This window comes from Dama dama, chromosome 22 (genome assembly GCF_033118175.1).
Source record: "Dama dama isolate Ldn47 chromosome 22, ASM3311817v1, whole genome shotgun sequence".
NCBI classification, from domain to species: Eukaryota; Metazoa; Chordata; class Mammalia; order Artiodactyla; family Cervidae; genus Dama; species Dama dama.
The window spans coordinates 57,347,206-57,590,998 of NC_083702.1; the positions used below are offsets into that span (position 1 = coordinate 57,347,206).

Below are 243,793 nucleotides of genomic sequence, written 5' to 3' on the forward strand. Positions count from 1 at the left end.
CTCAGTCGTGTCCATGACTGAACCATGCGACAGGTTGGCCCCATGAACCACAGCATGCCAGGCCTCCCTGTCCATCACCAAATCCCAGAGTCCACCCGGAATTGAGTCCATTGAGTCGGTGATGCCATCCAACCATGTCATCCTCGGTCATCCCCTTCTCCTCCTGCCCTCACTCTTTCCCAGCATCAGGGTCTTTTTAAATCAGTCAGCTCTTCACATCAGGTGGCCAAAGTATTGGAGTTTCAGCTTCAACATCAGTCCTTCCAATGAACACCCAGGACTGATCTCCTTTAGGATGGACTGGTTGGATCTCCTTGCAGTCCAAGGGACTCTCAAGAGTTTTCTCCAACACCATAGTTCAAAAGCACCAATTCTTTGGTGCTCAGCTTTCTTTATAGTCCAACTCTCTCATCCATACATGACCAATGGAAAAACCATAGCCTTGACTAGATGGACCTTTGTTGGCAAAGTAATGTCTCTGCTTTTTAATATGCTATCTAGGTTGGTCATAACTTTCCTTCCAAGGAGTAAGTGTCTTTTAATTTCATGGCTGCAATCACCATCTGCAGTGGTTTTGGAGCCCAGAAAAATAAAGTCAGCCACTGTTTCCACTGTTTCCCCATCTGTTTGCCATGAAGTGATGAGACCAGATGCCATGATCTTAGTTTTCTGAATGTTGAGCTTTAAGCCAACTTTTTCACTCTCCTCTAGCCTCTCAGTTCAGTTCAGTTCAGTCACTCAGTCGTGTCCCCATGAATCATACAGGCCTCCCTGTCCATCACCAACTCCCGGAGTTTACTCAAACTCATGCCCATCAAGTTGGTGATGCCATCCAACCATCTCATCCTCTGTCGTCCCCTTCTCCTCCTGCCCCCAATCCCTCCCAGCATCAGGGTCTTTTCCAGTGAGTCAACTCTTCACATAAGGTGGCCAAAGTACTGGAGTTTCAGCTTCAGCATCAGTCCTTCCAATGAACACCCAGGACTGATCTTCTCTAGCCTCTAGATCTCCCTAATTCAGCATGGGCTCCAGCTCTTGGTTTCACAAGCGATCAGTTACTGAGGTCATAACGTTTAGGAGTCATCCTTGATTCCTCATTGTCCTTCCACAGTTTCCCCACTCTCGGCCAGTCCATTTGCAAGCCCTGCCAGTTTTCACTCCAAGACAGATCCCAAGGGCAGCATGGGTGCTATAGCAGTGAGCACAGCTGCCTTTCAAAACAGACCCCACTTCTTCCCAAGCTTTCCTGCTCCATGTCTTGGTCCAAGCCACCATCTTCTCTTGCCAGAATTACCACTGTGCGCTTAGTCACTCAGTCATGTCCGACTCTTTGTGACCCCAGGGGCTGCAGCCCACCAGGCTCCTCTGTCCATGGGATTCTCCAGGCAAGAGTACTGGAGTGGGTTACCATGCCCTGCTCCAGGGGATCTTCCCAACCCAGGGATGGAACCCAGGTCTTCTTCATTTCAGGCAGATTCTTTACCATCTGAGTCACCAGGGAAGCCCAAGAATACTGGAGTGGGTAGCCTATCCCTTCTCCAGGGGATGTTTCCAACCCAGGAATAGAAGCAGGATCTCAAGCATCACAGGCAGGTTCTTTACAAGCTAAGCAGTCAGGGAAGCCAGAATTAATGCTACCGCCTCCTAATTGAATACCTTGTTATATATTTGTCCTGAGTCCATTCAATAGTGTGAGTCAAACTATCTCTTACCATTCTTAAAATTCCTCAGTGGTTTCCCTTGGTACCTAGAATAAAATCCAACTTCCTTGGCAACGTCTAAAGAGCACCCCAACACATGTCCCTGGCTGCTCTTTCATGGTTAGAATCCATCTCTGTCCTCCCCGTCACCCAGCTGTGAGATCTTCCTCTTTTCTGCTCCTTGTATCTGCCATGCCTCACTTTCTCCCTCTGGGCCTTCACTCTTGAGGTTCCTCTCTTTGGAGCACTCCCCCACCTTACTCCTCCACTTACCCCTCATGTTTCAGCTCCAATATCATGTCTCACTTATCTCAGAGATTCTTAACTCTTCAGTCCTCTCTCCTGTCTCCTCCACTGGAATATAAATTCCATGAGGCAGGGGCCTCAACTGTCTTTTTTACTTTGATAAAGTCCAGGACAGAGCACCAGGTTATGTACATGGTAGGCCCTCCATAAATGCCTGCTGAGTGAATAAGCACACGGGTAATTTAAAATTAACAAGCAGTAGTGTCCCGGTTTCCTGAACGTTTGGAACTTGTTTGGCTAAATTTTCTAGTTTGTACTTTTCCAGTTGCATCTGTCCTGACTTACTTCACATTTTTAACTTCTCTAAGTGCATTCGTGCTACTGCAGTACTCTCACTGGTGTTTTCAACACCTCTTAATTTAGGATCATCTGTAGATTTCATTAATTTATTGTTTACTGACTACTGAAGATCATTAATGAGATGTTAAATAAGAAGAAAGCAACATCATTCCCTATGTGTTGCAGCAGAATTGCTAATCACTTAACAAATGCAGAAAAAAAGCATTTAAAAAAAGTTTTCCTGAATTTATGTGTGCTGTGCTGAAAATATTAAGCAAAATATATTTTATTCAAGTCATTCAGTTATTCCTTCCTTCATTTATACAAATATTGAAAACCTTCATTTAAACAGTAAGGTCATGGAGAAAGGAAAAAGAAAACAATTAATGAGTTTACAAGGACTTAGCTATCCAGTCTGTTCATTAGACTGACTCATTAGAAAAGACCCTGATGCTGGGAAAGCTTGAAGGTAGGAGGAGAAGGGGACAACAGAGAATGAGATGGTTGGATGGCATCACCGACTCAATGGACATGAGTTTGAGCAAGCTCTGGGAGTTGGGATGGACAGGGAAGCCAGGCGTGCTGCAGTCTGTGGGGTTGCAGTCAGACATGACTGAGTGGCTGAACTGAACGATCCAGTCTGTTGGTTCTGTCATGGAGATGCCGTCGGTCCTCATTACTCACCAGTTCTGTATCTGCAAATTCCTCTATTCTCTAAAGCGTATTTGTAACCCCAAAATCAGTACTCTTGGTCTTTCATGGTCTTTCACAGACATGTACAGGGCAGTGAAAATGTTGCGTTTCCTGCTGTGCATGTTCTCAGCAACAGTCTGAGACAGGGCTCTCAGACTTCTTGCTTCCACTCCACGCTGCCAACAACTGTTCTTTTTATGGTCAATTTAGTACCACATTTTCCACATTTGTGTTCTTTCTTGGTGATTCTGACGTTTGAAATGTCCCCTCAGTGTAGTCCTACAGTGCTATCTGGTGATCCTAAGCGCAGAAGGCAGTGACGAGCCTTACGGAGAAAATAAGTGGGTCAGACAAGCTTCATTTAGGCGTGAGTTATAGGGCTGTTGGTTGTGAGTTCAATGCTAATAAGCCAACAATATATAAACGATGCATTATATAAGGTGTCTTTAGACAGAAACACTTATAAACAAGGTTGGTATCAACTGGTTGGTGAAAGCATTGTGAGCACATGCTCTCAGGAACCCAACCCTGTACCTCCCCCAGGAGCAATGGTTCAGTATTTGCTAACTCAGTGTTTGAGGCACCTTTATAGGAAATAACCACAGCGAATAGTGAGAACTGACTCTATGCATTAAACTGCCAGTAAGTATTATTCAAGCATAGCTTCATAAAGGAAGAATGGTAAGTAAACATTTTAAAAGTTAGAAGTTCGCATGGCTGCCGGAGAGGAAAAATGGGGAAAAGGGACAGGGAGTTTGGGATCGGCGGGTACACACTGCTGTATTTTAAATGGATAATCAACAAAGACCTATTGTATAGTACAGGAAATCCTGCTTAGTGTCATGTGGCAGCCTGGATGGGAGGGGAGTTTGGAGGAGCATGGATGCCTGTTACGTATAGTTGAGTCCCTCTGCTGTCCACCTGAAACCATCACAACACTGTTAAATCGGCTATACTGCACCATAACATTAAAAAGTTAAAAAAACTAGAAGTTCAAAATGGGGGTGGAGGTGTAGACAATGAGGTGTGCAATGAAGACGGAAGGGCATTCCAGGCAAGAAGAACAACGGGTACAGACAAAGAGCAGGGGTCAACAATCTACAGCCTCAAGGTCAAATCCAGCCCCCATATACTTTTGTAAATAGCCTTTTTAATGCTTTGGCTTTATTTTCTTTAAGATTTATTTACTTACTTTTGACTGTGCTGGGTCTTCATTGCTGCGGGGGCTATCTTTGTTGCGGCGCACAGTCTTCTTATTGTGGTGGAATCTCTTGTGGCACATGGGCTCCAGGCGAATTGCTTTAGTAGCTGCAGAGCCCTGGCTTAGCAGCTCTGCAGCACATGGGATCTTCCTGGATCAGGGATTGAACTCACGACCTATGCATTGGCAGCCAGGTTCTCAACCACTAGACCACCAGGAAAACCCCTGAATAAAGTTTTATTGGAACACAGCCATGTCCATTTGTTTATTTACTGTCTATGTCTGTTTCTAGATCCTGGCTTGGAGGCACCAGAGGCACAGAGCATTTAGAAAAAGAAAGTGATTTGTAGCAAAGTGTTCATGTTCGGGAGGGACAGTAAATGAAGACAAATGGTTAGCAGGCGTCCGACGATGAGCAGCCTCAGGGCAGGCAAAAGGCCTACGCAGGGACGGACGCGTATGTTATACACACTGCGGGCTGGAGGGGGAGAGACTAGAGGCTCTGAGACCAGCTCAGGGCTGTGGAAATAGTCCAGCTGAGAGCAGATGGGCCCTAACGGCAAAGGGGGGCAATCTGAAACCCTTTTAAGGAGACAGGAGTCATTATAGCTTTGTGAACGTTTTAACTTGGAAGAGTTTGAAAAAGGAGGAACAGAATGATTCCCGGATCTGAATGTGATGAAGCAGTGAATGAAGGGGCCTCTTCCAAGATGTCCAAGACTCAAAAAGAGCAGCTTTGAGGGAAAGGAAGAACAGGATTTTGGTCCTGGACATTCTGAACTTAAGATACACTGAGAGATCCAAATGTAGATCTAATTTAATCTCTCCATTTTAAAAGATGTAGTGAGGTTCAGGCTATTTAAATATCTTGCCAAGTGAGCAACTGGATACACAGACCTATAGAAATGGGGAGAGACATCTGCATTGAATAAACAGCTTTGGAAGTCATCAAATAATAATGAAACTCTGTTCATAGTTAGCTTGCTTAAGAAAAGCAGAAATGATGAGAGACATAGGGCAAGAGGAGGGATGAAAGAATTGGACCAATACAGGACACAAGCCAGGCATGGGTAGAGTAAGATCTTGCCAAGAGTTCGCAACAGCGGTTAAACATAGAAAGAAGTGCTGAAATCTAGAGCATCACCTGGATTTGAATCCTTATCTGGTATGGGTGAGTCAAACTCTACAGATTTATGTCTTCTGAATCCTCTTTAATCTTAACTAAAGACAGCTAACCCTACTCCACAACTTCACACCAGAAACAAGATAGCTCTGCAAGCTCACACTCCGTGAGCCCACATTCAAGGCCCACCAGAACTCCTTGGAGTGCACCGTCAGAGAGGGCAGAGAGGAGGGACCAAAACACAGCCTGTGTTACCGCTGCTCTGCGCTAAGTGACCAAGCGGAATTAGCATCTCTGTTTCAGATACAGGGTAACTGAAATATTTTATGGAACCCTTGTTGTGTTTCAGGCACAGCGCTGGGTACAATCAGAGAACATTTAAGCTGAGGGGTTCTGGGGTACATCTGCTTTAGGGCTTAAATACTGTGCTCCTCAGAGTGCTGGGCAATCTTTCCTGGGTGCCAGACCCCATCCTTTGTGGCAGAGCACAGCGATCTGCTTGCCAAACCCATTTCTCTTGTTTGTTCTGAGTACAGAGGAAGATCACATTTCCCAGTCCCCCTTGAAGTTAGGTGTGACAGAACTGACGCTCCTACTTTCAGGCCTGGACTGTAAACAATCTCCCATGGGCAATCCTCTCTTTCTTTTCCCATCTTCTGGTTGGGTCAAAACCTAGGGCTGCCTTGGCGTCCCCGTGTTGAAGGTGCCAGAGACTCTATCTGCAAAGTAATCATCCAGAGAGAGACATAATCCCTCAAAGTCTACCCTCAGGTATAAACTGACCTTGTGTGAGTAGAAAATAAACTATTTTGTTACATCACTAAGATTCAGGGTCATTTGTTTCATTACTAGTGCTAATATCTTAAGTAACCACTTTTTCAATCTAAGTAACACTGCATGTACCATTTTTACATAAAGGGTTTTACATAAGCATGTGTTTAAAGACAGAAAAGATTCCACTATTAATAATGATAGAAAACTATGGATATAACTTAACCTTTCCATTTTAAAAGATGTAGTAAGGTTCAGGCTGTTTAAATATCTTGCCCAAGCAGCCCACTAAATCCCTAAATATTAGCTTAGGGAGAAGTTCCCCCATGAAATCAATGGTGCATATGGTGTCATTTGATCTAAACACTAAGAGACACTAAACTGAAGTGAAATATAATGATTGCTTAATTGATCTACCTAACCCTGCTAGAAGCAGAAGCAAAAAAACCCCAAAAAACAAAAACTGGCCTGATAAGTGAATGTTCCAGCCTTCTTCTCTTGACTTAACATCTTTTAGGTACTTAGGTTCTTCTAGCTTCTCTTCTGAGCTTCATCACAGACTTTGCAAAAGGATTTTTGTCTTTGAAGATTTATTTCAAAAAAATTAAGCAGTCACTGGAAAGCAGTTGAACTCAATATTCAAGAGACATCCTATCAAATGCCAACTAAATATGCTCTAAGCATCAGACTGTGTCCTCAGGAGGTAAAGATGAATGATCTGACCCTCAAAGAGTTCCTGGCCTGGTAGGTGAAACAGACACATAACTAAAACCCTGCAAAACAGTGAGGAGTTCACAGACATGTGAAAACTGCAGGAATACCAAAGGTAGCGGCATGGCTATTTGATATTCCATAGGTTTCATATAATTTAATATCCTAGAGGATCTTATTTATTGCAAAGATTATTTATCAACAGCTAGGAATAAGACCCAAGAGAAGAGTAGTGAGACGACCATTTGCCATCACCTGTCAGCACCTTCATATTGATTGTGACCACTATTACTGATGAATTTTTACTTTTTAATCATAAAAAAATGAAGACTGCATAAAGTGCTTCACCAGTGAAATACAAGAGAAGACCAAAACTTTGGGGTTAAAATACTTGGGGATTCTACTAGTTTCTACTGCACCAGAGAGATGTGATGAATCTCTGTACTTTGTCTATCATTGGGATGGAAAAGAATAATAGCATTTGAGAGACAGGAAGGACCTTAGAGATCATCTAATCCAACAAGATGAATAAACTTTTCTGTTCCATTGCCAATAAACAGGCAAAATCGGGTGAGTACAACTCTTTTGAGTTATAGGTGGTCTGATGAATTGAGACGGCCTTGGTTCAGCTGAAGACACTAGAATTTCTCCATGCCACAAAAAATAAACTTTTTTTATAAACAGTCAATTTAAGTTAGGTAGTTTTCATCACTTCTATAAATATATTATCAACGTGGGAACAAAGACAATGCCTCTAGAAAGAGAAATGGATGAACTTTTACCTAGTTTCCCTTTGAGATTTTAATAGAAGATGTTGCAATTCCTTATTTTTTTAAAAAAAAAAAGCAATTATTTTTGAAAATAACTGTAGCCTATTTTCAAGAAAGTACTGTGAAACACACTTAAGACACAGGGTTTCTCAGTGGCTGATAATCTTTGTCTAATAAGTCAGATACTAATCAGATTTTTTAAAAAAGCTTTCTACCTTCAACAACAACTTTGAGGCCATGTCAAAAGAAAAGGCTGTGGTTCCAGATGTCCTTGGCCCAGCATGTACCATCAGTCCCCAAGGCTCTGCTTCTCCTTTGCATGGGAAGTTATCCTGGTCTCTATCATTCTTTTAATCTAAGACATTTTTAAAATACATTTCACTCTCAAGGAAAGGAATTTTCTACAGCCTAAGTGGGGTTCATCAGATGTTCTCAAACCTGGCTGCACATCATAACTATCAGAAGGGGATTTTAAAAAATACAGCTTACCAAATTCTACCCCCACCCCGAACTACTGATCAAATAGGTCCTGGGTGGGAGCTGGGGACATGGCATTTTTTTAATCTTTAAGCTCTTCAGGTGTATCTAATGGATTTGGGATCCAACAATGCAAATTATCAAATCTTTTAACAGCAAAAATTGTATCTGCTTCCTTATCTACGGGATGCAAAGTTCAAGATGATACAATTTACAGAAGAAAAAAACTTTTGCTTTATTATATCAAAAATAGCTAACAGGACTCAGACTACAATTGTCTCCTAAGAAATAATATAATCCAGGATAAATGATGCAAAAGCAAATGCTTTATTACCTCAAAACTAATCTCTGACATACTGTTGTAATTTAGTAGTTGATGGTATTTGACAAAACTAGGAACTGAACGAATTCATTTAGATTATATTTGGCTGCATCAGCAGTCTTTGTCGTTGTTGTTGTTGTTGTTCTTTTCTTTAATGGAGACCATTAGCCAGAGTCGGACACAACTGAGCGACTTCACTTTCACTTTTCACTTTCGTGCATTGGAGAAGGAAATGGCATCCCACTCCAGTGTTCCTGCCTGGAGAATCCCAGGGACGGGGGAGCCTGGTGGGCTGCCGTCTATGGGGTCACACAGAGTTGGACACCACTGAAGCGACTTAGCAGCAGCAGCAGCAGTCTCCCATACCAGGCATGATGGTGGCTTTTTACCCTTCTAAGTGGAGGCTACTGCTTATTTTAGTTTTGGTACATTGTACTTTCTTTCCGGCCACAGGCACAATTGCAAATCACCCTAAAAGTTGCTTTCATGACTAGAGCTCCAAGGGGGATTCAACAAGATTTCTGTATGTAATTACCCAATTGGAAGTTAGCCAGATTCCCAGGACTGCAGCCCTCACCCTTGTGAACAGAACTCTTTGATTGTTAATAATCACACCCCGTCAGCCACCTGGTATTTAGAAATCCTTAGAAAGCAACTTAATGCTCCATGAAAACCATGGGGGCAGATCACAAGAGTAGTGTTTTCACAGCGTCACCTATTGGGGGTAGGTCCCACCAGCTGATAATACAGCCAACTGCTATTCAAACTCACCTTTCTTTGCATTCCAGGTGTTTAATAATTGAGTTCTGACACAAATGCATGTTTCTTCGGATTTTCTCAAAATTAATTTTTCTAAGAAATTCCACACCTTTCCCATGGCTTTATTCTTACCTGTTATGTGTGTCATTTTCTTCCTTTTCAGTGACAATGTTAACAATACAACTGTCTGTGAGCATGGGAACGACCCAAGGTGTCAAAATGTACTCTAATGATTTTTCACATTGAATGCATTTCATTAGTTGCAAGGGGCAACTATTGACACTGCGTGCTGTCATTTGCCACTCCATTTTTTTAATTCTCAGAATGAGTCTCGCCTCTTTTTGCTCTGGCCACAGTATCAGAACCGGGAGATCCGGCGCTATTTCAGGTCTCTGAGCCCACGTGGTTCAGTTGGTTTTCAGTTTAGATATTAAGGCATCATGTTATCATCAAAAGTAAAGGTCCTTCAACAAAACTCTTCTTCTCAATGTTGTCCTAAACAAGACCTGAGCATGTCTCACTTGGCAGCCTTTCTTTCCTCTCTTTCTAAAGGCTTCCCAGGAACCCCCGGGCAGTTAAAAATTTTAACTCTAGAGGCACTCACAAGGTTCAGATCCTGACATACAAGCTGTGTGTCCTCAGACAACTCGCTTAACTTAGCCTCTCTGTACCTCCATTGTCTTACCAGAAACATGAAGTTACTCTAAGTACTTAACACAATCAGCTGTAGGGAGGATTAAGTGGGTTTGTAATGTTACATATGCTCTATTATTATCCTTCTAGTCCCTCCTGTTTTATGAAGGTTTCCCTCACTGCTCCGGGTCACATCTATTTCCCTAAACCATTCTATGCCATTTAGTGAGGAACCATACGTTTGACACTTAATATGTCAGTACATGCTGCTATACACATTATATTATAATATCTCCAAGAAATTGAGGAACTGGATTCTTAGACTTCTGTACAGAACACAGTGCTTGACCCACTGTATATATATAAAACTATTTTTTGGTGAAGCTGAGACTACAAAATGCTAAAAGGGAGATTACTCGAGAAAAATGCGAAGTTCTTTTAAAAAAAAGTAATTCTGACATCCAATTGCGAATAAATCTCATCAAGAAAAAAAAGAAGTACCGAAAGAAGCCAATTCTTGGAGACACTCAAGTTTTAAAATGGAAATATTCTAAAGATGCTAAGAAGGGCTCTTAACCAGATGAAAGAGGCATGGACTTATAAGAACTGTGTCAGAAAGGCAAAAGCCCCGAGTGAACTGAGGCTTGATGAGAAAAATGCCAGGGACAACAAAGCAAGCGTTTGCGGTTTATTCAGAACGTGCAGTTGGCAGGGCTACACAGCTTTCGCTTTGGGCTGGTGGTCTAAGTCAAGGCATGACCAAGAGGAAGAACAGGGCTGTGTAAAAAGGCAGGGGTTCAGGTGGGGGATTTCTAGCCCTAAAGGGGTAGAGCACAGATCAGTAAGAGAATACCAGGGGGGAGTTAAAGAGCTCTGAGATCCAAGGCAAAGAACAGAGGCAGGTAGCCTGGTGGTGAAATAATATGAGCCTTGGGTTTGAACTTGGTTCTGACAGTCACTAGCTGTGTAACCTTGGGCAAGTTACCTAGCGCCTCGCTGACATAGCCTCTTGATCTGTAAAGCAGAGATAACATGCTTTCTTCATGGGAGAAATTTGTAAGGCTATTTAAACATAATATGTTAAACATTTAACCCAGTAGAGTGTCTGAATAAATTATAGTAGTGGCTGTTGTCTTTAAAATAATACTTATATTAGTGCTATATAGTAAAGGGCATCCAGATTCTGTTAAGGGGTTCAGGTCTGCTACCCTGCATGAATTATACCTCAAAGGACCAAGAGAGATTTCCAAGGGGCTTGATCAACCTTCACAAGGTAGAATCTGAAGAATCGGAGAAACCTCAATACCCTCAGACAGGAGGCCAGCAAATGCACTTTGAATTTTCAAATGAGATAAGGAGAAAGCTGGAATGCATGAACAGATGAGCTAACTGGGATGGTTGAGAACACCTAGAGAAGGAACAGTGATGGCTAAGATGGACAAGAAAAAAGTCACGACTTGCTGACTTCATTTCCGGTCCCCTCCCCCAACACACACAGTTTTTATTCTAAATCCAGTACGTAGACTGGGAGATAATGACAATGAGCTCGCTTAGCATAGAGACACCTTCTCTATGTGTCTAGACACCTTCTCTAGACACCTGGTACTAGGTACCAGGCACTCAATGTTTGCTGATTGAATGAGTGGGTGAATAAATCAACAAAGAAATAAATGAAATAGGATACGCCTACTATATCTATATTTCCATAATATATACAACAGGATACCATAATATTGCTGTGGTGAAACAGAAAGAGGACTGTGCCCTGAGGGAGATTCAGAATTGAACAAAACCTGATACCCAAAAGGTACTGATTAACCAATTCATGCCAACCAAATAAGCAGCCTGCTTTCAGATTGCATGGCTCTCTCCATGGCTCTGTGCTTTCACTGTGTCTTTAAAATCAATTACCAGGATGAATATATGGAAGACATATTCAGCAGTTTTACTAACAACTTGGATTTAGGGAAGTGAAAGTGTTAGTTGCTCAGTCGTGCATCCAACTCTGCGACCCCATGGAATGTAGCCTGCCAGACTCTTCTGTCCCTGGGATTCTCCGAGCAAGAATACTGGAGTGGCTTGCCATTCCTTTCTCCAAGGGATCTTCCCGACCCAGTGGTCGACCCCGGATCTCCCACCTTGCAGGCAGACTCTTTACCATCTGAGCCACACAGGATTTAGGAAGGCCTAAATATATCAGAATATAGAATATATCAGAATATATATTCAGAATATATATTTCTGAATATATCAGAAACTAGAATTAGTATTTAAACATATTTAATGGCCTGGGACAATGGAGAAGATCTCAGAGGATGAACGGTTTGAACATAATGACTCATATCTGACTACTACATTAAATTATACAAAGAGCCTCCATAAACCTTATTTGGTGTAGTCCTCACAATAGTGCTGTAGTGGGTTGAATGGTGGCTCCCAAAAAGATTTGCCCACCCGGAGTACATGGATGCAACTTCATCCAAGAGGGGCTTTACAGGTGCAATTAAAATTAAGTTGCGATGAGATCATCTTGGGCTAGGATGAATGCTAAAGCCAATGACAATGGTTTTTTTTAAAGAAGGGGATAAGACACAGAGAGAAGGTGATGTAATGGTGGGAACAAAGATGGAGGGATGCCTCTATAAACCAAGGGACACTGAGGGCTGTCGGCAGCCACCAGAAGCCAGGAGAGAGATAGGTAAAGGATTCCCCCTCAAAGACTCCCCTGATGGTCCAGTGGTTAAGAATCCCTCTGCCAATGCAGGGGACATGGGTTGATTCCTGGTCCAAGAAGATCCCACATGCCAAGGAGCAACTAAGCCTGTGTGCTATAAATACTGAGGCCATGAACTGAAACTACTGAAGTCTGCATGCCCTGAACCTGTGCTCTGCAACAAGAGAAGCCGCTGCAATGAGAAGGCTACACATTCCAACTAGAGTAGCCCCTGCACGCCACACAGCAACCAGAGAAAGCCTGCGCACAGCAGTGACGGCCCAGGGCGCCCAAAAATAAATACACAAAATTAAAAACAACCACAAATAAAGGATTCTCCCTCAGAGCCTGAAAACACACAGAACCAAATCCTCCTGATACCTTAGATTTTGGATTTTCAGCCTCCAGAACTATGACAGAATAAACATCTACTGTTTTAAGCCAAGTATGTGATATTTTGTTATAACACCTCTACAAAATTAACACAAACACCATTCATTTTTTATTCCATTTTATGTTTTTTTTTTAACAAAGAAACCAAAGTCAGAAATGGAACGATATTCTGAAAAACTCATTTGACAAATATGTGTTGTATGCCTACTATGTACCAGGCATTATTCTAGGTGTTGGGATTCAGCAGTAAACAAAACAGTCTTGACCTTCAGGAATTATCGTTATAATTGAGGAAGACAGAAATGCAACCAAGTGAATATGTTGTTAAATTAATTAAACATGGAGGCCAGTAGACTGAAGTGGCTCTAATGTTTGGTGGCCAGTGTAAAGAAACTAAAACCTGTAAATGCCTCAAGGGTATAAAATCAAACTCTAAGCCAAGCCCACAGTCAGCTAGGCTTTAAGCTATAGCCAATCATTTCCTTTCTCTGCTTCTGCACCCTCTCTATATAAATCTTGGCCAGGGCTTCCATCATTGGAGTGCTCCTGACTGCTTCTGGTTTGCTGCTGCCTAATTTGAATCCATTTTTGCTCATATCCACACGGCAGGCCATGGCGGGTGCTACTGAGGAAAATCCAGCAGGCTGTGGAAGACAGGAAGTTCTGTTCTGTACAGCCAGGGCAAGGTTCTCTGAGAAGGGGCATTGGAGCAGAGATCCAAATGCTGTGATGGAATGGGCCAAGCAGATACCTAGTAGAAGAGCGTTTCAAAAGACACGCACCCCAATGTCCACTGCAGTACTGTTTACAACAGCCCAGACACAGAAGCAACCTAGATGTCCTTCGACAGAGGAATGGATAAAGATGTGTTGCATACATATAATGGAATATCACTCAGCCATTAAAAAGGATGAAATAACGCCATCTGTAGCAACATGAAAGGGCCTAGAGGTTGCTACACCGAGTGAAGTAAGTCAGACAGAAAAGGAGAAACGTCATATGATGTATGATGGAACATACATCACACCCCTTGTGTGTGGAACCTAAAAAGAAACGATACAAATGAACTTACTTACAAAACTCATAGACTTAGAGAACAAAGTTACAGCTGCCAAGGGGAAAAACAAGGAGAAGGCATATTTAAGTAGTTTGGGAGGGAGATGTACACACTGCTATATCTAAAATGGATAACCAGCAAGGACCTAGTGTAGAGTGCAGGGAATCTGCTCAATGCTATGTGGCAGCCTGGTTGGGAGGGAAGTTTGGGAGAGAATGGATGCATGTCCATCTAAAACCATCACAACACTGTTAATCAGCTATACTTCGATATAAAATAAAAAGGTTTTTTTAAAAGATCCTAAAGCAGGTTTTTAATGAGTTTGAGGAACACAAGGCATCCAGGGATGGATGGAGTGAACAAGCAAGAAAACAGTTTGAACGAGAGACTCACAGGGCGGAGGGAAGAAACGGTTCGTGTTGGGGATGGTAGGCCTTGTCAGTATTTTATCTTTTGCTCCGAATTAAATGATAAGACGCAGGAGAATTTTGAGCAGAGGAATAATCTGCTCTGACATGACTTAAAATGATCATCTGGACTGCTGTAGAGAACTGACGGGTAAAGGGGCACGTGTGGAAGTGAGGACGCCAATTAGCAAGCTGCTGCAGAACCCAGACGAGAACAGACGCACGGCAATCTGAGAGGTTCTGATGGAGGTGGTGAGATATGATCAGCTTCCAGAAATGGTTGAAGCTGAAAAGACTTTGGAGAGTGGAGTCAAGGCTGATTTTAAGGCTCTGGGCCTGAGCAACTGGAAGGATGACGTTGCCAGTTACCGCGATGGAAAGACCAGCTAACGAGCTGCGTGGCAGGAACTTGAGCTCGGGGCAGATCTGTCCGCGTCCAGTGGTCAGTCAGCTCACCCCAGGCCCTCAGGAGTGATTGGTGCTGTCCTAGAATCACAGCCAAAGACAAAAATAGAAGAAGAAAACACTCCACATGTAAAGGATGGGGAAAAGTAAGAGCAGGACGGGGACTGCGCAGACATGTGACTAAAACTCTTAGAAGTTTCAGCTGAGGTCAAGCCTAGATCGATCCTTCACAGGATGGCACTGCCGAATGCAGTATTATACACACTGCCTTACAAAAGCCATCTTGGATCTCAGTAGGTTAAAGCAGGGTTGTGATGGCCAGGTCTAGCAGGATGCTCAATTCCCAGAGCTACGCTTTTTAATGAGTAAAACAGACAAGAGAGAAAGAACTCAGAGGGCAACAGCCAGAACAGAAGTGTGTCCGAAGACTCCAAAGTTGAGCGAGACGGGTTTGGAGGAAGGTGAAGCTGATGCAGCAGAGACAGGCAAGCGTTCTGTGAAGTGGAGGATAACTGTGCTTACGCCACAGGGCCACTGAGAGCAGTCAATGTGATAATGTATGTGGAACCACTTTGTCCACGAGCAAATGCTTCACAAATGTTAAGCACCGTTATTAAAACTGAAGGCTTGTCATGCAGAAGAGGTTTTAGATGTGCTCTGTATGGCCCCAAGAGGTGGAAGTGGGACCAAGAGTTAAAAGCATTTCTGTTCAGAGAAAAGAACTCTCCACTGATGGGAAGGACAGTTTCAGTCAATTGACTTCTTCAAGTCTGGAGACGTGCAAAAGCAGACCAGCTGAAGATTTGATTGATACAAAGGCAAAAGGGGAATTTTCCCATTTAATGGTCTGTAAGGATTTTTTATTTGTTTTTTTAAGAACTCTGAGGCTATGGTAGCAGCTTAATTTTTCTTTAATTTTATCGAAGTATAGTTGATCTACAATGTTGAATTAATTTCTGCTGTACAGCAAATTGATTTAATTATATATATATACTTTTTTTTTCTTTTCCACGATGGTTTATCACAGGGTACTGAATATAGTTCCCTGTGCTATACAATAAGACCTTGTTGTTCATCCATCTCTGGTGCTCAGATGGTAAAGAAGCTGCCTGCAAGGCAGGAGACCCAAGTTTGATCCCAGAGTCAGGACGATTACCTGGAGGAGAGTGGTTACCCACTCCAGTATTCTTGCCCGGAGAATTCCATGGACAGAGGAGCCTGGGAGGCTACAGTCCCTGGGTCACAAAGTCGGGCAAGACGGAGTGGCTAACAGTTTCACCTTCATATATAAGACTTTGCAACAATGTTTTCTTCCTATTGCTTCTATATTGGGTCCTGTAGCACATTTATCCCACAAAGAGATACTTCAACTCCCAAAATTAATCCACAGATGGCCTTCCTACATGGATAGAATTCCTACACAGATAGAATTTCCTATAGAAGAGTTTAAAGAAATCAATGCTCCCTAACTCATCAAAAACCAACAATCAACTAAAAAGCCAGTAATAATTATGTATCTCACCAAACCATGGAAGTGTGTTTAAACCAGTGAAACTTTTCTTTTGAAAAAGTGGAAACAATATAAATTATTATTGGATAACTGATAAACACCACCATGATGAAATGTTCTTGCTAGGATAAAATAATTGAGATGATAATTAGGCATAATTAGCATTATTATGAGTCAATCATATTTCAGTGAAAAGAAGAAAACATATTTGGCTAAAAGGATATAATTTTGTTGTTGGTACTTTTCAAACTCTTTCTGGTTCAGCTAGGTCACTCATTGTATTTGCCAATCAATTATTTTCGAGATGACTGGAGATTTCCATTTTAACAAAAGCCTATTTTAGCAAACAGCAGAGCTTTTAGAAGCCCCTCTCCTTGATGCGTCCGAAATCTTTTCACTGGCTCTTGTCACTCTCCTGCTAATCCATATATCTCATAATGACTACTGCCAGTGTCAGAGGCAAGCCAACAGCAAGATGACAGTGCTGAGAAGCAGAGATTACTTTATTTTCTCTGTTTTATTACATAACTCATATATTTGGCAGGGGCGGGATTGTTGGGGAGAATAATATTTTAGCATTGAAAAAACAATGTTTTTCATTTTGCCATGTTATCCAGAATATTTAAAGTCACATTTATTAATTCGGTCAATTCCTATCTACACTAAATCCCCCAAAGGATTTTACTTTTTCCTTCCATCTTTCTAAAAGAATTCTTAGGATTCTGGTTAGATAAAAAGAGAGAGTAGAAAAAAAAAAATTTAAGTAAAGGAAGGCAGGTTCATAATAAAAGAAGACAGAAATACAGTATTGGACAAGTTAGGCAACTGCTTAGTGGAAGTAAAAAGAGGACATCAGAGTAAACAAATGGTGTAAAATAGCTAGCTAGTGAGAAGCTGCAATATAGCACAGGAAGCCCAGCCCGCACTCTGGACAACCTAGAGGGGCAGATAGGGGCAGGTGGGAGGGAGGCTCAAAGGGAGGAAGTATACATATACACATATCAACCCTGAATGTTCACGGAAGGACTGATGCTGAAACTGAAGCTCCAATATTTCAGCCACCTGATTTAAAGAGCTGACTCATTGGAAAAGACCCTGATGCTGGGAAAGATTGAGGGCAGCAGAAGGGGGCCAGCGAGTAAGATGGTTGGAGGACATCACTGACTCAGTGGACATGAATTTGAGCAAAGTCAAACTAGTGAAGGACAGGGAAACCTGGTGTGCTGCAGTCCATGGGGTCGCAGTCAGACACGACTGAGCGACTGGACAACCTCATGGCTGATCAGAGTTGTTGTATGGCCGAAACGAGCTCAACTTTGTAAAGCAATTCTCCTCCAATTAAATTTTTTAAAAAAGAACAAACAAATGCATAATTTAAGTTCTTAGGACTGGGAAAGTTATGATGTAAAACCCAAGCCGAGGTTAAGTATGGTTCCAACTGTATAAGAGAATGTGGTTTTCTACAAGAAGATGGCTATGGCTTTTTAAAAACAATCTCAACATGTGCTTCAAAGGGAAAAAGGCCCTAGGAGGAAAGTTGCTAGCAACTGTCACAGTTATTAATAAAGTAACAATCACTATGACGTATATAACTGTGGTGTAACTGACAGAGTAACCGTGACCCCAGGATTTCAACGATCAAAACAGAAAATTACATTTTCTGAATTTTTTATATAATCCTATCCTGAGATGAGAAGGCTGAGGGTTTCTAAAGGTGTTATGATAAATAAAATGAAAATTTTATATAAATAAAAAATTTCTGAATTCCTCTTCGAGAGTCAGTACTTTCCATAGAAACCTCAAAAACCCAAAGTCCCCATTACATATAAATTCTAAGGAAAGTAGAGAATTTTCACAGTTGAAATGATCTGAAGAAATACAATAATAATGGGCATTTAAAAAATGAACTACAGGATGCTCAACATTAGATAATAGCAGTTACATAGCTTTTTACATCTCTCAATGCACTTATCAATAATTTATTAGGAAAATGTCAAAATGCCCTTGTTATGAAGGTACACAGGATAATGGTACTTGCTTTAAAAGACAGTTCATGTGAGAAGCTGCAAAATGATAGTCAGGTGTTCAAGGCATGTTTCCAACTCTTCCATCTAGCCACCTACTTAAATATTAGGGGACATAAATCAAAGGACACACGGCTAAAAATGAGTCCTTTGAAAATGTAGTCTTCCACAGTGAAATGCAGATGAGGTCCTGTCCTGTAACTGGCATATTTTATCATTGTCCTGTAGCTAAATGAACATTTCAAAACTCTCGTTTTGCCATCAAATCCCCCAGCTGATCACTATATTATCTCATTAGTTCAATAAAGTTAACATTTTTACCTCTGTCATCTCTTGTTTTTCCAGATGTCATCTTTTCACCTTGATGAAATATGAGCATGGTAAGCACAAAGTAATGTGTATGACTTTTAACAAACATCCCAATGTTTGACTGAGAGAGTGACATCTTTTTCAAGGAAACTGCAAAAATGCTGTAAGCAAAGCAGCAAAGTAGGATTAAATAAGGAGCCTACTTCCCCGTGTTTGACGGACAGCATTCAGTTGGAAGTAGGATCTGTGGTGTGGATACTTGAAGACACAGTTTTTACTTTTTTGCTCTTTTATTTTTAATAATCACTGTTATAATTGTTGTTACTAACTTGGGTGAGAAAATAAGTGTTTCAGTTGCCATTAGCCTATTGATTGGCAATATCTCCATGTGATCAAAAGACATTAATATATATCTTATAAAAACATCAATTTTACTTCTTTGATAGTCATTCACCCATCTGTCTATCCTTTCATTGCTAACTATTATGCACCAGCTACCATTATTAGGTGCTGCAGCATGTCAACAAATAAGATATAAACTTTACTCTCAAGGAACTCATAATAGTGGTGTCTGGTTCAAGGGCTAATTCATCAACATTTGTGCAAACACAATAGCAAAGAAATGAAGCCAATTCTGTTTGTGTCATATTGTGTTAGTCAGTGAATCACAGAAGGTAATATTAAAGGGAACCAAAAGATTTGTTTACTCTAAGCCATTTTTCTAAGTTCAGTTTCAGCTCTGAGTATTAGAGAGTTCACATGAGTTTGAGTAATCTCCGGGAGTTGGTGATGGACAGGGAGGCCTGGCGTGCTGCGACTCATCAGGTCGCAAAGAGTCGGACATGACTGAGCGACTGAAAACTGAACTGAACTGAGTAAGCTATGGTCCAAAATGTGCATGGAATACAATTTATGTTCCTGCCCAAAACAATATTGGAGATGCTGTAAGAGCATAAATAATCAAAATACAAGTTGAATAAAATACTAGGAAGATCCCAGGAGCATCCTACTCTTGATTCTACGTGTCTTTGAAGCGCTAACTGCAGTTAAGAGATTTGATGTTTAACTTTTGAAAAAAAATGATTAATTAAAGAACTCTCATTTCTAGACCAATGCCTATATTTTCTTACAACATCAAACTCCACACTGGACCAACTTCTCATTATAGTCTACGTTACTGGAGTTTTATTGATTATCAGGGTCAATAGCAGACTAACATCACTGAAATACTTAGGATTCTATCATCTCAAGGGGAGGAAAAATGAATTCACCCACAAAAACAGCACAGAAGTATGAGCCATGACTAAGTGAATATCAAGGTAGTATGGAAAATAAGACTTTAAATGAATTATAGATTTGAATAATTACTTATTTACTTATAGTGGTAAATGTATCTCTGTATCCATGGAGTATTAATAATCTTCATACTACTGGCCCTATAACAGGTATTGGGCTCACAAAAATTAATAAAACTAGTCTCTAGGAATTCACAGCCCAGAGAATAATATTGTTACAGGTATCATCAGTGAACTTGGAGTTAGACCAGAAAGAAGGCTGAGTGCCAAAGAATGATGCCTTTGAACTGTGGTGCTGGAGAAGCCTCTTGAGAGTCCCTTGGGCTGCAAGGAGATCCAACCAGTCCATCCTAAAGGAGATCAGTCCTGAATATTCATTGGAAGGATGATGCTGAAACTGATGCTCCAATACTTTGGCCACCTGATGCAAAGAGCCAGCTCATTGGAAAAGACTGTGATGCTGGGAAAGGTTGAAAGCAAGAGGAGAAGGGGACAACAGTGGTTGGATGGCACCTTCTACTCAATGGACATGAGTTTGAGAAAACTCAGGGAGACAGTGAAGGACAAGGAAGCCTGGCGTGCTGCAGGTCATGGGGTCACAAAAAGTCAGACATGACTTAGCAACTGAACAACAACAACAGCAGCAGACATCATGGTGTGCTGCAGTACAATGATGGCATTTCCACTGTGATTTTAACATATTTAAGATCATGAAATCCCAGATGTGCCATTTACCATGTGTCTGAATTTGTACCTCAGTTTCCTTGGCTGTGTAATGGAGATAATATTGAGTTCTGAGATTAAATGAGGTCATCTATGTAGAGCACTTCAGGATAGTGCCTAACCCACAGGAAACACTGTATAAGCATCAGCTATTATTGTTGTTATTATTATTAGCATTGTGCTCATAATCTCAATGGAATATCCAAGTCTCAAACGAATGCGGAAGGCGAAAAGTTCCAGGCTTTCAATACTTGTGCTTTTTGCCAGTAAAATAAATTAAATATGTTCACACATAAGGTGCACTGTTAGACCATAAAAAGTGAAAGTGTCAGTCATAAAGACACATTCGTATCTAGCTCTGCAACCCCAGGGACTGTAGGAGCCCAATCAGGCTCCTCTGTCCATGGAACTCACCAGGCAAGAATACTTGAGTGGGTTGCCATTTCCTTCTCCAGGGGATCTTCCCAAACCAGGGATTAAACCTGCGTCTCCTGCATTGGCAGATGGATTCTTTACCATCTGAGCCACCAGGGAAGCCTCTGTTAGACCATAAACATACACAAACATCATTTTTCCAAGGAAATGATTGGTTTTTACAATCATTAAATAGTATGTACAGAGAAAGTAAATATTTCAAATCTAGAAAATGATTAATTCATGTATGAATAGAGGTTAGCTTACATAGAAACTGAAGCATAATTCAAAATTAAATTGTGCTTCTTCAGTGAAAAACAACACAAATAAGTGTATAGATTAACTAACATAAGTTAGGTTTCAAATGGTGGCCACATCTGGCATAACAGCTTTCTATACAGTTTTATGACCCAGTTTTCTAACTATCTTGAGCTCTTAAGGTAACGCATACATGGGTCATATATCATTTATTGTGGCAGTTTGCCTCATTGGTCCCAATTTATCACTCCTTCCTCTTTCCCTGCCCTTTTATGTGACTTTTCACTTCCTCCCAAAAGAAATCAAGTTTAATTTCTCATCTCTTGACTTTGGATGTAGTCACTCCTTTGGCATTGGCTAAAAGAATGAGGCAGAAAAGAGCTAGTAAGGAGCCCAAGCCTCAAGAGACTGTGCATGTCCCTGCTTTCATCTTGTGCCTCTACTATGCTGTGAAAAAACCATGCCTATGCTAGCCTTCTGGTCCCGAGGGAGTAAGAGGCACATGGAATGAAGCTGTCCCAGGCAAATTGACTCAACCCAGCTCAGACTCAAGCACAACCCCAGTTTATCCTCAGAAGAATCAACAGGCTGGCTGGCTTGTAGCTGGTTCATGAGCAAGCCCAGGTGATATTAGCAGAGCCCCTCAGCAAAGCTGAACCTGAATCAGTGGACCCCAGCCAACCCACAGGCAGTTGTCCCATAATAATAAATTACCTTATTGTTTTTAATAAGTCATTGAATTTTTGGGTATTTTGTTATGAAGCAACAACTGACTCAGAATGTTTTCCATTTTAGACATGTGCATGCTAACTTGCTTTAGTTATGTTCGACTCTGTGACTCTATGGACTGGAGCCTGCCAGGCTTCTCTGTTCTTGGGATTCTCCAGGTAAGAATACTGGAGTGGGTTGCCATGCCCTCCTCCAGGGTATCTTCCAGACCCAGGGATCGAACCCACCTCTACTTATGTCTCCTGTATTGGCAGGCAAGTTCTTACCACTAGCGTCACCTAGGAAGCCCCTAGCTAGCTTAAGCATTTTTAAAATGGGTTGTTTAACCAAACTGAAAAGGCCAATGATAGTTTGGCTGGTTTTGACCCATAAATTCAGCATGTCCTCTGAAAATCTCTGTTAATCTCTCTGTAACCTCTGACCTATGGACTCTTCCATGTGTCAGCTTTGTCCCTTTGGTACAAAATGACATTCTTACATACTTCCTCTCACATATTTCATCTTGAAAAAAAGAGAGATAAAGAGTGCCTTAATCCTGGCACTCCAAACAAAAGTCCTGAGATTCACTCGGATAGGATCATCTTAGATCACTGTTGGCTCCTGAACCAAATAACCCAGTCAGGGGAAAAAATGTTCTGATGACTCTTAAGTCATAGCTTCCAAACTTGAGGCTAGAGTGGCTGAAATCAAATTTACCAGATTCCATGATTGTTGTTTTTTTTTTTTTTTTCCAGCGCCAAGGACTGTTAGAAGGAAAAGGAAAATAAATATGGGTGAAGCAGCTAGCAGTACACACAACACATTTTCAGTCTTGCAGCGCCTTTCACATCTTTCTCACGTCATGTCTGAGATATTCAAAGCCTCAGATAGTTACCCCTGCCAAATATTCTTTTATTAAAAGCAATCAATACAACTTATTTGAATTAACCATACATACTGAAAAGTATAAAGAATTTTTTTAGATCAATAAAAATGTAAAGAGACAAGAAAACAAAAGAAGTGATAATGCCACCGTTTATCCCTGCAGTAACTAGAAACAGCTTCTATTTGAAACCTCAGTACCACCTGCTTTGCATCTGCTCAACCAACTGAAAAACACAGGTCCGGCAAAGAGAAAAAAATCCATTTTAAGTAGATCTGTGACAATACAGGGCGAGGAGGTCTTGAAATCCACCAAGGGTTTTAATCAATAAGACTGACAGCAGAGAGCATGCCAGAAGCCAGGAAAAGAAGAGTTTGCAAAAAGCATTCAAGAAACAGCCTGAGCTATAAGGTTCTGGTGACAAACCAGGGCCAGAGAGGCAGAGGCACATACCACCATCTTTCTCTTCTGATCTCAGGAAAGGCGAGGGAGGTAAAGGGCTGATTAGCTCGGGGAGGGTTTTTGTTCGGCTCTTTTATTCAGATTCCAACTTTCTGAATCATGGAAGAATTCTAAAACCTATTGTTTAATTTCAAAAGTTGGGTTTGAAAACCCCAACAAGCTCTTTCTGTTACCTAATTCTCAGCTGTACACCGAAGCTTCTTGAATGTGATGCTTCATAAAAGGCAAAGGGACTTAATTGAATTTCACATGCGGCTTCTAAGTGGATTGCTAGGGTATACCAAGATTAATTAGTTTTGTGTTGTTAATACAATTGAAAGGTTGCTGATAAACTAAGACCATCAAACTCCATTAGGAGAAACAAAAACTTCTTAATTATGACAGCATCTTTGGGGTTGTGGATAAGTTTTATCAGTATGCTAACCTTCCATCCTGGGTATTTAGGGTTTGTGATGGATCTACCACAGTGGCCCAAAGAGACCACAATGATTAAAGAGCTTTTCACCAAAATTTTAATTTTCAAATTTGGCATCTTTGAAAAAAAATTCAACCCTTGGTTTCAAGGATGCCTTCTGCCCTTCTGAATGTAAAATACTATTTTTTGAAAACTAATCTCAGGAGAATTACTCCAGCCTTTTCATACGCATGCATGCATGGAAGTTGTACAAGGCTACAAACACACCAGATTTTGCCATCTCCCTGCCCTAACACAATCATAGTACCATGATCCCCTGTAGGTGAGAAAAATATCTTTCATCATTCACATATTTGATTTTGTGTAGAGGATATTAAAAATATAATTTCCTGGGCTTTCCAGGAATTTCCAGGTGGTGCAATGGTAAAGAATCTGCCTGCCAATGCAGGAGCCACAAGAGATGCAGGTTTGATCCCTGGGTTGGGAAGATCCCCTGGAGTAGGAAATGGCAGCCCACTCCAGTATTCTTGCCTGGAGATTCCCATGGACAGAGGAGCCTGGTGGGCTACAGTCCATGGGATTGCAAAGAGGCAGACGTGACTGTCTGATTTTCTACATAGCCTTACAGATAACTGCTTCTCTCAGCCTCACGCCCAATGAAGCCTCACTTTTCCATGAAAGCACACAGGTGAGCACACTTGCACACACTGGGACACACACTCATTGGCTCACCACTTGGTTTGGATGCGTATGGATACTGCAGTTCAGGATCCAGCCAACTTTCTCTGCAGCCTGCCACAACAGGTCCCTTTAACATCCTTCCCTATTTAGTGCAAGGGACTTCTCTGCATCAGGAACGTTCCCCCAGGTATGTGCATCTCTGCACACATATGTGGACACACACAGATACACACACTTACACATGCGCGCATTTCTATGAATTCTTCCTCACCCCTCAACTCTCAGTGACCCCAAACCCCACCTAGGACATCTTCCTTGTTCTCCAGGGCTAGTCAGGATATCAATGTTATGGGCTACTTCAGCACCTATGTTTAGCATTAATATTGCAATTGACACATTGTAACAATCTTTCAATTTATCAGTAACCCTTATCAGGTTCATGAAAGACCTTATTCATGGTTGTATTATCAAACAGTGTAGTGTCTGGCATACTGAAGGAATTTCATTAGCATTTTTGAATAAATGAATGAATACCACAGTGATTACAAAATTAGCTGTGAAGCCCCTGCCTTCATACGTAATTCCATCCTACATCATTTAAGTAAAAATGCCTTTTACTTCCCCTCCCTCTCATTCTGCATCTCTGTGGACTGATTAATCTCTAGCAACTCATCCTAGAGACTTCTAGCTGCCTTCCAGTGTTGATTCTCCCCTTTCCCTTTGTAAAAGTACACTTGAGTGTTAGCAGAGAATACAAATACAGGCTGGAACTGGAGAGATATTTTCCATAATTCAAACTACACTGGTCATTTGAATAAGCATGGTCATTAAAATGTAAAAGTAAGTACTACATGGGACTTCTGGAAAGTCTTTTTAAAAGGAAAAAATATATGCCCTTCTTCAATCCTTCCTCCCTCTTGCTACTTCAGATGTGGAAATGATGGCTGGCTCTCTAGCAGCCATTTTGGACCATGAAGCAATACAGTAAGGGTAGAAAAAGTCTCTGAGTTTTCGGGAGTCATCACACCAGCCACACCACATAACAACTTACTACTAGACTTCTTTTATATGAGAAAAAGAGAAATATCAGTAAACTCACTTGCAGGCATTTTTCTACAACAATGAGACAATCCTAAATACTATAACCAGCACAGCCAGAGACTTCCTGTATCTATGCACAGGTCCTAAGGACAATTCTTGGTCCTTGCCCTGGGGAAGCCTTGATCAAGAGAGGAACTGATGTCCAGTATGGTTTTCCCATACAGGTGTAGACTCACCATTCCCCAGGGCTATACATTCCCTCATCTGCAGTAAAACTCTAAATTTGCCAAAATTTACTCTTCATCTCCTACTTTTGTTTTGTTTTCCAGCAAAGGTCATTGAAGATGACTCAAAGACTTTTCCTGGAAAATATATTTGTATTTTTTCCCGAGCCTTAAAAATTTCAACCAGTGTTTCTCAAAGGGTAGTCTCAGAACTTCATCATAGTCCCCTGGGATTATTGTCATTAATGTGGAGTCCTTGCCTTAAACCAGACATATTCAGTCACAATTTCAGGAGGGGGAGCCTCTACATTTTACAAGGTCTCTAAGGGACCGTGAGGCACAAAAATATGACAACAATTGCTTTCAAACAGACATAAGAGGCAATTTTTGCTACCCCTCAAATCATAATTCAGAGGACTCCTCTTCCTCCACAAAGAGCTTTGGAAATTCTACTGCCTTGCAGTCCTAAGTGTGGACCATGGACCAGTGGTATCATCTTCCCTTTTTAGAAAGGCCTATCTTGAGTCTCACTTCAGACCTACCTATTCAGAATCTGTACTTTAACAAGATCTCCAAGTGCTTCCCAAGCAAGTTAGTGTTTGGGAAGCACTGAGCTCCAGTACTGGGCCCTCTCGAAATATTTACCTCAGAGCTCTCCCCCTATTCCCACCGCCTGGATACATGCTGCAACTTACACCGTCCACAAACCTACTGCTACCGAGCCGTGGCAGAACTGTTTACTGAGCATCTAACAAGTACCAGAGACAAAATGGTAGAAAGATGTCTGTGATGGCTAATTTTATGTCATCTTGGCTAAGTTATGGTACCCAGATAGTTGTTTCAAAACTAATCTAAATGTTACTATGATGGTACTTTTTAGATGAGTGTGTGTGTGTGTGTGTGTGTGTGTGTGTGTGCGCGCGCGCACATGCATGTGTGGTCAGTCGCTTCAGTTGTATCTGACTCTTTGAGACCCAGTGGACTGCAGCCTGCCAGGCTCCTTGTCCATGGGGTTCTTCAGGCAAGAATACTGGAGTGGGTTGCTATGCCTCCTCCAGGGGGTCTTCCAGACCCAGGGATCGAACCTGTATCTCCTGCCTTGCAGGTGGGTTCTTTACTGCTGAGCCACAAGGGAAGCCTCACTTTTCAGATGAGATTAACATTTAAATCAGTAGATTTTCAGGGAAGCAGATTATCCTCCACAATGTAGGTGGACCTCATCCAATCAGTTGAAGACCTTAAGAAAAAAAGGATTAACCCCCCCCAAGAATTCTGCCTGCAGCCTGCTGTTCTACCCTGAAGAACATACTGGCCTTCATAACTTACTGGCCTTCATAACTGCATGAGCCAATTCCTTAAATTTCAATCAGTCTTGCTTTCTTTCTACATATACATGCAAATATATATATGTATAAAATATATATAACATATTTCTGATATTTAGATATACTTTAAAATAGTAAATAAATTTAACATTTATCAGTATTAGAAGTAAATATACATACACACATATATATACACATTCACATATATATCCTACTAGTTCTGTTTCTTTGGAGAACCCTAATAAAATTGACTATTATTTGTGTTATATATTAATTATATATATTTGGGTAATATATATAAGGTTCACAAATTCATTGTGAACCTCCTTTAGATTGGTTCATTCATCGCATCAGAGCCTCCCATCTCTCCCTGTTGCCTGTGGGACAGACCACAACTCCTTAGCACGCAGTTTCATGCCTCAGGGTCTTCTCAGCCACACTGCACATCTTGGCCACATCAGGCTACTCTGTTTTTCAGACCAGCTCTTCCGTCTCTGCTCACCCCTTCTCTCCCCTGACCTTCTGCGAAATCTTCCTCATCCCCCTTGATGCCTCGCACAAATGACCAACCTTTACTTACTAAATACAAACACACAAATGTTTGTTGAATTTTATTGAATAAAACCTTCCCCTTCCCAGTATCTTGCCAGCTGCAATTAATCACTGCTCTCTGAAAGACCTGTGAACAATTATTTCATTAGGAAATACATTATAGTTTGGTTAAATGTATATCCTGACTTTCACTAGACTTCATGCTCCTTTGAAGGCAGGAAGTATGTTTTTATTACACATCTTATTTGCATGTATTCCTTTTAATCTCTTCAGTAATATTTATTACATGAATTAAAACTATGTTTGATATATATTTGATTATTACCATAATTAATGTATTTTAAATACCAAGTGGAGAAAGAGAATAGCTAAATCTCTCCTTTTATCATGCTTTCTTTTTCTTTGTTATACTACCTAGCATTTCAGTTATGTAGGATTTTGTCTAGGATGTATCTTATTCCTATTGAATGTAGGCTCGTGAGAGCACAGACTTTGTAAGAACTTAGTAAGCATGTGTTGAATGAATTCATTTGTCTGTGAGCATGAATATTCGGTCAAGGCAGGAGTGCCTATCCACTGAAAATAACAAAAGACTTAAAGACAAAGGACCTGAATACAACGCCTTGCTGTGGAGTGGTGAAAAGCTGGTCTTGCTGCCTTGGGTTTTATCTTGGGGTACCTAAGATGACTGGGGCTTCCCAGACAGCACTAGTGGTAAAGAACCTGCCTGCCAATGCAGGAGAAGTCAGAGCTGCGGGTTCCATCTCTGGGTCAGGAAGATCTCCTGGAGGGGGGTGTGGCAACCCTCATCAGTGTCCTTGCTTGGAGAATCCCATGAACAGAGGAGCTTGGCGGGCTACAATCCGTGGGGTCACGAAGAGTTGGACACAACTGAAGTGACAGAACGCACAAACCTAAGATGTCTGGCCTGGGTCAAAGGTTTCCCAAATCACTTTTTGGTCATGCAGTCCCATTTTGGAAATCAAGTGTTACTGAAAACCACAGCCACCCTACTGTGGGTCAGTGTCCACCCAGAGGAAGGGTGACTTCTTTTCAACTTTCATGAAGCCGCCATATGGCCTAGAGATAGCCCTACACAGAACACTAAATACAGAAGACAGATGAAAACTGAATTGCTCTGACTGAAGCAAGGATGAAGAACCTTTTCCTCTGGGCTTCTGCCTTATCATTCCCTTGTGGTTCCCAAGACACCTATCGGGAAACAGGACTTCATGGAAAGCCCTTTAAAACCACATTATTCAATGCCTCTGGAGATACTTCCAGATCCAAGCATCATTAATCAGGTGGGATTTTCAGCCTAAAACCACTAAGGCCTGAGGTGTCAAGTCTTGATAGAAGCTAATATGGCACTGATTTCATAGAGAAGCAAGACGCCTGACAGTTAGCATCTGAAAGCATTTAGATTACAATGGAACCGGGGGCAGTAAGCAGCCTGGATTTTAAGATTGAATCAAGCTGGGCAAACCTAATTGCTTTTTTTTTTTTTTTTTTTTAAAGGGAGAGGGAATTGCATGATTAATAAAAGAGAGAGAGAGAGAGAGAATGAAGATGTAACACAACCTAATTTTGGTAAAGCACTTAATACAGTTTCTAATAAAGTCTTACTTGCAAAATAAATTCAAATTGAATTGGATTTGGACTCCAGCATTCTCTACTGGCTGAAAGCTGAGGGTTGGTGACACAGAAACCAAGGATAAAAGCAATGTGTCAAGTTACAGAGGGGTCTGGTAGCCCTGCCTCAGGAATCAATGAGGCACCAGTGTTAGTTAACAGCTTCATTAATGATCTACATGATGAGACTAAAGAGTATCTTAATGACCGCTACTGAAGAAACTGTGGGGAGATGCTGTGAATTCTAGTCTCAACAGAGAGGTTTGCAACAAGAAAATAAATATGCAAAAACAGCTGGGAAGAAATATCTTAGAAGCTGATATTTGGGGGAAAACAGTGGAAAAGATTTTGAGGAAACCCACTTCTTAACTTTTATAAAATGTCACTCTTTGAGATTTGAGTAAAACAAACATTTAATTCAATTAAATGTTTAGCCTATATGCCCAAGACAATCATTTCCCCCAACAAAACAAGTAAAAATAAACAAATAACCACAGGGCATGATAAAGTAACTAAATAAAAGTTTTTCTTCTTCACTTTTCTTTTTCTCTTGGAGTGTTAGTGGGAGAACTTTGGTAGAGAATGAATACAAAGAATAACAGAAAGAGATGTCATTTTTTGAGATGGAGAGGGACTTCCCTAGAGGTCCAGTGGCTAAGACTTCACTTTCCAACATGGGGAATGTAGGTTCCATCCTTGGTCAGGGAGTTAAGAGTCCCACATGCCTCTGGGCCAAAAAACAAAACATAAAGCAGAAGCAATATTGCAACAAATTCAAACAAGACTTTAAAAAATAATTTAAAAAATTAAAAGGAGAGGTGGATATGCCATCAGCAGATAGAGGCACAATATCAGCAGATAGAGCACAGGCTGGAATCAAGATTGCCAGGAGAAATAGCAATAACTTCAGATATGCAGATAACACTACCCTTATGGCAGAAAGAGAAGAAGAACTGAAGAGCATCTTGATTAAAGTGAAAGAGGAGAGTGAAAAAGTTGGCTTAAAACTCTGCATTCAGAAAACTAAGATCATGGCATCTGGTCCCACCACTTCACGGCAAATAGATGGGAAAACAATGGAAACAGTGGCTGAATTTATTTTGGGGGCTCCAAAATCACTGCAGATGGTGACTGCAGCCATGAAATTAAAAGACACTTACTCCTTGGAAGAAAAGCTATGCCCAACCTCCACATCATATTAAAAAGCAGAACATTACTTTGCCAACAAAGGTCCATCTAGTCAAGGCTATGGTTTTTCCAGTAGTCATGTATGGATGTGAGAGTTGGACCATAAAGAAAGCTGAGGGCTGAAGAATTGATACTTTTGAACTGTGGTGTTGGAGAAGACTCTTGAGAGTCCCTTCGACTGCAAGAATATCCAACCAGTCAATCCTAAAGGAAAAAAAGTCCTAAATATTCATTGAAAGGGCTGATGCTAAAGCAGAAACTCCAATACTTTGGCCACCTGATGCAGAAAAACAACTCATTGGAAAAGACCCTGATGCTGGGAAAGATTGAAAGCAGGTGGATGAAATTGTTGGATGGAATCACCAACTCAATGGACATGAGTTTGAGCAGGCTTCAGAAGTTGGTGATTAATGGACAGGGAAGCCTGGCATGGTGCAGTCAGTGGGGTTGCAAAGAGTTGGACTGAGTGAGTGAACTCAGCTGAGATAGAGACAGCATTTGTAAATTTTCCCCCACCAACTTCATCCAGATAAAGATTTCAGTGGCCTCTTGAGTTTTTTAAGCTTGACAGAGACATAAAAAGAATCCAGTAACTCACATGGTTTCAAAACCCAGCACCTCTTCCACCATCCTCCACCTTGCCTCTCCTTGGTTGCCTGCCTAGAAGCTGATCACCTGACTCTCTCTTATCTTCAAAAGAATGCCCCCCTGGTATCTGCCAACCATCATCTCTCTTCCTTGGTGAGTAACTGACATTACAATAGACCTCCATTACATTTCATGTTTTAAATAAACGATGCCTATTTACTTTCAAATTGTCAGTTATTACTTACAGAAAGATATTCCTGTTGTTCAGTTGATCCTATTTTCTATTTTGAATATTGATTGGGTGTTCTGGGTTGGGCGGAATGCATCAGAACTTTTTCCAATTAAAATTAATAGAAAAAATGTTTTTATTTAATGGCTTTTCACTTAGTGGCAAGGCTTTTAGAAACAAATCAAAATCATTAAATGAGAGACAAAGGTTTCTTATTTATCCTTCTAGTGTTTCTTTTTTGTAGATATCCAATTACATAAAGTAATATTAACAATCTAGTTTTTTATTGGAGTATAATCGCTTTACAATATTGTGTTAGTTTCTCCTGCACAATGAAGTGAATCTGTCATATGCATACATGTATCCTGTTCCTCTTGATCCTCCCTCCCCGCAAACCCCATCTAGGTCATTGCAGAACACCAAGCTGAAACTCCAGTACTCTGGCCGCCTGATGTGAAGAACTGACTCATTTGAAAGACCCTGATGCTGGGAAAGATTGAAGGTGGGAGAAGAAGGGGACAACAGAGGATGAGATGGTTGGATGGCATCACCGACTCAATGGACATGAGTTTGAGTAAGCTCTGGGAGTTGGTGCTACACAGGGAAGCCAGGCGTGCTGCAGTCCATGGGGTCACAAAGAGTCGGACACGACTGAGAGACTGAACTGAACTCAAGCTGAGCTTCCTGGTCCTTGTTTATTATTCTGTGATTGTTTCTAGTTTTAAATGATCACTTTATTCCTCACAGGGCCTCTCTTTGTAGACAAGTAGGTCTCACCTGAAAACTGCTCACTTGCCCTGGAGGTTCCACCTCCAAATCTTTTTCCCTTGCTGGGGGGAATCAAAGCAGCAAGGCAGCAATAACAGGGCTCACCATGCCCTCCAATTTTCTGCAAGTCCAACCCCCAGCTGCCCTGAATGGCAGGAAAGCCATGCCAAGACAGAGCCCAGACTGTCTGGAATGTTTGAGTGTTTAATGACTGACAGTGGGAGTCCAATTGTATGAAGGGACATGCAGTGAAAGAAAGAGAAAGTTTTCCTGTGGTGGGGCAGGGGTGGAGGGCGAGGAGAAGCATTCGGAAGGGATACATACATAGGGACACACATATACAAGCACCATACACAAGAAATCACCAAAGGGATCAAAGGGATCAAAGAACGTCCTCCATTCAGTCTCTGCTACCCTAACTAAGGCATGGTGCTGACAAACGTCTGCCAGGGCAGAATCTTAGTATCAGGTTCACACCCAGCCCCAGAGATAGTATAAAATTTAATCTTGATCTGCCTTATTTTCAGGATAAATTTTCACAGATTTTATTTCATCTCATTGGATCCCTAAGCCAATCACCTGAGCACTAACTCACTTTAAAAAAAAAAAAGGTCAGTATGCTTCCTCAAATCCCAAAATGATGCATAATAGCTCTATTGTATTCATTTTGCAAATAACCTGTATTTTACATGGAATCTGACCCTTACTCAAACAGTTCTGAGATGTACTACACTTTCTCGAACTTGATTGTTGTGATGTGAAGGCTTAGATGGGTTTCCTTTTGGATTCTGACAAGACAGTCAGAGAAAAATAAAGCACAAACAAGTGTTACTAAAGGACAGGTCTTCTCACGGCTTATCCTGCCTGGAAATCACTATTACGAGCAAATAAATAAATTCTATAATAGAGAAATCCACACTTCTAGTGGTGGCATTAATGTGGTTTATGCTTGACTAAAATCTAATAGAAGAGCTTGTCAATAACATAGACATTTCCAAAGCATTCAGTTCAGTTCAGTCACTCAGTCATGTCCAACTCTTTGCAACCCCACTGACTGCAGCACGCCAGGCTTCCCTGTCCATCACTAACTCCCGGAGCTTGCTCAAACTCATGTCCATTGAGTCAGTGATGCCATCCAACCATCTCATCCTCTGTTGTCCCCTTCTCTTCCTCCTTTCAAACTTTCGCAGCATCAGGGCTTTTCCAATTAGTCAGCTCTTCGCATCAGGTGGCCAAAGTATTGGAGTTTCAACTTCAGCATCAGTCCTTCCAATGAATAGTCAGGACTTATTTCCTTTAGGATTGACTGGTTTGATATCCCTGCAGTCCAAGGGACTCACAAGAATCTTCTCCAGCACTACAGTTCGAAAGTATCAATTCTTTGGTGCACAGCCTTCTTTAAGGCCCAACTCTCACATCTGTACATGACAACTGGAAATACCACAGTTCTGACTATAGGGACCTTTGCTGGCAGAGTGATGTCTCTGCTTTTCAATACGCTCCCTAGGTTTGTCATAGCTTTTCTTCCAAGAAGCAAGCATTTGATAGGTTCTAGTTAAATATTTTGGGGATTTGCCAGTGACTCATAGTTAAAGAATCTGCCTGCCAATGCCAGAGACACAGGTTCAATCCATGGGTCAGGAAGATCCCCTGGAGAAGGAAATAACAACCCACTCAAGTATTCTTGCCCGGGACATCCCCATGGACAGAGGAGCCTGGTGGGCTACAGTCCACAGGATTGCAAAGAGTCGGACACAACTTAGTGACTGAGCACACATGCAAGTATTTCAGGCAAGAACATGATAGGAGATGCTGGATCTTCAGATTACATCAGGTGGAGACACCTAAGGTTAGGTTGTCCCACCACGCGTGATCCTACGTTGTCACCCTGATCATAAAGGTAGGCTCTCCCTTTGCAATCAGCAATTAAACTAGGGTCTGATCCTTTCGCACCATGACAGCATCCCAATGCCCCAACAACCTCTCACCTAATGGTCTAATCATCCATATACCATCCTTGTCTAAATCAAGACTTTTCCTGGAGGCTGCAGATGGTCATTTCCTCATCCCATAATTTTCAACATTTAGATCCTGGATTTTTTTTTTTTTTTTTTTTTTGGTAAAGAGGAGCTTTCCTCAGCAACCAGAAACATAGTTCTTACAGTAAACATGTTATTCTTATTGTAAAAAGAATACAGTAAACTTGTTATTCTTATTCTTTTCTGTCACTACATTTCAGAATAAAGAGTTGATGTGATAACCAATTCCAGTATTGTCAAGTGATTCTCTCTTAGGATTCACGGTTTTTATTCAGTCAATGTTTTTAACTTAATTATAATAATTATTATTTTGATGCTCAAATCGCCACAAATTTGGGGCAGTGGAAGCACCGTTGAGCGGACTCCTGAGTTCTCTGACATGCCCCGTTAGTCTGTTGAGTGTTTCTTCTCTTCTAGCACTATCTGTCCCTTGCTCATATTATCCCCTGTTCCAAATTTGAAATTAGCCATTTCTCTAATTTGCTTTGGTTCCTTTGAATGGGGAATGGTAGTTAGAAAACAAAATTCATTATTACATGTACTCTTTTCTACTGAAGTATTATTGCTCCTAAATCCTTTAGTGATTCGGAAATCACAAATTTATATTGATATTTTTCAGACGAAATTTAAATTACAGGACTTTTCTTAATGTCTTTGATTTTATATTCATATTAGAACACCTTGTTTTCTAATAGCATGAACATTCTTTTTTTAATATAGTATAAATGAAACAGTTTCAAGTCTGTAACAGCATGTTACTATTACTAACAACAAAATCACTGAATGAAATTTAAGATTTTTTTTTAGTAGTTGTTTTCAGTCATAGGGCTTCCCTGGTGACTCAGAGGGTAAAGCGTCTGCCTGCAATGCGGGACACTTGGGTTTGATCCCTGGGTCAGGAAGATCCCCTGGAGAAGGAAATGGCAACCCATTCCAGTAACTCTTGCCTGGAGAATTGCATGGATGGAGAAGCCTGGTGCCCTATAGTTCATGGAATCGCAGCGTCGCACACGACTGAGCAACTTCACTTCATTTCAGTCATGTGCCCTACTAATGAACAGTCAGAACACTGTGCTCAAAAGCCACTTGGGATACACTTCCTGCACGATTATGTTATAATTCTGATATAGAATCAGACTAGTTTATTTTCATTTGTTTACATTTGGGGGTTTGTCTTTTTTTTTTTCAATCTTTCGAATTAATTTTGTCTTTTGAATATGTAAAATATTCATATGATGAAAAATCAAAATTATATAAAAGTTACACTCAAAGGAGTCTGGTTTTTATCCCTCCTCATCCATAAAGGTAGCCATTTTTATTAAAATTGACTTATCCTTCCAGTGTTTCTTATTTTGTAATCAAATAGCCACATAATTATTTTATTTGATTGCCTTTCTCACCAAAGGTAGCATATTATAAACTTAACCTGTACTGTGCTGGCGTTCACTTAACAATACACCCTGGGACCACCAAAATTAGAATCTATAGTTCTTTCTCATCCTTTTTCACAGCTTCATAGTACTCGATCGTGCAAAATTACTATAATTTATTTAATCAGTCTCATAATAATTTTTCCTGTTTTCCAAGCACAGAAAAATCTTAGGTAATGCTAAAATATAAAATATACACTGACATTTATGATTTCTCCTTCAAATATATAATACTGTCTGAACAATTGTTTACTTCCTTATAGATAACCTTTTCAGTTAGACTCTAAGTTCCTTAAACATAAAGATTGTCTTACATCTGGTATCATACAAGATTTGACACTACCATGTATTTGATAAATAATAAGCCATATTTATTGAGTTTTTACTATGTTCCAAGCAGTACCCTAATAAGTACTCATTTATGCATGTCATTTAATTTAATATCCAAAACAAACCTAGGAGGTGGACATTTTCCTACCACCATATAACACCTGAGGTTCACTCATGTGACAGCTTAGTGTTGGCAGAGGCCAGGGCGTAAACCCAAGGAGACTTGCTCCTGAGCTTGTGGTCTTAATCCCGAGATTATACGACTATATTAAGTGTTGTCTCCATTTAAAACTCTCCTCCCTCCAAGCAGTTGACTTGGTCAATTTCAGTTAACTAAGTAGATTTGGTTTAATTGGGGTTGGAGGACCTGGAATAACTGCTGGGCTGACTGTCCCTGATCCTTAGTCTGACCCCACATTTCAAAGCTTCCCCTTCTCTCCCCTCACTTTTCCAGGTAGCTGGTCAGCAATCAAAGTTAATGAGCTCATAAACACCCATCTCCCATCCCCATCTCAGAGAGGCAGGCAGGACCCCAGTCCTTGTTTGCCTTGATCACAAAACGCTCCAGTCATAAACTGCTCAGGATTAACTGTGGTGTAATTTCAACTATGACTAGAGTTTATCAGGGGCTTCCTTCTCACCTGCCAGATGGTCCAGGCTTAACTAAGTAGATGCTGCTACTGCGAGGAAGCTCAAAGGAAGCATCATTATAGCTAGAAATCAGGGAAATGTGGTTCTTTTCTGTAGGTAAAACTTTAAACATAAAAGAGACAAGTTATCTCACTTAAAGGTATTCCCCATCAAGAAAAAAGCAGGCTATGTTGAGCAGAAGAGGAGTTAGTAAGCCAGAGTAGCAAAGGAAAAGAAACCTGCAAGAGAGAAGGTGATCAGACCCAATAATGAGGTTGAATCACCTGATCTCACTCCATCCCCAGTCTGTATCTTTCTGATCGTGACTTGACACCCGTATTGGCCAGTAACTGTTACAGTAATGCTCCATCACAAACAATGCAAAAATCCTAGTAGCCTTCATTAATAAACATGTGTTGCTTGCTCACAGATCTTTGGGTTGGCTAAAGTTGTTCTATTTCAGACTTCAGGTTGGGTTCAGATCTGTTGCACATGTCTCTCTCTTATTCCAAGACTCAGGATGAAGGACTGTGGCTATTGGGAATACTTGCAGGGCAGGACACAAATGCAATCTAAACCACAGAAGAACATTTAAAGCTTCACACTGAATGGTTTGTACATGTTTTGTACAGAACATCCCTCATATTCCATTGGCCAAGCCAGGTCATAGGGCCAAGACCAAAGTCAGAGAAAGTAGTAAGCATATTCTGCCCTCAATCGTAGCAAAGGTGAGAGGAAAAGGAAGAATTGTAAACAAGTAATGCAAAACAAAACAAAACAAAACAAGGCTTCCCTAGTGGTTCAGTTGGTGAAGAATCCACTTGTAATACAGGAGACTGCTTGCAATGCAGGAGAGACATGGGCGATCTCTGGGTTGGGAAGATCCTCTAGAGAAGAAAATGGCAACCCACTACAGTATTCTTGCCTGGGAAATCCTATGGACAGAGGAGCCTTGTGGGCTACAGTTCATGGGGTCGCAGAGTTGGACATGACTTAGCGAATAAACCACCAAATGCAAAGAAACCCCACAGCATTCCATGTGGCATGTGTGCAAAAAGAAACTGGGCCATCATATTCTTCCAGATCTTCTATTATTTAGGGTAAATTCATAATTTGGCATACAATCTCTGCAAACTTGATTTATATGAGTCTTCTCCAGAAATAAAAGCATTTTCCATGGACTGACTAGTCAGATTTGTGTTCAAAGTATTTGCCAAGAACTGCACAGCGTGACCCATGCAAATAAGACTGTGCTCCATAGACAATTAGGTTCAAAGTCTGGCCAATCATGTATTGATTTTGGCGCACAGGGTTCAATATTTATACAAAGTTCAGTTACCCTTAACGTAGTTCTCATGCCCCATGCTTCACGCATGATCTTTAAGGGATGAACTCACACACATCTTTATGCCCAGCCAGAGAGCAAGGCTATGCGTGTGTGCACAGAGTCGTGTCCGACTCTTTGTGACTCCATGGACTGAAGCCTGTCAGGCTCCTCGGTCCATGGATTTCCTAGGTAAAACTACTGGAGTAGGTTGCCATTTCCTTCTTCAGGGGATCTTCCTGACACAGGGATTGAACCTGAATCTCTTCTATCTCCTGCACTGGCAGGCATATTCTTTACCATTGAGCCATCTGGGAAGCCCCAGAGAGCAATGCTTCCACTTGGTAAAGCAGGAAAAACACTGGACCTGGGTTCAAACAGCCCTGACTCCTCCAGCCATCCTCACTCTGATTCTGAACAAGTCCTTTGATTTCCATGATCCTCATTTTCCTTAGTGGTAAAACGGAGGTGATAACTTCTTCTTTACTTAACATACGCACTGTGGGAATACAAGTCAAAGTAGATACACAATAAAGTGCCAGAGACGTAGAAGAAATTGCCATTGAGGAAACTTCGTTTCTCATCCATTCTGCTCTACCTCCTCTGTCCCAAGTGGCACTCTGTCCCAGACACCTGTATCCCTATCCCTGGCACACACTGTACAAACGACTCTAAGGATTATCCTCCCAACCTATAGGACACCCAGGATGCTCCGGCCACAGAATCCGCCCTTGAGTCATCTTTGTATGCACAGCTTGCTCCCGGTTGATGGCAGCTGTGCACCGTTAATGGCCTCCTAAGTATCAGAGATGCTCTTGTGCAGCAATTATTTGCATTAATCAAAGGCTTCAAGCAATCTCCCATTTTTGGCTGAATAGTGTATATTCATGCTGTGCCCAAATGAGAGATTTTATAGGAAAAGGGATGCTTTGGGTACAAGTTACTACTCCGGTATCCAGCTTCTAACCGAACTCTCACTTAGGGGTCAATTTTGCTGGAGAATATTATCTGTATACAAACTAACCTAGCAAAAGAGAATGTTTGGTGGTATATTAGTACTCGTGCATAGACATATTTGCTAATTAATCAATAGCTGAGTATGCTGAATACCACTATCCGGTCTGTTTCAAATCCAGAGTGTGGAAATGAGAGCTAATCAGCATGGACAGACACTTGTTTGAATCGTTCCAGGTGGGATTTTAAGTGAATCACTCTCAGCCTTGCATTTGAAGGTGATACTACATGGACCCTCAATGTGAAGCCACTTTCACACTAAAGGCATGGATGGGGTCCATTTTCCAGAAGCCCCACTGGTTCTCAAATGGAGCATCCCAGATGACGTTGCCCTACGGCCAGGGGTCCTTCCTCTCATTCTCAGGACAATTAGTAGGAAGAAGGCACTAAAACACCGAGCCTTGGGGTGCTTGCTGCGCCACCAAACCAGGCTTAGAAATCTAAGACAATACAACAGAAGAGGGCTTTGGGAGACTGGGGAGGCTCACATCAAGACTCACTGCATTTCTCTGTGGTCAAACTAAATCTAAACTCTTTTTAACCATCCAGCCCAGATAGAAAAGAAAAGGGACACTGAAATTTTCTCAATTGGTGTGTGGTGACTTGCGTTCTGTGTGCTGAAGGAGAATTAGAATAATGAGGAGGAAATTCTGCAGCAATTGAATGCTAAGAAGCCCACTAACACGGAGGCAATATTCACCGCGGAGCACAGTGGGTGAGCGGTAGGAAAGAGGGACTCAGCCGAGCTTGAAGAGGCCCCTCTCCTCCGGAGACTTCTGCCCGTGTGCCCCAAGTGCTCTAGCCGATCGGTAGTCAACTCAGGTTACCGCTTTAAAATTTCACCATGTATTTTTTTTTTTTCCTAAAATAATAAGAACTTACATTTTAATGAAAGGATCATTATCATATTGAAGCATACTCTTTCCCATAGGACTTGAACTGTTCCTTGCATATTTATGATTCTGCTGGGCTAAAGCTGAGAGAAATTTACAAATGAACAAAGGAAAGGAAGCTGTTGATTTCTGAAAAGACTGTCATCAAATGTGCTTTGTAATGATTATCCACATTGTCCACATCCACTCAGCCTTCATCAGGTAAACATGCCCCAGTCTTCCTCTAGAGAATAGCCTTCTCCACTCAATGCTTCTGTTAGATTGGTGATGTTCTTGCCTCCGAAGGCACGTGATTCAGGCCCATCCCTGGAAAGCATCACTCCCATCCCTGGAAAGCATCACTCCCCCAGGCCATAAGGATAAATCTGGAAGTGGGTATGTGACCCAGCTTGAGCTAGTATGTGTTAGGTCAAATTACTGGAGAAGAGAGGTATCCTCTTTTGCCTTGGATTCTAACCTGAGAGGATGTAGTCCTGGCATTGTGGGCAGCCAGCTTATATGGAACCTACAATGAAACCACGATGATAAGACATCAGGGGATCAGAAATTAAAACAGACATGGGCCTGCTTTAAGTCCTAGACTTTGTCTTGCAAGAGCTACTAGGTTCTATTTTGTCACTTAAGACCATTTGTATTGAGCTTTGTGTGTGTCCTTATCTGAACAAACCATGCCAAGGAGATTTAAAACACTGTTGCATATTTCACCCTTTATAAAAGGACATTTTTTGGCCTAACTTACCACTGTGAAGTAGCAGGAAAGGATTCTCATCGGCAACAGGACGACCTATTTTCTGGTTTCACAAGTGCCCCCCAACTCCAGGCAAGACTACTGGAGTGGGTTGCTATTCCTTCCTCCAGGTGATTTTGCCGACCCAGGGATCGAGCCTGCATCTCCTACATTGCAGGCGGATTCTTTGCCACTGAGCCACATGGGAAGCCCATAATTCCTTCTAATGCTTGCTCAACCATCCTGACTGGGAAGACACTTAAATAATCAGAAAGAAAAAAATGTTTTCTACTCAAATGTCAGATTTTTGGTATTCTTTAATGACCTCTAGCATAGGCCCTAAATCTTATGACCCATGGCAAAGGACATGGCTTAAAAAAATAAATCAAAGAAACGTATTTCTTAATATACGTATCTCTTCACCTGCTAGAGAGGTCTTCTATGTGAATCAGATTAAGTGATTTTCCGATTTTCAAAGCAGACCAGCTGGGCAAAGCTACACCATCTTTGATAAATGAGAAGGAAAGCCTCATTAAAGAGGCAGACCATCCATGCTTTCTCTTTCTTTCTTGTTTCTTTTTCGTTTTTTGTCAAGAATCTCTGCAAGCTGCAGCTAACGACTGGAACAGAGCACAGGCTGCTGTTAACTATCCACGTGGTGTTTGTGTCTCTGCTGAACTTGTTTATTTGCATTTAAAAGAGATTTGGGATAGATGTAAACACCTTGGTGGGATTTGTGGCAGAGACAAAGGTCGGTTAACATTTTGATCCAGTGAGTAGAAGCTGAAAAGCCATCATTAAATTGATAACCAATAGTATTGAAGTTACCTTTTGAAACCACAGAAAGGATGTTTGGAGCACGAAAGATCAAAACAGGAGTTAAAACTGAAAGGAAAAAGGATGGGCACACCAATCTTGTTTTTGGAATTTAAACACTTTTATTTTATAGTCACAAAACAAGAAGTCAAGGCACTTTATGTTTCTATTATCAATATATCCCTGAAGATTGAAAAACAAGCTGAAATGGCACTTCATTTATTGGTCATTATATGGACAATTCGGAATAGAGATACAAGAATTCTGCACTTACCAGGGCTTCCCTGGTGGCTCGGTGGTAAAGAATCTGCCCGCCAAGGCAAGACAACATGGGTTCGATCCCTGGTCCAGGAAGATCCCCCATGCCTCAGGGAAATTAAGCCTGTGGGCCACAACTATTGAGCCTGCGCTCTAGAGCCTGGGGGCTACAATGACTGAGTCCACATGCCAAAACTACTGAACTCTGCATGCCCTGGATCCCACGCTCCAAAACAAAAGAAGTCACCTTAATGAGAAGCCCGAGCACCACAACTAGAGAATAGCCACCCCTCCTCATGCAAATAGAGGAAAAACCCACACATCAATGAAGACCCAGCACAGTCAAAATAAATAAATGAATAAATAATTTTTAAGAAAGAGAGTGCTGTACCTATCAGACTCCCTGCCTTCAGGAGGACCATCTGAAACAAAGAAGAATCTTGGAAGTGTTCTATCAGCTCAAAGGCAGCAGCAGCAGCAGCAGCTAAGTCGCTTCAGTCATGTCCGACTCTATGTGACCCCATAGACGGCAGCCCACCAGGCTCCGCCATCCCTGGGATTCTCCAGGCAAGAACAATGGAGTGGGTTGCCATTTCCTTCTCCAAGCTCAAAGACACCACAACACAAAACTTCTTCCATCTCAAGTGATTCAGAGGCTCACAGAGTTCCTGGCCACTTCCCCGAACCTGGGGGAGAAAGACAGTGGAGTCAGGGGAAAAGGTCTGGATGCACACACGGGTTCAAGACCCAGATTCAGTACCTTCTGACTGAAATCCTTGAGTCTTAAGAGTTATCATCATACTAACACATATATATGGAATTTAGAAAGATGGTAACGATAACCCTATATGCAAAACAGAAAAAGAGACACAGAAATACAGAACAGACTTTTGAACTCTGTGCGAGAAGGTGAGGGTGGGATGTTTCAAAAGAACAGCATGTATACTATCTATGGTGAAACAGATCACCAGCCCAGGTGGGATGCATGAGACAAGTGCTCGGGCCTGGTGCACTGGGAAGACCCAGAGGAATCGGGTGGAGAGGGAGGTGGGAGGGGGGATCGGGATGGGGAATACGTGTAAATCTATGGCTGATTCATATCAATGTATGACAAAACCCACCGAAATGTTGTGAAGTAATTAGCCTCCAACTAATAAAAAAAAAAAAAAAAAAAAAGAGTTATCAAGCCTCACTTCTCTCATCGATGCAAATGAAAGGAGCAGCACTTATCTCACAGTTTTTGTAAAGATTCAACATTTTCTCCCTGATTTCACATAGCTGGAGTCAATGCTTCTCCTTTATGCTTCCTTAAAACCAAATTTACATTCCTTTCACAGTCCATACTAGGAGCTCCGACTTTTGTCTGTTGGTTTTCTGTCTCTGTCAGGACACTGAGGACTTAGTAGGGACATATTTACATTCACTGATTGCTATTGATGAAATATCCATTCTGCGACAGGCAGCTAGCCTCTTGGAAGGAATTCATCAGTGAATAAGACATAGTGGTTGCCCTCAGGGGGCTTATAGTCTAGTAGCAGCAGGAGAGGTTCAGGCAGAAAACAAATTACAACATAATCTCATTTTGTGAGAAAAGGACTGGGTCATTTTTAGAAATAAAAGGCATCCTCGATCCTCAATTACTTGTTGAAGAAATGATTAAATGAATGGATGAATAAATAAATGAATAAATCACTCAATTCCATCCCCTGGGGATTCATCAAGAACTCTTTCATTATACAGGTGTGTAAATTTCATTATACAGGTGTGAGGATTAGGGAGATAAGTGACCTGTCAAAATTTCATATTTGCTTTATACTATAGTTTCCACCACTTTGATCAAAATACGTAGAATCGTGAGAATACCCCCATTTGAAATTCAGCCTCAATTTAGAGAAGAGAAGCTCGACTTTTCAGATTTGTTGGTGTGTATGGCATGAATGTGAAACCCTTGATCTATGAAACAATGCTCCTAGCACGAATCAGACGGTACACAGGGCAGACTGCCTACTGAATGGCATTAGTTTCTTCTTTTGATTTTTATTTAAACTTTCTTCAAACTTCAAATTCCCCAGTAACATTTAGGAGTGATAATTGTATCTCTCAGGAGGTATGTCTAATGTTTAAAAAGAATCGTTGACTTCTAAGACAATGAAGGAGCTGTTTACACTTGGCCGCAGCAGCCAAATCTATTTATCAATATCCTGTCTCTCCTAAATGAGTTCATATAACTACTCATCTGGCCAAGGCTATTGATGTTTAGGATATCTCAGGCCTTTTGAATTAATTTTCTCACTGCTGAGTAGCAATGAAAGACTATTTATATTTGTCTTCTAACACTGGAGTAAACAGAACTCTAAACACTGGTTTAGCCTGGGTGTCCCCAAACGGGATCAACTCTCCCAACTGTGCTTTGTTGCTTTTTTTTTTTTCATTTCCCCCCTGATTTAACCTCTCTGGACCCCAGTTTTCTTAATTGTAAAATGAGAGAATAAAAGTGGAAAATCTCTTGAAAACTCACATAGCTCTGACATTCTAAGACTCTAATATTCCCATTTTATCAAAATGTTAGACACAAAAATCTTTTAAAAAGAATAAAACTTTTTGGCACCAATATGTAGGTATGCACATGCCTCCTTCCCCAGTACACACACAGCCACAAAATCACAGGCCAGACTTCTACCCCTCAAGCCCTCCAGTGTAAAATTCTGGAGCCACCAGTGCAGATTCTTAAGCACAGGTACAAACTAAACAAGAGAGACAAATGAAAGACAACTGATTTGTGTGGTACACATGTGAAAAATTCTGTGGGGAGGATCTGGAGTCCGAATCATGTGCATTTTGAGAATAAATTTTAGATTTCTTATTTTGCCCTTTCAATAGAAGCGTGCAGTAAATAAGGGAGAAACAAGACAAGAGGCAACCTATGAGACCAGAAACACATTTTCCTTGGGTCGCTGAGGTCAAAGGCAAATAACACGATGCCCAGAAATAAAGCAAAGACGGTCTTGCTTGAAATAAAAAATGAGTATATCATTAAGTTGTTAACTACTCTAGGCACATAGTCTTGGGGACGTTTTTTAATAACATTATTATAGTTAACAATATTTAAGATGAAACACTGGGTCACAAGGTTGAACAGAATGACTATCTTGGTCTGCTTCAAAAGCTCTTTCAATACATCAGCAGACTGTGAATAGGATACATAAGTGAAAAGCAGGTAAATAAGCTATGCCATTAAAACAGATATTAAGAGCCAGTTAAAAACCAATCCAAGGTCATGTGAAATTTCAAAGTATGGGATAATGGCACTCAGCAAGAGAACTCTTCAACCAAATTGACCCAGATAGTTGATTGTCAGGCATTTCTGAGAAAAGAGAGCTAAAAGACAGTTTCTTTATGATGGTCCTGCTCAAAACCCCTCTTCAGAATTCTACCTGCACTGATTCTGGTTCTGAAGAAGGTTCTGTTTTTACAAATACTTTGCAACCTGAATCCAGCAACTAGAAAGCATGAAAGTGCCTGAAGACTAACAGCTCATAATCATTCATTCATTCATCAAACTTCTGTTTTGTGCTTCTAAAAAAGCAGATCCACTGGGTCAGATGCTGAGGTTGCTGTGGTGAAAACATTGCATGAGATCTTTCCTTGTCTTCAAAATTTTGAAACCTAATTACTGGGAGGGTAGGTGGGAATTCCTAATCACTAGCAACCACTGAAAGAATGTGAACACTCACGAGAAGGCATCAGGGGCTTCCTGGTGAAAGTAAAGTGTTCCCAGGTCATTGCCATCAAAATCAGTTATCATGGTATATGGCAGTGACCATAATAAGTCTTCAGTCAGAGTGTACGATGTACATAACCTCTCACTGACTCTCTCAACCTTCACCTTCAGTTCAGTTCAGTCACTCAGCCATGTCCGACTCTTTGTGACCCCATGGACTGCAGCACGCCAGGCTTCCCTGTCCATCACCAACTCCCAGAGCTTACTCAAACTCATGTCCATAGATTTGGTGATGCCATCCAACCATCTCACCCTCGGTCATCCCCTTCTCCTCCTGCCTTTAGGCTTTTCCCAAATCAGGGTCTTTATTAATGAGTAGTTCTTTGCATCAGGTGGCCAAAGTATTGGAGCTTCAGCTTCAACTGAATGAATATTCAGGACTCATTTCCTTTGGGATTGGCAGGTTTCACTTTACCCTGCTTCTATTTGAAGAGTTTAGAAAGTGTGAAATGACGTTTCCCAGACTCCCTTGCAGCTAGGACTTTTAGAGTAACTTGTGTTTTGCTAACTAGACACATTTGCAGAGATTAAGACTGCACTGGCACAGAGCGGCAGTGGTATTCTTCCTGCAGCTGTGACTGGCGGCTGGAGAGGAAGTCCCGACAGGCTGTGTTTACAATGGCTGGCTTCATATCACTCAGGCCCCCTCTGTGGGTATAAAGCAACCATCACAGCAGGTTTTTGATGCCTGGATTGTAGCTCCAGTGCTGCATGTTCAACCAGCAGTCTGGCAGAACCCTCATGACTTCAGCTTTTCTAGCTCCCACCTCGTGTGTTAGTCAAGGGTCTCCAGGAAAATAGAATATATATAGAAAATGTTTATGCGTTTATAACTTTTGTGTGTTCTCTTCTAGTGACGCTCTCTTTATGTTCATTCAATCCCCGTCCCTCCCCCCCTTTCTCCTCTTCTTCCTCCCCACACCTTCCTTCCATCTTTCCCAAATCTCACATATAGTATATAAGTCTAGAGACTGAGAAGTCCCATGTGCTGGCACCAGTTTTCTAAGCCCTGATTTGAGTCTGAATGATGGAGAGCCAGGAGTGCCAAAGCCTGAGGAGAAGCTGGGTGTCCCAGCTCAGGCAGAGAGCAAATCTGCCCCTTCTCCTCCCTTCTGTTTTATTCATGCTCTCGGTGGACTGGATGATGCCCAACCACAATGGTGAGGGTGATCTTCTTTACTCAGCCCACCACTTCAGATGCGGGCCTCTTCCAGAAACACCTTCACAGACACACTCAGCAATGTTTTCCAGCTATCTGTGCACCCACAGTCCAGCCAAGTTAATACATAAAACTAACCATTGCACCTTGATTTTGTAAAGGACCGTAATTCTGTACAACAGATCATTTAAATCACTTTGTGCTCGAAACATAGTGTTTCTGGTTTCCTGCACTCAACCTTGACTTATAAGCACAGTGAAACCATCACCAAATATCCAAATATCACAAATATCCAAACATTGAGCTTGATGTCCATCTGTAGCAACAGAGAGCAGAATGAACATGCTGAGCTCAGAAGAGTAGGAAAGGCACCCACAGGCTTCAGAAGAAGACGGGGAATCTCTCTCACCCAAGAACTCTGGATGAAAGGTAGATGAAATACTTACTATATGACTTCTTGCTTTGGGATTATATGGAACATGAAATATTTAGACAGGAGGAGATTTAAGGTCCTTCCTGTTCCGATTCTGACTGGGACTGTCTCCAGGCCTACAAAGCAGTGAACTCATGCTCATAACTGCAGGATGATTGAGCTGATTATCATAGGTTCAAACATACTATGGTTTTCCCAAGATCATCCAGCTGCTAAACAGTAGAGTGGGGTGATTGTAAAGTGTGTGCACCAGTTCTTTGATGTATTTCCTTTCAAAATGTATCATCTAATTCCCCACTCCAAGAATGTGGGCTGGACTTAATGACTCACTCCTAACACTGAGAATGTGGTGGAAGGGGTGGTGTGTGATTCCCAAATTTAAGTCACAAAAGACATTCTCACTTCTGCTTTGTCTTCTTTTGAATTGCCTGTTTTGAGGAAAGTCCGTGGCTTTGTTATGAGGACACTCCAGCAGCCTCTGGTGAGGCCCAACTGGGGAAAGACTAGGGTTTACTGCCACAACCAGCATCGACAGACCAGTGTCAGGGAGGGAAAAAAAAAACATTTTCCTTCTATCCCTCTAGGTTCTCGGCTGGGGATCTTTTAAAAAGTACAGAGCAACAAGAGAAAAACAGAAATAAGTTTACTAAATGTATCTCTCATATATACCTGGGAGAAACTCAAGGATGAGAAACTCAAAGGAGTGGTTACCACTTGGGTTTATAAACCAACTTGGGGCTAAAACATAGGGAAAGGGGGTTTGGGCTTCTGGGCAAGTTACGGGAAGGTGGTCAGGAAAAGCGTGATGAACAAGGGTAAAATCTAGTATACAAATTTAAGCCAATGCCTTCTCCATGGATAAGGGTGTCTTGGGAGTAAGTCATTTTTCTCTTCCTGGTATAGAGTGGGAAACATCCTTTGGACATTTCCCTTATTAATAAAAATTTCTTTCACGAAAGGGAAACTTATGCTGTGTCTTCAGAGCTTCTCCTGTGTCTTCTGCTTCTCAAAATAACCCTGATGCTAAAAAGGTATATTTTGGGTTGGCATATTCTAGTCTCCTACACGAGTCATGTGAATGAACTACCCTGAAAGCAGATTTCCTAGCCTCAGTTATAACTTCAGATGACTGCAGGCCTGGCCAACATCTTGACTATAGCTTCATGAAAGAGTCTTGTTATGGGTTGAATTTTATTTCCTGAAAAAGATACGATGAATTCCTAACCCCACCCCCGCCCAGCATTTGTGAATGTGACCTCATTACTGTAGATGTAAGAAGGTTAACATGATGTCATTAGGGCGGGCCCTAAACCAACATGACTGGTGTCCTTATACAAAGGAAATCTAGACACAGACAGAGAGGCACACAGTGGGAGGATGGTATTGATACCGAGAAACACCAGGAGAGAGCCATGCGACAGCTGGGACAGACTGAGTGATGATCTACATACTGAGGGATACCCAGGACTGTGCTCCAGGCAGACACCAGGAGACAGAAGGAGCAACACGGGCGTCTTCCCTGTGGGTTTTGGAGGACGCATGACCCTGCTAAACACCTTGATTTTGGACTTTTGCCCTCCAGAACAGTGAGACCACAAGGGTCTGTTGTTTTAAGCCGCTCAGCTTGTGAAGTACTAGAAAACTAATACAGCCCAGAGCCGTCCAAACAAGCCGCTCCTGAATTCCTGACCCACAGAGACTATTAAGATGATAAATGTTTATTGTTGTTTTCAGCCACTAAATTTTGGTACAATGTATTATTAAGCAATAGTTAACACTCAGAGCGAGACCAAAACTTAAGCCTTCCAGTAATCTTTCTACTACATCAAGTTGCTGTTTGCTATATTTGAGGATGAGAAAGGCCAGGAATATTTAGCTTAAATTGCTAATAATATTTTTGGAGACACTGGCAGAATTTTCCTCCATGAGGCAGCAAGTTATCTTCATGGGGGTGTGGAACTAATCTGACAGTAAACCTCATCGCACTTAGGTTTGTGCTGCCCTTGTGAGTACTTCTGCATCCCTGTAGGAGACGCATCAAATGACCGGCATCGGACCATAAAATGCAGCAAGACTGACATTATGTAACAAAGAACATTCTCTGTAACTGTTCAACTGTTCTCCAGACAGAGATGAACAATAGATGAATAAATGGATAGAGTGATGGATGGATGGAAGCAAGGGAAGGAGGAAGGGAGAGAGGAAGGTAGGCAGCCAGTGAGGGAAGGAAGGAGGTTGAATGAACACAGAGAGTTACTAGGCAAAAGCACACAAAAATAAATAGTAGATTTCTGTATGTCAGAAAGGTGGAATTATGGCTCATTATCTTCTATTTTTCAAACTAAACTATTACAATGTTTCTTGACAGTTATTTTCTCTAGCTTATAAAGTGATATTTGTCTTCTCCCTCTCCCCATCCCACCCCCTGCCAACTTTTTTAATACACAATTTTTCTGTCTTCAGATGATGGGAAGAAAAGTATGTATTTACATCTTAATTAATAATTTAAAGTATCAGTATTATAAATTTAGAAGTCCTCTGTTTAGTGTCATCAATTTATTGATTATAACTTGATCTAAATGAGATGATCTTAGGATATTTGAATTTTGACGAACAACAACAACAACAAAAAGGGAAAATAGATATGATGTGTTTTAGTCCATCATTTCACGTCTCAGAAAGTAACTCACTAAGTTCCATGTATTCCAGCACAGGGTCCAACATGAGATATACTGGGGACCAGCACAACATATCCACTACTTGGGCAGTCACACTGATAATTTTTTTATACAAAGCTGTTTGGACTCTCAAATCTAACACTACCAAACATCACCATTCCATTACTTGTATTACTTCCCCTCTTATTTGGTATAACACAAACCAACTACCTCCATAGGAAAATTCTTCCCTTTTCAAACATTAGTAAATGTGGAAATTTTCAGTGCTTTCTTTAAACATCTAACATTGACTTCACTGAGTGGGCAGAGGATGCTATTTCAGTTTCACACTGGATGCTGTGGTCACTGGCCAAAGAAGTTGCATGTAAACAAAGCATGTCAAGCTCAATGTATTCAGGGGATCAACATGTTCACAAAGACACCAATTTCATGAATCCGTTCTATTTCAACACAGTTGAAGTTAATATTTTTCTTGCAGGTTTGTTTGTTTTTTAATCAAAAGCAGATGAAAATGACAACCCTTCCCTGGACCCACCATATTTTCTATAAAGCAACTATTGGCTGTGATTAAGGGAAGACAAAGCTACGTGCTGTGGGTAGCTGAAATAGTTCTGGAATTTATTAACTTGGGTATACATGCTAAGGCCAAATGAGTTTCTTTAATTTCCATAATGAAATTGTTTTTGTAAAGTTAAAAATACTGTAATGAGGCCAAAACGGTGCGCTTTCAGGGGGCTCCCATGGTGAAACAAATGAGATTTTAGCTTCTCTAATTGGGCATACTGCAAGCTGGCTTGATGCTGTCCTCAACACAGGATGTTTGTTATCCTAACAAAAAAGAGGTCTACAGCTGTCAGCACAATGCTATATGGCTTTTTCAGAAGCCAGGCTATCTGGAGGAAGACGGCTGCTCTCTAACGGGACCACCCAAAGGGAAAGATCAAGTAGAGAACAGCTCTCCTCTTCCCTGATTAAGAAGTTGTTCGTAAGGTAATTTGTTTACAGCTATCAAAGGGAAGCATTGGAAACAACTGGGGAGAATTCCCAGAATCCTCTGAAAGAATTTTATTTGATTAAGCGATGAATATGGATATTTTCTATCCCTCCCACCACCACATTTTTGTCCTCTTATGAATTAAATCTCATTACCTGTCAACACAGGCCTTTAGAGTCTTACTGTTCCTGCAGAAAACAAAAGTTAGGCCCATTTTATTGCGGCAGCTCTTGCCAAACTCTGCTGGTGAGCTGCCACCCCGGGTGCCATGGAAACAGCCTATGAACCCCTTTGAGCTCTGGAGTGGTTTTGATGTAATATTGTCTTCATTTATTTTTAACCATTACCTTCAAGGACAAAGGGAAGTAAAATAGAAGGCTAGTCAAATTAATTTTTAGCCACCAGAAGTAAGTCAGTAACTGAATTTTCCCAGTTTGTAACGAGCATTTTCTTTTGGATGTAAATATTCACAAGGATCCAGAAAGATGAATAATTTTGCTATAAAGTTCCACCCTGATCAGTTACATTTGCTAGATGCTAAACAAGTGGAAGGACTGGTATGCTATCAAAATATATGAAAAATTAATAGCATATGCACCAAATGAATTCAGATCTCCCAAACCCAATTATTCAAAGAGATAAATATTTAAAGGATAATGTAAGCTGCTATAGTAGGCTATAATTATACATTACAGTGGTAAAATGTGTATTTCCAGCAGCATAGATTCAAAATGCTCTCTTTCCATTATTCTAAAGAAGAATATAATAAATCATTACACAGGAATTAGGTGAAATAGATTTTACTACAGTAAAACTTTCCGAATTGCCCCCAACTAGTAGCTTCTACATTACACTAATTTGATTGTTGTTTCCAATTTGTTCAAAACATAAAACAAGAGCTCTGTAATAAAACAAATGGATGTTACCTACTATCCTTCTCCCTTTTCATTGGTTATACTTTTTGCTTCTTTTTTTCCAACAAGTTTTCAAATACTGGTCATTTCAAGAACTCTAACCAATCCTATATTTTTCAAGATGAGCTTAAATATAAAAAACTATTTGAGGGGAAATCTGTCATTTTAAATTTTGCAAATATAGAATCTAAGTAAAAATCAATTGATTCATTATGTGCATATATTCTTCAAATAAAAGGAATAAAATAAAATTGTAGCTCCAGAATGATGCCAACATCAAAATTACATATGGGCTAAAAAAAAAAAAAAAGACCTATATATGGGCTAAGAATGTATCACTTCATTTAATTATAAACCACCCAAAATCTGAAATTCTACAACAACATAAAAGCTTGATAGTTAACAGCATAGACTCTGGAGTCTAAGAAATATGGGCTGGGCTCTCAGGTCACCCTTATCAGTTGTATGGTCTTGGGCACTTGAACTCTTTAAACCTTAGTTTGCTCTCTGTCAAATGGGGATCATAAAAGCGTCTACCTCACTTGCTGCTGTATCAACTGTGACCACACACGCTGAGGTAGTACCTGCAAGGTACAAAGCTGTCAGTCAATCTATGTGTTAAGAATAACGCGGTGAAGATGATGATGGTGGTAACAATTTTGACACTAGGGATTCACACACCACAAAATTCTCACTCTGAATACACGTGAACTGATCTCCTTGATGCCTGGAAACTGACTCTCTGCGACCGCATGGGCTGTAGCCTGCCAGGCTTCTCTGTCCATGGAATTTACCAGGCAAGAATACTTGAGTGGGTTGCCATTTCCTACTCCAGGGGATCTTACTGACCCAGGGATCGAACCTGCGTCTCCTGCATCTCCTAAATTGGCAGACAGAGTCTTAACCACTCTGCCACCTGGGAAGCCCCTACCATGTATTTAATTGCCCACACTCTACTGCCTCTAAAAGTTCAAAGTGGGCTTCCTTGGGGCCTCAGTGGTAAAGACTCCACTTGCCAAAGGAGGAGACACAGGAGACTCTTCGATCCCTGGGTTAGGAAGATCTGCTGGAGGGCAAGGCAACCCACTCCAGTATTCTTGCCTGGAGAATCCCATGGACAGAGGAGCCTGGCAGGTTACAGTCCATAGGGTCCCCAAGAGTCAGACAAGACTGAATCAGTTTAGCACTAACGCACACAGGCAATGAGCCTAAAATAGGTAGAAGAAAAAGTATTTTTTCCTTCCATATACTTGATACAAAGTATAATATTTTAAGTGAAATGTATTTAAAATGCCTAGTGTTACAGACAAGAAATCTGAATAAAGAGGAGTCAGGAGACTTGTTTAATTAAAACGAGATGAGATGAAGACAATGGTACAGCCACAGATGCCTCAGATGGCCCCAGAAGAATGTCTGAAAACAAGAAAAACTAGAAGCAGAACTGTGCTACCGAATGACAATATTCATTCAACAGAAAATTTCCAAGAGTAGAGACAAGCTTCATATTGGAATTGTCCAGACATTAATACATCTTGAGGATGGATTAATACATCTTGAGGAAAACTGATTCAGTAGAAGTGGATATTTTAGTATAATTCATTAGTGGAAATCTACCAAGCAAATTGTGAAATCTCACCTAACAGGAATTATGGCTTCCCAAGCCATGGGGGGCTCCATGAATGCTGACTAGAGGAATAATCTCATTTCCCTTCTACACCAAAAGTAATTGCATATCCTCTTATCTTTTTGGGTTCCACTGGTGGCTCAGAGGTTAAAGTGTCTGCCTGCAATGCGGGAGACCTGGGTTCGATCCCTGGGTTGGGAAGATCCCCTGGAGAAGGAACTGGCAACCCACTCCAGTATCCTTGCCTGGAGAATCTCGTGAGCGGAGAAGGCTGGTGGGCTACAGTCCACGGGGTCGCAAAGAGTCGGACACGACTGAGAGACTTCACTTATCTTTTTACTTTTCATAATATTTGGCTAAGTCTGTTTCATGATGAATATATCATGATAGCAGAAATTGCTACATGTGAAAACAAAAATAATAAAATGTTGCTAGACATATTACTAATAGTGAATGAAAAACACACTTAATAATTTTGATCCACATAGTGTATATTTGATATTAGGTCATACTAACCATTTTATTGCCATTGAAATGGTTTTTTTCAACCATTTATACCAATATGTAATAATAAACTCATTTTATAGTCTCAAATCCCTTATGATGTATAAACATCTCAAGTAACTGACCTTTTTTTTTTTTTTAAGTATAACATACATCTATGTGTGTGTAAATGTGTGTGTGTGCATCTACATATATTCCTAAAAATGAGCCTTTACTCATTTATATTTTCAGAATGAATTTTCAATCATGCAAAGCCTTTTGCAACATCTCCACTCATCTCAGACATGAATACTATAACATGTATGGGCATAGCTGAGGCAAATTTATCATGACAGCAACCAAATAATAAATCTGTATCTCTATAACCAGTTCCATTTCCGAATAATTTCTCTGTCGCACATTATTTTAGTCTGGCAGATTGCTCCATTCTTTTTTTTTTTTTCCCCTTTACTTTGGGGTTAAACTGCACTTTCGAATTCACATTATTTTGCAGATAGCATGTCACCTTCACTTAAGTTGCTATGGCTGGCATTTCTCTTCTATCAGCTGGAGTGGTTAATTTACTTGCATTGACCAGCCAACAGTATAATCTACCACCTGATAATTGTGTTCTTCTTGGGCCACCAAAGTCGTAAAAGACAAAGAAGAAGACTTAATTTTTGCAATTTTATAGGCTGAATTCTTATGATTTGATCTTAAATTCTTTGATTTGCTGAGGAACTCCATGAGTAGGGAGGGCTTTTTCTTATTTTCTCATTTTTTAAAAATAAATAAATCACATTCATCTATCAGTGTTGGGTTTAACATAGGAGGACTCTTGCCAGTTATACTGTAACTGATGCAGTAATGCTGGAATTTCAAATAGAGAGAAATATAAATAGTGTACATCTTTAAGGGCTGCTGGACAAATTGTTTACATAAAGGCCGGTTATTCCAAATAAAATGGTTTTTGTCATTGATATTACTAAAAGAATGGAGAACTTTGAGGGAGAAGCAAAAGAATAAATATTATGCAGTACCAAAATGGATGTGCTCTAAAATGTGTACATGCCAGCAATTTAATATTGTAAAGCTGAAGTGGAAATATTTTAGAAACCCACTAAGTCATATCAAAAGTAAATATTTCTGTTAATCCAAAAATATTAGACAATTTAAACCTGTTAAAGTTGAATTTCACAGCTATTTTATCTTTCTGTAAATAATTACTATTTCTCCATTTCTCTAGACAATTATGATACTGGAAAATGCTAATTCATGCTTATCATGATAGGATAGAGCTAAAAACCAGAAACATGCTCTCCTCAGGCTGCTACTTTATTTTGGGCTAAGAGACAAAATAAAGTTTTGGGCAGTTTTGACAGTGGGGCCATCTGCTACTAACTTTTCTCCTTATCACCATGCCAGTCCAGTCAAAAGCAATTAAACCTGTTTTGCCATTATAATATGTAGATAATGATGATAAATTATAGCTTTAAAATGAGTCTCAAATTATGCATATGCTAGGTATTTCCCTTACAGCTACTGATATAAAAGATATTCCTGTACTTGTGAAATTTTTCAGCTATTTTATTAATGATGTTAGCTCTATAATGAGCTACCTACCAGGATATTTTGCAGGCACAGAGCCTAACAGTCATTATAAATCTATTTATATCCCAGCAAGATGCTTCTCCAAGTGGAGAGCAGGGCACCAACACCCTGCATTGCAGTTGAACAAAACATACAGCACGTGCGGCTCCGACTTCCCATGTTTTATTATGTCACATAATCAATGAAACGCATAAACACCACAAATACAAAGTAGAAGGAAGAAAATTCTATGGCTCCGGCACAACATGGGGCTATGTGGCAGAGAGAAGATGAGGCTTAATGATTTCCAGGAACAGATACAAAGCTATCATTCTTGAAGCAAGCCATATATTACCTCTGATTTCCATCAGAAATGTCTGGAGTTTTTTCAAGGCAGAAACGACGAATAAGCCAATGTTCCAAAATGGTAACTAATATCAGTCTCTTATTAGGACTGCCAGTGGGAACCACCATATTGGACAGCTTGACTGTCTGGTTGGTTTTCAGATTTGCAGCTGCTAGCATAATGGTTTTTTCAGAAGATTTGTTATAATTTGTTACCACCTTTTAATTCTGTTAGATAAAAAAGAAGAACCAGGAAATGCCTTGAATGCCCCAAGAAACTCTATTTAAATAAACTCTTCTGCGGACTCCCACTCCAAAGCACAGCTATTTAAGACACCACTCTCTGCAGTAACTAATGTGGCTTTGCTAATTGAGAGTTGGAGAAATGAAGCCCTTCTTACACTGTTTCCTGCCACTGTTTTCTCTAGCAAAAAACCATGTGGCGTGGTAAACATGTATTAATTATGGATATCCGACTTCCTCATTCTGTTTTATCATCAAAACACAGACTAATGATGACTGGGTAGGACAAAAAAAGAAAAAAAAAAAGAATAATTTGGTCCAAAAGAAAAGGAACTCTTAGCAACACTGGAAAAATGTACTGCCTGGCAGTAGTTCATTACGACCTATCTTTTTTCATTACTATGTAACACTCATAAATAAGTCAGGGGGAGGAGGAACATGGAAAAATGAGAAACTCACCAATTACATCTGCCACAACGCTATATTAATGGAGGCAGTTTACTGATATTTTAATAGGTCTTCTCCTGAACTATATTGGAAACAGGAATCTCAATTGCAGCTTATCATCCATTTGCAGACAGAGGTATTATTCATCATGACTCACATGAGGACCCACCTCAAATTCACACCATTCTTCAAATCATCGTTTTAGGTCATACCCTTAGCATCTCAGTGTACTTCCCCAGACAAACATGAAGAGCAGGCATTTACCCAAGGTATACAAATAGCCTACTCTAGAAACCAACAGTGTGGGAATTCTGCCTTTCATTTTTCTCCCTCATTTATAATGTGGAGGCTTTGGCAAGAGTAAAGTTTTACAGTATGGGAGATGTATGGTCAGACTCTTACATTGGGAAAAATATTTCAAATCATAGAGAAAAAAAATGAGACTGCTTCCCCTCGGTTCCCCATCTGTTTAATGAAATGGGTGCTGAGTTGAATGTATGCAAATAGTGGTAAAAAAAAAAAAAAAATTTAATGTGCCAGAAAGCAGATTTTGCAATGCACAACAGTCTAATATTGGCCTTAGCAGGGAAAAGAAGGAGGGCAGGAATATAATAAGATAGGATAACAAAATAGAAGGCAAAAAGGACGAACAAAGAGGAAAACAGAGGCAATTTCAAATAATGTGAAGAATACAGAATAGCTGTTTCTATAGCTTGTTTCTATAGCTCTGAGAAATGACTATGAAGGGAGAAAAGTCCAAGGTTGCACAGTTTCTCTTTAAAGTTAGGCTGCGGGAAAAGCAGTGAGCCTGAAGGAAGCAGCTTTGACATTTCTCAGCTACAGATGTGGCTCCAGCCCAACCAGCTGTATAACCTTACATATTTTTCCCAGAGCCTCTATTTCTTCATCTGTCAAGTGGATAAATTCAGCTACCTTACAGAATTGCTATGAAGAGTGAAAGAAATATGACATAAAAATATCTATTCATGTCCCTTGCACAGAGTTAGGTGCTAATAAATCTCATTTGCCCTTATTGACTATTATGCCCAGCATTTATTTCCATTAAAAAAATTTTTTTCCAGATTAAAAAAGCTGTACACCTCATCATCCTAGGAAATATTTTCTTCCCACTTGCCTCAAATATGCTTTCTCCCCCAAATTAGCGAATCCTCTGTACAATAAAGACTTCTGCCTCTTCTGCAACTTTTAAGCAGTCAGGACAGCAACATCTCATAAACCTAAGGTTCTCAACCTTGGTTGCACATTATAATCACCTGGGACATTGCTTGTTTGATTGTTTAAATAACAATGCCAGAGATCCTGATGAATTGCTCTGGGTTTCAAGCTTTCTGAAAGGTACCCAGGCAATTATAATGTGTAGCTGAGGCTGAGCCCAGGGCTTCACCCTGTAGGTGGGCAAGGCAGGGCAGTAAGATCATGGGCAGCAAGTCACAGGGTAAATCTAAGCTCCCAGGTGAGCAGAGATTCCTTAACTTTAGTTCCATTTTTTAAGGGAGACATTTTCCATGCTAACTAGGAGTGTGAGTGGCACTTGGTACACAGTATCTTTTTAATCCAGTCTCAAACCAGCTAAATAAATACAATGTGTTCCATTTTTCCCATTTGGCCTCTTCATTCTCATTAGCAGCTGCCAATGTGTTGCCATATTTTTATTTCCCTTGGCAAAGAAGGCAAATTCCTCCCCGAGGAGTATGTGCCAATCAACAGCATGGCAAAGATGGTCTGTGGACCATCAGCATTCTTCCCTCTGCCCACATAAGAGCATAAATTATCCTCCATGTGATCTCAGAGTACAGCTCCCAAGTCACAAATGTATACCTAGGTCAGGTTTCTTCAACTTTGACATCCGGCTGCTCTGTCCTTCCATAATTAATTGTTATTGCAAAGTCCTGGGAATATAGTGAGTTTTTCTTACTATTAAATTGGAAATATGCAGTACTTTGTTGAAACTGTATTAAAAAAAATGCTTCCTCAACAAAACTTTTATCTCAATCATTTTCTGGAAATGAAAAAGGTAACGAATGAAATTAGATCCAAGCCTGATTTACCTGAAAGCATACCATGTTCCAGCGAGTCTGCTAATTCTTCTAATACTCCATTCGGGGAGAAATTAAACCACCCACTCTTTTTATCAAGTTCATGCAAACACTGCATTGTATTACCTCCTCTGTACAGCTCTGTTGCAGTTAACTGATAAACATGAATCCAGGTTCGTTGACATCAGTCAATTATGCCAGTGCCAAACAGAAATAGTAAGCAATGGAAACATGCTGTATGAATTGCGATTGTATCAAAATAGCCATATTGATTTCAACTTGATTCCCATTGTACAAAGAAAAGCAGTAAAGTGTTTTCCAAGCAGAAAGCAAAAGAGAAAGATGCAAGAGAATATGTCCTGGGTTTATTATTTTATTATTATTATTCCATTGGAACATGCTAATTTAGAACTGGTAGTTGGATCTTACCCTTCTCTCAATATAATTTAAGGAATAAAAAAGGTTTAGAATCTATTTTAAAAGGTTGAGAAGGTCTGTTGGTCTGTTACTGTGGCAACAGTCATTCCCAAGATGCAGCATAACTAATAAGTTAACTAGATGCACCTAGCTCCAACCATCCAGCATAAGCTATAAAACTAAACTGCTGAGAATCACTGGCAACTTCGCTGAGGGAGGAATGGTGCAAACTGGTACACTAGGGAAGCCGATAATCCAATTTAGAAGTGCAGATTCTCATTTCAGTTTCATTGGCATGTTCATTTTGAACTAAAGGGATCTGAGCAGTAATTCTATAAACAACCAGCACTTAGAAATCAGAGGCAAGGAGAATCTCTAGAGGTATAATTGCTTTTAAACTAGGCAACCTGAAATTGTATCTGCCTGGTTGTAGCAGGGAGAAAGGGGGGAATATCTCAGCTGGGAAAATGGGTAGTTGGCCAAAGAATACCCGCAAACTGGGCATGGCTTGGGCATCTCCATATACCCAGTGATGTAATTTTATTCAATGAAATTTATCAAGGATTCCTGTAGCACTTAGGATTTTATTAGTCACCACACATTTTACATAGACTAAATTTTATAATATCAGGAGAATCAACTATATAAATAAGACCCAGTTCAAATCACACGTCTTCCATCTTACCATCTGCAGCAGTGAAACCTTTGCTAGGTAACACAATCTCTCTAATCCCTGCTACATCATCTCTAAAATGGTGATCACAGTGGCATCTAAATCATAGGTCATGGGTACCAAATGAAATAGTCCATGTGTTTATCATAGACCCCTGTGTCTCTTGTATTGGCAAGGATGATTCTTTACCACTGGGCCATCTGGGAAACCCAATAAATGTTAACTCTCAATATTAGTAACCTTTAACTATACACTTTTTTCCTATTTTGAATATGAATCCAGTCTTTTCGGAGAGTCTGTTGGCTTTGAATTCAAATTATAGTTAAGAGCCCAAGCACCTCTCACAACTCCACTGCTGAACTGCTACCAACACATAAGCCACCAATACTGCCTGCTCCAGTAATTTTTGCCTTTGCTTCCCTAGCATCTGTTTCTATCACCACAGCCAGAAAATCCTTTCAAAATACAGGTCAGAGCATGCCAATCTTCTGGTCAAAATCCTGCAATATCCCCCCAAGTCATTTGATGATAAGATTCCACATGATCTGACCCCCATCCCTGTCCAACCTCATTCTCTACTACTCACCCCTTAATTCTCTTCCTTCCAACCACTCTCGTGTCTTTGTTATTTCTAGAGTGTTCTAGGAATGCTCTTTAGGACCTCTGCTGTAACTGTTCCCACTGCCTGCCCCATTCATGAATCAAGGAGAAATCCTGGCTAATATAAACCAATCAGGGCATGACATTTGCCTGGCAAGAGCCAGGGCTTCCCAGGTAGAGCAGTGGTGAAGAATCTGCTTCCCAATGCGGGAGATGCAGGAGGCGTGGGGTCGATCCCTGGGTTCGGAAGATCCTCGTTCCAGTATTCTTGCCTGGAAAATCTCATGGACAGAGGAGCCTGTGGGCTACAGCCCTGGAGTAACAGAGAGTCAGCCGCAATTGAGCAAACACACACAGCCATTGGTCATGGGGTGATAAGCAGCTCCAGGAAGAACGATGAGGAAGGTTTTCATCCCCGCTTGAATGATAAGCTTCTCTTACTTGAAGAGAAAGCATGAAGCCCAGACTGCCACTGACAGCCATCTTGCAACATTAAAGAGAAACGCCCTTATCAGGGAGCAAACATTAAGGGCCAGATTAAAGAGACAGAAAGAACTAGGGTCTTCAATGACATCCCTGAGCCCTAATTATAACATGACTGTAACTTACCCATCCATGGACTTGCTGTTCTGTAATATAAGGAATGTCCTCACTGTTTAAGCTTGGTTGACTCTTACAGCCAAAAACACTTGAAAGATACAAAGGTTCATTGAATAATGATGTCACATACGAAAAGTAAGGCTTAAGGTTGAACCAATCATGCCTGCCATATTTCACTGACAGAACTTGACCCTTGGCCTCACCTGACATCTATAAAATGGGAATATCAATTCATATGCCATGTAGTATCTCAGCAACTAAATGAAATTCTGTTAATCATAAAACACTACATAAGTGTTAATTATATTTGATCTTTGAGTGCTTCAGGATGAAGCACTAGATAAATATTTTAGAAATTAAAGGTCAGAGGGCAATTCAGACTGAGAAACCACTTATCTTAGTGAAATTATCCTTTATTCCTTCCTTTCTTCCTTCACATTCCACCCAAAAATCCTGCAGTTCTACATGCGACATTGATAAAGATTGTGATTCTGTCTAACCAGCCCGGCTGCAGCCACCATAAGCCACTTACTCTAAGCCACCAACCATTACAATAGCTTCCCCTCTCATCCCTCTGTTTTCATTCTTGCCATGTTAGTCTACTTGCCTCACAGAAACCAGAGAGATACTTGGAAAATGTAATTCAGATCACATCACTCCTCAACATCTTCCCAAGTCTTTCTATTTCTCCTAGAGTCAAAATCCAGCCCTGATTCTGTCTTTGAGGGCATCTCTTCCTCACTCTCCCACCTAACTCTGCTTCTGACCACTGCCTTCCTTCTTCTCTGAACACTAAGTAAGCCCCTGCCTCCCGGCTTTTACAATCACTGTTCCTCTGCCTGGAATTCCTTCCCACACTCAACCTCCTCAAGGCTCTGCTCAAATGCTGTGTTATCAGTGGGACCTGTTCCCATCCCATATCCTCATCTCTTTCTATTCTCACACCTTGCTTTACTTTTTTTCATGATATCTGACACACAATTATCTGTTAACAATACCTGTCAGCTTTCTATCTCCCCCGCTAGCATGGATGCTCCATGAGCACAGAGATGATGTCTAGAACACTACTTTATCCAGCAACTAGAGCAGTCCCATGCACACAGTAGCTATGCTAGCTAGTGAAGAAGACATGAAGCTGAATCAAAAGAACAAATAGTATTGGTTGTGTTATTTTACATGTGTTTGTTTGTATAGCCAGAATTCTAGGCTCCTGGGAAAAAGAACCCCACCCCCCACGTGCAGTAAAAGTTTACTTTGACAGACTTGGAGTGTGCCCATCCTCTAAATAAGAATTGGCCCTTGATCCGCTTCTGAGAGGTAAGCGCTAAGCCCTTGCAATATCCTGCCAGATAGAGTGTCTCCGTATGCCTAGAGTCTTGGGCCACATCAGATAGTTTATGCTAACAACATGGTTTATGGTGATTGCCTGTATTTGCTTGCCTGGGGCCTTGAGACCCTCTGTATCCATCTGACCTCTGAGGGTGTAGAAGCTGGACAGAGTAGCTAAAGTCAGTAACGCAGGTGCTCCACGCCAACACGACTGACCCCTAATAAAAACCTTGACACCAGAGCTCAGCTGAGCCACCCTGATTGGTAATACTTCACACATGTGTGGTTCTGCTGAGAGAGGACAGCTAGAAGCTTGCACTGGTCTCTCCTGGGCCTCATCCTACATGCCTTTTTCCGTCAGTTGTTTTAACCTGTATCCTTTTGCTGTAATGAACCAAAAACATGAATATAACAGCTCTTCTGAGTTCTGTGAGTCCTTCTAGTGAGTTGTCAAATCTGAGGGGAGTCTTGAGTGCCATGGACACACCTAGCATTTGACACAGTGTTCACAGAGGTGCTCCATACGGGTGAGTGAGTGAGTGAATGAATGAAGGAATGAATTCAGGGGATCCATGTCATGTTAACCACCCATCTGAATTCTTCTCGCTTAACTCTCTCACTCTGCCTCTCCCAATGCATGTTTCCTTTTTTTTTTTTTTTTTTCTCCCTTCCACTCTGATTTAAAATAGCAGGGATGACTGCTGTCTAGTAAAAACAGCAGTCCTTAAAACTGTCACTAAACATGAGAACAGTTGACAGAAAGCTAAGACTTAGAGATCAAGACAATTTGGGAAAACAGAGCTTCACCTCTGCAGATCACCTTTCAGGCCAGTGTTTTGCATGGAATAATTTGCTTTGCTGCCTGATTCTTGCCGTTCTGACCTGGCTTGAACCCGGCTCAGGAATGCAACCACTAAGAGCTGGCTCCAACTTTTCCTCACTGCTTCTCACTGAATCAATAATAAGGAAATCTTCTTTGTTGGCTTGGGACTTGATGGCCCAGTGACAGACAGGACAGAGAAGCAGCCATGGCCTCAGCTTGGCTGTGCTTACACCACACGTGTAATGACACCTGTGTGTGAGATTCAACGATGGATGGTAACACTGAAGGTCTTGAGTGGGTTTCCTCTCGTCTATTGCACTGGCATATATCATTTCAATAGCTACCAATGAAGAAAAATACAGTTCTCATTAATACCCTGCATTTGACCTTCCACTTGTCTTGAATTGAAACTCACTTACAACCTGGAATGCAACTGTGCCCATTAAAAGAAGGGAGAAGTTTTCCTTCCTGGTGTTACGTCATGTTTCCTATGGAGCACAGAATAGAAAGGAAGAAAGTCAAGGATGAGGTGGACAAGGTTGTGATGGGAGAGCTACTTCTTTTTTGAGGTCTTACCATTAAGGAGACTATAAGACATTCTGCTAGACTAGAAATTAAGGCAAATTTCTTGTGGGATCAGTTATCCAAAGAAAAAAAGGATGAAAATAAACAAAATCAGAATTTGCCAGAATTAGAAAAATCAAGCCTATTGATTCTACAAGGTACGTGATAATCTAATAAAAAATTAGAATCAGTTTCTATTTCTTTCAACCAGAGAATCCTAAATAATAGATATCATATACCACTTTGTCTAAGATGGCTCCATACTAGAATCTGTCATAGGACAGTTCAACAGGTGGTCCACAGAAAATGAGTGTCTGGTGTAGCAGTAATAATCATGGCAGAGCGATCACATCCCAATGATATTTGCCTTTGTACTGGATGTGTGGGTAGGAGACGAGACAAAGTATTCATTGCTAAGCAAATGAATAGTGCAAACAAAGCTGAAATTTGGTCTGCTTAAGTATGAAGGCCAGCAATCCTTTCGATACTCATAAAACAATTTTGTGCAGTATGATTTTTTAAAAAGCACTGTGCTTCATGAATTTGAATGTAACAAATATAGAATTTCCTTAACAAAATCTATAATTCTGGTTTTACACTGTAAAAAATAAAACTGAACTAGATTTCCCTTCAATTAAGAGTAATAAGCCCAGTTTAATGGTCCTTAGAATCAATTTATTTTTAAGACAAGACAGAGGAAATCACTGGTCTTACACAGTATCTTCATTATTATTTTCTAAAAGGTGTTGACTGCGATGCAATCATTCAGACATTTCAAAAAAGATAATTATTAAGCATGTACTCTAGATATAACAGTGTAAGATGGCTTATAAGCCATCCAATCTCTACCCTAATGTGTTTCCAACTTAATTGGCAAGCTAAGGGATTGACAGGCCAATGAAAAATTAAGTTAAAAAAGCAAGGATGCAATAAAACACAGAGATGACTCAAGGAGAGTCCCAGATCTGGTTCCTACCTTTGAGTGTTTCGTAACACAGCAAGAGAGACAGTTAAAAATGGATATGTGTTAGAACAGAGCCCAAGCTGTATCAGTGGTATAAAAAGGGAGGGGAGAAGACACAAGAAGTCATTCATTAATTCTGTCTTACACATCTGAGGATGTTACACCTAGTATGGAATTTGCAAGACAGGCATGATTTAAAGCAGTATGGATGAGGAGGAAAGCATTCTAACCTGAGGGTAGAGTAAGAACAAAGTTAGGGCAGACTCACTTCTCCAAGGCTGTGGCAAGCGGGCGAATGTGCCTGGAGTGTGAGACATATGAGAGGGTGAAGACTCCGGCACGGCCATGGCAGTTGGCTTGTATTTTAGCTTAAAGGTGATGAACAAGGAGTCAGGCGCTGGTGTTTAAGTAGGAACACCATAATCCAATTTGCATTTTATAGAGTTATTCCGGTGACTACAAAGAGTGAAGGGAGAAGAAATTGGAAGCAGAAAGATCAGTGCATCACTCACCCACACATCCATCCTCCCACTCTGTTTAGAGATATTAACAAGTACCAGAGTTTGATTCTTTAAACAAAGGATGCAAACTCATAAGCCAGATCTGAACTCCAGCTATGTCTGGCACATACTTACTTTGCTTCTGTTTCTTTTATTTGCCCCAAGCTTTAAAATAAAGAGATTCTCCATAAAGATCTAGATCTTCACCTTTTCTGACAAAGCTGGACCCACATTTCCAGCCAAAGTTGAGTAGTAAATAAACTTCTGAACAAGAGGCATCAATAACCAAGCTCCCTGGGTCCCCACCATTCATATTCTGTCCCTGATGTTGAAGCCAAGTGCAAGCAGCCACAACCACCGTGCTCACACCGCTGCCTAACCTCCGGTTGAGAATACTGTTCTTGTACCAGCCAAACTATCAAAAATGAGAAAGTAAAGACAGAAGAAGCAGCTTATTCCCAGAAAAACAGAAGGTAAAATGTTTCTTTGTAGAAATGATGAACTGTTTTTAATGCAAAATACTGCAAGGATGTTGAAGAATACAGCTTAAGTTGCCTTTCTGCCAACATCCTCTCACCATACTCCTCTGTTACCTGATTGGCATTTGACTTTCCAACCCTAAAGAAAAAGGAAGGTAATTGTAGGCTTTCCAAAGAAAAAAGTACTTGAGCTAAGACCTAAAACATGAGCAGTCACTAGCTTTGCAAAGCCTCCGTCACTGAGTGGTATAGTTACCCCAGGGAAGGTGACAGTGAGAGTGTGACTTGCTCAGTCGTGTCTGACTCTTTGTGACCCCATGGACTGCAGCCCGCCCAGCTCCTCTGGCCACAGAATTCCCCAGGCAAGAATACTGGAGTGGGTAGCCATTCCCTTCTCCAGGGGATCTTCCTGGCCTAGGGATCGAACCTGGGTCTCCTGCATTACAAGTAGATTCTTTACTGTCTGAGCCTCCAGGGAAACCCCACAGTTAGCTGAGGTATTCACCAAATCTACCTGGATTTCTGTGAGTCGTCGGGTTGATTCTAGTATCCTAAAGGATGTCACGACTGAGGACACAGGGCCTAGGGCAAGTCACATATTCATTTAACAATTATCCCTGAATATTCATTGGAAGGACTGATGCTAAAGTTCCAATATTTTAGCCACCTGATGCGAAGAGTTGACTCATTGGAAAAGACCCTGATGCTGGGGAAGATTGAAGGCAGGAGGAGAAGGGGACGACAGAGGATGAGATGGTTGTATGGCATCGCTGACTCAATGGGTATGAGTTTGAGCAAACTCCAGGAGATGGTGAAGGGCAGGGAAGCCTGGCATGCTGCAGTCCATGGGGTCACAAAGAGTCAGACATGACTGAGCAGCTGCACAACAAAACACATAATTACCTATAATCATTTACGTATAGTTACAGAGGTACAAAGATGATGCTCTCTGCTGGAGAACGGCGACTGTGGCCATTGACACTTGGCTTTAACACAGGAGTGGAGGAAGCCACGCTCGGTGCTCAGCACTGCAGGGAGCATCAGTAAGTGCTGCAGCCTCAGGACCTACTGACAAGGAGAGAATCCAGATCTCAGTGACGCCAGCATCAGCAAAGGGCGGAGGGGAACAGGCAGAAATCAGATTGCAGCTGGACACGAAGATGGGGAGGACAGACATGGGGAAAGTTATGGTAAGCAACTCTGTGAAGAGTTCTGTCTATAAAGAAGAAAGAGACAATCGCTGCCAGCGATCCAGGAGGAAATTTTCCCTAGAGCAGGACATATTTAAATGTTGATTGTCTCTATATTGGCCCAGACTCTGGTTCAAAAATGACAAAATTCAAACTGACTGAAGGAAACAAAGGTTGTAATGGCTCAGTCACTCCACAGGCTGACCTGGCAGGGTCCCAGGACCCCACCTAGTCTCCAGGAATCACCTCTTACCCTGTTCATCTCTGCTTTCAGATAGTCTTTAATCACCTACTGGAAAATGGCTAAAAGCAGCTCCAATTGGAAACCCATATGGAGGGGGAATGCTCCTTTCTTAGGGGTCCTACCAAGCCCATGTATTGACAATGACTTGGCCTAAAGACTGGGAGGAGAGTTGGGTCAGCCCCATCCAAACCACACAGGTGCAGAGTGATGGTGGGGTCTGGTTTCCCACTGGAAGAATAGGTTCCATTGTCCAGACATGGGGCTGGAGAAACAAGAATGGGGCAGGGACTTAAAAACATTCAGGCCATGGTGGGGGTGCGCTTCCCAGGCGGCACCTGCCTGCCAATGCAGGAGACTTAAGAGATCCAGGTTCAGTCCCCGAGTTGGGAAAATCCCCTGGAGGAGTGCACAGCAACCCACTCCAGTATCCTTGCCTGGAGAATCCCATGGACAGAGGAGCCTGGCCGGTTACAGTCCATAGAGTCACACAGAGTCAGACATGACTGAAACAACTTAAAACAGCAAGGTCACGGAATTGGCAGAACTTTAGACCACCTAGGACTTCCCTGGTGGATCCGATGGTAAAGTGTCTGCCTACAATGCAGGAGACCTGGGTTCAATCCCTGGGTTGGGAAGATCCTTTGGAGAAGGAAATGGCAACCCACTCCAGTACTCTTGCCTGGAAATTCCCACGGATGGAGGAACCTGGTAGGCTACAGTCCATGGGGGTCACAAAGAGTTGGACACAACTAAGTGACTTCACTTCACTTCCACCACCTGGTTTAGGGTTGGTGAAGAGCTGCTAGAGGAGATGAAAGAAATGTCAGATGACTTTGAACATTATAGATTAGCCAAGTGGGTGATGAGAAGTCTAAAGAGGGGAGAGAGTGAATGCCAATAGCCTAAAACTTTCAAGATTAGATGTCTTTATAGGATTCTTCCAACTTAACATTCAGTAGCATCAGGCGAAATTGCTAGAGACTTGAACACCAAATCAGAGTGCAGTAACACTTGAGTGGGGCTTCCCAGCTCGCTCGGAGGTAAAGAATCCTCCTGTCTATGCAGGAGACATAGGATCAACCCCTGGGTCAGGAAGATCCCCTGGAGAAGGAAATAGCAACCCACCCCAGTATTCTTGCCTGGAGAATCCCATGGACAGAGCAGCCTGGCGCCCTCCAGCTCATGGGATCACAGTCAGACATGACGGAGCGACTGAACAGTCATGCACAGCACTTGAGTAGGCTGTCTTATAAATCAGGGGCAAGAATAAGGTTGAGAAATTCTGGGCACAAATAGCAACCAGAGAAATTTGCCATAGCTGAATCTGAATATTCATCATTTATGGCTTTTATTTAAGTGGTCACCAAACACTAAAAACAAGAATTCAAAAGTGAATGTCTGAACCATAGGACATTAATACAGGATTTTGTGAAAGGAACATGGGAAGCTGTATGCTTTTAAAAAAATTTTAATTGGAGAATAATTGCTTTCCAATGCTGTGTTAGTTTCCTCTGTGCAACAATGTGAATCAGCCATACTATATAAATACATACATATATACCCTCCTTCTCGAGTCTCCCTCCCCCAGGTCGTCACGGACCACCAGGCTGGGCTCCCCGTTCTGTCCGGCAGCTTCCCACTGGCTATCTACTTTACACATGGTTGTGGGAACTTGCATCTTTTTCAATAACAGAAGGGAGCCATGGCCTTCACGAGTACAGGAGAAACTGGGCCCAGAGGGCCCCCGGCTAATGCACCCAGAGACCTGCTTTTAGGTAACTTTTTATTAAACACAATCTCCATTTGCAGAAGGGGAAAGAGCATTCGGGGAAGTAAGAGCAGCAACCTTCCTTTGCTTTGCTTTCATGTTATTCTAAAAATGATTTAATATACAAATATACCAATATGAATAGAGAGGAGATCTATGGAAGACCTAATATCAAGTGTATTAAAAATGCATGACACCCTGTATATTCTCACAGGAGTTTGTCCAGGACCTCTACAGCTGCTAAAATGACATAAAAGTGTGGTTAATAATATTGTAAATCCTACTGATTGGAAAACTCAGGGACATATGACAGATTGACCTGACTCTTTGATTTAAGCCAATATCACTGAAATAACCTTTCATACCCCAAGAAAGAATAATGTCTTGCCTGCAGCATAGAACACAGCAACAGAAAATGCATTGTCTTTTGAGGTTTGATTTTATACATTAAAACCTCTTGAAATATTTGTATCTGAATCTTTAGATATCAAGCTCTTAGCCCAGAACTGCCACTATTTCATTGATCTTTCTAAGTCACTCCTATACTTTTTGATGCAAAATAAAACAATAGAAAAAAGGAAATATGTCAAGATGCTAATAGTGAAAATCTTAAGCTGATGAGTGTCAGTGATTTTTGTTCATTTCTCATGGGATTTTCCCAAGTTTTCTACAAAGACATAAGATGGGAGGTGTGGGGAGAGATGCAATTGTTAACATTAAAAAAGAAGTTAAAAAGGAAATCACTTCAAAAACAAAATATTACAAATGTTTTCCATCAGACTTAGACAAAAAGTCACCAAGATTTAAATGAATCTAATGAATCAACGAAGAGCAGAAGGACATAATACTATCATCATCACACATTCCCAATAGCTTAGATTGTTGTTTTTTATTTTACACCTTAGATAGGAATGTTCACCTGGAAATCTGGACTACCCACTCTCTTTTGGTTAGATACTTCTACCTTATTGTACTTTTTCTTTTTGCATCCCAGTACCTTTTCTTCTGCTACCTGCATCCTAACATTTCTCTGAGGAACCAGCCCTTCCCCCAACCTTAGATTATGGGTGTAGAGCTGATTCCACACCTGACTCCAAAGTGGGCATGTGATTCATTTCTAGAAAACAGAAGATTATGTTTTCCAGCTACAGCAATTGGCTCAAGAATGGGTCCATGATCAATATTAGATGCAGAGTCTAAGGGAGGAGCATGCTCTTTTCTGCTGGACTTGAAACTGGATAAGTTCATGTTTAAAGCTTTTAACAGTTGTTTTTCTGGCATAAAAGAAACCCAAGAATAAAAACTTACTTGGGGACAGATTAGGTCTTCATGACATTGTTTGAGCCCTTGGATCAAGCCAGTCCTGAAGCCTTCCCTACTTTTGAACATTTCTGTTGTAGGAGCAATAAATTTTCTTTGTGCTTAAGCCAATTCAATGTGAGTTTTTCGGCCTTACAATTGAAACGGTCCTAACTGATAGAACCTTTTATCTATTTAACACCCTATTCAGAGGCATTGTTATCAGATGGTTTATTTTTTATACCTGGATAAGGCCAATGGAGTTGCACAGGCAGACTCCTGGAACTGTATTCCTTTTAATGCATAAACTTTTAGTATTTCTGTAGCACTTGTTTTTTTAGAGTCTGAGTACAACAGTTTACACACTGAGGATATAAAAACAGCTATCAATGATTATATTATAAATAAGTTAAGCATAAAGTTAAATAACATATACAAACATTAATAGGCATCAATGTATTAAAAATTAATCTTTGGAAAGTTCCAAGCAGTACCCTAAAACAGTTTCTATGTTTTGATAAATATACCAAAAAAATAAATAAATAAATTCAAGCAAATGCTCTTAACCCTATTTGGTTTCCTTGTCATTAAATGTCCATAACAATTTGAAGATAGAGAATTTTCTGAATTTTGTAATGAAATTACAAAAATTTCATCTAGTTTAAACTCAGTCACATCCTTCTTAAGAGCACTCCAATACAAGCAAGGACCACAGGAACGCCTCCATCTTGGTTCACAGAAAATGACAATGAACTTGGCCACTGATTCTGAAGATACCTTGTTTGAGAGGAAGGTTCAGAGAAGAGGACAGTGTATGCCATCATTTGTTTTTCTCTCCTCCTACAGGAAAGGCTTACGGTGGCACGTGACAGCGCGACTACAGAGGTGAATGGAAGTCAGAGAAGAGCAGAGAGCAGCCTTCACCATTACTGTTGGAAATGATCGATTCCGGCAGGGGCCTGCTGCCGTTTGCTCTGCAGTGCCCATGTGCTTTACTGTCATCTGCTATAAGACTGTCATAACAACTTTACTTGAACAGGACACTTTTTGTGTCTTCCAGGCAACGACAGTGATAAATATACCAATTTACTATGCCTGTTATATGAACATGTCCCTTAGACATACACATCTTATTCAGTGTACATCCTATACAACTGTATATGGCAGCCTTATGAGCAAAGATTATGCTAAAGACTACTCACATACACTGGCCCACCTTAAAACAGTTGAAGCCTTTTCTGACTCTTCTCTCATATTTCAACTATGGTCAAACACTTTCATGAATATTAGACGTGACAGATTTGACCATCTTCTCCTGTCCAGATAACGGGGTCAGAAAAATGCTAGTGACAGGTAGAGAAAGGAAAACAATCATGTTTTAATATTTGTCATAGGCTGGGAAATACAATTACTTATTTTCAAAATCATCTTTTATATGTATAAAAAAATGCACTTTAAAAAATCCTAGCAAAAAGTAAGGTATAAGGTAAAAAATAAAAGTCTTCTTCCTAACAACCATTCTTACTTCTCATAGACAAGTAGCATTCATAACAGTTCCTCCAGGGACTTTCTAGACCCTTATGCATTATCAACAAGCAAATAAATAAACAAAAACTTGCATGCTTTAGAAATACAAATATTCAGACAAGTGGGATGCCGAGTAAGTCAGGGATGAGCACCCATTTCCTCCAAAGTATTACCTGTTTGAATGGGCAGATCCAGCAATTCACCTTGAAGGGGATGTCTTCATTCTGCAATGAAAAAGCAGCTGTTTGTAGCTACGCAAACACGAGGCCAGCAGACACCCAATGTCCTGGGATGGGAGAGGAAGGGACAATACAAACATGCTTGCTTTATCAAAAGCCACTCTTGTCCTTGATATGCGGAGTTTGGAGAGGAGCTGGATGAATTTGAGAGAGAACCACCGTCCCCTTTGTCTTCTAGGAAAGAGGAAGTTCAATCTGTGCCTGAAGTTAGGGAAACTGGTTGAAGGGCTGGTTGGGTGGTTCCACCAGGGAAAGACACAGAGGCCTCGCCAGGAGGGCAAGAGGACATCAGGTCATCTCTGAGTCCGTGGGCTTCCCACTGAAGGGCTCCTGTCGAAAATGCAACTGAGACTAGGCCTGTGATTTAGAGAATAAGGACTGTGCAAGCTAAGACAGCTATTCTTCCACAGCACAAACATGACCCATCACAGCCTCTAGGATTCTGGAAGAGTGAGGCATTCCAACAGCCATGAAGAAGCATGACCTGGCATCTGGCACTAGGACCGGCCAGGACAGCTCAGCCTGGAAAGGAAAAGCCAGCCCGAGAGAGGACTGGACAGACGCTGCTGTGCTGGCTCCCCCTGGTGTTGAGAGCTGGAATGACATGCCCATTTTGAACTTGCATAAACCCTGGAATTCTTGGACAATTCATTGGGGCAGGTGGACACTTGAGCAGTTAGTGGGACAAATAAGGCAAGTGTGTTCATCTGTGTACCAAATTAGTGGAGTATATCAAGCTGGTTACATACAAGATCCTACATATTTTTTGTGTTTATATATACTTATTATATGTATGTATGTATACATACATATGCATATATATGCATGTGTCTCTACATGATACCTACATATACTATTCTTCAACTAGCTCAACCAGGTATTTAATATAATAATACATATTGGATATCTTTCTATAACTGTGTATCTATCTCATTCCTTTTCATGGCTACATATAATTCTATTATATAAATTTATTATCATTTGACTAGTTCCCAATTGATAGATGTCTAAGTTGTTTCTAGTCATTCACTATTACAAACATGTTACAGTAAGGATCCTCACATATGTATTTTTACTTATCAACAACATAAACTTCTAGAAGTAAAATTGCTGGACAAAAACAGGTACATTTAAATGGATAACAGATATTGCCAACTGTCCTTCAAAACAGCTGCACCAGTTTATACTTCTGCTAATGGAGTATCAACCCTTTCCCCATGTTTTCCCAACAGTGCAGAGAATCAAATGTATAGATTTTTCACCCTAATAGTGAAAAATATAATTTCATTTGATGTTATCCAACAATCCTAGAAGACAGAAATTATTTCCCTGACTTTTCATACAAGGAAATCTAAACTGAGACAGGCTGTATGACTGCTCACATGCCTAATAATTAGAAGAACATTCAAACTCTGATTTGTTTGATTCCAAAGTCCATTCATACATTCATTCATTTAATAGAATCTACTATATTTCAGACATTGTTCTAACCATGTTACATATCTGTTCATTTTATCTTTATATCAAGACTTTAAGGAAGAGGCAATTAATATCTCCATTTTACAGATGAAGCAACTATTGCAAAGAGAAATTAATTTACTTGCCCAACATCACACAACTACAAAGTATCAAAGATGGAGTTAGAACCCCAACTGTTTGGTGTCCATTTGTTTCAACGTAAGAACAACCTCCTAAAAACTATTTTTGTTTTGCAAAGAGAGAAATTCGCCCCTGCAAAGACACAGGCTTTACGTTTATAAAAATCATTATAAGGAAATAAAAACAGATTGATGAAAATTCAGTGGGCTTCAAAAGGCTACATAATTTGATACTCATTCAATAGCACACCTTTCACTCCTTTAATACTGAATGTGACGCTCTCTCTCAGGGTTTGCAAGGATAGTCAACAAGGTTGACAGCCTTTTCTATGCACAGCACCATTGCTGCCACACATTTTCTGACATAAATTTAATAATATAGATGGTAGGCACAAATGTCTAACAACCACTGTACCCTAGGCTGCAAAACATTATGGGCAGATATAAACATGACCATGTATTAGTTGGTGACGAATGGAAAACTTAGAAAATTTTAGGAAAGTGGGAAAAAAAGCATTTTTCTAATACTTCTTTTCACTATAGATTTTTTTATCATATTTTACAACCAGTAAATTTAGCATTATTTTAAATAAGAGAGGACATACTAGACTGCCATGATATAAGCCCTTTAAATTAGTATTTAATAAAAGAAATTAAACAGGACTTCTAAAAATACTGTGTATCTGAATAACTATAATGGGTTAAATAAGATAAAAATACTTCTGACTGAGCTGAACTCAGAAGGTCACCTAATAATACCTCTATTCCAAATAGAGCATTTTTCCAGATTTATCATCTTTGATTATATTTCAACACCCACATAAACATAAATATATCAGTATATTTATACAATAATTAAAAGGTAAAAGGAAATAAGTTCACATGAGTAATTAATTCTACTAAAGCATTCTCAGCTAGAAAACTCTAGTGGCTTCAAAGTTTCATGGGCTGAGTAACAGAGCCAAGAATTGTCTATTTTTATTTTCTACATCTTACTGTTCTTTGTATATTTTACTGTTACAAAGCCAAAGACTATGTCAAAGAGTTGTCTCATTAATACCAAAATAGGATGCCATTAATTAGGTTTATTAATGGACTCTGGAATGTAGCTGGTACTTTAATGGGATTTCAAGAGCAGTCAGCTCTTTAAGGGATCTGTTTTCTTTGGTTACTATTGTTTATGACAAATACTCTTACAGCTTTCTCTAGTTCTTAAGCAAGGCCAATAAATGTTCAGAAAAGATTGTGCCATGCTTTTCATAATCATTTCACCTTTAACATGATGATTCACCTAGTATTTTCCAGGCTTTACTCAGTGTAATAATTTTAAACATTGCAATGTCCCCTATATATAACAAGTAATCGACTATAACCGGTTTCCTCCACCTGTGTATGACCATAACCATACTTTCCACCTATTTGCTAACCCCTTGCATCTTTTTCTCCCTGATAGGCAGGCAACATGACTGTCCCTCTAGACTTCTAAGTATGATGAATCTGAGTAGCTAGGCTTACAGAGGTAATGGAGTACCAATAATTTCAAAGGCAATTTGATAAAGCAGCATGCAATTCTAGATCAATAAGTTTCATTCCCATGAAGCTTAAAGTAATTACATACAAAGCTACGTTCATTTGAGGAGTACAGGTCTGGCAGAATTTCTGTCATCTACTTTCAAATATGTATTAAATCATATTATTAAGTTCTGTCATAGAACAAATCAGTCTACTTGGTTTGCTAAAAGCTGAATTAATCGAGGTAAGCATTGGAACTTGAGTGCAAACAATAGGAAAGTGTTCATTTATTCATTCAGCAAATATTTAATGAATCAGCTCTCTGAGTTCCAAGGACAGAGCAGGGAACAGAGCAGATGAAGACCTTAAGTCTTAAGGAGTTCACTAATGCTGGTGGGACCCACAGTTAATGACAAACAAGTAAAGTATAAGAACATCCCCTGATGATAAGTAACATGAAGAAAAATAAAGCAGGGATAGGAATGTCAAGAAAAAACCATTTAAAACAGAGTGGTCATTCCAAAGAAATACATACAGATGGCCAACAAACACAAGAAAAGATGTTCTACATCACTGACTATTAAAAAAATACAAATTAAAACTACAATGAGGTATTACCTCACACTGGTCAGAATGGCCATCATCAAAAAATCCACAAACAATAAATGCTGGAGAGGGTGTAGAGAAAAGGGAACCATTCTGCACTGTTGGTGGGAATGTAAATTGGCACAACTACTATGGACAACAGTATGGAAGTTCCTTTAAAAAGCTACAATTAGAGCTACCATACAACAGAGAAATCCTGGGCATGTGCCCAGAGAAAACTATAAAGAATGCATGGATCCCAGCATTCACAGCAGCACTATTTACAATAGCCAGGACGTGGAAGCAACCTAAATGTCCATCAATAGAGGAATGGATAAAAAAGATGTGGTACATACACATAATGGAGTATTACTCAGCTATTAAAAGGAACAAAGAGTGCCCTTTGCAGAGATGTGAATAGATCTAGAGACTGTCACACAGAGTAAAGTAAGTCAGAAAGAGAAAAACAAACATTATATAATATGCTTATATATGGAATCTAGAAAAATGGTTAAGATGAACTTACTTGCAAAGCAGAAATAGAGTCACAGATGTAAAGAACAACTTATGGCTGCCAAGGCAGTTGGTGAGGTGGGATGAATTGGGAGGTTGGGTCTGACATATATACACTATTATGTATAAAAGAGATGACTAATTAGAACCTACAGTATAGCACAGGGAACTCTATTCAGTGTTCTGTTATGACCTAAATGGGAAGGAAATCTAAAAAAGAGTGGATACATAAATGCATGTATGCAAGCTCACATGCTTCAGTTGTGTCCAACTCTTTGCAATGCTATGGACTGTAGCCCACCAGACTCCTTTGTCCATGGGATTCTCCAGGCAAGAATACTGAAGTGGGTTGCCATTTCCTCCTCTGGGGATCTTCCTGATCCAGGGATTGAAATAGCATCTCTTAAGTCTCCTGCATTGGCAGTCAGGTTCTTTACCATTAGCGCCACCTGGGAAGCCCAGATATAAGTATGTGTGTGACTAATTCACCTGGCTGTACAGCAGAATCTAACACAACATTCTAAAGCAATATACTCCAATAAAAATCAATCTATAAAAAGGAAAGGTAACAATAAAAAATAAAATAGAGTGGTCACTGAAGGATTTTGGAGAAGGTGACATTTGAGTAAATTCCTAAAGGAGGTCGGGGAAGCAGCCATGGAGATATGTGTGGGAAGCGTGTTCTGTATGGGAGGAAAGGGGGAGGTGGGGTGAAGACCCCACTCGTGGCCCTGTGAGGACAAGAGTGGTCAGAGGGAGGAAGCATGGGAGGGCAAGAAAGTCCTAGTTGAAGTCCTAGATGAGGTCCTGGATGAGGTCCTGGGTGAAGTCGTAGATGAGGTCCTGGATGAAGTCCTAGATGAGGTCCTGGATGAGGTCCTAGGTGAGGTCCTAGATGAGGTCCTAGGTGAGGTCCTAGATGAGGTCCTGGATGAGGTCCTGGATGAAGTCCTAGATGAGGTCCTGGATGAGGTCCTGGATGAGGTCCTAGGTGAGGTCCTGGATGAGGTCCTAGGTGAGGTCCTGGATGAGGTCCTGGATGAGGTCCTGGATGAGGTCCTAGGTGAGGTCCTAGGTGAGGTCCTGGATGAGGTCCTAGGTGAGGGCCTGGATGAGGTCCTGGATGAGGTCCTAGGTGAGGTCCTGGATGAGGTCCTAGGTGAGGTCCTGGATGAGGTCCTAGGTGAGGTCCTGGAGGAGGTCCTAGATGAGGTCCTAGGTGAGGTCCTAGGTGAGGTCCTGGATGAGGTCCTGGATGAGGTCCTAGGTGAGGTCCTGGATGAGGTCCTGGATGAGGTCCTAGGTGAGGTCCTAGGTGAGGTCCTAGGTGAGGTCCTGGATGAGGTCCTAGGTGAGGTCCTAGGTGAGGTCCTGGATGAGGTCCTGGATGAGGTCCTAGGTGAGGTCCTGGATGAGGTCCTAGGTGAGGTCCTGGATGAGGTCCTGGATGAAGTCCTGGATGAGGTCCTAGGTGAGGTCCTGGATGAGGTCCTGGATGAGGTCCTAGGTGAGGTCCTGGATGAGGTCCTGGATGAGGTCCTAGGTGAGGTCCTAGGTGAGGTCCTAGGTGAGGTCCTGGATGAGGTCCTCGATGAAGTCCTCGATGAGGTCCTAGGTGAGGTCCTGGATGAGGTCCTGGATGAGGTCCTAGGTGAGGTCCTGGATGAGGTCCTAGGTGAGGTCCTGGATGAGGTCCTAGGTGAGGTCCTGGATGAGGTCCTGGATGAAGTCCTGGAGGAGGTCCTAGGTGAGGTCCTGGATGAGGTCCTGGATGAGGTCCTAGGTGAGGTCCTGGATGAGGTCCTAGGTGAGGTCCTGGATGAGGTCCTGGATGAAGTCCTGGAGGAGGTCCTAGGTGAGGTCCTGAATGAGGTCCTGGATGAGGTCCTGGATGAGGTCCTAGGTGAGGTCCTGGATGAGGTCCTAGGTGAGGTCCTGGATGAGGTCCTGGATGAAGTCCTAGATGAGGTCCTGGATGAAGTCCTAGATGAGGTCCTGGAGGAGGTCTTAGATGAGGTCCTAGGTGAGGTCCTGGATGAAGTCCTAGATGAGGTCCTGGATGAGGTCCTAGATGAGGTCCTAGGTGAGGTCCTGGATGAGGTCCTAGGTGAGGTCCTGGATGAGGTCCTAGGTGAGGTCCTGGAGGAGGTCCTAGATGAGGTCCTAGGTGAGGTCCTGGATGAGGGCCTAGATGAGGTCCTAGATGAGGTCCTGGATGAGGTACTGGATGAGGTCCTGGATGAGGTCCTGGATGAGGTCCTAGATGAGGTCCTGGATGAGGTCCTAGATGAGGTCCTAGGTGAGGTCCTAGATGATGTCCTGGATGATGTCCAAGAGACAAAGCAGAGCTGATGTGAGGTCACTGTAAGGATTCTGGCTTTTACTCTGAGTGAAATGGGGAGCCAGAAATGTTTCTGAGCAGAGGAATTAAAGAATCTGACTTAAAAGGGTCCTAAGGAATCACTGTGGCTGCTTTGCTGAGAAAAGTCTGTAGGAGACCTGGTAGGAGGGCACTGTGACCATTCAGACAAGGGACAGTGGTAGCTTGAACCCAAGTATTGAGAGACAGTCATAGTCCAGGTATTTGGAAAGTGGAGACAATAGGCTGTGTTTACTCATTGGATATAGACTTCCCAGGCACAAGCGGTAAAGGTCCCGCCTGCCAATGCAGGAGATGTGAGACACAGGTTCGATTCCTGGGTAGGGAAGATCCCCTAGACAAGAGCATGGAGACCCACTCCAGTGCTCTTGCCTGGAGAATCCCATGGACAGAGGAGCCTGGAGGGCTACAGTCCATAGGGTTGCACAGAGTCGGACACGGCTGAAGTGACTTAGCACGCACAGATGCATACACTCATTGGATGAGGGAGAGAAAAAAGAAGTATGACCTCAAAGTCTTTGGTATAAAGAGACTGGCAGGATGGAAGTGCTATTAAAAATGAAAAGGAATGCTCAGGAAAGAAAGTGAAAGTCAGTCAGTCATGTCCGACTCTTTGTGACCCCATGGATAGTCCGTGATATTCTCTAGGCCAGAATACTGGAGTGGGTAGCCGTTCCCTTCTCCAGGGGATCTTCCCAATCCAGGGATTGAAGGCAGGTCTCCGTATTGTGGGCAGATTCTTTACCAGCTGAGCCATCAGGGAAGCCAAAGAATAGTGGAGTGGGTAGCCTATCCCTTCTCCAGCGGATCTTCCTGACCCAGGTATCGAACCGGGTCTCCTGCATTGCATTCTTTACCTTTCTTTACAGGAAAGAAAATGTAACATTAAATAGTATTGACAATGTTACTTACCAAATCAAGACAGAAACTTATTCCCATTACTTATAATTACCTACAAAAAATACAAATGAACATAGAGGACCCCCAGATTGGACTGTAGTTATCCCTGACCTAGGTGCTAATTACAAACACAGTATAAATATTTTTCCCACCTAAAATTCAGAAACATCTGATTTTAAAAGATAACTCTGGGATCTTGGGGTCTGTCATTAATTTTGCTCATTAGGACTTTCACCATAGATTAAATTATTTCATTGGAAAAACACATATTTAGCACTTAACATGAGCCAGGCAAGGTGCTGGGCAGCTTAGGCAGAAACATCAGGCATTAGAGACATAATCATGAGTAACACCCAGCTTCTTTTCTTGCCTTTTAATTTTCTCTGGCCTTCTGACAATACATGTCCCTGTCATAAATCAGCTGTGAGAACGTCAAAGAGTTCTGCACCATCACCAGTGTGGGAGCTGAGTTAGTTGGAAATGACTGGAAAGAATCCTGGTGTGAAAGTACCAAATGGAAAGAAGGGAGAGGAAGGCTGGAGTACAAAATTGATGTTGAAAATGAAATGGGAGCTAAGAGAGAGCAGGGCCATTCAAAATATTTTCCATCACAGATGCTCTTCAGCTCTGCCTTCTTTTGTGTTAGCAAAGTCAGGGGTGTGCCACCGTTGGGCTTTTTCAGGATTCTGAGGTTCAGAATCATCAAAGTGATCTGGCCATGCTAACTTTAGACCAAAGGAGGAAGAAAACACAGGAGATGGATCGTAAAATGTCACTAAATCAAAATAACTCTGGCGGTACAAAAACTTGGAGGAATTCATCAAAGGGATGACTTGGAAGGGGTTCACACTCATGAAGAAGAGAGCATCTCGTTGTCATTGGCCTCCCAGACGGCAGGGAGCCACATTTAACATGCTCACACCTCCTGACGCACCTGTCAAAAGCGTCCAAGTTACCCACAGTGGACTGTTCCTGCTGCTCCTTTTGAGCATGTTTGGTCTAGTCTTGACCTCTCTTATTTTTTCCTTTTAGATATGTGGATTTCATTACATAGCTCCAAAGCTATATAGTGAAGCCCCAACTTCCTCGTCTCTGTTAGAAGATACTTTATTTTCACATTAATCATAATTAACTACAGCACACAATTTCCTGTCTTATTTTTGCTTTTTATTGGTAGCAGTAAGTTCTACAGACTTTAGGCTGGAACAGTACTAAAAATATTCAATTTTACTAACTTCTTTTGAAAGCATTTAGCATGCTTACTTTTTATCATTTGTATAGTTTCTCAGGAATGTTTCCTTTTCTTTTTTCCTTTAAAAAAAAAAAAACAAAAAAACATTTCCTTCATTTTTATGGAAGAGGTACTGATTCAAGGAGGGAAAGTTCCAGGAAGTTGCCCAGAACTGGAAATTAAACCTGTAATGCCTCCTCCTGCCCTGCCTGACCTTTCAGATCAATGGAATTTTACTTCTGAATGCTTTAAATCTTCGGCGACAAATCTAATAAGGGCGCTGGAATGCACCCCACCACTTCAGGCCAGAGTAGAGCAGAAGAGACAAAAGAGCCGGCCTCTTGGCGCGCATTCTAATCAAATCTCTCACGAGTCCCCCCAGCTAAGCACAGGAAATCTCAAGTTTTCAGCCCGCCTTCAATTTCCTAATCACGGACTTCAATTCCCTGGGTCTTTATGCTTGAGCTGGCAGGCCGCGCCTGGCGGGTTTGGTCCAGTGGCGCTGGCAGCCTCTGTGCTGAGCGTCCGCATTGTTGAAGCTGAGGAGCGGGAGGGGCCGGGCCGCACGCTGTGCCGGCTCTGGGAAGGCCGTCCTCCCTGAAATGCCTCTCTCCTCCAGGCCCTCGTCCCGAGGTGCTCCCGGACCTGGGTCTTTCCTCTCTCCTGACTTCCGCTGCTCTTGGTCATGGCTATTTTGCCTGTAAACTGATAAGTTTGGGGAAAGTTATTCTAACCAGTGAGCTTCACTCTGATTGACTCTTATAAACAATTTCCATTTGACTTTCACATCAGGTACAACATAAAAGTGATTTGTTGGATGTCATGCATGACCTTTCTCCAGAAGGCTTGAGTCAGATCTTCAACAACAGTAAACAGCATCTATCAAAATCTTCCTGCAGTACCGCGGGGCCAATAGCGATCGTCTTGCTTCTTCTCAATACCCCAACACATACAAAACACACACACACACTCATCAGATAGATTTATATGTGTGTTTTTAGCACCTCAAGTCCATGATAATAAAAACTGGGACATTCTACAGTAAGAGGGAACTTATCTTACCTGAATCTCTGTAAGGCAATCATTGATCTGCATCTTTTTTCCTTTCCTTTGAGACCGTGTCTACAGTGTGAGCTACATTTTTTGTTAATGACAACAAAAACATCACTTGCCTGTGAAAAGGAAGAATGGTCATGAAACACACTGCAATTCCCCTAAAGATAGAGGAAGTAAATACAATCACAGGTCTGAAAATACTGGAAAAGATTCTTTCCAGACAGAAGAACAAAATAGTGTTACACTAATCTATGGGAGAGTAATTTGTTCCTGAAAAGAAATCTGTAGGGCTATTTCTCAAAATGTTATTACAATCAATTTCAATGGGAAAGAGTTTTGTATTTCCATTCTCCAAACTGATAGGCATTTATGTTAAAACAACATCAAATCCCATTACAATCGGCTCAATTACCTCAACAGTTAACATTCATTATCATAACATAACCTAACAAGGTGTTTTTCCTTCATTAATTATTCTACAATATGGCTGTTCCCCTGATCCTTTTTAGGTTTTTTATGGGGCTATTTTCTATCTAATGATTGAGACAATGCTCACAGAAAGGTATACACATGGTATACTGTTAAGTAATTCAAACTTTAATGCAGGAAAAAAAATGCATTACAGTCAAAATAAACCCATGAAAGTGATACAAATAATCTCACAATCACTGGATAAGCAGATCAGGAGGGTCGTGCCCCACGCAATACCCCTGGCAAAAATTAGATGATCACTCTGAAGGGAGACACTTCTACAACTCACAACAAATAGACCACTGCAAGGATGACAACACAGTGACTCCTTCTCAAGGCACTAAGGCTCAGAAAGTACAAAATCCACACTGAGAAAGTCAACCTGTATATAGGGACCCATCGCACGGAGGCTGCCCCAGCGGCCCAGGCCACGTCACAAATCTAAGTGTGGGTCAGGACTTCCCTGGTGGTCCCGTGGTTAAGGCTCCATGCTTCCAAGGCAGGGCATGCTGATTAGATCCCTGGGAAACTCAGATTCCCACACGCCATGTGGGGTGGCCAAAAAATAAAAAATAAAGAGAAGACCCAAGTCAGCTTGCACTTACAGTAAATGCCTCACTGTCAAGAAAGCGTAATACCAATCACAATCCCCCAGCTAAGCTTTAGCGAGCTCACCTCATCCTAGAGCACAGGACCTGCTCACCTCACAAGGAAACCCTCCACCTCCTGGCCAGTCGGGCCGTCTCCACAGCACCTCCTCCAACGCGCCATCAAACTCGCGCTCACCCAAGCCCCTTTGGGAAGAGCACGCCACTGCTAGTGGGGCACTGTACTTCCCGAACCCATGGGTTGTTTTCACTTGAATAAAGTCATCAAGCTCATGCTAAGTTGTTTTAGCTTTGTCATTTGACTATATTAAGGAAAATATGTTTTATGAAACTCTATATAAAGTCAAGTTCTCAGAATCCAAATTGGCAAATGTCAGTGCCAGGGTAACGTAGGGTGAAGGAGGGGAAGACAAGGGGAACTGAGAGCCTGGGTGCGTGCACGCGAGTGTGCACGCGAGTGTGCTTGCGAAGTTGCATCAGTCGTGTCCTACTCTGTGCGACTCTGTAGGCTGCCAGCTGTCCAGGGGATTCTCCAGGCAAGAATACTAGAGTTGGTTGCCATTTCCTTCTCCAGGGAATCTTCCCAACCCAGGAACTGAACCCGAGTCTCTTATGTCTCGTGCATTGGCAGGCGGATTCTTTATCACTAGCACCACCTGGGAAGCCTGAGAGTCTGGGCACCCAGCTGGCTTTGAACCAGGTATCTCTGACATATAAGACTGTGATAGAAATTGAGGTGGTTCCTGAAACTTCCTAGCACTCAGCCATGGGGAATAAGGACTGGCTTTGGGAAGGAAGTCATGGATCCCTCTGAAAAATCTGATCAGAGCTATGGTGCTGTCCTCACAGGAAGCACATATGTACACACAACTTTTGGCTTACAATTTCCAGTGCTTGAGAACACCACTAAAACCCATCCATGATTTGAGGATCTCTTTTAATAACCCTTGCTCTAGAGATAGAACCAATCTAAATGCCAAGATCCCTTGTTTCTTTGGCTCAAACTCTCTTTTTTAGAGTGACTCACTACGCATAAATAAAGTCATAAATGAGTAAAGATGGAGGCGAGACTCCCCTAAGGACATCTGAATTGATGACTGTGAGCAGTTAATTATCTCTTGGACATGCTTTATGAACACCTTCTACCAAAACTTAAATTCAGATGACTTCTCTGGAATGAATTAAGCTTACTGGGGAAGAGCATGAACTCATGGCACTTCAGGCTATTGGGTAAAGTAATTACAAGTTTGCCTCATTTTAATGCAATGGCTATCTGTCCTGAACTCCCATGCAAACAAAACCATTTTGCAAATCAAATCATGTTTTAAATCTATTTAGTAAATAAGCTTCGCTCCTTAGAAGAAATTTTATGGTGAGCCTTTTGGTGGAAATAATCATGACTGAAAATATTTTGTAAATCCTGTTTCGTGTGTGTCTACATAAGCTTTGCTGAAAGTGAAAAGCCCCTGAACTAATTTATACCTAGTAACTGGAACAGGTTCATAAACTCATAATAGAAACTCTGCTTCGAGGATGAAGAAGATTTGGTCAATTCTATACCTGTGTCGATTTAGGATTATAATTGGTTGTTTGGCTATGCCTTCTGGACACTTGTGCACCAATTATAATTTTTATCCCAGAATTTCACAGGACTGTGGAATTTTCTCTATTGTGTCTTGTATTTATTAGCCTCATCACCTCGGTTAGCTTTGCAGTTGGTAGACCCTTTCCTCTTGCTTCACTTTTATTTCTCATGGTGCCTGGCTGAGAGAGGAGCTATGGGTTTTAGAGTGATTAGTGATACAAATGGGCTGGAAACGATGGAGGATATAGTTAGTAAATAAACAAAATAGGAGAACAATTCAAACAGGAGGAAACAGCAGAGTCAAACTGTCAGTGGTAGGGATGTAAATCCAGGGCCAAGGAATGAAGTGGAGGTCAGAGACAAGGGACCTATAGCCAAAGACAGTGCTCGCACCATAAAAATAGCTTAATAGATATTTGTTATTGTTGCTATTCAAAACACTTCTTAAGTCAAATAGTGTAACGCTTTAATAATTTGGTGGGTGGGTGTGTATACAGGATTACGGGGATTCCTAGTATTTTCTTTATTTACACTGTGGCATGTTCCTCATTCAAGCTGAACAATGAAGCTGCCAACTCAGGAAGTGTTGTTAGAACAAAAACGAAGAGAAGAGGCTTTTTTGAAGTTCAAATCCTGGCCTTTTAAGTCTCAGAAGCTCCGGCCCAGGTGGGGTGCAGGCAAAAGGGCTTCATGAGATAAACAAAGGCTTCCCACCTCTCCTTGCCCAAGAGAGGATAAGAAGCCCTGGGTGTAGGTACTGTGGGTGGGTGGTGAGCAGGGAAAGATGAAGAGGTCACCGAGCCTGAGGGGCCTGCAGACAGGAGCACATATCTTAATCACACTGGAGATGATCATAATGCCACCTGCCAATGATTGCTGGGTGCTTACGGTATACCTGAGACTGTTTAAGGCACCTTTGTTGTTTAGTCGCCAAGTCGTTTCCGACTCTTCTGCGACCCCATGGACTGTGGCCGGCTAGGCTACTCTCTCCATGGGATTTTCCAGGCAAGAACACTGGAGGGGGTTGCCATTTCCTCCTCCAAGGGATCTTCCCGACCCAGGGATCAAACCAGCATCTCCTACATTGTAGGCAGATTCTTGACCGCTGAGCCGCCTGGGAAGCCCAACGTGCAGTTGACCATGTCCTCAATCTTATGCAGTAGTGCTGGGCAAATATGGATTTTTACTTCCCTTCTAAGCAGACCGTGGCTCCTAAACCACCAGAACTGAGTAGAAATTCTGGCGCTGCTGTTCACACATTTGGGGATTCACTCTTTTTGCTCAATGTAGTTTTGTGCTGCTCACTGTGGGTGCAGCAATGAATAAGGTGCATGGAGTCTCTCCTTCAACGTGGTAAAGGCAGGACCAACAGATACACAAAGAAGTGTATAATTACTTTTTGTAACCTTCCCATGGTTGATTTCCCCAACTTAATTGCAAATTTCTTGAAGGCATTAGGCACATCTTATACTTGTTAGGTCCTTCCACCATGCTTGGTTGAACTCTCAGTAACTCTTGGTTGACTATTAATTATCTGACCATCTGGACTTGAGAAGCAATTCTAGGACTTCTTGGCAGAAGGAGCTTTCTGAGGCTGACATACATTCTTACCGGGCTCCAGCTTTTTCTATTTTTCCCACTTAGGAAGATGCTCAAGTTTTTGAGGTTGGTTTTGATGTGGTCAGAGGTTAATTTATTCTATAGAGGCTCTATGTTCGTCCATGAAATTCAAAGTATTAGACTGAAGTCAGAGGTGCTATTTTCTGTAATTGACTAAAGTTAAGCAGGTGAGTAATATGGTTTCTAATGCAGGTAATACCGCTGAGCTAGCACAACACTGGCTGTATCTTAAGAGATCCTCGAGCAGGAACTTGTTTAAAATAAGCTTCAGGGCTCTTTTAATCAAGTTAAGTTCTCCCCTGCTTTCTGACCCCCAAACAGGGCAGGTTTCATCTTATATTCTAAGGTGACATCGCTTGTGTTATCACACTTGGGACGTGGTTAAAGGAACTTTTATTGGACTACAGACTCTCATACTGCCTGGAATTCTCTTGTCTTGTTACTTAATAAGGTTAAGGGCTGCATTGATCTTAAAGTGACCACACAGCCCCAAACTCAGCAACCTGCTGAGAATAACGCTGAAGAATTGGCAGAAAGAGCTGTGCCTCTTAACTGAGAGAATGGGCTTAAGAGAATACCCTGGAAAGGAGGAAACTTGCAGGAAGAAAATAAGGTCACAATCTTCACCATTCTCCTTTTCATGCCAACCAATTATTGATATAGTTTAAGAATGTGTTTGTTGAGCAAGATGTTTTCCGCTCACATTATTCTGCTGAGACAAAGGACTGTTTCCTGTATGTTCACAAAGATCACTATATTTTTGGCTTGGCCTCTTTTCCTTTTAAATTAAGGGTATGTCCTGATAAAAAGAAGCAGTTGCCTCCCAGTATGTGAGAAACACTGTTGCCAGCATGGTTTTTTTAATATGAAGAGGAGACTAGATAGAATATGACTCAGTAAGAAGTTTTTGTGCTCAATTCATGGTTAAGACCGTTTCCATTGTCAAGAATACAAATGGAAATCTATGATGCTTTGTTAGCTTTGTTTGTTTCATGTAGACAAGAGTCAGCCTAAAGATAAGTTGTTAAAAGTTTGAACTACCCAGAGAAATAGTTTATCTTCTAACATACTTGACTTAGTTCCCTGTGACTGCTGTAACAAATTACTGCAAATTAAGTGGCTTAGAACAATGCAAATGTACAATCTTACAGTCTGCATATCAGAGGTCCAGAGTGGATCTCACTGGACTAAAATCAAGGGGTTGGCAAAATGCATTTTCTTTTTGCTGGAGGCCAGGAGAATCTGCTTTCTTGCCTTACCAGCTTCCAGAGACCATCCTCATTCCTCCAACTTCAAAGCCAACAACATTGGGCCCAGTCTTTCTCACTTGTCATCTCTCTGGCTCTCCTTTGTCTTCCTCTGTGCCTTTTGAGGACACTAGTGATTATATTGGGCCCACTTGGATATACTAAGGCAGTGGTCCCCCATGTTTCTGGCACCAGGGACCAGTTTTGTGGAAGACAATTTTCCCATTGACCAGGGTGGGGTGGAGTTTCAGGATGATTCAAGGACATGACATTTGTTGTGCACTTTATTTCTATTATTATTACATCAGCTCCACCTCAGAACACCAGGCATTAGATCCCGGAGGCTAGGGACCCCTGAACTAAGACACTCGCCCTCATTAAAGTCAGCTGATTAGCAACTTTAATATCACCAGCAACCTTAATTGCCCTTTGTCAAATAACCTAATAACAAATAACCTAATATACGTGTAGGTTCTGGAGATTAGACTGTGGACATCTTGGGTGGCGGGGGGGCGCAGATGCTGTTATCCTGCCTGCCACAGAAATTAGGAGGTCTTTGTGTTCTTTTAAAATCTGATTTTGATAAGTCCAGGGCCTGCTTCCAAGTTGTGAGTTTCTCTTCATCAGATATTTAAGAAAGGATCTTTAAATTTAGATCTTTCCGGAGTCTTCACTGGCCTCAATTCAGTATCACTTCACAATATTCTTGACTTTGCAACATAAGCAATTAAATATAGGCATTGATTATCAACCATTTCCTGAGATTAGAAACTGCTGGAGAATTACTTATTAATTATGCATGACTGTGACATGATTGTGTATGGTTTACTGCAGGTCTTTGCAGTGATTTTAAGATACAGTCAGACCCAAACTTGTTTCCAATGCGACTTACTATTCCTAGAGCATCATTCCCAACAGGCTGCCTCTCTGAATTTGCAATCTTCTGTAAGGTGCAGGGACTGAAGGCTTTGGCATCATCTCTGACACTTCCAAGTGTCTGCTGTAGTTTGCAGGACCCTAACGCCCATGATATACCACTGTCCTGACTGCTGCAGTAGCTTCTCATCATCTGCCCTGATTCCAGACTTTCACCCTTCTCTCCCTCCTGCACACTCAAACAGGAAGAGTTTTTCTGAAATGTCAGTTTCCCAAATCATTAATTTTTGTTCTAATACTTACTGTTATACCCATGTGACCTTGAAACATTAATTAACCTCTCTGTGAGGTGAAGGCATAATGGAGCTAATATACAATGTCTTCCTCTAGGTTTCTGTGAGGATGAAATTGGATGAACATAAAGAGCTTTAAGGGCTTCCCAGGTGGCACAGGGGTAAAGAATCCTTCCAGTGCAGGAGATGCTGGTTTGGGAAGATCTCCTGGAGGAGGAAATGGCAGCCCACTCCAGTATTCTCGCCTGGGAAATCCCAAGGACAGAGGAGCCTGGAGGGCTACAGTGCATGGGGTCGCAAAAGAGTCGGACATGACTTAGCAATGAAACAACAGCAACTACAACCGCACGTAGTGAAGAGATGCGTGTGTGTGTGTGTGTGTGTGTGTGCGTGCGTGTGTGTGCGTGTGTGTGTGTGTGTTGCATGTATGGTAGGGAGGCCAAAAGATGTTACAAGATTATGGGATTATGGAAAAATTAATGCCCCTCAGTTCCTTCTTATTGCAATGCAGTCCAAGTGCAGTGATGGTTCAGAGCAAGGAAGGATCCATGTTAGCTACTTAGCACTGGACTGCTTGTGCCCTCCAAACTTCACATGTTGAAACCTAATCCCAGGTGTGGTGGTCTTAAGAGTCTAGGGCCTTTGGGGATGGCTAAGTCATGAGAGTGGCGCTCCTGTGAATGGGGCTGGTTTCCTTATAAAACAGACCTCAGCTCCTTCTGCCATTTGGGGACACAGTGAGAAGACCACTGCCTATAAATGACAAAGTAGGTTCTCAGCTGAGCTGTATTTGCTTGCTCCTTTATCCTGGGTTTTATCTTGGGCTTCTTAGCCTTCAGAACTATGAGAAATAAAATGTGTGTTGTTTAAGTCATCCAATCATTGATATTCTGATATAGCAGCCTGAACAGAGTAAGACAGCTAGTTAAGAAATAGTTAGTGAAAAATAATCTATTTTTCTCCTTTTCCAAAAATGAGCAAAAGACATGTTTCACTCAGCTCTCGATATCTTACTTTAGGAATCAGAAATATCATCAAGAAGTCCCTATGGCATGGGTGACAGAGAGAAGAACATTATCAAGGTCAAAATCCAAAGCGTACTGACAACTCTTTCCTCTCCATACAACATGGCATAAGGGCTTGTGAATTCAGATTGGGCTGTGAGTCCTGTCTCTGCAGCTCACTAGCTCTGTGACCTTGGGAGAATTACTTAACTTCTCTATGCTTCAAATGTTCTCATCTATTCTTCAGGGATATTAATAGCAACTCATTTACTAGCTAAGGTGGAATGGAAGAGACAATAATGCTTATCAAAATATTCCATATGTTCCCATACATTCCCCACTTCCTTGTAGTGAAGTGAATCATACATCTAGTTCTGGTTAACAAGCCAAAAGCAAAGGTACTTCCGTCACCCAGACCATCAGAGAGTTCAGGAGGTGGCAGACAACCTTCTACGTTCTCTTCTCCTCTGCCTTAGTGATGGTGACGATCCAGGTGGCAGAGCCTCCATCATATTGCGTACCTCAATGATTATGCAGGGCAGAACACCCCTCATTGCTATCCACATTAGTAGTTATGGAAAAAACAAATAAACGTTGTTAAGACCTCTGAGGTTTCAGGATGGATTTATTCTTGCAGCATCGACAGCCTATCCCATAATATAGTTGGCACTGCTTGAAAAAATAACCAGGGGAAGAAAGCAATCTTTGAAAACCATGACTCAAGAATATAGCTAAAAAGGCACCAAATGCTACAAATTTTTGAATGAATGAACACATGAATAACCAATAGTCATGACTCTTGGGTTCAAGGTAAAATTTCTTAAAATTAATCCTCCTCACTCCCACTGAAGAAACTCTCAGAGCCAACAGAATTCCAAAATCCTCCCTAAGATGTCTCTGAATGCCCAAGGCTTAGATGTTTCAGGGTTCTTCTGTCCTCTGACACCATTTATCTTAACTTGGTTTTGTTTCACAATTACCTAGACATTACTCTCATGCTCTTTTCTGGTTGCTGTAAGAAATCTCATCATATCAGCTAGGTACCAGTTCTAAAATGTCCCAAAGATTTAGAATGTCACAAACATTATTGTCAACATACAGTATCATGTCAAACCACTCTTTCTAACTTGTTGTCTCTCTTCCTCCTGGCTCCTTCTTTTCTCTATCTCGCAGGAGTTTGTAATTATTCTTCTTCTCTTATTCAGAGTAGCTTCTCTGACTTCTAAAGACAAGAAGCCTATATCTGTTTTCTAGGGCTGCCATAATGAAGTACTGAAAATGGAGTGGCTTGAAATAACAGAAACGTATTATTTCACAGTTTTGGCTAGAAGTCAAAAATCAAGGTATCAGCAAATGACCTCCCTCTGAAATCTGTAGTGAAGACTTTTTCCTTATCTCTTCCTAGATTCTGACAGTGACTTTCTATCGTTAGCAATCATTAACTTCTAGGTGCATCACTCCAGTTTGTGCCTTCATCTTCACAGGCGATTCTCCCTTTGTCTCTGGGCCTTCACATGGCTGTCTTCGTATAAGAAGAATAGTCACATTGAGTTAGGAGCCCACCATACTTCAGTATAATCTCATAATAACTAATTATATCTGCAATGATGCTATTTCCAAATAAGGCTAGATTCTAAAGTACCAGGGGTTGGAATCTCAATCATCTTTTTGAGGGATATACAATCTAACCCATAACAAGACTCTATTCCTATGTAGAACACAATCTACCCCAAGAACTTATCAACTCTATCTGCCTTTGCACTTAGGCCTCAAACAGTTTCTGATACGTACATCTTAGATGCTGAAACAAACAGGTCTTCCCTACAAAAGATAGCCAGTAGAATGGTGGGTCAACATTTTCAGGAACAACTTAATATTTAAGATTAAAAAATAAAATCCATTTAAAAGCGTCAGCAAGTTGCTGAAACAAGCAGAACCAAAGGGGACAAGATTCTGGGGAGGAAAGGGCTAGAAAACACACTGACTTTGTGCAATTGTTTGGATGATTCTGGATTTGGGGCAAAAGAATGCAAATCTAGGTTGCACCCAGGCAGAAGACCACTGTTAGGGATAGAAAAATGAGCAGAATTTTTCACTGTCTTATAAAGCTTAAGAGATAAAATTTGAGACTTAAACAGCCAAGTTTCTGGTAACAAGGTGAGGAATAGAGAACTAAGCCTGATATACAGCCAGCTCTTTCCTTAATATAAATGCCAATTTCTGAAGCAAGGCCAGGAGGCTTAGAAGCTAAGCAGATAAACTAAAAAAACAGGGCAGAGTTTTTAGGAATCTCATTTGTTAAGGAGAAAAGGATTAGAGTTTAGACCCTGCCTGGGAGAGGGACCCAGTGAACTTCTTAAGCTCTTAAGAATGTTAGGCCTCATGGGCAGGGGTGAACCAGGAGTAGAGTAAGCTTTACCAACACTGAAACATAGTCTTTACATGAATTAAGAAAGAGTCTCAACTCTGCCTAATAGAAAAAAGATAAACTCTGACTATAGGAAGATAATATTATCTGGAGACCACAATTTGTTTTTACATACAATGCCTGAAATTTAATTTAAAAATTACTGGACATGCCAAAAGACAGAACATGTCTAAAAAGCCAAAGAAAAACTAAATATGGAAATAGGTCCATACTGATCCAGATATTAGAGCTAAATGAAACTTTAGAATAACTATGAGTTATAACTGCAAGAAACTAAAGGAGAAAAAAAATCTTAAATAGATGAAAAGGTGGATAATTTTAACAAAGAACTAAAATGTATAAAGAAGAGTCAAATAAAAATTCTAGAGCTAAAAATACAATTACTAAAATTAAGAATTTATTAGATGAATTTAATATGGCAGAAGACAAAATTCCTAAATTGCAAGACAGGTGCATAAAAATACCCAAATAGAAGAACAGACAGGAAAAGTGTAAAAAATACAAACTAGCATAAACACATATCAAACAACAAAAAAAGTCTAACATACATGTAAATGATATCCCAAAAGAAAAATAGTAATAGAACGAAAATAATACTTGTCTTCAAAAATTTCCCAAACTCATGAAAGACAATATTTATAGCTTTAATAATTCTGAGAACTCTAAATCAAAAAATTAATGTGAAGAAAATTGCATCTAGCTATATCTTATCAAGCTGCTAAAAACCAAAGAAAAGTTTTTTTTACTCTGTACATAGTTTTTTTGTTTGTTTGTTTTGTTTTGTTTTGTTACTTTTTTTTTCATTTATTTTTATTAGTTAGAGGCTAATTACTTTACAATATTGTAATGGTTTTTCCCATACATTGACATGAGTCAGTAACAGTAGGAAAACAGCTAATTCTCATGGGAGATGATGAAAACTAGCAGACAATGGAATGACATCTCTAAAGTGTTAAAACAACCACCAAGATTACAATACTCAGAAATAAAAAGAAAAGTAAGATATTTCAAGACAAACAAACCCAAAATATGGAAAGGAAAGGATACATTTCTAGCAGACCTGAGCTAAAAAATAAAATTACTAAGAGGATTTTTTTTTTTCAGGCAGAAGAAAAGTAATCTGAAATAGTAACACTGAAATGCAGGAAGCAATGAAAAGCCTACATTTTCAAATATCTGTCATTGATCCCCAAAGCAGTGAGTATTTCAACCACTTATCACCAATTCCTTGCATATTGATTATCTCTTAGTAAGTTTTAACTGTTAAAATAGCATTAGCTGCACCTTGCTCCAAATGAATAGTTTCCTTACTCCCATCCTGAGTCAGAGAAATCTTATAGTCCTTAAGAATCCATTAGCCTTCAAAAAGGAAGAAAAAGAACAATCCAAGAGTCTATTCCTGAGTCTGAAAATGATTCTATTTCATTACAACTCCCCAAATAAAAACTAAATCTCAAGAACATGTGTCCCCCAAACCTCTCCTTCCACTTAATATTTTCATTCCAAAAGACAGCGATTACCTCAAATAATTCTCACTATCAAAGAATAATCTCCTAAAGGAAGGAACCTCACAAATCAGTTGATTCTTTCCTTTGCCATCAGCAGCAACCCTAAACCTTTTTACTATATTTGGTTTTATCTACACAATAGGAAGCTGGAGGAAAGAAAGTATAGGAGTGATCCTTTGACTCCTTAGATGCTTTCCATTACATAGTGGCCACCAAATGTATTCAATAATGAACCATTTTATAAAGGCTTAAAAACTGCAGCAAGGTTTAATAGACCATGTAAGTTTCTCCCCAGCCCCTTTAAAGAATGTCTGAAATCCAATGACAGGGAGAAGGAAAGCCTGGCCTTAACCGGAAAAACAATGTTGTCTGCATGTCTTTTTATTCCAGAGGCTTAGAAACGCAATCAGCTTTCTTGGCTGCGACCCTTTTGTGCGAAGAGCACATTATGCAGCTTTCTTCATGGCATAGAAGCTCCCTGCAGTGAAAGTCTCCTCCTGAATGGGGTATCAGAGCACAGACATTTCCTTGTGTCTTATTTGCAGCTTTGTACAATAAGCCCTCTCCCACACAAATACATATCTTCATTATCTTATTTTTAGAAATGCAATTTGAAGAGGGGAAGCGTGATTTGACATTCTAATTGTGGTTGATTCTTCCTTCTGAGCCTCGCTAGGATCTGGCTGCAAACACGACAATTCTAACACCAGATTTCTGCACAGAGACATCAGTTCCGCTTAGCCACATTAAAGCCACGCGCACTGCCGTCACGGGAGCACCATCCCACACATTTATTAGTCAAAGCATATCATGCAATATGATTATTTTCCATTATAGCAGTTAAGTGTCTGCTCCAGACTGAGAGTGTAGGAAATGAGTTTAGGCTTCTGAGGTTCAGTGAGTTGAACTCAGGTTATTCTCAGATCTTAAGTTAGCATCTATGTATTATACCAAGTTTCAAACTAACAAACCTCTCAAACTACTTCATGTAAAAGCTAACAGAACACTTGCTACCCAAAGAATCTGACAGAACTAAATGCAATTCCCAGAGAACAGAGGTTGTCTTAAAAGTAAGAATTTGCTTCTCTAATCAACTCCATCTTCCTTCCTTCTCTCCTTCTGTCTTTTTCTCCATCCTTTCTGCCATCATCTTCCCCTCCCTACTTAGACCCATTCTTTCTTTTTGAAAAATTATCTTAGCATCTAAGAAACTCCAGAAACTGTCTAAGACAAAGCTATATAAGCCAGGGCTCCATTCGTGTTGAGGAGCAGAATCAGTGGAAAAAATAATGAAAATGCAAAGTGAGGCAGACGAGCTGGATTCTGCATGACTACGATGTGTGAGGAGGGAGCACGAGAGGGATAAATTCTAGTCAGAGAGGAAGGAACTGCATACTCACTCTCAACTAGAATCTAAAGTGCTACCTGGACTTGACCTGAGTAAGTTGGTTGTCACAAGCAGGACTGGAACAAGTTGATATGCATTCGGGTTGCTGGATCCAGAGAAAGTGACCAGTAAAGCAGTCAGTAGGGAGGGTCTGTCTCAATGCATCAATCTGCAAATATTTACTTGTACCTGTTACACAACATGTCATATTGCATGACAACTCCCCAAATAAACACTATGACTTCAAATTTAAGTAGCCTACTAGGGACTGGGGGATACATGGGTGAATAAGCACAGGTGGTTTCAGTTAGAGGCAAGAATATTGACCCTCCACCAGTAACTGAGTGAAATGGAGTGATGAGCTACAGGTAGATACTAGGGGGAAAGTGTTCATGAAGGTTTCAGGGAGACTGAGACAGGGAGGCGTGGGTCAAGTCACTTTGGGCCCTAGTGACAAACTGCCCACAGGTGAAAGAAAGAGGCCTCTTCCCTGCAGACACAGTCATAATTCTTTGGAAACTCAAGAAGCAAGGATGCTCAGAGTACTCTTGGTCCAGAGAAACAGAACCAACATTAGAGATGGAGAGAGAGCAAGAGAGAATGATTTTCAACAATTGGATCACTGGCTGTGGGGGAGTGGCAAGTCTAAGATCCACAGGGCAGGCCAGCAGGTGGAAATTGAGGATTTCAATTTTAGAATCTTGAGGCAGAATTTCTTCATCTCTGTTTTCACTCTTAAGGCCCTCACCCAATTGGAAGAGGTCCTCCCCATTATGGAGGGTTATCTGCTCTACCTGAAACCAAGTGTTTATAAACATTGATCACATCTACGAAATACCTCCACAGCAATATTTAGACTTGTGTTTAACCAAACAGCTGGGCACCATAGTCTAGCAAGGTTCACACCTTCACTTAACCATCACACATCAAATTGGGAATTCTTAAGAGTATCTTTTGCACAGGCATTGTAATCCCCACCACAAATGCAAGACAATGGCAGGATCAGCAGTGGCGGCTGGTTGGGGTGACCACTCAGAAGAAAAGACCGTGAGGACTCCTCCTGCAAGCAATGGGAAACTCCCTCTGGGAGTGCCTCAGAGGCCCTTGGCTGGAAAGGACAAGGCAGGGAAGGCAAGAGCCACAGAATGCTTTGTTATTACCTCTGAGACACGGGGAAGGACTCTGCAACTTGAAAAGTGAATCTTGGAAATAATAAAATGTTTCATCTACAAAGAGCCTGCAGGTGACGAGAGCACAGGACGTGTGGCTCTTTTATGGCACGCTCTCTTGCGAGGGCAGGAGGAAAGAGGAGCATCCTGCGTGATGAGGGAGCTCTGTGTAACAGGGTTGGGAGGCTGTGGCAGCAACCCTTCCCTGTAGATCCAGTGGTTCGACTGCTGTCAGGTATAGCTTGATTGTGAAACCATCTTTCTACTCCCCACCCCCAGAGGCCGGTAAGCCCAAACACTGCTTTGGTTCCCCAGATTCGAAGGCTCAAGCCTGGGGGAGGACCTCAAGTCATTCTGAGATGCAAGATGTCTCTGCTTTGAAGACAGAAAAGCAGAGACAGTGGAATGATTCAAGAGAGAATCAGTAGTGACAATCTTAACAAGGACTGCTGGCCTGTGTCAGCCAAGGCTGAGGACTTAAGTACCATTATGTATGTACACAATGTGAGCTGGGACTGAAAAAAACAGCCTAGTATATAAATCTTGTCAGATTCTAGGGATGTGCACTCATATTCTTTTTCTCCAAACCTGCTTCTCCTCCAGCAGCCCTTTGCTTAGAAACCGAGGCCACCATTCACCGTCTCCCAGCCCGGGGAAAGTCCTTACCTCCTTCCACTCAGGCGCTCTCCAAGTTCTGGTGATTGCTACTTACTGAGGCATCTGACAAACCCAAACCCTCCTCTTTGTCCTGCTACTACTCTTTGAAGCTGATATCCCTGCCTCTTCTAGTTTTCAATCACCTCTGATACATCCTTTGTATCAGAATGATGATTCAAAAATGAAAATCCATTGTCGTCACTTTCCTACCTCTTCCAAGAGCCTTCAGGATAAAGGAGAAACACTTATCAGGAGGAAGTAAGCCTGCTATAATCCGGTCCTTGCTCACTTCCCCCATCTTAGCCCACACAGAGCTCTGTCAGCTCCTCAGTTTCGTTCTCTCCTTCTATGTCTCCACACATGAAGTGGGGAAGTTCTTCCTACTTCTCTGCTGAGTTGACTCATACCTCTTTAAGACATAGATCAGAGGTCATCTCCTCCAGCTCACCCTGGCCTGAGTTGGATGTTTCTCTCCTAGCCTAGAACTGTCTGAGAAGCCATACAGGGAAGCTGGTGGGCTGCAGTCCATGGGGTCGCTGAGAGTTGGACACGACTTAGCGACTGAACAACAACAATGCCTGCAGATGTTCTCTTTCTTTCATCTCACGTGAGGATACATGTGGGTTCACCTACCACCTATGCCCCCATCCTGCCAGCCCCCAGCGGGTGCTCTGCCTGGAGACCCGCTCCAGTACTGAAGCCAGGCTAACTCTGATTCTTCGACTGAAGACCTTCCCAAAACCACTCTGACTGTCCCAGGCCTCACTCTGAAAAATTATCTTAGCATCTAAGAAACTCCAGAAACTGTCTAAGACAAAGCTATATAAGCCAGGGCTCCATTCGTGTTGAGGAGCAGAATCAGTGGAAAAAATAATGAAAATGCAAAGTGTGCCTCACTCTGACTGTCCCAGGCCCAGGAAGACTACAACTTAGTGTTTATCACAGACATTTGTTTTGTCACAGCACAGCTTAGCACTGAAGGCAAAGCTTTACAGGACCTTTGGCAAACAGCTGCCTTCATGAGCTCCTGGTCTGAAAGACACAGCGGCATCTTCCCCGGCAGGGTTACTTCCAATCCGTGATTCATCCAGGTATTGCTTTATTGGCGTTCTTCCCCTGTCACTTACAAATAAGCAGCTCTTCCAAAAATAGGTAAATAAACACAAAGTTGAAAAGAGCAATCATTTCTATTAATCTCTAGCAAAGGGCAGGAACAGGAAATAGGAAAGGTCTTCATGTTTGCTATATCTGCCTTGGGATCTGGTTTCCTAAAATTAAGGCCAAAACAAAGTTTGCAGTCTCCTCTGACAATATATGTGGATATTCAGGTAAGGTCATTCGCCTGCCAGACAGCATTTGGTGTTATCAAGACAGCCACTTAAAGAACCACAGTGGATTAAGGAAATCCTTCAGAAAAGAAAGGCATCTGACAGGGCAAGGACAATGAAGGAATTAACTTTGGGGAGAGTCATCTCCAGCCTGGGAAATGAAAGCCCAGGAAATAGAATCAGGAAGACGACAAGAATGAAGCACTCCCATCTCTCCTCTTGGTTATTATTGCCTTTTCCTGAAGTACTGCCCACCCTGGCCAAATTATTACTCATCTGAGAATAAATTTCAGGTTCAAACTAGTAAAATGATGAGGAATCACATTAAGCAAACACCTGGATAAAAGCTGAATGCAGAGAAACAGAGAGGAAAGCAGTGGCTACCAGGGACTGGAGAGTGGAGGAAAGGGGGCTGGATATTGGTCAGAGTGTACAAATGACTAGTTATGAGATTAATGAGTTCTGGGGATCTCATGTACAGCATAATGGTTATAGTTAATAATGTTGTACCATAACTCGAAAAATTGCTAAGACAGTAAATCTTAGATGTTCTCACCACACACACAAAAAAAAAAAAAGGTAATAATGTGATGGAATGGACGTGCAAGCTAACATATGGTGATAACCATGCTGCAATATATATACCAAATCAATTCCTGTATACCTTATATATTTTTTTTAATTGGAGGATAATTGCTTTACAATGGGTGTATTAGTTTCTGCTGTACAACCTAAGCCAGGTATAAATATGTGTATATGCCCCCCTGCTGTGAGTCTCCCTTCCTCCCACCCCACGATCTCACCCCTCTAGGTCATCACAGAGCACTGAACTAATCTCCCTGTGCTATAGAGCAGCTTCCCCCCAGCTATTTTACACACGGCACCACTCATTTACCCTAAGTGGACACAATGTATACGTCAATTATATCATAAAGATGGGAAAATAATAATAAATAAATTAAAATGTTTTAAATGCAAACTGGGTTTATAAAGCATAGAGTATGTAGTATTTACGTACACAAATTGTCATCACAATTATGTTTTAGGTAAATTTTTAAATAAGCTCCAATTCTTGTGCTCTTCAGCATGGTAGTAGGGAACACGTTGAAAAAACCCAGCCACAGAACCTATAATTCATTCATTCATTCAACAAACAGCTGTGAAGCAACCATATACAAGCACTATATTGGTCAGTAAAAACAAACAATGTCTACCCTGGAATTAAGAAAGCAGAGCTATACTGCCCAACTTTAGTCCCTAACTATGCTACTTAGTTTTAACTATGGAACCAGGAAAAAGCTCTTGAATCTCTGTATAACTCGGTATCCTCATCCATAAAATGTGTTTAATAAAGCTACCTTGATCTCATAGGGTTGTTGAGAGAACCACGTAAGTTTGCAAATGTAAAGCACTTATTCTGCTATGTGTATACATATACAATGCCCACCAAGTCACATAACAATACGAACAACAACAACCATAAGACCACAACCAGTCTTTATGGGGCATTTACTGTATGCCATTTACTAAGTATAGCAAACATTTAATAAATGTTAGCCATTATTATGGGAGAAGGCAATGGCACCCCACTCCAGTACTCTTGCTTGGAAAATCCCATGGACAGAGGAGCCTGGTAGGCTGCAGTCCCCAGGGTCGCTGCGAGTCGGACACAACCGAGCGGCTTCGCTTTCACTTTTCACTTTCATGCATTGGAGAAGGAAATGGCAACCCACTCCAGTGTTCTTGCCTGGAGAATCCCAGGGACGGAGGAGCCTGGTGGGCTTCTGTCTATGGGGTTGCACAGAGTCGGACACGACTGAAGCGACTTAGCAGCAGCAGCAGCGTCTCCTTTCCACTGGCCAGGGCCTATAAGGGTCTAACCAATTGTAGGTACTCAAGTGGTGACCGACTGATGCTGTTGTTCCTCTGAGGAGCAATGCCTGGAGGTCTGTCAGGAATATGATGCTTACACTTGTATGTCTCTTATCCTTATGAGGTTGTAAGCATCCTAAAACCTTCAACTACTTCCTTAATCTGTCAGTCACAGAGAGACTCCTATTATAGATATTCAATAAACATTTTCTGAATGAATGAATAACTACTATGAACAAATCAGCAGACACCAAGGGAGTCTGATCCTGAGCCAACTGCTTTCTGAGAGAAATGTTCCTTACATCCTCCCCATCCGGAGCAAAATGGTTTCAGGGTGTGGGGACATCTGTCCATGTTGTCTGCCAAGAATCCATAGTGCCCTCTTCCAAGAAGAGCAAATCAATTTTCCTTTGGGGAACCACTCCACCCCATCCTCTCCTGGCCAAAGGTGGGGCTAAGCATTCAGTCAGTCCTCTTTCTCTCCCTGGCATTTGAACCTTAAGCAAAAGAACCTCAAGGAAAGAAAATGGTTGGAGCTGATTCATCCCAGCAGTGCCTAAAGAGTTTGTCCATTAGTTCATGCCACCTTGATGGATAACGATAGGGAGGTTTCCATCCTCCCTGAGACCCGGTCATGTAACTCTTCTTTGCATCAGTGAGCTTGCCTTTATCCTCTAACAAATTCCTTTAGTCCATAAGCATAACAGGGGTCCATTTCAATAGCTATAAACAGGATACAATGGATGTGCTATAAAATCCTTGCTCTAGATCAGTAGTTCTTAATGTTGGCTGCACATTAGAATCACTGGGGAGTTTTTAAAATCCTAGCATTCAGGCCATAGCCCAAGCCAATTAAACAGGACTCTATGAGGGTAAAACCAGTCCTTGTTAAAGTGCCCTGGGTGATCGCTAATGTGTAGCCCAGGTTAAGAGTCACTGCTCTAGAGTTAATGGAAATATGTCCACTTTCCTATTGTAAGAAAATGAAGGAGGCTTGCAATACCCCTTGGTATTTTAAAAGTGACATGTTTTTAAAGACAGAATTTAACCCTAGAGAAAGAACTAAATTCTCACTCAGAATTCATGATTTCCCCAAGAATTAAAGAACAAGAAGAGTTTTCATCTTTAATTACTATTTTTACTACCAGGCAAATTTAAAGAATTTCAGAACTGTAAGCACTTTCTAATTTTATTAACAACACAAGTAGAGCACGGTGTCAGGAAGAAGATATCCCTGTTGGTTCGCATTTAAAATAGATCACAATAATCTATTCCAAGCTTAGAAATGTTTCTACTGAAGAAACCAAAGAACCATGTTTAAAGTGGGGCTGTCTTTGGTGACATCTGTGGACTAGAAGGTGATCATGAGAAGGAAGAAAATTGACACCTTTTCACTACCTGTCCTCCTTCTGTCGTGTGAGAGACAGTTTCTTAATATTATGGGAAATGCAGTGAGGAAAAGGCTAGCTAAGGAGTAAAGCAATTAAATTTCACAGAAAACAATAAACGTGTCTACAACAAGAGTGAAAGATATGTTGAAATAGTTGACATTTAGTTTCCTAAAGAGAAGCCCTGCCTTTTCTTAAGAGCAGCTTCTATAGAAAGACTAAGACAATATGGTGACATCCCAGAAGAAACCCAGCTGTGTGCACGCCCTGGACGGGAAATCTAATAGTCACATTAGGACCCAAAAGGCGATGCCTCCGTGGAGGCGCATTTCTGCTGCTGATTGGCTACCACGCTCTTCTCTCTTGCCCACGACTCACCCTCAGTGCATGGAGACTCTGGGCTGCTGTGAGCTCTGCCAGCCTCATGGGGTGATGCCACACGCGTAGAACCGGCGCTGCTTCCCACGGCCCTGGTGAGAGGCCCAGTGTCCCTAGAAATCAACTGCGTCCATCCTCTTCTATCAGCTACACAAGAGGTTTTTCTGGCCTTTTTTTCTTTCTATTTTTGTTTTCAGCCCTGATGAGACTGCATGAGTTTGAGGATAGACTTATGTATGGTGAAGCACTGCATAAGGTGAACAGTAGAGCTTGGGAACTTCACTGAAGTACTGCAGTTGGGTGCAGAAAGGAACAGAATGGGGGTCCCCGCCCACGGATCACGGGAAAGGGGAGTGAGGGGAATACTTTTGCATCTGGCACACGTTCAGGGTATCCTTTAAAAAAAAAATTCCTCCCCCTTGTAAATTCAAATATTATGTGAGAGTGCATTTTAAAATATTTTTAAAAGTCAAATAAATTTAAACTGGATGGTGTTCATTTGTTGTCTTTTGTTTTCATTTGATCAGTATATGAGGAAATAACTCCTGAGAATAGACCAATCACTAGGAAATTATTTAGAAACATGTCTTCCCACAGGTCAAATACTTTTGTTGTGAACATGAACTGAGTTCAAAAGAGACTCCAATAGCATACACAGTCAAAAAATAAAACTCACACTTTCATGATTATAATACAATAAGCCACCTCTGATATTAATTTTCTCTTTATCATAGAGTGCATAAGAACAGCCCACCTGGACAGTATAATGGGTTAAGAATGTGATGGAATTGTTCCCTGCATGTTACTGGGCGACAGGGAAACATAACTCATGAAAAGAGAAGAAACATATGATAATGGAAAGAGAGCTGAACTTGGGATCTGAACACCCAAGTTTGAATCCTAGCCTCTCAAGAAACCACACACTGGTCACTTCCTGTTACAGTTTCTTCCATTGTAAGATGTAGAGGACAAGCAGAGATGCCTCCCTGGCTGTTAATGAGAAACAAATCAATAACAGATATCAAAACACAGTGGCCTGTGCTCCAGTTTTTCTGAACCCCAACCTCAATTCCATTAGCATCAAACAATGAACACCTGAACTGGCTGCCATGCATGTCTTTTCACTTTACCATGCATAAGTGAGGAATGAGTGTGAATTGCCTGTGATCTTTACTTTCTTCTTTATACTTTTCTGTATTTTCCAGTTTTCCTACAGTGATCATGTATCAAATTTATATGTTTTATGAGTAAAAACACGTTGGTGAATTTTAGAGGTTGGAATTAGACTGAAAGCATTTGATTCAATGAACACACATCAAAGACCATTTTGATAATTGTTTGAACTGACCAAAAGACAGAATGACAGAGTTTCAGAACACTAAAATTACTGAGGTGAGACGCTTGCTCCATTTTCATTATTTTTCTATGAGAAAACCTTCCTTAACAAGCTCATTATATCCTCATATATAGCTGACCCTTGAAAGCAGAAGTTTGAACTGCATGGATCCACTTATAAACAATTTTTTTCAATATATATGCACTAGAGTACTACATGATCCATGGTGGTTGAATCCAGGGATGCAGAACCATGGATATGGAGAGCTGACTGTAAAGTTATATACAGATTTTCAATTATGGAGGTCCGTGTCCCTAACTCCCATGTTGTTAGGGTCAACTGTAGTTTAAAATGTTCATTTATTGAGCACTTATTATTATGTGTCAGGTGTTTTGCAAACAATCTTATTAACACTATAAAAATGTATTTTTAGCCCTATTTTTCCTACAGGAAAATTCAAAGTAATATACCCACAGTTGTGGCCAGTAAATGACTGTGTCTGGTGCCACCGTTAACCCACTTTACTCTCTCCCACTGCAGTTCTCTGTACTATGCAGGCCAGTGTTCAGACTCCCTTGCAGCTCTGGTCCCATATATAACCTCACTTCAGTTCAGTTCAGTTGTTCAGTTGTGTCCGACTCTTTGCAACCCCATGGACTGCAGCATGCCAGGCCTCCATGTCCATCACCAACTCCTGGTGTTTACCCAAACTCATGTCCATTGAGTCGGTGATGCCATTCAACCATCTCATCCTCTGTCATCCCCTTCTCCTCCCGCCTTCAATCTTTCCCAGCATCATCCCAGGGTCTTTTCAAATCAGTCAGCTCTTTGCATCAGGTGGCCAAAGTATTGGAGTTTCAGCTTCAACATCAGTCCATCCAATGAACACCCAGCACTGATCTCCTTTAGGGTGGACTGGTTGGATCTCCTTGCCATCCAAGGGACTCGCAAGAGTCTTCTCCAACACCACAGTTCAAAAGCATCAATTCCTCAGTGCTCAGCTTTCTTTATAGTCCAACTCTCACATCCATACATGACTACTAGAAAAACCATAGCCTTGACTAGATAGACCTTTGTTGGCAAAGTTATGTCTCTGCTTCTTAATATGCTGTCTAGGTTGGTCATAACTTTCCTTCCAAGGAGTAAGCGTCTTTTAACTTCATGGCTGCAGTCACCATCTGCAGTGATTTTGGAGCCCCCCAAAATAAAGTCTGCCACTGTTTCCACTGTTTTCTCATCTATATATGACCTAGGTTCAGCCAAACAGACACACCTATGCAAGATGAGGAAGGCAGTAGTGAGCACCAAATGAAGAGACTGAATTCTTTGCCAAGCACAGGGTAACCTTTGCTTCTTTGAGTGCAGTGGTCAGGGAAGTTATGTGTTCAATGCACAAGAGCGAGGAGCATCAGATAGAGTTTGCAGAGAGATCTTACATAGAGAAATCCCTTGCAATTCTGAAGTGTTTCTGCTGGCTGCATTATTTCTGCTTGCACAGCATACAGACTTCTTTGCCAGGCCCGGTAAATCTACAAATTACCCAATGTGCTCAGTCACTCAGTCGTCTCCAACTCTTTGTGACCCCATGGACTGCACCGCACCAGGTTCCTCTGTCCATGGGATTGTCCAGGCAAGGATACTGGAGTAGGTTGCCATTTCCTCCTCCGGGGTATCCTGCTGACCCAAGGACTGAACTTGTGTCTCCTACACTGGCAGGCAGACTACCACTGTGCCACCTGGGAAGCGAAATTATCCAGTACTCTGTAATAAAGTCATTTCTGTTTAAACAGCCTGGAGCGAATTCTCATGTCTGCAACTAAGGAACTGAGGATAACCAGCAGATCTTTTAGACTCCGTGCTTTTCCCACCATATCTATGTTTTCCCCAACTATCTTTTTTTATAATGGCAAAAAAGAAAAAGCAAACAAACCTGGATCCAGGATTCCCAAGACCAAAGAGATGACTTGAAGGTAACATAGCTATGACTGAAAAGAGTAAAGAACCAAAGAAATTAAGTAAAAGGACTTGCTTCAGGCAGGGACTCTGGGAAAGATTAAATCAACAGAAGTCTGAAAGGGGAATGCGAAAGTGTCAGCGAGGGCGAGAGAGAAGTTGAAAAGCATCTGGGCACACATTCCTGAAGAGTTCAGGGGTAACACTCCTGTGGACCAAACACAGCAGTTTGACCTGGGCCTGATCACAAAACTTACACTGGGAATCCCGTTAACTCTTTCAAAGACTGCAGGCTAAAAAAACACATAGCATAGGCCAAGGGTTAATAAACTCAGGTCTGCAAACAAAATCCTGTCTGCTGGCTTTATTGTAAATAAAGTTTTACTGAAATGCAGACACACTCATTCATTTACACATTGCCTATGGCTACCTTCACATAATAGGGTTGAGCAGTTGCCACAGAGGCCACAAAACTCACAAAGCATAAAATATTTACCTGGCCCTTTACAGAAAATATTTGCTGACTCTTGGCCTAGGAGGTTGGGAGGGCAGTCATTTGAAATTGATCAGTCACTTTTCTATATCTGTCAACAGAAGAAAGGCCTATGTGGACAGATATAGGGACCCAGACTGCTGCCCTGAAGAGGAGAAGATGTCTAACTACTTTGCTGGAAGCAGTCCCCATGACAATTAGTCTACAGGTGTCCTTGTATGCGTGTGGGTTAGGAGTGAAGAATATCAGAGGTGCTGGAAGTAGGAATGAAGTAGATTGAAAGAAACAAAACTGTGGCTAGAGGATGTAAATGATAAACAGAGATGGAAAGTTTAGAAACCCAGGCTACAGTTCCAGAGGCATTTAAGTGAGGAAGAGGAAGTACAGAAGGGGTGTCAGAGAAACAATGGGCAGCCCACTTGAGACCATTCCTCAGAGGCCAAGACATTGCGGGCGAGTCTTCTATGTGTTCCTAGTATGTACTAGACACTGAGTGGGATCCACAGAGTCTGCCGACTAGTGCATGCTAAAGGTGTTGTTCATAGCACCAAAGTGGAGAGACTGAGAAGCAGCCTTTGAATCCAACAGTCAAGGGAACCTTCAGCAATCTTAGTAAAAAGAGGTGGACTCTGTATAACTTGGAGGAATAAGAGCTGTTCTAAAAGGGGTGTCTGGGAATTTCAAATCGTGAGATGGAATAATGCTCCAGAAGTGATTAAGATGAAAGGAACGAGATGAAACGGTAGCTGGAAGGCGTAAATGGGTCTCATGTTGCTTTCTGAAAGATGGGTGCTGTAGCCGAAAACCCTTTTCATCACACGGTGATGGCAGCATTCTCTGTAACAGGATATGACCTGTGGGTGAGCAGCTTCCATTCCCTCCCACAACCAGAAGATTTTTCTTAGTTGTGTTTTGGCAAAACAGAAGAGAACACCAATTCCACTGCAAACCACTATAAATGCCACCTACACGGTGCCTGTGGCTACTTTATCCAAGGGTAATAAGAGGATGACCAAAATAAAAATATTCTGTGGCCTTTCTCAGCAGTGTAATTGAGTCAGCACAGAGGGAAAAAAGAGCCCTTCCTGCATGGAAGAGAGCAACAAACGGCAGTTACTCAGCAAATCAACCCACTTGGGCCCCTGCAAGAACTGGCTGCTGCACTGCCTCGTTCTCCCGGGGGTGGGGGATCAGGCCAGTCCCTGGGAGTGCTGCCAGATACCCTGAAGAAGCAAAGAGAATCCTATACACCCCAAACTGATGAGGCGCTGAGAGAAAGAAGAGATTTCTTTATCTTCCGGCCACCATTTTTGTTACCTCTGAAGACTCGCAATTCAAAACCTGAAGAGGCCACTTAACTATTTTGGGGTCCATTTTTCATCTATAGTAATGAAGATGACAAAACTGTCTCTTCCTCTTCAAGGAGTTTGAGCTACCGCTATCAAAATGTCTTACAAAGAGAAAGCTACCCCTGGAAGCGCAGCACTCACGTGCCGAGGTTTGGCAATTTTCTCTTAGGAGAACTTTGGGAGTCCCTGAGAAGTGAGGCCTAGAAGCTTGTCATGCCTAACAGGAAAGACAAAGCTAGTCTGGTTTCTGCAAGATCCTGCCAAGTGACATCTCAGCAGGCTTCCTACCACACGGCGCATTTCCTAAAAGCAAGGTGCCTGTGAGAAAGGCTGGTGGCTGCAGGGGAAGTGATCTTTACAGGATATTTGTTACGAGACTGGATTCTAGAGCTAGATCACCCAGCTCCACCTCCTTCTATTGTGTGACTTGTTACAGATTCACCATCCTCTCCAACTTTCCATTCCCTTCCCTGTAAAGTGTGGATAATAGCTGCACAAACTTCAGTAGGTTCTATTAAAGAATGAAAGAAATAATGAATGTATTCAGCTCATTCAGCACCCAAAATGTTAGCCATTAATATATTTTGATATTAATGAAGGTTCAAGGATCACAGAGTGATTGATCTCACTTGAAATTAAGGAGTCAATAAATATATTTCTGAAGGGGGAATTCCCTGCGGTCCAGTGGTTAGGACTCTGCACTCTCACTGTCAAGGGTCCAGGTCCAATCCTTGGTTGGGGAACTAAATCTTAGAGGTGCGGTATTAGATGGAAAGATCTTCCATCCATGGAAACACTTAGGTTTGAATCATCTAAGATATTGTAGGCAATCTGAGGCCCTCAAAAGGAGCCGTGAGGGTAGAGATTCCAGAAGAAGCATGCCAAGGACATCTTGAGGTGCCTGTGCAGCAGGAACCAGCCTTGGGTTGAGCAGCAAAGCTCATTAAGCCATCAGAGGCTCACAGATGACACGAGGTCATATACTGTAATGTCATCATCAGACTCACTGAGTGTATAATACTGGAAGAAATGCAACATACCTCAGCCCAGAAATGAACTCTGGGGACTCTTTCCAATCAAGGTGTCCAACACCCTTTTGGCTCCAAAATGCTACCAAGAGGTAAAGTGGTAAAGAAACAGAAGTGCACACTTACCAAGTCCTATTCAAAAAAGCCTTTGTTTTCTGTTGCAGTTATCTGACAAAGCTAAGTATCATTTTCAAGACAATGAAAAAATAAAAACAATATTAGAAACCTTCCAAAAACAAAATTATATGGCCTGCTCCTAGATTTAGCAAACATCTTTCTTCTTGCAGTGTTGTCCTTTATTAAAATCTAATACTAATATGGGGTTAATGTGACAGCGCCAAGAACACAGATGAAGTTATAAAGGAAATAAGCTTTTATTACTTTTCCAAAGACAAAGCAATAACTTAGAATAACAGAATGATGTTAAACTTTCCACCACTTCCCACCCTCACGTTTTCCCTTTTCTTTCTCCATACATAATCGGGAAATTTTCTTTAAAAAAATAAGGCTCCATTTACGAGTTTACAATAAAGCAGTAAGTAAGAATAATAGCTTATTCTTTGTGACAACATCTTCTAGAAGCAGGGGAGACTGTCTTTAGAATTAGCCCCCAAATGTAACCCTATGTTCTTACTTTCAAGTTCACTAGGTTAACTAACATATTGCTACATAGTACTTGTCCCTTTTGCTCATTCCCCACAGTTCTTTTTTTAAACCTTCTAAATACCTCTCAAATCTGTTGTCTCCTTTCAGGCCTTCTCATACTTCAGATGCTGTCAATCTTCTCAAACACATCCTCCCAACCATCAGATTGCGACCTGTGTGAACTGAATATCTAATTTCCTCTTTTCCCTGCTTAAAAAAAAAAAAAAAATCAACTTCCTGTCACTTACAGAATCATGTCACCAGTCATGGGGATGGCCCACTGATATGTTCATCTACTTTGTTCTTAATCCTACCTGCCCCTCTTCCCTGTTCTATATCCCCATGCCCCTAGCATGGCCACCACCCACCACCACCATTTCAACCCCTACAGTTCTAGAAAGTCTGGTTCTCTAACACATCATGCCTCTGTAATGCATGTTCTGCACTTTCATATGCTGTGTCTCAATTACCTTCCCTTCTTGTTTATTAACAGTTGCAGAGCTCCTACCATGGGCCACATCTTACTCAATGAGTGTTTTGAGTATTAACTCATTTAATTAATTCATTTAATCATTAACTCATTTAATCATCACATCCCTATGAGAAAGATACTATTATTGTCCTCATTTTAGAGAGGAGGACACTTCAGAACAGATCAGTTGGGAAACTTGTCCAAAGTCACACAGCAAATAAACTGCTGGGAGAAGCAAGGAAGCAGGATTCAAACTCAGATGTTCCAGGTCCTTATCCATACACTGCACTGCCTCTTCCTGCTTCTTCAATTCCTCGTTCTGTATCACGTCTTCTGCAAAGTTTTCTCTGAGAACCTCAACTGCTCATCAACCCCTCTTATGTGCCTTATGAAGAGACTTATTATATGATAACTATCACAACCCTTCTTCTCATTTTAGACCGTAAGTTACTGGAAGGCAGACACCATAATTCATCATGGTATCCTAGCACAGGTACTCAATACCTGCTTGACAAATGACCCAATAAGGATGACAGATAGCCTTATTACATGTTCTACAGTTGGTAGAAGGAGAAATTCAAAGAATTGGAACCTAAGAATTACTTGGTTCTTCTAGCATTTAACGTATCCAAGGAATATTATATCTAAACCATAAATGGCAGAGCAAATTTGCATGCGTGCCCCTGCCCCATTCTCAGGAGCTCTGTTAGATCAGCACTGTCCAATAGAACAGCTGAGAGCCTAGAAACGTTCTATAGCTGCACTGTCCAGGGGGTGGCCACCTGCCTTTCGGGCACTTGGCTAGAGTCTGAGGAACTGAATTTTTCATTTTACTTTAATCACTTTAAATGTAAATAATCACATAGAGCTAGTGGCTGGCGTATTATACTGCACTTGTGTGGACCACTGACAAGCTACAATGTGGCTGCACACGGAGCAGTGATAGGAAACGACACGGGAAGCAGGAAAGAATATGCGACGCACACTCAGTGCTGGGTGACCACCTGCCCAGTGTGACTGGAACTGTGGAGCATCAAGGCAATTTCAATGCTCCAGATGTGATGGTCCCAGCAAACTGGAGCCACTGGGCAACCTACTCAGTGCCTAGGAGGAGCTAAGAGAAGATTCCACACAAGATCTAAAGGAGCTGAAGCAGGAGACGGAGCAGGAACGGTTGGGACAGGGCTTCCCAGGTGGTGCTAGTGATAAAGAACCTGTCTGCCATAAGAGATGCAGGAAGACCCCCCTGGAGTAGGAAATGGCAACCCACTCCAGTATCCTTGCCTGGAGAATCCATGGACAGAGAATCCTGGCAGGCTAGAGTCCATAGGGTCGCAGAGTCGGACACAACTGAATCGACTTAGCACGGGACAGAGTGAAGATAAAAACACATGATGGATGGGAAGGAGGTCTTTGTCTTAGCAACCCTATGCTCCTCAGATTTCCATGAATCTACAGATTCCAACACCCATGTTCTAGTGTAGAGATTTCAAATAAATGTGTATAACTTGCTTTTATACCTGCTTTTTTCCCCAATACACACACTTTTATTTCACTCGTCTGTCTCTTAGTTGGGGAAATCAAGACGACGGCCTACTCAACTCTCTTTGATCTGTCATTTAAATTTTCATTCTCATCCTATAATCTGTTAATCTTTCCAGTATCTCAGGGCAAGGCTGAATTAAATTCCCATATTGAATCCCAACATGAAAGGCATTTCTTTGTGAGCAGCTCAATATAATGTTCTTCTAAATGACATTTAAAATGTTCAGCTCAATAATGGAATGATAAAGAAGGGCACCCGGTGTTAGTACATATCAGTAAAAAGAACATTTTTTTTTTTTATTAGTCAGAAGCCAAAAAGATAGAACGAGATAATTAAAAAAAGAAAAAGTTTATTCCTGTTAGACTGCCACAGGAGTATTATGACTCAAAATGTAATAGTCACTGAATTCCTGCAGGAATCTAACTTCTTAAAAAGACATCAGACATCAAAGTCTGAGTCATGCCACATTAACCACCAATAGCCAGAAAAAAGTCTGAATGCCACTGGAAAAGTTAAATATTAGACTTTCCCGGAAACATCTAAACTCAGAGAAGTAGGTACTGCAGTTGTCATACCAACTTGTGTGCATTCTTTACAGGTTTCCAAACCCACCTTTGCACCCGCCCCTTTCTGTTGCTATGGTAACCCAAATAAATACTCTCCTGAGATTCATTTCTCTCAGATGCCAGTGCATCAGGTCAAACAGGCAGGCAAATAACTGGCCCTAAACATTCTCACTGTCCAGGCAGCCACAAAGAGCTAGTCCTCTACACAGCCCACCATATTTTAACATTTTCAAAGCTACAGTTTCATTAGATTGGGGAAAAAACATATTCTACGCTTTGGTACTTCTCTTATTTGTTGAACCAACAAGAGGAATCCTTGAAAAAGGTGAAAAACAAGGAGCTAAAAGTAAGAAATTCTCCTAACATCCACTTCATCCTTCTTATGTCCACCAGTGAGAACTGAATGAAAGTTCTCAGTAGAATAAAGATAAATTCAAGAACTCTTGCGGTCTTACCTGCGTATAGCACTGGTAGATGTGCTTTAGTATTTAGAATTAGGAACTGGGGAGATGGTTGTGAGGGAGACAGGTATTACAAAAAAAATTTTTTTGAAGGAAAGCACCTGGTTCATAGAAAATTGCAGGCATAATTGAAGAGGGAAAGCCTTAAGCCTTTTTGTCACTGAAGATACTATAGTTTAAAGCCTCTGGTTTGGTCACCCTCCTCTCCATATATGCTAAATACACATTGCATGTGGTGCAGATAATTGTCAAGAGAGAGCAGCCAGTCAAGCAGCATTTCGCAGCGACACTATATGTGCGATAGGAAAAAAGACACACTACCTGCGCTCCCTCAAATCTTTCTATTCATTTTACCCGAAGATGAACAATATTTTGACCTCAAGACTACAAGGCACCTATTAAAAAAGGGTGGGTTGGACATTCTACTCTGAGACTTCTAGTGATAACAGCCCACATTGAGAATACTTATACTCTCTGCCCCTTAGTTATGGCTCACCACAACCCTTTAAAGGTCGTTATCCCCACTTTCCGGATGAAACTGGGAGAATTGGTACGGGGGGCTAAATCTCAGCTCAAATGTCTGGACTTTCTATGCCTCTGGTCTACTGTCCTTGAGGGTCCCCAGTGCACTTGGACAAATCAAACATTAACTCAAGATTTTCTACCTTCAAATGCCTCTGTATCACTATCTGTCTTCTCCTTCTCAATGCACACGCCCCCTCCCTTCCTCTCTCTCTCCCTCCTTCTGCCAGTACTCCTGGACAGTAGCATCAGTGGTCAGATGTTCTCTGGAGAGTTACTGCTGCCAAGACAAGACATGACTCCTCTACCTACCCTGTGGTCCAGGACAGAGCCAAACCTCTCAGGAGCCAGAGACCATGGGCCAGAGGAAGTTTTCATTGAGCCCAAAAGAACAGTCAAGGCTATGACCATCCTGGAGGGATGACTCTGAGAAGGTGAGACCAGGAAGACGCCAAGCAGCACGTCTACGCTTTCTATTTCAATGTCATGCTTTCCCCAGAAATAGAAAAAGAGTGCCCTGGCCACTCCCATATGTGTAGTCGGGGCTTCCCAGGCAGTTCTAGTGGTAAAGAACACAACTGCCAGTGCAGGAGAGGTAAGAAATGCAGGTTTGATCCCTGGGTTGGGAAGATCCCCTAGAGGAGGGCACGGCAATCCACTCCAGTATCCTTGCCTGGAGAATCCCCTGCACACAGAAGCCTGGCAGGCTGCAGTCCATAGAGTCACAAAGAGTCAGACACAACTGATGCAACTTAGTAAGCACGCACACATGTAGTCAGGGACTCCAGTCAGATGTAAGGAGACAGTGATTCCACCCCAGGGTTGGATAAACCAGAAAGGAAAGCTTTGAGCAGACACAGAACAAGCGCGATGAGATTAGAGGAATTCAAAGGAGATGAATGAGAGCAAAGGAGAGTGAGCAAGCAGGTCAGTCCACATCTTGGCCCCTCTGCGCCCCCCTCCCAGGCGCCGGGTCCACCATGACCTCACTGACAGCCTGGCCGTCCTCCCTGCCCACCAGTTCCTGAGCACGGGCTACCCCCTTTCTCTCCACAACAGGTTTAAACTGAGCTTGGTATTTTTGAGGGTCAGCATGGGTATTTTTCAGGGATTTTTGAATACCATTAACCTTTTCTTATAAACCGCTGCCTTTTGCTTACTAGGAACTCTACACTACCTATGCTGGAGAGACTTTAGTTTTGAAATGCCAGTTGGAGTTCTTAACGGCCATTGGTGCAAATGGGACTTAAACGTGAAGAAATTTGCCTTAAAGGCAGCTAACTTTCGGAGGGGAAGACATCTATTCTATATACCAAGGAATATTTGTTTTCAACATCAAAGGGTTTACACACATGCCTATTCCTCCCCAAAGGACAGTCCGGAATCTTAGAAGCAGAGTCCTGGCCTGACCCACTCATGATTGTTCCTCGCCTGTGGCACAAGATATCTCATCACCAGGACTCTGGGTTTCGGGTAACTGCCTCGTAAGTGGATTCAGCTCTTAATCTGGATTTCACATTTTCCTCCTTTGTTACAAATGATTTAATTTCTCAAGAATTAAATTATTTTCTAGAGTTCTTCTAAATTAAATGAGGAGTAAATAAAAAGGCCTTAGACAAAAACTGAGTAATTTTATTAGGGATATGATAAATGTGATAGGTTGCAGTAGCCTGAAAATCCCATTATATGCAATTAAGGAGCTACATTAATATAATTGTAGACTTCCGAGCATTTCAGCTGAGCACATACAGTATTTACAGATAATTGCATAGTAAGGGGGAAGATGCAAGCTGTGCGTCTAGCACACACGTGACTCACGTTGTCAAATTAAAACCTGGTTGGGTTTCTCCTTGAGTTATTATCTCTACAAAGCTTAATTTTTTTCTTTTCAAGATGGGAAAATGCACAGGTATGCAGACAAAAATATTTCCTATTAAGAACCATACAAAGTGCAGTGAAATTACTGATGCCATTAAAGTAATAGTCATTTGGAAAATACTATTTCCAGATTTGTAACTTTGATTAGGGCTTCACTGAACAAAAAAAAAAAAAAAAATCAAAGGCAAATTAATACTGTAAACAGTATGGAAAGAAGACCAGGTAACTTATTTTTACATTTATGAGGCCTCTGATATAAACACTGCATGAAAATGAGCCTAAATTACAAAAAAAGTCAACGAATGACAGGATATCATTTAAAAAGTACTCAACGAGGCTGAAAGAAATCTGAGTTCAGAAATCTGAGTTCATACTCTACCCTGTTGGAAATAAATTACACAGTCTTGGGGAAAAAAAATGAAACTCTCTAGATATCAGGTTCCTCAATTATAAAACTCTGTGGTTGAGTTAGATAACCACAAAAGTCTCCCCACTCTCTAGAAATTAAGATGTTATCAAATTGCTGAAGCAGACCCTAGAGGGTAAATACTTTTCAGCTATGAGACTGAATTACTAATCTGAATTTGAAAAAATTATTTATTTTTAAATACCTAAATTTTTCATTCATTTAAGGTTACTTACCCCCAGGTACGACAGAGGAATAATATGGACCAGACACCTTCAATGTATCAGGAAATGTGATGGCCACTTCCACATATACTATATATATTTGCATATGGATACGCTTTATTGGTGGACAAAATTATAAAATGGAGTTTGTACAGGGCTAATTTGACATTCCTTCTCCGGTGGCACAGTAGTAAATAATCCGCCTGTCAATGCAGAGCCTAGAGTTTGATCCCTGGGTAGGGAAATTCCTGGAGAAGGAAACGGCAACCCACTCCAGTATGCTTGCCTGGAAAATCCCATGGACAGAAGAAACGGGCAGGTTACAGTCAATGGGATCACAAAGACTCGGACACAGCTGAGCATTCAGTTCAGGTCAGTCGCTCAGTCATGTCCGACTCTGCAACCCCATGGACTACAGCACACGAGGCCTCCCTGTCCATCACAAACTCCCAGAGTTTACTCAAACTCATGTCCATTGAGTTGGTGATGCCATCCAACCATCTCATCCTCTGTCATCCCCTTCTCCTCCCGCTTTCAATATTGCCCAGCATCAGGGTCTTCTCCAATGAGTCAGTTCTTTGCATCAGGTGGCCAAAGTACTGGAGTTTCAGCTTCAGCATCAGTCCTTCCAATGAACACCTAGGACTGATCTCCTTTAGGATGGACTTTAGGTTGGATCTCCTTGCAGTCCAAGGGACTCTCAAGAGTCTTCTCCAACACCACAGTTCAAAGGCATCAATTCCTTAGTGCTCAGCTTTCTTTATAGTCCAACTCTCACATCCATACATGGCTACTGGAAAAACCATAGCCTTGACTAAATAGACCTGTGTTGGCAAAGTAATGTCTCTGCTTTTTAATACGCTGTCTAGGTTGATCATAACTTTTCTTCCAAGGAGCAAGCATCTTTTAATTTCATAGCTGCAGTCACCATCTGCAGTGATTTTGGAGCCCCAAAAATAAACAGCCACTGTTTCCACTGTTTCCCCATCTATTGGACATGAAGTGATGGCACCAGATGCCATGATCTTAGTTTCTTGATGGTTGAGTTTTAAGCCAACTTCTTCACTCTCCTCTTTCACTTTCACCACGAGGCTCTTTAGCTCCTCTTCGCTTTCTGCCATAAGGGTGGTGTCATCTGCATATCTGAGCTTATTGATGTTTCTCCCAGCAATCTTGATTCCAGCCTGTGCTTCATCCAGTCTAGCATTTCTCATGATGTACTCTGCATATATGTTAAATAAGCAGGGTGACAATACACAGCCTTGACGTACTCCTTTTCCTATTTGGAACCAGTCTGCTGTTCCATGCCCAATTCTAACTGTTGCCTCTTGACCTGCATACAGATTTCTCAGGAGGCAGGTCAGGTGGTCTGGCATTCCCATCTCTTCAAGAATTTTCCACAGTTTGTTGTGATCCACACAATCAAAGGCGTTTGGCATAGTCAATAAAGCAGAGGTAGATATTTTTCTGGAACTCTTGCTTTTTTGATGATTCAACAGACATTGACAATTTGATCTCTGGTTCCTCTGCCTTTCTAAATCCAGCTTAAACACCTGGAAGTTCACGGTTCACACACTGTTGAAGCCTGGCTTGGAGGATTTTGAGCATTACGTTGCTAGCGTGTGAGATGAGTCCAAGTGTGTGGTAGTTTGAGCATTCTTTGGCATTGCCTTTCTGTGAGACTGGAATGAAAAGTGACCTTTTCCAGTCCTGTGGCCACTGCTGAGTTTTCCAAATTTGCTTGCATATTGAGTGCAGCACTTTCACAGAATCATCTTTTAAGATTTCAAATAGCTCAACTGGAAATCCATCACCTCCACTAGCTTTGTTCACAGTTTCCTAAGGCCCACTTGAGTTCGCATTCCAGGATGTCTGACCTTAGGTGAGTGATCACAACTTTGTGATTATCTGGGTTGCGAAGATCTTTTTTTGTGTAGTTCTTCTCTGTATTCTTGCTACCTCTTCTTAATAAGTTCTGCTTCTGTTAGGTCCATGCCATTACTGTCCTTTATTGTGCCCATCTTTGCATGAAATTTTCCCTTGGTATCTCTAATTTCCTTGAAGAGATCTCCAGTCTTTCCCATTCTATTGTTTTTCTCAATTTCTTTGCACTGATTGAGGAAGGCTTTCTTATCTCTTCTTCTTATTCTTTGGAACTCTGCAGTCAAATGGGTATATCTCTCCTTTTCTCTTTTGCCTTTAGCTTCTCTTGTTTTCAGTTATTTGTGAGGCCTCCTCAGATAACCATTTTGCCTTTTTGCATTTCTTTTTCTTGGGGATAGTCTTGATTGCTGCCTCCTGTACAATGTCACAAACCTCTGTCTATAGTTCTTTAGGCACTCTGTCTATCAGATCTAATCCTTTGAATCTATTTGTCACTTAGACTGTATAATTGTAAGGGATTTGATTTAGGTCATACCTGAATGGTCTAGTGGTTTTCCTTACTGTATTCAATTTAAGTTTGAATTTGGCAATAAGGAGTTCATGATCTGAGCCACAGTCAGCTCCCAGTCTTGCTTTTGCTGACTGTATAGAGCTTCTCCACCTTTAGCTGCAAAGAATATAATCAATTTGATTTAAGTGTTGACCATCTGCTGATGTTCATGTGTAGAGTATTCTCTTATGTTGTTGGAAGAGGGTGTTTGCCATGACCAGTGTGTTTTCTTGGCAAAACTCTATTAGCCTTTGCCCTCCTTCATTCTGTACTCCAAGGCCAAATTTGCCTGTTACTCCAGGTATTTCCTGACTTCCTAGTTTTGCATTCCAGTCCCCTATAATGAAAAGGACCTCTTTTGGGGGTGTTAGCTCTAGAAGGTCTTGTATGTCTTCATAGAACCGTTCAACTTCAACTTCTTCAGCATTACTGGTCAGGGCATAGACTTGGCTTACTGTGGAATTGAGTGGTTTGCCTTGGAAACGAAGAGAGATCATTCTGTTGTTTTTGAGATTGCACCCGAGTACTGCATTTCAAACTCTTTTGTTGACTATGATGGCTACTCCATTTCTTCTAAGGGATTCCTGCCTATAGTAGTAAATATAATGGTCATCTGAGTTAAATTCACCCATTCCAGTCCATTTTAGTTCCCTGATTCCTAAAATGACAATGTTCACTCTTGCCATCCATCTTCTGTTTGACCACTTCCAATTTGCTTTGATTCATGGACCTAACTTTCCAGGTTCCTATGCTATATTGCTCTTTACAGCATTGAACCTTGCTTCTATTACCAGTCACATCCACAACTGGGTGTTGTTTTTCCTTTGGCTCTATCCCTTCATTCTTTCTGGAGTTACTTCTCCAATAGCATATTGGGCACCTACTGACCTGGGGAGTTCATCTTTCAGTGTCCTATCTTTTTTCCTTTTCATACTGTTCATGGAGTTCTCAAGGCAAGAATACTGAAGTGGTTTGTCATTCCCTTCTCCAGTGGACCATGTTTTGTCAGAATTCTCCACCATGACCCATCTGTCTTGGGTGGCCCTACACAGCATGGCTCATAGTTTCATTGAGTTAGACAAGGCTGAGCAAAAGTGCACCAATTTTACATTAAAAGGACTTAAAATCATCTTAAGATCATTTAACATATATATATATATATATATATATATTATATACATATAATATATATGTCTAAGATCATGGTCATGATCATAGCAAGCAGGCATCATCCCAGAGCCTTTTTTTTTTTTGGTCCACACCATATGGCATAGTTCCCTGATTAGGGATCTAACCCGCACCCTCTGCATTGGAAGCTTAGAGTCGTAACCACTGGACTGCCAAGAAAGTCCCCTGAAGCCTCTCTGCGTACAGGCTGCGCACCGAGCACACTCGTCCTTACCCCTCAGAAGCAGCCGACAGAGAAGGTCCTATGCCTGTCTCCGTCTTACAGATGCACTAAGTAGGTGGCAAAGAAGCTGGGCACCCTGCCCAAGGCCACCCAGCCAGCACGCACAGGAGCCAGGACTTGAACTCAGGTCAGACTCTGCATCTCAAGCAATGCACACATTGGTTTCCACATGGACTCGTAGAAGAAGTTATTCCCTTCTTCCCATTGCCTTCTAGTCATTTAAGAGGTCAGAGTGAAATGGATATGTAATAAACACCTTCTACCTAATTTCCCCTGCCGAATTCCCAAAGAATAACTAACTGATCCAGCCATCTTCCCCACCACTGGCCCCATGTAATGGAAAACAAATGTTCTTGCTAAAGGGCTTGGATGGAAGCTATCAACAAAAATGAAATCTCAAATGATAGTTGCCCAGAACCACATGGCAATACATTATCACTTATACAGTTCATGGAACATTCATTCATTTTCTTTAACATCAACTTTAACTTTGCAAGAGGAGAGTTGTGTTATAAAACTGCAAATAAAAAAAAAGGAATCCAAAAATCAGAAAATGTTGATATGATTGTCTATCTAGCAGAAGGGAGACAATCGGCAGTAAAATAATTGGTACATTTTCCCACTGCATTATGTTTCTCAAAACATGTTACTGTGGGAGGAGATTAGCTTCCCCTTTCTTCAGGAAGAAAATGACTTGTCTCCTATAGTGAATAGAACTGTCATTCTGAAAGCTGACAAATGCTAACAACCTTTGGAGGTGCAGTGGGCCAGCATCTAAAAAACAAATAAAATAAAATGAAGAATCCAGTAACCAAAGAAAGAAAGGTCATGAGAGGAAATAACAGGATAGGAACCCTTAAACACACACACACACAAAAGTACTGGGAACTTGCTTAAATCTGCCTCATGTTAGAAATAACAGACTCATACCCTAAAATGGAAGGAAACAGAAACAAGTCATCCCCCATTAAAACCACTTCAATAAGCTCACTTCCTTATGTTAGGCTCCATAGCACCAAATCAAATATAATGGATTCTATCCTGTTTTGCTAAAAATATAGTTGCACAAGGAAGACAATCAGTAGAGCCAGCCACAGATGTTCAAAATAATCATGTTCAGAGTCAGAGGTGGGCTCACTGGCTGAGGTGGCACCTGCTCCATGATGTAACTGCTGTAGTCTTGGTCCCCACGATCCTGGTGGGATTACAGTAAGACTGGTGACAGAGAAAAATGGACAGAGACCACAGGATGATGCTTTGTGAGTCAGGTTCCTGAAAGACAGTTTTGACAGAACTAAGATTTTGGCAGACGGCAGCAGTCAAGAGAAGCTCTGGCCAATCCTGGTCTCCCTTCTTCCTGTCAGAAGAGACTCCCAATAATGAGCTCCCATTTCATGGCAAATAGATGGGGAAACAGTGGAAACAGTGGCAGACTTTATTTTGGGGGCTCCAAAATCACTGCAGATGGTGACTGCAGCTATGAAATTAAAAGATGCTTGCTCCTTGGAAGGAAAGTTATGATCAACTCTAGACAGCATATTAAAAAGCAGAGACATTACTTTGCCAACACAGGTCTTTCTAGTCAAAGCTATGGTTTTTCCAGTAGCCATGTATGGATGTGAGAGTTGGACTATAAAGAAAGCTGAGCAGTGAGGAATTGATGCTTTTGAACTGTGGTGTTGGAGAAGACTCTTGAGAGTCCCTTGGACTGCAAGGAGATCCAACCAGTCCATCCTAAAGGAGACCAGTCCTGGGTGTTCATTGGAAGGACTGATGCTGAAGCTGAAACTCCAATACTTTGGCCACCTGATGCAAAGAGCTGACTCATTGGAAAAGACCCTGATTAAAAAAAAAAAAAAAAAAAGAAAAGACCCTGATGCTGGGAAAGATTGAAGGCAGGAGACGAAGGGGACGACAGAGGATGAGATGGTTGGATGGCCTCACCGACTCAATGGACGTGAGATTGGGTTAACTCTGGGAGTTGGTGATGGACTGGGAGGCCTGGCATTCTGTGGTCCATGGCATCACAAAGAGTTGAACACGATTGAGCAACTGAACTGAACTGAACTGAACTGTTGGCATTATTTTCTTTCTCCTATTTTATTCACCAAATAAAAACCTGTAACTGACAAAATTCATATTTTTGTCCATCAAGATAGAATATTTACATTCTTGTTATCCTACGTATATTCCCAACTAATACTTATAGTCATAAAATTGGGGACGAGAGGTACTGCTAAAAACCAAAGTGTACCTTAGAGTAAAGGTGTTTGCTTTAAACAATAACAAACACTGTTCTGTACTTTATGGACATTTACATGTTAGGAACAGAGGGTCTTAAACAGGTGTCTCAAAGTCTGCATAAGAAATAGCGTTCTAACCAAAAAAAAAAAAGAAAAGAAATAGCATTCCTCACCAGTAACCATAGCAATATGCATGACTACTATCTTTGGGCACTTGTTATGAACTGTGCACTATACTATGTATTTCACATATGTGAAGCTATTTGCTCTTTACCATTCTTGCAGGAGAATCCGGTTCAATTCCTAGGTTGGGAAGATCCCCTGGAGAAGGGATAGGCTGCCCACTACAGTATTCTTGGCCTTCCCTGGTAGCTCAGCTGGTAAAGAATCTGCCTGCAATGCGGGATACCTGGGTTTGATCCCTGGGTTGGGAAAATCCCCTGAAGAAGGAAAAGGCTATTTACTCCAGTACTCTGGCCTAGAGAATTCCATGGACTGTATAGTTCAGTCAGTTCAATTCAGTCACTCAGTTGTGTCCAACTCTTTGCAATCCCATGGATTGCAGCATGCCAGGCTTCTCTGTCCATCACCAACTCTGAAAGCTTGCTCAAACTCATGTCCATCGAGTACGTGATGCCATCCAAACATCTCATCCTCTGTCATCCCCTTCTCCTCTTGCCTTCAATCTTGCCCAGCATCAGGGTCTTCTCCAATGAGTCAGTTCTTTGCATCAGGTGGCCAAAGTACTGGAGTTTCAGCTTCAGCACCAGTCCTTCCAATGAACACCCAGGACTGATCTCCTTTAGGATGGACTGGTTGGATCTCCTTGCAGTCCAAGGGACTCTCAAGAGTCTTCTCCAACACCACAGTTCAAAGGCATCAATTCCTCAGCGCTCAGCTTTCTTTATAGTCCAACTCTCACATCCATACATGGCTACTGGAAAAACCATAGCCTTGACTAGATAGACCTGTGTTGGCAAAGTAATGTCTCTGCTTTTTAATATGCTGTCTAGGTTGATCATAACTTTCCTTCCAAGGAGCAAGCATCTTTTAATTTCATAGCTGCAGTCACCATCTGCAGTGATTTTGGAGCCCCAAAAATAAACAGCCACTGTTTCCACTGTTTCCCCATCTATTGGACATGAAGTGATGGCACCAGATGCCATGATCTTAGTTTCTTGATGGTTGAGTTTTAAGCCCACTTCTTCACTCTCCACTTTCACTTTCACCACGAGGCTCTTTAGCTCCTCTTCGCTTTCTGCCATAAGGGTGGTGTCATCTGCATATCTGAGGTTATTGATATTTCTCCTGGCAATCTTGATTCCAGCCTGTGTTTCATCCAGCCCAGCGTTTCTCATGATGTACTCTGCACATAAGTTAAATAAGCAGGGTGACAATACACAGCCTTGACGTACTCCTTTTCCTATTTGGAACCAGTCTGGTGTTCCATGTCCAGTTCTAACTGTTGCCTCTTGACCTCCATACAGATTTCTCAGGAGGCAGGTCAGGTGGTCTGGCATTCCCATCTCTTCAAGAATTTTCCACAGTTTGTTGTGATCCACACAGCCAAAGACTTTGGCATAGTCAATCTTGCCTAGAGAATCCCAGGGACAGAGAAGCCTGGTGGGCTGCCGTCTATGGGGTCGCACAGAGTCGGACACGACTGAAGTGACTTAGCAGCAGCAGCAGCAGATATTTTTCTGGAACTCTTGCTTTTTTGATGATTCAACAGATGTTGACAATTTGATCTCTGGTTCCTCTGCCTTTTCTAAATCCAGCTTGAACACCTGGAAGTTCACGGTTCACATACTGTTGAAGCCTGGATTGGAGGATTTTGAGCATTACTTTGCTAGTGTGTGAGTTGAGTGCAAGTGTGTGGTAGTTTGAGCATTCTTTGACATTGCCTTTCTGTGAGACTGGAATGAAAAGTGACCTTTTCCAGTCCTGTGGCCACTGCTGAGTTTTCCAAATTTGCTTGCATATTGAGTGCAGCACTTTCACAGCATCCTCTTTTAAGATTTCAAATAGCTCAACTGGAATTCTGTCACCTCCACTAGCTACAGTCCATGGGGTCGCAAAGAGTCAGACATGACTGAGCAACTTTTACTTCACTTTGCTTCATCATTCTATGAAATGTACTATTGTTATCCTTACTGTGTAAATGAAGAAACCAAGGATTACAGAATCTGTATACTTACTCAAGATGGTAAGAGTTCAAGTTTAGATTATTAGGCAATTCTTTATTGAAGCTAAACACTGTGAATTTTATAGTGTTAGATAGTGGATATTGTTGTATTGTTTTCTAGAGCTATATTCTGGAATGTAGTTAAGATAATTGGGAGAAATTGAGCTCTTGCTTTTAAGCTTTACTAGGTAAGACCAAAGTAGTGTTCAGTCAAGGGCTAAGTATTCTTCACCACTGAGACAGAATGGTACAGGATACCCTATCTGCTGTCACATGAATTATGAAGTCTTATACTCTGACTGGTGGGAAGAGGAACTGGTCCCAGGTCTGCAAGAGCTCCTCATATTACCTTTTAATCTTTTCAGGGGGTTCTTCCCCCACCCTTGGCAGTTTCCTTGCATCAATGTGCAGATCAACCCTTAATCAAAGACTCAAGGGGGACCCTCTGCAGATATCCAGAGCTCTCTCCATGACCCCTCTTCTGTAAATTCTGGATTCTCGTCTCTGTCTTCTCAACTCAGGGAGACTACCCTGCTTTAGTTGGGTTCCCCTTCCCTGCGCCTTAGCTTGGAGACTCTCTCCAGGCAGTCAGCAGCAGTGATTGTAGGACTCCCCTGGTTCACTTCCCATGCCTCAGGGATCATTGTCCTTCATGGCATGATGTCTTAGAAACTGTCCAATGTCATTTATGTTGTCCAGTTTTCTGATTGTTTCAGGAAGGAATGTAAATCTAGCCCCTGTCACTCCATCTAGGCCAGAGGCAGGTATTCTCAAGCTCAGATTTGAAGCTAAGCAGTCAGGTTTCAGAACCTGAGACCCTCACTGCTACCCTGATTTTTATAAAGCAATCAGTTGGGATCAGAGAGGTTAATTGAAGAACTAATGAACATACCATAAAAAACTAAGTCTTCTTCCTTCTAATACAATTTTTCCCTAAAATACCATTATTTGTACAGTGATATTAGAAAAAGCACAGAAGAAATAGATTTAGATCCTCTGTGGGTTAAATATTTTCTGCTAGGCTCAACTATCCCATTTTCCTCTGAGGTAATGCACACATTTTCTGGGGACATTAGGCCTAGGAGATCATCCATAGAAGTTTCAGGAAAACTGCATGAAGCATTCTTTATGTTCATGAACCTCACATCATTAGCAGCATACAGCATGATTGAGGTGGGGTTTACTGATGTCTCTCACCATCAAAGGACATTTAAGCACTGCAGACATAGCTCACTTTACCCAACACATCTGTTCCTAAAGAGCTGTGCTTAAGTCATATTTGAGTCAACTGAATAATTTCAAATGTACCAGTGAAGCTTATCCTTTAAAACAATAATAAGCTCTTTTAGGAATTGAATCAATGTCTACTTATATGCTAGGTAGCATCACAATTAAGGGTACAGGGTTTGGAGACTGGTGGACCTCAGCTTAAACCCCTGATTCCTAGCTGTGAGACCTTGGCAAATCATTTAAACACATCAGAGCCCCAGATTCTTCTCCGATAAAATAAGGATGATGAGAATACTTACTTCTTGATAGGTATGGCATTGCTGGGAGCTAAGCCCAGTAAAAATGCTTAGTCAAAGTCTGTTTCTTAGCACTAAATAAAAGTTAATGGGAGAATGGATACATGTATATGTATGACTGATTGGCTTTGCTGTCCATCTGAAATGATTCCATTGCTAATTGGCTATACTCCAATATAAAATTATAAGGTTTTTAAAAGTTAACTATTATTAGTTCTCTTATATAGAAAAATGCAAAATTAATATAATGAGAGAAAATGAGAAATAAGTTGTCATCTCTAGTTAAAAGCGTTTTGAGGCATATGATTGGTGTTGGTCTAATTTTAAGTATAGTGAAAGTTGGACTACCCAACAATTTCTTAGAAGAGTTTTATAATTAAAATATTTCACCCTGGTATCATTCTCTTTAAATATTGATTTACTTAATGTCATTCATCAATACTTATGTACCACGGTAACTAATCCTGCAGTGTTCATATCCTTTGGATTTTATTAATCACTTCAAGATGCCACTTTCCTTTAGTTATCATTTCAGTAAACTAAAAATATCTAATATCTTTCTTTCTTTTCCCCTTTCTAACTTACATGGATCAAATACTTCAGCACTAACCACTCCTACCACTTTCCACAAAGAAAATTTTTAAATTAGCAGTTCGGTCACTTATCCGTGTCCAACTCTTTTTGACACTGTGGACTGCAGCGTGCCAGGCTCCCCTGTCCATCACCAACTCCTAGAGCTTGCTCAAACTCATGTCCACTGAATCGGTGATGCCATCCAGCCATCTCATCCTCTGTTGTCCCCTTCTCCTCCTGCCTTCAGTCTTTCCCAGCATCAGGGTCTTCTACAATGAGTCAGCTCTTCGCTTCAGGTGGCCAAAGTACTGGAGTTTCAGCTTCAGCATCAGTCCTTCCCATGAACATCCAGGACTGATCTCCTTTAGGATGGACTGGTTGGATCTCTTTGCAGTCCAAGGGACTCTCAAGAGTCTTCTCCAACACCACAGTTCAAAAGCATCAATTCTTCAGCGCTCAGCTTTCTTTATAGTCCAACACTCACATCCATACATGACTACTGGAAAAACCACAGCTCTGACTAGACAACCTTTGTCAGCAAAGTAATTTTTCTGCTTTTTAATATGCTGTCTAATAATGTTTCCCTCAGAATCATAAGAAAAATTCCAATGTCCTTTTCAATATGCTGTTTCTAATTTGCATCCAAACATACCCACCTGGAGGCCATGTCAATACTTCACACTGTATGCTGATATCAATCTGAGAAAGCAGGTGAGCCCTAAAAGAATTGACCCAGCATGTTTAGATGAATAACTATCATTATTTTCATAACTTTTTCTTAGGATCTCCTAAAGCATCTGTGTTTGAGAATGAATTCTAATATTTCAGGTTGTCTGTATTTTAATTTTATAAATCTGGCAGTGCTTAATATGTTTGAAACAGATATATGCTTGTATATTTGCAAAGTCAAGGAAAGACTATATGTGAGCTATGCAAGTAGTAGAATATTTAAAAGCATGAAGGTTCTCAATGGTATAAAATATGAATATTTATTATATCTGAGCACATCTTAGCATAATTTCTCTTTCCCTAGTGATTCCAACAAGTTTTAATGCAACCCAAGTATAAAATGTCACCAACTTACTTAAATAACAGTGTCCAAATCAAACACTAATATGGCAATTCATTTCTGAAATATCTTGTCATCAGATGCATTGTTATTTCATATCAGCAGCCTTTTGCAGCATCCAGGAAACAACAAGTTCACACCAAAGCCAATTTCAATTAATTCAGGATGGAAAATTTCATGTGACACTATCAAACACGTCACCAAAATTAAGATAGATTGCATCTACAATTTCACATTACTGTTATCTACTGATCTTATAGCTCTATCAAAAAAAGCAATCAAGTTTTTCTGGCAAGATTTACTCTTTTCAAACTCCTATTTCATAATGTCCATTATCACTATCCTTATATGTTTCATCAATGCTTGCATATTTTCTATTAATGTTCATTCTATTTTTCCAATATAGATTTACCTTGCTTTTGCTAGATAATTACATCAACAGTGTTCATTTTTTCCAAGAAAAACAATAATCATTATCATTAGGATAATGTTCAAGAAATTACTTCTCATATTTGAGGTGATAAGAGGATTCAAATCAATTCTACAAATACTTATTGCACATTTACTAAGTGCCTATTTCTCTGCCAGACAATGTAGGGAAGACAGAGGAAGGATACTTTCCTCCAGAAGCCATTGCTCTCACTGAGGGGATAAGATACAGACTAATGGGGATTCTGTATTCATTTATGTCTAGTATTTTACAAATCTGGTAGGCAAAAAAAAAAAAAATCTTATTAAAATTCAAGATTCTATACCTTATTTCTAGGGTTCTGATTCAGCATTTGTGCTTTTAACAAGCACTCACCACCACCAAGTGACTCCAATATAAGCATATCTTAAACTACACATGAGAAAAACTGATAAAGATAATCGAAGTATCAGAGGACCAGAACAGGGTCTGGCCATTACAGATCAACAGCGTACAAATGAGTTGCCAGCATAATCAGGACTGTAAAGATGACAGACTAACAGAGTCTTACAGGATTATCTGTACCAGCAGTGCTAGAACTGCTTTGAAATACACTTGATTTACAAAGACAAACATTTTCATTCACCATGATCTTCTACTCTTTGACCAAACCAATTAAGCAATGGAAGAAACATTATAATCACTTACCCAGGCAAAAATAAGCATGTATTCCTATCAAAGTAACTAAAATATATTTAATATTGAGAAGCATTAATCTGGGTTGCTTTCACATTGTATATACACTGGATACAATCCAGAACTCTCAAATTCATCAATTTTTGGTGACAATCCAGAAAGCAATGCTTAAAGGATAATTTCAGAGTCACCAGAGGATTTTTATCTCATGGGTAAGCCTTGCAATACTTCTGTGAAAGCCTGTCATGTTATCTATGATTACTCTAGATTCATGAAGTCTCAAATAAAAATTATTATTTGAACACGTATACCTGTCTTTCTCCAAATATCTCAGACTGGCCTAGTATATCATTTCATTCATTTTATTATCCATGTAAAACCAACATGTCAGTCAGAGTCCAACCAAGAAAACAGTATTTAAAATAAGGCGAATTTAATACTGGAGGGATTTTGTTGAACAAGTGATGAAAGAGGTGAATAACCAAAGGGGACAGTAAAGCAACTGAGAGATGGGCAGTGTAGGAAGTCTCTTCCTCTAAACCCAATGAAAGAGGTTGTGTATGTGTGTTTGCAGAACCCAGATGCAGGGTCCCCCACTCAATCCAGAACAACGGAGGTTTGTCTGCAATGACGACAGTAAAGCAGCAGCAGCAGCCAAGGCAGACAGACGGGAGGACATGCCCTGGCTTCTCCTGTCCTCCAGTCATCTGCAGGCGCTTACCCCTGCTGAGCCAGAAAAACGCTAGCTGGCACGTGACCTTTTTATTTTTACTTTTTGTACTGTTCACGGGATTCTCCTGGCAAGAATACTGGAATGGACTGCCATTTCTTCCTCCAGTGATTTTCAAATTGTGGTGCTAGAGAATTGTGACACTTTCAAACTGTGGCGTAGGAGAAGACTTTTGAGAGTCCCTTGGACTGCAAGGAAATGAAACCAGTCAATCCTAAAGAAAATCAACCCTGAATATTCATTGGAAGGACTGATGCTGAGGCTGAAGCTCCAACACTCTGGCCACCTGATGCAAAGAGCCGACTCACTGGAAAAGACCATGATGTTGAGCAAGACTGAAGGCCAAAGGAGAAGGTGGTGGTGAAGGATGAGATGATTAGAGAGCATCACCAACTCAATGGACATGAGTTTTAGCAAACTCTGGGAGACAGTGAAGGACAGAGGAGCCTGGGGTGCTGCCGTCCTTGGGGTTACAAAGAATTGGACATGACAGAGACCGAACAATAACACCGAATGCAATCTCTAGAAACAGAGAGATCTCTGCTCCTTAGACTAGAACAGGAAAAACACCAGAAAGGGGTCCAAGAACAAATAAGCCAAAGGACTATCTAGGAAAAGTGATGATGATAGTGATGATGATTATTTTTTATAGCATTCCTTTAAAATGGAGAAATGGAGTTTGCAAACAGAGTTTAAAATTTTTATACTCAATCCAGTGCTTCACTTATTCAACAATTCATGATGCCTCTAAATATGTTACATTTTATGTCCTTATTCTTTACTGCTCAAGTTTTCTATAACTTAAAATTCAATGCCTGAATAAGCTGCATAATTCTTTTTATAATATTATGAAATGCAAATCTGTTCTCCCTACTCATTTCTCTCACCTATACATCATGATACAATCTTATATCATTCCTGATATATCTTAATTGTCCAAACATCTCTACTTCATATTTTTAAATGTACATTTCTGGAGAACAATCTGGTATTTAAATCATTTAGCTATCATCATTTTGTTCCCATTTGCATGCATTAATGGAATTACTGTATCTGGTGATTTCTATTTCCCATGCAGAAGGCCATGTATTGGTCCCTTTCGCCTATTTACTGAGTAAGAAGAATGTGCTTAGATCGGTTTGCTATTTCTCCCCATGCCAGAAAATTCAATCATATTAAATATATATTGCATGGAGCTTGATGTTTAGCAAAGTGTTTTGCACATCGTGTGTGTGTGTGTGTAAACAGAATGGCTTCCAAGGATAAAAAACAAATGGAATTGTAGGACTTGGTGTTTCCATCATGTATTTGTGCCTAAACACATAAAAACTTTACAATTATATAATCAGGTTCTTAGAAAATATAGTTCTTTTCCCAGTCAGACAGTTACCCAAAATCTGCAGATTATAATTCAGTTGATATCCATTTCTCCTTAGTAATCAATTTCTAGTCTCATCAGGTCAGTCTCCTCACTGACCACCCAACATTCCCATGTTCAACTGGGCTCAAGATTGTGCTAATCTACTGTCCACTCTACTAGTTCTAACTTCTCCATTTCCCCAGTGCTGTATCTAAGCTCTATCCCCTTCTTGGAATTACCCTGATGGCCCAGCCATCAGGGCTCTCTCCTCTCTCTCCTGGACTCCTATTAGACTTCTATCTATGGTTAGTTGCTTACTCATTATTTCATGTATGTGCTCTGTATCCTCAAAAGTCCTTTAAATTCTTAAAGACAGAGCCTGTAGTTTAAATCCTACAATATTGTTAAGAGCAAGCCCCCAAAATATATCCACTGAGTGCCACTGAAGTTCCATAATCAGTCCTGGAGAGGTGTTTCTGAAGTCACCAGAGCATGATGGGGCATCAAGAGAGGAATGGATAAAGAAAGATGTGGTCCATATATACAATGGATAAAAAGGAACAAAGGTCATTTGTAGAGACATGGATAGACCTAGAGACTATCATACAGAGTAAGTAAGTAAGTAGGTAAGTAAAGTCAGAAAAACAAATATCATATGTTAATGCATATATGTGGAACCTAGAAAAATGATGTGCTCAGACTTTCAGCCATATCTGACTGCTTGCGACCCCACTGCGAGCCCGCCAGGCTCCTCTATCCATGGGATCCTCCGAGCAAGAATACTGGAGCAGGCTGACATCTCCTTCTCCAGAGGATCTTTGATTATCTTATTCACAAAGCAGAAATAGAGACACAGATGTAGAGAACATGTATGATGCCAAGGGGAAAGGGGGATGGGATGACTTGGGGGTTTGAGACTGACACATGTATAGTATTGTACTGTGTATAAAACAGACGACTAACGAGAACATGCTATATGGACTGTGGTGAGCTGAATGGAGAGGAAGCTCAGAAGGGAGGGGGTACCTGCATATGTATGGCCGACTCATTTGGCAGTACACCACTGCAAAGCAACTGTGCTCCAATGAAAATTAATTTAGGAAGAAATAAAAGGTGGTGGGGAAAAGGCAAAAGGGAATGATGTCCTAGTGCAAAATGTAGAACAACAGATGAAAGACCAGTAACCTAGAAGGAAACAGAAATAATCAATTTCCGGTACGCAGGAGCAGATCTCCTCTAAAGAAACTTCTCATACGCTTTGGGGAAGTCTCCAAGACAGTTTTCTTCCCTTTGGAAAAAAATAATCATATTTTTTATCTTCACTGATTAAATTTCTTTTGTTTTAGCCAGCAATATATTTTTGCTGCCTCTCGCATCTTGAAAAATAACTCTGAGGAATTTCATCTCATAGTCACTCTTTATTATCTGTCTTCTACCCCGTCTTAATTCAGTTTCATCAGGACGATCAAATCTAAAGCCCATCTGTAGCCGTGATTAGATGTTCACTAAATGTGATTTTTAAAACTCAAGTCTCATGATATCATCATTCTTGGAGCCTCCTGAAGGTCGACAGGGATTACACCAGTGACAATTAAACAATGTGGCTTCCTCTCCGGATGCCTCCTCCTCCACCTGCCTGGACCTTATTGTTCTGACCTATCTCCTCATTTAAACCTCTCAACACTAATATGTCTTCAGCTTAAGAATCAGTGTTCTCCCCTGCTCCAGATTCTTTTTCCCAGTTGCTTCTCTTCATTTAATCTTCAGGGTCATCTCAATCCCCATAAATCTAAACATAGCAATCAAACGTCTCCTCTCTTTAAAATGTCTCACCACAGGTGGGGTGCAAATCCCCCCTCCTGACTGATTGGGCAATTTAAAAGAAAGATGGTGAACAGAGGAAATTATGTCTCCAGCAAAAGGCCATTTCATTGGAAACATGGGTGGAAGGGAAGCTTTTGCTTTTGTTATTGAAAGGGTTCATGTTTTGATCTCTGCTTTGAGAAGGCTTTTTCTTGAAAAAATTCTTGCCATTTATGAATGAGGTCTGAAAAATCAAGGTGTTGATAACCCACTACGAGTGTTTTGTTTACTAAAACAAAAAGACGCTACTAAACCTGAAGTGGGCTAAGTCTCTCCTCAACCCCTACATATAGATAACTATTGTACCACTTAACATGACTGCAGCAGGCTTCCTGCTAGGATTCTCTCCTACAATCACTAATTTTTCACTGACTAGTTAGTGAGCACTTATAATCAGCAAGGCATTAATCCAGGTGCTGAGAAGCCAATTAGAATTAATATGACTCAGCCTCTGTTCTCAATGACATAGATATGATAGGTATGCATACAAATGTTGTTGTTTAGTCATGTCTGACCCTTTTACAATCCCACAGACTGTAGTCCACCAGGCTCGTCTGTCCATGGAGTCTCCCAGGCAAGAATACTGGAGTGGATTGCCATTTCTTCCTCCAGGAGATCTTCTCAACCCAAGAATCGAAACTGCATCTCTTGTGTCTCCTGCATTGGCAGGCAAATTCTTTACCACTAAGCCACCAGGGAAACCCCACGGATAAAAATAGCTGTAAAGAAAGGCAGTTCGTGGCCAGTGATATACTTCATTTATTGATCCCACAAACATTTACTGAGCGCTTTCTCTGCCAGGCACTGAGGATGCACAGAGAAAAACAGGCACCCTCCCTCCCCCGAAGGAGCTTCCGGTCTTACAAGTGGGTGACCAGACGTTCACAGAGTGATGGGACGCAGCTACACATTGTTAAGGCAGCTTATACCAAAAGGGGCTGACGGAGACACAACAGCTGAAGATGTGATTTGGGGCCGGGACTCTAGGATGGATAGGAGGTGACAAGGCTCAGAGATGAGGGAAGAACGTTTCAGATTTGGTCAAATAAAGAAAACTTTCCATGGAAGCTTTGAGAGGGAGAAACCTGTTTCAGGAGTGGGAGGAGGAGGGTGCCTCCTGGAGCAAGCAGAGCACTAGCTCTGACTAAGGCACAGGATGGTGAGAGGAGATGCTGAGCCAGAGGATGCAAAGCGGCAGGCCGGGGTGGGCAGCGTTCAGGGAGAAGGGAAAGCAGGACCCAGTTAAGTGTATGCACAGAATTCAGTGATGAGGATGAGAGGGATTCAGACAGGGAGGGCCTCACTATCTGGGCTAAGACGTCTGAGATTTTTCCAGTCAGACAGTGGAAAAACTGCCGAAGGTTCCAGACCTTCATGATAGCTCTTCATGTCTCTGGAGTTAGCATGTAACTGGAATCATGGTTTAAAGATATCATCTGAACTTGGGATACCAATCAGGAGCAGTAAAGGAAAGGAAGAGGCAGAATGCGAGAGAGAGTTGCAGAAGTAGATCTAACAAGATGAATCTTTAAAGAAGACTTCAGATGTCCTGGAGCTGTAAAGGAATTTTATTTTGAGAAAGAAGGAGAAAGGAACTAATACCTATTGAAAAATTTATCTGCTAGACCCTATGCTAGGAGCTCTCATGAACTGCTTTAATTTAATTCCCAGGATTCCCTGAAACTGGTCTTCTTACACTTTTGGTACAAATGAGAAACTGAGGCTCAGAGAAATTAAGAAATTTGTCAGAGAACAAAATAACAAGTTATGAAGCCAAAATCTGACCTCAAGATCAGTGCATTTTACTTCAAGACAAAAATGACACTCTGAGGGCCTTCTTCTCTCCTTGTTTATGATTCTTCCCTTGTTTACCACTGCTCAGACTCTACTGACATTCAGAATGGACTCTGAGTGCTCTGCAAACCTCTGACTGAATAAGGGAAACTCCCAAAGAGCCACCTAACCAATGTCGTGCATATTTATCTCTGGGATAAAAGAGAGAAGATCTCCAGTAAAACATCCAGTTGGAAGAGGAGGGGAGGAATAATCCATTTCCGAGATGCCTGGTCCAGCTCTCTCTGAAATTTCAATGGACTTGGAAACCAGTTAGTGGATTCAGTATATTAACTTTCACTTTGTTGTTTTTATTTTCCCTGTAGGGATCAAAAAATGATGAACTCTCGTCAAAGCTCATAGCTCCTTAATTACTTAATTATTAACAGTGAAAAGCTGGTTTTTGAAGCTGTTTAATGGTCATATAATAAACCAACATGGGAGGACTGTTGATACTGTGGCTCAGGTCTTTGAAGAGTTGAGTGATATTGTAGTTACTGTTATGTCCAAGATGGAAACAGAAAAGCCAGAACTACAATGTTGCCTGGATTCCCAGTCACACACTGAACAGGCAATACGTCTTTTAGACTTGGATGGGTTCAAGGAGGAGACTGTTACATAACAAGTTTTTTTTTTTCCCCAGCCAGCGTTTGTCAGAGTAGGTAAAAATAAATTTGATTATTAGGCAGAGGGAAAAAATGAACCAATTATTAAGCATATTGCATCATTCTTAGAGTTGTTTTCTGACTCCTGTTACCACCACTGGCTGTGAATTTTAGCATTAATTATCTAGAGGCATCAAAAGTATACTGATATTATAATTTGAAACCATTATTCTAAGTATCCCTGCTCCAGCTCATCATGCCTGGCAACAAACAGAAAGGTGAAATGCAAAGTAGCAATAAAAAAGAAGAGAGAACAAAAGAATAATAAATAGACAACTTTATACTAGTCATGGGAACGATGACACTCACGCACAAATATACTACCCTGGCCACAATGCTCTGAAGGTCTGTCCACAGAGTGGTAATGTCATTAAGAAAGGGAGATGGCTCATTTCTGAATGAACACCAGAAGGAAGTATTTCAAGAGGTCCTGGCAATACAGAACATTTCAGAGCAGTCCTTACCGAGGATGGGCAGCCCCTGAAAGGGGTGGTCCTAGCACAGACCTGTCTTCCTCCTTCCGAGGAAACGGAAACTATCAGATGAGGCTCTCACAATTCTGACCAAACCCACAAGTCAGCCCTAAGTGCACCGTCCCTCCTCCTTCCTGGGAGAACACAGGTTGTCTCTTCCTCCAGTAGAAAGCCACTCCTAACTGTCCTTTGGTTTCTACTTCCTCCCACATCTGGTTCTCTTAACGATTACCTCTCTCTTCTCGATGTTATCCTCTATCATTATCCTCTCTCTCTCTCTCTCTCTCTCTCTCCATCCCCTCTGTCTCCCCTCCTTCCCTGCCTTCATCACTTTCCTTTTCTCTGTTCCTAGTCAGTATTTCGCATGCTCAAGTCTCTCCTACATTAAACAAACAAACCAACCTCTCCATCCAATCTCCAGGTTTCCTTCTTTTCCCTTTTCTGTCCTAAATAAATTCTTGCCACCTTTCTTATCTCCCTTAATCTTCACTTCCTTAAATCTGGACCTCTACTTTGCACTCCACTGAAATGGCTTTCCAATATCACCACGGTCCCCCATGTCCGGACTTAGTTAGAATGTCCTGATCTCTCAGCATCATGTGACATGATTGGCCAGTCTCTCCTTCCTGAAATTCTCATTGTTTGGGCCTCCCTGGTGGGTCGGTAGTAAAGAATCTGCCTGCCAGTGCAGGAGACACAGGATCGGTCCCTGATCCGGGAAGACCTCACATGCCTCGGAGCAACGAAGCCCGCGCACCACAACTACTGAGCCTGTGCTCTAGAGCTTGGAAGTCACCTACTAAAGCCTGCGCGCCTAACGCCTACGCTCCACATATAGACAGTTAATGGGAAGCCCTAGCACTGCAACTAGAGACTCGCCCCTGCTCGCCCCAACTAGGAAAAAAGCCCACATGGCAACAGAGACCCAGCAACAACCAAAAATAAATAAATAAGTGGGAAAAAAATATCATTTTTTTCTTGACAGTCCATACTCTGAAGTTTCTTCCTACCACTTTGGCCGCTTCTTATCTGCTACAGATTTCATAATTTTAATGTTTCTCTGAGCTCACTCCTCTCACTTAAAGGAGCTTATGTGCGTGCCAAGCCACTTCAGTCGTGTCCGACTCTTTGCGACCCCATCAACTGGAGCCCACCAAGCTCCTCTGTCCATGGGATTCTCCAGGTAAGAATACTAGAGTGGGTTGTCATGCCCTCCTTCCAGGGATCTTCCAGAGTCACTCCCATACTTCGAGTACCACCCTTAGGCTGAGGAGTTTGCAGACTGCATCTACAGATCAGAACTGATTTCTAAGCTTCAGTCTGACATATCCAAAGGTCAACTGGACATCTCCTTTGGGGGTCTGGCAAAAATCTTAAACTCCATATGTCTAGAAAAGAACTTAACTTCTTCCCTCAAACTTACTCCCATCATGGTAAACAGCATAACCAAGCCCGGAGGATCCCCTGAAGAAGGGAAAGACTACCCACGCCAGTGTTCTTGGGCGCCCCCTGATGGCCCAGACAGTAAAGAATCGGCCTGCAGTGCAGGAGTCCTGGGTTTGATCCCTGGGCTGGGCAGACCCCCTGAAGGAGGGCATGCCAACCCACTCCATCATTCTTGCCTGGAGAAGCCCCATGGACAGAGGTACAGTCCACGGGGTCGCAAAGAGTCGGACACGACTGAGCGACTAAGCACAGCAGAGCAAGGAACCTCTTACTGAAATCAGAAATCTGGGAATGATTTTTGGCACCTTTTTTCTCCTTTCTGTCTCTCAGAATTCACATTAAATCAACCACAAGTCCATTCACTCATTCATTCTGCAAATATTAACTGAGTCTATCATCTGTCTTAGGGGCTAGGGGGTGCAAAACAATCGTATTTCTTATCCTCATGGAATTTGCAGTTTAGTTGAGAAAACAGTAGTCAGTAAACAAGTAAGCAAATGAGAAAGCAAGAAATAGAAGGGAAAATAAGACAGGTTGAAGCTTAACTCTTTGGGCTAGAATCTGGACAACAAAGAAAGAAAGATATAGCACTGACAGATGTTGAGAGGTGGAACTGAAAGTTTTTCTTGATTCACTGGATGTAGGCATCAAAAAAAAACGAGAGAGAGGGAGAGACAGAGAAATGGAGGATATTTCCAGCTTCTCAACTGAGAATTCTCAACTAAGAATCTGGCTGGATGGTGTGATTGATATGAGCTGAGGAGGTGGAAGGGTAGGGAATCAACAAGGAAGTTCAGATGTGTTGAACCTGCTTGTTGTGTCTGAGCCAGACACACCTGAACCAGATGCTGTGTCTGACATCTAATGTCCGTTAGATGTCCACATGGCCTAGTCAACTAGTAGTTGGGGATTTTGAGCCTCACACTTTGAGGAGAAGTCTAGGCCTCACCACACAAACTGGTGAGTCAGCAGCATATAAACAGTTAAATCAATGAGAAAAATAGCAAAGCCACTACACACTGCAGAGAGCAAAAGAAAGAAATCCCAAAATCAACCCTGCCTAACTTCATCACAGGTGGCTAAATGGGAGAAAAACTGTTAAAAAGAGACTGGAAGAATAGGCTAGAAAGAAGAGAAATGGGTGAACATAAACTGAGAAGGAGAAAAGTAGGTAACAGGAAAAAATGTGGTCCAAAAGTCAAGAGGTCAACCATCTAGAATACTGTCAAATAAAAAGTTCAGTTCAGTCACTTAGTCGTGTCCGACTCTTTGTAACCTCATGAATCGCAGCATGCCAGGCCTCCCTGTCCATCACCAACTCCCGGAGTTTACCCAAACTCATGTCCATCGAGTCGGTGATGCCATCCAACCATCTCATCCTCTGTCGTCCCCTTCTCCTCCTGCCCTCAATCCCTCCCAGTGTCAGGGTCTTTTCAAATGAGTCAACTCTTTGCATGAGGTGGCCAAAGTATTAGAGTTTCAGCTTCAGCATCAGTCCTTCCAATGAACACCCAGGACTGATCTCCTTTAGGATGGACTGGTTGGACCTCCTTGCAGTCCAAAGGATGCTCAAGAGTCTGCTCCAACACCACAGTTCAAAAGCATCAATTTTTTGGAGCTCAGCTTTCTTCACCATTCAATTCTCACATCCATACATGACCACTGGAAAAACCATAGCCTTGACTAGACAGACCTTTGTTGGAAAAGTAATGTCTCTGCTTTTTAATATGCTATCTAGGTTGGTCATAACTTTCCTTCTAAGAGGTAAGTGTCTTTTAATTTCAAGGCTGAAATCACCATCTGCAGTGATTTTGGAGCCCCCAAAAATAAAGTCTGACACTGTTTCCACTGTTTCCCCATCTATTTCCCATGAAATGATGGGACTGGATGCCATGGTCTTAGTTTTCTGAATGTTGAGCTTTAAGCCAACTTTTTCACTCTCCTCTTTCACTTTTCATCAAGAGGCTTTTTAGTTCCTCTTCACTTTCTGCCATAAGGGTGTCCTTATGGACTCTGCCATATCTGAGGTTATTGATATTTCTCCTGGCAATCTTGATTCCAGCTTGTGCTTCTTCCAGCCCAGTGTTTCTCATGATGTACTCTGCATATAAGTTAAATAAGAAGGGAAACCACATACAGCCTTGACATACTCCTTTTCCTGTTTGGAACCAGTCTGTTGTTCTATGTCCAGTTCTAACTGTTGCTTCCTCAAGAGGCAGGTCAGGTGGTCTGGTATTCCCATCTCTTTCAGAATTTTCCACAGTTTATTGTGATCCACACAGTCAAAGGCTTTGGCATAGTCAAAGAGAAAGGGAAGAGAGAAATGCCACCTTGAGTGATTGCAACTACAATAGAATCGGTCTTGGAGGAATGATGACGGCATAGACCAGAAACCCTATAGCTCCTCTTTCTAAATATTTCCCAGATAGGCCTCATCCATTTCATCCTAATTCAAGTTGAAACCACTATCCTGGCTTACATGTGTCATTCTTGCATCTTCTTCATTCTATTCCCCATCCCACGCCTAGAATAATTTTGCCAAAGCAACAAAAACAATTTTAAGACAATTTAGGATGCAGACCAAATTCCTTAGAACACCTTCACCAGCCCCCAGTGTCTGGCCCCTGCCTGCTGCTTCCATCTCTTCTCATTCCACTCTCCCTTTCAAGTTCAGAGCATTGGTCACATTGAATACCTAAGATTCCAGGCACACCTCATATTAGGGCATCACAGGATCGATGGTGAGTCAGAGCAAAAGTGAAATGAGAAAAGTGCTCATCTGCAAGCTTGAGGGGAACATCCTCATTGTGAATCAGGTAAGTGTTGTACATGTGAACTGATCTTCCCGTCTTGCTTTTTCCTTTAACCTGGGTACTTCTCCCACTCCAGAATTAACCTTTGTTACATACTTGAACCTTTGTTGACATCTCCCACAATCAGGGAGGAACTCTGATGCTACTTGTTTTATGCCTGGCAATGCGAGGCCTTTTCCAAAGTAGCTACCTAACTCAGATTGTAAGCTGTTTAAAGTTAGGGAGCATCAAGAAGCCAAGAATATGGATATCCGTATTTAAAGCCTGGTTTTGGAGTCCTTGGGCCACTTTTAAAAATTTGTTTTTATTATTTAGCTGCACTGGGTCTTTGTTGCCGTGTGCAGGCTTCCTCCAGCTGCAGCAAGCAGAGGCTACTCTCCAGCTGTGGCGGGCAGGCTTCTCACTGCAGTGGCTCATCCCGTCACTGAACACGGGCTCTAGGGAGCATGGGCTTCAGCAGTAGTGGCGCATGGGCCTAGTTGCTCCAAGGCACGTGGTATCTCCTGAACCTGTGTCTCCTGCATTGGCAGGTAGATTCTTAACCACTGGACTACCAAGAAAGTCCCAGGCCATTTTGTTTTCAGTCTCTCAGGGATTCAGTTTCTCCATATAGGGGCCTGCTTTGTGGGGCTATTTTGAGGATTCCCTGATACAACAGCTGTAACGTGCTTCCTACAGTGCCTGGCACACACAGAGCACTCAACAAATTCCATCTTTCATTCTGACTACCATTATTTTCTTGACCTTAGAATGCTTTATACAGCACTGGGCAGAGCCTGTACTTCACAAACACTGGTTGGCTACCTGATAAATGCTACTGCACCGACCATTTTCCCCTAATTGTTATGGTATATTATTCAAGGACAAGAGGAGTGCACCCATCCTTAGGATTAATCCTTCTTCCATTTTCATGTTGAGTTATGTAAATCAAGATTGTGAATTTCACCCTTCAGACAGAAATGGAGTGGTTCTAATTTGATCTAACTTAAGACGCGAGGGGGTATACAGGAGACTAGAGAAGTTAAAACTTTCTGGTATAAATGAAACAGCAGGCTGCCTTATGTTTTCAACATTAGCATTTAAGTTCACTGCAGCTGAACTCAATTCGTATCAGGGGAGATTTATATCAAACAGTGGGAAGGCAAGTCATATCCTACTGCTGTCTTGCAGAATTATCATCAGGAATGTAGCCAATTTTAGCACAAATAAATGGTAGTTAGGGAAGTAACTTGTATGATCGAGTCCTATAATGGTCATTGTTTGATTTAGAAATATGTTCTAAACCTGTCAGTTTGCATGAGCTTGATTTCCAAAGCAAAGAAGAAAAAAATCACTACACTTTCTCCTGCGGGAATAGCACATATACAATAAGAAAATAACGTTTAAAAAAAATTCTGCTCACTATTTTATCATTTTAAGTGTATAGAAAATAACATTAAATGGTGGAGGCATGCTTACGGATTAAATTATATACAACACTGCTCACTATCATTACTGTTACACATCACTAAACCAAGACACTCCTAAAACTGTCATCTTGTTGGCAGTCAAAAGACAGCTGAAATGCTGGTTTGAATTTTATCTCTTTTATCTCCTTTATGAAGTAGGAGAAGCACTTTATGAGAGTCACATAAGAATAGAGGGGGGGGAAAAAAAAAAAAAAACTACTTTAGTGAATGAAATGAAGGTATACTTAGACCAGGAAGGGACTTGAAAGATCATCATTTCAACTTCTTCAGTTTAAATATGAGAAAAAAAAAGACCCCAAAAATCAAAATAGCCAGCCCAAGGACACATGTGGTTGGGGACTGCATCTATTCCTCTTCCTGCCACTAAGTAATTTCCAAACCTGGCCAGCAAACGTAGAGCTTCCTGGACACACAGACTTGCAGAATCAGAATCTTTGGAGAGTAGAATCTAAAATTCCATAGATTTAAAAACCTCCCCAAATGATTCAGATGTAGAACATCCAGTGACCAATGTTCGTGAAGCACTAAGCTACACTGTCCATGACCACTGGCTGGACATTCAACCTGGGAAAGGGAGCAGATACAACCTGTTTATTTTCTGTATTTAAATAGCTACATTATTTAATTTAAAGAGCTAGCAATTATAAAATACCAAATTGTAAAATGTCATTTTCCACCAATCTATTTACATCTACACTAAAAGCCTCAGACTTACTATAGTTCTTTTCTGGTTTATAAAAGCATATGTGTGTGTGTGCTCAGTCATGTCTGACTCTTTGCAACTTCATGGACTGTAACCTACCTGGCTCCTCTGTCCATGGGATTTCCCAGGCACGAATACTGGAGAAGGTTGCCATTTCCTCCTCCAGGTGATCTTCCTGACCTGGGGACTGAACCCACATCTCCTGCATTGCAGGTGAATTCTTAACCCGCTGAGCCACTGGGGAAGCATGTGTGAACACATACATGTATCTGTATCTTTGTTGACCTATATTTACATCTTTAACAAATCTATACTGTATTTGTTTTTATATCTCTACCTACTGAGAGGATGAGAATGAGAAAAAGAGACTGGAAGGAACTAAACACTAAAAAGTCATAATGGTGGTACTTTGATCGACGTTGACTTCTTTACATTTTTTTATATTTTCTTAGTATTCCCCTTATTTATATTCTTACCCAGTCTCTTCACTAGTATGCTGTGTCTGATGTAAAATTTGGGCCCCAGGAGTAGAAACCGCATCTAATCAACTAATCCTGCACCTAGCGTCCTGCCCCACATGGCCTCAGTGTGAAGTGGCCTGGTGGTTAGCATTGTCACAGCCGTGGCAGGTCTATCTGGCACCCTTGAGGGGGTCTTTTTTGGAAAATAGTCAATTTTTAACAATTTAAGTGTGGATCATCTAGTCTTAAATTATCTATATCCTTATATTCTACAACATTTCCCTCTTGCTGACCAAATTTGACAGTTTCATGGCTCCTAAATATCTCTACCATGACAAGAAGAAACAAAAGTGATGATTCTATAATCAATCAAATTGCTTACTCTATGGAACCATTGGTAGTTATGTTTGCTTCAAAGCTCCAACATGAGAAATTTATTTCTAAATGTAATGGGAGGAAAAAAACTTCTCTTGATTTTCTTTTTTATTGATAAAATGATGTAGCTTATGTTCCACTTTTTTGTCTCTTTGTGAAGGCTTACCATTATTTGCTGCTCTGTCTTCTTCCTTTGCTAAATCTAATTTTCCTATTGATCTTATTTTTATGCCCTGTTTTGGTAGCTTGTCTCAACTTATTTTTTGAAGAAGTTGGGGGTAGAAATACATTCACCAAATAAATAATAATTTTGAAAATTTGAAGAACTAAAGAGCCTCTTGATGAAAGTGAAAGAGGAGAGTGAAAAAGTTGGCTTAAAGCTCAACATTCAGAAAACTAAGATCATGGCATCCAGTCCCATCACTTCATGGCAAATAGATGGGGAAACAGTGGAAACAGTGGCTGACTTTATTTTTCTGGGCTCCAAAATCACTGCAGATGGTGATTTCAGCCATGCAATTAAAAGATGCTTGCTCCTTGGAAGGAAAGTTATGACCAACCTAGACAGCATATTAAAAAGCAGAGACATTACTTTGTCAACAAAGGTCAGTCTAGTCAAGGCTATGGTTTTTCCAGTGGTCATGTATGGATGTGAGAGTTGGACGGTGAAGAAAGCTGAGCATCGAAGAATTGATGCTTTTGAACTGTGGTGTTGGAGAAGACTCTTGAGAGTCCCTTGGACTGCAAGGAGATCCAACCAGTCCATCCTAAAGGAGATCAGTCCTGGGTGTTCATTGGAAGGACTGATGCTGAAGCTGAAAATCCAGTACTTTGGCCACCTGATGCAAAGAGCTGACTGATTTGAAAAGACCCTGATGCTGGGAAAGATTGAAGGCAGGAGGAGAAGGGGATGACAGAGGATGAGATGGTTGGATGGCATCACCAACTTGATGGACATGGGTTTGGGTGGACTCCTGGAGTTGGCGATGGATAAAGAGGCCTGGCCTGGTGTGGTTCATGGGGTCGCAAAGAGTCAGACACGACTGAGCGACTGAACTAAACTGAATTATTAAGTCCTTACATTTTGTTTTGTTTTGTTTTTAGTACTTTCACATTCATGATTTCACCTACTTCTCCTCCTCCCATAAACAGAGCAGCCATTATCTTCATTTTACAGATAAGAAAACTGACAGGCTCTGGAAGAATAAGATGGAAAGACTGTTTTGGGAGCTGGACTGCCTGAGTTTGAATTGTTTCTCTTCTTGTTCTACCTACAGCTTTGCCACTGGATAAGCTGATCACCTCTCTGTCCCTCGGTATCTTCATCTAGAAAATGATAATAATAGTAGCTACCACAGAGAATTATTGTGAAGATCGGTCAGATAAGTTGCATACTTAAGGAACACAGTTCAGTCAATGGTACATTTGTTGTTCCTATTCAGTTGCTAAGTCATGTCTGACTCTTTGCAACCCCATGAACTGTAGCATGTCAGGCTTCGCTGTCCTTCATTATCTCACGGAGTTTGCTCAAATTCATGTCCATTGAGTCAGTGACACCATCCAACCATCTCATACTCTGTCTCCCCCTTCTCCTTCTGCCCTCAATCTTTCCCAGCATCAGGGTCTTTTCCAATGAGTTGGCTCTTCACATCAGGTGGCCAAAGTATAGAAGCTTCAGCATCAGTCCCTCCAGTGAATATTCAGGATTAATATCCTTTAGGTAATCCAGTAGTCATGTATGGATGTGAGAGTTGGACTATAAAGAAAGTTGAGCACCGAAGAAGTGATGCTTTTGAACTGTGGTGTTGGAGAAGACTCTTGAGAGTCCCTTGAACTGCAAGGAGATCCAACCCGTCAATCCTAAAGGGAATCAGTCCTGAGTATTCATTGAAAGTCGTGTCCAACTCTTCGCAACCCCATGGACTATATAGGCCACGGGATTCTCCAGGCCAGAATACTGGAGTGGATAGCCTTTCCCTTCTCCAGGGGATCTTCCCAACCCAGGAATAGAACTCAGGTCTCCTGCATTATAGGCAGAGTCTTTACCAGCTGAGCCACAAGGGAAGCCCCCTATCACTAAACCCATATAAATTTCATCGTACAATACAGTGGTTACCCGAGGCTTTCAGTAGCAGACAGGCCTGGGTGTGACTCAGTCCTGCACTTGCAGCCTCAGGCAAGCCCTTAGTGTCCAGAGTCACACCGTCCTCTGTCGTAAAATGAAGACAGTAACAGCTCTGAGTTGGTGTGATTTTTACCTGACGCACACAGCACAGTGCCAGGGCCGTACAGGCAGTCACTAAACATGACAGTGATTACTGTCGTGCTGTTATTATCATCGCACAATAGGCCAATTGCACCAAAAGCTGTTCATTTCTTTTATCATATTCTGCATTCAGACTTTTAGAAATTTAATTCAAAATTTTCCCCAACTTTAAATTACAGAGGATTTACTTTAGTTGAGGAAAAAAATTGTGTCCTCCAAAATACAAAGCTTTGTTGAGTAATTTCCTTCATCTTGTTTCTGGCTAACTCTAAAGCTCATTATATTTTTTCTTAATATATTTAATATAAAATTTGGTTATATAGAATCCCAAAATTTTACAATGAATATAGACCTTAAAAGCTTTGTTTCTCACCTTGATTCTGAACTATGCTGATAAAATGTAAAGGCTTAAGACTTTATAGTTGGATATGCTTGCTTTGTTTTGTGTTTGAGATTAGGGGGAGGGTTATGTGTTTGAGTTGGGAAGAATTAAGTCTAACTGTCTTCAGTAACTAAAATAAGCTTAATTAAATTTGTGCTTAAATTTATATGAAAGACTTTATTAAAAGACAGTATCTGCTGCAAGTTTAGAGCTAGCAACTTAAAAAAAATTACATCAAGAACACAGATAGGCCTTCCTTTAAGAAAATCTAAAATGAAAAGCTCTGAATTCATAAAATGAAGAGAGGATGGCTATTTGCCTTTCAAAAGAGACTCTGTTTCATGAAAAAGTAGCTTTCTTTCAAAATCAGGCTTTATGCGGTATTTGAAACAATTCAATGGTAAGAAATTTGATTTGCACAGACCACAAATATTGAATAAAATGAAATATGCTTGTGTCTGGAGAAAACAAAAAGCGCACTTTTTTCACATTAATGCCACTGTTTTTCATGTACCTTCTAGCAGATTCCTGTAGTTTAAAAATAATAATCAATTTGGATGTACTGGCCTTTACAATTTTAAAATGGTCTGGTGATCGTGTGTACCTCACTGCAACTGATGTGAAAAATGCAGTGCCCTGACAGCTCGCATTAAACATCACACAGAAAAAGTATAATTAGCATTTCTGTGCTAATTAAAAGTGATGCTGGGTTAGTTCCAATATCATGCTTTTAAATGGCTGATGTCTCAAGAGAACAAAGTTGAAGAAAAAAATGCATTTCAAATGGAAAAATCCTGTGCAAACTTTCTTAAATGATTTGGATTTGTTGCTGTTGTTATTTACATCTCATTATAACGGGAGACTTCGAGATGACTTCCTTTAATCAGGCTACCATTTTCACTTTTCCCACTTTGCAAGCAGTAGGGGATTCAAGTTTTTTTTTTTTTTTTTGCTTCCTTAAATCCTTTGACCGTCTGCTTTCACACAAAATTAATTAAGGATTCTCTAAATGGAGAACACGCCATGAGAGAAAGAAACAATTCAAGATTTTCAGTTTTTCTTTAGTAGAATGCAAAGTATATAGTGTACTCAGCCACTTCAACTTTCCCAACAAGTGAAAATTTCAGAGACAATATTACCTCCCCAACCCAGGGTTTTTCAAATAAACAGATGACTGCCACTGATGAAATACTTTTTTCAAACATAGTCCAATTATTTGAAATCACAAAGGTTCTACATAGTATTAAATCTGATTTTCTTTCTAGACGAAATGTTGGAGAATCACCAAGAGGTGGGGAGAGAGGGAAACTATTGTTCCACCACATTCCATTCCTGTTAACTCAACTTGATATATGCAATAAATTAAGTCTGCACTGCAGGTCAGTGAATTTCTATTAACTGCTTATTATGGAAGAAAGGAAAGCAGACCAGTCAAGAACTCTTACACATCAGCTAAAGCAAGATGTCACTCTGTTTAACTTTTACAATAAGTGTTCTTCCATCTCACACATGTGAAAGGAAAAAAAAAAAAAACACCATTTGGCATTTGAGCCCTCATTGCCAATGTGCATTAAGGCAAAGAATCAGCCCAGACTGATTACTTCTGATTTAAAAGCCTAGGGAACTCTATAGATTTTGCTCAGACTCTGCTGATTTATAACGTCACCACTTTAAGACACGCCTCTACGGGCTCTGAAAATGTGGCCACCTTGCTAAGGTGTGTTACAGTTGTAGTCCCAACCGTAGTCTATCTGCTTCTTTCAGGTTCAACAACTGCTGCGTGGAAATGAGGCCTCCACTCGGAGTTAGACCTCAAAGGAGGAGATGGTTCAAGTTTTCTACATAGAAGCTAAATGAGCAAGACTATAGAAGGCCAGTATCTGAAAGGCCTAGGACGAGGACCAGAGCTCCTGAAGATGCTAGGAGTTTGGTCCACAGAACTCAGTTGGTTCTAAGTATCCTGAGCATGCCTGGGATCCTTAGACAAGACGTAATAGATGACTGGGTAAAAAGCAATTAAGCGGGTGGGCCTGGTCCTCCCTGTCTCCAGACAGGGAGTCTAAGGACTCTGCAGAGCCTAAGAAAAACTGGGACAGGAGGCTTCTTCCTGGGGCCTCTGTGCAAGGCTGGAAACAAGCCAACTGCCTAGAATACAGACCACCCTGCCTTCTACCACTTACTTCCTGAGATGCTTGCACTTTGGAGCTCCAAAAACCAGATCTGAGTCCCAGGGAGGATGCCAAAAAATAAGTATGCTGCTGCTAAGCCACGTCAGCCATGTCCAACTCTGTGTGACCCCATAGACGGCAGCCCACCAGGCTCCCGTCCCTGGGATTCTCCAGGCAAGAATACTGGAGTAGGCCACCATTTCCTTGTATTCTAATATATAATAAACGTATCTGTTATATACATATGTAAATTACAACAAAGCCAGAGAGAGTAGGGTCTTTCTGAGAGTAAGGAAATCTGGACACAAAAGGAGATCTGAGTGACCCACGCACACAGAGCAAAGACCGTGTGAAGGCAGTCACTTGCAGGCCACAGAGAAGGGTCTCAAAAGAAACAAAACCTGTGCTGAGATCTGATAAGGTTATTTAAGCCATCCTAGGCCACAGAAAATGAAGGCGATCTCATTAGTTAAATCTAGCTTCAATATAATACTAGATTGTAATAACATAGTGGAAAAATTCATACCGATACAATGTCACTTAAAAATCGGTCTGTTATCAGAGCAGACTTTATGCCATGAAAATGTCTATATAAACATCTATCTATGCACCTATATAATTTTAATGCAACTTCAATTAAAGTTTTTATATTTTAAAAATTTTGACTCTAATGATTCATACATTTTATATGAAAGAATAAATCCCTAAGAACAGTTGAGAAAAGGATTAAAAAGATCTTGGTTTACTAGATCAGAATGTACTATAAAGAGAATATGGTATTACCTTAGAAACAGAAAATTAACTCACTGAAACATAATAGAAAATCAAGAACCAGAGGCCAGCATATGAGGATTTAATAAACGACAAGGGTCACATTTCCTTCCACTGGATAAAAAATGTATTACTCAATAAATTATTCTGGTTATCCACATGGAAAAAAATTGTTTGGACTAACCTCTTACACTATATTCCAAAACAAATTTTATATCCATTACAGACATAAACTGGAGAAGGAAATGACAACCCACTCCGGTATTCTTGCCTGGGAAATCCCATGGACAGAGGAGCCTGGCAGGCTGCAGTCTGCAGTCTATGGGGTCACAAAAGAGTCGGACATGACTTAGCGACTAGATACCAACAAAAAAGACTTAAATGTGAAAATATTAATTGAAAATATTTCAAGAAAACCTAGGAGGTTATGTGTTTGTTGAGGGAAAAGGAGAGATCTTAATTTCAAACTTAAAACTCACATACTATAAAAGAGAAAATAGACACATTTGGTTAAGCATAAACAAGACACTTTTGATGACCAAAGTTCCCCTAAACAAATCCAACAGACAAACAATGTATTTGGAAAAAATACTATAAAACAGAGGAAAAGCAGGCAGTTAATATATAATGTATATACAGGAAGCTCCTACAAATCAATGGGAATACAAACAGTTTTATTCCATATGAAAGGAACAGGAGGAGAAAACTCACAGAAGTGTTGGTGTAAGTGGCAAGAAAATATTCAAAGATGTGTAATTTCACTAGCAGTGCAGGAAATGTAAGTGAAAATAAATGAGATATCCTTCATGCTCATCAGATTGGCAAAGCATGCGAAAGATTAATAATTATTACTGCCGATGCTGAGCTTGAAAAACATGTCCATTTCACATTGCTTAAATAGGACAAAAATATGCATGAGGGCAATAATGTGTTTAAAAGGAAGTGTGAATTTTAAAAAGCTTTTGGGATGTAGTCTGTCCACATTCATTAAAAGCACACATATGTTTAACCTCAAACTACTCCCTCTTGGGACTCTAGGCAAAGAAATAAAAGCTCAAATACAGAACACTTATTACATCACTGCTTGTAAAGGCTAACAACAACAACAAAATGGAAACAAAGTGAACGCTTTACAATCAGATCCATTGTGGAATATTATACAGCCATCAAAAGGGATAAATTACTGCTCTGCCAGTTGGGATAAAAGGGGTTTCCGTAAAGTGTTTTGTGTGACAAAATCTAAATGTAGAAAATTTTTTATAAAAAGCACATTATTATAAAACAATGATAAACCCCCCTTAAATCTTAATTCATGAGTTTGTGTATATAGGTTTACATATGACCATAAAGATAAATATGGATTATGTATAATACACATTTTATATATTAGATTATACAATTTAATTATATGATATATGTGTACAACTAATGAAATAGAAAGATAGATGATAGATAGGGAGACAGAGAGAGAGACATAGTAGCAATGGTAGGTGAAAGGAGAGATAAATAGATGGCACTATAATACTGTATTTATATAAAATTTTATGTGTGCTATACTGCGGTAAAAGTCACTGGCTCTAAGATACTATTTTTTGCCTTTTATTACCTCTGAAGTCAAAATGTATTTTACAGTTGATGGCACCTGGTATCTCCTAATTAATTAGTGAATTTTTTCTTTTCTTAATGATACATAAAATACTGGTGCCTTGAGTGGATGAAATATGGCATTATTCTAGTATCATATCCCTCAAAAAGTGCTTTTAACACAAGTTGAAAATGGTGCATTCAATTGAAGAGCAAAGCTTTAAAAATCACTTATCTTTTTCACATTTCTTAAGTGGGTTAAAAAAAAGTTAAAGTGTGCAAGAGTAAAAATGAATCCCTTAGGGCAGAGTCCTCTAGTAGACAAATAATCTAACAGTGTTATACTCCTGGAAGCAGATTAAAGGAAGAGAGGTCATGTCTTGAAATCTTCACATTAGAGGACAGTTTGAGAGTATTTCATTGTCTCTCCCGCAGTCCCTAGGCAGAGAACCAGAGCGAGACAGCAAAGGCTTTCTCCAGCCTCAACTACCACCTCAGACCCCTATCTCTACAATCCTCTTCCTTCTGCTCTACAGGGAATAACAGGCCAGGAAGGCAGTGTTTCTCTGATGCGAAGTAACTGAATACCCAGAGGAGACTGAAATGTGGCCATAGGGAATCCGTTCTACTAAAGTAGAATCCTTAGTTTGAATCCTGGTGGGCCCATTTAAAGTAGTAGGTCTTCCTGGTTTCATCTAGGATGTTCCAAAAGACAGCATTTAGAAACATGAAATGTTACCTGCATAAACTTTCCATTTGCTTCAAAAATAGTCCCTTATTGTTAACATGTGATGGACAATGTATTCATTTACAGTCTCCCAATGACTAAAACACTACCATTCTTAGAATTTGAATGTTCTCTGACAATTTAAAGTTAGTTTTCATACTTTTGACTCCTAAAGTCATATTCCTTCTCTTTTTCAAGATCTCCTCATCTAGAAAGGAAAGTGAAGGATTTCCCTGGTGGTCCAGTGGTTAAGAATCTGCCTGTCAATGCAGGGGGCATGGCTTCGATCCCTGGTCCAGGAAGATCCCACATGCCGCAGAGCAACTAAGCCCGTGTGCCACAAGCTGAGATCAGCAACTGCTGAGCCTGTGTTCTCAGCTACTGAGCCTGCACACCTAACAGCCTGTGCTCCACAACGAGAGAACCCACTGCCAGGAAAAGTCCATGTGCTGCTATGAAGAGCAGCCCTGCTCAATGCAACCAGAGAAAGCTCACGTGCAGCAATGTAGACCCAGAGCAGAAAAGCAAACACATAATAAACACAAAATAAACACAAAAATAAAGAAAGAAAGGAAAGGAAAGTGGATCCATAAAAGGATAAAGGCACTTTGGCTGCAAAGGCCATTGGTTAGAAATCACGATTGAATTTTACTCCATACTTTAGTGGTCTTATTACAGGTCTGGAATTGGCTGGATAGTGGAATACATAAAATAAGAATCTGACCCAACTTCAGAATTTACATGATTTATAGTCAGGAAATAAAACACACAATAATACACAGACTCTAGTATTGCTAATCAGCCTATTAGTACATGTTATGTGTAAATGTACTGTTTCTGTGAATGTCCTCTACTCCTAAAATAATGCCCCTGTCCCTTCTCTCCCTGACTTCCTCCTCCACATATGTAGTACTCAAGCTCTCCTCGGCTAACAGGGCCAGCTGTGCTTGGCATACAGTGGTGTTCGGCCCCAGACAGTCTTCATCACCTTCCCATCTTTTCCACAATAGAGTTATGAATATGCTATTCTAGTCCTTCTTCCCATTTGCCTGCTTATAGCACAATTACCTTTTTTAAAGATTTATTCATGTACCCACTTCTTTATTTTTGGCTGCGCTGGGTTTTCGTCATGTGCAAGAGACTTTTCTCTAGCGGTAGCAAGTGGGGGCTCCTCTCTAGTTGCAGTGCGTGGGGTTCTCATCTCAGTGGCTTCTCCTCTTGGGGAGCACAGGCTCTAGGCACACAGACTCAGTAGCTGTGGGCACATGGGTTTAGTTGCCCCAAGGCATGTAGGATCTTCTCAGAACCAGAGATCAAACCCATGTCTCCTGCATTGGTAGCCAGATTCATAATCATAAGACCACCAGGGAAGACCCTATAGGTTAATTACTTTTATCTCAGTAACCATTTCTCACCCGTACACATTATCTTTAATTCATTTCCTTGCCTACTTTCTCCTAACACTAATTTCTTCAGAAAAGATTTAAGGAAGGTTTCAAACATATCATAATAAGTGATTGAATTTGAAAGAATTTTAAAAACTTCTCTGAGATGACAAATATTTAAAACTTGAAAGTTTTTAAGAGAAGAGAGAATTAGCACTTTTTTCCCCAATTATTTTTATTAGCTGGAGGCTAATTACTTTACAGTATTGTAGTGGTTTTTGCCATACACTGACATGAATCAGCCATGGATTCACATGTGTCCCCATCCTGACCCCCCCTCCCACCTCCCTCCCCACCCCCTCCCTCTGGGTCTTCCCAGTGCACCAGCCCTGAGCACTTGTCTCATGCATCCAACCTGGGCTGGCGATCTGTTTCACCCTTGATACTGTTCTCTCAGATCATCCCACCCTCGCCTTCTCGCATAAGAATTAGCACTTTTAAAATACTTTATCCCCCTCAAAAAAATCCAAAAATAAAATACAAATGACTGAAACTGGGCCTTTCAGAAATAATTACCCACTATTTGAATAGTTTGAAGTATGTTACAAGAAGGGATGGGGGGGGGGGGTGGGCAATCAAGTAGAAAATGAGGCTATTCAGTGACAGGTAATGCGAAGTCCTCTTTAAAATGACCAAGCAAGAAAAGCCCAGGATCAGCATAAGCCACGTTTCAGAAAATAATTTTAATTAAATGGCATCAATTCCAAGGAGGAAAAGAAAAAAGAAAAGATGTCGAAAGCAAAGCTGAGAGTTGCATGGAGAAAGGTAGTTTTCCCCTTGATTTGGAGAAGTGATGGAAGGTGAAGACCTAAGATTCACTAGGCCCAGGACCGATACGTATAGTTGTGCAGGCTATGAATTGAACAAAGGCTCTCAATGAAGGTGTTGAGTGAGGAATGATCCCGAAGAAGTTCCCTGGTGTGTGCTTCACAAATTTGGAGAAAGGGGTAGTTTTTTCTTGTCTCAAGGGATATGTCTGTACCAGGGGAGCATCTTTTTCTAAATAGTGATTTTATTTTTTTAATTTATTGAAAGTGAAAGTGTTAGTCGCTCAGTTGTGTCTGACTCATTGCAACCCTGTGGACTGTAGCCTGCCAGGCTCCTATGTCCATGGAATTCTCCTGGCAAGAATACTGGAGTGGGTTGCCATTCCCTTCTCCAGGGTATCTTCCCAACCCAGGGACAACACCCAGGTTTCCCTCATTGCAGGCAGATTCTTTACCATCCAAGCCACCAGGGAAGCCTATTTTTATTTATCTTAGTTGAAATATAGTTGATTTACAATATTATATTGGTTTCAGACATACAACATAATAATTGGTATTTTATAGATTATACTCCATATATGGTTATTGTAAAATATTGGCTACATTAGCTTTGCTGTATATTACACCCCTGTAACTTACCTACCTGGTAGTATGTGCCTCTTGACCCCCTCACCCATTCTCCTCCTCCCCCACCCTCCTCCCCTCTGGCAGCCACCAGTCTGCTTTCTGTGTCTGTCAGTCTGTTTCTGCTTTATTTGTTCCTTTGTTTTATTTTTAGATTCCACATATAAGTGAAACCATACAGCATTTGTCTTTTTCTGTTTGACTTATTTCACTAAGCCTAAGACCAACAGGTAGAGATTTTTTAAATTGCTTCCAAATTCTTTGATATTCCACCTGTCAGAAAGTGAGATCTATACTCCACTCCCTTTGAACCTAAGCTTTTTACTGTTCTATCTGTAGAATATTGGAAGTGACAAAGTGGCAGCTTCCCCCTCCTGCATTTTGCAGCATTCACTCTTGGAAAGTGACTGCTGTGCCCCGAGGATGGTCAGACAGCATGGAGTTGTCACTTGCAGGTGATCTGCCTCACAGTCGCATCCACGGTCTTGGTTAATAGCCAGCATTACCCAGCAAACACCAATGGGAAGACACCTCCAAAGGATACCAAGCTACTGCATCACCTCCACCCTCTGGTCTCTCCACCAATGCCCTAGAAACTGTGGAGCGGAGACAAGCCATCACTGCTGGGCCCTGTCTAACTCCCTGATCCACAGAGTCTGGGAGCATAATAAAATGTTGTGTTTTTTTAATGCCACTCTGCTTTGAGTGGTTGGTTCTGCAGCAATAGATAACTGGGACATCATCCACCAGGACCTATTTCTAATTCATGCAGAGGCTCTGTACAGGCTACGAGCCACCCTGACTTAAGCTCCTTCTAAGTGCTAAGCCAGGAAACAGGTTACTGAACTGAATCCTCAGGCTCACGCTATTGTTAAATATTTCCATTTCATGAAGCCAGGTCTCTGCAGCAAAAAGCCTCAGCATCATCTCATTGTGTGCAGGGCCCTTGGCTTATCTCTCTTGAATTATCTCTCTCCAGCTCCCAAATCCCACACTGCATTCTACCTACACTCATAACTCCCAGGACACAGCTCTCTCTTGCCTCTGGGTCTCTGCGTAAGCTGATGCCTCTCCCTGAAACATCTTTCCTACCTTCCCACCCCCTACGTCCACGGCTGTTTTCTCATGCTCTACTTTAACTTTCTAAAACCAAAACTGTCAGTAATGCAAGTGGGTTCTGTATTCTTTCATCCTAAACTTACCATCATTCTGGAAACTTCTTCCATAATACACCTTGCTCAATGGCTTCCCAAGAAGCCTCCCAATGCACCTCCTCCGCTAGAAATGCCCTCCAATGGTAGTGAGGCGAGAAACACGGCTGCTGGCCAGATTCCAAGAATCACCATCTTAAGATCCGTCACCATGAAGCAGGCGTAGATGAAAAGTTTGGAATCTCATTTCCAGAGAGAAATGATGCAAATTCAAAAAGTCATAAAGTCAATTTTATCCCGCTTACACAAGGGCATATCACAAGGGCTTCAGGATGTTTAAATCTCTTGCTGACTAGAACCTTAGGAGTAAGCAAAAGTGCAAAACAGCCTAAAAATCACATGTAGTCTTTGTTGCATTTGGCCTGAGAAAAGCTGGTGGCGTTGAACTAGCAGTAACATGATGACTCGTGGCCTACCCTGGCTGCGGTGGGCATTTCAGATGACTAAGCTCAGAATTAAGGCTCTGGAAGTTTATAAGAACAACTTTAGAGCTGGGAATACGGAGAAACTGATTTCTTCCTGATGAATTTTTCACTCTTAGTTTGGTTTCTTCTACATGTAATCCCCACTGTGAGACAATTAAAATAAAAACAAAAGTGACTGGATATGAGAAAATGATAACTTTGATGTGGGAAAAAAAAATGTACACAGAATGAAATGAATGCTGCTCTCAAATAAAATCTTGCAGGATTATGAAACAAGACAGACCTAATCTCTCAAATAACAAAGATTAAGCAAAAATGATAGAATGTGAATGTCAAAGAGACTCTGGTATAACTGGAAAATTGATAGACACCCTGGAGTTTCCAAAATGCGTTTTAAAAACCTGAACACTTTCTTTGATACAATACAAAATCTGTGGCATTCCATGGGAAAATAAATGTTTATTTCCAATGTTAGCTTTCAAATACTTAAATGAAAGCAGACAGGCTCTTTTCCCTAATACTGAAGGCACTGGCATGCTAATAAGCATTTCAATGAGAAGAAAAAATACATGTATCTCTCTGAGTTAAAGTGAGGTCTGTCTCACTCTTCCTTGTCTAGCTACCTTCTTTTTCCTTCTGTCAGCTCTATTTTGTCTATCTGCCCTATCTCTCCTTTTATTACTAGTATGGTAGTAGCAATTGTCCTTCCATTTTCCTTCTCACTGTAACTCTATTTTCAATCAAATGACCTATTCATTGTGATCCTACCCTCTGCGAGTAAATCTGCTAGCCCTCAGGACAAACATGAATGCATTGTGGGGTTCTCATCAGACTGGAAAGTACAAACAAGCTGAAAGATAAGACAGGAACCAGATTTCCACCATACCAAGCAGTATCTGACCGTAAATGCTGGCATGTTTCAAGAAAAGGACCCTGGAAGATGACCCTAAGGAGGAAGGAAGAACGTTCACCCAGGGAATTTTGCAAGCAGAGATATAGGGGTAAGAGAAGGCATTATTTGCTCACAAGTTCAGTCCAGTAGACTACTTTGCCTTAAATGAAGAGTTAACATAGGGAGGGTTGGTGAGAGAGGGTTGCAAAAGCAGAGGGGATGTAATTGTGAGTGAGTGAGTGAGTGAAAGTCGCTCAGTCATGTCTGACTCGTTGCGACCCCATGGACTATACAGACCATGGAATTCTCCAGGCCAGAATACTGGAGTGGGTAGCCTTTCCCTTCTCCAGGGGATCTTCTCAATCCAGGGATCGAACCCAGGTCTCCTGCATTTCAGGTGGATTCTCTACCAGCTGAGCAACAAGGTAGGCTGCCTTGATTGCCAGGTGAGGGGTTTAGACTCCACTGCCCAGCAAGGAGAGCCAGTGGTATTGTTTGGGGGGCTTTAAAGATTTGTCTTTGAGATCCTCCTCTCCTTCTCCTTTCATGCGAGCCAACCATCATTTGTTTGCTATTTGTTACACTTACGGAATAAAACGCATTCCTTATGCTATTCTCTATTATAAAAGTAGGTGGGCTAAAGGCTTCATATTACCTTTAAAAGTCATATACATTGATGGGCTTCTGTAAGTAACCAAAAATAAATACATAAATAACACTCAGTTCTGGTTATTTAGATAAATAAGATTTTGAAGGTTATCTCTCAGGTGGAAAAAAAAAAAAAAACCAGATGAGATAAATCTGAGTCCAGTATAAAATCTAGAGAGCTGGAGTGGGTTGCCATGCCCTCCCTCAGGGGATCTTCCCGACCCGAGGACTGACCTTTGTCTCTGAGTCTCTTGCCTTGGTAGGTGGGTTCTCTACTGCTAGCACCACCTGGGAAGCCACTCCAGTAGTCTTGCCTGGGATGATCCCATGGGCAGGAGCCTAGTGGGCTACGGTCCATAAAGTTGCCAAGAGTCAGACATGGCTGAACTAACTAGCACGCATGCACCTTTCCCATAGAGGCCGCCAAGAATTATAGCCAAACACTCCTGATTAAAATGGAAGCTGGCTGGCAAGCCTTGACATGGCTTTTCTCTCTCTTTTTTAAATTAATTTGTATTGGAGTATAACTGCTTTCGGGCTTCCCTGGTGACTCAGATGGTAAAGAATCTGCCTGCAACGCAGGAGACATAAGAAACACGGGTTCAATCCCTGGGTCAGGAAGATCCTCTGGAGAAGGGGATGGCAACCCACTCCAGTATTCTTGCCTGGAGAATCCCATGGACAGAGGAACCTGCTGTTAACTACAGTCCATGGGGTCACAGAGAGTCAGACACGACTGAGCGACTGAACACACACACACAGAGTTGCTTTAAAATGGTATGTTTATTTCCATAGCACAAGAAAATGAACCAGCTATAGAGATACACGTCTCCCCTCCCTTAGGGACTGCCTTGCGTTCAGCTCACCACAGTGCGCCAAGCAGAGTTCCCTGGACTACACAGGAGGTTCTCACTAGTCATCTCTTTCATACCAGGTAGTAAGAGCGTACACGTGTCACTCCTGACCCCCAGGTGGCCACACGCCCATTCTCCCCTTGAAATCCAGATATGTGTTCTGTCTGCGTCTCTGCTTCTTCTTTACAAATAATATCATTTATACCATATTTCTAGATTTCACATATATGCATTAATATACAATAGTTGTTTTTCTCTTTCTAACTTACTTCCCTCTGTATGAAAGTCTCTAGGTCCTTCCATGTCTCTACAAATCATCCAATTTCATTCCTTTTTATGGCTGAGTAATATTCCTAGTTGAAATACTTACAAAAGTCATAGAAAAATACAAAATCCACACTGCCATCAAAAAAAATATATATATAGACAACTATTACTAGACTCTTGAGAAGTATTTCAGTTGAATGTATGGCTCATGGATTAAAATGTTTGCTTGCCAGGCCACGGAGACGCTGGGCTGAAGGGGAACCAGAGCAGCCAAGGCTGTTTATTCCCACTCCCTGCTCTCCTCCCACCTACATCACCAAACTCTCTCAATTTCTTCAGACTGGAAATCCTAGAAAATCCTAACGCAAGAACTAGAGAGCAGCTGGTGCGTGCTGTCCTCTGGCTGCACACTGTGGGGAGACCTCTTCCCTTCCCAAGGGTGCTTGAGACATCACGTGGAAAGGTGGAACAGAAAACATCCTGGATCTTGGAGAAAGAACACACTCCTGAAAGTGCTTTACTTGAAGCAGTCAGAAAAAATTCTAAAAATTAACCTGGCAGTCAACTGTACAGTGTTTCATACTGTCCAAGAGGCTGTGCCTGCAGAGATACCCAGAAAGAGAGCCATCAGGAAAGCAAAGACTGAGGGAAAAAAGACAAAAGAAAGCAATAAGCTGAGTGCAAAAGAAGCTGGGCGGAACAAGAAAGACTTTAAAGAAAACGAAAACTGCCATAACAGAAGGAAAGCGTATTGAAGACAGTAAAAAGTGGAATTTGCATTGTAAAAAGTCAAATCAGAAATAAAGATGGGGAAAACATGAGTACTGCCCTCTTTATGAATGTCGAGTAAAAAGGCAGAACAACTAATAGCACGTGATTAGCAAGACATTGGTTGTAATAAGAGATGTAGGCAAAGGCAGGAAAGATCAGCAATGCAACTCTTCATCTGCATGAAGAGTTTGTAGATGAGTCCAGAGTTCAATCAGGCAGCAAAGAACTTGGGAAGGACGTTAACTACAGTCTTAGTAGCTGTACTATAAAACTAAAGGCATAACGTGAACCAAGGGAAGGCCACTCCTCTCCAGAGGGTTTGGACTCAAAGCCCCATATGGGTTTAGCTATGATAGAAAAAGAAATGGCATTTCATAGTGAGTAAGCCTAAAAACACTGCCCGGGCAAAATCCTGGCTCGCTCAGCATGTGAGCTTGGTCAAGTTACTGTATTTCTTTTTTGCCTAAAAAGTTAAATTTATAATTAAATTATAAGATGAGAATAATCATAGCTCCTTGCTCATGAGTCTGCTGTGAAGCTGAAAGAGTGATATTATGTACATCACTTCATCTGGCACGTAGCACAATGCTCGGCAAGTGAGTTGTTGCTAAGCTGTTGCTGTCATTATTCAAATCAGAGGACAGATTTATATACGTGGCCCTAGAGATGAAGAGAAGTACATGAAGATAACTTAAAGAAATGCAAATTCCAAACAGGCAGTCTTGGAACTAGCTGCAATACTAGGTGTAAGATACCCCCTACTCAGATCCAAAAAAAAAAAAAAAAAAAAAATTGAATAATTCAAACCAGAAGGAACAAATCTCATCTAAAGGCAGTGGATCAGGAGTCCCCTGGTGTCATAACAACAGTACTATGCTATCACCCTAGACCCTATGCATCCTGGTCAAAAATCTCTAACCAAAATGCCTTCTCAGCCAATTGATGAAACACAGCACCCAGTTCTCCCTGGCTTCAACTTGTTTAGAATGGCAACCTTGATTTATTTTCCATAATAAAATCTAGTATGTAAGTGTCTTTTCCCTCCAGGAAGTCTGCATTAAATATAGAAATGATAACGTAAATCAAATCTACAGAACTAATATTTTTATAGTACATTCAGGAGTTGGTTTCAAATCATGGGGCAGTATTTACAAATGTAGTTTACAAAGAGGTTTAATGTTTAATAACATATGGCATATCAGTGAATATGACAGATTAGCCTTGGGATTCCAATTTAAAAGAGGTAATTGAGTAATGGATTTTAGACTTTTACCTTTAAGTAGAAAGATTTAGAGAATTTAATCAAGTGTGCAAGTATCAGAATGGCTAGGAGAATATGTGCTTCATTATTTAAGGTTAATTTATTAGATTTGCTGGTGTTGTTAAGACTTGACTGGTAGTTCAGGCATTTGAAAAGCTTAAAAAGAAAACTGAACGTATTAAATGTATAAATGGATTTTTAAATACTTAAGGGTATTTTATTAACTAAGTTGTAACGGGACCTGCTTGGGAGTTGAATGTGTTCAACGTAAATTGGTCAAATATTATTCAAAGGCTCCCTTGAAAGCAATTGTTAAAATTTACTGGATTCATAAATCAAGTAATAAAGTGTGTAACGTGGACTTCAAGGTTTGAGAAAACTAGATTTCTAAAAAACTGTATCTATAATAAGTGAATACTAAATTCAAACCTTGAATAATAGCAGAGCCTTTTTCTCTACACAAAAGCAGCCCTCAGACATTAAAACATCACAATTGACATGGATTTAAACTAAGAATTGTAAATGTTTCTGAAAATGAAACCATATATGTGAAATAGAAGGAACAACCAGGCATGATTAGGAATTACTTTCCAAAGCTAGAAAAAAAAAAATGATTTGAGTATACAGGTGAAATGGGCTTATTACGTTCTAGGAAAAATTAAGTACTAAGATTTTACACTTAAAAAACTGAATTACAAGGATAACGAGAACAAACTCATATTAGACCCCACGTAGAAAAAAATGTAATACACAAGGGGAAAAAATCAGGCTAGCCTCAGACTTCTCTTTACAAAAAAGGGTACAGAAAAATGGAACAACTACTACAGGATTTGAAGGGAAAAACTTGTTATCTAAATATTTCCACTTCACCAGCTTCCTATCCATGTGTGAAGTAATGATAAAGACATTCTCAGATATGCAAGAATTCTAAAAACAGGCTAGAAGATATATTTCCATTAACAAGGATAAATTAAAATAGGAGCCTGGAAATCAGGCAGTTGTGTATAAGAGGACTGTGGTGAGCATTCAGTCCAGTCCAGTTGCTCAGTCATATCCAACTCTTTGCAACCCCATGGACTGCAGCACGCCAGGCTTCCCCGTCTATGACCAACCCCTGGAGTTTGCTCAAACCCATGTCCGTCGAGTCGGTGATGCCATCCAACCATCTCATCCTCTCTTATCCCCTTCTCCTCCTGCCCTCAATCTTTCCCAGCATCAGGGTCTTTTCCAGTGAGTCAGTTCTTCGCATCAGGTGGCCTAAGAATTGGAGTTTCAGCTTTAGCATCAGTCCTTCCAATGAATATCCAGGGCTGATTTCCTTTAGGATGGACTGGTTGGACCTCCTTGCAGTCCAAGGGACTCGTAAGAGTCTTCTCCAACACCACAGTTCAAAAGCATCAATTCTTTGGCACTCAGCTTTCTTTATGGTCCAACTCTCCCATCCATACATGACTACTGGAAAAACCATAGCTTTGACTAGACGGACCTTTGTCGGCAAAGTAGTATCTCTGCTTTTTAATATGATGTCTAGGTTGGTCATAGCTTTTCTTCCAAGGATCAAGCTTCTTTTAATTTCATGGTTGCAGGTACTATCTGCAGTGATTTTGGAAACCAAGAAAATAAAGTCTGTCATTGTTTCCATTGTTTCCCCATCTATTTGCCATGAAGTGATGGGACCAGATGCCAGGATCTTAGTTTTTTGAATGCTGAGTCTCATGTGAGCATTACATGAGTTAAAAATAAAAAGTTAAGCTTACATAATTGCATTTTTTCAAGCCAAATGGCATGGAAACACCAGCAGTGTTCATGGCCCACAGACCCTGTGCCTCCTTAGACACCAGAGCACACAGGTGTTCTTGAGAGGCGCAGACCAGGGACAGGGGAGGCAAAGCGCCTGGAGCCATGCTCTCTGACAGCTCCACCAGCACACTCTGGCCGACCTCCAGAAATCCTCCGTCGGGGTGACTTCACTTGAGTTCTTCACATGTCTTTCTCTAGGAGTCCAGTCCATTCCACAGCCTGACTCCACTGACGGGCCTCCTTCTTACTTTCCTCCCAGAAGCAAGTCAAGGATATCATTGTTGTTGTCCTTCTTGATACCAAGAGAGGCTGGTCTTTTCAGAGCCCACAAAGAACCTCAATAGCTACCCACTTTCTGCAAGCCCATCACACATTTCCCCCACCTTTTGAGTTACAGTTCAAAGCTGAGTTTTTCTGATTTGCGTGAAATGCATCATTCACATGCATGTCTGCTCATATCTAAATAATCAGAGGTTAAGTTTTTATTGTTAATAGCTTCTCTGGGATATAGAACAGCCTAAACCCATTAAAAATTATCAAGAAAATTTTTATTCATCAATTTAACAAATATTATTTTTGACTTACAAGATGGATATTACAAGAGCTACTAAAATGAGTAAAATTTTGGTCCCTGCTCTCAAGTACAGGAGAAAGAAGTGAACAAAAATAACTGTGGTAAAACAGTGTATGAATTAAGTATAATAAGTGTGGTACAAATAATGAAATATGATAATTCATTAAAGGAAAAAAGAATTTCAAAAGAATAATAAAAGCATCTATTATATATAAAATAAACAACTAATAAGGATCTACTGTACAACACAGCAAAAACTCTATTCAATACTCTGTAATGGCTTATATGAGAAAAATAATCTAAAACAGAGTGGATATATGTATATGTATAACTGATTCACTGTGCTGTATACCTGGAAAGTAATACAAACTTATAAATAAACTGCACTCCAATAAAATTTTTTTTTAAAAAAAGCATCATTTGGGGGCAACATTAAAATGGACTTTCCTTGGCAGTCCAGTGGTTAAGACTTTGCCTTCCAAGGTAGGGGGTGAAGATTCAATCCCTGGTGGAGGAGCTAATATCCCACATATCCTGGTCCATAAAACCAAGACATAAAACAGAAGCAATACTGTAACAAATTCAATAAAGACTTTAAAAATGGTTCACATCCAAAAACTTTTTAATAAATAAATACAAAAAATTACTGTAAACAGAAACATTTCAAGAGAAGGCTGTGGGGAGGCTGGGTTTTAATTTGTTGCTTTTTTTTTACAATGTAACCAAACAATTTATTCATTTGTTCTTCCCAGGTGGCTCTGCAGTAAAGAAAAAAAAACTGCCTGCAATGCAGGAGACCCGGGTTTGATCACTGGGTCGGGAAGATCCCCTGGAGAAAGCAAGAGCAAACCACTCCAGCATTTTCGCCTGGGAGAGGAGCATGGCAGGCTACAGTCCACGCAGCCACAAAAGACCTGGACAAGTCTTAGCGGCTAAACAACAACAAAGCAAGAGCAAACCACTCCAGCATTTTCGCCTGGGAGAGGAGCATGGCAGGCTACAGTCCACGCAGCCACAAAAGACCTGGACAAGTCTTAGCGGCTAAACAACAACAAAGGTTTATTCACTATATTTTGTAAAAATTTAGTTATGGATTTTACTAGTTGGGTATTGCAAATCTAAGAAATCTGGCTTGAACTTCTTAGTTTAGGGGGGAGAAGGAATTGATTTCTTTAGAATAATACTGGAGATGTCTCAAGTGACCAGGAAGGGTGGAGGGCAGAGTTCTATAATAATTGGCCCAGTTTTCATTAAGGAACCATCCCTGGGTCAGAGGCTGAGTACACGGACATATTTTATAAAAATGGCAGTTCCTAGAGACCCACAAGGCTGAAATAAAGGAAGTAAGGTTTACAAAAGGAGACAGAAAACTGTAAAGCCCTTCCTGCTCAGTTGTATAAAATCTTAGTTCTTTAACACAGAAGAAAGACTTCTCTCTGAGCATTATTCAGTATCACATAAAGATGGCTGGGCAGCCACCTCCTTGCTTCTATTTCAGGTATAAACATAGACTGCAAAAATCAACGGAACAACATGTACCATAGGGAGAAAAAGGAACACCTCTAGGTATGGCTGATAATCCTGAGTACAGAGAAATCTCAGGTGCAAACTTCTCAGGGACCACCAAAAATAAAGGCTTTGATGTGATCTATTTTATGAGATGACATTAGAAACAAAAGATACTCACATCTCCTTGAAGTTTTCCAGTTCCATAACCAGCCTATGAAAAAATGTAAGTTTCACATTGGCCTCTTCAGTGCATCTGTGAACAAGTTAAAATTTTATTTAACATCCATTTCATCTGGTCAAATCTGAAGACAACCACCCTGAATCCTAGTGTTTCACCATTCCCAGACTGCGACCTCATATGACTAAGACACTCAGTAGGGAAGATTGATTAGCTCGGGTTCTTCAGAACCCTCCCCCAGCCCAGAAAACTCTATGCCTACTGATGTTCACTTTTATACAGTAAGGTGGCCATTAAAGGCATACCTATTAGAGAACAGCAGGCTTTGCTGTGATGAATGTCAGCACACGGTACAAGAACATTCATGGTCATTACTAGTACTCCCCTGAATTTTCCTGAGATAATTAAAAGGCTGGAGGCTCAGCGCACAGCACCACACTCAACTCTCAGATTATTCCCTGAGACCCTCAAGGAACGCTGCCAGATTCCGCAGATAAAAGTACAAGACATCCGGTTCAAGCTGAATTTCAGATAAATGAGCAATTTTATGCCCCATACAATAGTTGAGATTTACTTCTACTGAAAAATTAACTATTATCTGAGATTCAACTCTAGCTGGGTATCTTGTATTTTATTTGGCAATCCAATGCTCCAAGTTCCCTTTGGTAATACCTTCGGTCCTTTTCCTGAAAGGTTCAAAGAATTAAATTTCAACCAGCTTTTTGCCCAAACTCTAACACTTTTTTACTTCCTCAATTTTGTGGTCACAAAACTCTGAATTCAGAGAATACCCGAGGTAAGAGAGAAAAGAGGGAAAGCAAAAAATAAATAATAAATAATTTCTTTCCCCTGGTATAAATCTATCCCCAAAATAAAGCACTTGGAGCGCTGATGATTATTCCTTGGGTTAGCCCTATTTCAGACACAGTTTATAGGATGGTGGAAATCTCCTATGGAAGTGTGCTATTGTTACTTCCTACAGTACTGACAAGGCACGCTGACAGCACCAGATGCATTCTTGCCGGGATGCGTGAGCCCCAGTACAGAGAAATGCTACTGCCCCAGCAGTTCCTTGTCCATATATCATAAGCATGTGCACATCCTTACAAGGGGCCTGCCACAAAGGACGGAGGAGGCCGTACATCACCTCTCAACACCTAGAATTTATATTTAAAGCTACCCTTGCAATGTCAGGCCTGGGAGGTCCTTGTATTAAACACAAATCATAAAATACTTGAAGAATGAACCCAAAACCCATAACTCTGCCTTCTACTGTCACTTCTGTTTGAGAATTTTCGGTAGTTATTGTTGAAGTCAGGGTATGCTTGGGAAGGTAAGGGGGCTACATTCAACCAAGAACACAATATGATTCTAGAAGAGGGGGACAAAAGCTTTTCACCAAAGACCTTAGTAAATAAAATTTAAAAACAACCCCCCAGATCACATTCATTAAGTGGCCACAAATCTGATTGCTGGAGCTGCAACATGTGACTCTGTAGGCTGACAATGAAAAGAATGAATTAGGATTTATCCTGCTTTATATAGTACTTCCTGTGTTTCAGGGTAATCAGTTAATGAGGGAAATTCCTTCTTTAATGGGAAAACTCTCCATTAGTAAATGAAGAAGCTTTGATAAAATTAATCCATCACATTTTACAAGCTCTTCAATGAAATAATGGATCTAGACCACAGCCATCAAGGAACCAAAACTTGATAATGGGAGGACGAGGCTGCCACACCTGCCCCCTCTCATCCATCTGAGCATCACTTCAAGGGAGACAACCAGAACTTCTACCTTCAAGACACGAAACAACAGGAAGTACAGAATACCCACCACGCAGCAAAAAGTCTTGCCTACAAACTGAACCTGAATCTAATTGAACCCCCAGATCATTATATCATCCTCTCTGCTTTTGTGTATGTTTGAAATTTTTCATTTAAAAAGTTTTAAAAACCAGGTGTTGAGGATGTTCTTGGAAACCTTTGCTTCAACCTTTGCTTCAAATCCTTCTAATATGCATTAGTTTCCTTTCCAGCCTAAATATACTCACCATCCAGAATAGCTGAGTTTTCCTTTGATGACTGAGGTCATCATTTCAGGCTTAATACAACAGACTTCAAGTACAAGTTTCCATAGTGACTGATTTAAATCATGTAAAGGAGATGGCACTTTATATTAATCCCAGAATATTTATTCATTGATCATAAATAGTTTGCAGGATCTTTTCACATACTAAGTATTGCTACCATCTATTTTCTTGATGTCTGACCTTTTTTCTCATGATAATTTTAAAAATATTCTAAACCACGGTGAGTGGAGGTGAGAACTGGGGCTGTTAAAACATGCTGGTTCACTGGAGGTTTACTTTATATAAAAAAACTTATGGCAAAGGATGGGGAGGCTTGGGCAAGACAATATTCTGTAAACGCGCTGCTACCCACTCTTCCCCTTCTGCATGCCAGACTCTTGACTGAAAAATACGATCAACTGTATGTAATAAAAGTTGTCTGCAAGTGGGGTTAGCTGGGTAACTGGTAGCTTCATGAGGATAACCAGCACACTGAGAACGACCGGACTTTGTGTACATGCTCAGTTACTTCAGTCGTGGCTGACTCTTTGTGACCCCACGGACTATAGCCCAAGAGGCTCCTCTGTCCATGGGATTGTCCACGTTGCCATTTCCTTCTCCTGACCCAGGGATCGAACCCAGGTTTCCTACGTTGCAGGTAGTCTCTTGCATTGCAAGAGGATTCTTTACCAACTGAGCCACCAGGGAAGCCCTGACTGAACTTCATTCACACACAAATATAAAGAAAAGTGAGTAGGGGTCTAAAAGAAACACCTTGTAGTTCTTTTATGGAAAAAACTGCTGGAAACCCTTAGCCACTGAGGGGAGGGAACTGTGCCTCTGAAACAATCTGAATTGTTCTTTTTCCTCCATTCTTGCCATCCTATTCTTACTCCACCCTGGTCCACAATGGAGTAACTGCATTTGTCATCAATGTCCTTTGGTTAAACTTCTCTTAATGTACTTCAGAGTTCACTCCATGCATCCTTACTATCAATCATTTTGCTTGAGGATACTGTGATTCCTGCCAGTAGCCTCTCGAACATGCTGGTTGCTGACCTTTTGTATTAACCACTGACATACACTGTTTGTCTCTCAGTTTATGATGTGTTGTGACTTACTGCCTGTCTACTCTCTGAGCTCTTGATGGGCTATTCTGTATTTTTTGCCTGACTGTAGCAAAGGAAAGAGAACAGTTTGTTTTTACTTTTGGTTTTATATTTGTGGGAAAGGCAACTTTCTGATTGCTGAAAACCAACTTTTTTCTTCCTTAACCTATTTCTGTTCCAGTGCCACTGGTCTTGAATACACCCATCTCCCCTCTTGGCTTCCCCTCTGGGTAACTGTATGTTTCTCATCATGCCATGCCCAGTAGAGAATAGACTCCAACCCCTCTGAGGATGGCTTGCTTTTCTTCAAATCCTACAAATTACTGAAACTTTGCTTATGGGTAGAAGTAGAGATCAAGGCTCTAAGAAAAAAAAGGAAATTCTACAAAACCCAGAAGTGAGTTTAATAGGAAAGAATCCCTCTCTGTGATCCTTGCCCTTTTCTGATAAGAATGAAATGAAGATCTCTTGCCTCTTTCTTCCTTAAATACTCCTTTTCTCCCCCCTTCAACCCTATTTCCTAGACACAATAAAACTTGAAGATTAAGACCACCAAGCATCTGTGGCTCGAGAGGTACAATAAGTAGAGACTCAAGTTACAGGCTTGTGAAAAAATGCCATTGCCTAAAAAGGTAACGTAAAACGGTAAATTCAGAGGGAAGAGATGTACGTGCTAATGGATGCCTCCAGAGGAATGAGGGCAAAGAGCAAGAGTCCAGGAGAAAAACCCAAGACTTCACAAGAAAGAAAGTAATTATGTTGCAGATAGAATAGGACCAGAATCTATTTTAAAAAAAATGAAAAAGCCAAGGAACAAGTAAAATGGGCCTAAAACCAGGGACAATCAACAGCTGACTGACTGTATTGAGAGAAAAAGGTGAGAATGGGGAGGTTGGACAAGTGAATGGAAAATCACCAAATACAAACCTGATATGGTCCTTCTCTTTAATGATCCTTGTCTCCAGTCAGAGGAAGACAGGACATTCAGAAGAAATTGACAGACCACTCTCTTCCAGATGACAAAAGGGAGGCTAAACATAGAAACAGCTCCACTTTGGACTGAAGAGCAGAAGCAAGGTGAGTGAACCAAGATTCAAAATTGAAGGAGACAGAAGCAAGGGAAGAGGTTGTGGCAGGAAGTGGAGGTAAATCTCTGCCATCACCACACAAGGAGGGTGGGATTTAGTGTTCCGAACCTGGGTGGGGTGAGCTGAATACAGGCAGCTCTCTCCGTGGAGGCCCCTTGGCCCTCGCACTCCCAGGCTTCAGTTCTGCACCCAAGCTTCCAGGATGGGCTGAGCTGTGGGGGTGGAGTAGAGGTTAGGGAGACACCATTGAGGTGGAGGGAAACGGAGTAGGAGCAAGGTAGCTGGCAGCCCAGAGAGACCAACTTTGAAGGGAAAAATTCTCCCTCCTGCATGTCTTAAGAGAAAGAATCTAAAGTTACTCAATGCAGCAATCTGTTTAAATCCAGACTTATAGCCAACAATCCTTTAATAACTAGTTACTGATCACCTACCACATTCAGGGCACCAGCAGTCAAAATATGAAAAGAATCAAAAGAAAATAACCAAGAAGGTGGTCTAGAAGAAGACTTAATTTCCAAGATGAAATATTAGTAGCCTTGGGTTATAAACAATCTTGGACTCTTTCATTTGATCTAAATACAGATTCAATGTATCCATACTTCTAGCCAAGTATCCAACAAATAAGCACGCCGAACACCTACTATATGCCAAGATTTGTACCAGATGGTGGGGACAGAAAGATGTTAGACTTGATGCCCAACATGAATAGCTCTGCCCAGTAAGGAACAAGGGGGAAAAATGTTTAAACCAACATTACAGTGCAACAAAAGCACAAATTAGATAGATGCCCAAGGTACTATGAGAGCTTGGGAATGTCCAGATGGTAAAAGGGGAGGGAGGCACTCCAGTCAGAAGGAACAGCATGGGCAAAGACAAGGACAAGACAAACCGCAAGGCAGATGCATGAGGGGCAAGTAGTTCCCGTGACTGGAGTCCTGGAAGCACAGGAGAAATGCAGGCTAGATAAAGGCAGAGCTTCTTCAACTCAGCACTACGTACAGTGTGTTCATCTCTTTGTTATGGAAGCTGTCTGGTGCGTTGTAGACTGTTTAATAGTATCTCTGGCCTCTACGCCTAGATGCCAGTACACACACACACACACACACACACTCATAGTGACCATCAAAAATGTCTATAGGCATTGTCAAATGTCCTCTGTGAGGTAAAACTGACAAATTTTGATCCTGGTTGAAAATAACTAGATTACAGAGGTAGAAATGGGTCAATTTACGAATGGTTTTACATGGGATTTGGATATTTTCTTCTAAGCCGTGGAAATCATGAAAGGAATTGACATGATCATATAGGATCCTGAGACCTATCACTTTTGTTTGGGGGATCTGTAGAGGGACAGAGCTGGAGTAAGAAGCCCAGTCAGGGCAAGTCTACTGCAAGAGTCCATGCAGGGGAGGGGATGCAAGCCTGACCAGGGGCAGTGGCATTAGCACAGAGAGAGGAGGGCAGGAGATAGGAAAGAGCTGATAAAATGATGTCATGTTCTCCTCCCTGCCCTCTCAGTCAAAATAATAACCAAAAAGCAAACAAAGTAAATCTTAAAATGATTAGAACTGGTAAATAGATTTACAATGTGGTGATAGAAAAATGAATACTGCATGAAGCTTTCCTGAGAAAGCATTACTGCTTTTTCAAAAATCATTTCACATTAAAATTAATACATTCATTTATTTAACAACAACACTATTAACTTCTGGGCTACTAGAAAATAAAAGAAACTATGTGTAAACACATGTAGGGTTACGTGTATAAAATGAAACCAGGAGACTTGCTGGGTCGGCGGCCAGTGAAACTTGAAGAGACCTCAATTCTCTCTCACCACTGCTTCAGAAGCTTACCTCATTCCAAGAACAAGAGAAAAATAAAACTTCAGGCGAACAGCCCTGCCTGTTTCAAGGAGGTGCTCTTTCCTGCACATATGCAAGCACACACTGTTCATGAACTTACATAGCACCATTTACCCAGTGACCGCAAAGTGCCAAGGCATTTCTGAAGGCAATTAACTGTTTCCTCTGAGAGTATCTTCAAGTGGGAAAATTAAAAATGCTTTTTTTAGGGATGACTGTCAGATAGCAACACATAGGTATACCACTTACCATTACCTCCACACCCACTGAGATCTGCAAAAGCAAGGCGAAACAAGAGCAGTTCATGCCAACAAGTCATGCCACACACTGGGCTGTCCAATCACACGGCATCCCGGTGGTCCTCCGAAGGCCGTTTTCAGCCTTCTCCCAGCACCAAACCTGAGACTCACACCCACCGTTTCCTCCCTAACAGCTCTGCATGACCAAAACACAAGATCCTGTGTCTGTGGAGGCCATCGTCCAAACCAAAATCAGAGTAAAACCATAGACAGTGGGTGAGCCAGCCTTGAGTATCATTTAGGGAGGGGAAGCACTGAATTGGCTAAATTAACATTTTTCTCCTTCGAAGTCTTTGTTATTCCCTTACCTCTCCTATTTCATTTTCAGCATTCAGGTAATTGACATTAACCAATCTCTCTGGAGACCGCTGGTCTTTCCAAGGAGACTGTTACAGGAAAAGCTTATTCTGCCCAAACTTACTATTACCGAAACACCTCAGGAGACATAACATTTATAAACTTCCTGTCACCCAGTGTGCTGTTTAGAAGCCATTCATTTTAACTTAATTTGCGGGCCTGAAAGTCTCAAGCCTACTCGCTATATAAAAAGTGACTTTTTAAGCAATTGCCCATTATCATCATGCCTCCTGCCAATGGTGCAAAGTTAAAGAGCTCGCAGAGCTGGAATGTTCTGTTTGTAGTTAAACAAGGAGCTGCAAGACAGGTCCTGCCCAGAGGGCAGCCTTTCCCTCCTAAAGTCTAATAATAATACCAGTGTAGCAAGTCACTCCTTCTCTTAAGATGCTGAGACTGGTGATATCCTACTTTAAGGTCAATGAATGTGTGTGTGTGTGTGTGTGTGTGTGTGCACGCGCGCGCACGCTCAGTCCGCAGTGTCTGACTCTTCAACCCCATAGACTGTAGCCCACCAGGCTCCTCTGTCCTTTGAATTTTCCAGGCAAGAGTAATGGAGCAATGTGCCATTTTCTACTCCAGGGGGTCTTCCCGACCCAGGGATCAAACCTAAGTCTCATGTCTCCTGCATTGGCAGCTCAATTCTTTACCACTGAGCCACCTGGGAAGCCCAAGATCAATGAAAACGTCAGGCAAATCTTTCAAAAAGGTAGCTTAAGCTTCACTTTCCCTGCCACCTCCTCTTCATTTGTTTCCTTTAATATCTATCTGAATTGCTATTATTTATGTGGAGAAGGCAATGGCAACCCACTCCAGTGTTCTTGCCTGGAGAATCCCAGGGATGGGGGAGCCTGGTGGGCTGCCGTCTATGGGGTCGCACAGAGTCAGACACGACTGAAGCGACTTAGCAGCAGCAGCAGCACCATGTGCAGAAAACCAAAATGCTTACCCTCAGAAAATTCTAATTGCTTATATAATAAAGTACCAATTTATGATACAATAATGAATAAGCTAATCACATGACTCACATGCCCTTCCTCTAGTGAAAGTGAAAATAGCTCAGTTGTGTCCAACTCTTTACGACCCCATTGACTATACAGTCCATGGAATTCTTCAGGTCAGAATACTGGAGTGGGTAGCAGTTCCCTTCTTCAGGGGATCTTTCCAACCCAGGGATCGAACCCAGGTATCCTGCATTGCAGGCAGATTCTTTACTGTCTGAACCAGTAGGGAAGCCCAAGAATACTGGAGTGGGTAGCCTATCCCTTCTCCAGAGGATCTTCCCAACCCAGGAATCAAACCAGGGTCTCCTGCATTGCAGGCGTATTCTTTACCAGCTGAGCTACCAGGGAAGAGATCACCAATTTACAACCAAATACTATCAATACCATTAAGATCCTTAATGGTATACAACCTAGATTCCTGAAAAATAATAATCTGAAGAACCTTGGCACAGCTCCTTTCTGACCTGGGGTCACTGCCATCTACCTAGAACCAGAAGTGACAAATAATGCAGTGGGTAGTTTGGGGGTAAGAATTCAAGATTGTGAAGTCATTATCCATTGAACTATATGTGTGAGTTAGGATCTTATATTTGGGATGAGAAACAGTATTCTTTTCCAGTAACTTTGAACCCCTGAACCAATATTCTTAAGCCAGTCAAATAGAACCACATTATTTGGATATTTATGTGGTATTCATTCAACAGCTCCCCTGAAACTATTTTTGGTAGGATCACCAATGCCCTCGTTTTTGCTAAATCCATTCACTGGACACTTTTAAATCCTCACCTTAACTGACTTTTATCTTTGCTTTTATCCTTTCTTGTCAGGCTACTTTTGGGGAAACTTCCTCAACTTTTCTCCCAATTACACTGGAGAGAATGTTCTATTTGAGCAATTTTTTTTTTTCTGTGGTATCTTTGTCTGGTTTTGTTATCACGGTGATGCTGGCCTCATAGAATGAGTTTGAAAGTGTTCCTTCCTCTGCAATTTTTTGGGGTAGTTTCAGAAGGATAGGTGTTAACTCTTCTCTAAATAGAATGTTTGATAGAATTCGCCTATGAAGCCTTCTGGTTCCAGACTCTTGTTTGTTAGGAGTTTTTTAATCACAGTTTCAATTTCGGTACTTGTGATTGGTCTGCTCACATTTTCAATTTCTTCCTGGTTCAGTCTTGGGAGATTGTATTTTTCACTTTCCAAACTTCTTCTTATCCTTCTATGGAGACAATAACATGCCCTATCTTGTCAAATCTGAGGACAATAGAGTTGTTTTTAAATTATTTTTGTTTCCCTGAATTCTCTGTTTCTTCAGGGGTCAGTTTTTTTGTGATTATCTTTTGCGTTCTCTTCCAAGCTGTGAAAGTTCTGAAGTACAAGACTAACTAGGAGCAGAATTTGTCCACTCAAAGGCTTCGGTTTAAAGGGACAGGGTGAGGAAGTAAGGGCCAGCTTTATTTATGGGACACTGAAGGACAGATTGTGAAGGGCTTGACTCCAGGGTGATAACACCCACACTAACAGCCAAGTTTTCCCAGAATGTATGTTCAATTTCTCGAGAAAAGAACACTCTGGTTTGTTTTGTTGCTGTTGTTTTTGCCTAAAGGAAAATGTTTGGTTTCTAGACTTTCTTAAGGAGAAAGTAGACTATGTGTTCTTATATAAAAAAGTCTTTAAATATAAACCTTTAATATTCCACTTTCTGGAAACTCATTCCCACTCAGTTATCTACTCTCTTTGAGCTTCAAGTATACATTCTTTTTTCTTCTGGATTTATTGAGACATAACGGACATACAGCACTGTATAAGTGTCAAGCATGCAGCATGATTGACTTAGATCCATCATGAAACGATTATCACCTTAAGTTTAGCGAACATCTATCATCTCCTATAATAGATAATGAAATTAAATTTTTTTTCTTGTGATGAGAATTCACGATTTACTCTTTCATATATAACATAGAGCAGTATTAATTATATTGATTATGTAGTACATTACTTCCCTAGTACTTACTTACAACTGGAAGTTTGTACTCTTTTGTCTTCATCCAGTCCCACTCCCCCACCCCGGCCTCTGGTAACCACAAATCTGACTCCTTTTTCTGTGAAGTTTGTTTTTGTTTGTTTTTGAAGTATAACTGACCTATAACACCATGTACGTTTCTGCTACACAGCACAGTGATTTGGCATTTCTATGCGTTTAAAAATGATCACCACCATAATTCTAACCACAGTATGTCACCATTCAGAAATATTATGTTGTTATTGACTACATTCCCCACACAAACATTTCACACCTGTGAGTCATCTATTTTGCAACTGGAAGTCTGAACTGCTTAATCTCCCTCACCTATTCCTTTCCTCCTCTACCCTGTTCCCAAACAGCAACACCTGTTTGGTTTCTGTACCTATAACTCTGTTTTTGTTTTGTTAATTCACTTGTTTTTTTTTTTTTTTTTTAATTTATTTATTTATTTTTGGCCACAGCATGTGGCTTATGGGATCTTAGTTCCCTGACCAGGGATCTAACCAGGGCCCTCAGCAGTGGAAGCACGGAGTCCTAACCACTGGACTGCCAGGGAATTACCCTTGTTTTGCTTTTTGGATTCCACATATACGTTAAATTATACAGTCTCTGTCTTTCTCTGCCTGGTTTCACTTAGTGTAACACCTTCATCCACATTGTGGGAAACGGCAAGATTTCACTCTTATGGCTAATATTACATTACCTTTATCTGTTTCTCTATTGATAGATATTTGGGTGACTTCCACTTCTTGGCTATAGCAAATAATGCTGCAATGAATCTAGAGGGAATATATCCTTTCTAATTAGTGTTTTTGCTTTCTTCAGATAAATACCCAGGAGTGGAATTGCTGGATCATATGGTGGTTCTATTTTTAGTTTTTTGAGGACTTCTCACACTGTTTTCCACAGCGGCTGCACCAATTTATGTTCCCACCAACAGGACACAAAGGGTCCCCTTTTCTCTGCAGCCTCATCAACACTTGTTATTTGTTGTCCTTTTGATAACAGCCATTTTAACACCTGTGAGGTGACATCTCATTGTGCTTCTGATTTGCATTTCCATGATGATTAACGATGATGAGCATCTTTTCATGTGCCTGCTGGCCATCTGTATGTCTTCTTTGGAGAACTGTACATTCAGATCCTCTGGCCATTTTTTAATTGGGTTAGATTCTTCTTGGAATATTCTAAACAGGCTACTCCTTCCTCAGCTGCAACCTCCTCTGCAAATTTCCTCCCAGTCTACAGTTGACTTCCCAGAACTGGAAACAGTTCATCTGTCACTGACCTGTATGTAACTGAGAACTCAGCATTGTCTCTCCTATCTTTGTTAATCCAACATGAAACTTGAAATCCATTTAATTATTACTAAGTTTCTTGTAATGTGCAGTTTCTCATTCCAGAGGCCATCAGCTGACATATCTTTAATTATTTTTGAGAAATCATACAAGTTTGATAGTCTTTCTGAATCTTTGTATATTAGATACTGTTTTTTTTTGTTGCTTTCACACATTAAGAACTTGGATGAATACTTTGTTCAAAAGTTTTTCCCTCATAATTGCTTTTTGGGGCTTTAAAAAAAATTATTTATCTATCTTGGCAGTGCTGGGTCTTCATTGCTACACACGGGCTTTCTCTAGTTGTGGTGTGTAGGCTTCTCATTGCGGTGACTTCTCTTGTTGTGGAGCTCGGACTCTAGAGCACAGATACAGTGGTTGCAGCACACAGGTTTAGTTGCCCCTTGGCACGGGGGTTCTTAATTCCCTGACCAAGGATAGAACACATTCCCTGCATTGGCAGGCAGATTCTTAACCACTGGACCACCAGGGATGTCCCCTTCATAATGTTAGTATCTAGTGCTTTATATTATAGAGGTTACTCTATCACTGGTATTTAATATGGTAGAGATGAAGTCTGAATTCTGCTTGATTTCTGTTTCTCTGCAAAAACTTTGTGAATTTGAGGTTTCATAGCAATGTTTTTGCCTATAAAGTTGAAATATTTTTGCCAGGACATGCCTGAAAGCAAGTCTTACCCTGTTTATTTTCTGTGGGAATTACTGAATGCTATCAAATGCTGACTCAGTCTTTCTTCCATTTGGGAAAGTTTTCTTCTTTATATCTTTTATTATTACTTTGATACCACTTGTGCTGACTTTATCTTCAGAAACTCCCTACACTCATGGTTTCATTATCTCATCTCTGCATTCCATATGGATCAACTTCACTATTACCATGTTCATCTAATTACTTTTGCATTCAAAGGAGCCTCTCAACTTCGTCTTCATGGTAACTAACATAGTGTTTTCTGTCTTGATAATGTCCTTTCTTCCTTCCAAAGATTTCAGAAATATGTTTTAGTTTCCTTTAACAGGTCATTTCTCAAATGATGCATTCCATATGTCTTCTCAAGACAACAGTCCCCTTTTTAGAAGTTGCAGAAACTGTCCAAAGGTTCCATGTTGATTTTACTTGTTTGTTTGGTCACCCTTTACAGAAGAGTTTTATCCAGTTCCTCTCTTCAGATGGATAAGTTGCAAATATTGCTCTTAATCCCCTACTTTCTTCTCACTCCCAAGTAAATACACCCTGGATTACAAGGATTCCCTGTCATCCAGATGCCAGTAGAATTCCCCTCTCAGACTCTAAAGCAGGAAAAAAAAAGGTGATTATTTATATATACAACTGTCATATCCTTATGATAGAAGATTGTAATTCATTGTCCATAAAAGCCATGAGAATATCTGCTCTCCCACATGCTCTTCTGTAATGTAGCCTTCCCTCTCCTCCATCAAGAGGTGGTATCTAACAGCATCCCCTGAATGTGGGCTGGCCTCAGTGATTCACAAACCATCAGAGCACAACAACATGACTGCTTCGTGATTTCTGAAAGTAGATCATGTTATAATAGGCCACGTTATCTTCCATCTGCTTGATCTCCAGATTCTCCCACTTAGAACCCAGCTGCTCTGCTGAGAGAAGTCCAAGCCACACAGGCATTATGTAGCTGCTGCAACTGACATTTCCAGTTGATTGCAGCCTTGAAGTTATCCTCACCCAGGTGCCAGATGTATGAGTGAAAAAACTTCTAGATGATTCCAGCCCCAACCCATCTGGAGGTCCCATACATTGTGGAGATGAGACCAACCATCCAAGTTACTGACTCACTGAATCCATGAGCATCATTCAATGGTTGTTGCTTTCAGCTCTTATGTTACAGAGTGGTTTGTTACACAGCAATAACTAAAGCTTCCAACTAAATTTCTTATATGACTCAGCCATTTATGCACTATAATTTTGACAGGCTAAGAAGGAATGAACTCTGGTTCCTGCTGTTTGGAGTACTATGAGTAGGTTTATTTATTTATGGACATATTTCATTTGAATTTGGGAAAGAGTTGAAAGAAGGCTAACAGTTCTTGCTTTGATGTCACTTCTTATCTCCATTTCTTTCTGTGGCTGACTTCACATCCCAGATATAGAGTTCCCTTGCATGACTGAGGAGAAGGCAGAAAGGTCACGCCTGCCTCATGAAGGAATTTCCACGTGTGACTCTGAGGAGCATTCACATGGCTTTCTCACTAGTGGAGACCTCCGGGGTACACAGTGGCATCAGGGCTGTCTCTGCCTGCCTTTGCCCTCTGTGGCCCTGCTCACGTGTTTACAAGTTCCATGCTGCAGCCTCCTCTGCAGATGTCTCATTCCCACCCCAGCTCCCCCAAAACTGACTCACTATGGCCTTAATGATGGGAGAGAGAGTTTTCTTAAGGCAAGAAATCTCTATGTAGTGAGAAAACTGTTTCCATTATTTAAAAGTTTTAAGGCCCCTGACTGAATAGGGTGTTTCCCCCATACGCACATAAATTTTGTCATTTCAGGTCACCTGCAGAGTAAACACAGCTTCTCATTCTGTCTCAGACATGGGAGCAGTCCAAACACAAAATGCCAAAGGGGTGTCACAGGACAATATAATTAACTCTCAAGAAACCATGTGTCTCTACAATTCATAAATATATTACCCTTCTGTGAACCTTTATTATTTTCAATCCAGACCCTATCTTGGGAATGACTTGTTTCAAAAGCTTATGACTTACTGTGTAAACTAATTTTTTTTTTTCTATTTGTCCTAAATTTCTCTTCTTTCAGGCTTCAAAGAGTTCTCCCTGCCCATTCTTGTGCTTTGGAATTTGGTGAACTCAAACATATTGATGCCCTTCATGGCTTTGTCGACTTTGATCATCTCCCCATGCAGCCTTCATCTCTGTGGGCTGAAAGTCTTAATCTTCTTAGTTTGACCTCATGTTTCAGCCCACATATTCCCTTAATTCTTTCATCTGCCCTTCACTGGCCCTTCTAAGAATCATATTTCTTTGTTAAGGGGTACTAACCACAGACACTATTTCAAGAGCAGGTGTTCCCAGCCTTATCTTTAACTCTCTCTAGTGGACTATTCAATCAAGCAGGCTTATATGTTTCCAGGAGGTGGGGGCAAACAGGAAGGTAGAAATATTTCAAAGTCAATATCAGAGCACAGTTTGGAAATATTTTGTCGCCAGAATGATGCAAAGGGAAATTACTCCCTGGGCTCCTTTGGTATCTATTCAAACTTGAATGGCCTGATTTCCAAAGCATGTGGGAGCTACAGCGGTAAGCACTGTAGGAAAAACAAAGAGCCTATTTTTATACAGAATGTTCTGGGGTGTGCGGGGGGAGGAGATACAAAACCAGAAAAACAACTCCACATTTTGTACATGGGGAAAAATTAAAAATAGGATGGCAGCTTCGTTTTGATATTTTGGTTCTTGGAAGCTGTTGTTTTTGTAGAAATGGAGAAAAAATAAACAAATGGAACAGAAGGTGTTATACACAGGAGGAATATAAACACAGACTCATAGTATGTTAGTGCTGTGAAGAGAACTCCAAGGTTCCAACACAACAGGGGCTTCCAGAAACCAGGCTTTGGACCAGAGATGGGCTGCCGCTGCGAGATCCACATAGAGGGGCTTGTTACAAAAGCCCATGGGGACCATACTCCTAAAAATACTGATTCAACAACTCAAGGGTAAGGTCTGAGGAGTCTGTATTTCTTTTAATTCCTTAGAATTATTTGATATTCAGGTACATTTGTGAAACACTAATCTAAGGCCAGTGGTTTCCTACCTTTAATCCTTTGCATTTTCATAGCATTTTGTTTTGGCAGAAGAACACTTCTCTTATTGAAATCCCACCTGGAACCTAAACACATAAAATCCTTTAAGAGAAGCTTCCCTGATGGGACTGGGGTGACCAGGCTGAGACCTCCTTTACAATTACACCCACTTGCTCTTTAAGTGACTCTTCAGTATCGCCAGAGAGTTCAAAAGGCGACACAGACACCGCTTGAAGGCAACTGCTCTGGTCTCATTTCCTGATTATATGGATGGAGGGGCTGGAGCCCGGGGAGGTGGTGTCCACCAAGTTCACAGAGTAGATTAGAAGGCAGGTCAGCTGGGACGAAACCCCAGGTTGGTGCACAGCCCCTGCCTGGTGCCCGGCAGCAGCCACCAAGCACGCTGGCCAGCACAGGCCCACCAGCAGCTCCCTCAGCACCAGACCAGGCTTCCTGGGGGCTCCAGGCTGTTCTCCCTCCAGAAGGTGTGGCTAGCCCCCACCCCATGGCTGTCCTCAAGGAGGCCAAGGGGGATGCATGCACTCATCCCCCAAAGGAAGGCTACTCAGTGACAAGTCCAGGCGTTTCCCTCAGCTTCCCATTTTCATTACAATTCCAAACAAGGGCAATGCCAAAGAATGTTCAAATTACTGCACTCATTTCACATGCACTCATTTCACATGCAACACATAGGCCATTTCACATGCTAACAAGTTAATGCTCAAAACCCTTCAAGGTGGCCTTCAACAGTATATGAACCGAGAACTTCCAGATATACAAGCTGGGTTTAGAAAAGGCAGAGGAACCAGAGATCAAATTGCCAACATCTGTTGGATCACAGGAAAAACAAGGGAATTCCAGAAAAACATATACTTCTGTATCATTGACTATGCTAAACCTTTGACTGTGTGGATAACAACAAACTGTGGAAAATTCTGAAAGAGATGAGAATACCAGACTACCTTGCCTGACTCCTGGAAAACCTGTATGCAGGTCAAGAAGCAACAGAACCAGACATGGAACAACAGACTAGTTCAAAATTGGGAAAAGAGTATATCAAGGCTGTATATTGTCACCCTGCTTACTTAACTTCTATGCAGAGTACATGATGCAAAATGCCAGGATGGATGAATCACAAGCTGGAATCAAGATTGCCGGGAGAAATATCAACAACCTCAGATATGCAGATGATACCCATAGCAGGCGCGTGCATGCCAAGTTGCTTCAGTCATGTCCAACTCTGCAGCCCTTTGGACTGTAGCCCACCAGGCTCCTCAGTCCAAGGAATTCTTAGGCTTAAGAATACTGGAGTGAGTTGCCATGCCCTCCTCCAGGGAATCTTCCTGACCCAGGGATGGAACCAATGTCTCTTATGTCTCTTGCAATGGCAGGCAGATTCTTTACCACCCTTCGAAGACCACCCATAGCAGGAGCTCCTGCTAAACCAGGAAGAGAGCAAAGCCACACCCTGAATCCCTGCTACATGGTACCTTCTGTAAGCTACCTGCTTCCCGTTGATCAACTACCATCAGTTCTCTTTTTTTAACAGAATATTTGCACATCCAATGAATATGTGTAATACAGATACAAGTTGTGAATGAAGAACAGTAAAACAAATTCCCCTGAAACTGCCACCCAACATAAGAAACAGAACATTTCCAAAAGAAGTTTCCATGTGCTTCCTCCCCAAAGCCTTCCTGGGGCTCCGACCCCTCTATAACTGCCACTACCATCCTGAGTTTGGGTTCTTCAGCCTTCTCGTGTTTATATAGAAATGTATCAAAAATGCCTACGTCACTAAATATTCTATTATTTGGTTTTGCTCTGAACTTTAAAAGGGGGCATCATACTGTTGTGATTCTTTTGTCTCACCTTTCACGTTTATGTTTCTGACATGCAGCCATGTCATACGTGTAACTGCTTCCTCACTCAGGACTGTCAGGTACCCCACATAACGGGATTATACACATAGGCCACACTCATTGCTAAACAAATCGCTGAGTGCTTACTACAGACCAGGCACCGTTCCAGGTGCTGGAGATGCAGCAGTGAACACACAGACACGCTCTCTCCCTTCACAGAGCTTAAATCTCAGGGGGATGTGTGCACCGCATAATTTATCCTGCCTTCTGTCGAGACGCATTTGTTTCCTTCGCTTTGTCCCAGACTTTTCTGCTGTTACTAACAGTGCTGCCATGGATACACTGGGGTCCTCGGTGCCCCTGCACTGGCGTTTCTGCAGGGCAGTGGATGGCAATGCTGCGGGCATGCAAGAACCACCTGGGGAGTTCTGGAAACCATCAGTGCTCAGGCCCTACCTCCAGAGGCTCTGTCTCCGAATGTCTTGGAAGGGACCTCAGAACTGAGGTTTTTTTACAGACTCCCACGTGATATTACTGGGTAATCTGCTTAGGAGTCCATCCACTGATTAAATTCATGCCACCATTCCCTCTGAACCCACCAAGTTTCTTTAAGAAAAAACCAGTTCAAATGACACCTCTCCTGTTCAGCCTCCTGTGACCAACCTCCTCCACACCATCCCTGACCCCCATCATGCACTCACGCACTCAGAATCATTCTGTTCCTTCTCTGTGCACTCACTGCCTTCTTGTTCATGTCACCAAGTGATGCAGGATTGCAGATGTATACTAACACCTTGGTCTCACTCACAGTCTGTGAGCCTTATGATGGACAGACAGGCTGTCTCACTTGTCATCCCAACACAGTGCCTGGCACAGGGTAAATGTTGGCTAAAAGAATAAATAAATAAGAGATGTCTAATGTTTTATTACAAGTTATACTGAAAATATACTCAGGAAATGGAAATGTAACAAAGCAAACACAACTGTGCCAACCGGGAGGAGAGGAAGGAACATCTCCCTTCAGTCTCTTGAGAAGGAAACCCTGGTGACTGTAACATATCACAGCTACTAATAACAGATCAAGAGCTTAGAATTCTCAAAATGCAATTCACAATCTGGCCACACAGGCAAAAGTTAGCGGGGGAGCATACACAGTTCCCAGCTTCACTGGAGACAAGTGACTCAAGAAAATGCATGACAGCCTATTGTAGTAAAAAGAATATGGATTTGGAAGTTGGACAAACTTGCTTAGCCTCCTGACATGGCATACTCGGTCTCTAAGTCGTGTCCACTTCTTTGTGACCCATCAACTGTAGCCCACCAAGCTCCTCTGTCCATGGGCTTTCCCAGGTAAGAGTTCTGGAGTGAGTCGCCATTTCCATCTCCAGGGAATCTTCCTGAAACCCACATCTCCTGCATTGGCAGGTGGGTTCTTTACCACTGAGCCACCAGGGAAGGCCCCTGACATGGCACATCTATTTATGTGCACAAATAAGTAACTGTCCTTGTGGAGGCGATCTGTGAAATGGGAATGTTTATCATTCCTAGCTCACAGGCATAGCATAATGACTGCCATCACTTTGTCAGTGATAGCTTCTGTTTGCTGTGTTTGCCTTATGCCAGGCACTGTGCTGGGCAGCCTGTAGATGTCCTTTCACAGTGTCTCAGGTGGAAAGTCTCCTCTCCACAGAAGACAAGTTAATGGACATCCCTGAGCTCCCTCGACTGGCTGTCCAGGATTTGAGATCTGATTCCAGACCTTTGTTTTAGCAGTTCCAGATGAGGTCAACTCCCTTAATCTTTCCAAGCCTGGGTTGCCTCGGCTGCAAAAAGGCAGACACTAATAGCAATTACCACATTCATTGCTACAAATATTCAACAAGGCAATCCACATATTCTCAAAAAACATACAAAGGGCTCAAATGATGCTCATAGTTCTTAACGTCTATCAACACCACTGCCTTCCTTTTGTTTTCATTTTTCCAGTTCTCTGCCTCATGGAGGACATCACCATCCGCTCAGTTATTCAGGCCAGAGCATGTAAATAAGTCTTGATGACGCTCTTGCCGTCAACCTCCACGTCCATTCACCAAGGCCATCAGGTTTCTACCTCTTCCCGTATCATTGCCACCCCACTACCTTGGGTGAAGGCCACCGCCCCTGTTCACCTGTTACCTCAGCAGACTCCCTGCTGATCGTCCTGCCTACCTCCCATAAGCAACCTCCTCCTTCCAGCCAGAGTGATGTTCAAAGACAAAATCTTCTCCCCAAACACTCCTGTTGAAAATTCTGATGAAGTTTGTCATTCAAGGTGAGACAGTCCTCCACACCACAAGGGGGCACCTCATCATAAATTTATCTGACCCAGAATACTTGCCCACATTTTTTCACAGATTTTTAAAAATTTTTTTGTTGAAGGACAGTTGATTTATAATAAATAAATACATAAATAATTTTTTTAAATGGTAAAGTCTGAACTCCTCAGTACACAAGGACAAGAGCCAGACTGATCCAATCTGACTTTGTCTCCAGTCCCACCTATTACCATTTTGGCAGACTTAAACTACCCCCTTGCATAAAAGAGTCATTTTATTGACTAATAACAAATTCTAATACTATTCTCACTGTGCTAAGTGCTCTACCCACATTACCTCTTTTCATTCTGAAAGCCCAGGCTATGACCTTTCAAGACCTTAAAGACAAATGTCTTCATATGTGCAAAAAGTTAACAGGACTTACAAGAGAATCCCAGTTCTAGCCCCACATCTGTCAAGTTCAGCAAAGAAAACAATTACAACTACATACATATTTACCCCTCTCAAAATTATACGCCTAGAACCGAATGCTTATTAGTATTGCCAAAGACTCAGCACCACCTGACAGAAGTTGTTAAGTCACTCAGCTGTGTCCAACTCTTTGCAACCCCATGAACTGCAGCATTCCAGGCTTCACTGTCCTTCACCATCTCCTGAAGCTTGCTCAAACTCATGTCATGCCATCCAACCATCTTATCCTCTGTCATCCTCTTCTCTTCCTGCCTTCAATCTTTCCCAGCATTAGGGTCTTTTCCAGTGAGTTGGCTCGTCACATCAGGCAGCCAAAATATTGGAGCTTTACCTTCAGCATCAGTCTTTCTGATGAATGTTCAGGATTGATTTCTTTTAGGATTGACTAGTTTGAAATCCTTGCTGTCCAAGGGACTCCTAAGAGTCTTCTCCACTACCAAAGTTTGAAGGTATCAATTCTTTGGCACTAAGCCTTTTTTATTGTCTAACTCTCACATCCATACATGATTAGTGGAAAAATCATAACTTTGACTATACAGACCTTTGCTGGCAAAGTAATGTCTCTGCTTTTTAATACAGTTGTCTAGGTTTGTCACAGCTTTCCTTCCAAGAGGTAAGCATCTTTTAATTATACGGCTGTAGGAGCGGTGGCCGAGAGGAGATACGCCACATCCAAGGTAAGAGAAACCCCATTAAGATGGTAGGAGCTGAGAGAGGACATCAGAGAGCAGACAGACTGAAACCACAATCACAGAAAACTAGCCAATCTGATCACACATCCACAGCCTTGTCTAACTCAATGAAACTAAGCCATGCCATGTAGGGCCACCCAAGATGAATGGGTCATGGTGGAGAGTTCTGACAAAATGTGGTCCACTGGAGAAGGGAATGGCAAACCACTTTAGTATTTTTGCCTTGAGAACCCCATGAACAGTATGAAAAGGCAAAAAGATAGGACACTGAAAGATGAACTCCCCAGGTCGGTAGGTGCCCATCATGCTACTGGAGATCAGTGTAGAAATAACTCCAGAAAGAATGAAGGGATGGAGCCAAAGGAAAATCAACACCTAGTTGTGGCTATGACTGATGATAGAAGCAAGGTCCGATGCTGTAAAGAGCAGTATTGCATAGGAACCTGAAATGTTAGGTCCATGAATCAAGGCAAATTGGAAGTGGTCAAACAGGAGATGCTAAGACTGAATGTCGACATTCTCGGAATCAGCAAACCAAAATGAACTGGAATGGGTGAATTTAACTCAGATGACCATTATATCTACTACTGTGGACAGGAATCCCTTAGAAGAAATGGAGTAGCCATCATAGTCAACAAAAGAGTGCGAAATGCAGTACTTGGATGCAATCTCAAAAACGACAGAATGATCTCTGTTCGTTTCCAAGGCAAACCATTCACTATCACGGTAATCCAAGTCTATGCCCCAACCAGTAATGCTAAAGAAGCTGAAGTGGAATGGTTCTATGAAGACCTACAAGACCTTTTAGAACTAACACTCAAGAAAGATGTCCTTTTCACTATAAGGGACTGGAATGCAAAAGTAGGAAGTCAAGAAATACCTGGAGTAACAAGCAAATTTGGCCTTGGAGTACAGAATGAAGCAGGACAAAAGCTAATAGAGTTTTGTCAAGAGAACGCACTAGTCACAGCAAACATCCTCTTCCAACAACACAAGAGAAGACTCTACACATGGACATCACTAGATGGCCAACACCAAAATCAGACTGATTATATTCTTTGCAGCCAAAGATGGAGACGCTCTATACAGTCAACACAAACAAGACCGGGAGCTGACTGTGGCTCAGATCATGAACTCCTTATTGCCAAATTCGGACTGAAATTGAAGAAAGTGGGGAAAACCACTAGACCATTCAGGTGTGACCTAAATCAAATCCCTTATGAGTATACAGTGGAAGTGAGAAATAGATTTAAGGGACTAGACCTGATAGAGTGCCTGATGAACTATGGATGGAGGTTCGTGACATTGTACAGGAGATGGGGATTAAGACCATCCCCATGGAAAAGAAATGCAAAAAAGAAAAATGGCTGTCTGAGGAGGCCCTACAAATAACTGAAAAGAAGAGAAGTGAAAAGCAAAGGAGAAAAGGAAAGATATACCCATTTGAATGCAGAGTTCCAAAGAATAGCAAGGAAAATAAGAAAGCCTTCCTCAGCGATCAATGCAAAGAAATAGAGGAAAACAATAAATGGGAAAGACTAGAAATCTCTTCAAGAAAATTAGAGATACCAAGGGGACATTTCATGCAAAGATGGGCTCAATAAGGGACAGAAATGGTATGGACCTAAGAAACAGAAGACATTAAGAAGAGGTGGCAAGAATACACAGAGGAACTATACAAAAAGGATTTTCACAACCCAGATGATCACAATGGTGTGATCATCACTCACTGAGAACTAGATATCCTGGAATGTGAAGTCAAGTGGGCCTTAGGAAGCATTACTACAAACAAAGCTAGTGGAGGTGATGGAATTCCAGTCGAGCTATTTCAAATCCTGAAAGATGATGCTGTGAAAGTGCTGCACTCAATATTCCAGCAAATTTGGAAAACTCAGCAGTGGCCACAGGACTGGAAAAAGTCAGTTTTCATTCCAAACCCTAAGAAGGGCAATGCCAAAGAATGTTCAAACTACTGCACAATTGCACTCATCTCACACGCTAGTAAAGTAATGCTCAAAGTTCTCCAAGCCAGGCTTCAGCAATATGTGAACTATGAACTTCCAGATGTTTGAATTGGATGTAGAAAAGGCATAGGAACCAGAGATCAAATTGCCAACATCTGCTGGATCATCGAAAAAGGAAGAGAATCCAGAAAAACATCTATTTCTGCTTTATTGACTATGTCAAAGAATTTGACTGTGTGAATCACAATAAACTGTGGAAAATTCTGAAAGATACCAGACCATCTGACCTGCCTCTTGAGAACTCTGTATGTAGGTCAGGAAGCAACAGTTAGAACTGGACATGGAACATGTTGTTCCATGTTGTTCCATGTTTGGTTCCAAATAGGAAAAGGAGTACATCAAGGCTGTATATTGTCACCCGCTTATTTAACTTATATGCAGAATACAACATGACAAACACTGGGCTGGATGAAGTACAAGCTGGAATCAAAATTGCCAGGAGAAATATCAATAACCTCAGATACACAGATGACACCACCCTTATGGCAGAAAGTGAAGAACTAAAGAGCCTCTTGATGAAAGTGAAAGAGGAGAGTGAAAATGTTGGCTTAAAGCTCAACATTCAGAAAACTAAGATCATGGCATTCGGTCCTTTCACTTCATGGCAAATAGATGGGGAACAGTGGAAGACTTTATTTTTCTGGGCTCCAAAATCAATGCAGATGGTGACTGCAGCCATGAAATTAAAAGACCCTTACTCCTTGGAAGGAAAGTTATGATCAACTCTAGACAGCATATTGAAAAGCAGAGACATTACTTTGCCAACAAAGGTCAGTCTAGTCAAGGCTATGGTTTTTCCAGTAGTCATGTATGTATGTGAGAGTTGGACTATAAAGAAAGCTGAGCACCAAAGAATTGATGCTTTTGAACTGTGGTGTTGAAGAAGACTCTTGAGAGTCCCTTGGTCTGCAAGGAGATCCAACCAGTCCATCCTAAAGGAAATCAGTCGTGGGTATTCGTTGGAAGGACTGATGTTGAAGCTGAAACTCCAGTACTTGGACCACCTGATGCAAAGAGTTGACTCATCTGAAAAGACCCTGATGCTGGGAAAGATTGAGGGCAGGAGGGGAAGGGGATGACAGAGGATGAGATGGTTGGATGGCATCACCAACTCAATGGACATCAGTTTGGGTAAACTCCGGGAGTTGGTTTTGGACAGGGAGGCCTGGCGTGCTGCGGTCCATGGGGTCGCAAAGAGTCAGACACAACTGAGCGACTGAACTGAAATATACTGAGGCACAATCCGCAGTGACTTTGGAGCCCAAGAAAATAAACTCTGTCACTGTTTCCACTGTTTCCCCATCTGTTTGACATGAAGTGATGGGACCAGATGCCATGATCTTAATTTGTTGAATGTTGAGTTTTAAGCCAGCTTTTTCACTCTCCTCTTTCGCCTTCATCAAAAGGCTCTTTAATTCCTTTCTACTTTCTGCCATTAGGGTGGTGTCATCTGCATATCTGAGGTTATTGATATTTCTCCTGGCAATCTTGATTCCAGCTTGTACTTCATCCAGCCCAGCACTTCACATGATGTACTCTGAATAGAAGTTAAGTAAGCAGGGTGACAATAAACAGCCTTGACATACTCTTTTCCCAATTTTGAATCAGTCTGTTGTTTCATGTCCTGTACTAACTGTTGCTTTTTGACTTGCATACAGGTTTTGCAGGAGGCAGGTAAGGTTGTGTGGTATCTCCATCTCTTGAAGAACCTTCCAGTTTGTTGTGATCCACACAGTCAAAGGCTTTAGTGTCGTCAATGAAGCAGAAGTAGATTTTTTTTTTAAATTCTCTTGCTTTTTCTATGATTCAATGATGGCAATTTGATCTCTGGTTCCTCTGCCTTTTCTAAACCAGCTTGTACATCTGGAAATTTTCTCAGTTCACATACTGTTGAAGAGTAGGTAAAGAATACCTGGGTCTTAGCCTAGGTAGGATACCAGCCAGCATGTGCCAGGGGCCAGAATATACAGCCCATGACCTTCAACTCAATTGGGAGAAACTGCCCATCAGGGAACCCATGGCCGAATCTGGGGGCAAATCCCAGCAGATAAATGTATCCTCTCTCAAAGCAGACAATGCTGACTTTTAGCAAAGCTGAGAAGTGTCACTCTTTCCAATATATTCCAAACCTCCTTACTCCCACTTTCCTTTTCAACCCCACATGCCTCTGCAGACTCTCACTGGTGGCATGGCCTCCACTCCTCCACTGTCTCTCAAATGCAGTGGGAGTCACCTCCTGTCCTGTGACTTGGGACTGCTCTGATTGAAACTGTAAGACTAACTTTTAGGGAGGTTCTTTCTCAACTCACATTTGTTTCCACCGAGAATCACCCTCAGCAGATTCCTAAACTGTAGCTTCTGCAGTCTGAGCCCCTGGGAGCTTAGTGACAACCAATACCACTGGCTATTGCCACAGGCATGCCAAGACAGTCTCGTCTAAGCCTTTGAATATTTCAGATGAAGAAGTATTTCCTCATGAACATCTTTTATTGCAGGAAGACATGCCTCTGGAGTTTTGTTTCCCTGCACAGCCTTTTTAATCCCAATCAGGAAGACTAAGTAGAGGTCATAACAGCTTTAATCTCTTGAAGTGGTCCCTTTTGTTCCAGTACATGTAAGTCTAGTATCATTTTCTGAAAGGGAATGTCTCTTTTCCTTGATTGCCTCTTTGTTTTCTGGTCAAGGCATCTGTTTTTCTAATATTCTTCTAAAGAGTCTAGTGTGATCTCCCAAAGTGACAGAGAAAGTTGTCAAATCTATGAATTTTGGGTCTTTTCAGTTGGCTTCTTTGTTCAAACAAATCTAGTCTTTTTTCTATCTTTCCTACCCCTAATGGAATAATACCAACTAGAACATATGTTCTCATCAGATCAACATCAGATTCAAACTCCAACTATTAACACCCAGCTGGTCCCCATTAATGTTTCCTCTTGCATGAACCAAACTTATATCTAATTCTACATGTTTCTTGAGCATATGACCCAGGACCATCAGTTCAGCTCAATTCAGTCACTCAGTCATGTCCGACTTTGCGACCCCATGAACCACAGCATGCCAGGCCTCCTTGTCCATCACCAACTCCCTGAGCTTACTCAGACTCATGTCCATTGAGTCGGTGATGCCATCCAACCATCTTATCCTCTGTCGTCCCATTCTCCTCCTGCCCTCAATCTTTCCCAGCATCAGGGTTTTTCAAATGAGTCAGCTCTTCGCATCAGGTGGCCAAAGTACTGGAGTTTCAGCTTCAACATCAGTCCTACCAATGAACACCCAGAACTGATCTCCATTAGGATGAACTGGTTGGATCTCCTTGCAGACCAAGGGACTCTCAAGAGTCTTCTCCAACACCACAGTTCAAAAGCATCAATTCTTTGGTGCTCAGCTTTCTTTGTAGTCCAACTCTTCACATCTATACATGACCACTGGAAAAACCATAGCCTTGACTAGATTGACCTTTGTTGGCAAAGTAATGTCTCTGTTTTTCAATATACTGTCTAGGTTGGTCATAACTTTCCTTCCAAGGAGTAAGCGTCTTTTAATTTCATGGCTGCAGTCACCATCTGCATTGATTTTGGAGCCCAGAAAAATAAAGTCAGCCGCTGTTTCCACTGTTCCCCATCTATTTGCCATGAAGTGATAGGAGCAGATGCCATGATCTTAGTTTTCTGAATTTTGAGCTTTAAGCCAACTTTTTCACTCTCCTCTTTCAATTTCATCAAGAGGCTCTTTAGTTCTCTTCACTTTCTGCCATAAGGGTGGTGTCATCTGCATATCTGAGGTTATGATATTTCTCCCGGCAATCTTGATTCCAGCTTGTACTTCATCCAGCCCAGCATTTCTCATGTTGTACTCTGCATATAAGTTAAATAAGCAGGGTGACAATATATAGCCTTAATGTATTCCTTTTCGTATTTGGAACCAGTCTGTTGTTCCATGTCCAGTTCTAACCATTGCTTCCTGACCTGCATACAGGTTTCTCAAGAGGCAGTGCAGGTGGTCTGGTATTCCCATCTCTTGCAGAATTTTCCAGGACCATCATATCACCTTAAAATTCACTCAGTAATCCCCTGGGTATTACACACTGATCTTCCTGGACTTCTCTCCTCACATCTGTCCAGGCTATCTGTAACCATCTAGTATAGCTGTCAAAACTCTTAGAGAAGGGGCTTCCCTGGTGGCTCAGAGGTTAAAGCGTCTGCCCCTAATGCCAGAGACCTGGGTTCAATCCCTGGGTCAGGAAGATCCCCTGGAGAAGGAAATGGCAACCCACTCCAGTATTCTTGCCTGGAGAATCCCATGGATGGAGGAGCCTGGTAGGCTACAATCTGCAGGGTCGCAGAGTCGGACACAACTGAGCTACTTCACTTTCACTTTCACTTTTGACCACCACCACCATTTCCCTCCCAGGAACTCCTAATTCCCTTTACTACAACATATTTTCTTTTGTGTAACACTCATCATTTTCTAACACACTATATGTCTGATTTTCCTACTAAAATGCAAAATCCACAGAGATAGATTTCTTTTTTTAATCTTTTTTGCTCAGTGATATATTTCTAACACTCATGATTAGTGCCTGACACAAAAGAAGCATTGAAAAAAACATGATAAGTGGTTACTGAGTGAACGCCTTCCTTTTCTAGTACTTTCATTAGGAAGGGGTAGATCTGAAAGAACCTTATTTTACATTTTCTATCTACCCCTTATCTTGAAAGTTATTATTCTTATGAACGTCTGTTTTGGTCTGACCAAGAATATCTCTATTTTATCCGAGGAATCTCTCTTTTCCTCTAGTTAACCCACCTGTCTTGGTTTTCATTCCTCCACTGCTTTTGTTATGATAACAAAACTTGAATATGTTTTCAGACAACTCCAAGTCCTGCCTGACTTCCAAAGCAAACCTGATTTCTAAGGTGTCCCACATACAGGCCTTTTGAGTTGTCTTTCTGGACTTTAAATTTGCAAAACTTCCGTCGAATTGTTTCTGCACTGAAACACAAGACTATTGCATATTCTCTTTATATTAAGCCAGTCTTCCTTCCTTCCTTCCTTCCTTCCTTCCTTCCTTCCTTCCTTCCTTCCTTCTTTCCTTCCTCCTCCTCTCTCTCTCTCCCTTCCTTCTTTCCTTCCCTCCCTCTGTCTTCTTTCATTCCTTTTCTTTCATAAAATCTAACACTTCTTTATGGATGAGGACACTCTTTCAGTCCTGAAAGTTTAAGTTCACGGCCAGAGCTTATATATACTTGGCACTCATGTCCCAGGTTCTGTCACCACAGATTCAACCAACTAACCAACTGCAGATTGAAATTATTCAGGAAGAAAACAATCTAGAAAGTTCCAAAAAGTAAAACTTGAATTGTTCATACGCCAGCAACAATTTACAAAGCATTTATATTGTATTAGATACTATAGATGATTTTAAGGATATGGGAGGATGCACCTAGGTTATACACAAAACCCACTCCATTTTATATGAGAGACTTGAGCTTCTGCAGATTTGGGTATAGCAGGGGTGGAGATGATTGGGGGGAGAGGACAGTGTGGGCAGTAGTTAACAATCCAAAGCCAAACTAAGATCACATAATGGTCATGATCCTAAGGAGCCCCTGGTTAAGAAAATAAAATCCAAGAGATTAGCTGCTTCATGACCTCCCCCCTCGGCCTCAGCATGAGAAAGGCCATTATTTGGAGAGTCCATCTCTGACAGCACCTGAGGCTCATCATTGAAAGCCAGTGCTCAGAAGGGCACAGGGAATTCAGCAGCTGGAAGTCATCCCTGGAGACCTGGCTGGAAACGGGCCAGAACCCTGCCAGGAGGGGAAGAGGCTGAGCTTGGTGGGCCCAGGTCCTATCCTGAGCTGACCACTGGGGACTGGGGTGGGGGTGGTGAGTGAGGGGGCATCAGTGGCCAGGCAGGATGTCTAGTGGGTGTTCCCCCACATGGAGGAACCGCCAGAACTGGTGGATCAGTGTTTTCACCTCCACCACATACAAATGGGGCTTCCCTCATAGCTCAGTCAGTAAAGAATCTGCTTGAAATGCAGGAGACCTGGGTTCAATCCCTGGGTCGGGAAGATCCCCTGGAGAAGGAAATGGCAACCCACTCCAGTATTCTTGCCTGGAGAACCCCATGGAAGGAGGAGCCTGCCAGGCTACAGTCTCTGGGGTCACAAGAAACCACCACATACAAATAAAGGGGTAAACAGACTTGATTTATCTCAGTCGACATTCCTGCCTGTTGAGCATCACTATGACTCACGGTGCTTTCTCTTTCCTTCTTCATGCATGCAATTTATTTTTAGTATTGCCTTGATGTAACAAAACCAGGCCAGGGAACTTGCCCGTCTGAGGCTCCACCATAAGTGCAGATCCTAGCACGGTGCCTGGCACATAAAAGCCACTTCATTAGTATTTGTTAAATGCACAATTCAGATCAAATACATTACATTTCAACAAGAAGAAAATCACTGGTACCTGGTATGTTCAGATGAGTAAGGCTACAGTACACACTTTGACTATTATTGTATTATTTGGAAGCATGAATTAGCCCGATATTTGTTGTGGGACCCCCTCCTTTACTTTGTGTCTGGAGACAGATGCACAGGCTGTGAAATGGCAGGTGTTACAATTAATAAAAGAAACCACTGAACGCAATGAGGCATCTGAGTGTTTTCTTGCTGATAACTGTATTGTTTCAGAATATTCCTAACAATCTAAGATTCATTCATGCAAGGAAAAACTATATTTACAATTATCCCAAATATACCTCCCACAGTGTTCACCAAAATAAACGCTCCATTCCTTTCCCCCGTGCATGCACCCTTTTGAATCATAAAAACAGATGTCATCACTCTTCAGCCCTTGACTCATGGGTTTAAATTTTCCAAGCTGAGCCACGGGATAAGCTGTGTACTTTAACATCAGCTTTAAAAGAATGCTTCAAGATGAGTTGATGGGACAAAGTACACACAGCCAGGCAATGAGATGAAGCTGCCAGAAAGTCCCTGACTTATGCAGAATAAAACACATCTTAGAAAATACAAATGTCAATCTTTGAGGAAAATATCAATTAAACATGAGGAGTCTTCACTTAACATCCCATTCATGTCTTCTTACTTATGTGAATTTTTCATCTAGTCTAATTGATCACTTTTTAAGATTTGTTTTAGAGAAAGTATTCTAAATGTATTACACACATCCCAGCCTTTAAAGTGTATACATGTGAATTTCTGAATGTTCTCTCTCTGCTAAGAACTTCTCATAACCTATTTAATAAGCTTTATAAGCTGGAGAGGGCTTCCCAGGTGGCACCAGTGGTAAAGAATCTGCCTGCAAAGCAGGAGACACAGGTTCGATCTCTGGGTTGGGAAGATCCCCTGGAGGAGGGCCTAGCAACCCACTCCAGTATTCTTGCCTGGAGAATCCCATGGACAGTCCAATGTGGTCCCTGGTGGGGGACAGTCCAATGTGGCCCCTGTTGGGCTGCAGTCCAATGGGTCACAAAGAGTCAGACATGACTGAAGTGACTTAGCATGCACATACAAGCTGAAGAACTGAGAGGGGACCATTCCTTGACCCAGCCTCGCCCCTCTAGGTACCATCCTCCTCTTCATAAACGTATTCAAAGTGTGGACCATACATTCCCCTTCACCATATCCTCACTTTTTGTTTCTTCCTTGACTTGAAAACTGGCTACTTCTGCTCACCTACTGACGTGCGTTAGCAAAAGTCTTCTCTTCTTGAAGTCTCTGCATTTCATAATGAGGCTTCCAAGAAACTCTTAGCCTCATTCCTTGGCAATTACCCTCCCTGTTGTTTTTCTATCTGACCATTTCTTCCCAGTGATCCTCACCACAGCCTTTGATGTTCCCAGTGTTCTCTTCTGAATTTACTGCCTTGCTTTAAGCAATTCCACCCCTCACCACCACCACCTCCATCTGATGGCCCCTCTATCTTGGCCCCATCTTGACACCTTCCACTTGGACACAGGCATCTCAAGCTAACAGGACCCAAACAGAACTCACTGCCATCCTCAAATCTGTCCTCCCCCTGGCCTCCCCATATCCAAAGCTGGAAGCCTGATTTCTCTCTTCTCCATCTGTACCATCAGGTCCAAGTTTTCTGGGTGATGACTCAGCTCCACAGTCTCTTCCTTATCCTGTTGTCAATGCCCTAATCTGCTCCTCTTCCTCCTCGGAATTACTGCAACAGCCTTTTAACTGGATCGCTTTTTCTCTCCCATCTTGGCAATTTTACAGCTATGCCCGTCACCAAGAAAATTATGAAAGATCTAAATTGTATTCTATCACCTCTGCTTACAAATCCTTCTCTGGCTCCCCAGCATGTACAGAATAAAGGCAAAGTCATTGGAAGGGCATTTGAGGTCCATCTTGGTTTGATCCCTGCCCACCTTCTCACCATTACTTGCCACCTATCCCCACCTCAGGATCTATCTTTCAGCAATTTACAGCTGCTTATAGTTCCCTAAGCACACGTAACCACTAAGAGTTTGCTTCATGATACACTTGAGAAACATCACATTTCTTTACTTTTCTAGATAAAATTAAAACAGGCTCAGCCTTTCTTTGCCAGGGTTGATGAGAAATCCAATCCCAGGGAGTAGAGTCTTGGCCCTCAGTGCCCCCACCCACCCACTGAGCTCTTTAAGGACCCCAAGGCTCCCGCAGGAAGAGGCCTTATCCCCAGGCCACAGGCTGCCGTCCCGGGACCATCCTCTCTGCTACTGAACTCTCTCTGTCAAGGTTCTCTGCAGGCCCCGCGCACTGCTGGCCCCAGAGGGTAGGAATAGTAATGGCATGTACTTACATGGCACTTACCATGTGCTAGCCACTGATGTCAGCAATTCTCAATAGTCACTCAGAGTCCTCATTAGCCACCCTGTGAGGCAGGCACCCTCCTTACCAGCCCTACTGGGCAGATGTGGAAGCCAACGCACAGAGGTGCAGCAAGCAGTCCAGGGTGAGTGGCAGGGCTGGGATCTGCCCCATCGGCCTGCCCCCAGACTCCTGCTCGACAGCCCTGTGCGCCTCTCTGAAGGCAGCACGCAGCAGGACTGGCTGGGGAGAAACTGCCTCAGGGTCACCAGGGCTCACTGACCACCCCCATCCATGCGCCCCCCTCCTACCACAGGACACCTTCGTATCCTACACTGGAGAAAACAGCTGCATCTCTAGCGCTCTCTCCCCCAAGTTCTCAGAGCTTACCTCACCCTTCTTCGGCTCCTTTACTTTTCAATTCAAAATACAAAACTTTGCTTGCTTTCCCTCTCCTTGGAAAAGCTCCAGAAGAACTCCTTGATGGCCCTAAATGTTTCCCCAGGGACTCAGGCATTCAGCTATCTGTTCTGTGCTCCCCAGTCTAGTCTCCAGCCTCCTCAGGTTCCTGAAAAACACAGAGCAAGTTTAGATGTTGGAGGTCTTTACACTCAGCCGTTCTTGCTGCCTGCTGCTCTCCCGCAAAGACAGACTTTACACGTGACACAGGTCTGTTCTCGGAGCGCAGGCAGTGGGACTGGGGAGTCCCGTTTCAATGCTCTGGACCTACTGCAGCGCCAAGAGTAAAACACAGGCGAGGAGCTTAAAGCTTAGCCCACCCCACACATCCTGCTGTTTCGTCTACCTGCAGTCCCTCCTGGGAAGGGCACCCTGGGAAGTTCTTGTTCCTTTTTCAAAATGCAGCTCCTGGAGGAAGCCTTCCCTGTTTGTCACTCGTTTGGGGGGTTTCATTCTGTATCTCGAACATATTTCTATTGTTATACTGGCCACAATGCATTCTAATACTATTAATTTTTTGTAGTTGCCTCTTTTTTAAGATTGGGTTCCTCAGGGGTAGGAACAGAGTCTTATATAACTGGACCCCAGTCCCTAGCAAGATGCCTAGAAAACTACTAAATATCTCAACTTTGGTAACTGAAGTTCTCAGGTCAAGTGACCCAAGGCCATCACTGTACCTATCACTATTTTACCACTTCGCCTTCACTGCTCATCCCAGCTCCAGGTTTCTGTCATTTTTCTCTCAGATGAGTGCAGTGACCTCCCTGCTGACCACAGAGATCCCACCTTTGTCCCCTTGCAGTGTATTTTCAACATAACAGCCAGGATAATCCTCTTAAAATATAAAATAGATAATGTCACTCAAAACCTCCCAGTGGCTTCCCACCTCAATCAGAAAAACCCTACAATGGCCAATGAGATTCTATCTGATCTGCACCTGTTCCCCACTCTTATCTGCTCTCACCTCATGCCACGGTGCTCATCACTCCAGCCACACTGCACTGCCGCTGGTCCTCAAACACACCGGGCAGGCTCCCAGCGCAGGGCCTTCGCATTCTCTGGTCCCCATGCCCAGAACCGCTCCCCCAGCACATCCTCGTGGCTCACTCCCTCACTTCCTTCAAGTCACTACACAAACACCACCCTCCTGGAACACCCCAGTTTAAATGCCTTGCTTTATTTTTCTGCATAACTTTTTTCATATTCTGCATAATACAGTATAATGTATACATGATACATATTGCATCATTTACTCATTTATCTTATTTATTGCCTATCTCTTCCACACAGAATGGAAGCTCCAAGAAGACCCGGCACACAGTAGGCACTCAATAAATCATTGTAGAACTGACTCTTAGATCAAGGAAGCCAGCATCCAGTCTTACCTCTGCCTCTGAATGAAGGAGGCACTCACCCTAAATGCCTTCAACTGCCTCAGGTCTGAAACAAGCCTGAACCAGATCCTTTAGTAGGAGATTCATAGCAGAATTAGAAAAGAAAATCCATGATTCTTCCTACCAGCTGTTTTTCTTTTGCACTCTTTAAGGGAAAAGTGGCAATCGGGATCACAACCTCAAAATATCTTTGGTCCAAAACAACTGCATGAAAATTTGACTCTGTGAATATGATGGAGAAAATATCAACTATATGTTTGCACAAACTTTCTTCTAAGGAGAAGGAAAACACTCTGTGTCTTCATCAGTTGACCTAGTAAAGAACGAAGGAAAATTGAGAGGAGCAAGAAAGAATTAGTTAACTTACACTAGAAGGAAAGGGTCTGGAACTGCTCTTGGAAAAAGAAAATTGACTCACAGGGAAGAGTAAATAGCAGCCCAGTGTGAAGAGGGTGAAGGTGGTGGCATTTTGAAATAAAGTTTGGTAAAAAGAGAAGGACATATCTTTGGAATTTAGAAAAAGACTTTGTGCTCAATGGAAAATTCTGCACTGTCTATAGCACCCCCTTCTAGATTATCTGATTCTAGCTTTTCATTGTCACTAAGCTAGTTTACAATTATAAAATGCAGATGACTGATAGTTATTCAAAGTAGTGTCTGTCTACAGACACGTAAATTCTAGCTGACAGATGTTCAACTGACTACCCTTCCTAGCATTGGTAACCCACTCCAATACTCTTGACTGGAGAATTCCAAGGACAGAGGAGCCTGGTGGGCTACAGTCCATGGGATCGCAAAGAGTCGGACACAACTGTGTGACTAACTTTCTTTCACTTCCTAGCATGGAAAAACCCAGTCTCACCCCCATTTGGACATTTACATGAATATTCCTGATCTATAAGTGCATCTATTCTTTGAATTCTCCTTTGAACTGGTTATAACATCTTATAGGCTCCCTCTTTAATGAGTTAAATAAAATCTTCAGCACATATTCATTTTATGTCTGTATGAGAGTCATGATTTTATCTTTTGAAAATTCATCCTTTAAATAAGTGAAGAGAATTTTAAGACTTTTATATGTATTATGCAATATGATCAAGTGTAGTAAAAATTTAGTTCATTTTTTAGATGTCATTGTGCTCAGAATGACCTGAAAGTGGCCAAATTATATTTGGATAAATGAGATGACAGTGTTCCAGAGTTTTAGGAAATTGACACCCTTAAACTGGACTCATTGCCTTCAGAGTCATCTCTTTCAACCCAGCCCTGATTATTTTGCTAAAGTAATCTTCTAAAGGACTACTTTGATCATGCCTGTCCCTTGGTAAAAAACCATAAGCACTGCCCCACTACCTAACGGGTGAAGCTCAAATGCCTTTACCTGACACTAGAGGCCAGACTGCAGTGAGGCTTGAATACATGCTAACTTTCCCTGCCTCAGCTCCTCACACAACAGAAATCTTCTATACCATCCAGAAACTTGCGCTCAAAACCCATGAGTCTGCACCCCAGTTCATGCATGTGACATCTCTTCTCCACTTCTGGAAATGCCATTCATTCACCCCTCAAAGGTCTCAACTCCACAAAGCCAGCTCAGAATGACTTTCTCTTTTGAAAGCCCTGAACAACTTATCTATTTCCTCATTAAACATATCCTGTCCCAATGTCTACATGATCTTTTTAACCAACTAATTAGATTGTAAACTCCTGATGGGAATACCATATTTTCTATTTTACTTATACTTCCACAGCATTTGACTCAGTATTAGGCATGTGGTAAGGAGGATCTATTGATCCTTATATGTAAGAATGAGCATCTGAGAGAAATCCAATCCTTTGCTCCAAGAGTGGCCTGATTTTTGATAAGGAGCCACACTCCACACATACACCACAAATACATGGCCTTCAGTGGGAAAGCATCACAAATACTCCTCCTCACAAATACTACTCCTTACAAATACTCCTCACCAGAAATACTCCTCCTCACAAATACTACTCCTTACAAATACTCCTCACCAGAAATACTCCTCCTCACAAATACTCCTCACCAGAAATACTCCTCCTCACAAATACTCCTCACCAGAAACATTCCTCCTCACAAATACTCCTCACCAGAAATATTCCTCCTCACAAATACTCCTCACCAGAAATACTCCTCCTCACAAATACTCCTCACCAGAAATATTCCTCCTCACAAATACTCCTCACCAGAAATACTCCTCCTCACAAATACTCCTCACCAGAAACACTCCTCCTCACAAATACTCCTCACCAGAAATACTCCTCCTCACAAATACTCTTCACCAGAAATACTCCTCCTCACAAATACTCCTCACCAGAAATATTCCTCCTCACAAATACTCCTCACCAGAAATACTCCTCCTCACAAATACTCCTCACCAGAAATACTCCTCCTCACAAATACTCCTCACCAGAAATATTCCTCCTCACAAATACTCCTCACCAGAAACATTCCTCCTCACAAATACTCCTCACCAGAAATACTCCTCCTCACAAATACTCCTCACCAGAAATACTCCTCCTCACAAATACTCCTCACCAGAAATACTCCTCCTCACAAATACTCCTCACCAGAAATACTCCTCCTCACAAATACTCCTCACCAGAAATACTCCTCCTCACAAATACTCCTCACCAGAAACATTCCTCCTCACAAATACTCCTCACCAGAAACATTCCTCCTCACAAATACTCCTCACCAGAAATACTCCTCACAAATACTCCTCACCAGAAATACTCCTCCTCACAAATATTCCTCACCAGAAATACTCCTCCTCACAAATACTCCTCACCAGAAATACTCCTCCTCACAAATACTCCTCACCAGAAATACTCCTCCTCACAAATATTCCTCACCAGAAATACTCCTCCTCACAAATACTCCTCACCAGAAATACTCCTCCTCACAAATACTCCTCACCAGAAATACTCCTCCTCACAAATACTCCTCACCAGAAATACTCCTCCTCACAAATACTCCTCACCAGAAATACTCCTCCTCACAAATACTCCTCACCAGAAATACTCCTCCTCACAAATACTCCTCACCAGAAATACTCCTCACCAGAAATACTCCTCACCAGAAATATTCCTCCTCACAAATACTCCTCACCAGAAACATTCCTCCTCACAAATACTCCTCACCAGAAATACTCCTCCTCACAAATACTCCTCACCAGAAATACTCCTCCTCACAAATATTCCTCACCAGAAATACTCCTCCTCACAAATACTCCTCACCAGAAATACTCCTCCTCACAAATACTCCTCACCAGAAACATTCCTCCTCACAAATACTCCTCACCAGAAATACTCCTCCTCACAAATACTCCTCACCAGAAATACTCCTCCTCACAAATACTCCTCACCAGAAATACTCCTCCTGACAAATACTCCTCACCAGAAATACTCCTCCTCACAAATACTCCTCACCAGAAATACTCCTCCTCACAAATACTCCTCACCAGAAATACTCCTCCTCACAAATACTCCTCACCAGAAATACTCCTCCTGACAAATACTCCTCACCAGAAATACTCCTCCTCACAAATACTCCTCACCAGAAATACTCCTCACCAGAAATACTCCTCCTCACAAATACTCCTCACCAGAAATACTCCTCCTCACAAATACTCCTTACCAGAAATATTCCTCCTCACAAATACTCCTCACTGGAACTCCTGTGCCCAGACTTTGGAATCTTTCCCATTTCTGCAAATATCTATCTAGTCACTCAAATCCTCCAGGTGATTCCAACCTGAAATGTATTCGAAGAATTATACCACATCCAGAAGTCTCCTGACTGGCCCCACTCTCTCCTTCCTAGGCTTCTGAGGAAGGGGGCTGCTCTGCTGGCCCCCCATCTTCCCACACAACCCCAGGTGACCCTGCAGAGCTGCAGCCCGCTCTGTTTCCCAGAACTCAGTAAGCTCTTGCACTGGCCTTTGCTTCTTCTCCTTCTGGGCTCCACTCTGGCCACCGGGAAAGTGCCTTCATTTATGCAGATTCCCTGGTGGGGGTGCCAACTGTTACCCTTAACATATGCAAGGTCTGCTAGAACCCGGGTGAGATATAACAATGAATAAGACTTTATCCTTGCCCTCCAGGCACTTACAAGCTAATAACACCTATAGAACGAATTAACTTCTAAGGGAAAAGGAACTACTATCTTCAGACAAAGAAATACTATCTTCACCTTTACTCAAATTCAGGTTAGACAAAGCCACATGAATGGCTTGTTGGGTCTTTGTGAAAGAATAGCAAGGAGAAACCACTGCCAAATCAATACATTTTAATTGGAAGTGTTTATGAAACCCAGGAGAGGTCCCTAAATGTATTAATTGCTTCCCAAGGAAATATAAAATTCACAATTACTAAAACCATGAAAATTAATACAATGACAGCTCTAAAAAGATTGCTTTGTAAACTGCTGCTAAATACATGGAAATAAACCAACTGACCTTTTAAAATGTAAAAAAAAAAAAAAAACACCTCTAAATGATCAGTAAACAAGAACTGTTTGCCTTGAAACCAACCAGCTTACTTAGGGCAGTAATACTAATGCACTGCAATTCATTTAAAAGAGACTTCATCAACTGTATCATTAGTTTTAGAAAAGTTATTTCAACAAAGAAGGTAGCTAAAGGTTAGTTGTGAAATCTTCTCCCCTTCCTTCTCACACCCACAATATATTAGTACAGGTAAAAATAATTCTCTATTAATTCTGAATTTAGACTTGAAAAAGTAATTTAAAGTGAAAAACAGCAATTATCTGTATCCTAAGATTCTTTTTCATTTAAAAGTTTCCACCGGATTGCAGAAAATATGTTGATTCTCCATAAAATGCAGAACATGCAGAGCTTTTAAAACTGGAAATTACTTCCCCTAGAAAAGAGCCTCCTCATTCGCATGGCTACTTATTCAAGAAACACTGTGAACAGTTTCTATATATTCCTACTACTACTTACTGGGTTGGGCACCAGGAATTAAAAGGCAGACAGAGACAAGCCCAAGCCCTAGGAGGTGCAGAGTGGAAGGAGAATGGAGGTATTTGCTTTGCTGGCAGTACGTGCACTGGGAGCTGGGAGTCCAGGAGAGGAGATGCAAGTCTCTTCACAGAGGACAAAGCACTTCAACTGAGAACTGAAAGATGAAGACAACGTTGCCAGGCAATCAAGATGGGCAAGGGCATTCCAACAGAAGGACCAACGTGGATGGAACATAAAACGTGGCAGGGTCAGAAAAGAGCAAGTGGCTAAGACTGGGTCTTCCAGTATAGCTGGGGACCATGGGACACACGGGGCTAGATACTCAAGCAGAACCAAAATCATAGGGTTAGTTCTGAGCACTTATTATGTCACACACACAGTGAAGGTGTTTCACGTGGATTACTATTTATTATTACAAAGTAGTCTCCCTTTGAGATAAGCACTATTATTATCCCTAATTTCACAAGTGAGTAAAATGAGGCACAAAGAGGTTAAGTTACTAGATCAAGGACTCACTGTTAGTCAATGGGCTTTGAAACCCAGTATTCTTTCTCCAGAATCCACAAGCTTGCTGCTGCTGCTGCTGAACCACCTATCAAACTGTGGAGGATCTGGTACATCAGACAAGGGAGCCAAGAAGGTATCTTTCAGGCAGTGGTGTTAGGGGAAGCACACTGATCGAAACCGCCCACCTGGCCAGGCACCATAGTAACCATCTGCATGAGCTGTTTTACAACAGGAGGTCCTGGTAAGGAACAGGGAACTAATAAGCCTCCAGCAAGCAGAAGAGTTCAAGAAAGGTCAAAAGGAGACACCACCTGTCCAACACCTCCCAGAATCCTTCTCTCTGGCATCCATCTTGGCTGAACAAGGCATGCACCACCAGGAAAGACTCTGAGTCAGAATGATTGGCTAAAGACAACCCGGAAACTAATCCCATCACCATAAGACTGCAAGCCACACGGCAGAGCAGTTCTCCTGGGTTCCCTTACCCTCCTGCTCTCCACCCGGGTGCCCTTCCCAATAAAATCTCTTGCTTTGTCAGCACATGTGTCTCCTCGGACAATTCATTTCCGAGTGTTAGACAAGGGCCCAGTTTCAGGCCCTGGAAGGGGTCCTCCTTCCTGCAACAGTGGGATGCCACTGATGGATAGTGAGCATGGAGTAACACCATCAGATGTGTACGGTAAAATAACGAGCCTGATGATCTGGAAGACAAATATTTTTTTCAGTTTTGCTCGTGTGTATGTTGGAGGTAAGGAGGAAGAAGCAGCGAGGGCGAGGCACAGAGACCAGAATCCCAGCAAAGAAGAGAAGGCACATCTCAGTAAAAGAGAAGAGCAGGCCCAACTCGTGCAGCAGCAGCGGAAGCCAAGCAGAAGAGAGTACACTGGATACTTAGGAGGTGGAGTCCGAGAAATCCCAGTGACACCGAGGGACCCTGGGAGTTATCAGGAAAGGAACACCTTCCCATTTCTGATGTTCTTCTCAACACAGTTCAGTTCAGTTCAGTCGCTCAGTCGTGTCCGACTCTTTGCTATCCCATGAATCGCAGCACACCAGGCCTCCCTGTCCATCACCAACTCCCAGAGTTTACTCAAACTCATGCCCATCGAGTCGGTGATTCTCAACACAAAAGGACATCAGTTGATATAAAATTCTTGGCCTCTCTCTGTTCTCTTATTTCCAGCCACCTCAAACTATAGCTATTGTCCGATGGTGAATTCAGTAGAGAAAGGAGACATGTGTAGCTCAGCCTCTTCTCTTTCCTCTCTCTGACAGGCAAGTTGCCCTTGGAAGCATAGACAAGCATGCTTTCTATTCTGCATTTCCACAGAGCAAGGAGGCTCACAGTTAAAGGAAATAACCCCACCACCATTCCAAACAGCTGATGCATGAACCAGAAGCTTTGAGAAATAAGACATACTAGCATTCAAAGGTGGAGCCAGTGATTTGGGGCTGTCTGGGTGTGTAGCAGTTTACATGCCCATGAGGCTGGTTTTGACAGTTGTGCACTTGGTTTTGAACTGCTGAGCCTGCACAAGATGCCATGTACAGTCTTGGCTGATCTTTGCAGCTTGTGGCAGATCTGTCCACAAGCAAGTGACTTTCCCCAGAGGCAGAGTGGCATATTAAGGACTCTACCAAGGGTCCCAGGTACACCAAAGAGGAGAGAGCCTCAATGCTGGGACCTTGGTTAACCAAGTGGTTAATGCTGAGAAGAGGACAAAAGGATGGGAACCAATAGAAAGGGAATAGGTGTTCTCCACTTACCATGTTGCCTTTTAAGTGAAGGGCCATCAATTAGTAGGACATACCCAGCCATGGTCCAGCTCTTCACTCTCTCAGCCTCAATCCTACCACAGACCAAGCATAAGAATCTTTTTATGCTAGGAGAAGATAAGCGCACATCCTTCTACTCTGCCATCTTGGTTCCATAGAGGAGATCAAACCAGCCAATCCTAAACTAAATCAATCCTGAATATTCACTGGAAGGACTGATGCTGAAGCTGAAGCTCTTTGGCCACCTGATGTGAAGAAGTGACTCATTGTAAAAGACCCTGATGCTGGGAAAGATTGAGGGCAGAAAGAGAAGGAGACGACAGAGGATGAGATGGTTGGATGTCATCACCAGCTTGATGGACATGAGTTTGAGTGAGCTCTGGGAGTTGGTGATGGACAGGGAACCCTGGTGTGCTGCAGTCCATGGGATCATGAAGAGTTGGACATGACTGAGCGACTGAACTGAACTGAAGAATCTTCTGGGGGTGGGGCCCGGCACCAGCATGATTTAAAAGCTCTCCAGGTGATTCTAATATGCAGGCAGGACTGAGAATCAAAGAACTAAATGATCCCTACAGGTACCTTCCAATTCTTAAATAAACTGCTGTGATCCTGGCAGAAGTTAGAGCAAATGACTTTAAGGCCCTTGGGACGCCCTTTCTAGAGTAGCCCTGAGGCTCAAATGCGTAGTGTGCAATCAGCCTTCTAAAGGGAAAAAAATACACGAGCTTCATGAGTTGGTCCCAAAGCTTGCTTCCTAGGGCTTTCCTACTGGTCAGTGCCACACAATCAATGGTAGAACTGTTCTGAACTGTAACCTGGGAGGGAAATAATCAGGAACAATCCAGCCACGCCACAGCCTAATCACGACGACTGGTATTTCTAGGGCTGTGTTAATCAAGCGTTCGTGTAGACAGACTCTTATGGTCACACTGATTCTAGGATGATTCTGCCTCCAGAGCAGGAATCTTTATAAACTGAAATTCTCCGTTCAGCCTTTTCTCTCACCTAAGTGCAAAATCCCTCCTAATGGTAGCATCTGTTGTCTGCAGCAAACAGTGTTGATTACAGATGCTCTGAAAGGAATTTAAGTCCTTTCTCATGCTACTCAAGAGGTGATAGTGGGTAGAAAGCAGTGACTTTTCTGTTTAAAGAAAAAAAGATCTCTGGCTAAACGGTGAGTGCAATAATAAGGTAAAAGATAAATTGTTGAATAACATATTAATGTTTGTTGGATTTTTATCTTTTTCTTTGGTACTAAATGCAACCAATAACCATACATGCCCTGTCTCACAGCTATGGAGCAGCTGTGCAGGTAGCTGGTTACCAAGCAACGTATTGGCTGGGGATTAGAGCACGCGGTTGCATGGGCATAACTCTGAATAATGCAGACCTTGTTAAGTGATACATTTTTCATTATCCTAGCATCACATCAAGTTCTATACCACCTTTTTCTCCCTTCTTCTTTAATCTAGGGAACATATTCTATTAAGAGCCTTGAAGAAACCTTACCATGAGTTATTTCTTTTTTATTAAAAACAATGAAAAGACCAGATTCATTATATCTTATCCATCACACTTGTTATCTACCTAAACATCTGTTCAGCTTTTGTTGTCATGTTTAGAAAGAATAATTATCCAGCAGACCTTATAAGAAATGAATTCCAATGGAGCGAATGAACTTTACTAATGACTTGCATTTATAGCTCCTTAAGGAAAAAGTTACCTAGTCTCATAATCCTGTTGATTCTTGCAAAATGAAAAAATCTTTGGTGGTTATTTTAGAGCTTAGAGGGTTTTTAAAAACTAGTTCTCAACAGCTTTCTGATCCTTAATAAATATGATCAAAATATATTTAAAATGCTTGTGGTTTCTCAATTGCTGAGCATAGAGAATGCCTCTGCTCTTTACCTCTACTTCCCGAATTTAAATATTAGCTGCATTAAGGACTCAAAGTAGTAACTAGAGAAGGTTTTGTTTATGGGAAAGTTCTCTGATGATTCACTGTAATGACTCATTTTGCCTTTAAAAAAAAATCACAATTAAATAGGAAGGAGGAGTGGAAGGAAGGAAGAAAGAAAAGAAGGGAGGAACAGAGAAAAGGAGGAAATAAAGAAAAGTATTCAAAAGGGATCCCTAATTCCCCATTCTTTGAAAACTAACAAGTAGATCTTTTGTAAGACCATTCCTTTTCTATACATCCCATTACAACAGCTGAGTTTTAAAGACTTCCTTGTAATTGTTCAAGCGATTTACCTAGTCTAGAGAAAGGACTTCTTTGAAGAAATGGTATATGAAGTGATTTTGGTGCAGGGGAACAATGTAAATATTCTTGTCCTTAATTTTAAGGTTAGTTATCCATGATACTAATTTTATTGCAAAAATTGACAAACACATTTTTCTAAACCTGGATAGAGGCCAATGGAGCTTTGTTTTGATTCCAAGTAGAGAGAAAAATATATTTTACCCTAGTTCTCTGTGTCAGTGTTATGCATCTAGAGAATAACACAGTTGACACACCCCTTTGGAGTTCATGCAGGGCCGCGTACACCTGCTGGCTTCAGGGAATGGAGGAGTAGTGGGAGCTCGCTTCTGACCCGGTGACTCACTGAAGCTCTGACCAGCAACGTCATAGAATTTCCAGCAGCGTTGTAACTGCGTCTGTTACTTATGATTCAGCGTCTTCAAACTCATCTAAAGTAGACACAACATGAGCAAAACACTAGACACTGGCAAGGGAGGCAGCTTCAAATTTCCTAGAGGAAAGAGCTATGAGAGCTACCTTCTCTCTCTTCTCTCCCTACCTGCTCCTTTTTTAGGAAAGAAATACAAGATTCTCCACACTGAGGATGGGATGGGAGTCAAGATATAACATTTTAAAATGAAACGGGCAGTACTTTCCTTTACATTTAAAATGTATATACTTGATACCAATCTTATACCTAAAATAAGTAAGTGGAATCTATACCCTTCCAAAAGAGCAAAGTGGAATCAGTTCAGTTCAGTTCAGTTCAGTCGCCCAGTCACATTCGACTCTTTGCAACCGCCGAATCGCAACACGCCAGGCCTCCCTGTCCATCACCAACTCCCGGAGTTTACTCAAACTCATGTCCATCGAGTCGGCGATGCCATACAGCCATCTCATCCTCCGTCGTCCCCTTCTCCTCCTGCCCCCAATCCCTCCCAGCATCAAGGTCTTTTCCAATCAGTCAACTCTTCGCATGAGATGGCCCAAGTTTTGGGGTTTCAGCTTCAGCATCAGTCCTTGCAATGAACACCCAGGACTGATTTCCTTTAGGATGGACTGGTTGGTTCTCTTGCAGTCCAAGGGACTCTCAAGAGTCTTCTTCAACACCACAGTTCAAAAGCATCAATTCTTTGGCACTCAGCTTTCTTCACAGTCCAACTCTCACATCCATACATGACCACTGGAAAAACCATAGCCTTGACTAGACAGACCTTTGTTGGCAAAGTAATGTCTCTGCTTTTTAAAACGCTGTCTAGGTGGGTCATAACTTTCCTTAACTCAGATGACCATTATATCTACTGCTGTGGACAGGAATCCCTTAGAAGAAATGGAGTAGCCATCACAGTCAACAAAAGAGTGCAAAATGCAGTACTTGGATGCAATCTCAAAAACGACAGAATGATCTCTGTTCGTTTCCAAGTCAAACCATTCAATATCACGGTAATCCAAGTCTATGCCTTGACCAGTAACGCTGAAGAAGCTGAAGATGAACAGTTCTATGAAGACCTACAAGACCTTTTAGAACTAACACCCCAAAAGGATGTCCTTTTCATTATAGGGGACTGGAATGCAAAACTAGGAAGTCAAGAAATACCTGGAGTAACAGGCAAATTTGGCCTTGGAGTACAGAATGAAGCAGGGCAAAGGCTAATAGAGTTTTGTCAAGAGAACCCACTGGTTATAGCAAACACCCTCTTCCAACAACACAAGAGAAGATTCTACACATGGACATCACCAGGTGGTCATCACCGAAATCAGATTGATTATATTCTTTGCAGCCAAAGATGGAGACGCTCTATACAGTCAGCAAAAACAAGACCGGGAGCTGACTGTGGCTCAGACCATGAACTCCTTATCGACAAATTCAGACTGAAATTGAAGAAAGTAGGGAAAACCACTAGACCATTCAGGTATGACCTAAATCAAATCCCTTATGACTATACAGTACAAGTGAGAAATAGATTTAAGGGACTAGATCTGATAGACAGAGTGCCTGATGAACTATGGACGGAGGTTTGTGACATTGTACAGGAGACGGGGATTAAGACCATCCCCATGGAAAGGAAGTGCAAGAAATCAAAGTGGTTGTCTGAGGAGGCCTTACAAATAGCTGTGAAAAGAAGAGAAGGGAAAAGCAAAGGAGAAAAGGAAAGATACTCCCATTTGAATGCAGAGTTCCAAAGAATAGCAGGAGAGATAAGAAAGCCTTCCTCAGCGACCAATGCAAAGAAATAGAGGAGAACAACAGAATGGGAAAGGCTAGAGATCTCTTCAAGAAAATTAGAGCTACCAAAGGAACATTTCATGAAAAGATGGGTTCGATAAAGGACAGAAATGGTATGGGTCTAACAGAAGCAGAAGATATTAAGAAGAGGTGGCAAGAATATACAGAAGAACTGCACAAGAAAGATCTTCACAACCCAGATAATCACGATGGTGTGATCACTCACCTAGAGCCAGACGTCCTGGAATGTGAAGTCAAGTGGGCCTTAGAAAGCATCACTACGACAAAGCTAGTGGAGGTGATGGAATTCCAGTTGAGCTATTTCAAATCCTGAAAGATGATGGTGTGAAAGTGCTGCAAGCAATATGCCAGCAAATTTGGAAATCTCAGCAGTGGCCACAGGACTGGAAAAGGTCAGTTATCATTCCAATCCCAAAGACAGGCAATCCCAAAGAATTCTCAAAGTGGAATAGCTCCTTTTATTTTTCAAGATGCTGTATTTTTTTTTCAAGATGCTCATAGGTGTGTTTTCTCCATCAATATTGCTCTTATTTTTTCCCAGTCTACCCAGTTCTTTCCTGATAGGATTGTTGCTACACTGTCTGAATGTGAAAAAAAAATTTTTTTTGACTAGTAAGTCAACAGAGTTGTTTTATTAAAAAAAAAAAATAGTAACAGCAAGCTACAAGATCTGTTCAGCTTTAACTTTTCTCTACGATTTTTCTGTTAAAACAAGGAAGATATTCTTATGAATCTCTCCTTACTAGTTCAGGCTGGAGAATCAAGCATGATGTCTATGCACACAGTCTTATAACTTTAGGCTAGTTTAATGGTAACTTCCTCATAAACGTCATTTCAACCGAATTTACACGTGAAAGATTCTCAACAAGAAATCATGACTTTTTCATCACAGAAATGTGTGTTGACCCGAAGCACAGACAGACGATTCATACACGTACTTTGCTGACATTCCCCCATGCATATCACTACATAATGATCATGTAATAAAGATATGACACAGAATAACGTATGAGATGCCTGGTTCTATTCCTTATTCCAACGAGGACTCTTCTAAAACTGCCTGCCTCAGAATCAGGTAATAAATGAAAGACAGAAAGGATGGTCTGGAGTCTGTTTCCTTCTGTAATCTTCCATGCAGAAAACAACTGGGCTACACTCCAGAACTGAATCTTCAGATTTACAAGTTAGCAAATACTGCTTAGCCTGTTGCTAATAAAAGGGCTATATTTATATTGCTTTTCTCTCTACAATGAAAAGACCTTAGAATTTAAATCTGCAATAAATAACAATCAGTAACAAACTCATATTTTATATCAATTTTGAAACAAACAAAAGGAACATTTGTAAGAGCCAAAATGAATTAATGGCACCCTCTGTGAGCCTGTTTGATCTTATTAATCACCTTTCCTCTTCTTCCTGTCCCTCCGGGAGCTGCCCAAGACTCACAGCCACGTTAGTTTGTCTGCTTTGTTCAGCAAAGAAAATGCTCGGTTTTGTCTTGAAGTCTTAATTTATTAAAAGGTAAAGAACCTTGTACTCTAAACATCCTTATCAAAATGTTTCCCCTCAAAAAATAAGTTTAAAAGCAACCTGAGCACTGTTCTCAGAGTGGACACCTAAATAATCACATTTTCAGTTTACTGCATTTTTTCATGCTGCCTGAATCTTTTCAGAAACAAGGTAGGCCAAAAATTACATTACTTAGAGAAATTTTATTTAAATGTCTATTATTCCCATATTTAAAATGTCAGCCTCGTGTTCATTACCTTTTGTCAATTCTCCTGAGTACTTGAATATAGTAATTAACAGTCTTTCTTAACAAAATCTGCCAGCATCTTGAAGGTCAGAGGTTTTTTGTTTTTTGTTTTTCCATTTATTTTTATTAGTTGGAGGCTAATTACTTTACAATATTGTAGTGGTTTTTGCCATACACTGACATGAATCAGCCATGGATTTACATGTGTTCCCCATCCTGAACACCCCTCCCACCTCCCTCCCCATCCCATCCCTCTGGGTCATCCCAGTGCACCAGCCCCAAGCACTTGTCTCATGCATCCAACCTGGACTGGCGATCTGTTTCACACTTGATAATATACATGTTTCGATGCTGTTCTTTCAGATCATCCAACCCTCGCCTTCTCCCATAGAGTCCAAAAGTCTGTTCTGCACATCTGTGTCTCTTTTTCTGTCTTGCATATAGGGTTATCGTTACCATCTTTCTAAATTCCATATATATGCGTTAGTATATTGCATTGATCTTTATGTTTCTGGCTTACTTCACTCTGTATAGTGGGCTCCAGTTTCATCCATCTCATTAGAATTGATTCAAATGTATTCTTTTTAATGGCTGAGTAATATTCCACTGTGTATATGTACCACAACTTTCTTATCCATTCGTCTGCTGATGGGCTTCTAGGTTGCTTCCATGTCCCGGCTATTATAAGCAGTGCTGCGATGAACATTGGGGTACATGTGTCTCTTTCAGTTCTGGTTTTCTCGGTGTGTATGCCCAGCAGTGGGATTGCTGGGTCATATGACAGTTCTATTTCCAGTTTTTTTAAAGAATCTCCACACTGTTCTCCGTAGTGGCTGTACCACTTTGCATTCCCATCAACATTCACTTGCATTTACTCCAAGTGTAAGAGTGTTCCTTTTTCTCCACACCCTCTCCAGCATTTATTGCTTGTAGACTTTTGGATAGCAGCCATCCTGACTGGCGTGTAATGGTACCTCATTGTGGTTTTGATTTGCATTTCTCTGATAATGAGTGATGTTGAGGATCTTTTCATGTGTTTGTTAACCATCTGTATGTCTTCTTTGGAGAAATGTCTGTTTAGATCTTTGGCCCAGTTTTTTGATTGGGTCATTTATTTTTCTGGAATTGAGCTTCAAGAGTTGCTTGTATATTTTTGAGATTAATCCTTTGTTTCTTCATTTGCTATATTTTCTCCCATTCTGAAGGCTGTCTTTTCACCTTGCTTATAGCTTCCTTTGTTGTGCAAAAGCTTTTAAGTTTCATTAGGTCCCATTTGTTTAGTTTTGCTTTTATTGCCAATATTCTGGGAGATGGGTCATAGAGGATCCTGCTATGATTTATGTCGGAAAGTGTTTTGCCTATGTTCTCCTCTAGGAGTTTTATAGTTTCTGGTCTTACATTGAGATCTTTAATCCATTTTGAGTTTATTTTTGTGTATGGTGTTAGAAAGTGTTCTAGTCTCATTCTTTTACAAGTGGTTGATCAGTTTTCCCAGCACCACTTGTTAAAGAGGTTGTCTTTTTTCCATTGTACATTCTTGCCTCCATTGTTGAAGATAAGGTGTCCATAGGTACGTGGATTTATCTTTGGGCTTTGTTCCATTGATCTATATTTCTGTCTTTGTGCCAGTACCATACTGTCTTGATGACTGTGGCTTTGTAGTAGAGCCTGAAGTCAAGCAAGTTGATTCCTCCAGTTCCATTCTTCTTTCTCAAGATTGCTTTGGCTATTTGAGCTTTTTTATATTTCCATGCAAATTGTGATTTTATTTGTTCTAGTTCTGTGAAGAATACCGTTGGTAGCTTGATAGCGATTGCATTGAATCTATAGATTGCTTTGGGTAGTATAGCCATTTTGACAATACTGATTCTTCCAATCCATGAACACGGTATATTTCTCCATCTGTTTGTGTCCTCTTTGATTTCTTTCATCAGTGTTTTATAGTTTTCTATGTATAAGTCTTTTGTTTCTTTAGGTAGATACACTCCTAAGTATTTTATTCTTTTTGTTGCAATGGTGAATGGTATTGTTTCCTTAATTTCTCTTTCTGTTTTCTCATTGTTAGTGTATAGGAATGCAAGGGATTTCTGTGTGTTAATTTTATATCCTGCAACTTTACTATATTCATTGATTAGCTCTAGTAATTTTCTGGTAGTCTTTAGGGTTTTCTATGCAGAGGATCATGTCATCTGCAAACAGTGAGAGTTTCACTTCTTCTTTTCCTATCTGGATTCCTTTTATTTCTTTTTCTGCTCTGATTGCTGTGGCCAAAACTTCCAAAACTATGTTGAATAGTAGTGATGAGAATGGGCACTCTTGTCTTCTTCCTGATTTTACCCAAGAGCCAATAAGTTCCAGAGCAAGGCATACCATGCAAATTCTCAAGCAACACAGGAACATAGCCCTGAGCGTCAACATACAGGCTGCCCAAAGTCACACCAAACACATAGACCCATCTCAAAACTCACTACTGGACACTCCATTGCACTTCAGAGAGAAGAAATCCAGTTTCACGCACCAGAACACCAATGCAAGCTTCCCTAACCAGGAAACCTTGACAAGCCAATAGTCCAACCCCACCCACTGCGAGAAACCTCCACAATAAAAAGGAACCACAGACCACCAGGATACAGAAAGGCCACTCCAAACACAGCAATCTAAACAAGATGAAAAGGCAGAGAAATACCCAGCAGGTAAAGGAACATGAAAAATGCCCACCAAGCCAAACAAAAGAGGAGGAGATAGGGAATCTACCTGAAAAAGAATTTAGAATAATGATAATAAAAATGATCCAAAATCTTGAAAACAAAATGGAGTTACAGATAAATAGCCTGGAGACAAGGGTTGAGAAGATGCAAGAAATGTTTAACAAGGACCTAGAAGAAATAAAAAACAGTCAATTAAAAATGAATAATGCAATAAATGAGATCAAAAACACTCTGGAGGGAACCAACAGTAGAATAACAGAGGCAGAAGATAGCATAAGTGAGGTAGAAGATAAAATGGTGGAAATAAATGAAGCAGAGAGAAAAAAAGAAAAAAGAATCAAAAGAAATGAGGACAACCTCAGGGACCTCTGGGACAATGTGAAACGCCCCAACATTCGAATCAGGGGTTTTTTTAGAGGGGTGGGGGAAGGAGGGACACAGACCTGTGGTTAGCCCAGGTCAGGGCTGAAAAAGAGGTGAGTGGATCAGGTCACAGGACTGAAGAACCCATGAGACAGACAGGAATGTACCTCACCACTCTGACCCCAAACAGGCCAGGAGGACTAGGTACTTACCTCCTCATTGACCACTGAGACAGGAGACCTGTTCCCCTGAGAAACAGATGAAGGATGTCAGCATCCTGAACTGCATCTTCACAACGCCAGGACCATTTCACTACCTACTAATAAACTCAGGCTATTAGGACATGTCCTTCTCATTATCAGCTACAAGTTTAGTTCCATCTGAGGGTATTTATGGATATATATATAAAAGGGAATAAATGTTTGCCAGGAACATTCTTATACCCGATGCTTTATGTGCAAATCCCTCCATGACCCTTCGTAGCTAAACTCTTATCCATCTATTGTACATGAGACACACAAAACACAAGAAGGCCAAGTAAGACTCTTGTGCAAGGGAAAGTGAAAGTCGCTCAGTTGTGTCCAACTCTTTGCAACCCCATATACAGTCCATGGAATTCTCTGGGCCAGAATACTGGAGTGGGTAGCCTTTCCCTTCTCCAGGGGGTCTTCCCAACCCAGGGATCGAACCCAGTTCTCCTGCATTGCAGGCGGATTCTTTACCAACTGAGCTATCAGGGAATCCCAACACCCTCATAAAAAATTGAACAGGGTTTCAAACTTAGGTCAGGTTCCTAAGACCTCCTTCTTACTACAACACCACAGAGGATGGTGAGATACAGATTTCCTCACAAGCTAAGGAAATTGAATTTGGCAATGAACACAGTCATCTAACCTCTGAAAATAGTTCTGGCAGCTCCTCAAGTAACTGATCTGTATTTTGTTGCATAACATCCATTTCTGTTTGATAACATTTCCAATATTTAAGCATGCTGAAAACTTTGTTGATCTGCTGACATTTAAATTAGCTTTTGCATGTCTTTCTTCCCGACAATTTTAGGTCATTGAATTTCAGAGTGGAGTCATCATTACAAAGAAGAGTTTCCTCAATACTGTAAAAAGACTTCCATATCATACACAGCAGAAAAGGTCAAGGATAAAAGTCCAGCAATGATACACTTCACAAAATGGAGTCCAACAAACTCCTCTATCAGAATCACCTTGGTGATAAGATGCAGGTTACTGATCTCTATCCCTGAGATATTGATCCCATTTGTAACTCTGTTATACATATTTCAACATGAAAGTTCAGGAATTAACCACTAGAGATAGCGCATTCTGAAAAAAGTATTGTAAAGACCCAAACCATGGAAGTTTTCATACTTCAAGAGTTTAGAAGAAAGCCCTGTCCAGCTAATGAGGTCTTAGATCTGAAATGGACACAGATGAAATTAACTAGACTTCCCTGTGCGAATGCTCGATTTTCTTTTCTGCTTTTTGGCCATGCCACATGGCATGCAGGATCATATTTCCCCACTGAGGTATCGAACCTGTGCCCCCCACAGCAGAATTACAGTGTCTGAACCACTGGACCACCAGGGAAGTCCCTGCTCTAATTATTTTTATGGAAAAAAAATTGGCATTAAGCATGCCATTGTTGATATGAAGCATGGTAAATCAAATTCATCTACCCACATCCTCACCACAAACCAGCAAATTAACACAGGGGCTAAAACTAAGAGGGCCTCTGGGCACAAGACTGATTCCTCCATCTCTGTATGGTGATGGTCTTCTTTTTATTCTTACCTCTTCACATTTCATAGTGATTTCACTTAAAATCTAACATGCCAGCATAAAAGAACTTTTGTTTATGTATGGTATGTAAGGCCACTGGTCATCAGGCCCTGTGCCACCTCCCAGGATTCCTCACCTCTCATTTCACGCTGGAACAAAGTCCAACTGTAGCTCACTGAACACCCAATGCTGACTCACACTGCATCCTTCCCTTCTAATAAAATGGCCTTCAACCCATCTTCTTCTTTACAGGATTGATATCAATTAACCCCCTGTGTATTGCCTCCCCCTGGAAGTCTTCCCTGATGCTCTGCAGCCCCACTCTGGGTGAAATGAGCAGTTCTCATTTCTGACTGCACATCAGAATCACAGAGGCAGCTTTTGATACAAATACAGCCCCTCTAACTGTCTTATGGTTGCTGTTTGCATGATATATCTTGTTCCGTATTTCTACTCTTAACCTGTTTGTGTCTTTGAACCTAAACTGCCTTTCTAGAAGACAGCATATAGTCGGGTCTTGCTACTGTATCAGTTCTAAAAGTGTTTGCCTTCTGATCTGAGTATTAGTTACTCCATTCACATCTGCTGGAATTATTGTTACAGGCAGATTTGTTCTTCCATTTAATGTGATGGATTTACTTTACGATTTCCTATTTTAAAATTTCCATGCAGTTGTTGATGCAGTTAGAGTTATTTATCTTTAGTATAGCTCTGAAGTCTGTAGTAGTGACTCCCAAATTTTTGTGTTTAAAATGTAGACAACAGGACCCAGTAAGTAGGATCAGTATCCCTGCGATGGAGTTCAGAAACCTGCACCTGAATAACTTCCCAAGTGACTGTTCCTATGTTCTTCACCTGCTACTTTCTTCTGAGTTAACTATTTGTTAGGATACCATTACCATTCCTCTGTTGATTTTTATACAGTTTTAAAGTTATTTAATATGTGCATCTCTAAACTTATCACAACCTACTTCAGGTTAATATTGACTTCACTCTGGTAAAATATATCAACTTTATTTCAGTAATTCTTCATTTCTTCCCTCATACTTTGTGTTATTACTGTCAAATATATTACATTTATACATTATAAACCCAACAATATAGTATTATACTTATTGATTTAAATAAGATTTCAGTTTTAAGGAAATTAAGAGAATAAAAGATAAAAATAAATAGATACCTGGATCCTATACTGACCTCCATATTTACCATTCTCAGAGCTCCCCTACAGTGTAAGTGACTGGCATTAAGCTTCCGAGGTTTCTCTTTCAAAAGCCATCCGTCTTGAGTAAACAGGTTGCCAGTTGAATGACACAGCTACCAGCAAAGCAAGCGGACAAGAAACCAGGCCACCCCCACCCACAAAAGCCCCTCCTTCAGAAATTCCTGGGTAACTAAGATAACTGACCACCTGAGTGACTCTTCTCTCTTCCCACACCATAATTCCTGCTCTCATGCTTGAAATAAGCCAGTAAAGAGGAACCCACGAAACCCAAGCACACCACTCTCAAACCCTGAAAAAGGCAGAGCCCCAGGGTCTCCCTCTCCCTCTCTGCCCAGCCTGCTCCAGACCTGCCCTGGGGCATGCCATGCACCCTGCAGCAGCTGTGAGGAATAAAACTTGTTCCTGAAAGTTCGCTGATGGTTTCTGCTCTCATATACCAAAAGGCCAGTCCAGCCCCACACACACACACACACATATATGTAAATATCCCCAATATAGATACACATGTAATACCAAATATATATGTGTGTATACACACACATGGGCTTCCCAGGTAGCTCAGCTGGTAAAGAATCCGCCAGCAATGCAGGAGACCCCAGTTTGATTCCTGAGTTGGGAAGTTCCCTGGAGAAGGGATAAGCCACCCAGTCCAGAATTCTTGGGCTTCCTGGATGGCTCAGATGGAAAAGAAGCCACCTGCAATGTGGGAGACCTGTGTTCCATCCCTGGGTTGGGAAGATCCCCTGGAGGAGGGCATGGAAACTCACTCTAGTGTTCTTGTTTGGAAAACCCCCATGGACAGAGGAGCCTGGCCTGCTACAGTCCATGTGGTTGCAAAGAGTCAGACATGACTGAGCAACTCAGCTCAGCACGGTGCGTACACACGCGCGCGCACACACACCCAAAAAAAACGTACAACCTATCCCACAAACTATTACTTTTTAACTTGGGAAAGTCTACAGATAGATCTCCAAAGAACTTCTAATAATTGTGAACATAAACAAAAAGAAACTTCATTGGTATTTTATAAAGAAAATGTAACAAAACCTTAAGACAGTTAAAAAACTACTTCTCATGCTGGCAATCACAGGCTGATCCCATGACTTACAAATGTAAAAGGGTCAGCCAGAACAAAGGTTTTCCTTTCTGTCTGATCCCTTTCTTCGTAAGGATGACCTATGCTTTGCCCCATGCCTGTTGCTTTCTAATTCGGCTTCAAAGATGAATCAGCTTTCCCAAGAACTTCCTCTTCAAGAATTTCCAAACAAACTCAACTGAGTCTTATTTCACTCTTACCAAACAATGAGATCATGTACGCAAATAAAGCAATGCATGAAACAAAGAACCTGCCCTAAGCATGAATTGCATGCTGATCCAAATGAAATGCACAGTAAGTACATACATGCTAAAAAGCATTTTTCACAGTGAAGACTGATTCATCCTTTGACAATATTCTCTTGCTGCCCATTTTTAAACTACTTAGATTTCGGGAATAATTGCGTTTTCTGACTTCTGAGCTTCACCCATTTCAACTAAACTACTTCCATCCTCTTTGGAGCCTACGTACTCTCATAGGAAAAAACCCTTAGAGCTACATTTTTTAAATGTACATTTTAATCGATGGCCGAGATTTGAAAAGGGCAGTTTTATGTTCCTTCTGTCTCCACCTCCAGAAGAAGGGATGGGCAAGATTTACATCCTGCCTAACTCTGGTGCAAAGCATTTTTATGCCATAATTTAGCTCTGTTCAGCTCCAAGTCTTAACAAGGTCCGATTCTCCAATAATTGGCTGTAAGGTTATGAAGGACATAACATTTCGGTCTTACTCCCTGCACTCCCAGCCCCATAATCTGCATCTTTGTCACAAGAATAATTGGGAGTCAAACAAGGCTGGTCACTGTACATGCTACAATGCCCCAGGTAAACAGCCTTGCAGAATAGAAGGTTCCAAAGGATCGCTTTTACGTTCTGTTCTCCCTCTGCCCCAGCACAGTTTTAACAGATTGGAAATCAAAGTTGCTGGGCTTGATTTAACCTAATGGTTTCATAGTTTGTGTAATTATTGTCTTAATTCAAAATCGTGATAGAGAGTGAATTTCTGGTGTGGGATGAAAAGGAGCAAGGTAACCCTGAGACAATATTGCTGTGCATTCACTGTTTCGTCTTTCTTCCCCTCCGGAAATAGCTCTTGGGCTCATGAGGTCTTTCTGACCCACAGGAGAGGCTCCCAGAATCCCTGCACTGTGACAGTTCATGAGTCTCCTCTCCAGAAAACACATACAGCAAACTGTTCCTAATGAAAGGTGTTCTAATCCTCATGCAAATGCAGACCAGCACCATTCTCATGAAAAAACAATGGAAAAGAATCCTTCTGCAAAACAAAGTCAGGCCATGCCCAGCCACCCCCACCCAACAGGCAAGGCAGCCTGCTGATGGCTCCTGCTGCCCCTCCAACACTCAGGATCTGTGTTAACTGAAAGCTTACCCTGGATACTTGTATACCCGCACCTGTATCCCACCTCTGTATGTGTGGCAGCCTCCTACTCTCTCCCTAGCTCACCAGTGTCTCTGCTCTAGTATCCAAGTTTTCCTATTGTTCTCTTTGCAGTAAAAAAGTATCTCTCCTTCTTCTCCTATTCCATCTGGACTCTTGCGACATGCTCACTCCTGGAACCAGGGTCCTGGCGACTGACAAGTGCTTCATGAGGCCCCTCCCTTCCTAAGACCCATGACTTATTTTTCAGTGTATTTTCCGCAGTGCTGGGTCTTCGTTGCTGTATGTGGGCTACTCTCTAGTTGTAGTGTGGAGGTTTCTCCTTGTGGTGGCTTCTCTTGCTGTCGAGTACAGGCTCAAGGGCACGCAGGCTTCAGCATTTACGACACAGCGGCTCCAGAGCCCAGACTCAGTAGTTGGGGCTCACAGGCTTAGCTGTTCTGCGGCACGTGGGATCTTCCCAGACCAGGGATGGAACCCATGCTCCCTGAATTGGCAGCTGGACTCCCAACTACTGGACCACCAGGGAAGTCCCACATAACCAATTTTTAAAGAAGCCTCAACTATCTTTACCCAAAGACATAAGCAACATAGACATTTCAGAAAAACTAGTGTGATATGCCAGACAGAGAAAGAAAAGCTGTCCACTAATGCCTCTCAGATCAGGCCTCATACACTTGTATTCCATAAAGGATGCCCAGACAAGGGCAAGACACGTTGCTGTGCTCTTTGTAGGCACAAATGCCAAACCCATACATTTACCCACTGCTGAGAGTCTACGAGGATAACAGCCTAAAGAAAGGCAGAGTATGAACCCATCAGGAGCACAAACGAACCAGAATGGTGACTGCTAACATATCATCTGCTCCGTAGGTGCCTCATTAAACTAAATTACATGGTATGACTTTACCAGACTTCCTTAGAAACTGCCTCACTACACAAATGTCACTACCTACTACAGGACAGCAGAAAATTCCGCCAACTTCACCTCTGCCAGGAGAATACCCACTCAGAACCTCAGGTTCCCCAAACATAAACTAGAGACAACAATACTAGCCACACGGGGCTGTCCTGAGGAACAAGAGATGGTGCCTACGGACGCAGCAATTCCAGGGCCTGGCACACAGAAATAACCCAACAAATGCTCTTCATCTTTACCCCAACCTCGAGATTTGTTTCATTCCTAAAACCGTTTTTATGTGAACTTGGATACTTCTACAAGCCCATATTTTTCTCTTTTCAGTAACTACTGACCCTGCTCCTGGCACCATCTGCCCCGCCTCTTGAGATGACCCGTCTCAGTCTGTTTCACTGGGTCTTTCTCACACTGGCCATGCAGTGGACACAGAAGACCTGGTGTGAACTGCTGACATTTCATCCACAGCAACCTTCCGTGAACAATCTCCTAGCCCTGCACTTGGCACTGTGATGGCTCTAGAGAAAGAACAAGACTTGGTCCACCCATAGCTTCCAGCCCAACTGACGGAACTGCTAAACTTAGGAGACTTCAAAGACAGGGTGAGGCTATATATTTTCACTGTGTATTATGTTAATAACAACAATGATGACAGCTAAAGTAATGAGTACTTAAATGAGCCAGGCAATAAGTTACACATCTATATCTATGTTGCCATTCCTACTAGATAAGGAACATGAGAAAAATGAGGTAGTCTGTCCAAGGTCATGCAGTGACCACCACTATCACTCAACTCAATAGAAAAGTACAAAACACCATGCTTAGCATAAGGCACAGAGGACGGATTGGTGTGAGACTCCTAAGGGCATGAATGACATCTTCCTGGTCTTTATTTCCAGGGTAGACAGTCCTGGTGCTGACTAACTGACTAATGAGTGAGCGAGTCTTGCTGGGTGACATGGGGCCTGGGGAGGAAGCTGCAGAAGAGCACGGTGCAGGGCAGGCAGAGTGGCAGGCTCACACACTCAGGAGCCAAATGCAGCGTAAGTACAGGCAGGAACTAAGGAGCAGACTGACCTTAATGAAGCCCCAGGCTTGCTCTGAGGATAATGGTGGATAGAGATGCAGAGGTGAGACAGGCAGAGACAGTGGGGAGGTCTTAACAGCTTAAGTGGAGAAGTACAGAGTTGACAACATGGGCAACAGGGAACACCCGCAAATCCTTGAGCAAGGAAATGATTTGAGAAAAGTGGCACTTTGGAAAGGTTGATCTGGCAAGAGTGAAACACTGCAAGAGAGGAGAATAATCCAGGTGTGAAATCAGGAGGGAGTGAATCTGAGTTTTCCAAGTGGTTGAATTAGAAGGGAGAACTATAAGAATGAAAGCAAGGAGACAAATAACAATTCAACAACTCCTGAGTGTCTTTTATGTGTCTGGAATGGTGCAAGGAGCTGAGGATAAAAGACGGAATTAAACACAATCCTCAGTGACTAATGACCAAGAAGAAGAAAATGAAGTTGAGAGAGACCTGCCAAGCAGGTGGTATCCAAGTACGACACTGGAAGATGTGTCACCCCTGAACCAAGATCAGAAAGTGAAGATGTTAATCACTCAGTCAGGTCTGACTCTTTGCAATCCCATGGACTATAGCCCACTGGGCTCCTCTGTCCATGGAATTCTCCAGGCAAGAATACTGAAGTGGGTAGCCATTCCTTTCTCCAGGGGATCTTCCCTACCAAGGGATTGAACCAAGGTCTCCTGCACTGCAGGCAGACTATGTACCACTGAGGCACCAGGGAAAAGATGAGAAGTTGATGGACTAATACCAGATGCATGTGTTGCTGCAGAGACAACTCACATTTGTCTCTAATCCTTTCACAATTAGTTATCTCTCTGGTGAGATTTTTGTATTTCTCTGAAAATGCAGCCATATCACATCTTTCAAGATACCTAGGAGAGTATTGGAAATAAAGAAATCATACTTTGAATACCCAGAATCCAGTAACTAAATGTCATGAAATCCAACTGGAATTTCTTTTTAAAATTATTACAATAACCTGGCCTGTCTCTATTCCCTCATTATCATTTTGCAATCCTTCCCATCCCTTCTCCATTCCTTCACAATTACCTCTCTACTCCTGACAGGACATGTTTCCTGCTGCTCCAGCCATCTGGCACACTGTTTTTGAGTCTCGGAGACTCTATCAATTCAGAAATATAATCTTTCTTATGTTTCCAAAAACTTAACCCAAAGAAAGAAAGAATGATATGTTAAATCTGGAATGTGTTTCAGGAAGTAGTGATAAGTGTTAGGAAGGCACACCATGTTGGAACTGAAGTTTCAGAAGTCCCAGGGCTCTGACTCCATTATTGACTTTCTGTTTTATACCTCCTCATTTCCTCTCCTGGTGCCTGAGTTGTTCCCACCATGAGTGGGAAGTCCTCATAAAGAAGAAACCCAGAACCCAGCACAGGGCTCAGCAGAGCTGGATTAATGGAAAAATCCACAGTGGGTAGGAAGTACTTCTCCAGCACACTGTCTCACGGCTGATTTATAAATGCGGCACACGGTATTTATCACGGATAACCAACAAGGAGCTACCGTAGAGCACACAGAAAACTCTGCTCAGTGTCATGTAGCAGCCTGGATGAGAGGGGAGTTTGGGGGAGAATGGGTATACATAAGCTTATGGCTGAGTCCCTTAGCTGTTCACCTGAAACCACAACATTGTTTGTTAATTAAAAATAAAAATAAGTGCATCCCAGGAAAGGAACAGACTTAACACAATGGACTGACTGCTCAATAATAATCTAAAGATCCATGATGAGGGACAAGATGCCAGTCAAAAGGCTGATGAAGTTCCTCAGAGCATCACTGCTCACCTCCTCAATCTTAGAAACAAAAGAAATGGGGGCTTATGCCATTCCTGAAGGTATGAAAAACTGGCTTCAATTCTTTTACAAACACCAGTTGATGGACACTGACTGCCAAAGGCCTCCTGTTAGGACTTTGGGGTAATGCTGGGCTCGTTAGGAGCACAGCACAGAACTGACTGGTAACACCTAACCCAGAGGGATGATGTTGGGTATATAAGGTATGGGCTTCCTTCACAGGTCAGTTGGTAAAGAATCTGCCTGCAGTGCAGAAGACCCAGGTTCAATCCCTGGGTCAGAAAGATCCCCTGGAGAAGGAAATGGCAACCCACTCCAGTTTTCTTGCCTGGAGAATCCCATGGACAGAGGAGCCCGGCAGGCTACCAGCCATGGGGTCGCAAGAGTTGGACAGGACTTAGTGACTAAACCATCAGCAGCAACATGGGGGGAAGGGTGACAATACATGTGCTGTTAGGAGCACAGCGCTGAACTGACTGGTAATACCTAACGCAGAGGGAGGGAGGGTAATGACACACGTGCTGTTTGGCCAGAACGGGACATGTCCAATCCCACTTGATGATCGGTGGATTGAGTTGAATTCACCAGTAAAGTTTCTAGGGATAAACTATGAGTGTTTCCTGAGTCACTGCTGGTGCAGAGCAGCATATAGTACCTAGAGAAGTTATAGTGGAGAAGAAAAAGCACAGAAGAGAAACTCAAAACACCTGCAAGTTCATGCAAGCAAACTCCACGGGCCTAGGAAGACATTTCTCTCCCCTGGATTTTCATATGTTCCACCTGGAAATGGGCAGAGGGCATGCACTTTCTGATTCAAAGTCCAGTGCTTTTGCTTTTAATTGGAATACAATTGCTCTACAATGTTGTGTGAGTTTCTGCCGTACGACAACGTGAATCAGCTATATGTACAGCGTGATTTATAAGAAGAGTAAAGTGACAGAAGTCTAGGTATAGGAATGTCCAATATGTAGATGGTGTGGTTAAGTTATGATCACTCCCAAGTTCCATCTTTAAGGTAGACCTGTTTATCCCAAAACAATCCACACATTCTGATGAAAGTCTGTATATACGTCTATGCTACAAAATTCAAGGTTTTTAATTGTCCATACTTACAATTTATTCTCCACCAAAAAAAAAAAAAAAAAAAGGCTGAATCTCATTAGAATGTATGGATCATCATGGGGTAACCAAGTCTACCTTAAAGATGGAACCTTAAAGTGGGAGTGATCATCGTTTAACTACACCACTATTGGATATTCCTATATCCAAACTTTGGTCACTTACCTCTTCTTATAAATCATGCTATATTTATCTTCCCCAAATGCCAGCCTTGAGCATAAGTGACATTTGCACTAGTTAGTGAATGATTAACTACTATGTAGGTGCCAAGAGTACTGATAGAGAAGGGATTATCACTGGTTCTGAGACTGCAAATTTCATAGATGGGAAGGTGGTAAAAGAGAAAGAACTTGAAGAGAAAAGACTTTCCTGGTTTCAGGTATTTTGATCTTCACATTTTTAGGAGATATCTGCATAAAGCTATTCAGTGGATATGCAAGTCTGAGGCTTGGGAGAAGAATCTGGACCAGAGATGAGACTCAGGAGTCATCAACACATTGATGACAACTGAAATAATGAGAATGAATTGGATCAACCAAGCGGGAGAACATGCGGAATGAGAAAAATAGCTTGCTTAGGATAAAAAAGGATGCCAGGATTTAACCGGTAAGCAGTAGGGGATCCTCTGAAGAAAACCAAGAAGGGATAGTTTGTGAGGTGTCATGACAACCAGAAGAGTGAGGTTCCACAGAAGCCAGCAGCACAGAGGTTTTTATGAAGTCCTGGCAAACAACAGAAAAATCCAGAAAAGGACTTTTTAAAAAGTCCAAATGGACCTGGTGATTAAAAAGCAGCAGGGATGCTAGCAAGAACTATTTCAGCAACATAAAGTTAAGCAGATGCAAATTAAAGTGAGGAAAATAGTATTTTACTTTTATTTGGAGGAGTATATGGGTAGAGGATGAAAGATGGAAAATGAAAAGCTAATAGTAAGTACATAAATTCTACATACTTGCCCTTTTCCATTGCCTGCGACTAGACAAAGGTGGGCTATTTTTTTATTTACTGGCAAGAGTCTATCAGAGGCTGATTTCAACTGACTCATGGCTGGAGAACTGACAGACCACACCAAGAAGGAAATAACTCAGTATCTCAGGAGCGGGGGCGGGGGCAGGCTCCCAGATCCCATCCCCTTGTCTGTCGTGTTCCATCTGTCAGGTTTTAAAACAGTCATTCGGCCTCTTTGTTGATTCATTTCCTTAGCTGTGGAATGGGAAAATAATTCCCTTTTAATTGGATCCTGAAGTGCTAAGGGCTTTTCAGACTGCCCGAGCCTCTGCAGTGTTTAGACAATATCCTAGCTCAGAAATTTCCCAGCTACTTTGTCCTATTCCTGAGAAAGCTACTTCTCTCTTCACATGAAATCCACAACCCAAATGCTCAAGATGTAAATTTCTTTCTGCAGGTTTGTATGACTTTGCACCCTAAACCACTTCCTTGCGTCTACAATAGGCAAAGTAAAGTGGAGGACTGAGGAAATGACCTGGAGAATTCAGCTACCCATCTGAAGTTTGCCTCAGACTATTCATTTGTTCGACCAGAAAAGTTTACAAAACTAAATTCCTCCTGAATAGGCTAGGGCCTTGGGTTTGTTGGGTCTGGGCAGCTTTATTTGCATTCTCTGTTTCTTTCCTCTTGAATTTCAGCCTCTACCAATTTCATGTCCCCCAGGAGCTGTCGTTAGCAGCCATATATCCTCTCTTGTAAATAAACCCCAACTGTCTGCTGGAAATTTCCACTCACATATCCAGCCATCTCATCAAAAGCAACAGACCTGAAATCAAATTCATCAATCTCTTCCTCAAAACTGGCTTCTTCCCAGACTCTCCCATCGCTGTCAACTGACATCATTCTCCCCGTCACCCTGGCTTAGATCCTCAGCATCACCTCTGTGCCCAGACTCTCCCTTGTCCTCCGTCTCCTTTCCCCAAGCCTGAAAATTTTTCCACTGAAATGCTTGGCCCCACTGGCCCTTCTAGTTCCCAGTTATTTGCAAACCTCCCTGGTGCCAGACACCATGCTGAGAACACACCTCACCTCACTTAATCCTCGTGACAAACCTATAAAGAGGTTGGCGGGAATTTCCTCCACTTTGCTAATGAGAAATTGTGTTTCAGAGGGTCATGGGGACTCTTACGGATTGAACATTTATGTCTCCCTAAATTGATAAGTTGAATCCTCACTCCTCCATATGACTATAGTTGGAAATAAGGCCTCTGAGGAGGTAATAAAGGCTAGAAGAGGTCATATGGATATATTCTTAATTCAAAGGGCTAGTGTGCTGGTAAAACGAGAAAGAGATACCAGAGTTCGCTCTCTCTGCCACGCAAGGACACAACATAAAGCCATCTGACTACCTATGAGCCAAGAAGAGAGCTCCCACCAGGAACCAAATCAGCCAGCACCTTGCTCTTGGGCTTACCTGATGGTAAGAATCTGTCTGCAATGTAGGAGTTCAGTTCAACTCAGTCACTCAGTCATGTCTGACTCTTCACAACGCCATGGACTGCAGCACGCCAGGCCTCCCTGTCCATCACCAACTCCCAGAGATCACCCAAACTAACATCCATTAGTGATGCCATCCAACCATCTCATCCTCTGTTGTCCCCTTCTCCTCCCACCTTCAACCTTTCCCAGCATCAGGGTCTTCTCCAATGAGTCAGTTCTTCACATCAGGTGGCCAAAGTATTGGGAGTCTCAGCTTCAGCATCAGTCCTTCCAATGAACACCCAGGACTGATCTCCTTTAGGATGGACTGGTTAGATCTCCTTGCAGCCCAAGGGACTCTCAAGAGTCTTCTCCAACACCACAGTTCAAAAGCATCAATTCCTCAGTGCTCAGCTTTCTTTATAGTCCAACTCTCACATCCATACATGACTACTGGAAAAACCATAGCCTTAACTGGATGGACTTTTGTTGGCAAAGTAATGTCTCTGCTTTTTAATATGCTGTCTAGGTTGGTCATAACTTTCCTTCCTTCCAAGGAGTAAGGGTCTTTTAATTTCAAGGCTGCAGTCACCGTTGCAATGATTTTGGAGCCCAAAAAAGATCGGGGTTCAGTCCCTGGATTGGGAAGATCCCCCTGGAGAAGGGTAACTGGAGGGTTACCCCCTCCAGTGTATTTGCCTGGAGAATTCCATGGACAGAGGAGTCTGGCGGGCTACAGTTCATGGGGTTGCAAAGAGTTGGACACGACTGAGCAAATAACACTTTCACTTTCACTTCTATCGTATACTTCTCAGCCTCCAAAACTGTGAGAAAATAATTTTCTGTTGTTTAATTCACTCAGTCTGTGACAGTTCATTACGTCAGGTTAAGGCAGGGACCATGTCCAGCCCACTCCTAGAAGACAGAGGTAGGATCCAAAGTTAGGACCCCTATCCCCAGAAAGTATGCCCTGAGCCACGCACTGTGCCCCTGCGTGCGCCTGAAGGCCAGCTCCCGAGCTCGGGCCCCGGTCACCACACGGGGAAGGCTCAGTAACAGCACTTGCCTCAAGTCCTCCTTGCCCTCTCTAGTTGACTTGTTGCATGTCAGGTTTTCCTGAGACACAAGTTGGATCAGATCATTCCTCTGATCAAAATTTTCAATGTCTCCCCACTGGCTACAAAATCAGGATTCAGTCTTTAAACAGGCCTCCAAGTTTTCTTTAGTTGGCCTGAGCCTTCTTATCCAGCATAGGGTCGCTTCACTGCCTATCCCAAAGGTACCCATTCTGATCAAAGTGGCATGAATTATTTGTGAGTTCCAATGAGGGCAGGAGCTATGCTGGTTCCATCTCTGTGTGACCAGTGTCTGGCACATGTAACTGCTCCATGAACAGTGGTTGAATGACTGACTGAATGAACTGGCACATGCTATTCACCTGGCCCAGGTATGCTATTAGTCCTCCCATCTGCAGTCCACCCAGCCATCGGGACCAAGCTCAGACCCATCTCCCTAACAAAGGCTGCTCCAGCCACCAGCCCATCCTGATCTCATCCTTCTCCAAGCTCTTCCTCTAGGACTTTCTGTCCCTGTAACTCATGACACATATCACTTACTGGCATGAACCAACACGACTGAACATGTTCAGGAATGTTCATTTTTGCATTGTTGGTAACAGTAACACAGGGTAACAATCACCAGCTGCCTCCCAAATATCTTCTTCCTTTCTTTTTTAATACAGAAACTCTGACCTTTAGCGAGGCCTATTAACACCCAGCTTAAAATAAGAAACAAAAACAAAACATCAATAAAACACACTTCTCAGCTCTCCATGCAGCTAAATATGGCTTGGCCACAGGACTAAATTTTGGTCAGTGACAGAGAAGCCCATCTTTCTCCTTCATATCCTCAGTCCCACTGACTGGAACTCAGGTGTGATTCTCATGTTCCAGCAGCTATATTGGACCAGAAAGCAAGGACATGCCTGGGAAGTAAGCTGGCAAGAACCTGGGTATCTACCAGCACGAGGAAGGATTCCTATGCTGCCTCTCTGGCCTTCCTTCTCACGAGAGAGAAATGAATTTCTACCTTAGTTGAACCCTGTTATTTAGGCTTCCCTACTGACTGCAACTAAGCTGGAACACATTGAAAATGCCTAGTATGAAAGAAATGAATAAATAAAAGTGGGTGGTTAAAAGAACTAGATTGATCGATCTATCTAACCCTCTGAGAGAAAAATAAGCCATATATGCATTATATTTTTAATTAATGTATTAAAGTATGTATTACTTGTATAACAAATGACAAAAATATTTCATGATAAGTATTACTCATTCTACTTAATATATACTCTGTCTCTTCAATTATCTTTTAAACTTCCCAAACACAGACATAAAAACTTTTATTTTCTTTATCTCCGCCACTCTCCCTAGCATATAATAATAGACCCTAATATTTGACTGGCTAAAACCTATGGGAATCAGTCAAACACTGACTATCTGTACAGAAACACCAAGAGTAAATGTTGGGGGTGGGCTTTAAAAGTTATATCCTTCATCCGAAATAACACAGAGGACTTTCTACTCAATTAAACAGCAATATGTTTGACTTGTCATGTAACTCCCAACTCCTCATCCCCACCAAATTTAATTCACCTTTCAGTTAAAAAAAAAAAAAATAACTATTTTGAATTTTGAAATGAGAGAGAAATACTGGTGGTGAAGCTCAATAGCAAGAGAGTCCAAAGCATGCAAAATAAAAATGCAAAAAGGAATAAAATGGAATTTCTTTATAAAACATGGTTTGAGAGGTGGAATTAATATCCATCCATAGATTTACTAGGTTCAAACTTACTCTTATCCTAAGTATCCTGTAGTTATGTTTCAGCAGATAAGACTTCTCGCCTTTGGCAGTGGAAACCCATCCTGATTTCCTACTGTTCACCAGAAGACATTGTTTGGGCCCCAGCAAGAGGTAATAGAGCACAGTACAGAAGTTTATTGGAAAAACCAGCTCTTGTTTATTTCATAATTATACACTTGACATTTGGAAACTCCTGCTTGTTACTAATCACTTAATTAGGCACACCAAAGTTCATAAAAAATCACAGGTTTAACTTTGATGTAAAAGATCCTTTAACTCCTCTTGCTCTGAAATTTGATCTCATCCACTGTACATGCAATTACAACCCTGACAAATGATTGCTGATGATAACAGACTCATTTAAAGGAGACAAATATAAACACAAAACAATCTGATTTTTTCTTCTTAAATCTGTGTCCACAGAAAGAATGGGTAGACCAGATAAATCAATAATGGCTAAAGAAAAAAAGAAAATCCTAAGCATTGACTTTAATTCAGCAAATCATTCAGTAAAGTTTAAATTAATAGAGATTTACATAAATATTCTGAATGCAGATGACCTTCAGGAAAATTACTATTAAGAGAAAGGCCTTCGCATATCTCTTCAAAGATGTTTGACAAAGGAATGACTCTCAGCTGCATGTCTTCATTATTAATGGTTTCATTTAGATCGCCAGGATTTTCCCTGAAATATCCATCTATCTACTTCTGCTTCATTGACTACTCAATACCTTTGACTGTGTGGATCACAATAAACTGGAAAATTCTTAAAGAGATGGGAATACCAGACCACCTTACCGCCTCCTAAGAAACCTGAATGCAGCTCAAGAAGCAACAGTTAGAACTGTACATGGAACAACAGACTGACTCCAAATTGGAACAGGACTACATCAAGGCTGTATATTGTCACTCAGCTTATTTAACTCACGTACAGAGTGAAAAGTGAAAGTTGCTCAGTCATGTCCAACTCTTTGTGACCCCATGGACTGTACAGTCCATGGAGTTCTCCAGGCCAGGCTACTGGACTGGGTAGCCAGCCATTCCTTTCTCCAGGGGATCTTTCCAACCCAAGGATTGAACCCAGGTCTCCTGTGTTGCAGGCAGATACATCATGTGAAATGCTGGGCTAGATGAAGTATAAGCTGGAATCAAGATTGCTGGGATAAATATCAATAACCTCAGATATGCAGATGACACCACCCTTATGGCAGAAAGCAAAGAGGAACTAAAGAGCCTCTTGATGAAACTGAAAGAGGAGAGTGAAAAGGCTGGCTTAAAACAACCTTCAAAAAACTAAGATCATGGCATCTGGTCCCATCACTTCATGGCAAATAGATGGGAAAACAACGAAAACAGTGAGAGACTTTATTTTCTTGATCTCCAAAATCACTACAGACGGTAACTGCAGCCATGAAACTAAAAGATGCTTGCTCCTTGGAAGAAAAGTTATGACAAACCTGGACAAGCAGAGACATTACTTTGCCGACAAAGGTCCATCTAGTCAAATATATGGTTTTCCCAATAGTCATGTATGGATGTGAGAATTGAACCATAAAGAAGGCTGAGCACCGAAGAACTGATGCTTTTGAACTGTCGTGTTGGAGAAGACTCTTGAAGAGTCCCTTGGACTGCAAGATCAAACCAGTCTATCCTAAAGGAAATCAACCATGAATATTCATTGGAAGGACTGATGCTGAAGTTGAAGCTCCAATATTTTGGTCACCTGATGTGAAGAACTGACTCACTGGAAAAGACCCTAACGGTGGGAAAGATTGAAGACAGGAGGAGAAAGGGACAGCAGAGGACAAGATGGTGGATGGCATCTCTGACTCAATGAACATGAATTTGAGCAAGCTCTGGGAGATGGTGAAGGACAGGGAGGCCTGGCGTGCTGCCATCCACGGGGTCATAAAGTGACACGACTGAGTGACTGAACAACAACCATCTATCTATATCTGCCTCTTAGCTAAACAGTAGACTTGATGAATTTTGGCAGTTAGCAAACACACATACCTAAAACACCCAAAATTATATTTAGAAGTGCAAACTTCTAAAATAAACAGTATTTTTGTTTTCTTACGATCAGTCAGTGATATTTAGTGAAATCAAGGACGACTTTAACAGTGAAAGTACTTTTGATAACATGAGGTACCAAAACAATGCAGAATATTACTCGAAGTAGTAGTTCCCAAAATCAGTTACAAAAACCCTGGTTTATCAATACATTCACATTTTAAAAAAAAAAAAAAAAAGCTCTATGGTGAAAAGAATGTGAAATATGATGCTTACCACATTCTCTCTTAGATATTCATATTAGCATATTACATTCTATAAGCATACTAAAAGACTGTGAAAAGCCCCGTAGTAAAACAATCTATGTACACTTAGCCAGATAATTTTTTCCCCAAATAACATATTACTGTTTCACTTTGTGAAATCATGCTCTAAATTAATAGTCTAACGTAGCATTTTTAACTTTGAATCTTAATTCTCAACCAAATGTTGTTTATTATGAAGGTTATATAAATGTTCACTATGGTTAAAGGACCACAAGGAATAAGAGATGAATATAGCAGTCTCTTTGATCTCCAAGAGCTTACATTCTAGTAGAAAATCTAGTCAGCATATCCCAAGCTGAATAAGGTGTCACAGTAAGTGGTACATCATAGTTCAGTTGAAGAGGGAGGGTTTTAGAGTCTGTGGCATTTCAAACTGATTCTTAAACAATGAACGGAATTTCATTTAGGAAGAGATGGGGTTTAGAAACATGAGGTACAAAGAAACTCAAAACATTCTGGAGGATGAGGACTGGACCAGTTGGCTAGGGTAAAAAGGCTTACTTTTGAGGAAGGGCTCTTTAAGCTAAGTGACTGAAAAGCTCACCAGCAGCTTCAAGCAGAGGTCAGATGACAGGGATGTGTGAATGCAAGGCCAAGGAAGGTGGGGTTGATCAGGTAAGCGCTATGGAGTAATTATGAGCGTAGTATGATCAGAACTTGCAGAATGGTGGGCAATGTTGCCTATAATACTGAAGCACAGCAGACAGGCTTCTCACCCTTTGCTTGGATAGCAACATATAATTTAAGATCTTAAACAAATCTGTGTTACAAAGGTTCAGAGAGCGGTGCATTTTATCAGAAATGTTCACAAGCAACAGAGAGACCAGAAAATTATGGTTTCAGAATAACAGAGAAAGGTGATAAATTTCCACTGTCTTTCATAAATCCAACCTGATGGCAACACAAAGAGTAAACCTGAAATATCACCCTGAGTCCTCCCACTCTCACTGGGGTTAGTAAGCACGGAACGGCCTCACAGAATCAACGAGATCGATTTCACCTAGACACTTGTATCAGTTATAAGAGGTTATCTTTATCCCTCAAAAGCCATACAGTAGTAAAAATTTAAATGGAGAAGGATGTCATGTGAGGAACATGTGGGTTAAAAACAACCTGGCAATGCCATACTCTTAAATACCAAAACAAGAAACACAATTTGATTTTTAAAACCCAATGACTGTTTGAAATAGAAAACAGTTTTTACTACTATAATTGCCTTCACATCTACTGACATAATTTAGGTAATTAGGAATCTATAATTGTGCTTGCTAGGAGGGTGAAAAAGGTTGAAATGAGACATGGAGAACTTTTTAACAATTATTATAAAATATAGGTGGTCAGCATCTGCAATATCCGGGATGGCTTTCTTCTACATGGGGCATTTCCCTGGGAAATGAAACTATACTACCTATGAAGCACTCTACAGACTTTCAAAACAACTGGCCACAGAATATGTCTGAAGTCTTGACTACTTACAATAGTTGGTATAAATAGGAATTTAGGCTCATTAACCAAGTAACTAAAAATCACTCTTTTTCCTCCCAGTCGTTTTGGCTAAAAGTCCTTCCTGAAATGAATTAATCTGTATTAATAATCTGCCTTATCAAGTACATTATCTAGACCAGTGATTACCAAACACCAAACTGGTGCCAGCCTGGCTATATCCGAATCACCTGGAGAGCCTCTGAAAAACGTAGATTCCTGGTCTGCTTCATCCCCACCCCTAGCAGTCCACACTTCCATTCTGATCTTGCGTGGGTCTAAGTGATATTCCAATAATATTTTTTAATAACCCAAATTTTGGAGGCTTCCCGGGTAGCTCAACTGGTAAAGAATCCACCTGCAATGCAGAAGACGCAGGAGATGTCAGGAAGATCCCCTGGAGGATGAAAAGGCAACCCACTCCAGTATTCTTGACTGGAAAATTCCATGGACAGAGAAGCCTGGCAGGCTACAGTCGATAGGGTTGCAAAGAGTTGGACACAACTAAGTACACACATGTGAGGCAAAGTTTTGGAAATCACAAATCCAGTTCAGAACAGATGTTTCTTACATGCTTTTGAATATCAGAAGAGCCATAAAGACCTCAGGATTTTATGTCACTCCTGTGACAGAGACCAAGCTAGGTGGACACCAAACCCCACGTTCTCTCCTTCCTGGGCCCAGAGCTGGACTGTATCTCCCAGCCTCCCTGAGCAGTTAGGTGGGGTCATGCCATCGGAACGTGGGCAGAACTGTGGGCAGAACTGCTTTCAATCCTGGCCCCTAATAACTTCTCAAAGAATCTTCCAGGCTGGCTGTCTTTCTTTGTTTACCAGTCAGGTTCTTTAAATTCAGTGAAAAACTGAGATTCTAGAGGAATTATCAGAGCCACAAGGTTATCTGAATGAGAATCTGGAGCAGAAGACCTGCTCTCCCCACCATGACTGCTGCCTCCCACTGCATTGTGCAGTGGGTGAGACGTCATCTCTTATTATGATAAGCTATTAAGATGCAGGGACTTTTTGTTACAGCCCTTAGCTTACTCTTACTAATACAACTCCCTTAACACTTATAGCAGATTTTTTTGTTAAGCATGTCAAAATCATAAAGAGTTATATTTTAACATCTAACACAGCTGGAGTTAGAAGTAACATCTAAAAGGCAAAGGACCATAGGACATATTTAATCTTGGGAAAAAAAACTCTGATATGGGCATATTTTTCTCTGATTTTCTTCTTCCTTCTACAAGTGGAATATAGGAAAGAAAAAAAAAAAAAGAAAGAAACATCTGGCTAATTGGAAGTTCCAGGTAATAAGATTTCAATTTAATAAGGTTTTATAACAGTTTCAGGAATAAAAACGAAATATAGCAACCAATAACTCTGAATTTTCAAAGACCAAATGGATACAAAATAAAAGCCGGTGAAAATTTTAAGACTTAATAGAATCACACAACCTGAAGAGTATTCAAAAGGTCATGATATTTATTTACTGCTGAAAGAATCTGTAGGAAGAAATTCTACCACTGAGCTCATCATTGTCATCGCTTTGGAGGCAGTTTTACAGTAAAATGTTAAGAGGGCAAGGTTAGGAGGTGGAGCTGGGTTTAAATCCCAGCTCTTCTCCTCACTAGGAGAAGAAATCCTGAAAAAAACCCTCTGAGCCTCACTTTCCCCATCTGCGCAACGGTGATGACGTAATTTGCTTCATGGGTTGTTATGTAAATTTATAAGGCATGTAAATTTCATGTGGCACCTGGTAAATATTTAATACTTACCTACATTACTTTAGTAGTTAATTGCAAAATACCTTCTTTTCTTAGGACAACCTTTCATTGTCTACGTGCATAAAGAAGATCCTGAAAACTCATGAGCCGTAACCAGCTAATTTTTATCTCCAAAGAAAGAAAAATGAGAGGGCTGGTGGGGGCCATGCCTAGAATTCTACATAGCTTTACACTGTTCTTATAAAGCAACAACGAGTGTGCTAATATCGATGCTTCTTAATCCTCTGTCTGCCAACCATGAAGACCAATAAGTCCTGAGCAAAGATCACTGGTGCTTGAAGCTTCTCTAAAAATGGTTTTAAAAAAAGAAAAAGAAAAAATCCTCTCCCCATTCTTGGAGAGAAGTGCAGGGTGGCCTGTCATCATCATCCAATCTTAGCAAGCTTGAGCAGCTGGAGCCCTTCCTATCCAGTCCATATCAAGAACGCACCGGTGCCAGGGGGAGCAGAGATGATGTGAAGGGGTGCTGTCCGCCTCCCCGCAACCTGGCTGGCCGAGACAGCGGTGGGAGCCTGCCACCGCATTTCTTTTGATAAGCTACTGAGAAGACACAGTGTCTCCTCGGTTTTCTAAGTTTTAGTTTGAAAATTGAATTCGGGAACTTGTCAACTCTGACAGCAGAGCTTTAACATTCAGTTCAAAAACAATCTGCTTGTACTTTATAAAATCCGTCTTCTGACTTCAGAGCAGTAGGACTTTTCAAAATCTTCACTATGTAGGGAAATGAAAAACTTCGGTTTTCCTTCTTTCCAATTAAACTTGGGTTCTTTATAAAAAAACATTATTATTTCCTACTCCAATCTTTCTCCCCTAAACTGCCTCTTTCAGCCAATAAAACTCAGTCCTACATTTCAAAACGACTGAGACTTTGCTGTAATGTGGGACCCTCCTCATCAGCAAAGACTACAGGCAAAAATAGATAATACCCACGGGATTAATTGCAAATCAACGCTGTTCAAGTGACAGGATTCATGACACTTGAGGTTTTAAAAATAATAAAAAGCAAAGCCCAGAGAAGAAATCCCTCCATGCCTCAAAGTTACAAGTCACACCTGGCAGCCGAGACCTCCATCAGAGGCTATATTGAGAAGTAAAATTACTGGCACTCAAAGGGATAGGTCAAAACCCTAAACATGGCAGGAAACCAAAGGCAAACTCATGATCCAATGACAGATGGCAAAGGCCTGTCAATGCCTGGAAAATTACACGGTGAAATTCATTTCTGACATTTCATTCACACAAGAATAACAGGACCCTGAAGTTAAACAATGACATTCCAAAAGGAAACACCTCTGTAGGTGACACCTCTTGCAGAGTTCAGCCTCCAGGGCATGCACCCACACATGTAGCTCAGGTGTGTGTGAGATCGGGTGCGGGGAGAAGGGAAGGAGGAGACCGGGAGAGAGCAGAGAGGCCTACAAGGAGAGAGAGCCACAATCAAAGCCGAGCGGGGACGAGGGCGACAGTTCGTTCCTGCTCCTTCCCAAGGGGCTGGAGTCGTCACTACACAGAGTTTTTTAAGTGACATTTGAAAGGTGCTGCAATCATCCATTGATTTGGGTTCTGTCTGGCCTTTAAATGTAACATTTCAACCAGAGTTCAAGCCCTGGGAGTCTGAGATGTTTACATGAGAAGTAACCAAGTCAGACAGTTCCTATGGTCAAAGAGACCCCCTCGAAGGGGAGACGCACTAAAATGAACCCCCCAGGCTAATTTTATTGCTCAGGCTCAGGGGCACCAGCCTTCCAGGCTGTTCCATTCCGCCTAGTAGGGAGGTACCAAAAGGAAACAATCCTTCAGTTGCAGGGAAATCCAGTGAGGTGGGGGAAGCAGTGAGGGAGAGAGGCAGGGCCATGTATGTATCTAGGAGCTGTTTTCAGCGACGAACACAGAAAACAAAGGAAAATGGTGTTTGGGATGAGGAACCCAAGAAAAATTGTGCCCCATTAAATTTCAAAGGCAGACTCTCAGTTTTAGCTGCTAATTTCTGTCATGTTGCCTTCTATTTGAATGATGATAATTATTTTTGTTAAGATTTACTTTAAATTTGTTTCCAAATGGCTTCAACAATGGATTTTGAGTATACTAATACAATGTACTAGAAATTAGTTCCTAAAACATAGAAAGCATCAGGAATGATTTCTCATCTTAACAATATCACACATACCTACACACACACACACACACACACACACACACACACACACTCCAAAAAGTTCACTTTTGTTTTCTTCTTTAGATAATATACACAACTGCTTACAAGCCCAGGTGATACTGAATGGGTCATGCACACGCATAACTATTTTAAAAAGGTGATTTACACACACCTATTACTTCCACCTGAAACATCAGACTGGAGAGACTGAGTTTTCCCAGTGAGTCTCAGAAACACAAAACAGGATGTTTAATTTGTTTAGGTTTCCAAAGCAATTTACTGGAGACAAAAATAAAATACTGTGGCATTTTGCTGGCGTCTTAAAAAAGAAACCCTGCCTGAGAAGTACAATGAACCTCATGAGATCTCCAACACGAATTCTCTATTTGTATGCTCACATCCTTTATGACTTTGCTCACCGAAGAACAATTTAACATATTCCAACCCATGCACTAAGAGAAAGAGAAGCTTCCAACAAAACAGGTCTTTTTACGAGGCAGCCCCCAAGGTCTCCAACAGCTAAATGGGCTCAGACAACCACCCACACCCACCTATTCCAGCCTTGGTAATCAAGAGATTCTGTTCCCTGGATCATCTTAATTTGAGTAGAGTTTCTGTTTAATGGAGTTAGAGCACCATGCCAGCATCAGTTCTGAGTTTAAACATCTTTAAAGAAAACTTCTGTGCCTGTGAGTAAGGTACTGCCATCTATGCTTTCATTATTTTAAAATGAACCTTGAGAAGAATGATTTTTTAAAAAGACAAGAAATTATTCATCTGCAACCCCTGGCTTCAACATTGTGCAGAGTAGCCCAAGGAGGTCAAAGGCAGGCACAGTCTCAAAATGGTAGGTTCCTTTTTTTTTTTAAATCTGCTTTTTGAGGTTTGCACTTGATCTGCTGCCACTGATGCCCTACCATACTGGAAAACTTTATTTCCCTGCTTGAGAGTGAGTTCTCAAGCTCTGTGGGGGTCTATCAATTCTCTTACCCTTGCAGTGAAACGTCAGCACAAGAACCCTCACACGTACAGGGTTCTCTGTTATACTGCTTCTGCGTCCTCTAACTTGACTCTCAACTTACTAGATGCTTAATAACCAAAGACAGAATTTATAAAGGAATTGTCGAATGATGTGTTATCTGACATATCTATGCTAAACCATCAGTTATTCCACACACACACTTTAGAACTCTTTGATGGTGAGCAACAGAATATTACTCTGGCTAATTCCAGCAGAAAAGGACTGTATCAAAAGGGTATGGCGGAGTTCACAGAACAGATAACTTGAAGATCTAGCATAAAAAAACAAAAACAAAGTGGGAACCCAGAAAGGTTTGAGGAGGAAGTCCAGCTAACAGGGCTGTCTTAATGAGGCATTGCTCCTAGAATAAGTGAGTTTGGCTAATTTGGGGGGTTTATTGCTTATACCACGTCACTGATGTTTCAGGGTCCCAGAAGGGAAAGTCAAGTTGGCTCAGACAGGGTTTATCAACCTGTGCACTACTGACATTTTGGATCAGATAATTCCTCCTTGGAGGTGGTTGTCTTGTCCATTGTAGGATCCTAAGCAGCATCTCTAGCCTCTACTTGCTAGATGGTAGTAGCATGCTCTATAGCTGTAGCAAGCAGAAATGTCTCCAGACATTGTCAGATGTCCCCAGGGAGAGAAACTCATCCCTAGTTTAGAACCACAGGCTGAGACTGAATCACAATATTGACCTCCTAATGGCTTAGGTAAGGCCAGGCACCTTGATATAGAATCCCATACGACAAAGAGGGAGCATGGATACATCTCTGAGAAGAAAGTTGGATCCCGTTGCCAAATGATTGGGGCGTTAAGGCTTGTGTCCATTTCCATATTAGTGAGCGGAACGTTACGGTAGGGTATATTTTCTAGTCCAATGTATTCAGAGAACAAGAAAAAAAAAGTAGAACTTAAGAAACTTCTGAAAACAGATGGTAGAAAACACAGTCCATGAGAATGCTGTATCAGTCCTTCGCAGTGCTGTGACAGCATCCACGTGCTGGAAAACCACAGTCCTAGTGAGGTAGGTCTACTTTTCCATTTTTATTCACATTCTCCATGGTCCCCATGTGTTTTTAAATCCTGCCAGATCTTTTTCCAGCTCCTGGTATCTATGGGCTTGTGGTAATTGACATGGCTAATTTAAGGGAAACTGATTCCAAATCCCAGAGAACACTCAATGCATCTCTCTATTAATTAGTCGGTTAACTCGGTTGGTTCCAACATGGTGCTAATGAGACCAAAGATACGAATGCAACCCTCATGCCATATGGGCTTGTTCAACAGCCAGCTTGGAGCCCCACTCCCACCGGCCAACTGACAGATAGATGTATATGGCTACTGGCCGGGACATGGGCTGATGGGTGGGGGGTTGTGGGTTGTTGAGGGAATGGATGTGTCCTGACCGGTCCATCCACACTGCTAGGAGCACCTCACGTGCCAGGCTCTGCCAGGAATGGGGCCGCTCCTCACAGAACACAGAGCACCTCTTCCCTAACAGCCCAGCGCGGCTTCCCTTCCCTTTCCAGCTCATACTACGCATATTAGGTTCCTCTGCTGCTTCCTTTCCCTTCTCTCCATTCACATTTCTTAACAACTGAAGTGCAGAACTTCATCTCCAACCTGCGCGGACTCTAAATTCTGTGATCCTACCATCGGCAGCAAGACCGGGCTTGTCTCTTCTTCCATTATTATTTCTGACAGCCCCAAAGAAATCACTTAATAGTCATTTCAGCCTCCTTTTTCAGACAGTCTTAAAAATCAATTTTAAAATTTTTCTTCTTGATCCTGTCATTTAGCACCTAAATGGCCCAAACTGATTACTTGGGAGCCTTAGCATTTCTCCCTTCTTCCAGGGTGTCAGCTGCATTTTGTGAGTCTTTTCTGGTATGATTTAAGTTGGCTTTCATTTCAGGGTTGTTTTTCACTGAGAAACATGAATTTTTTTAGCTATATTTGTAGAACAAGTTTCAATTATCCTTTAAAAAATAAAAAACTGCAGTAAAGAATAGGCAAAGCACTTTGGCTGAGAGAAAACTCGATTCAATGGGAAAAAAAAAAAAAAAAATAGACAAAATTACAATTACTCTGAAACCATCAAGAATGCCACATTAAAGGCTCTACTTTCCAAACAGTAAATTAGTAACAGAAACATTATCTTATTTATTTAATAAAAAGAGGAATTAAAATAGCCATTCATAATGAGACGCTGAAAGCTGCAAAGAAGCCAAGAACAGGGAGAAAGAGGTCTGAAAGAGAAGAAAAGGTAACAGCAGCTCTTATAAAGACGAAAAAAAAGTTCTTTTGTCTCTGTTACCATTCTGTGAACAGCCTAGAGAACTCAGTTCATTGTTATTGGCTGCCCTTCTCCTTTGCTGGAGCTTTTGTTTTTCACGTTGTCTTTAATTCTCCAAGTAATATTATTAGAGAACAGGAGAGGTTGAAAACCATCAGGAAGATCAAGGAGGGAAAAACCTAACTAAATGAAACTTGTCCAGAGCGTTTTAGTCCCTAGCCTGTGTTTTCTTTTCTTAGGAAAGAAAGGACGATTTTTAAACTAGGAAAGCTACACACAGACATGACATTAAAAAAGGGTTCTGCACCTTTTTTACATAGTCCTCCAGCTTGGTAACCAGAACCATTTTTTTTTTTTTTTTTTTTTTTTGCTCTAACCTCTTAAGAATCTCTGCTCTATTTGTAATTCCACCAGCTTGTTATTTATATTATTGCAATAGCCTGACAGACCTCCCCTCATCACGACTCTGCCCTGAAAAAAAATATCTGCTAAAACGATGAGGGAACAAAAGCCATCGGCATGAACTGCAAGATGCAAAACAATTGGATTTTTCTCACAGGATCAAAGAGTGAAAAATCATTCTTTCCAGGACTGTGGAACATCAAACATTGGGACTTAAAAGTGTCACCTCAGGAATTAACAAACACCAGCATGTGCATCCAGCCCTAAACCACTTTTTGAGACCGAAGATAAATTGGGGGAACCCATCCACATCACAGCGAATGTCATCAAACAGATTTTGAGAAGGCATGCTGGCTTGTGGGGACAGCACCCTGCATCATTTCTGCCCGCCAAACATGTGGTTGTCGGTGCCGAGCAAGTCACCTTCTAGTGTCACCAGGAAGCCACTTACAGGACAGACCACGGCACAGCCCTGGCTATAATGGACTAAAAATCACTGGCCACAACCAAAGAAAGGTGAGAGTACTGTTGCTGGAATGTTAAGTGAACATCAACACTGCACTGACTCTCCACCTACAACACTGACCCCCTGCTAAGAGGTCATGTATCTCCATGGACGTGCAGGTAACCAGGAGATGCCCTGTCAATGAGAAAAGTAGGAATCGTTTAGATTACTGACTTTTTCAATAAATGACTTTATTTTTGAAGACTGGTGGCAGCTGAGAGAATACAGATCTTCAACTAAGTCACACAGTGAGAACAGATGAGTACTGCATCTACACCAGAATTTTCCCCCCAATTCTGCCAGACTTCAAGCAAAGCCGATAGGAGAATATCCATCCATACGTTCAAAATTAGGTTATGATTCACTTTACCAAAGGTCCATTTATTTCACTAAGGGATTTACTTCTAAATTCTCACAAATAACATTAGCTCTTTGAATGCATTTCTAATTAAATTAGAATTATAAGCATTTCAAACTAGACTCACCCGTCAGAGACAGAATATCTGAACTGCTCGTGTAATTAACACATGTACCCAGGCTAACAGGCCTTGAAATAGGACCTGCATGGGGATGACACACCCTTAATCTAATGATGCTGGGCTTTTAGCCCATTGGTTGTCATCTCACGTTTCCTTAAGATGCTCCAGCATTTGTAGAACTGTCTTTGATTCCAATAAATGAGTGTAATGCAAACTTAATGCAGAATCACACAGCATTTTCATCAGTAGGTGACTTTAGGGATCACCTAACAAAATGTCCCTCCAAGGCTCGAGGCCCTGCGGCACATGCGTGATAGACTCACGTAAGTATATCCACTGACAAGAGATAACTACCTATGTGTCACTCAACCACAATGGCACAGGACCATGTATAGAACAGTTAACACTGACAGATGGACAAGCCAAGTTCTACCGTATATAAACATGGGGACAAGGGGAGATCATATTTTTATCTTAGCTGTCTGTGTTCTGCTGAAACACTAGTTTCCCAACCCTTCCATTGCAAATATTCTAAGTAACTTCACCTGCACTTGAATCCCTTCCATTACACTGTCCTCGGATTTATTATCTAAGTCATACAAATGGCAGCACCGAAAATCCCAAATACTTGTGACAAATTTCTTGTAAATCATCCATCAAGTTAAAACAGCACATTCATTCACCTAAGGAGACAGAGTGACAGCAGCCTCACGGAGACATAATGGAGAAAAAAACACTTTGGATTCCAAGAACACTTTAAAGTTCTGAGCCTGGCATTTTCTACTTGGGAGCACATCCTGGCTAACAGTTCCACAGACTAATAATTAATCGCCAACTATTCGTGGAAGGCCTCTTTGGTCTAACACTGGGCTAGTTGTTGTGATGAAATAGAAAAACATATGTTTCAGACATGATTCTTTGCCATCAAAGATCTTCCATCAAACCACTGGGGAGACAAGACTAATGTACAAGGTAAAGGAATATATCATTAAACTAACATTTGTTATGTGGAATTGAAATAGAAGAGGGATAATTCGTGGATTTGCTAATTATACTTCTGAATCATACACATTAGCCCTGAGTGGCTCATCCCTGGCTTAACCTGACTTCAAGGATATTTCATCAAGCCCTTTCTTGATTCTTCCACACATTTAGCTGACACCACTTCATACGCGTGGTTCCTTACAGAACACACTGATTTGGTATCTCCTCTAGCTCTTCCCCATTCATGTAAAGCAAATACAAAGTTAAACACTTTCAACATCAATCCTGTACAAGTTTTCAAAATTTTCCATGCCAACATGCAAATAAGCTTCCAAAACCTAAACAGCATTTTCATATAAATAGATGTTAAGTGGTTTTAAATACTTACAAACAATCCCTTTCACACCCTGTTGATAGATTTTTTGCATAATGTTAACAGGAGGGAAAAAAATAACAGGAAAAGAAAAATAGCCCAAAGTGAGCAGCAACTGAAAGCCGTGAAAGAAAACACAGAAAAGAAATACACGTAAAATTGTTTGCATGAATCCTTAGTCTCCCTCTTCTTGGATTTTAGCCTTACAAGGTTCAATTTCACACTAAACATAGCAGAGATGCCTGAGACAAATGAGGGAGAGAGTAAATCGTTTAATGTACATTCTAGAAAAAAAAATAACCCCATTCTTTTCTGAGCAAATTCACTTCAACATCCTCTCCTCTGCGGATGAATAAAAGCATTTTAAAATAAAAAGTCACCATAAATTTTGATGTTGTGAAAAATAAATCCCCCAGGCAGTTTGTGTAGCTTCAGGAGTAGAAAGCTCCCAAAACATTTACTCTAAATGTAACAGCAGACTCTAAAAGAATACACAGGGCACTAAGTCATAAGTGATTCATATGCACTTTTCATGCTTCATCTTTTAGGGTAACTGGGGTCACGAGTGCAATCTCTTGAAAATACAAAGTTTTAGCAAATAAACTTTTAAATGTGTTTTAAAAAATTAAAGGGTGCTGTCTGACTCGAGTTATTACGTAAAACTAGAGAGAACAGAGATTTAAGTATGGGGCAAACTGACAACACTGGATTTAATTCTTCCTTTTATAAAAATTTTAAATATTATAAGTGTTAATCACTGAAAATAGAGAATACCATAACACCTCAAGGAATATTAAAATATATTAGGTAAAACTATTTCAAGTTTATATCCTAGGAATCACAACTATAGACTATTGAGACCTCAATGAATATTAAAATATATTAGGTAAAACTATTTCAAGTTTGGATCCCAAGAATCACAATTACAGACTATGAAGAGTTCCTTGGCAAAACTGAAGGAACTTAAAAAAAAAAACAATTTTTTTTTTTTTTGAGACAGCTGTGCCCTCTGGAGGTGGCACTTGGGAATTGAATAAATCTTTCCTAAACCGACAACAATGACTTTTCTAAAGAATTGAACATGCTCTTGGAAATGCAAAGGCGGCTCAGAAGGTTTCATTCATGTTCGTTTCTTTGTGTCAAACCACTTTTCAATGAATACTAATTTAGAATTTCAATTTAGAAATGTTCAAATGAGTGCAAGACATTTTGGTAGAAGGGCTTAAAAATTGGTGTTCAATATCTGGAATACAACGATTAGGGACATGCTGAATATTATTAAAGGAAAGAACGGTAGTACCTCTTCTAGTGAACACTGCATGACAGCAGACTGCCTTCCCCCTTCTAACCATATTTTCCAACACTCCCTGAGAAAATCGAATCATCTAGACCAGCAAATGCATGTGTTCTATCTTCTCAGAACAACTCACTACCTCCCGTTCATTTTCCTTTTGTCCTCTAGGTTTTTACTTCATTCCTAAATTTCTCCATCTGGGGAATATATTATTCCAGTGGGAGAAGTAAGAGGTAAGTATTTCTCGTTGGAGTTTGAGAGATAGAAATTAATAAAGTTACAATTTCAACAGACAATAACCTAAAAAAATTAAGGATGTAATTATGAAACGGGGATCAAAAGCTAAACAACCCCAAAAGTAGCCCTTACTTGATACGAAAACATGAACAAAGCCACCACTTTTAAAGAGAAAATGAAGACATCTTTTTGGTTGTGAATCTGCCTTGGATGTGAATCAATGTTGCATCTCTTCTGTAAAGAACTGGGAAGGAATCTAAAAGGACTGAGAAAGGCTGGTGCGTGCGGCCAGAGTAGATCTACTGCACATTGGCGTGTAAGAGATTACACCCGACTACCCTGAGCGCACTTGCGCTGACAGGCGGGACTGCGGCGGAAGGTTCTGGAAAATGGATGCAAAGGTCTCCCCGCTTCCGGTTAATTTGCGCCATGCTTGCGTCACAGGTTCTGACCATCGGCCCAAAGACAACGTCACTCCCCACTTCCCGCGCCCTCGCTTCTCCTCAGAGGAAAGTCAGACAAGGAGCCGGAGTTCTAGAAGCGCAGCCCTGTCGGCTTCCCTCTGCCTCTGGTTCCAAGCCACTGAGGCAATGGTTAACTCTTCAAGTCCTCCTGCCCCTTGGTCGAGCGCCCATCCAGACGCCGATTCCTTAAAAAGGCCCAAGACTACACGCCCGAAACTCACAAGTGATGTCTAGGTCCCACTGAGGGAACGGCTCAGCACCCGCAAACGTGAAAGCCGGCACTCGGCCCGACAGGCAGCAGAGGACCCTCGCCATGCGCACCTGCGCATGCGCAGGAGCGGGCCCGTGCGCCGGCTGAGCGTCGCCGACAGAGGGCGCCCACGGGCCCGCAAGTGGTCCCGGAGGTCCTCCCCGGGGTAGCCAAGGAGCCACGGACATGGACTGCTGGGTAAGGAAATGGACGAATGTTTAAGACGTGAGGAACTTCAAAAAACAAATTTTTAAAAAATTTTGTTTATTTGGCTGCACTGGGTCTTAGCTGTGGCACACAGGATCTTTAGTTGTGGCATGCGGAATCGAGTTCCCTGACCCAGCTCCCTGCGTTGGGAGCCTGGAGTCTTAGCCACTAGGGCAGTAGGGACGTCTCTGAATTTCGTAACTTCTCGGAACCTCAGCCTCCTAGTCTAAGAATATGGTGATAACCCTAATATCTAAGCCATCGTGCTCATGTATTCATTCATTCACTCAAATATGCCTTGAGGTCCCCCATGTTCCAAGCAATGTTGTGGCACTAGGGATACCCTGACAATCAAATTGGAGCCAGCCTCTACCCTCTGAGTGTACATTCTAATGGGATTAACCCAGAGCAGCCTAAATGACGTCATGTGTGCATGTAGCCATCTTAGCCCAACTCCTAGAAC

General features: G+C 41.5%; 1 long non-coding RNA gene across 1 annotated transcript; it reads right to left on the bottom strand.

Annotated features, from left to right (window-relative positions):
• Window positions 1–71,308: 71,308 nt before the first annotated feature.
• LOC133043365 (uncharacterized) lies at window positions 71,309–243,200 on the bottom strand. Its single transcript, XR_009689692.1, has 3 exons — window positions 243,095–243,200; window positions 161,709–161,783; window positions 71,309–71,359 (listed from the first exon to the last, which is right to left on the bottom strand). It is a non-coding gene; the product is annotated as an uncharacterized LOC133043365 (long non-coding RNA).
• Between the last annotated feature and the right edge of the window lie 593 nt (window positions 243,201–243,793).